The sequence below is a fragment of the Herpailurus yagouaroundi genome, unplaced genomic scaffold, assembly GCF_014898765.1.
Source record: "Herpailurus yagouaroundi ecotype Mexico unplaced genomic scaffold, PumYag 181, whole genome shotgun sequence".
NCBI lineage: Eukaryota > Metazoa > Chordata > Mammalia > Carnivora > Felidae > Herpailurus > Herpailurus yagouaroundi.
The window spans coordinates 28126345-28385245 of record NW_024412412.1 but is presented as its reverse complement, the minus strand read 5'-3'; the positions used below and the strand labels follow the sequence as shown (position 1 = coordinate 28385245).

General features: G+C 39.1%; 5 protein-coding genes and 1 non-coding gene across 14 annotated transcripts in view; 4 read left to right on the top strand and 2 right to left on the bottom strand.

Moving 5' to 3' along the window:
• The window catches only part of TEX15 (testis expressed 15, meiosis and synapsis associated), a 101769-nt gene extending 37352 nt beyond the window's left edge, over positions 1-64417 (top strand). For 2 of the 5 annotated variants that reach the window (XM_040490180.1, XM_040490181.1), the window contains exons 4-11: positions 12003-12168; positions 28596-28833; positions 36038-36184; positions 37513-37675; positions 45777-53116; positions 55426-55484; positions 57800-58917; positions 62347-64417. In XM_040490180.1, coding sequence (XP_040346114.1) covers positions 12003-12168; positions 28596-28833; positions 36038-36184; positions 37513-37675; positions 45777-53116; positions 55426-55484; positions 57800-58917; positions 62347-62384 — 9269 coding nt within the window. In that variant the 3' untranslated portion in view covers positions 62385-64417. The remainder of the gene's footprint in view (positions 1-12002; positions 12169-28595; positions 28834-36037; positions 36185-37512; positions 37676-45776; positions 53117-55425; positions 55485-57799; positions 58918-62346) is intronic. The other 3 variants (XM_040490184.1, XM_040490182.1, XM_040490183.1) reach the window with 3 other exon arrangements.
• Positions 13771-13878, bottom strand: LOC121040020 (U6 spliceosomal RNA). The gene has a single exon (XR_005795091.1). It is a non-coding gene; the product is annotated as a U6 spliceosomal RNA (small nuclear RNA).
• Positions 64418-84933: 20516 nt separating the features above from the next.
• On the top strand, positions 84934-120192 carry PPP2CB (protein phosphatase 2 catalytic subunit beta). The gene is made up of 7 exons (XM_040490179.1): positions 84934-85069; positions 108765-108974; positions 110586-110759; positions 112774-112863; positions 112974-113135; positions 115044-115162; positions 119481-120192. Exons 1-7 carry the CDS (start codon positions 84968-84970, stop codon positions 119551-119553), a joined length of 930 nt encoding a protein of 309 aa, XP_040346113.1. The 5' UTR covers positions 84934-84967; the 3' UTR covers positions 119554-120192.
• Positions 120193-143266: 23074 nt separating this feature from the next.
• Positions 143267-171238, bottom strand: UBXN8 (UBX domain protein 8). Of its 2 annotated transcripts, XM_040490176.1 has the most exons (8): positions 170938-171234; positions 163158-163280; positions 160013-160083; positions 154947-155069; positions 152012-152152; positions 149935-149976; positions 146268-146342; positions 143267-143890 (listed from the first exon to the last, which is right to left on the bottom strand). In XM_040490176.1, exons 1-8 carry the CDS (start codon positions 171023-171025, stop codon positions 143723-143725), a joined length of 831 nt encoding a protein of 276 aa, XP_040346110.1. In that variant the 5' UTR covers positions 171026-171234; the 3' UTR covers positions 143267-143722. The 2 variants fall into 2 exon arrangements, with proteins under 2 accessions (XP_040346110.1, XP_040346111.1); XM_040490177.1 differs by lacking the exon at positions 152012-152152 and having other exon boundaries at positions 170938-171238.
• An 8404-nt stretch (positions 171239-179642) lies between these two features.
• Positions 179643-228142, top strand: GSR (glutathione-disulfide reductase). The gene is made up of 13 exons (XM_040490175.1): positions 179643-180037; positions 195937-195963; positions 198744-198832; positions 199999-200068; positions 202629-202776; positions 205893-205947; positions 209620-209719; positions 213240-213326; positions 214631-214789; positions 220179-220290; positions 223032-223163; positions 225074-225207; positions 227040-228142. The coding sequence occupies exons 1-13, from the start codon at positions 179738-179740 to the stop codon at positions 227187-227189; spliced, it is 1563 nt and encodes a 520-aa protein (XP_040346109.1). The 5' UTR covers positions 179643-179737; the 3' UTR covers positions 227190-228142.
• A 15192-nt stretch (positions 228143-243334) lies between these two features.
• Positions 243335-258901, top strand: part of GTF2E2 (general transcription factor IIE subunit 2) — an 80469-nt gene continuing 64902 nt past the window's right edge. For 2 of the 4 annotated variants that reach the window (XM_040490169.1, XM_040490167.1), the window contains exons 1-2: positions 243335-243591; positions 253448-253617. In XM_040490169.1, coding sequence (XP_040346103.1) covers positions 253452-253617 — 166 coding nt within the window. In that variant the 5' untranslated portion in view covers positions 243335-243591; positions 253448-253451. Of the gene's footprint in view, positions 243592-243999; positions 244096-253447; positions 253618-258901 lie in introns of those variants that run through there. The other 2 variants (XM_040490171.1, XM_040490168.1) reach the window with 2 other exon arrangements.

Here is a 258901-nt window from a genome sequence, read left to right as displayed (position 1 = left end):
CCCCCCCCGACACACACACACAGTGTTGTTGGAGACTCTGTAGGGAGCCAGGACTTCAGTCCAATCTGGTGGTAAAGAAATCAGTCCCTCCCTTTTCTTACTGGCAGTTTCCCCTGTTAGCTCAATTTCAGTAGAGGCTTGGTAAAACCCAAGATTAAATATGATCCAGAATATCTTAACAATATCCAAAATGACCAAAATAAAACTTTTTGAAATCACTCATTTTCTACCAACCAGGAAAAATCTCAACTTGAATGAGACAAAGTAATCCATAGATGCCAATACTCTGATGAAACAGATGTTGGAAATAATCTGACAAGGCTCTTAAGGCAGCCATTATAATGGTGTTTCAGTAAGCAACTATGAACACTCTTGAAACAAATGAAAAAATAGAAAATCTCAACAAAAAAATGTAAAATGTAATAAAGAACCAAGTAGAAATTTTGGAACTGAAAAATACAGTAATCAAAATAAAAACTCAAAGGATGGATCCAGAGAAGAGTTGAGAAGAAGACATTGGAAATAGTGAATTTGAAGATAATAAGAATAGAAATTACTCAGCCTGAATGACACGGGAGAACGTACACATGCACACACAGAAAAAAATACCAGAGCTTCAGGAATGTGTGGAACAATAATATAAGATTTAACACCTTTGTCCTCAGTGTCCCCAAAGAAGAAGAGAAAGAGTGTAGAAAAGTACTTGAAGGAATATTGGCTAAAAAATTTCCCAAATTTGGCAAAGGGCATAAACCTGCATAGTCAAAAGGCTGAAGGTTCCATAAACCCAAAAAGTCCATGCTATAGGATAGCATAATCAAACTTCTGAAGACTAAGGACAGAAAAATCTTGAAAGCAACTAGAGCAACCACATATCTATAAGGGAAAAAAAATTTTTTAAGTAAACTCTATGCCCAACAGGGGGCTTGAGCTCATGACTCCCAAGAGTAAGAGTCATGTGCTTCAACCAACTGAGCCAGCCAGGTGCCCCTATAGGGGAAAATTTTTTTGAATGACAGAAGATTTCTCATTAGAAACCATGGAGCCTAGAGGAGGTGGCATAACATTTAAGTATAGAAGGAGAACTGTCAACCCATAGTTCTGTCCCTGGGAAAAATATCCTTCAGGAATAGAAATGAAGTAGACATTTTCAGATGAAGTAAATTAAAATTTTTTCATCAACACATGGCTGAAAGAATGGCTGAGCAAAGTTCTCTAAACAAAGCAACAGAAGAAGGAAGCTGGGAACATTAGGAATTAAGGAAAGATTCAAAATACAGGGAAATATAATGAGCCATCCTTCTCTTGAGTTTTATAATTATGTTTGACAGTTGGAAAAAAAGTTGTAACATTCTCTGATGTGATTCTCCGTGTATATAGAGGAAATAATTATAAAGTGAGATGTTACCATTGGAAGGAACTGGGTGAATGGGAATATAGGTGCTCTCTGTATTATATATTACAACTACATGTGAATCTACAGTTACATCAGAATTAAAAGATTTTTATAAAAATAGATCAAAATGGATTTTTTTAAATGTTTGAGTAACCCATAGGAAGTCAGGAAAATGAAATCAAGAATTGAACGGTGGAGGAAAAAACAGATAAATGGCAGGCTTAAGCCCTAACATACCAGTTATATTAAGTGTAAGTTATATATACCAATTAAAAAAACGGGTTGACACAATATATTTTTATTGATTTTTTTAATATGAAATTTATCGTCACATTGGTTTCCATACAACACCCAGTGCTCATCCCAACAGGTGCCCTCCTCAATGCCCATCACCCACTTTTCCCTCCCCCCCACCCCCTTCAACCCTCAGTTTATTCTTAGTATTTAAGAGTCTTTTATGGTTTGGCTCCCTCCCTCTCTTTTTTTTTCCTTCCCCTCCCCCATGGTCTTCTGTTAAGTTTCTCGGGATCCACATAAGAGTGAAAACATATGGTATCTGTCTTTCTCTGTATGACTTATTTCACTTAGCATAACACTCTTCAGTTCCATCCACGTTGCTACAAAAGGCCATATTTCATTCTTTCTCATTGCCACGTAGTATTCCATTGTGTATATAAACCACAATTTGTTTATCCATTCATCAGTTGATAGACATTTAGGCTCTTCCCATAATTTGGCTCTTGTTAAAAGTGCTGCTGTAAACATTGGGGTACAGGTGCCCCTATGCATCAGCACTCCTGTGTCCCTTGGGTAAATGCCTAGCAGTGCTATTGCTGGGTCATAGGGTAGATCTATTTTTAATTTTTTGAGTAAGCTCCACACTGTTTTCCAGAATGGCTGCACCAGTTTGCGTTCCCACCAACAGTGCAAGAGGGTCCAGTTTCTCCACATCCTCTCCAGCATCTATAGTCTCCTGATTTGTTCATTTTGGCCACTCTGACTGGTGTGAGGTGGTATCTGAGTATGGTTTTGATTTGTATTTCCCTGATGAGGAGTGACATTGAGCATCTTTTCATGTGCCTGTTGGCCATCTGGATGTCTTCTCTAGAGAAGTGTCTATTCGTGTTTTCTGCCCATTTCTTCACTGGATTATGTGTTTTTCGGGTGTGGAGTTTGGTGAGTTCTTTATAGATTTTGGATACTAGCCCTTTGTCCGATATGTCGTTTGGAAGTATCTTTTCCCATTCCATCGGTTGCCTTTTAGTTTTGTTGATTGTTTCCTTTGTAGTGCAGAAGCTTATTATCTTCATGAGGTCCCAGTAGTTCATTTTTGCTTTTAATTCCCTTGCCTTTGGAGATGTGTCAACTACGAAATTGGTGCGGCTGAGGTCAGGGAGGTTTTTTTCCTGCTTTTTCTTCTAGGGATTTTATGGTTTCCTGTCTCACATTCAGGTCCTTTATCCATTTTGAGTTTATTTTTGTGAATGGTATAAGAAAGTGGTCTCGTTTCATTCTTCTGCATGTTGCTGTCCAGTTCTCCCAGCACCATTTGTTAAAGAGACTGTCTTTTTTCCATTGGATAGTCTTTCCTGCTTTGTCAAAGATTAGGTTGCCCATACTTTTGTGGGTCCAATTCTGGAGTCTCTATTCTATTCCATTGGTCTATGTGTCTGTTTTTGTGCCAATACCATGCTGTCTTGATGATTACAGCTTTTTAGTAGAGGCTAATGTCTGGGATTGTGATGCCTCCTGCTTTGGTCTTCTTCTTCAAAATTACTTTGGCTGTTCAGGGCCTTTTGTGGTTCCATACACATTTTAGGATTGCTTGTTCTAGCTTCAAGAAGAATGCTGGTGCAATTTTGATTGGGATTGCATTGAATGTGTAGATAGCTTTGGGTAGTATTGACATTTTAACAATATTTATTCTTCCAATCCATGAGCATGGAATGTTTTTCCATTTCTTTATAACTTCTTCAATTTCCTTCCTTAGCTTTCTATAGTTTTCAGCATACAGATCTTTTACATCTTTGGTTAGGTTTATTCCTAGGTATTTTATGATTCTTGGTTCAATTGTGAATGGGATCAGTTTCTTTATTTGTCTTTCTGTTGCTTCGTTATTAGTGTATAAGAATGCAACTGATTTCTGTACATTGATTTTGTATCCTGCGACTTTGCTGAATTCATACATCAGTTCTAGTAGACTTTTGGTGGAGTCTGTCGGGTTTTCCATCTATAATATCATGTCATCTGCAAAAAGTGAAAGCTTAACTTCATCTTTGCCAATTTTGATGCCTTTGATTTCCTTTTGTTATCTGATTGCTGATGCTAGCACTTCCAACACTATGTTAAACAACAGCGGTGAGGGTGGACATCCCTTCGTGTTCCTGATCTCAGGGGGAAAGCTCTCAGTTTTTCCCCATTGAGAATGATATTAGCTGTGGGCTTTTCATAAATGGCTTTTATGATGTTCAAGTATGTTCCTTCTATCCCGACTTTCTCGAGGGTTTTTATTAAGAAAGGATGCTGAATTTTGTCAAATGCTTTTTCTGCATCAATTGACAAGATCATATGGTTCTTTTCTTTTCTTTTATTAATGTGATGTATCACATTGATTGATTTGCGAATATTGAACCAGCCTTGCAGCCCAGGAATGAATCCCATTTGATCATGGTGAATAATTCTTTTTATATGCTGTTGAATTTGATTTTCTACTATCTTATTGAGAATTTTTGCATCCATATTCATCAGGGATATTGGCCTGTAGTTCTCTTTTTTTGCTGGGTCTCTGTCTGGTTTAGGAATCAAAGTAATGCTGGCTTCAGAGAATGAGTCTGGAAGTTTTCCTTCCCTTTCTATTTTCTGGAACAGCTTGAGAAGGATAGGTATTATCTCTGCTTTAAATGTCTGGTAGAATTCCCCAGGGAAACCATCTGGTCCTGGACTCTTATTTGTTGGGAGATTTTTGATAACTGATTCAATTTCTTCACTGGTTATGGGTCTGTTCAAGTTTTCTATTTCTTCCTGTTTGAGTTTTGGAAGTGTGTGGGTGCTTAGGAATTTGTCCATTTCTTCCACGTTGTCCAGTTTGTTGGCATATAATTTTTTATAGTATTCCCTGATAATTGCTTGTATTTCTGAGGGATTGGTCATAATAATTCCATTTTCATTTATGATTTTATCTATTTGGGTCATCTCCCTTTTCTTTTTGAGAAGCCTGGCTAGAGGTTTATCAATTTTGTTTATTTTTTCAAAAAAACCAACTCTTGGTTTCGTTGATCTGCTCTACAGTTTTTTTATATTCTATATTGTTTATTTATGCTCTGATCTTTATTATTTCTCTTCTTCTGCTGGGTTTGGGGTGTCTTTGCTGTTCTGCTTCTATTTCCTTTAGGTGTGCTATTAGATTTTGTACTTGGGATTTTTCTTGTTTCTTGAGATAGGCCTGGATTGTAATGTATTTTCCTCTCAGGACCTCCTTCGCTGCATCCCAAAGCATTTGAATTGTTGTATTTTCATTTTCATTTGTTTCCATATATTTTTTAATTTCTTCTCTAATTGCCTGGTTGACCCATTCATACTTTAGTAGGGTGTTCTTTAACCTCCATGCTTTTGGAAGTTTTCCAGACTTTTTTCTTGTGGTTGATTTCAAGCTTCATAGCATTGTGGTCTGAAAATGTGCATGGTATGATCTCAATTCTTGTATACTTATGAAGGGCTGTTTTGTGACCCAGTATGTGATCTATCTTGGAGAATGTTCCATGTGCACTTGAGAAGAAAGAAACAAGGGCCCTGAATGATACAATATATTTTTTCTTTTTTTTTGACACAATATATTTTTTAAGATGACTGAAGTATATAATGTTGATAAATCCACTGCAGATATAGTGATACACATTTTTTAAGTAACATAGGCAGAAAGGCCATGGAAACAGCCAAAATAAAGCATGACTAGCCTTATTCATCTCAGATAAGGCAGAATTCTGAGAAAAGAAAATTACCAGGAACAAAGAGGGATGTTGCATAATGATGAGAGAAAGGGTCAATCTACCCATAAGACATAGCAAACCTTAATGTGTATACATCAAACAACAGAGCTTCAGTATGCATGAATCAAAATTGTTAGAAATTAAAGAAGAAATGGACAAATTCAGATTTATAGCTGGAGACTTTAGTATACCTGTGTCAACAATTGGTAGAACTGAACTATTAAGGCAGAAAATCAGCAAAGATACAGAAGAACTTGACACCATCAAACAACAGAATCTAATTGACATTTATACATGACTTCACCCAACAACAGCAGAGTAGATATTCTTTTCAAACACTCATTTGACACTAATCAAGATAGACAATATGTTGGACCCTGAAACACATCTCCCCATATTTAAAGAATTGAAGTCATACGGAATATGTTCTTGGACCATATGCAAAGTAGAAATTCATAGAAAGTAATAGGTCTCAAGACACATGGAAAATAACACATTTCTAAATATTCATGAGATTTCAAGAGAAATAAAATGCATTGAATCAAAATGAAAATGCAACATAGCAGAATTTTAGGGAGACAGCTAAAGCATTGCTAACAAATTTATAGCACTGAATACTTAACATTAGAAAAAAGAAAGGATTTCATATGATCTCGTAATTCCACAACTGGGTATTTATCCAAAGAATACAAAAACACTAATTCAAAAACCTGTATGTTTATTGAAGTATAACTCACAATAGCTAAATTATGGAAGCAGCCCAAATGTCCATTGATAGATGAATGGATAAAGAAGACGTGGAATACTCTCTCTCTCCCTCTCTCTCTCTCTCTCTCTCTCTCTCTCTCTCTCTCTCACACACACACACACACACACACACACACACACACACAGTGGAATACTATTCAGCCATAAAAAAGAATGAAATCGACATTTGCAACAACATGGATGGATCTAGAGAGTATAATGCTAAGCAATATAAGTCAGTCAGAGAAAGACAAATACCATGTGATTTCACTCATATGTGAAATTGAAGAAAATAAATGAACAAAATTAAAAAGAGACAAGCCAGTGGGGCACCTGGGTGGCTCAATTGGGTAAGTGTCCGACTTTGGCTCAGGTCATAAATCTCCATTTAGGAGTTTGAGCCTCCTGTCTGGCTCTGTGCAGACAGCTCAGAGCCTGGAGCCTGCTTCAGATTCTCTGTTTCCTCTCTGCTCCTTCTCTGCTCCTTCTCTGTCTCTCTCAAAAAATAAACAAACACTGAAAAAATTATTAAAAAAAGAGAGAGAGAGACAAGCCAAAACCAGACTCTTAACTATAGAGAACTGATGGTTACCAGAGGGGAAGTGGGTAGAGAGATGGGTGAAATAGGTGAAGGGGAGTTAAGAGTACATTTATCTTGATGAGCACTGAGTAACGTATAGAATTGTTGAATCACTATATTGTACATCTGAAACTATATGTTAACACTGTATGTTAACTGTTCTGGAATTAAATTTTTTAAAAATAGGAATGATTTCATAACTAACTTCAGCTTCCACCTTAAGAAAATAAGAACGGAATAACAAGCCCAAAACAAGCAAAGAAGGAAAATCAATGAAAAATAAGTTGGTTGATTGAAAAAATAAAAAACTTGACAAACCTTTAGCAAGACTGACAGAAGGGACAAATATTACAAATTACCACTATCAGGAATGAAATGGGATATCATTTCTGACCCACAGCATTAATGGTTAATAAGGGAATACTATGAACAGATCTACTTACATAAACATAGATGAAATAGACCCATTTGTCAGAAACTACAAAGTAACAAAACATTGTTGGAAAAGAAATCTCCAGACCCAGATGGTTTCACTGGAGAATTCTAAACATTTAATTAATTAACTATTATTAATTTAATTATTTTATTTTTGAGAGAGAGTGAACACAAGCTGGGGAGGAGCAGAGAGAGAGGGGGACAGAGGATATGAAGTGAGCTCTGCACTGGCAGCAGTGGGCACAACGCAGGGCTCAAACTCATGAACCATGAGATCATGACCTGAGCCAAAGTAGGACACTCAACCGACTGAGCCACGCAGATGCCCCAGAATGCTATACATTTAAAAAAGAGTTAATACAAATTCCACAGACCCTCTTCCAGAAAATAGAAAATAATTTTATGATATTACAAGCAGACAAATGCAATACAAAAAAAGAACAACACATGCCAATATCCATCATGAATATTGATGCAGAAATCTTATACAAAATATAAGCGAATTCAACAGCACAGTATATAAAATGAATTAGACCAGAGTACCAAAGAAAATTTATTTGAGGGATGCAAGCCTGGTTTTGTATTTGAAAGTGAATCTATATTTGCAGGATAGAGAACAATTGCATAATCATATTAATTAATGCAAAGAAAGCATTTGACAAGTTTCAACACTCATGACAAAGACCCAGCAGACTAAGAACAGGGCAATTTCCTCAACTTGATAAGGAGTATATTAAAAATGACTGTAGCTAACATCACACTTAATGATGAACAACTGAAGTTTTCTCTGTAAGAGAAGAAGGCAAGAACATTCTCATTTACCATTCTTATGAACATAGTGCTGGAAATTGTAGCCAGTGCAAAAAGTGAATGAAATTGATTTAAAAACAAGAAAAGAAGAAATTAAAAAAAAAGAAAAGAAATAAAACTTTCTGTTTGAAGATAACGTAGGGAAACTCAAGGAATTTACAAAAAAAAAAAAAAGTCCCAACTAGTAAGTCCAGCAAGGTCACTGGATGCGTGATTAAAATAGAAAAATCATAGAAGCAACTAAGTGTCCATAGATGGTTGAATGGATAAAGAAGATGGAGTATATGTGCACACACACACATACACACAGGAATATTAGCCATAAAAAAGAATAAAATCTTGCCATTTGTGACAACATGGATGGACCTAGAGGGTATTGTACTGTGTGAAATAACTTAGAAAAACACAAATACCATATGATTTCACTTAACATGTGGAATCTAAAAAACGGAACAAGTGAACAAGAAAAAAGCAGAAATAGACTCATAAATACAGAAAAGAAACTAAGGGTAGCCAGAGGGGAGAGAAGTTGGGGGAATGGGCAAAATAAGTGAAGGGGATTAGGAAGTACAAACTTCCAGTTATAAGTTAAGTCATGGGAATGAGAAATACAGTCTAGGGGATATAATTAATAATATTGTAGTGACTTTGGATGGTGACATATGGTAACTATACTTATTGTGGTGAGCATTTTGTAAAGTATATAATTGTTGAATCACTATGTTGTATACCTGAAACTAATATATTATTGTATACCAACTCAGCTATGTCTCAATTTTCAAAAAATGGAAAAAATCAGTTAAATTTTTATAGATTAGCAAGGAGCACGTGAAAATTAACATGAATATCAAACATAATGCCATTTATAATAGCTCAAAACATGAAATACAGATGTAGAAGTCTAACAAAAACATGTATGGTGTTTTTTGCTTTAAACAATAAATGCTGATGAAAGAAATCAAAGAGAATCTGTTACTGGGGAGGTGTACTTACATTCATGGATTAGAAGACTCAGCATAATGAAGATGTCAGTTCTCCACAAATTTAGATTTATTGCCATTTCTCTCAAAACCCCAGCAAGTCTTTTTGTAAATAAATTTATTCTCAAATTTGCATGAAAAGGCAAAGAAACTAGAATAGCTTACACAATTTTGAAGTAGAAACACAAAGTGTAATTACTCTGCTCAATACTAAAAGCTTACTCTGTAGCTACAGTAATCAAGACAGCATAGCATTGGCAGAAGAATAGACATGAGTGGAACAGAATACAGACTCCAGAAATAAACCCACATTAATACATTTGTTTGATTTTTTCAATTAATTTTTATGAAAGTATATTCAATGGAGGAAAGGTAGTCTTTTCATCAGATATTGCTGGAGCAACTGGACAGCATCCATAGGCAAGAAAATGAACTTCTCCCTACTTCACACAAAACATAATTACAGTTGAATCATGGGTGGGGCCTGGCTGGCTCATTTTGTAGATCATGCGACTCTTGATCTCAAGATTGTGAGTTCAAGCCCCAAACTGGGTGTAGAGATTACTTGAAACTAAAATCGTGGAAAAAGAATCATGGGTTTAAATGGAAAATGTGAAACTAAAATTTCTACAAGAAATCTGAAGAATCTAGAACAGTTCTCAGAAGTGATGTCAGGGGCGCCTGGGTGGCGCAGTCGGTTAAGCGTCCGACTTCAGCCAGGTCACGATCTCGCGGTCCGTGAGTTCGAGCCCCGCGTCGGGCTCTGGGCTGATGGCTCAGAGCCTGGAGCCTGTTTCTGATTCTGTGTCTCCCTCTCTCTCTGCCCCTCCCCCGTTCATGCTCTGTCTCTCTCTGTCCCAAAAAAATAAACGTTAAAAAAAAAAAAATTAAATAAAAAAAAAAAAAAAAAGAAGTGATGTCAAAAGCACAAGGTATACAAATTTGAGCCCCACACTGGGTATAGAGATTACTAAAAAAATAAATAAATAAACTTTAAAAAAAAAAAAGGAAAAGTTGATAAATTGGCTTCATCACAATTAAAAATTTTTGTAAAAGACTGTTAGGTAAGTGAAAAGACAAGCTTAGTGGGAGAAAAGGTAGGGTTTTGTTTTTTTAAGTATAGTTGACACACAATGTTACATTAGTTTCAGGTGTACAACATAGTGATTCAACAAGTCTACATTATGCTGTGCTCCCGACAAGTGTAGCTACTATCTGTCACCATACAATGTTCAACACTGTTAAGTACCATTGACTATATTCCCTATGCTGTACCTTTTCTCCCCATGACTTATTTATTCCATAATGGGAAACCCGTATCTGCTACTCCCCTTTACCCATTTTGCTCTTCCTTCCACCCCCCTTCCCTCAAGCAACCATCAGTTTTTCTATTTATGGGTCTGATTTTTACTTTTTGTTTTTTATTTTCCACATATAAGTGAAATCATATGGTATTTGTTTTTTCTCTTTCTGACTTATTTCATATAGCATAATATCCTCTAGGTCCATCCATGTTGTTGCAAATGGCAAGATCTTCTCCTTTTTTGTGACTAATATTAAATTGTAAATATATATACCACAGCTTTTTAAAAAAATTTTTAATGGTTTTTTTTTTTTGAAAGAGAGACAGAGCATGAGCTGGGGAAGGGCAGAGGAGACACAGAATCTAAAGCAGCTCCAGGCTATGAGCTGTCATCACAGAGCCCGACGTGGGGCTGGAACCCATGAGCTGTGAGATCATGACGTGAGACGAAGTCAGACACTCAACCGACTGAGCCACCCAAGCACCCCTATATACCACATCTTTATCCACTCATCTATCATTGGACACTTGGGCTTCTTCCATACCTTGGCTGTTGTAAATAATGATGCGCTAAACATAGGGGTTCATGTATCTTTTCACATTTCTGTTTTCATTTTTGGGGGTAAAAACCCAGTAGTGGAATTACTGAATCATATGGTATTTCTGTTTTTAATTTTTTGAAGAACTAACATTCCCACCAACAGTGCACAAGGGTTCCTTTTTCTCCATATCCGCGTCAACACTTGTAAATCATGTATCTGAGAAGAACTCAGATCTTGAGCATGTAAAGTGCTTTGCAAATTCAGTAGTAAGAAAAAGACATTCCAATAGTAAGGAAAAAAACATGAACAGACATTTCACTAAAGAGGATGTACAGACAGCAAATGAGCATATAAAAAGATGTTCAACATCATAGCCATTAAGGAAATGGAAACCACAATAAGATACCACTACTCATTTGATGAAACAGCTAAAATTAAAAGAATAACAATGCCAAATGTTAGCAAAGATGTGGAGAAACCAAATCAGTCATATAACCAGTGGAAATGTAAGATAGCTCAGCCACTCTTTGAAAAACGGTTTGATAGTTTCTTAAAAACACCAAACGTGCAATTATCATATAACCCAGAAATTGCACTTTTGGGCATATCCCAGAGAAGTGAAAACTTAGGTCCACACAAAAACCATACACAAATGTTCATAGCAGCCTTATTTGGAATAGCCAAAAATTGGCTACCACCTAGGTTTACAGTGAGTGGATGGTTAGACTATGGTACATCCATACCATGGAATACTTAGCAATAAAACCAAACCATCTACTGAAATAACAACTTAGTTGGATCTCAAAGGGATTATCTTGAATGAAAAAAGCCAATGTCCATAGGTCACAAATACAAAATTCTACTTAACAAAACATTCTTGAAATGACAAAGGTATAGAATATGGAGAACAGATGAGTAGTTTTCAAGACTTAGAGGCAGAGAAGGAGAATAGGGTTATCAGTATGATTCTGTTTATAAAACAGTAAGGGAGATCTTTGTGGTGATGAATCTTGATTATAGTGGTTGCCATGAATCTATACATATGGTAAAATTGCATAGAACCATACACACAAATACAAGTATATGTAAAACTGATAAAATCTTAAGATCTGTGGATTGTACCAATATTATTTTTCTGGTTTTGATATTATATGTCATTGTGTAGATGTACAAAGATGTAATTTTAAAGTCAAATAACCACTTGCCCTTTTCTTTATCTTTAGCTTACTTATCACCTTGTTGCACCAACACTAGAGAGTATAGTTTCATACATGATACTCTTAACCAGTGCCGGCTTGATGTAGGCTGTGATCTACAATCATCGTGGCAGTTTGGGGATACAAAACTGGTTCACAATGAGGATCTGGAAAAAAAATTTACTTCTAAGAGGTAAGTTATTATGGCCTATAAGTTTAGATTTTTTTTTTTCATTTTTACTATAAAGTTTTATATAAATTAGTAATTTCTACCATTTGAGATTTGGTAAGTACCACTAAAAAAATAAGTACAGAGATTATTTATTCATTATTTTATTGGCTTCTCATGGCCTTGTGTAATGGTGAAGAGCTAAGTGTGATATTTTGGTTAATAAATTTTACAGGTTAACGTAGCCAGATTTCAGACACATGTAGTTTTTTAATCCTGATAAATTTTTCAGAAGCATATATCAGCACATTTATTGAGCAGCCATTGTATAGATTCTTTGTGCCTCCTGCATAATATAAAACAGCAATTAAAGAATTCAGAAAAATGGGGGCACCTGGGTGGATCAGTCGGTTGAGCATCTGACTTCGGCTCAGATCATGATCTCACAGCTTGTGAGTTTGAACCCCGAGTCAGGTGCTGACAGCTCAGAGCCTGGAGCCTGCTTCAGAATCTGTGTCTCCCTCTCTCTCTACTCTTCCCCCCACTTGTGTCCTCTTTTTCAAAAATAAACAAACATTAAAAAATTTTAAAAAAGAATTTAGAAAAATAACTTTTTTTTCCTTGACTCAACCATTCAGAGACTTAGTTGATGTTTTAATTTGGCAAGATTATATCTGTCCATTTCCAGCTATTCCACTAGAGCCACTATTTTTTTTCTTCTGAAAAACTTTTGAGTGTAGTTAACACATAGTATTTACATTAGTTTCAGGTATACAACTATTTCTGATACTAATTTTTAAAAGTACTACTTGTACTTTTTGGGAAGGCATAATCCATTATGTTGTTTTGATAAGAAAGAAGAAAAGCATATGCAATTTCTCATTATAAACATTTTGCATTTATAGGTCTAGATCTTATGTGAATACAATATAGCTTTTTCATTTTCTGAATTTTTCTCCTTTATCAATTTGCATTTAATGTAAAACCTAACTGTAGTTTGATGCAAGACCCATACTTAGAACTCATTTTGGAATGTTTTTTGTTTCTTTTTTTGTTTTAAAATTAATTACTCTTGACTCAAACATACATACCCCCTGGTATCACTTTGAGAGAGTTGGTGGGACTGACAGATATAGTTGATAGCATATTCTTTCATCTAGACACCACAGTTTTGAGCAAAAGTAGAATGGACTGGATATATCCTGCCACTTCCAAATTGAAGTAATAGTTTGATCAAAAATTAATTCCTGGTATTGCTCTTTGATTTTGGTTCTTCTAGGCTTTTTAAAATTTTACCCTTTTTTGTAATGCCCCCCTGCCCAACACTTAATTTACAAGCTCTTAAAGTTAGCAGAGAAATTAGAACCATGAAACAAGACATGTAAGAACATTGCAAATAACCAACAATATAGATTTATTGGTTTCTTAGGTATTTGCCCAATTAGACAAACTCATTTGTTTCCCATAGTACTTTATACTCATTTTTCTTACTACAAATATTGGTTTTGTCAGATTCTCCTGTATTGTGAGTTTTATCTCATTTGTGTTTATGTCCATAGCATGAAACTGGAAACACAGTGGACACTTAATTGTTAAATTAAGTTAAATTTTTCTTTCTTTTTTTTTTTTTAAGTGGAATGTTTCACCAATTTGCATATCATCCTTGCACAGGAGGCCATACTAATCTTCTCTGTATCATTCCAGTTTTAGTGTATGTGCTGCTGAAGTGAGCACAAATTTTTATTTCATATTTTAAAACTCCATAGGTTTTAAAGGGCCCTTAATTAACCTTAAGGCACAAGTGGGAATAAAATAAAAGGAAAAATAAATCAGAATGGTTAGCAGAAATCAAAAAGAATGAAATCTTGCCATTTACAACTACGTGGATGGAACTGGAAGGTATTATGCTAAGTGAAATTAGTCAGAGAAAGACAAATAAATGACTTCACTCATATGAGGACTTTAAGATACAAAACAGATGAACATAAGGGAAGGGAAGCAAAAATAATAAAAAACAGGGAGGGGAACAAAACATAAGAGACTCCTAAATATGGAAAACAAACAGAGGGTTACTGGAGGGGTTATTGGAGGGGGATGGGCTAAATGGGTAAGGGGCATTAAGGAATCTACTCCAGAAATCATTGTTGTACTATATGCTAACTAACTTGGATGTAAATTAAAACAATAAAAATAAACTTTAAAAAAGAATGGTTAGCAGAAGAAAATAATAGAATGAAAAGAAAAGGTATAGTAACATTGACTGCTTCTGGCTTTTCTTTTTATCACTCACCTTGGAGGAGTTAATATGTCTATGGGCTCAGCAAAAGCAAGTATCTCCAAAAGGACACTAATTTCCACTTCTTATCTCCATTCCATCTATCACTTCTTAAATTTTTTTTTTCAACGTTTATTTATTTTTGGGACAGAGAGAGACAGAGCATGAACGGGGGAGGGGCAGAGAGAGAGGGAGACACAGAATCGGAAACAGGCTCCAGGCTCTGAGCCATCAGCCCAGAGCCTGACGCGGGGCTCAAACTCACGGACCGCGAGATCGTGACCTGGCTGAAGTCGGACGCTTAACCGACTGCGCCACCCAGGCGCCCCTCCATCTATCACTTCTTAAATGTGAAATAGGTGAAAGCGTTAATAATCTAAACATCTATGTATTCGATCATTCATTAAACATCTGAGTGCCTATTGTGTCAGACACTATTTTTGATACCCTCAGAGAAAATGAGTGTTTTTTCCTCAGCCTTAAAGAGTTCACATTCTAGTTTAGAACACATGCAGCTAAATATAAAATACAGCGTTATCATAAACATACAGGTGTACAGATGAGGGACTGATTATTCTTAAGAATTTTAAGAGATGCTTTAAAGAATTAAACTTGAGCTGGTATTAATGGGTAAAAGAGAAACTGAATTATTAAGGCCATTGCCTTATTTGTATCAGTTTGACCCTTTTTGTTTTAATATTACTTACTTTTAAACATTTCAAATTTATTGAAAGGATGTCATTTTAAAGATTGTCAGTACCCAACTTAATGTTATCGTTGAATTAGTACTTGACATCTCCGTTTCTGTTTCACCCCAGATGTAGTCTGATTCGTCCGTGGTTTACTTCATTTACTTTAACGGTAATTGATTCCAAGGGTGGGCTGAACTAAATCAGTTTGGGTCAGTAACACACTGAAGATGTATTGACATGGGGGTCTCTAGGAAAGAGAAGCCAATCTGATGTGAACAAGGAAGCATTTTGCTTAAGCTACTGATAGCACCACTGAGGTAATAAAGAGACTAGTGTTAGGACGACCCTAAAGCTGAGGACAGCAGGACAAAGAGATGGAAAAAACCTGGATCCTTGATGACATCTGGAGCCACAGAACCCGTCAACCCTGATAAAAGCTGCAAGATTTCTGAATTTCTTGTTATAAGAAGTCAACTTATTTTTAAGCCAGTTTGAACAAGTTTCTGTGCTTGATGCCAACAGCATTCCAGCTGATACTGAATTTCGTACTGGGACAGGGGTACTTGCAAGTAAGAGATTGTATACTATGGATTTAACTTGGAGAGAGGGCAGTAAGGGTGCCAACTTGAGATGTTGGTGATATTCCCTTATACTTTGGGGCATAACCATTTGCTTCCTGAGGCTGTGGTTTGGAAGGAAATTATACAGAAATTTGAGGATATTGAAGTGCCCTGACCCTGTCCTACTTAGACCCAAAAGACCTTAAACATTCAGATTGCAGATTTGGTAAGAAAGATTCTTTCTTCATGTGGTTTCACAGGTCAGCCTCATAAAATTAGATTGAGGTAAAGAATTCATCTTTTCTGAAGTTAGTTTGAATTTCGGATTAGAAAAGAGATTTAACAGGAGATAAGTATGCTATAGAGCACATACTTTCAACCTTCCCGATACCTTCTTTAAGTATTTTCTACTGGGTAAATGGAAACTACTCAGGTTTATACAGTAAAGGTATTTTTTATTATTTTATTTTTTATTTATTTTTTTTTAATTTTTTTTTTAACGTTTATTTATTTTTGAGACCGAGAGAGACAGAGCATGAACAGGGGAGGGGCAGAGAGAGAGGGAGACACAGAATCTGAAACAGGCTTCAGCCTCTGGGCCGTCAGCACAGAGCCCGACGCGGGGCTCAAACCCACGGACCGTGAGATCATGACCTGAGCTGAAGTCGGACGCTTAACCGACTGAGCCACCCAGGCGCCCCAGTAAAGGTATTTTTTAAATGCAATGGGGGAAGAAATGGATAGTTTCTAATTGGAATGCAGTAGGTAAAGGCCATTCCAAATTCAGAGCCTTAGAAGATGGGAAGATTTAGAGGCTTGTTGCCAGGAGATAAAGTCTTAATTGCAACCATTGTCTAACCGTGATCTTGCTATGGTTACTAGCTTTTAGAATTTTGAGGGTAAAGAATACTAGCTGCTTCTTTTCAAAAGGACATACTGTGTGCTAAGGGCCAGTTAACACTGACCACTGCTGTATCATTGTTTACTTTTCTGAATTTAATTGTAGTTACCCTATTTTTTTCCTTTTACCGATCTATTTTGGGTGTAGATAATAATCTTATAGCTGTATTACCTTAATGGGTGTTAACTATAGGGATCTATATCCAGACCTGTTGGAAATGAAGGCATGTTAGTCAGATCATGGATCTGAAGTTAGATGCAGTAACCGTATGACATTTTGGCTTGTTCCCTTTTTGTGAGGTAGGTTGAAGGGTTTTGTGTGAGCCTAAGCATTTTTGAAAGTATATGTGTTAGAAGAAGGGTGTGTGCAAAGTGTAACCAAGTTAGACTATAGTCTTTCTAACAATTCTAAATCATCTTACATAATTTAAACTATTTTTTGTCGTATTGTCCTTTATTGGTTTACTGATGTACAGGCCTGGTCTGTATGGTTCACTAGGATACTGTATGAGACCTGCCTGGAAATCCTGAGATGAAGGCAGTGTCTCTATTAAGGACCGCAAGCAAGGAAGCTATAGGTCTAGTTGCTGCTTGGCAGCCTTCTTAAGACTTAGAGGAGACAAAGATAAAAGTAAAGCTATAGACAGCAGTAAGGAGAGTCAAAGCAAAGAAACTTGAATCCTTAATATTTTGGGGGAACTGAGTAAATTCAGAATCTGCCTTCAGTAGGCAGCACAGTACATCCCCCAAAATGCCCACATCTTGATTCTTAGAATCTGTGAATATGTTATTTTACATAACAACAAAGACTTTGCAGATCTGATTGCGATCACAAACCTGCAGATGGGCAATTATCTTGGATTACCTGCGTGAGTGCAGTTTCGAGATGCGAGCTCTTAGAAATGTAAGAGGAAGGCAGAATGGGTCAGAGAGGAGACAGGAAAAATTTCAGAGGGATTCAGCCTGCTTTTCCTGGCTTTCAAGATGGAGGAAAGGTGTTATGACTCAAGGAATGCTGGTAACTTCTAGAACCTGGGAGCAGCATTCAGCAAACAGCTAGAAAGGAAATAGGATGTTAGTGCTCCGTCTGCAAGTAAATTTTGCCAACAAGTGAAGAGATCCTCCCCCAGAGCCTGAGACAGGAACACAGTTCAAATGCCACCTTTATTTTAACCTGATGAGACCTACATTGGACTTACGTCTTACTTAGCTATAAAATAAACTTGATTTGTTTTAATCCACTGAGTCTGTGGTAATTTGTTCTAGCAGCAATAGAAAACTAATACCTGCCTTTATCATCTCCAGACTTCTTGTGTGAGTTAGAAATTTTTTCCAGGGCTCCTGGGTGGCTCAGTGGGTTAACCATCCGACTCTTGATTTTGGCTTAGGTCATGATATCAGAGTTTGTGGGATTGACCCCCACTTGAGATTCTCTCTCTCCCTCTCACACTGCCCCTCCCCCACTCACACTCTCAAAATAAATATTAAATTTTCCCTCTAGCTTTATTGAAATATGATTAACATATAACATTGTGTAAATTTAAAGTATATAATGTGATGATTTAATACATAGGTTATGAAATGTTTACCACAGTAAGGTTAGTTAACTCCTCTTTTACCTCACATCATAAACCATTTTGTTTTATTTTTATGGTGAGAATATTAAAGCTCTTTTCTCATAGCAACTTTCAAATATACAATACAATATTGTTAACTGTAGTCACCATGCTGTCCCATAGATCCTCCAAACTTATTAATCTTTTAACTGAAAGTTTGTACCCTTGACCAACATCTCCCCATTTCCCCTACACCCTAGGCCTGGCAACTCCCATTCTATTCTCTGTTTCTATGAATTTGATGTTTTTAGATTCCACATGTAAGTCAGATCAAATGGTATTTGTCTTTCTCTCACTTACTTCACTTAACATAATGCCCTCAAGGTCCATTCTTATGTCACAAACTGAAGGATTTCCTTTGTTTTATTGGTGAATTGTATTCTATGGTGTGGGTGTGTGTGTGTACCCCATATTTATCAATTCATGTGTTGATGGATACTTAAGTTGTTTCCATGTCTTGGCTATTGTGAGTAATGCTGCAGTGAACATGGTGGATACAGATATCTCTCTAAGATAGCAAGTTCATCTCCTTCAGATACGTACCCAGAAGTGGGATTGCTTGATCATATAGTAGTTCTATTTTTAATGTTTTGTGGAATCTCCATACTGGTTTCCATAGTGACTGCACCAATTTATGTTCCCATTAACAATGCATCAGGGTTCCATTTCCTCCACATCCTCACCAGCACTCTTTATCTTGTCTTTTTTTTTTTTCAACGTTTATTTATTTTGGGGACAGAGAGAGACAGAGCATGAACGGGGGAGGGGCAGAGAGAGAGGGAGACACAGAATCGGAAACAGGCTCCAGGCTCTGAGACATCAGCCCAGAGCCTGTCGCGGGGCTCGAACTCACGGACCACGAGATCATGACCTGGCTGAAGTCGGACTCTCAACCGACTGCGCCACCCAGGCGCCCCTATCTTGGCTTTTTGAGAATAGCCATTCTAACAGATATTAGACAGTGTCTCATTGGGTTTTGATATGCATTTCCCTGATGCTTAGTGATGTTGAGCACCTACCTTTTCATGTACTTGTTGGCCTTTAGTAGATTTTCTTTAGGAAAATGTCCATTAAAGTTCTATGCCCATTTAAAAAAAATTTTTTTTAATGTTTATTTATGTTTGACAGAGAGAGAGAGACAGAGCATGAGTGGGGGAGGGGCAGAGAGAGAGAGGGGGACACAGAATCTGAAGCAGGCTCCAGGCTCTGAGCTGTCAGCACAGAGCCCGATGCAGGGCTCGATCTCATGAACCTCGAGATCATTACCTGAGCTCAAGTCAGATGTTTAACTGACTGAGCCACCCAGGCGCCCCGCCCATTTTTTAATCAGATTGTGTTTTTGCTTTTGAGTTGTTACGTACCTTATGTATTTTAGGATATTAACCCCTTACTAGATACATGGCTTGTAAATATTTTCTCCTACTCCGTAGGTTGTCTTTTCCTTTTGTTGGTTCTTTCTGCTGTGCAGAGTATTTTAGTTTGATATAGTCCCACTTCTTTATTTTGCTTTTGTTGCCTTTGCTTTTGGAGTTAGATGCAAAAAATCATGGCCAAGACTGATGTCTAGGAGCTTACTGCTTATGTTTTCTTCTGGGAGATTTATGGTTTCAGGTCTTACAGTCAGGTCTTTTATCTGTTTTGAGTTAATTTTTATGAGTGGTGTAAGAAAGTAGTCTATTTTGCATATAGCTGTCCAGTTTTCCCAACACCATTTATTGAAGAGACTGTCCTTTTCCCATTGTATGTTCTTGACTCCTTTGTCATAAATCAATTGACCACATATGCCTGGGTTTATTTCCAGACTCTATTCTGTTCCATTGATTTATATGTCTGTTTTTATGCTAGTACCATGCTGTGTTGATTACTATAACTTTATATTATCATTGAAATCAGGGAGCATTGTGCTTCCAGCTTTGTTCTTCTCTCTCACGATTACTTTGACTATTTGGGGTCTTTGTGGTTCTATATAAGTTTTAGGATTATTTATTCTATTTCTATGAAAAATGCCATTGAAATTTCGGTAGGGATTGCATTGAATTGTAGATTGCCTTGGGTTGTATGGACATTTTAAAAATGTTAATTTTTCTAATTTCATGAGCGTGGAATATCTTTTTACTTGTGAGTTCTTCACTTTGTCTTAATAGTGACAATAGTGTCTTAATAGTTTTCAGTGTACAGGTCTTTCCCCTCCTTGATTAAATTTATTTCTAGGTATTTTCTTCTTTATAATGTAGTTGTAAATAGGGTTTTTAAAAAAGATTTTATTTATTTTTTATTTTCATTAGAGAGCATGTGAGCAGGGGAGGGGCAGAGGGAGAGAGAGAGAATCTTTTTTTTTTTCAATATATGAAATTTATTGTCAAATTGGTTTCCATACAACACCCAGTGCTTATTCCAAAAGGTGCCCTCCTCAATACCCAACACCCACCCTCCCCTCCCTCCCACCCCCCATCAACCCTCAGTTTGTTCTCAGTTTTTAAGAGTGAGAGAATCTTAAGCAGGCTCCATGCTCAGCACAGAGCCCCGCACTGGGCTCCATCTCACAACCATAAGATCAAGATCTGGGCCAAAATCAAGAGTTAGATGCTTATCTGACTGAGTCACCCAGGCACCCCTCTTCTCTTCCTGATAGTTGTTTTTAGCTTATAGAAGTGTAACAATTTTCCGTATATTGATTTTGTGTCCTGCAACTTTGCTGAATTCATTTATTAGTTCTGAGAGTTTTTTGGTGGAGTTTTTAGGATATTCTGTATATAATATCAAGCCATCTGCAAATGTGACAGTTCCAATTTGGATGCCTTCTTTTCCAATTTGGATGCCTTTTATCTCTTTTTCTTGCCTAATTCTTCTAGGTAGGACTTCAATACTACGTTGAATGTGTAGAGAAAGTTTGAATTCTTAGTAGGGCAAAATCTTTTTTTTTATTAAAAAAATTTTTTAACGTTTTTTATTTATTTTTGAGACAGAGACAGAGCATGAACGGGGGGGGGGGGGGGCCAGAGAGAGGGGGAGACACAGAATTGGAAGCAGGCTCCAGGCCCTGAACCATCAGCCCAGAGCCCGACGTGGGGCTCGAACTCACGGACCGCGAGATCGTGACCTGAGCTGAAGTCGGACGCTTAACCGACTGAGCCACCCAGGCGCCCCAGTAGGGCAAATTCTTTATCTCCATTTCTTTGTGCCAGTTATTAGAGGTTTACTATATACCTTTGGTGGAGTCATGTTTCCCTGATTCTTCATAATCCTCATAGCTTTGCGTAGGTGTCTGTGAATTTGAAGAAGTGGTCACCTCTTCCAGACTTTATACATTGAACGTTGGTAAGTGTAGACCTCACCTGCAAGTGGGGGCAGGGTACCACGGCTTATGGTAGCTCCAGATCTGAGGGGGGTGGATGGCAACTTATTGGATTAGGTCTTGGCCTGCAGAGTATTGGCAGTTTTGTGGTCCTTGGTGAGTGTTGCCAGACATTCACATAACCTGCATGAGCTCTTGGGGTTCTCAGTGTCTTCCCCTGGTCTGTCAGCTAGGGACCAGAGCAGTAGTGGCCTGAGTCTGTCATGCACACACACTCAGTTGCAGGTGCCTATGTTGTAACAGGGGTCAGCTGCTAACACATGTAGTGGCACATGGTGGAAGTCAGGACAGGCAGCACAGGCCAGCCACCAGCATGTGTACTGGCAGCTGGATCTGGCTGTGTTCACTACCATGTTGGTTGGATCTTGCCCTGGACACATAGCAATGTGGAGGTCAGTGATGGAGATTGGGCCAGAGGGTATGCACGTGCATAGTTGGGAGTGGCTATAGGCCAGCGACAGAAGACAGGCCTTAATCTGGCCCACATGCAGCCGTAGGAGCCTTCACTATGGATGTGGTCTGATGTGGCTGCAGGATCTCTGCATGGTGTGCACACAGCATTTTAGGCTGGTGACAGCTGTTTACCCAGCAGCATATAAGTACACAACTGGAGGGGGCTTGCCCTGAGCACCTGCATGTTGGTGAATGTCAGCTGCAGGAGTCTGCATGGGTGTGTTACACTCTCGGAGCCAGAGGGTCTTTGGCTGGCTGCTGGCAGAAAGTGGGTAGAGAGACTTGGGCAGCTGGTGTCAGCAAATATAAATAGGTGGGTCTGAAACTAGTGAAATTTGCAGGGGTATGCCACAGCTTTGTGGCCGTTGGTTTCTTCAGTAGTGAAAGCTGCTAGTGTTTGCTGAACAAGTCAGTAGGAAGGTGGTTGCTCCTGTTGTATGGCTGCTACAGGTAGCCTCTGCTTTTCTTCCTTGTTCCCAGCAGTCTCTATATGTCTCAGCTTTGCCATTCTCTGGTTGGGTAAAACCAAAGCAGATCCTTGATCCTTCGTGAAGTGCCCCAGAGGGGTAGGGAAGCTGGTTACTCACCTCACTCTCACTTTTCTGGTAAGGAGAACTCTTTTTCACCTGGGAAATACCCTTTTGGGACCGAGCAATGCCAGCTTGATTTGTGCGCTGATACAGGCAAACTGAAGCTGTTTGTCCTTCCCTTTTTGTGCAATTACTCTCAGTTTTTTTTGTGCCACCGTGTTGCTGCAGTTTCTTAAGTGAACGCCAAAGCTCTGCCAGAGCTGTTTTTGTTTGTAGGTAGCTATGTAATTGTTGATCTTTTCTTAGGGGCCAGAGGGTGGGGTCTGCTACTCCACTGTCTTTGTGACATCACTACCCTTGAATCAAAGATGTACTTCTGTAAACTTAGTTAAATCCCCATTTTTCTTAGCTTGACTATGCTTCATTTCATGTATTCTGCTTTTTGCCAGCTAGACATTGATCACCTGTCAGCAATCTGATGGATTTGAAAACATTTAAATTCTTTTTCCAGCCCTCCAAAACCAGTTACTTCATTTTATTTAAGTATTTCCTAAAGCACATACTTAACTGAATACTCTCATTCTCTCCTCCACATACCCTAGTAGCTAAGTAAATAGCATTCTTTTATTTCCACTTAAACTTTGAGATATTGATATACTTAAAGTATTTCATTTACTCAAAAAAATTCACTACCTATTATATACACGGTATCTTGGAATCTATTCTGTATAATGTAATTAACTGTGACTTGGGCATTCTGTCTGAGGCACTTATACCTTGTACTCTGTAGTAGTTAATTTCAGTAGATAAACATCATGGTAGCACACCATCAGTTCTAAGTTCATGGTCTTCCAAAAGATATCCAGATCATATCTTGTTTCTACCACTCATTTGTTGTGCTGTGTTAACTTATACATCTCTATCCATGTGAATTTTCTTAGCTAATAAGTCTTTTACATTTATTTAATTAATGTATAATCAAATAGTGGCTAAAAAAATAATGATCAACCCACACCCAAGAGTATATCTGCAGATTTAACATTTGACTACTGAGTTGTTTTTGAACTTTGCACTTCAGAGCTTTAAGTATGTGTAGGATACAGGGGCTGACAGATTGTGACACTTCTCCCTCATCAGCATTGTGGCATAAAAACAGAACAAAATATTTCTGGAAAATTATTCTTAACTGTTAGGTATTTTTTATATTTAAGATAATATAAATATCATGTTGGCATAGAATCTGCCTGCTTCTTGGTAATGATGCAGGCAGGCTGGGTCCTCGACCCTGGAGAGGGGTCCTGCAGGACCATCCAAGCGGATGCTTGGCTTTGGGCAGGATGGAAATCAAATGTCAGCCAGGAAGTGAAAAAAAGAGTTTATTGAATAGCATTAAGTAACAGGCAGAATACAGCAGATGGAGAATGAGTCTCATCCCTTGGGATTAGCATTTATACTGGAAAGGGGTAGAAGGTATATTTTCTTACAGGAGTCCAGGGTAGGATTTAATCAAAGGCAAGTGACAGGTGAATAATAGGTGTTATTTTCTGATCATCGAAGGTAAGGATTTTTTTTCATGTGTTTATTTATTCTGAGAGAGAGACAGAGCACAAGCAGGGGAGGGGCAGAGAGGGAGAGAGAGAATCCCTAGCAGACTCCACACTGCCAGCACAGAGCCCAGTGTGGGGCTTGAACTCACCAATTGTCATGACCTGAGCCAAAACCAAGAGTCAGACACTTCACCAACTGAGTCACCCAGGCACCCCAAAGGTAAGGATTTTGATGCCAAAATTTGGCGAAGGTTTGTTTGAAGCTAATGTCCTGGAACGTGTTTAGGATCTGAGTCTCAGATGTAATCAGATGTTTGGGGGCCTAGGACAAAACTCCTAGAATGATTAACCTTCTTGTTTCCCACTTAGGGTGGGAACATAGCTTCTTTGGTTTATTGAGATGCAAAAATATAGAACATGAGTAAATGGGGCCTCACAGAAAAACAGCAGAGGCAGATCCTTTTTAAAAATGGGGTCTCATGGGGCGCCTGGGTGGCTCAGTCAGTTGAGTGTCTGACTTCGGCTCGGGTCTTGATCTCACAGTTTGTGAGTTCGAGCCCCACATCGGGCTCTGTGCTGACAGCTCCGAGCCTGGAGCCTGCTTCGGATTCTGTGTCTCCCTCTCCCTCTGCCCCTCCCCCACTCATGCTCTGTCTCTCTCTCTCTGTCAAAAATAAACAAACATTTAAAAAAATGGGGTCTCTTCAGCTTCTCTCTCTCAGTAATAAGTCACATTGTATGTATTAGATCTTTATACTCTTATTTGATTACATGTTACTACAAACAGAAAAGACTATTCAAATTTATTTAACCTGTGGTATTTGAAATGGATGTCTTGAGACTCAGAGCTTCTGTCATTTAATAAATTGACATAGCCCCTAGTGTCTGATAACTCTGAAGAGCCAGCCTTTTAAAAAACTTCTAAAGACACTGGAAAAATAAATAATCCAATTTAAAAATGGGCAGAACACATGAACAGACACTTCTCTAAAGAGGACATATAGCTGGCCAACAGACAGATGAAAAGATGCTCAACATCACTCATCATCCAGGAAATGCAAATCAAAACTACAATTGAGATATCACCACACACCTATCAGAATGGCTAATATCAACAACACAAGAAACAGGTGTTGGCAAGGATGTGGAGAAAGGGGAACCCTCTTGCACTGTTGGTGGGAATGTAAATTGATGCAGCCACTCTGAAAAAATGGTATGGAGGTTCCTCAGAAAGTTACAAATAGACCTACCCTACAATCCAGCAATTGCACTACTAGGTATTTACCCAAAGAATAGGAAAACATTAATTCAGATGGGTATATGCAGCCTTTGCTTATTGCTTACGACAACCAAACTATGGAAGCAGCCCAAGTATCCATTGAAAGATGAGTGGATAAACAAGATACTGTGTATATACAATGGAATATTACTCAGCCAAAAGAGTGCAGTCTTGCCATTTGCAGCAACATGGATGGATCTAGAGAGTATAAAGCTAAGCAAATTAAGTCAAGTCAGAGAAATGATACCATAGAATTTCATTCATAATGTGGAATTTAAGAAATAAAACAAAGAAATAAAAAAAAAGACAAACCAAAAAACAGACTCTGAACTATGGAGAACAAAAGCCAGAGGGGAGGTGGTGGGGGGATGGGTGAAATAGGCGAAGGAAATTAAGAGAACACTCATCTGAGGTGCCTGGGTGGCTTGGTCCAGTTAAATGTCCGACTCTTGATTTCGACTCAGGTCATGATCTTATCTGCATCAGGCTGCACACTGAGTGTGGAGCCTGCTTGAGATTCGCTCCCCTACCCCTCTCTCTGACCCTCCCCCACATGCACGCATGTGTGCACATATACTCTCTCAAAATAAATAAACATTTTTTAAATGAGTACACTTATCTTGATGAACACTGAGTAGCACATGAAATTTATGAATTGCTATATTGTACAGCTGAAACTAATACAGCACTATAAACTACAGTGGAATTAAATTATTTTTTAAAAACTTCCATAGACTAATTTTCTATTGCTCACCTTTATCTAAATCATATGTAATCCTAAGTGTTTTTCAAATGTAGTTTTGAAAACATGTATTGAAAACAAGAAAGTATTTACCAGTATTATAGCTAATACAAGTGGGGCCTCAGTGGCTCAGTCAGTTGAACGTCTGACTCTTGATTTCGGCTCAGGTCATGATCCCAAGGTCATGGGATTAAGCCCCATGTCAAACGTGGAGCCTGCTTATGATTCTCTCTCTCCCCCTCTCTCTCTAAAATAAAAAACAACAATAACAAAATAACAAATACAAAACTTGGGAATATTTTCTACTTTATAAATGTTTTTAGAGTCCTGGGTCAAATCTTTACTAGGTTATATTTTTACATTTTAGTCAGACCTTTAAGAGGATATAATGTTAAGCTGATACTATGACTAGGTAACACAAAGAATTATTCGACCCAAAATGTCAATGGTGTGTGCCACTTCTGCGAAACCCTGCTCTAGGGTTTACGCAGTATACCTTCATATAATGTTATATTCGTGTGTAGTGTTAAGAACCTTGCAACAATGAACATTTCCTTCCTTCCTCCCATCCTTTGTGCTGTTGTTGTTAGTATGCCCATGTGGGAATTCCTTCTAGGTATGCTCAGAAAGCTTATGATGTTCCAGATTCTAAGAAAAACCAGTTGAGAAATTGGGAAAACAAAAAAGTAATTCTTCTGTGAGAATTAAACCTTATCAACATGGAGATCTTAGTGTTTCATAGAATCTACTGATACCAAGTTGAAAGCAAGAGCAGGAGATGATGATACATGGAGTTGAAAGTTAAGGTTGCCATTTCCAGGACCTGGGACAGAGTGGTCATGATATAATCAGTCAGTCTTGCTTGTAACTGTTGCCATGTGTTTTCTGGTCCTGTGTAATGTAAACAGTTATTCATACAAATAAAATCAACATCAATATGCCAGTGTGCTTGGTATACTTTGTACAGACTCTGTGAGTGCCATTCCAGAGAACTGTTGGGAGCATGTGGTATTCAAGAATAATTTTCTTTTTGTGGTATACACATTACTTTTTAGGTTCTGAGGTTCTCCACTGTGATGATCATTTGGAATCCCACTTCCATTCTATTCTAGTGATCAAACCTCTTTATTATATCACCTGAACTGGCAGTTGTTGCTGCTGCTACATCTGAACAAGCCATATAAAATTCCCTTTCTAATCTGCCAATTGGGAGATACAAGTTTTCTATGTTTAAGTAGTTCTTGTGGCAGAGTACAGTCAAAATTGCAAGAATGTATATACTTCAGGGGCACCTGGGTGGCTCAGTGGGTTAGGCGCCTGACTTTGGCTTGGGTCATGATCTCGTGGTTCATGAGTTTAAGCCCCACGTCGGGCTCTGTGCTGACAGCTCAGAGCCTGGAGCCTGCTTCCGATTCTGTGTCCCCCTCTCTCTCTGCCCCTCCCCAGCTCACACTCTGTCTCTCTCTCTCTCTCTCTCAAAAATGAATTTAAAAATTAAAAAAATATTTAAAAAATGTATGTACTTAAGATTACAATCAGTTTTGAGTAGGATTCATAATTTTCTTCTGTGATAGGAGTACACTATAATCAAATCCTAGATTATTTTTTCCAGCTGTTATCTGAATCCCTGAGAAATAGAGAATGTCCCTAATAATTTACCATACATGTGTCTCTATATGTATTTAGCAAATGCATGTTAAAGGATCTGTATAAAAAAAGAAAAATGTATGTTCTTTCGTCCATAGCACAAACAGGTGAGACTTTGAGCTCTGGAACTTAACAGACAGGAGTTCCCATATATAATTACAACTCTGTCACCTTGCTGCTTTGGCAAGTTTAATTCTCTGAACTTCATATTCCTCATTTTTAAAATGAGTATAACAGGGGCTAGGGAGACTAGGGAAAAAATGGCATAACAACAGCAATTAAAAAATAACAATAGTCAATTGCTCAAGGGTTCAGAAAAAAATTACGAAAATGCATGTAAAAGTTAAGTCTTAACATATTGGGCATATTAGCAGCATTCAAGAAATGTTAGCCCTTATTATCACTGGGCTATACGGAATGTAGTCCATAATCCTGGATGAGTAGTTATCTACTTCATGAATTCTTTCCTTAGATGATTTTCAGCCTAACTTGTTACAATAGAATAGTGGTGCTTCTTAAATTCTTTTTTTAAATGTTTATTTTTGAGAGACAGAGTGCCAGCAGGGGAGGGGCAGAGAGAGAGGGAGACACAGAATCCAAAGCAGGCTCCAGGCTCCGAGCTGTCAGCACAGAGCCCAACGCAGGGCTCAAACCTATAGACCGTGAGATCATGACCTGAGCCGAACTCGGACACTCAGCCGACTGAGCCACCCAGGCGCCCCAGAATAGTGGTGCTTCTGAATGTCATCAGTGATTCTCTTGCTTTCTAACTGCAGTAAGTCGAAATGTTTATTTTCTCCTTGAAAATTCTGTCAATATTCTCACTTAACTTACACACAGTTTGTTTTGCTTTAGGTCAGAGATGCGTGAGAGTGGAAGACATGGCAGAGAACTTGAAGAACATTTCTGCTTTTTAGCACTTACTCAGAATGATGTGGCTGAAATATATCAAAATGGGATAAGTACCAGAGCATCTACATTCAAGATACTAGGAAATCCTCTTCTTGGAATTTATGTATTTAGACATGTTGACATTGCTTTGAATTATGCTCACAGTAAAAGCATTACTGTAGAAAGTATTATAATTTTTAAGGTAGGTAGCATAAAACAAATACTAAATGTTATATTTAGTTGCTTTAAATTGACCCAAACATATTCTCCTTTCAGTCTGAATTATTAGTGTTCTTAAGTTGCATTATATAAAATAAATCATACATATATTACTGTCATCATCGTCATTTGAAAATTTTCCCTATTTCTGACTTTAGTTGGGTATGCAGCATAAAACAAAACTCCCAAGTAAGCAAATTAAGCCTGTATCATCTTTGTCTTTATTTTTTTCTGTCTTAAATGACGCTTTTCTCTTTCTTCCTCTTGTTTAGACCATAATTAATACCACAGTGTTTTAAGTGTTTTTTTTTTTCACAAAACATTGGTTACAGAATTCTGACTTAAGCTAAAGTTACTAAACTCCTACTGTTAATTTTTTTTAGGTTTTTATTTATTTATTTTTGAGAGAGAGACAGCACAGAAGGGGCAGAGAGAGAGGGACAGAGAGAGAATCCTAAGCAGGCTCTACACTGTCAGCACAGAGCCCGATGTGAGGCTCAGACTCACAAACTGAGATCATGACCTGAGCCAAACACTTGACCAGCTGAGCCACCCAGGTGCCCCACTAAACTCCTACTCTTTTAGTTAATAGTATTACACAATGTTAATTTCTTTTTGTTTTATTTTTTAATTGAAGTATAGTTGACACAGTGTTGCATTAATTACAGATTACAACATAGCAGTGTTTAGTTTTGCCATGTTTATCTAAGGTTTAACATTTGGAAAAACTGGATACACGTATATATAGGACCTCTGAACTAGTTTCAAAACTAGCAACTTTTCTGAAAGTCTAAAATTACTCAAAATTGAAAAAAATAAGTCTTTCCAAATCTTAAGCATCAACAAATTGGTTAAGATAGACTTTTATGGTTAAATTTAGCTTTGCCAGGACTACTAAAATCAGAGTAGGTAGTCAGGATCCTCAGATTTGTAATATAGGATGTGTGTAAAGCATAAAACCAATGCTTCCTTTGGAATAATTCCTTATGTGCTTAGGCCTCGAATATTATCAAATTAATAAAGCATAATTTATTTTTATATTAAAACAATACATCCTGATTTTAGAAAATCTGGTGCATACTAAGAAGCTTCAAAGAACTCATTAGTAACCAGTTAATTTTTTTGTATACCTATACCTAGTCTTCTATTTATGTATGCAAATATGCATGTATAATTGTAATTAAAATGTATTCTTTACATACTATATCACTTTTTTCACTGATTATAAGGTAAACATTTTTAATTGTATTAAATAAGTATTTTTCTCTAATAACCTTTTGAGTAACTACCCAGTATTCTACTATATAGCCCTACCATTATTTGCACAACAAATTTTAAAATTTGGGGATATAAGTTACTTGTTTTGTGTGTGTGTGTGTGTTTTACATACTACTTTGATCATCCTTGTAGGTGTATTTTTATGCCTATGATTATTTGCTGTGAATTAATTGGTTAATTCCTACCTAGGAGTAAGATTAGGAGCTGTAAAAGCTTTTGATATGTAATGCCCAGTTATCCTGAGAAAGGTTGTACTGATTGACATTTCTATCCACAGTGTGTCAGAACATCTGTTACATGTAGTATACTTTTTTAAAAAAATCTTTGCCAGTCTTATATGTAATAGTTTCTCATTGATGATTCAGTTATTTTTGCAGTCACTGCTGAGTTTAAACATTCTGCATATATTCATTAATAATATTTAGTGAGTTGGCTATATCCTTTGCCGTTTCGGTGTTTTCTTTTTTTTCTAGTTGATTTGTAGACATTATCAATTCATTAAGGCATATTGTGTGAGCTAGGCTTTTCTCTGGACAATATTTTATCACTTAATGTAATTTTCTTTTTTAAAAAATAAACTTTTCCAATTTGTAATAAATCTAAATGTACAGAAAAGTTACAAAGAAAATACAGAAAGTTCCTGTATACAGTTCACTCAGCATCCCCCTATTGTTAGCATTTCACATCACTATGACACATTTGTCAAAACTAAGAAACTAATATTGTATTTGTCAATTATATTTCAGTAAAAAAGTAAAAGTTAAAAGTAATAAAATAAAAAGACTTAACAGAGACTAACATTGGTACAGTACCGTTAACTAGGCTACAGACTACCTTTTGCCAGTTTTTCTATTGTTTTTCTTCTCTTCTAGTACCCAAATGCAGGATACCACATTACATTTAGTTTTTTAAATTATGAATTAATGTATTATTATATTTAAAAATAACAGTAATAGAATTGCTGAATTTAAATGTTTATTTATTTTGAGAGAGAGAGAGAGCAGAAGTGGGGCAGAGAAAGAGATTGGCAAGTAGGCTCCACGCTAAGTACAGAGCCCAACACAGGGCTCATTCCCATGACTATGAGATGATGACCTGAGCCAAAATCAAGAGTTGGACACTTAACTGACTGGGCCACCCAGGCACTCCTTGAATTCCAGACTTCAAATAAAATGTGTACTTTTTGTCATATGAATTATATGTTCATCCACCTTTTATCAGTTAATTGTATTTGTTTTTTTAATTTTATACTTGTTTTGTTTTCCAAACATGACCACATAAATGTTTCTTTGTATATCCTACTCAATGCCAATATCTTCCCTGATCCAAATTAATATATTAATATATTGTGTATATGCTACATCTTAGCCTTATATTGTGTATGTTTTATACATAAAGGAATTGATTCACATAATTTCTGGGGCTGACAAGTATGAAATCCATAAGGCAAGATTTCTATGCTGAAGTCGTGATGAAAAATTTCTTCTCTGAGACACTTCCCTTTTTACTCTTAAGGCCTTTAGCCAATTAAATGAGGCTCACCCACATTATCCAGGGTAATGTACTTAAAGTGAACTGATTTTTCATCTGGGATTTTTTTTTATCATCTCAACAAAATACCTTCATAGCATCATCTAGACTAATGTTCAATCAAACATCCAGACACTATACCCTAGCCAAATTGATCTATAAAATTTACTATGACATATGCTATCTATAAATTATTATTAAAATATATTACCCAGGGCACCTGGGTGGCTCAGTCAGTTGAGCATCCAACTCTTTTTTTTTTTTTTTTTTATGAAATTTATTGTCAAATTGGTTTCCATACAACACCCAGTGCTCATCCCAAAAGGTGCCCTCCTCAATACCCATCACCCACCCTCTCCTCCCTCCCACCCCCCATCAACCCTCAGTTTGCTCTCAGTTCTCAACAGTCTCTTATGCTTTGGCTCTCTCCCACTCTAACCTCTTTTTTTTTTTTTTCCTTCCCCTCCCCCATGGGTTCCTGTTAAGTTTCTCAGGATCCACATAAGAGTGAAACCATATGGTATCTGTCTTTCTCTGTATGGCTTATTTCACTTAGCATCACACTCTCCAGTTCCATCCACGTTGCTACAAAAGGCCATATTTCATTTTTTCTCATTGCCACGTAGTATTCCATAGTGTATATAAACCACAATTTCTTTATCCATTCATCAGTTGATGGACATTTAGTGAGCATCCAACTCTTGATTTCAGCTCAGGTCATGATCCCAGGGTCATGGGATCAAGCCCCATGTTGGGCTCCATGCTGAGCGTGGAGACTGCTTGGGATTTCTCTCTCTCTCTCTCTCTCTCTCTCTCTCTCTCTCTCTCTCTTTCTCTCTCTCTCTCTCTCTTCCTCCCTCCTCCCCTCTCCCCCCACCATTGCTCTTCCCCACTTGTGTGCTCTCTTTATATAAAATTAATTAATTAATTAAGAATCCTTAAGATTTGTTGGTAAACAGTGATATTTTATTTTTAATTTTTTTAATTTTAATTCCAGTACAGTTAACATACAGTGTTATATTAGTTTAAGCTGTACAATATAGTCATTCATAAGTTTCATATATTATTCAGTTCTCATCAAAGTAAGTGTACTCTTAATCCCTTTCACCTATTTCACCAACCCCCCCCCCCCCCCCTCCCCTCTTGTAACCATCTATTCTCTATAGTTCAGAGTCTGGGGTGGTTTTTTTTTTTTTATTTTTTTTTATGTTTATTTGTTTTTGAGAGAGAGACAGAGCATGAGTGGGAGAGGGGCAGAGAGAGAGGGAGACACAGAATCTAAAGCAAGCTCTAGGCTCTGAGCTGTGGGCTCAAACCCACAGACCAGGAGATTAGGACCTGAGCCGAAGTCAGACACTTAACTGACTAGTCGCTCAGGCACCCCCAGAGTCTGTTTTTTGGTTTGCCTTCCTCTCTCTTTTTTTTAACTAGACTCCACACCCAATATGGGGCTTGAACTCATGACCCTGGGGTCAAGAGTTGCATGTTCTACCAACTGAGCCAGCCAAATGCCTGTCTCTTTTTTCCCTTTGTTCATTTGTTTTGTTTCTTAAATTCCACATGTGAGTGAAGTTCTTTGGTATCTTTCTTTGACTGGCTTATTTCATTTAGCATTATACTGTCTAGATTCATCCATGTTGTTGCAAATGGCAAGATTTCATGCTTTTTAATGGCTGATACTATTCCATTGTATATGTATATATACCACATCTTCTTTATCTATTCATCTTTCAATGGACACTTGGGCTGCTTCATAGTTTGGCTGTTATAAATAATACTGCTATAAAATAAGGGTGCATATATCCCTTTGAATTACTGTTTTCATATTTTTTGGGTAAATGCCCAGTAGTGTGATGGCTGGATCATAGGGTAGGTCTATTTTTAATTTTTTGAGGAACCTCTATACTGTTTTCCAGAATGGCTTCATCAGTTTGTATTCCCACCAACAGTGCACGAGGATTCCTTTTGCTCCACATCTGCACCAGCACTTGGTTGTTTCTTGAGGTTTTTATTTTAACCATTCTGACAGTTGTGAGGTGATATCTCCTTGTGGTTTTGATTTGTATTGCCCTGGTTATGAGTGATGTTGAGCATCTTTTCATCTGTCTGTTAGCCACCTGTATGTCTTCTTTGGAAAAAAGTCTGTTCATGTCTTCTGCCCATTTTTTAAAAGTTTTTATTTAAATTCCATTTAGTTAGCATACAGTGTAATGTTAGTTTCAGGTGTACCATTTAGTGATTCAACAACTTCCATGCAACAGCCAGTGCTCACCACATGAGCACTCCTTAATGCTCATGCTCCTTAATCCCCACCACCTATTTAACCCATCCTCCCACCCACCTCCACTCTAGTAACCATCAGTTTGTTCCCTATAGGTAGGAGTCTGGGGGCACCTGGCTGGCTCAGTCAATTTAAGTGTCTGACTCTTGGTTTCGGCTCAGGTCATGATCTCATAGTTCATGGAATTGAGCCCCACACCGGGCTCCAAGCCAACAGCACAGAGCCTGCTTGGGATTGTCTCTCTCCCTCTCTCTCTGCTCCTCCCCTGTTCACTCTCTCTGTCTCTCTCTCTCTCAAAATAAATAAACTAAACTTTTTTTTAAAAAAGAGTCTGTTTCTTGTCTTTCCTCCCCCCCCCCCCCCGCCATGGTCATTTTTGTTTTCTTAAATTCTACATATGAGTGAAATCATATAGTATTTGTCCTTCTTTGACTTATTTCTCTTAGTATAATACTCTCTAGCTCTATCCATATCATTGCAAATAGCAAGATATCATTCTTTTTTATGGCTGAGTAATATTCCTCTGTGTGTGTGTGTGTGTGTGTGTGTGTGTGTGTGTGTGTACACCTCTTATTCATTCATTCATTAGTCGATGCACATTTGAGCTCTTTCTATAATTTGGCTATTGTAGATAATGCCTCTATACATCAGGGTGCATATATCCCTTTGAATCAGTCTTTTTTTAATTCTTTGGGTAAATACCTAATAATGAAATTGCTGGATTATAGGGTAGTTCTGTTTTTAACTTTCTGAGGAACCTCCATACTGCTTTCAAGAGTGGCTGTACCCATTTGCATTCCTACCAACAGTTTAAGAGGGTTCTCCTTTTACTGCATCCTTGCCAACACCTGTTGTTGTTTGTGTTTTTGATTTTAGCCATTCTGACGTGTGAGTTAATATCTTGTAGTTTTGATTTTCATTTCACTGATGATGAGTGATGATGAGCATCTTTTGATGTGTCTGTTGGCCATGTGTATGTCTTCTTTGGAATGTCTATTCACATCTTCTGCCCATTTTTTAACTGGATTGTTTGTTTTTTGGGGGTTGAGTTTTAGAAGTTCTTTATATATTTTGGATACTAATCCTTTATCGGGTATGTTACATGCAGATATTTTCCCCCACTCAGTAGGTTGTCTTTTAGTATACTCATTTGTTTTTGATGTACAAATGTTTTGTAATATTTTACAGTTTTATGTTTTAGGTTTATGGATTCATGGCACATATGCTTAGAAAACAATTCTCACTTTGAGATTAGATAAATACTGACTTTCTACAGTGTTTGCATTATTTAAATATTTAACCAGTTTGGCATTTATTTTGGTGTATATATTAAGGTAATTTAATTCTTTCAATTGTTTTATACTTGTTTATTATATGTTTTCATTTCAGTTATTTCAAATGGTACTTTTAACATTATACTGTATTTTTATAGATGCTTGGACTTACCTGGGGCTTTTTATTTTGTTCTTTTCCCCCACTGCCTTTTTTTGTGGTAATACCATCCTTTAAGAAAAATACTTAATACTGAGTCATGTGGGTGGCTCAGTGGGTTAAGCGTCCAACTTTGACTCAGGTCATGATCTCACATTTCGTGGGTTCGAGCCCCATGTCAGCAGAGAGCCCGCTTTGGATCCTCTGTCTCCCTCTCTCTCTGTGCCTCCCCCGCTCATGCTGTCTCTCTCACTCTGTCAAAAATAGGTAAATATTAAAAAAAAATTTTAAATATATTTAATACCTTTGAAGTGCAAGTCGCCTGCCCTGTTCCATAATTCTGTTATCTCTGACCCAAAACTTTCTTCTAATAACATTTTTTTGAAATTTTCTGGGCTGTTGTTTGTTAGTATTCCAAATAAGTTTTTAGACTAAAATTCATTTCTACAAATAGGTTTTCTAAAATTTTACTTACAGGTATTATAGTCCTAAGTTTAATTTAGAAGGGGAATTGATACAAATACAGTAAGTCATCTTATTCATCTGGGATATGGATTATCCATTTGTATTTCTTCCCTTAAAAAAGATAGCTTTAATTTATGTTCTGTATGGGAGTTTAAAATGTTCTAATATATTTTTATGACCTGCTTTTTGCCTTTTTTTTTAGGTTCTCTTTGGAAAAGTGAAGAAAATTCGGCCTTCATTGGATAAAAACAAAGTTTCTTTGGATCCTTCTCCTAACTTTGATTGTCACATGTCAAGAAGTATACCTTCTCTGAAAGATGCCATTGAGTTACAAGCCTACAATTCAGCAGTATGTTAACTTTTGGGTTCATGTGACTACTTGAAAGTGACATGCTTCACACTATATGATACACAACTTAAAACAGCTTCTTGAAATATTAAATGAAAATCCCTTATTTTATTCAATATAGTAAGACATTAAATAAATAATGAAAGCTCTTTAATATTTGTGATTTGGGAATGTAGTAAAGAAGTTTCCAAATTTGCATTTAACCTTGTTCAAAATACAGTGGCTGCTTTCTTTTATTTAGTTGTTCCGTAGATTAATTCCTAACTTGCAAAACATGCCAACTTTTTTATAACAAGCTATTTTGAAATCACAACTGGAGAAAAGGCTTATATGTTCATCGTTACATGTGAAACAGTAATTTTCTATCATAAATTGCTAAGATACTTAGTAGACCTTTCCTCTTCTGTAGAATATTAAATTATATGTGGTAAACATTGCATATCATCATCTATATGACTAAATGAAGGTAAATTTTCTAGAAGTATGTATATGCTCCCACATGTAAAATGTATCAAGCAATTATTATTTTCCTAATTAACTTTCTCTTCCAAATAAAACTTAGGGGTTAACAGCATATGCAAAACATTGAACTTTTTAAAATTTTTTTTTTCTTTTTGAGAGAGTGAATATGAGCAGGGGAGGTGGCAGAGAGAAGGGGACAGAAGATCTGATGGGGATTCCACACTGACAGCAGAGAGCCAGATGCAGGGCTCGAACTCACAAACCGTGAGATCATGACCTGAGCTGAAGTTGAACGCTTAACCGACTGAGCCACCCAGGCACCCCTAAAACGTTGAACTTTTAATGGAAAAAAATCTTTTTTAAAAAACAAATAGTTTCTAGGGCACCTGGGTGGTTCAGTTGGGTAAACGTCCGACTTCAGCTCAGGTCATGATCTCACCATTTATGGGTTCAGGCTCCTCATTGGGCTCTGTGCTGACAGTTCATAGCCTGAAGCCTGCTTCAGATTCTGTGTCTCCCTCTCTCCCCTCACACTCTGCCCCTCCCCCGCTCACGCTCTGTTTCGGTCTCAAAAATAAATAAAACATTTTAAAATTTTCTTTAAAAAAGAAGAAAAAATAAAAACAGACTGTTTATGCTGCTGCCCACACTAATAACATACCAAAGAAAATATGTGCGGTTGGGAGAAAAAATTTATACCTTCAAAAAAACTAGAGTTAAAGAATGTGGGGAGAAGAAGTGGGTATATGGAAGCAGGTGAATAAATAACAAACATGAAGTTAGTTACATAGCTTTTTAAAATATGAGCTTATTCAATTCTGCTAACACTAATTAGTTTAAAATGTTTTTTTTCCTTTGTTTTTCAGGTATACTTCTATGAATACAATGTTCTTTCAAAGCCAGTAGATAAACCTAGGCATTGTCTTCCATATGCGACAGTAACTGTAAAATTTATTGGCCAAAAAGTAGATAGTGGACACCTTATTACATCTTTGAGGTTCCTTTCAACAGGATTTCCTAAGAGGGCTGGTAAGATACAGACATTATTATGCTTCCGTAGCATGTGTGCTGGTAGTAGAACTTCTGAATGTTATTTTCTAATACGTTATCAATCTGTAAGCAAAATAGTTATGCTTTAACTTTTTAATTTTATGTATCTGGAATTATACTACAGATGTTTTTGTGACTCCTTTTGCTCAGTATTATCTTTGTGTGATTCTTCTTTTTTTTTTTTTTTTTTTTTGAAGTTTATTTATTTATTTTTAGAGAGAGTGACTAGATAGAGCACAAGCAGGGGAGGGACAGAGAGTGAGACACAGAATCTGATGCAGCCTCCACACTCTGAGCTGGTCAGCACAGGGCCCACTGTAGGGCTCTAACCCATGAACCGTGAGATCATGACCTGAGTCAAAGCCAGATGCTTAACCGACTGAGCCACCCAGGCATCCCATTTGTATGATTCTTCTATGCTGATATGTATACCTGAGTTTCTTCATGTATATGTATTCACACACACACATTATTCTGTTTTTTGACTACACACTATTCCTCTGGGGATGTTTGGATACTTGCCAGTTTTCTTCATATGCCAGACATTGCTGTTTTAAACATTTATGTAAGTGTCTCAGTGCATATGGGCAAGAGTTTTGGTATAGAGTAATATAATGTCTACATCAGAAATGTACAACTTAATCCAAAGATAATATCAACTAGTTTTCAAAAGTGGTTGCATCAGGTTACATAATTACTCTATATCTTTGCCAACACATACACTTTTTAAAAAAATGTCTGTTTCTGCCAGCTCAGTGAGTGTGATATGTTATCATCATCGTTTCAAAAAGAAACTATACTCTTGAAAAGCCATCATATCCCTTTCCCCTCAGGCCTGCCCCTAAGCAGTCGCTAATCTGCCTTCTGTCTCTTAGTACGACTGACCCTTGAACAACACAGAGGTTAGAGGTGCCAACACCCACGCAGTCGCAATCTATGTTTAACTTGTAACTCCCTGAAAACTTCACTACTAATAGCCTAGTGTTCACTGGAAGCCTTACCCAGAACATAAACATTGATTAATGTGTACATTGTATGTTATATATTCTATATACTGTATTCTTAGAGTAATATCTAACTTTTTCTTAATTTTTATTGGCATTTCTAAGCTATGTGGTTCATCTGTGAGATTTTTTTAAATTGTGGCAAATCTCCAAAAAATTTTCCAATATATTACATGAAAAAAATTCCATTTATGAGTGAACCCATGTAGTTCAAACCCATATTGTTCAAGGGTCAACTGTATTTGCCAATTCTGGGCATTTCATATAAGGGAATTCATAAATACGTGAAGCAAAGTGGCCTTTCATGAGTAGTGACTTTCATTTAACTGTTCTTAAGGTTCTTGCATGTATTAATATTTCATTCCTTTTTATGGCATAATATTACATTAAATAGAAACTATATCAGTTGAGGACATTTGGGTTGTTTCCATCTTTTAGCAATTATGAATAATCTTGCTATGAATGTTCTTGGACAAATTTTGGTACAGACCTGTGTTCTCATTTCTCTTGGGGTATATAGTTGGGAGTGGAATTGCTGGGTCATATGATAACACTGTTATCACTTGAAGAATTGCCAAACTGTTTTCCGAAGTGGCTGCACCAGTGACATTTACACCAGTAGTGTACGAGTGCTAGGATTTTCCACTTCCTATGTTATTATCTTACTTTTTGTTTATAGCTACCGTGGTGGAGGAAGTAAATGTTTTCAGGGTATAAGTTTTATGCTTCTTTTGTTAAATTTATTTCAAGTATTGTATTTTTGGATACCTTTGTAAGTAGAGTTTGCTCAATTTCACTTTTTATGTTCCTCTTTGAAGTATATAGCAATAGTGTTATTTTTGTGTATTGATCTTATAAATGATCTTGCTGATCTCATTATTAGTTCTAATAGTTTTTCAGTGATTTCTTTAGGATTTTCTATATAAAAGATCAAGTCATTTACAAATAGAGTTAGTTTTACTTCTTCCTTCCCAGTCTGGGTGTCTTTTATTTCTTTTTGTTGCCTAATAGCCCTGGCTAGGACCTCCAGTTGAATGTTTAATAGAAATGGTAGGAGTGGACATTCTTACCTTATTTGTAAACTTAGGGGAACGTATTCATCCCTCACCAGTAAGTATGATGTTCGCTATGGAGTTTTTTGATGTCTTTTATCATGAGGAAATTCCTTTCTATTCTTAGTTTGTTGAATGTTTTTATCATGAAAGGGTAGTAATTTTGTCAGATCCTTTTGCTGCATCTATCAAGATGATCACATGATTTTTAGTCTTCACTGTGTTACTGTGCTGTGTCACACTAATTGATTTTCAGATATTAAGTAAACTTTGCATTTTTGAGGTAAATTCCATTTGGTCATGGTATGTGATTCCTATTATATGTTGGTGGAATCAGTTTACTAAATTTTTGAAGATTTTCATGTCTATACAAGATACATTAATCTGTAGCATTCTTGTGATGTTTTGGTATCAGAGTAATATGGTCTCATAGAATAAGTTCGAAAGGGTTTCCTTTTCTTCCATTTTTTGGAAAGAGTTTGTGAAGAATTGACATTAATACGTCTTTATATATTTGATAGACTTGACTATTAAAGCCATTCAGGCTTTTTGGGGGGGGTAGTTTTTTATCACTAAGTCAGTTTCTTCACTTACTGTCATTCAGATTTTCTGTTTCTTCTTGCATCAGTTTTAGTGGTTTGTGTCTTTGTAGGAATTTGTCCATTTCATCTAACTTACCTAATTTATTAGCATCCTGTCATTCCTAGTATTTCTTTATAGTCCTTTTTATTTTTGTAAAGCCAGTAGTAGTATCCTCTCTTTAACTTATTGTTCTACTAATTTCAGTCTTCCTTCTTTATTTTCTTGGTCAGCTTGGCTAAAGTTTTGTCAGTTTTGTTATCTTTTTCAAAGAACCAACTTTTTTGGTTTCATTATTATTTTTTCTATATTTCTGTTGTCTCTTTTATTATTTCCCTCCTTTTTGCTTTAGGTTTAGTTTACTCTTCTCTTTCTTGTGTCTTAAGGTGGAAGGTTAGGGTATTGATCTTACTTCTTTGATAATGTACATATTTACAGCTATAAATATCCCTGGTTGTTTTTTTGTTTTTTTTTTTTTTTCTTTTTGAGACATAGAGAGACAGAGCATGAACAGGGGAGGGGCAGAGAGAGAGGGAGACACAGAATCGGAAACAGGCTCCAGGCTCTGAGCTGTCAGCACAGAGCCCTATGTGAGGCTCAAACTCACAAGCCCTGAACCGAAGTTGGAGGCTTAACCAGCTGAGCCATCCAGGCGCCCCTCAAAGTACTGTTTTAACTGCATCCCATAAGTTTTGGTATGTTGTGTCTTCATTCTCATTCATCTCAAAGTATTTTTCTAATTTCCCTTTGATTTCTTATTTAATCCATTGGTTTTTTAGAAAGTGTTTTATTTCACTTATGTGTACATGTGAATTTCCCCCAAATTTTTTCTGCTACTGATTTCTAATTTTATTCCATTGTAATTGGGGAATATAATTTGTATTATCTTTATCCTTTTAAATTTATTGACCCTCTCATGTGGTCTGTCCTGAAGAATGTTCCATGTATACCTGAGAAGAGGGGAAGTTTTGCTTTTGTTGGGTAGAGTGTTCTGTAAATGTCTGTTAGACCTAGCTGATTTGAAGTTTGCTCAATTTTCTGTTTTCTTGATGAGCTTCTGCCTAGTCATTCTATCCACATTATCCCTCAGCCAGATGGCTTAAAATGAGGCAATAAAATAAGGATCTTTCCTTACTTTCTAGTCTCACCCACCCATAATCTTATAGCTAATTACTTTAATCAAAGAATGATGGATAGTAACTAGACTTACTGTGATGATCAGTTTGCAGTGTATTCAATATTGAATCACTATGTTGCACATCAGAAACTAATTAATATAATACTGTGCATCAATTATACCTCAATTGAAAAAAAGGAAAAAAAGCAATAAACAATGATGCCTTTCAGGATGATAAAGTTTGAGGAACACCTGTATTATGCCCAAAGTCAAGGCCACATGTGTTGGCTATCAGTGTACTCCTCTCCCTCCAGAGTAGTCTAGATCTTTGCTATCCAGTACAATAGCCTTTAGTCACATGTGGCTATTTAAACCTAAATTAGTTAAAATTAATAAAAATTTTAATTCCTCATTCACACCACCCCTTGTTCATGTACTTGCCCACATTTCAAGTGCTCAGTAACTACATGTGGCTATTGGCTACTGTACTGGATAGCATAAAGAACATTTCCATCATCACAGAATACATGGTGCTAATAACTATTTGGTAGTTTGCTTTGTGATTGTAATTTCATTTTCTTACAGATTCTTATATTATGAAGATGTTGGGTTTTTTGTTCTCCTTTTTTCATGTGTTGTTTGGTGAGACTGCTAAAAACGGGAATAAATTTAAAGGGCCTTCATCCAGTTTAAGTGAATAATGTAACCTAGTGATTAAGGTTCTGCTGCTTATAAATTGTGATCTTGGGCAAATAATTCTTTACTTCCTTATCAATAAAATGGGAATGTTATGAAGATTAAATTAGTTAATGTGTATAAGGCATCAGAAAAACCATATCTGGCATTCCCATTAAGTACTTTATTAATATTATGTATATGTTAATATGCATTTACCATACATTTATGAAATTCAGGTTATTAAACTGATTTAAGTTTCTTTTCCCATGTTGCTTTGTATTAATTTGTCTTAATCTTTTTTTTTTTAAGTCTATTTATTTTGAGAGAGAGAGAGACTGTGTGTGAGCAGGGGAAGGGCAGAGAGAGAGGAGAGGGAAAATCCCAAGCAGGGTCCACACTGTTAGTTCACTCATGGTGTAGAGCCCAGCACAGGGCTTGAACCAAAAAATCGGTGAGATCATGACATGCGCCGAAATGAGGAGTCGGACACTTAACTGACTGAGTCACCTAGACACCCCTGTCTTAATCTTTGTAACAGCTCCATAACATTATTTTTCTAGTGTATTTGTATAGTACATACATACAGTACTTTTATAATTCTTGATATGCCGTATTTATTTAACCAGTCCCATTTTTTCAAGTTTACTTATTTTGAGAGAGAGTACAAGCAGGGGAGGGGCAGAGAGTGGGGGAGAGGATCGAAAGCAGACTCCATGTAGTCAGCGCAGAGCCCGATGCGGGGCTCAAACCCATGGGATCATGACCTGAGCCGAAATCAAGAGTCAGAGGCTTAACTGACTGTACCCTGCAGGCACCCCTACCCAGTCTCATTTAAAAAAATTTTTTTTATTTGAGGGATGCCTGGGGGGCTCAGTCAGTTAAGCATCTTACTGTTGATTTCAGCTGAGGTCATGATCTCACCATTGTGAGCTTGAGTCCCATGTCAGGCTCTGTACTGGGCATGGAGCCTGCTTAAGATTCTCTCTCTCTCGCTCTCCCTCTGTCACTCCCCTGCTTCTGCTCTCTCAAATATTTTAATTTGCCTATAGGTGACACACAATGTTACATTAGTTTCAGGTGTACAACATAGCGATCCAGCTCTTCTCTATAGCATTCTATGCTCTCCACAAGTGTAGCTACCATCTGTCACCATGTAACGCTGTTACAGTATCATCGACTGTATTCCGCCTGCTGTGCCTTTTACTCCCTTGACATATTCATTCTATAACTGGAAGCTTGTGTGTCTCTTTATGTGCCAGTAACATACTGTTTTGATTACTGTAGCTTTGTAGTAGATCTTGAAATCTTAACCAGTCTCATATTGATAGGTTTCTGGCTTCCAGCTGTCTTGGATTATGGTACTAAAAATCCTTGTGTATATATTATTTATGCAAGTATATCAGAATAATGAATGCATAAAAATGGATTTACTGGAGGGGCACCTGGGTGACTGTCAGTTGAGCATCTGACTTCAGCTCAGGTTATGATCTTGTGGTTCACGAGTTCAAGCCCCACACGAGGCTCACTGCTGTCATCCTGTCAGCACAAAGCCTGCTTTAGATCCTCTGTTCCCCTCTCTCTTTGCCCCTCCCCTGCTTGTGCTCTCTCAAAAAATAAATAAAACACTTTTAAAAATATATTTACTGGATATTATGTATTACATTTTGCTGAAAACTGTAGATTTACTTCCCAGGAAATTAGTACCGGTTCATACTCCCATGAACAGTATAAGAGTGTTTATTACATCTGCAGAATATTAATTATTCTTTGTAGTCTTTGCCAGTCTAAGCAGTTTTTAAATATGGCTCTGTTTATTTAGTGGAGTTGGACATCTTTTTGTGTTTGTTGACAATTTTTATTTGTGATTTTCCTGTTCTTACACTTGCTCACATTTCTATTGCAGTATCTGTTTATTAATCTTTTAAATGTGTCTGTATACTCTTTATGCACGCTAATATATGTGTAATGATGTACAAAGCTTGCTCATTCAGAAAATACTTCGTACCAGTTTGTCCAAGTTTTGTTTATCATGAGTTTTGACCTACTAAGGTATTTAATTTACATGTAATTGACATCATTTCTTAATTTCTAGTTTTCTGATCTCCAGACATTCTTAAAAAGTACTTTTCTACCTCAGGATTATAAAACCATCTCTCTGTCTTTTCTTCTAATACTTTCATGGTTTTATTTATTTATTTTTTCAATGAATTTTATTTTGGAGTGAGTATAGGGATCCACCTTTTCTTCTGTCCACTGCAGCTCCTCCTCTTAAGAAATATATCTGTGTTATGGTCAGATTTCTACTATAGCTTATTATAATTAAAAAGTATAGTTACAGGTGCACCTTGGTGGCTCAGTTGATTAAGCATCCGACTTTGGCTCAGGTTATGATCTCACAGTTCATGAATTCCAGCCCTGCATCGGACTCTTTTGCAATGTTGACGCAAGGACTGCTTGGGATTCTTCCTCTTTGCCTCTCTCTACGTGTCCCCCACTTGCACTCTCTCTCTCAAAATAAATAAATAAACTTTAAAATGTATATAATTACAAGTTATAGAATTTAGAAATCTTCAACAAAGCTATCTTTCGATATATCGTGAAAAAGAATCTCATGGTACTTCCCAGTAATATGATTATAGTTTCGTGTATGTCATAAATCTCACAATTTCTCATCATCAGTTTGTTTTAATAAAGATATTTTTATGGTGTTATCTATGAATTCTTTATGAATGGCTTACTTGGTAAATATGCATTCTTATAAGTTCCTTTGTTATTATATGTAGTTATTTGTGAAATTTTAGGAATAAATTTCTATAAATTATAAGAGAAAATTTGCCTTCATTGTCAAGATTTTTGTTTGTATATATTATTTGCAGGAATACTTATTTTAATGAAACAGGGGTAGTGCTTTGCTTTTGCTCCTGGGAAGGATTTTTTGGGTCCTTTTTGATCTGTTTCCCCACCTCATTCCCGTTTCCTTCCTGTTTTCTTTCTCAAGGTAACAGTAGATAAAAGGCGGAGACAATTTTGCATATTAATATGTAGATTCTATTATTAAGTATCTGAATATACAAAATTAATATAAGAAATACCTAGTCTTTGAGCAACATGTTTTTATTCCTTTTTAATTGTTCTATTCTTTGTATTTGTCACAATTCAAAAAAATTTATGGTAAATACTTTCTTAGTAAGGCCTCTAGGACACAGTTTCCTGGTACATCACTTATATTTTATTGGTTTGTCTTTCATCCTCTTCTCACCTTGCTTTTTCTGAGACAAATACTTTAATCATCATTAGGCTATTTATCGAACTTTCATTTAAAACCACTTACGACTGGGGCGCCTGAGTGGCTCAGTTGGTTAAGCATCCAACTTCAGCTCAGGTCATGATCTCATGGTTTGTGAGTTCGAGTCCCACATCGGGCCTGTGCTGACAGCTCGGAGCCTGGAGCCTGCTTTGGATTCTGTGTCTCCCTCTCTCTCTGGCCCTCCCCCATTCATGCTCTGTCTCTCTGTCTCTCTCTCAAAAATAAATAAGCATTAAAAGAAAAAAAGAAAAAACCACCTATGACATAGTTTATTTGAATTAAGGGTTGAATGTAGAAACCCTTTCCTTCCTATTTTTTCTTAATTTTCTTATTATTTCTACAGAAAGAACCTGCTCTCTGAATAACTGTACAGTTGCCAAAAGAATCGGAAAAGGAAAAGATGCTACTGTCATCTTTGAACATTTCAGGAAACCTGTAGATCCATTTGTTCAGGAAAACTGTTCTTGCGGCACACTAAATTCAGAGATAAATCCTTCCAACACAAATATTTCTAATTCCTATGGAAATGTGAAAAATGGAAACATTTCTATATATGAAACATACGGTGGACAGATGGAGCACAATTTAGCAGAATGTGGAGACACTTCTTGTATATATGATTCAGGTCTTTCATTTATTCCCAGTGATACCAGAGAAAGTGTTAATGGTGACCCCATGTTAAATTTGGCACATCTCAAAAATACTTTAAGTGGTCTTTCTGCTGCTTTCCCCCTTCATAACAATACTGGCTCAAGCACAGTTATTACTTCAAAACTCATTAAAGACCCAAGACTGATGAGGAGAGAAGAAAGCATAGGAAAACATAATAATATTACAGATTTAAATGAGATTTTGCCACTTGAGAAGAGTTTAGATTTTGTGAATTCAGAAATAAATCTATCATCCATGCCAAATAATTCTGCCTCCTCATCTGAAGTTGTGCCTGGTGATCATTCTGTTCTTACTAATTGTTTGGATGCCCCTAGCTTCAAAATTTCTTTTGATGGTTCACAATCTCAAGCTCACAACTTGGACTTTAACAACTATGATTATACAATTCCCAGTAAAATTACCCCAGCAGGACAGTGTAAGGGCCAAGATAATTTTTCCTTTCCAATGTGTTTGCCAAATGTAGTTTCAGAAGTTGAGAACCAAAAACACAATGAGGAAGAAGCCCAGAGATCTGAACTGAGAAGCAACATCCCACTTTTAATTGAAGAAAACAGTGAAGCACATAACTCTTATGAATCAGTGAATATTTGTACAAAAGGGCACAGTAATCACATCTCTCTGGAGTCATGGTCTTCTAATTTAGAAACTGTATCTCAGACTGGTCAGCAAATGTCTACAGCTTTTCCTCTCCAAAGGAAAGAAAGCATTCATGAGTACACCCAAAATATTGGAGAAATGAGAGACTTCACTGGCCCCGAAGATAATTCCAAACATGGAGAAAAGCAGGTTTTGTGGAAGGAAATTGATTTTACTAAGGAAGCAAAAGTCAGTCCAGTAGATAATTATATTTCTTTGTACCAAGAATACAAAGAGGATGAGAGTCTTGATTCTTATGGGAAAAATTGTGATCAAATATTAATTGCTCAAGAATTAGACATACAAAAATCTTCCACATCTACCACAAAGGATGAATATGAGCTAGATCATCTAAGTTTGGAATTACAAAGAGTGGAGAGCCTTTCACAGAAGCATCCTCAACTCTCTTTAGATTATGAAGATAACATTCATACAAGTTTTGCAATTTCTCAAAAACTAATGGAACTAAAACTGGGAAAACCAAATCAAAACTGTGTTAGCATTGTGACTGATGCTTTCCAGGAAGCAAAAGACATTCCCCAGGTCAAAGAACTGCCAATTGATGCAATTATTTCATCTCATGACATTAAGCCAACTCATGACAACTCAGATTATAACATAACTGGAGAATATGTATGTGTCCATGGAAGAAAGGAAAATGACCCAGTGTCATTAGAGAACATACAAAGAGAATGTGGAGAAACTTTTCAAATTGATGAAGGTCATACTCTGTTCTGTAATGCAGAGTTGCACAGTGATACACACCTGAATATTGATTTCAGAGAACAAGGAGATAATGATAAAGAAAATGAAAATGAGGCTAAAGAGGAAGCCATTGCCTTGTCTACAGAAAGCAGAGAAAATATATATGGAGAGGAGAAGCAGGGTTTTCATACAAACCAAAGTTACACCAACATAGATGAAAGAAGGGAGAATAAAAATTACAACAATGTAGAAATTCTTAGTTCTGAAGAATGTTGTACATTTAATTTGAGTTCGGGGGAAAGACATGTGTCAACAGAAGCTACATTGTTAGAAAATGAAGACACTATGACTGCCACACAACAAAAAGATGCTCCAAATACTGGCGGGACTGTAGAGCATTTGGCTTACACAGCATTTCCCAATGTTGAAGGGTCTTCAGAACATGAAGCCTCAAGTACTGCAGTGCAGACAGCTGGTGCTACGGTGCCTACATTGGACACAAATCGTGAAGATCACCAAAGATACCAGATTAAAGAAACTTGTTCTTCTGAGAGTCTAGATTTTGGGTTGTTAGTAAAACATAGGGCTTCTGATTGTGAAATGGATATGGATAACAATAAATTACATGACTCATTTCATCAGTCAGTAAGTGATACTTCAGTTCTTCAGAGTTTCAAATTGGAAAATAAGATTGAAGTAGGATTGGAACAGTGTGATGATGCTTTTCTAATTCAACAACATAGCCATAGAAATGATCCATGTGAAGAATTTAGGGCCATATATGAAACTCTGAAGTCTCGTATTGATTGGGAAGGTCTACTAGGAAGCAATAATGGAGAGAGGGAAGTTTTGAAAAGCTCCAGAAGAAACGAGAATAGTGATCAGCATTACCCTAAGAAAAGTATTTTTTATCCCTCTACACAAAAAAACAAAGGAGAGCTCAATCCAATTTTACTTCCAGATTTACAAATTAGAATCACTAATACATTTATGCCAGGATTCAATCCCACTTTTGAATCCCTTGCATTGAAAGATAATTTTTGCAAACACATAACTAAAACCACAGGACCAGAAATAAATGAGGAGGGGAAAGTGTCAGGATTTGAAATGTATTCCCACTGCTCTGGTGAAAATTCAGGTTATCCATGTGAAGATGAATTTGGTAATAGAAGGCAAGAATCAGGACTAGTGAATAAGTCTGAAATTGCTCTTTCTCTTGATGTGAGTCATAATACACAAGTGAATCATGTGTCTGAAAAACAAAACAGTGGACCTTTGCCTACTGAACCCTCTAATGTCACAGCATTAAATAATGAAAGCAGATGTTCCTTGACAGGGTCAAAAACTGATTGTAATGATATTACAAGTAAAAAGGACACACAATCAAGAATTAGCGAAAGAAAGCTACATATGCCTTTTAGGGACCAGAACACACCACATAAGAATTTAAGACGTCGTGAAATTTATGGGAAGAAGAGGAGACTAACCAGTCTAGACTCTTCTGAACATTTTTCTTCATTATCCCAAGGACGAATTAAAACCTTTTCAAAGTCGGAAAAACACATCAGGAGTGTCCTTGATATTCTAAATAGTGAAGCATCTTTATGCAAAAGCAAACGTCTTTCCAGAAGACTTGACAGAGCTGTTCTTCATTTAAAAAAAGCTCATAGAAGAGTTCACACGTCTTTGCAACTTATAGCTAAAGTAGGAGAAAAAAGAAAAGGCCCATTACCAAAATCATATGCAGTAATATGCAATAATTTCTGGGAAAGTTGTGACCTTCAAGGTTATAGCTCTGTGTCTGAAAGAAGATATTATTCCACTAAACGTTTTTTGTCAAAAAGAAAATACGGCAAACCAGGAGAGAAAAGAGCTTTGGGATTTGAAGTGGATAAATCATTAACTCATGTATCAAAGCCCAAGTCTTACAAAGCAAGTAGAGCGAGAATCGCAGAATGCATTTCTAAGAGAAATATGGCCAGCAGTGTCTCCAGAAGTCACACCACCATTCATGTAAGGGAATTTTGTGATCTCGAGTATCCTGAGTCACAGTTAGCCCTGTGCTCCACATCCCAAAGTGCCAGTCATTCCGCTTATAACAAGAGCCGGGTGAGAAATCGAAGATCATCAGAACTTCAGCTGTTTTCTGGAAAAACTGGATGTCTATTTTCCCCAGCCTGCCCAGATGCGAAAATAACTGAAAAAGAAAATCAAGTTGGCATAAAGTTTTTATCAAACATTAATAAATATGAAAATCCTGAGAACCACTCAGCACACAATAATATTAAGGATGCAGGAAACAATTCCGAGACTAATAAAGTAATAAATAAGAGTGATTCAGTATCATTAAGTTGCATAAAAGAAGACAAAGTAAGTTTTAGCACAGACACAAGTTATAATGCAACCTGTATAACACACACAAAGGTAAAAACTGACATAGTTATTTCAGTTTTAGAATCAGATATCAAGCACCTTTTAAATGTTGATGTCCGCACACCAGATAACCTTATTTTATCTGATTGTAAAGGCAACCTGGAAGTAAATTTGCCTGTAGAAGAACGGACAGCTGCTAATCAGAGCTCCAAACCAGGCACTGTTCCAGAAAACTTCATTAAGGACCCATTAAATCTAACTCTGATAACACACAAAAATTCTGACAGTATTCCTCAATTGATATCAACCACAGCAGTGACAGACAGTGAAGGAGAATCTTCAGAATCTTATTTGGATAAACAGAGAGTTTTTGCTGTAGATTCTTTTACAACATCCACCAATGTACCACACTGCCAGCCAGGATGTGGTGGAAAGGAACTTCTAAAGACAGAACAATGTTCTTCAAGTAATTGCTTCCATATAGATGGGAATGAATCACATGTTCTTGAGGATTCTGAGTTGGGTCTCAGATTAGTAACTGAAGAAAGTAAAAGTTGTAGGAAAAATACAATGAAGGAACTATTTTCCAATGATAGTTATTTGCTCTTAAAAGATAATATGAAGGGTTCTTCAAAAAAGTGTATGGCAAATAAAGACATTTGGGACAGAAAAATGTGGAAAGTTAAACAAGCAGAAAAAGCAAGAGATTCACTTCACAAAAAAAGCATGACTGAAGGATGCACTGTTAAGACTCAGTTCAAAAATCAAAAGAACAAGATCTTAGAAGAATCCTCCTACTTAAGCAAGAAAACAATTAAAAATAACTTGATTGATTCTCATCTAAACGTTGAAAACATTACTGAGGCAGTCGCTTTGAATAACCCAGTTTCTAATCATCTTAACAAAAGAGAGAAAGAAGGGGGAGTTAAAGTTAGTAATGACCCTCAGTCTGACTCTGCATTGCATTCGGAAATAGCCTGTAATTCCAAACCAGGCATTATAGGAATGAATCATATTCCTGTTTTACATACTGACTCTCAAACTTCCGAAGTCTCTACTCCTGAGAAGAAGCCTGCATCATACATGAATGGATTAAAAGAGAAACATTGCTCAGCTAATCATTCAGCTCTTACAGCCAAGCTAGCTCAGATTTTGAGAAGGGCAGATGAAACATCATCTTTGCAGATTCTACTGGAAGAAACTAAGGCCTGTCAAAGTATTCTCCCTTTATTTGTTGAAGCTTTTGAAAGAAACCAAGAATGTTCTCTCGAACAAATCCTGATTTCAAGAGAACTATTAGTAGAACAAAACCTGTGGAATAATTGCAGACACAAATTAAAGCCATGTGCTGTTGACTCCTTGGTAGAACTCCAAATGATGATGGAAACTATTCAATTCATTGAAAACAAAAAAAGGCTCTTAGGAGGTGAACCAACCTACCGAAGCTTGCTTTGGTATGATGAAACACTGTACAGTGAGCTGCTTGGTAGACCACGTGGATTTCAACAACAATCCAACTTCTATCCTGCTTTTCAAGGAAGATTGAAGTATAATGCATTCTGTGAGTTACAAAACTATCGTGATCAGTTAATTGAATTATTTGAGGAAACCAAAAGGGAAAATAATTCATACTATGCATTCTTAAAATACAAACGACAGATTAATGAGTGTGAAGCAGTAATGAAGCGTTGTTCTGATTGCTTTGACTTTTCTCTTTCTGTTCCATTTACCTGTGGAGTTAACTTTGGAGATAGTTTAGGAGACCTAGAAACCTTAAGAAAAAGTACTTTAAAGCTGATTGGTATGTATGGGGACTCTCCTAAAGTTGATTCCTATCCAGGAAAACAAGACCATTTGTGGATTATCATAGAAATGATCACCTCTAAAGTTAATTTTATTAAGAGCAGTGAGGCAATAAGTATTAAAATATCTCTTTATGGTCTGGAACATATCTTTTTTGATGCTGCAAAAAGTCTTATTTGGAAAGAGAAGAGAGAATCTTTCAGCAAAATATACTCAGGAGAGAAGAATAGAGAAATGCTACTCAAAATGAATCAGTGTGCTTTTTCTAAGTTGAAAAAGATATATGATACATTGTCTAAGGATTTAAGCAGTGAACAAATTTCTAATACTGTGCTTGAGAATATGGAGATCGCTTCCAGAAAGTCAGTTGATCTAATAAACAAAGCACCAGTTACCCTAGAAAACTGTGAGTTTAACAGTACTTTGCTTTCACACCCAGATATCTGTTGTATTAGCGAAATACTAGATCAAGCTGAATTTGCAGACTCTAAGAAATTACAGGACCTCACTTTGAGATGTACCGAACACCTAGAAATTTTAAAAAAATACTTTCAGATGCTGCAAGAAGAGAACATAGATAACATTTTTATCACAGAAGAAAACGTTTTGGACATGGTGAAAAACCACAATCATGGGGCCATAATTTTAAAGCCTGCAGCCATTGAAACCTATATTGAAATTGTCATGCTTTCAGAAACCATTCACTTTCTTAAAAACTCAATGGCAAAGAAACTAGACAAACAGAGGTTTCGAGGTATGCTTTGGTTTGATTTGTCACTTCTTCCTGAGCTGGTTCACTGCCAGGAAAAAATGGCTTCTTTTTCATTTCTTAAAGATAACTCAACAGATTGCCTTTGGAAAGTCATAGAGACTGCTATTTCTGAACTTAAGAAAGATCTGGATATTATTTACAAATATAGTGAAGCTGTTAATTGCTCATACGCTCTTCATTTGCTCTCAAGAGAACTTCAGGAACTTACAGAAATACAAAAACTTCTAAAGAAGTCTCAGTATTCCGTTTCCACATATATTGACTTTGTGCCATGTATAGCATCCATAAATTACGGAAGCACAATGACAGAGTTGGAATACAGCCACAACCAGTTTTCTGCACTGCTCAAAAATATAATGGCTGCCCCTCGGAAAGATTTTGGGAAAATGGCCCATATTATGAAAGTCATGAAAACTATTGAACATATGAAGATAATATGTACTAAAAATGCTGAATTAACCATTTCCTTTATTTTGTGCCAAATGCTACATAACAGAAAGAAGACTTCCCAACTGCAGGGAAAAGAAAAAATGAATGTGCATGTAAAACCTAGGAAGGATAGCAATAAATCTAGTATTTATATGAAGGTGCCCTCAATTTCAGAGTGCATAATGAAAACTGTTTCAAATTCTTCTGAAAAACGATCTATCACTGTAGACAAATGTGGAGACCCTCAAAAACGACAGAAAAACACTACTGTTTCCAGCTGTAAAAAACAAAAGGTAACAAATGTTTTAAAACAAAAGCCTATGTAAGTATTATTTTTGGGAACAAGTCTACTCTTCAAACAAGTAGTTTGCAGATTGGTAAAAATTGAGAATGCTTTGAATATTACCTTGCAAAATGAATTTACTAACTATAGAATTGGATTAGGGGTGCCTGGCTGGCTTAGTCGGTGGAGCATTCACCAAGGGTGGAGCCCCATAATGGGCATAGAGCTTACTTTAAAAAAAAGAATTGGATTAAACAGTTTTTATTATCTTTATAATAAAGTGAAATGTTTCTCTATATGAGAAATACCTTGCAAATACTTATTTTTAAACGTACAATTAAATTTTTTAATTTGGAAAACATTTCTTGGAAGAATGTAAATTTGTATAACTTCTTAAGGAATAGTCCAATGTGAATGTGAGTAAGTTAGTAATTTATTGAGTAACTCCTATATAACAAGGCTATACTTGATGTAGTAAGTATTAAAAATTGGCTAATGGAACCTGTGTTCTTGACCATTATCATCCACATGGAAAAATAGGACAGATTTTTTTTCTTAACTTTAGAGAGAGCATGTGAGGGAGGGAGAGGGTCAGAGGAGGGGCGGGGGGAGAGAGAGAGAGAGAGAAAGAGAATTTCAAGCAGGCTCCACATTGACGTGGGACTCAATTTCACTACCATGAGATCATCATGACCTGAGCCAAAATCAAGAGTCCGACGCTCAACTGACTGAGCCACCCACCCATCCCAGGACAGATATTTTTAAATAGATGATTATAAACGAGTTGCAAGAAGTCCTACATAAACAAGTTTTATTTAACAGATTATAGAAAATATTTATTTTATACCTGGCACTGTTGTAATGAATGCACAAATATTAACTCTTTATTCTTCACAAAATCTTTATGATGTAGGTACTGTTATTACCTTATGTAAAGGTATGAAAACAGACACATAGAAAGGTTGAGTCACTTTCCCAGGGTTACAGAGTTAGTAAATGGATATAAAACCAGGCAGTCTAGCTCCAGAGCCCATAATAAACTGATACTTGCCTCTACTCTACCCTCAGAGGCTTCTCTTAAAATAATTTTTTGGGAATTTCAGTTCAGAAGAGAAACCTATATGCAAAATGAAAAATGGGATTTTTTTTCTCAGCTTACTGTAATTGTATTTGTTAGTTAAACTAATTCTAGACACCAGGAAACCAATCATTTATTTCACTGTGTTTATAGGAAAATGCTTAATAAACAACCAGTTTGTAAACATACATCCAAAACAACATTAATACTCCACATCAAGAGTAAAATGAGAATAATAAAAAGGTGTTGTAAGTATTGAGAAGAAAAGTAACAACAAAAAAATTGTGTTTTTTAATTTCATGGAAGAGCATAGGCCAAAGCGTTGCCTTAAATTAGGAAAAAATGGCATTTGATGAAGATTAAAATGAAGAGGGGGTATCTAAGTTATGGAAAATAATATGAGCAAAGATACAATGTTTATTGACATTATTTGAGAAATGAGTTTCAAATTAAGTCTGGAACAAAAATTTAATTTAGTGGACAAGTAAAGATGGAGACAAATATTTTTTCAGATTATAGAATGTCTTAAATATAGGCAAAAAGAGTTTGAACTTCATTCTGTATTGAAGCGTAACATCCTGTGAAATGTGTTTTTCAGTGATTTAAAGGGTAGAGATTCTGAGGACAGTTGGGAGTAGCAAGTCACCCAAGGCTTACAAGAGGGTGCTGTCTGACAGACTGAAAAAAGAAAGTCCAGGGGCGCCTGGTTGACTCAGTGTGTGAAGCATCCAACTCTTGATTTCGGCTCAGGTCATGATCTCATGGTTCATAAGATGGAGCCCCATGTCGGGCTCTGCACTGGCAGCACAGAGCCAGTTTGGGATTTCTCTGTCCCTCTCTCTGCCCCTTCCCCACTTACGCTCTCTCTCAAAATAAATAAAGAAAGTCCATATCTGGCAATTATTTAACAATGGAGCTTAAAAACCAGTTTACTAAAAAGAGTATGTATTTAAAAAAAAGGCAGTGATAAATGGACCCCAAGATTTGTTGTGAGATATGGGGATAAAAAAATATTGTAAATTGTTTATTTCAAAGTTTCTCCAAACATTTAAGACATAATGGGAAGTCCAACAGAATCACTGGTTTTTGAAGGTAGGAGGATCATTAGTGAATGTTGTTTTAGACAGTGCATTTTAGATGATGACCAAACAAGCAATTGTAAATACCTGTGATGAAAATATATATGTGTTGTATTTTATAACATTGCCAATGTCGGTTCTCTTTGTAACTTTTAAACACAGGTTGACATAAAAGATGTCACAAAAATCAACAGAGAAAAGGCAACATTCAAGGATTCCAGGTAGGTTGCCAGCAGACCTATGTGAAGAAAAACTAAACAAAACTAAGCACATACTAAGGAACAATACTAAGACATTTATTTACGTACCTCTATTGGATCATACGTGTAACTTAAAGGACAAGAGTAAATTTAGGAGGGGGAGAATAAGGTTTCAGATTATACAGTGCTTTATTAAGATTTAAAGACTTTGAACTTCATTCTGTAAGTATTGAAGGATAATGTCCTGTGAAATGTATTTTTTAAGTGATTTAAAGATAAGGAAGTTCTGAGTAGAGATAGAAGTAGTAAGTTAGAGAAGAGTGATTTTTTTTTTAGAGGAAGAAAGTAAAATTCATGCTTGACAGACATGACTTAAAGAATTGTTGGGGATTAGTAGCTGGTTGGCTAAAAAAGGAGATGAAATAATATAACAAGTGATTAGATTGAGTTTTTTAAACTTGTAATTGTTACAGACCAATCAGATTTCAAAATTGGTTAAAAGATAGAAATTGCTGACTTATATTACTAAGAATTTGGTCATAAACACGCATACGTATATTATAAATACACAACTGTTTTCATGAAAGGATGCTTTAAAACCTTTAATGAATTATTTTTATTATTTTTGAACTGAATTATTTTTATGAAAAATTCACTACACTGTTTATATTTTTTCATTTTGACATGAAATGGTCCCACTGGACATGTGGACCGTCTCTTATTTCATTCAGCTCTGTAATATTTTCAGTTTATGACAAGCTTCATTTTTTTTCCATGGTTTTTTTTCTGTTTTATGAAGGAGAATGAGTAATATGGAATACAAAAGATTAGCATTCTCATTTCTGTCTTACTTGGTTTTGCTTTTTTCAATACACATTTTATTTACTACATTTCTAGAATCGTTTTCTAGACTCTTGAAATAATTGCATAGTGGCATAAAGATGAATAGGTTTGTAAAGGGTTAACATAAACCACTTCTATAATCATCTTAGTTTTGGTAACTAAATCTAGGTGGTATTTGCTACTCAGAGAATCGAACTTTGTCTCACATAGCAGAAAATAAGTTCAAAGATAAGTTTAATACAGGGTGCTGTCTTCATGGAAGAATATCCTCTAAGAGAGTACATAAAAGAATGACCATACAGGCTGCTGTCAATCTGTAGGGTTGAGACATTACTGAAACTTCATTGGAAATGTGATAAAGTCCAAATTGTAGTCTCTGTAAAATGTCAAAGTGTTACATGGGATTGGATGATGATGTAGGTTGTCACTCAGCTGCCTTTGAGAGAAGCTGGATTAAGTAAACTACGAGGCTTTTAGTTTCATGAATTGGATATATAAATTCCAGGCCAAAAATTAATTTCTTTTGACTGGAGAGCAGTGATTACTTTTTTCTTTTCAACATGTTCTTTTCCACATGCAATTCAAAGAATTTGATGAGACACCAAAAAAATATAATTATCCTGGGGACCTATATTAGCTATCTGACTCTAGACATTTCCCTAGTGGATACTTCCTTCAGCCTGCTTGAAATTGTCTAAATTTAGGTAGAAATGTCAAGGATATTAAATTGGCATGGTATTCTGGAGGTCTGTGTTTCCTATTCTCAACCTTGAGCAGACAAAATACCTTAGTAGCTCCTGATGACAGTAGGTGGTCTTTTGGCAGGGGCAGGGCACAGCTGGTAGTTTCATCAGTTGCATATAACCATTTACAAGTAACGAAGATCATCAACAGTTGGAGGTATATGTATGCAAAACTACAGTAAAATATTGGACATAGTTGCATACATCTAAACACCTCTGCTAGAATTGTCCAATGCGTAAAGTAATTACAATATTGACTGCACTATATATATTTCAAAATATATTAGAAATACATTTGAAATGTGGAATATTATCACCGTCAGCAGGAAAAGTAGGCAAGGGAGTAAAATTGGGTAAATAAGTTACATATATACTGCTGATAGAGAAAATGTAAATCTTAAGAATTCTTCTGAATAAAAATTTCAAATACATGTTTATATTAAAACTGGGGACTCCAGGGGCGCCTGGGTGGCGCAGTCGGTTGAGCCTCCGACTTCAGCCAGGTCACGATCTCGCGATCCATGAGTTCGAGCCCCGCGTCAGGCTCTGGGCTGATGGCTCAGAGCCTGGAGCCTGTTTCCGATTCTGTGTCTCCCTCTCTCTCTGCCCCTCCCCCGTTCATGCTCTGTCTCTCTCTGTCCCAAAAATAAATAAACGTTGAAAAAAAAATTAAAAAATAAAATAAAATAAAATAAAATTGGGAACTCCATATATTTAAAGTTGTTTGTATATATGTGTTACACTTACTAGGACTACAAGATCTCATCTCGAAAGTGAAAGTGAAATAGGACCGAGTTCATCTGACAATCTGAAAAGAAACCATGTATCTCCAAAAAAGGCTGAAATGGAAAGATCACTACTTGGCTCACTTTTACCTTTAAAGAACTTAAAAGACACTTGCATATCAAAGTCAGAGGGCAAAATAGATTTAACTAATATTTCATCTCATACTTCAGAAGATTTCACTGGACAACAGGGAAACTTAAGTAGCATGAAGAAAAGGGATGTGAATTTTAGTGCTGCTGAAACAAAGAGTGATAAGAAAGATTGTTGTTTTGTGAGTTGTGAACAAAAAAGTGTAGACGGCATATTTAGGGACATCCCTGCCAATTTAGAAACAGGTAACACTGTCTTTGAACTTCAAGATCATGAAATATTAAATTCATCTATTAAAAATTCTGCATGCACCAATCCTTCAGAATCCAAATTTATCCAGGACAAATTTCCTATTCTTCAAGTAAATAAAACACAGCCTGCAAAAACTGAGTTAAAAGGAAAATGCATGAAGGATACATTCAGTCCCAATACTATACCTGTTGGAGCATCTGGGAACATAACCCTCAGTGTAAATCAAACCACAGAACACTCTTTTTCTGAACAACAGAATAATGAAAATTCCAAAGTCCTAACTCAGAATGCTGCAGCGTGTTGGAACGAACTTCCACAGTCTGCATGTACCCCAATATATAATTCTTCTCAGCACCCGTTTGGAACTTCATATCCTTACTACGCATGGTGTGTTTATCATTACAGCAACAGCAGTGGCAGCTCCATTACCCAGACATACCATGGGATAACATCATATGAAGTACAGCCGCCGCCTCCTGCGATGTTGACTGCAATTGCAAGTACCGTCCAAAATGCACATTCTAATCTTTTGTACTCTCAATATTCTGGTTACTTTTCTGGGGAGCCACAAGCAAACGACTTGGTGCCAGTGAATGGGCATTTTCAATCTCAAATGCCTGTTTCTTATCATTTTCAGCAGCCGATTTTTTCACAGTATGCTCCCCATCAAGCGTTCCCACAAGCTGCATACCCTTACCCTCCTGATTCAGGTGTGCTTCCACAAGTTCCTTGGACTTACGGTGAGTTTTATAAGTTTTAACGTTCACTTTATTGAGTTTTTTCTTTTATTTTTGTACATTTATGTAAATGGAATTTACAACAGATGGTGATATATATAGCAGTCATTTTTCTGTGTAGATTTGTAGTCTTGTTCCTATCTTCGGCAGTTGAATTATGTTGTCACATGGGAATCTGGCTGTCAAAGACTGGTAATATCACAAATATGTCCTTTAGTAAAACCCAACTTTGGGAAAACCCAACTTTGGGAAAAATTAAAAAAGTTATAGTTAATCCACACTGCAAAATACAATGCAACAATCAGAGTTTATAAACATTTTCAATGGCAGTTTTAAAAACTATGTCATATAAATATACCTGTGTAAATAAATGACTAAGGGTGCCTGAGTGTCTCAGTCGATTAAGCATCTGACTCTTGATTTTGGCTCAGGTCATGATCCCAGGGTCCTGGGATCTAGCACCATGTCGGGCACCATGCTGACAGCATGGAGCCTGCTTGAGATTCTCTCTCTCCCTGTCTGTCTGTCTGTCTCTCTCTCTCTGCCTCTCCCCTACTCATGCCCATACTTGCTCTCTCTTAAAAATAAATAGACTTTAAAAAAATGCCTAGAAATACTGAAATGAAATGCAACAACATTTTAATTTGTTTGCTTCTGCATAATCAGGGGATTGTGGAGAGTGCTTTTTATATTTTCTAGATTTCCTACTGTGAAAATACATTATATTGATAAGTGGAGGAAAAAAAGAGTAAAAAACCAATTTGGCAAAGAAATTTCAATCTGATAAAGCAACCTTTCTCTCTCTTTTTTTTTTTTTTTTTTTTTTTTTTTTTAAGAGAGAGAGTGGGCTGGGTAGAGGGGCAGAGGGAAAGAGAGAATCTTAAGCAGGCTTTATGCTCAGCATGGAGCATGATGCTGGGCTGGAACCCATGACCCTCAGATCATGACCTGAGCCAAAATCAAGAGTTGGGACATTGAATCACCTAAGCCACCTAGTCGCCCCTCTTTCTCTTGGTATTCTAATACAATATTTGGGCATACGTGAAACGACTTAGTAATTTGCCACTAGAAGCTGTAATTTTTTTCTCTTAAGCACAATTCTATTTATATCATAATTAGGGGTGCCTGGTTGGCTCAGTTGGTTTAGCATCTAACTTCGGCTCAGGTCATGATCTCAAGGTTCTCATGAATTCAAACCCCGTGTCAGGCTCTGTGCTGACAGCTCGAAGCCTGGAGCCTGCTTCAAATTCTGGGTCTCCCTCTGTCTCTGCCCTTTCCCCACTCGCACTCTGTCTCTCTCAAAAATACGGGGCGCCTGGGTGGCGCAGTCGGTTAAGCGTCCGACTTCAGCCAGGTCACGATCTCGTGGTCCGTGAGTTCGAGCCCCGCGTCAGGCTCTGGGCTGATGGCTCGGAGCCTGGAGCCTGTTTCCGATTCTGTGTCTCCCTCTCTCTCTGCCCCTCCCCCGTTCATGCTCTGTCTCTCTCTGTCCCAAAAATAAATAAACATTGAAAAAAAAATTAAAAAAAAAACATTAAAAAAAAATTTTAATGTCATAATTAGAACATAAATGTTTAAAATTAAATTAAAATTTATATACACCAGTATTAAATCAAATTTGAAAAACAATTATTAATAATTCTGCAAAAACTACAATTATCCACTAACACCCCAGTATTCTACCATCAGAGGTAATGTGTATCATAAGTTAAGTTAACAATCTTTTAAGGTCTTAAATAGAGAAATGTAAGAGAATTTTTTTCAAATTAAAAAGTTATTTCCCAGGTCTCCTGGCTAGCTAGTCAGAAGAGTATGCAACTCTTGATCCCAGGGGCATGAGTTCAAGCCCCATGTTGGCTATGTAGAGATTACTAAAAATAAGTAAACTTCAAAAAAATGATAATAGGGGCACCTGGGTGGCTCAGTCAGTTAAGCGTCTGACTCTTGATTTTGGCTGAGGTCATGATCTCATGGTTTGTGAGATCAAGCCCTGAATCTGGCTCTGTGCTGACAGCATGGAGCCTGCTTCGGATTCTCTCTCTGCCCTCCGCCTCGTGCCCTTTCTCTCTCAAAATAAACATTTAACCAAAAAAAGAATTTTTTTTTGTTTGAAAAAAATCATTGGAGTTACTACTGACACTCTGTGACCTGTGGGATAAAATTCAAATATTTTAGCTTGGAATGCAGGGTCCTTCACAGTATATGCAGCCTCATCTCCCACCACTTCTACCTTTGTGTTGAGGCCACATTGAACTTCTTGCTGTTCTCCCATATGACAGTTCCTCTTGTACTATTTGTGCACGTTTCTCACATGATACGGCATGTGAGTATTATATGGTATTCTAATTATCTCTGTGTCTTTCCCTTCCCACCTGGCCCACCAAATGAATTTAAACAGGACTGGAAATTGTTCATCTAAAACAGAACCTGAAGAAAAACTATACAGGAGAGGAGAAAGAAATAGGAATGGAAGTGGGGAAGCATATGACTGCCCTTTTTCCTTTTTTTTTTTAATTTATTTTGAGAAGGGAGAGAGAGAATCCCAAGCAGGCTCTGCACCATCATCACACAGCCAGACGCAGGGCTCCATCCCATGTGAGACCATGACCCAAGCTGAAATCAAGAGTTAGTCACTCACCGGACTGAACCACCCAGGTGCCCCATGTGCTTTTTCCTTTTTGATTAACTTGATGTGCTGCCGCTCCTGTAAGGCTAAACACCCAACCTATAGTAGGTGTGGCAAACCTACGAATTAAAGTAGAAATTTTCATTTCAGAAGAAGAAAATCTTGAATACAATTGTTTCACAGAGGTTCTCGGTTTGAGCTTTCTCATGTTCTTAAATAAAAAGATCTCTCTAGAATCAAGTCCAGCTTTGATTCTCAAAAATCTTAATTGTTAACCTGCTTAGTTATATTAATCAAGTGAAAATAAAAGGAAAAGAAACAATTATTCAAAAGCAACTCTAACAGTGTTAGGCAATAAGCACAACACTCAGTTTTCCTGAGTGCAAATAATCTAGAGATCACCTCTCAGGCTTTCAGGAACTACCTCCTTCTAAAGGTGTGAAAATCCTTGTGACTCATTTATTGATGTTTTTGCTCATGGTGCTTGTATTCAGCACCATAAATGGAACTAAGGGAAGGGGCCAAGTGAGCCCTGTGTGCAAGGCACAGTGAATCCTTTACTCCATTTAAATCTCTCAGAATACCTACGAGGGATGAAGAGATGTTACTGTTCTTTACAGATAAGGAAAGTACTTCTTGAAGAGCCTTAAATAACTTTTTCAGGATCCCATGGCTATCAAAGGGCAGCTGTGCAGTTTGAACTCTAATATCTTGGTTCTAACTTAACTCAGGTCTTCCACTAAACTATTGTGTGCCGTTAGTCTGTATTGTTAACTTATCTCAAATCTTTGTGGTTTTTCTTCCAGTTCCATGGCAACAAGAACCGTTTCAGCCAGGACAATGAAAAAAAGTCTTCTGTCTACTGAAATAAAGGGGATTTAACAAGTTTTTCCAAGCATTTTTTACTTAACTTTTTTTATATATGTAAATGTGGTAGGAAATATAAACCATATAGCCCTTTATAAATGTTTAAATGTAAGCGTATCACAGAATGCAATTGGAAAATTTCTGACATCTAAAATACCAAAATTAGTTTCGTGCAATATTTTAGTGAACTGTACTAGGCTATTTTCAATACCTATATTTTCAATAGGCTAGTCTTTTCAATAGGTTAATGTTTCAATATCAGAAACATTAACAGTATTTTGAAATTTATATTTTGAAGTGTTTTTATCACAACTGGTAACAGCTTATATAAAGATTCTTTTGAGATTAGTCTAATGGAGTAAGGAGAGTAAATGTAACATTTAATATGATTAAAGTTAAGCAATAGTAGTAAAATCTTTAAAATAAGATTTTTGTAAAGTCTGATATTTTTTAATATATTGTTTATGGTAATATTGTGCCATTTACCTTAGATTAAACAAGGATTTTTTTACTTTAATTGATCGATCAAACCAATAATTTTATAATTCTTGATACTTCATATAATTTACAATTCTGTGTCTAATGCAACAAATTCCTTTAATTTCAATATTTTCAAATTTTACTTACAATCTATATTTTAATAGGGAATTTGGTTTGCATATTTTCTGTCCTTGAGTAGAGATTTTTTAAGTTTTTATGTTTGAAGTAGTTTTATATCATATTGAAATTAAAGCACATTTAGCACCTTTTCTAGTGAGCCCTTTCCACAAGATTATTTATTTTGTATTGTATTTCACAATTCAAACTTTTTTTAAAAGTGATTTTGTAGCAAATAATAAGGGCTAATTTCTTTAGCTTATGCCATTAGTTTAGTTGTATTTTAGTGATTTAAATAATGCAGCACATAGAGTTTTTTAATCCTGTGGTCATAGATTTTTTTTTTCTTTTTCCAGCACTCCACAAAAGCAAAAAATGTCTCAGTAATAATCATCGTAGAACAGGGGTGTAGTGTATAACTATGGTCTTCAGCACTCTCTCTGCCCACTGACATCCATTCCTGTTTTCTGTAAGATTGCAGCTAGAAAGATCCCTCTCGACCTGACCTTTCCCCAAGTGCTAGTGGGCCCAAAAAACGTGACACAGACTTTGCATTGACTAAATCTAATAAACAGATAGCAGAGCCTCAGAGTTTTCTCAGACTTTTTATGTGAGCAAACTTTTTATGCTATCTAGCACAGGCCTCCAAAAAGAGTATAATTCAGCCAAATTTATCGTAGAATAACTAATTTTTCAATTTAGAAAAACAGTAAGAACTCCCAGGGTAAGCCTCCCAGAGTAACCAAATAGAGAATTCAGATTACTTAGGGTTCTTTTCTAACAAGGGGAAAGTAAAGAGGAAAAGTCCAGCCAAGACTGCAACTGAAAGAAAGAAGGAATCTGGAGACTACAGAATTAAAGTAATATCAAAATAATACAGGTGGGGGAAGGGGGGTGTTGTCCATACAGTTGTTTTATTTGAAAATAGTCTAAAATTCTGAACTCCTGAACAGGTATTAAAACAGTAATACTAACACTTATTCAAAAAACGACTTTGTCTCAGTCATTTGATTTATGCTTGGTTATTGAAAGATGTTACAAATTTATTACTAAAAATATCTCTATTAGGTAAACAAGTTAAATGTTAAAAGGATGCTTTCTTTAAACAACATTCAGATTCTGTTGATACTGTCTTGTGATATTTTTATTTCATGAGTTTTAATTTCTTCCAAAAAAATGAAAAACACATATCTAAACATTCAGTTACATTTTAAAATCTGCACTTTGAAACAGAGCATAAAAACTGTAGCATTTTCTTTTTTCCCCCTCTCAAATACGTGCTTTGGTCCTAAAAGTAAAAGAGCAAATTAAAATTTGAGCAAACATTGTAAACAAACAAAAAACGCTGCTTATTTGTCAATATTATTGTTTTTTGGAACTTAAGAGTTATCTGAATAAACTTAATTCCTTCTAGTTTCAGTGTTTTGGGTTTTTTTTTTTCCTATTTTGTTTCTTGACTAATGAGCAAATACATGGTTGGTCCTTGGCTTACACATGCCCATTACATGAAAAACAACCCACAAAGAACTGGCTGAATTAGATGACTGAAGTGCTGGAGCCCTCCATCCACTGCAGCTGGTTTTGCCTTTATCACCTTCCTTCCTTTCCCCTCACTCTACAAACTTCTTTCCTGCCTGGAGTTTCATAGGATAAACCAGAGTCCCTGCCTTCATGCAGTTCTCCTGCTGTTCAAGAGACACAAGTAATAAACGTGTGTTTATCACATCATGAGAAGTAATATGGAAGAAACAAAGTAATGGAATGGAGAATGACTGGATGACACGTATGTAAGCTGAAATATTCAGTGAGGTAATCCACCTAATTTCTATATTCTTACGTTTTAATTATATCACTCTGCCTTCCATTGATGTAAAAGTGCCTCTACAACCTAAGGTCTGAATCTAGCCAAAGATAAGACTCTACCTCCATTTCCCCAATGAGAAGATTCCCAAAAGTGTTGTTTAGTGAACTTAAATAAATATATAAACTTTTTAGAGATATAGATACATGTTTAAATACCAATTGGATATTATATAAAAATATTTAAAATGCTTTTTTTAGCTCATTTTGTAGAACCGTTTTCATTGTATCCTGTCATGTATCTTCGACATCAATGTCTTTGCCATCATTAGAGCCAATGACAGAATTTTCCAAGGCAGATCATCCTTACTTACAAGTTGTTTGAGGTGTATGCTTTTTAAATCTGTGTACATATCAAAATTACTTTTCACTGAGGTCATTTCAGGCTAATTTCTTCCCCAAAGACATTCTTGAAAGTAATGACTTAAGTCTTTGCAATAGAGTAAGGCTCCATACATACTCCTTTTTTGTTTTAATGTTTGTTTATGAGAGAGACAGAGCACAAGCAGGGGAGGATCAGAGAGAGAGGGAGACACAGAATCTGAAGCAGGCTCCAGGCTCTGAGCTGTCAGCACAAAGCCCGATGCAGGGCTCGAACCCACGAACCATGAGATCATGACCTGAGCCAAAGTTGGACACTTAACCAACTGAGCCACCCAGGCGCCACATAACATACTCCCTTTGATGGGTGTAATTTTAGGGTAAAAAATATGTTCAGGTATATGTGGCATTTTAAAACTATTAAATCTTTTTTTATTTACAGGCATAGTTTGATTTCAATGTTTACGATATTGACAGTGCTTGAGTACCATGATAAACTCCCAGTTTTTCATGCAGCTTAAAAAATAGCATATTGTGGAGGAAGAAAATTAAATTATCTCTGATGAATATAATTGTAAGAGCAGTGACTACAGATTCTTAGCTAATGACAAGAAACTGAGAAAGTAAGAAGTTGTTGCTTAGTAATGCAATGTGGAAATAAGATTTAAAAGAACTTGTTAGAAATTAAGACGAAAATTTTGTAAGGTTATAAATCCTACTCATTTCTTGAGGTGTAAACTCTGCTGCCTGCTTTATTGTTACTATCTTATTTCTGAATCTTGTAACCATTAAAGAACCCCTCTGGTTCTTTAATTTGTAAGAAGCTTCCTCTGAAATATTCTATGGAACTCTTAATCTCTTAATACATTGCATTCTAATTTGTCACAGGAAGCTGCATATATCTTGGGATTTGTAACTCCTTTCATTTTTTTTTTTTAATTTTTTTTCAACGTTTTATTTATTTTTGGGACAGAGAGAGACAGAGCATGAACAGGGGAGGGGCAGAGAGAGAGAGGGAGACACAGAATCGGAAGCAGGCTCCAGGCTCTGAGCCATCAGCCCAGAGCCCGACGCGGGGCTCGAACTCACGGACCGCGAGATCGTGACCTGGCTGAAGTCGGACGCTTAACCGACTGCGCCACCCAGGCGCCCCACTCCTTTCATTTTTAAAGTTTATTTTCCTTTATTTGATAAGAATAATACGTAGGTCTATGACAGGTTCATTTTTTTATGTGAAAACATTTGTTTTGAGAAAACTAGTCAATTGAACATGTTTGGTTAAAGATTTCATTCACATTTAGTCAGCAATTACTGATCATGTGACTTGTGCTAAAAGTATGCTATTCTGTTTGTGCATGCATCAACTAATCTTTATGTCAATCCCATGAAGGAAAGCATTATTTGCGTATTTCATAATGAATTCATTCAGAGGACCCTTCAAGATATTTTCATACCTCAGGTCGTCTTTGTGAACATCAGTTAAAAGTTTCCAGTATTGTTGGATTAAAAGAATGTAAGATCTGTCTTAAATTTCTCTTCTTTGACATGTTACTTGCATTTTTAATTCCATACATCAATTTGTGTACCTAATACATAATCCCTTTTAAATTTTGAATTACAGAATATGCAGAAAGCATTACAGTAATCTTAGATTTTTGCATGTTCAATTAAAAAATAATTACTCTATGTGCATACAAATAATTATAATCCTTTTGCTAATATTATTTTAGTTATATTAAGAAGTGAGTGTGTTTTTCATGTTGGAAGTTCTGCTAAGTCAAGTAATTGATGACTCCTAATCCACTGATTCCCAACCAAGGTGTTTTAAAACCATGTCTGAATATTAATGAGAATATTACTACTGGATTATAAAGTTAAAAAATGGTTAGAGTGGTAAATTTTGTTATGTATTTCACAATTTTAAAATAAAAATAAAAAGGAAGAGTCCTGCCAGGAATACTTTAACCAGGGATATGTTCTATAGGATGTGCTTGTACTTCCCTTCACTCCTGTGGTAAACCAAGGGTTCGGCCAACAGATAATGCCAAGTTACTATGTCAGATTGAGATCTTGTCAAGGATGTTAAGTCTCTTGTTCCTCTTCATCGACTTAAATCATTCCATAGGAGACTGATGGTGTGATGTGTATCCCTCTTATTTCCCCATATTGCATAGACCCACACACATAATGTCAGTGGAATGCTTTAAGTTATGCATTCACGTGTGTCTCCTCTGTCTAAAGACCTCTTGGGGCTCCTGGGTGGCTCAGTCAGTTCAGCATCTGACCCTTGATTTCGGCTCAGGTCATGACGCGGTGTCGTGGGATCAAACCCAACATCACAGTTTGTGCTGAGCATGGAGCCTGCTTGAGATTCTCCTTCTTCCTCTCTCTGCCCCTCTCCCACTGATGCTGTCTCTTTCTAACAATAAAAGACATCTCAACTTTTCAACATGTATAACTCAAAAAAGATTGTTCAAGACTCATCTTTGGGTTGCCTTACTCTTACAAGTATTCCTAAATCCCAGTAGGATGAATTATATAGTCTTCCTCTTAAGACCTATTAACACCAAGCAGAAGCATTTTTCACATTATTTACCTCACTTTGTTTCAATGGCTGGTTTCTTGCATGCGTCTCCTACTCTTACAAAGACTGTAAGCTCCTTTCAAGCCAGAAATGTCTCATTGATTCTTTAATTCCAAATGTCCAGCATATGGCTGAGCTCAGCAATAAAAGATGCATGATACACATTTGCTATTTGTAACTTGGAGTATATTTATACTGAGTGGAATGGATTTTCATTTTGTCTTTAGGAAAGCAAGAAAATTTTTGTCATTCCCACCCTCAAATCTTGGGGTTGGTTTGTTTTTTTTACTATGACTACATCTAAAGGGAGCACCCATGGGGTGCCTGGCTGGCTCAATCAGTAGTGCATGAAACTCTTGATCTTGGGGTTATAGGTTCAAGCCCCACACTGGGAGTAGAGACTACTTAAAAAAAAAAAATAAGGGCACCTGGCTGGGTTAGTCGATAGAGCATGCAACTCTTGATCCTCGGGGCTGTGAGTCCAAGCCCCATATTGGGTGTGGAGATTACTTAAAAAATAAAATCTTTTTTTTTATAGTTTAAAATTTTTTTTCCCATTTATTTTTGAGAGACAGAGAGAGCACAAGTGGGGAGGGGCAGAGAGAGAAGGAGACAGAGTCCAAAGCAGGTTCCAGGCTCTGAGCTGTCAGCACAGAGCGTGTGACGTGGGGCTCGAACTCACAAACTGTGAGATCATGACCTGAGCTGAAGTCAGATGATTAACCGACTGAGCCACCCAGGCGCCCCAAGAAATAAAATCTTTAAAAAAATCTTTAAAAAAAAAAAAAGTAACACCCAGGATATTCACTAACAGATTGTTTTTACTTTGCCATTTGATGAGTACTCACAGAAGGTTGTAGGAGAAACTTCTTATTGCAGGCTCCTAGATCAGGAACCCAAAAAGCAGGGTGAGAAAACTAGTTTTTAGTCTGTCTCAATGTTTTGCCCTGAAAAATTGGTGGAAGACCACACAAGTAACACAGCGGGCTCAGCAGGCTATATGTGTGCATTTGCAATAGATGACATACTTGAAACATTACTTTGATTGATTTTGAATAGTTGACCTGTGAGAAAGGTTTGAGGTTGGGTATAGGTCCAGGAAACTATCACAGAAGTAAATAGTCTTGGGATAGCTTTGAAAAGGTGAGAGGGAAGGAAGGTAGAGAGCCAGCCTCCCATAGGGGGTATGGACCAGAAAAGGCTTCAGGACAGCATCTGAAGAGAAAAAGTGGGGACAAAGTCAGTTTTGAAGAAAGTGCCACCCATCTCCAGAACTTCCACATTTTGCAAACAAACCTTAAACCCACTCAACAACTCCCCCTTTCCCCTGTCTCTTCCAGTTCTGGCAACCACCATTCTGCTTCGTCTCTGTGATTTTGACTCCTCTAGATACCTCAGAAATGGGAGTCTTACAATGTTTGTCCTTTTTTTGACTGACTTATTTCACTTAGCATAATGGCCTCAAAGTCCATCCATGTTGTAGCATGTGTCATAATTTATTTCCTTCTTAAGGCTGAACATACCATTGTATGTAATACATTTTCTTTATCCATTCATCCCTTGAACATTTGGGTTGCTTCCATTTTTTGGCTATGATGAATAATACTGCTATGGATATTAGTGCACAAATATCTCAAAACTGCTTTTAATTGTTTTGGATGTAGGGGCGCCTGGGTGGCTCAGTTGGTTGAGAGTCCGACTTCAGCTCAGGTCATGATCTTGGGGTTCATAAGTTCGAGCCCTGGGGCTCTGTGCTGACGGCTCAGAGCCTGGAGCCAGCTTCAGATTCTGTGTCTCCCTCTCTCTCTCTGCCCCTCCCCTGCTCATGCTCAGTCTCAGTCTCTCTCTCTCTCTCTCTCTCTCTCTCTCTCTCAAGAATAAACATTAAAAAATTTTTTTAATAGTTTTTGATGTATACCCAGAAGTGATACTGATGAATCACATTGTAATTCTATTTTTAATTTTCCAAGGACCTACCATAATGTTTTCTATAGTGGCTCCACTATTTTATACTCCCACTAGCAGTGCAAGAGGATTTCAATTTCTCCATATCCTCACCAACACTTGTTATTGCTGGATTGTTTGTTTATAGTAGCCATCCTAATGGATATATGATATATCGTTGTGGTTTTGATTTTCATTTCCCCAATACCGCTGCTGTGCTTTTAATGCCCCAAATTCACTATATACATATATATCTTGATATATTTTCAGCCAGTGGAATATTGGGAAAAAATATGTCCCCCACACTTGATTTATAAAAAATGTTATGACATTCCAAATGCATGGACAGAACATTATGGTGTCAAAAATAGGATAGGTGTGTTGATATCACAGCTAATCCTCAATGTGAACCTTTTTCTCCACTATTGCATGTTTGTCCTAAAGGTTTTTTTTCCACATTCATCTTTCATGTGTAGCCCTTGGTTTTCCTGGAATGTCATGAGTGCCATGCCAGATGAGAGCATATTGAAGAAAATTGTAGATAGACAAGATAACTACTGTTATCTTGTCTCAGGATTAAAACGAGAGATGGCTAATGTCTAGGAAAAGACAAGAGCCTTGAATAAGGGTCCTTGCCCCGTATTTATTCAGATCAGAAGGCTTGCAAATGTGATGGGCATGTACAAAGGGCAAAGAAACTAGGAACATTAACTTGGGGATGTGAGGGGGGAAAGGGGATTTTGAAGATATACTGTGTTTGGGGTTTGGGTCAATATAAAACAAAATCCAGGCGCCGGGCAGATGGGTAGATGGTTGTTAACAGCAGACAGGAGGCGCCATGACTGTTTATCTTTGCCAGCCTTGGGGATGAGACAGCTAGGGGGAATAACCTCAGGGTTAATAAGGCACCTTTTATTTTGTTAATCATCTCTGCTCCGGGATGCTTTGCCTGCAGCACAGTGGTCCATGGTCCACCAATTTACCTAACCTGGCCCTATTCTATGAAAGTAGCTTTTCTCCTATAGTAGTAAATTTGGGGTGCTTTCACCCTGAATATCTAATCTTGTTATTCCTATATATTGGGCACCTTTGTGCCATTTCTACTTCAGGCCTTTGCCTCTTGCTCTCTATTTTTGGGGGTCAGCACCCACTCCTTATTTTGGGGTGCCCTTGCACCTCCCTATTCCTGGCACCTTTGTGCCTCCCTATTCTTGGGGTGTCTTTGCACCCCCCTATTCTTGGAGTGTCAATCTGGTTTACCCAAACTCAGGTGTGAGCATTTTATGGCTTTGTATTTCTTTCTTTTTAAAAAAAAAATTTTTTTTAATGTTTATTCATTTTTTGATAGAGACAGAGCATGAGTGGGGGAGCAGCAGAGAGAGAGGGAGACACAGAATCCGAAGCAGGCTCCAAGCTCTGAACTGAGAGCACAGAGCCCGACATGGGGCTCTAACTCACAAACTGCGAGATCATGACCTGAGTTGAAGTTGGACGCTTAAACGCACCCCATGTCTTTGTATTTCTTTATGCCTTGTTAACCCATTGGTATAAGCCTGGGGGATTCCTAAGCTTATCCCCCACAAACTACTATGTACAAAACTACTGTTTATTGAAACCATTTTGTTTGGTGATCAGAAAACCATGTTTTAAGCATTTTACATTCAAACATGATAGCTGCTTGTTTGTACATGGGTAATTAATCATATTTTGTTACATTTCTAGGAAATTGGAGATTTGGGGTTGGGATGTGCATTATAATTTTTCCTATTTAAAGAATTGGAAAATGGGCTCCTATTGTTGCAGAATGACCTTGTTTTCAGGTAAAGGTTACTGATTTTACCTCTATTTGGATCTGAAGAACAACAAAAAAATTTTTGAAACAGTCACAAACTTATAGAAAAGTTGAAAAAACTTTTACTTTTGGGCTGTTTAAGGGTAAGTTACTGACTTGACGCCTCACCACTCCTTGAATACTTCAGTGTGTGTTTCCTATAAAGAAGGAAATTCTCCTACATAACAGTATGATCATTAAAATCAGGAAATTAACACCAATACGTTACTACCGTCGAATCCTTAGACCCCATGTAATTCTCACCATTTGTCCCAGTAGTAGGTCTTACAGCAAAAGGATCTAGGCTAGAACCACATATTGTATTTCATGGCCAGTTCTCTTTAGTCTGGAATGTTTCGTCAGGGTTTCCTTGATATTTATACCTTGACACATTGGAAATTTATAAATTAATTTATACAGTGTCCCTCAGTTTGAATTTGTGTGGTGTTTCCCCATGATTACATCTTTGGCTAGACCCCAGCTTTTCACGTTGAACAAACATATACTAAGAACTAATAAGCTAAAATGTAGACATAGGAATAAGAAATGATTTAAGTCCCAAAAATCACAAAAAGGAAAACAAAATGGATTTGACAACAGTTTCTATTCAAAGAACTTCACAGAGAGATGACAGAATGAGGGAAATTACTTGACACAAATAAAACTAGGGATTAACATATACAACATACTCCCGGAAATAAAACAAAACAAGAATATTGAGCCTGCTGCGATTTGAACAGGCAAATCACAGAAGAGGAAGCCCAAATGGCCAACAAATGTATAATGAGATATTCAAACTAACTACTAGAGACAAAATGCAAATTATAATGAAATACCACTTCATACTCATCAGAATTGCAAAAAAAAACCCAAAAATCAGAAAGGGGGATAAGATCATTAGAGAGATAGGTCAACTATGGTGCATTCATACAGTGGAATACTATATATTAAAATTTAGGGGCACCTGGGTGGCTCAGTCAGTTGAGTGTCCGACTTTGGCTCAGGTCGTGATCTCATGGTTTGTGAGTTTGAGCCCCATATCGGACTCTGTGCTGACAGCTCAGAGCCTGGAGCCTGCTTCAGATTCTGTGTCTCTCTCTCTGCCCCTCCCCCACTCATGCTCTGTCTCTCTCTCTCTCAAAAATCAGTAAACATTTAAAAAATATTTTATAAAAAAAAAGTTAGAAGTGGGGCGTCCTGGTGGCTCAGTTGGTTAAGTGACCAACTCTTGATTTCGGCTCAGATCATGATCTTACGGTTGAGAGAGCCCCATGTCAGGCTTTGCACTGACAACACAGAGCCTACTCAGATTCTCTCACTCCCTCTCTCTCTGCCCCTCCCCCACTCACGCTCTCTCTGGTCTCTCTTAAATAAACTTTTAAAAATGTTGAAAAGAAAACTTAGAAGCTAAATACAGTAATGGTCATCATTTAGTGAAGTTGGAAATAAATGCATAGCACAATTCAAATATGCACGTAAGACATAATACTGTATCTTTTACATGGATAATTTAAGGATATGTATGTCAAATACATTAAAGAATATTGTTCAAAGGAGAGAAACGAGATCCTGTATCCAGGATGAAAGGGAAAAACAAGGATTTTGCACAGACATGTTGACAATGTACTGTAAAATAAAAGGATTAAGTATACCTATGCATCTGAGAATCAAAAGAAAGTGGGCAGCTAATTTCCACAGCAAACTATGAAAAGATATAAATTACATCCATGAATTTAAAAAATTATGTAACTATAGCAACTTTAACTACTTTTTAAAGTGTTAAGATGACAATAAGTTAAATATAGTTGTAACCAAAACAGTAAATGTCATAAGTTCACCTGTCAAAAGATGTATTAAGATAAAAACTTACTGTGTTGCACGGTTCCATAACTAATTCCATGACAGTAAATAGGTATATTGCAATTCATTTCAATTCTGACACTTAGCACAACCCCTACAAGTGAAGTGCAAAATCCTTCACAAGACTGTCCCCACTTCAGGCTGCAGCCACAAATTTCAAGTGTATCCCAAGCAGGCTACAAATTCAGGGGTTCCCAATGACCCTTTCAGTTTCAATAATTTGCTTGAACAACTCACAAAATTCACTGAAACATGACGGTTACAATTATAGTTTGATGATAAAGGATACAGATCAGGAACAACCAAACTAAGAAATGTGCAGAGAAGTTCCTTGCCAACGGATGGGTATCCAGAGCTTCTCTGCCCTCTCTCCATGTGGCACCCAGGCACCTCACCTCCCTGCACACCGATGTACTCACCAACTCGGAATCTCTACAGAGTTTCAATATCCAGAGTTTTTATTGGGGTTTTATTACATAGACATTTTAATCAAATAATTGATCACATGGTTGAGCTCAATCTGAAGCTCCAACCTCCTCTGAGGTCAGGTGGCCCAAAATTGGCTAACCTGTCATATGACATGTGTTTTGGGTGACCAATTCCCATCCTGTAGCTATTTTGGGGCCAACCATGAGTCACCTCATTAGTATAACAAATATACTCCTATCATACTCCTATGGGTCTGTTCAAATTTTCTGTTTCTTCTTGTTTCAATTTTGGTAGTTTATATGTTTCTAGTAATTTGTCCATTTCTTCCAGATTGCCCATTTTATTGGCATATAATTGCTTGTAATGTTCTCTTATTATTTTTTGTATTTCTGCTGTGTTGTTTGTGATCTCTCCTCTTTCATTCTTGATTTTATTTGGGTCCTTTCCTTTTTCTTTTTGATCAAACCAGCTAGGGGTTTATCAATTTTGTTAATTCTTTCGAAGAACTATCTTCCGGTTTCATTGGTCTGTTCTACTGTTTTCTTGGTTTTGATAGCATTAATTTCTGCTCTAATCTTTATTATTTCCTGTCTTCTGCTGGTTTTGGGTTTTATTTGCTGTTCTTTTTCCAGCTCTTTAAGGTGTAAGTTTAGGTTGTGTATCTGAGACTTTTCTTCCTTCTCTAGGAGGGCCTGGATTGTTATATACTTCCCTCTTATGACCACCTTTGCTGCGTCCCAGAGGTTTTGGGCTTTGGTGTTACCATTTTCATTGGCTTCTATGTACTTTTTAATTTCCTCCTTAACTTCTTGGTTAGCCCATTCATATTACGCCACTGTTGCATAAAAAAGATGTTATAAGTGGAAAGATAAACTTCACAGTTTAATATTGGACAAAGATTTACCAATTGTCCTGTAGAAAAGAAAACTGGTGATAATATTAACAATCAAAATTACATTAAGATAAAATTTGAGAGTAATAAGTTATCATAAAGTTAATATTATGAAGTCATAACATATTAATGTACTATATACAACATTAATGTGTACTTTTTTCTTTTTTTTTTTTTTGTTATGTTTTCTTTATTTTTGAGAGAGGGACAGAGTGCAAGCACGGCAGTGGGGCAGAGCCAGAGGGAGAGAGAGAGGGAGACACAGAATCCAAAGCAGGCTCCAGGCTCTGAGCTGTTAGCACAGAGCCTGATGCAGGGCTCAAACTCACAAAACACGAGATCATGACCTGAGCCGAAGTCAGACACTTAACGAATTGAGCCATCCAGGAGTCCCATTAATGTATACTTTAAATTAGAAAACCTTTTAGGAAAAGAATTTTAAAAACCCAGAAATAGACAAAAAAGGATTATTATGAGAGATTTTTCACTTTATTGGCCTGTGATAGATTTAGTAGATTTAAATAAGGCCATAGAAGAAATGAAAAGAGGACAGATAGATAGATAGATGATAGATAGTACTACCCAGAGTAACTTTTGCTTGTCTGGCTTTCTGTGTTATCAATGGCTTTTTGTGTAGAAACATGGAACATTTTCATGTGATTTAATCCCTAAGTATTCATTGACTCATAGATTGTTCCTGAATGCTCTCAAATGTTCTCCCATGTTTTTATTTTACATTTATCTCCAAAGGCAGCTCTCAAAATCAGCATCTCAAGCACTTTCAAGTGAAATCTTTTGCTTCTGTCAATATTTAATATATTTATTTATTGTATTTAATTCTTATCCACAGTATCTTGTTTTTCTATGCTCACTGTTGTAAGACATAATCCCCGCATTAATGTCTTCCCCTTCGATTACTACTTTGTGGTCATTTGTATCCATTACTTCCATTTTTGATTACTTGGGGCCACTCCAGTTTCCAGTTTCCAATCATTCATAGCATTTGAATATATTTAATGTTTATTTATTTATTTATTTATTTTTATTTTTGAGAGAGAGAGAAAGAGTACAAGCAGAGGAGGAGTAGACAGATAGGGAGACATAGAATCTGAAGCAGGCTCCAGGCTCTGAGCTGTCAGCACAGAGCCAGACACGGGGCTCGAACCCACAAACCACGAGATCATGACCTGAGCCCAAGTCAGACACTTAACTGACTGAGCTACCTAGGTTCCCCGAATCGCTCACAGCTTTTAGATCATGACTCAGAGTTTATCTCAACACCACTTTTTAAATAATTTTATTATTTTTTAATTTATCCATTCTGAGAGAAACAGTGTGCACAGTAGGTGAGGGCAGAGAGAGGGGGAGAGAGAGAGAATCCCAAGCAGGCTCTGCGCTATCAGCACAGAGCCCAATGTAGGGTTTGAACCCAAGAACCCTAAGATCATGATCTGAGCCAAAACCAAGAGTCAGGTGCTTAACTGACTGAACCACCCAAGGACCCCAATAATTTTATTATTTTTATTTTTTTTTTAATTTTTTTTTTTTTTTTAGCGTTTATTTATTTTTGAGACAGAGAGAGACAGAGCATGAACGGGGGAGGGTCACAGAGAGAGGGAGACACAGAATCTGAAACAGGCTCCAGGCTCTGAGCTGTCAGCACAGAGCCCGATGCGGGGCTCGAACCCACCGACCGCGAGATCGTGACCTGAGCCGAAGTCGGACGCTTAACCGACCGAGCCACCCAGGCGCCCCAGTTTTATTATTTTTAAAATGAAAAATAATCTATACAAATTTTGACATTTACTCCCTACCTTGCCAGTCAGCATCAGCATTAATAAATGTACCAGTGTGTTTCTTAGTTACCGTATTTTTACATCTAAATTTCTTTCAAGGATCATGTGAGAGAACATGCATAAGTGAACTTAGGGTAGATCTACCCTCTGTGTTTCTGAACACACTCTCCTTTGCCTACTCAACAGTCATTATCTCTAGTTAGAAATGCATTTCTTTGATGTTGACCAAACCCCAATTTTGTTCAGATAACTGTATGGAGAGCCCTTGAAATAGGGGGAAAATACATCCCTATTACAGACCTAGGGAATTATTCATAATTAAGCCAGTCATAGTAACCTACTTTGGGAGAAAAATGAAAAAAGCACAAATGTAAATTAAAAACTCATCGAGATACCATTTCTCACCTATCATAGTGACACAATTTTAAAAGCTTGACCAGGTACTCTGTTGGAGAAGCTGCAGGGAACGGGCACTCTCATACACTGTGGGAATGTTATGTGGTACAATCTCTGTACAGCAGAAGTTGTCGATATGTGAGGAAACTACATATGCCTTTGTAACCAGTAACCTTACTTTCAGGAATTTATCCGGATGATAAATCTCCAATAATATAAAAATGCAAATGTATTGTTTGTCATCGCAAAATTTGGGAAATTACCTAAATTCCCATTTAGGCATAGCTGAATAAACTATGTCGCATACACCAGTGGAGGACTATACAGTTGTAAACAATGAACACAATCTTTATGAACCAATGAAGAGTGTTTTCTGTGAAATATTAAATTGAAAAAAGCAGAGTACAAAAGAATACCTAACATATTACCTTTTGGATAAGAAAGAAGGGGATAAGAAAGAAAGAAAGAAATACACGCATATTTTTGTATAAAAGAACACTGGAAAAAGCAGAAAACAATGAAGCTGGTTACTATAGAGAGAACAGGATGAAAGGGGGAAGGGAAAGAAGGACATTTTCCCAAATTCACCTTTCTGGATAAATTTTACTTTTGGAAGCTTGTGTAACGTTCTACATATCAAAAAGAAAATTAAATCAAGAAGCATGGGAGTAAAACTATAGGCAAGCAGATACAAAATTAATTGTTAAATGAATGATATACCCATACTGAAATAAAGAGTGGAGGGGTGCCTGGGTGGCGCAGTCGGTTAAGCGTCCGACTTCAGCCAGGTCATGATCTCACGGTCCGTGAGTTCGAGCCCCGCATCGGGCTCTGGGCTGATGGCTCAGAGCCTGGAGCCTGTTTCCGATTCTGTGTCTCCCTCTCTCTCTGCCCCTCCCCCGTTCATGCTCTGTCTCTCTCTGTCCCAAAAATAAATAAACGTTGGGAAAAAAAAAATTAAAAAAAAAAAAAAGAGTGGAGAGAGACCAAACTAAAGTAACTTGAACACAGCACTTTGGCTGTAAACAATTCTAAAAGGGATTTTATTGAATCTAAGATGTCACTGACTGTAAGATGGGATTTGATTTCAAATGTGTTACAGTATGAAAAAAAAAACAGTATCTTAGAATCAATGGATATGATATAATCTGGGAAAATGCATATTAGATGAATAATCCAGATAACTCAAGAGTATTAGAATAAGCACCACAAACTTCCTTCGGCGTCAGGGTGAGGGCTCTTCTGAGGTTTATGATAAATAATAGTAGAGTATATGTATATTAGGGGAATGATGATTATTGTTTGATTGGTACAGAGTTTCTTTTTAGGGGTGATGAAAAAGCTCCGGAGGTGAGAGTGGTGAGAGTTGCCTAATATTGTGAATGTACTTAATGCCATGGAATTGTATGCTTAAAGATGGTTAAAATGGGGGCACCTGACTGGCTCAGTCCATAGAGTATGCAGCTCTTGATCTCAAGGCCTTGAGTTCAAGACCCACAATGGGCAAAGAGCTTAATTTACTTTTTAATTTTTTTTAATAATTTGTTGTCAAGTTAGCTAACATACAGTGTATACGATGTGCTCAAAGAGCTTATTTAAAAAAAAACAAAAAACAAAATCAGGGGCACCTGGGTGGCTCAGTCAGTTAAACATTGGACTCTTGATTTTGGCTCAGGTCATGATTTCACAGTTCATGGAATTGAGCCCTGCATTGGGCTCCCCGGGGATAGTGCAGAGCCTGCTGGGAATTCTCTCTCCCTCTTTCTCTGCTCCTCCCCCCAGTCACGCACCTGCATACTCTCTTTCTCTCAAAAATAAACATTTTGAAAAACAAACAAACAAAAAACACTCTAAAAATGGTTTAAGTGGTAAATCGTATATTTTACCACAATAGCAAAAATCACAAAAAAATTATATTGCAAGGAGATCTATAGAAATTATTTGGGTATATGAAATAAACAATAAAGAATTCTTGAAATCTTGGGGCAGACGAGACTCTTTCAACAGATTTAAGCAAATTACTGACAGGATAATGACAGAGTATGACACAGATATTGGAGGCGGTAGGCTCCGGCTACCTAGCTTCATTTCCCGGCTCCAACTGAGTGACCTGGGGCCAGTAACTGATTTTCTCTCCCTCAGGATCCTCATTTGGTTAATTAGAACAGTAATCATAGCACTTACTTCATAGGATTGTAATGAAGGGAACAAATGAGGTAGTAATTTAAGTACTTAGAGTACTGCCTGAAATAAATACTCTTACCACAACCAAAAAAATGTTTAAATTTTTGTATCCAAGTAACACACTTTGTAAAATATTTGAAATATGTATATCAGACAGTCTATAAATCGGTAATAAGGAAATGAAAAACCCAATACAATAATGAACACTCAAGGGGCACCTGGGTGGCTCGGTCAGTTAAACTTCTGGCTTTGGCTCTGGTCATGAACTCACAGTCCTTGCAGTTGAGCCTCTCAACGGCTCTGTGCTGACAGCTCACAGCCTGGAGCCTGATTCTGATTCTAAGTCTCCCTCTCTCTGACCCTCCCCTGCTCGTGCTCTGTCCTTCTCTCTCCAAAATAAACATTAAAAAAAAATAACAATGAACGCCCAATTCACATACACAATCTAAATGTCAAAAAATATGAAAAATTGCTCAACTTCACTAATTGTCAGAAAAAATCAGATTATTTTCCACCTATCATTTAGTCAAAGCATAAAATGAGTAGTATCTGGATGTATCTGCCAGGTTTGTGTTTAGATGTAACAAAACCTCCAAGTGAAGCTTAAACAAATATGAAGCTTGTTTTTTGTTTTTTGTTTTCTCACTCATAATATGTTTGGAAATAGACAGTCCAGAGCTGCTATTCTGGTTTCTCATTGTCATTAGGAACCCAAGTTCTTTTTATCTTTCTTCTTAGCTACCCCTAACATGTGGTCTTTCATCTCTTGCTTTTTTTCTACTGGCTTCAAAATGGCTGTTCCATCTCCTACAATGAGTTCCAGGCACTTTGAGTTTACTCCCTTACAAGCTTTCCTGTGCAGCCCCTCTCAGCTACTTCTACTTATATCTCTTGCCAGAATTATACCACATACCCACTCCTAGGTATTTTTTTAAGCAGGGCATTTTTTTTACTCCAAACAGAATTGTACAGTGGATATTAGCTAGACTACAGCAATCTCTGCTATACCAGTGTTAGCTAGTATGAAAACTATGGTATCCAAATCATAATGACAAGAACTGTGATATTTTTATTAATAGTTTATTAATAGCAATGTGTAGTTTTTAAATTTAAATAAGGCATTTCCAATTTGACTTTATGTTTGTAATTTCATCATAATTGATGGAGATTCTGACACAGAATTCCCTGTGTCAATTTCAACAATATCATCTTCACATTCTGATCATCAGGTTTTTTTTAACTAGAAGTAAAGATACTTATTTAATCTTTTGAGAATTATAGTGGTTTAGAAGAATATTTTTTAGAACAATACAGTGTGTAATTTTAAACTTTTTTTTTTCAAAGTTTTTTATTTATTTTTGGGACAGAGAGAGACAGAGCATGAACGGGGGAGGGGCAGAGAGAGAGGGAGACACAGAATCGGAAGCAGGCTCCAGGCTCCGAGCCATCGGCCCAGAGCCCGACGCGGGGCTCGAACTCACGGACCGCGAGATCGTGACCTGGCTGAAGTCGGACGCTTAACCGACTGCTCCACCCAGGCGCCCCCAGTGTATAATTTTAAATGTAGCATAAAACTTCCTACAATATTACAAAATATAAATATAAATGATTCATATTAAAACCATTTAAATCAAGAAAATTATCAATATTTATATATTTTAAAAGAACCTAGAGGTGCCTGGGTGGTTAAGCGTCCGACTTCAGCTCAGGTCATGATCTCGTGGTCCGTGAGTTCGAGCTCCGCGGCAGGGTCTATGCTGACATCTCAGAGCCTGGAGCCTGTTTCAGATTCTGTGTCTCCCTCTCTCTCTGACCCTCCCCCACTCATGCTCTGTCTCTCTCTGTCTCAGAAATAATTAAACATTAAAAAAATTTTAAAAATTAAAAAAAATAAAAGAACCTAGTCAGTTGTGTAAGAACAAATATTACATGTAATATTATTTTTTCAAGTTTGTTTATTTTGAGAGAGAGAGCAGGCAGAGAAAGGGCAGAGAGAGAGAGAGGAAGAGATTAAGAATCCCAGGCAGCCTCCATGTTTGACACAAAGTCAGACACAAGGCTCCGAACCCATGAACCATGAGATCATGACCTGAGCCAAATGCAAGAGTCAGACGCCCAACTGACTGAGCCACCCAGGTGCCCTATATCTAACATGTAATTTTTTTTAACGTTTATTTATTTTTGAGACAGAGTGTGAGAGGAGAAGGGGCAAAGAGAGAGGGAGACACAGAATCTGAAACAGGCTCCAGGCTCTGTGCTGAAGCCCAACTCAGGCCTTAACTCCAGAACTATGAGATCATGACCTAGGCCAAAGTCAGATGTTTAACCGACTGAGCCACCCAGGCACCCGAACACGTAATTTTAAGGCAAAGGATCTGCTGAAGTCAATGATTTTAAAATTCTTTGATCAAAAGGAAAAAGGTAGGAACGCCTGGGTGGCTTAGTTGGTTAACTGAATAACTCCAGCTCAGGTCATCTTCTTGGGGTTCATGAGCTGGAGCCCCACATCGGGCTCTGGGCTGACAGCTCAGAACCTGGAGCCTGCTTCAGATTCTGTGTCTTCCTCTCTCTCTGTTTCTCTCCCCCCTCCCCCAGCCCTCTCTCTCAAAAATGAATAAACATTAAAAGAAACTTTTAGGGACACCTGGGTGGCTCAGTCAGTTGAGCGTCTGACTTCAGCTCAGGTCACGATCTTACAGTTTGTGGATTTCAGCCCTGCATCAGGCTCTGGGCTAAAGGCTCAGAGCCTGGAGCCTGCTTTGGACTCTGTGTCTCCCTCTCTCTCTGTCCCTTGCCCACTCACACTTTGTCTCTGTCTGTCTCAAAAATAAACATTAAAAAATTTTAATAAAAATGAAAATATTAATTAATTAATTTAGGGGCACCTGCGTGGCTCAGTCAGTTAAGCCTCGGACTCCTGATTTCAGCTCGGGTCATGATCTCACAGTTGCTGAGTTTGAACCCTGCATTGGGCTCTGCCCTGTGAGTGCAGAGCCTGCTTAGGATTCTTTTTCTCTCCTCCTCTCTCTGCCCCTCCCCTGCTCTCTCTTTCAAAATAAATAAACTTAAAAAAATTTTTTTAATTTTTCTAAAGGAAAGAGGTTGGCAAATAAAAACAAGAACATTTCTGGTAAACAAATTTAGAACTGGCTTGCAAACTTAAGATTAAATGCAGTTTTACATGGCGAGTAATTAGCAAGGATTAGAGGTTGATGGTTATTTTCTGCAGGATGAAACACACAACATATACATACATACATACATATGTGACAGAAGAAAAGTGCAAAGAAAGAAAGATGTTTAAGGATTATGGCTTTTATTTTTAATTAAGATGCCTTTACAACCAAAATACCAAAAACTGATATTGCACTCACCAAGTCTCCTGACTGGTCTGCCAATGTCCAGCCTTCCCTACTCCTGTCAGACTGCTGAGGTCATAGAACAGAAAGTACAGGAATGGCAGCAAGACAGACTTGGGTACTCATTCCTACTCCACCAGTTATTACCTGTGTGACTTGGACGTGTTTTTAAACCCCTACGTATCTGTTTCTTTATGTGTAAAATGGAGGATAATAGGATTATTGGAGGATTAAATGAGAAGATACAAGTGAAATGCATGGTCTCTAGGAAGGACTCAAAAAAGCATTCGTTTTTCCTTGACAGCATAACTTGACTGAACTTTTCGGAAGCACTCTTTTCACAAACTCTCTTCCCTACCCCCAACTCTAAGAACATTCTCTCACATTAACTCCAAACACATTTGCTTGCACTTCAAGTACTTGCCTCCCCAAACACTATCCATGGTTCCCATTTCTCCTCTGGGTATGTTTTTCTATGCTCAATCCATTTTCTCTAGGAACTTTGAAAATAACCACTTACATTTGCAATCTGAGCTTTCCAGGTTTGGCTGAAACTCAGCCTCCTTTAAGCCTTTATAGATAATAGACTAACGTCCTCAGATACTGCAACATCTACTGCAATCATACACGTGTCCCTTCTCTTCAGTATTGTTTCATCACCTTTTCATGTTTTGTTCTTTAATGGGTCTAGTACTATTTACAAGTCACTTGAGATCAAGATTTCCTCCAGCCTGATTTCCCATCATATGACCTATTTCTGTTGAAAGAAGTAGCTTTCCAGACCACATTTCACACATGTGTTCTCTACCAAAAATAATAACAATTATATATGTATGTGTATATATGTATGTACATATATATGTGTATATATATGTATGTATGTATATGTATATACATATGTGTGCATAATTATGTATGTGTGTGTGTGTATATATATATATATATATGTAATTTTTTTCCTCTTCTCCAGGCAACTTCAAGGTTTTGCTTGGGGAGAAGGTGCAAACTTCAGTTCATATACCACCTTCCCTTATTAAAAAAAATTTTTTAAGTTTATTTATTTATTCTGAAGGAGAGAGAGAGCATGAGTAGGGGAGGGCCAGGTAGGGAGAGAGAGAATCCTGAGCAGGCCCCATGCTGTCAGCGCAGAGCCCAACATAGGGCTCGAATTCACCACTCTGTGAGATCATGACCTGAGCCGAGATCACGAGTCAGACGTTTAACCGACTGAACCACCCAGGTGCCCCCAAATGCCACCTTCCAAAAGCTTTCTGTAACTGTTGCCCAGGAGGGAAAAGACAACTAACATGTTAACCCCTTACTGTACTATTGGATAGGCACTTGTAAATGTTTCTTCACAACCTGAAAAGGTAGACCTTACTGAGCCCTTTTAACAGATGAGGAATCCGAGGCTGGGGGAAACTGGATGCAAGAACACACCTATGAAGTTGGCAAAGCCAAGATAGGAAACTTGCCTTCTTCTTTCACTTGGGTTGAGTTGGCAGTAGTATGTGCCTTCTATATAGTCAGTATGGCTGTTTAGCACCTGCTGTACGAGGGATCTAGCAGTTAACAGTTGTTCAATAAATATATGTTGAATGTACAAATCACTAGAACTCAGGAAACACTGCAGTAAATGCAGTAAAGAATGCTGGAGCTGGAAGGGACACAGATTGTTGTCATACAGAGAATTCATGAAAGGGAGGCTTCAATATATTAGGGTCCACAGCTACTTAGTTGCAGAGATAAGGCTAGAAAGAATTCATTTATACACCCAATAAATATTGAATGCTTGCTATGGGAGAGTGCTAGACTCTGGGGAGACAATGCAGCTGAGGAAAGGCACAGGTTTCCCAATTCCTCTCCAGAGCGCTGAAACAGCCCTGCCGGAGACTAAGGTGGGTCTAAATTCCCAGAGAAAAGGATGTGAAGGGAGAACCGGAAGAGATTGGTCCGGACCCCAAGTGAGTAAGGAGAAGGGTAAAATAGGGGCCACCCTTGACCCCCACGGGCCGTTTGTCCTCCAAGCCACAAGGAGGCGCTGCAACCCTCCGCGTCCCTAGCCCCGCCGGCGCCGCCAGCTCGCCTGTTCCCGGCGGAAATGCCCAGGCGATGACGGAAACCCAGAGGGAGGGGAGAGAAAGAGCGAGAGAGGGGGCGAAAGAGCCGGGAGAAGCGGGCGGGCGGGCGTGAGGCGGCGGGTGGTTAGCCTCTGTAGGGTGTTGCGCCGAAGACCCGCGCCTCACTCCCCCCTAAACTTCCCTCGCCCTTCACCGACTCCCGGGGCGCGCAGCCGGGCGGGCGAGGGTCTCGAGGCCCTGCGCCCGGAGCCGCCCGCTGGCCTTGGGCGGGGCGAGGGGCCCGCAGCCACCCTCCCCGGCTCCCTCCTCTCCCGCTGGGAGCTGGCGGCGGCGTCGGCAGCGAGAGAGGGGAGCGGCGCCCGGGGTAGGGGTGGGTAGGGGCGGGGAGGGGGGAGGGAGGCGGCAGGGAAGGGGGATCGGGCCGCCATGGACGACAAGGCGTTCACCAAGGAGCTCGACCAGTGGGTCGAGCAGCTGAACGAGTGTAAACAGCTTAACGAGAACCAAGTGCGGACGCTGTGCGAAAAGGTAAGAGAAAAAAGAAGAAATGTGGGAGCGTTTGGCTGGGTGGGGGCGGCCCCTCCCCTCCCGGGCCTGTCCGCCCTGTGCCCCGCGTAGCCGGTCCGGGTCCCCGTCGGGCTGCGTCTCCCGGCTGGGACGTCCACCCGGGCGGCGGGACGGGCCATTCCATGACCTAGCTTCAGGGGGCCTCCCCGGGCTCCACCTCTCCTCTGGGCCCACCCTAGGGCCCCATCCGGAAGCTCACTTCGCTGGCCTAAGGAGTCCGGTGGAGATGGGCGGGGAAACATGGCATCAGGAATCCACGCCCTAGATTTTATTGGGGTCACCGCCGCTCTTCTGGGGATTACTGACCCTAACGTTTCACGTGGGGACTGGCGATCTCGGCGCTTTAGAATGCAGGCAAATTAATGCAATCTCATTTGAAAATGCACCGAAAGTTAACCTGGATGTTATTACTATTAATGAACTTTTTAGTAGACGTAGGAATTTTCTCAGGTGAATCAGGGCCTTTAAAAAAATCACTAACCTGGGATGTGTCACGCGTTTGTTTGTGGAGGGATGGCTGTAATGGCGGGCTGATGTTTTAAATAGAGGTTGACTGTGGTTGAAACAGATGGTGACTGGTCTTCGCACTGAGTGGCCTTGGAAGCAAAATGTTTATTGTCAAAAACAAGACAGCATGTCTTAAGTTTGGCAACGGTGATTACTTGAAATGATGAATGGGAACGTGTTTTAGTGCACAATAACCCTTTTCAAAAAGTTATTTCCGTTTCTATTCTATCTAAAGTGTTTGGGTTTGTTTTTGTTTTCCCCCTATCCCAAAGAATAATAAAATATGCAGGTGGTTAACTGCTGACAGTTGTTCTTGATTGAGTGATCTTGGGCAACTTTCAGAATTCTGTATCCATTGTTTTCTTAACCACTGGGATCATTTCGCACTCTCCATTTTAAAGTCTGGGATTTTTCTTATTCAGTTTTTATAATCGAGACTAAATTTTCACACGTTTTTATGTAGAAAAAGTCCTGTAGGAAAGAGTAACAAAGTTATTTATTCTTACTGCTGTGGGGTTTGTATTTTTAAGGCATAATCTGTAAGAGTTGTTTGATCATTTTGTTTGGAAATCAGGACGCCTCAGAAATGCATTGAAGAAGAAAATAATAGGGCACTCTTAAAATTATGCAACTTAACGGATGGAGGAGTAATAGCTAATAATCTAGAACAGTGTTTTTAACAAGTAAGGTTGCCAAGGACTGTTATGTATTAAATAATTATAACTCTTAACACGGGAGAATTTCTGTAAATAGAACTGCCAACCCAGTGGTGTTTTTTTTTTTTCTTTCTGAAACAAACATTACTTATAGCTTCAAGTCGACATTGTTTTCTTATTTGATAATCTATAATTTCACGAGTCTTAAAATTTCCATTTTAAATTGCTCTCTCAAGGCCTAGTGTCAACATTCAATTTTGAAATACCTAGTTTTGAAATTAGTTGAGTCGGTTAACCCTGCTGTGAGTATTAGATACAGACTTGAAGTTGTGAACAGAGTTGGTGTTGAATCAGTTTTTCCCTTTGACTAAAATAATTTTAAGATAACGTTTATAGAGAAGAGTATTGTACCACTTCCCAATCACACTTAAGTCATTTTATTTTATTTTATTCATTTAAGTAATTTCTACATGCAACGTGGGGCTCCAACTCACCACCCCGAGATCAAGAGCCACAGGCTCCCCCTGAGCCAGCCAGGCACCCCTCAATCACGCTTCAGTCTTAATCATCTGAGGAAGTTTTCTGTATTTGTTAAGAGAGATTATTTGTACTTCAGCACTTAAATAAATTGGACTACAGATCTCTAGGACCTTATAGGTATATTTAAGCTTATAAATTCCTCACTCTTTTTAATTTTTTTTTATTTTGAGAGATAGCGAGCACATGGGCAAGAGGGGGAGGGCAGGGAGAGAGGGAGACAGAGAAACCCAAGCAGGCTCCATGCTGTCGTCACGAGCCCAGTGTGGGGCTCAATCCCATGAACCATGAGATCGTGATCTGACCCGAAATTAAAAGTCAGATGCTTAACTGACTGAGCCACCTAGCTACCCCACTACTTAAAAAAAAAAAAAAGCTCATATCCACTAAACATGAATTTTTAAGTGAAAATAACCCAGCCTTTTATCTGTGGCCTCTACCCCTTAGGTGGAATTGCCAATGGACTGGAGAAGTGTAATATAGTATTTCTTTCTCACCACCCTTTTGAGCAATGCTTAGTTTTACAACCCTCTCATGGCCACTGTGGTGTTTCTTGGTGGCATATGTATTGTCTTCTAACCTTAGTCTTTGGTTTCCACTTTATATCTCTACCCCTAACATTCTTTTTCCTGACAGGTGTGCTATTTACTTACAATGAACTTTGGTAGTCAGCATATCTGAGTTTAAACCCAGTCTCATTGCACCTCTAATTCCTTTTTTGTAAGACGAGAGTAACATTAAAATACTACCCAGATAGGGGCGCCTTGGGTGGCTCAGTTGGTTGAGCGTCCGACTTCAGCTCAGGTCATGATCTCACGGTTTGTGGGTTTTAGCCCCGCGTTGGGCTCTGTGCTGACAGCTCAGAGCCTGGAGCCTGCTTCAGATTCATTCTCTGTCTCTCTCTTTGACCCTCCCCTGCTTGCGTGTGTTCTCTCTCTCTCTCTCTCTCTCTCTCTCTCTCTCTCTCTCTCTCTCAAAAATAAATAATAAACATTAAAAAATTTTTTTAAAGATACCACAGATAAAGTACTAACAAGCAAGAAGCCCTCAGTGAGTGAATCTTAGAAAAAGCCAAGTAAAAATAGCCATTTTATCTTGTTTTATTTTTTATTTATTTTTTTAATGTTTGTTTATTTTTGAGAGAGCACGCAGAGAGGGAGACAGAGAATCCGAAGCAGGCTCCCAACCAGGGCTTGAACTCACTAACTGTGAGATAGATGGTGACCTAAGTCGAAGTCAGAAGCTTAACTGACTGAGCCACTCAGGTGCCTCCGTTTTACCTCGTTTTAAATCTGTCATCTCATTTTCTTTTGGGAAAAGATGCAAATTAAATAGCTGTGTTGATGTGAGGTTTTATGTGTAGTGGTTGTATAACCCTGAAAAATATAGTTTCTGTATTTCATGTAGTCTCTGTTATCTGAAGCACAAAGTACTAGAATTAGTAACAATTTTGTGAAGTGACTTTAAACTCCTTGCCTGGTCTACTTAGTACTTCCTCTACCTGTCCAGGTCAAGAATGGCAGGCATAAAGAAGGAATATAAAAGAAAAATAAAATGTTAAACCTAGTTATACAGACCATCTTTTGGTTCAATTCTTTGTGACTACATGGTTTTTTGTTTTTTGTTTTTTAATGGGAATCTTTTGGAGTCTAATGAAAATACTCTATAGGACATTGCTTTATATAGTGGTGATTTTTTTCCCTCAAAATTAAATTCCTGTTGTAATTCAGGTTGCCTAAACACTGAAGGAGTCAGCTGAAATTGAAACCAAAGTGGGACTGGTAAAAGCCCTATTTTGAGAGAATGGCAAAAGTAAGATCCATCCATCCAAAAGTAAGGCCATCCAAGTGCCAAATGGGGAAGAACTACAAAAGATGTGGTCTGGCCTTCCAGGTTCATTTTTGTATAGAAAGAAAATTGTTTGCATAAAATAATAAGGTACATCTTCTGAGAGGACTAGCTCTTAAATTAACAGTCCAGCTTTTGAAGCCAATTGCAAATTTGACTAATGTGCATAGAGAATCAGTTTCTGTGATTCATTTCTGCAACAGCCGTGTGTACAGTAATTTTAAAAGATAGTATGCCTGGAGAGCCAGTCTGGCGCTGTTCAGGACATTGTGTGACTAGAACTATATTTAATTCTTGGTAGCATCTCAGGAAGAGAAACTTTTTAGGCTCTTTTATCCAGTAAGCTTTATTTTATACTGAAGAACCCGGGCAATGATACTGTAAGTAGGTAAGGAGATTTAGCTGTGTGCTAGCAGATCTTTATTCTGATGATTACAAAGTGCCTACTTAGAAAAATTTTGAGGCTTGGGGCACCTGGGTGGCTCAGTAGGTTAAATTTCGGACTCTTGGTTTTGGCTCAGGTCATGATCTCACCATTTGTGAAATCGAGCCCCACAGAGAACAGGCTCTGTACTGACAGCAGGGAGCCTCCTTGAAATTCTCTCTCTCCCTCTCTGCCCCTCCCTCTCTCAAAATAAATAAGCTTTTTTTTTTTTTTGAGGTTTGTGTAGGAGTGTAAATATGTAAATCTTATGTTAAACTAATGGATATGTTTCTGGGTTGTGGCCTCAGCCTTGAAATAAACAGAAATATCATTAGGATATTACTTACCTCATTAATGTGAAATAGTGTGCTTAAATTCCTGAATGCTTAAAACCATCTTAGTGAAGATTAGAGTCTCATAAAAATGAATGATTTTTGTGAGCAAGAAAAATCTCTTAGATTACTTTTTTCTTTGATAGGTTGTAGCTAAAAAATAGTGGTCTTAGTAATCAGAAAGCCTAACTGGTCCTTCATTTTAACTTCTCTTAAGCTCTGGTGGTCCATTTGATAGAGTCTAAAATGCAGTGATGTAGAAAGTAGCTCCTTCCCTTCTAACTGTAACAAAGAATGACCTCATTACAGTGGACTATGAGGTTAAAACCCAATTTTGCTGACCGAACCAGTCATTTTCCATGCTTATCTAAGCCAGCCTCTCATAGCAGGCAGGTAAAGAAACTAAACCAAACTAGACTAGCACTAAATGCTAATGATTAGAAAGCAGACTTTTTAAAATCAGTTCATTTCTCAACTCTATATGATGTGTAAAATCATCTCTGTAGGTAGATAAAATGAAGATGTCTACATTACATATTTTTTTCGCATGGAATAGTTTTCTTTGTAGTAGGTGCCTTTTATTCTAATGTGAAGAGCCTGTATGAATTTTTTCTTCACAGTCTTTTCTTCAGGATAAATACTATGAGGGACTTGCTGAATGAAGTCCTTCTTTGCTAAAAGGAAACCAAATACCAGAAGTTGAAGATAAAATTAATGCCAAAACAATTGCTGTGTTTTAAAGTGTATCTGTTTTCTGAACTTAGTTGTTCTAAGAATGGCATTAAAATCATAGATGTAATCTATTGCGTGTAAGAATTTGAGTCTACTTTAAATAGGAATTTTGTTTTGAAGTGATTCCCCTATACTGATTCTTCTTGATGTAAACATAGTTAAATGTTATCCTAATCTTGGTTCTTTAAAATAACTTATATAAAGAAATATTTTCTTCCAGACTATTCCTTTACTAATGATTAAATCTTGTTTATGCTTCTTGTATCTTTTCAAGTCTAAATTTCTTTAATAATCATATTAATCTAGGGAATGAGGTCAGTTTATTATAGATTTGGTTTCTTTTCTAGGGAATGGTGGGGAGCTCAAGCCTAGACTTGGTTTGCTGTCTCTTATAGTCTGGGACAGTTGATTATGCCTTGCAAACTGCCCTTTTTTGAGCAAGAGTTAAATGATAATCTTGAGGTACAGTCTAAGATAAGTGACTTGCACTACAATGGCATTGTGATATAGCACAATGAAAGCATGCAAAGTTCCATTGAAGATCTGTTAAATAATAATTTATACAAAGGCAGTCATTTTATTTTGGGAATAGGATGGGAAGGTGGGATCGTACCCTCACCTCTTCCATCTTATATGAAATATTTTTTGAAGTGACTTTTTAGCATGTAATTTTTTTAATGTGCCAAAGTAATATGTAGCCTATTCTTTAATTTTTCTCTTTTCATTTCTAGAGAGGAAAATACTTACAAAGTGTCTTCTACTTTTGAAAGATTTCCCACACGACCTAGATAAGGAGCAGAGTTGGCTCTGCAGTCTTGCCTTTGCTTTAGTAGCAATAGAGACACTTCTTCGAGAAATGAGAAAGAAAAGAATGGTCGAATAAATGCTGGCATTGTATTTTTTATACCATAGATTCAGCAAATTTTAGTTGCACTCCTGTGTGCCAGACACTGTTCAAAGTGCTGGAGATTCAGCTGTGAACAGAAGAGGAGACTGATGATAAACAGATTTAATAGAATGCCAGACGGTGGTTCTTGGTAGGAAGAAAAGCAGAGGATAGAAGGGAGTGATGGACTTGAGCTTAGGAGGCTCTTTGAACAGACTAGTCAGAGAAAGCCTAGCAAATTATTCATTAGATGATTTACTTTTGTGATCTGAAAGTGTGTTGCAGGAGTTAGAGGGCACATTCCGAAGACTACCCTCGTTTTTGACACCAGTTACACGTCCTGTGGGTTCCACAGCCGCTCTCTCAGGTTCAGTAATTCACAGGAAGGCCTCGCAGAATGTACTCATGATTGCAGGGAAAGAATACAGATTAAAATCAGCCAAGGGAAGAGACACACAGGGCAGAGTTCAGGAGGGCCTGATGTCTTGTCTCCAGAGGCAGAACTGGCACCGGGTCACCCAACCCAGTAGGCAAGAGCAGATGCCAGACCTCTCTTTGGGGAAGGTTCTTAACATATACAGATTTTTACTTCGTAACAAATTTTAGGTGACAAGAACTTGTAATAAATAATTAGGGGGAAAATAATGCCAAAATACATGAAGAAAACATGGGTAGATTTATCAGAATCTTAGAGTGTGTAGGATATGAGGTATTTTCCTACAAATTGAGTTGGTATGTTCTTTGTTGTAATTTCATAACATTTTCTTTTCTTGATTCTGTAAACTCTGAAAATGCAGAATGTTGACCATTTAATGTTTAAAATATTCTTTGCCTATTCTTGTAATTTTTACTGGACATTTTAGCATTTTTGTGTAGTCAGATGGTTCAGCTTTTCCTTAAACTTTGTACATAAGAAACACTCGGGAAAGAAAAAAATTCGGATTCCTTAATTCCATCCCAGAAACTGATTATGTTTTGGCATGTCCAAAAATCTGCATTTAAAAAAAAAATATGTATTTTTTTTAATTTATTTATTTTGGGAGAAGGGGGTGAGGCTCAGAGGATCCAAAGCAGGCTCCAGACAGCAGACAGCCACATGTGGGGCTCAAACCCACAAACCATGAGATCATGACCTGAGCCAAAGTGGGATGTTTAACTGACTGAACCACCCAGGTGTCCCTGCATTTTTTTAAAATGTTTATTTTTGAGAGATCGAGTGAGTGGGGGAAGGGCAGAGAGAGGGGGAGAGAGAATCCAAAGCAGCCTCCACACTGTCAGCACAGAGCCTGACGTGGGGCTCAAACTCACAGACTGAGATCATGACATGAGCTCACATCAAGAGTCAGATGCTTAACCAGTTGAGCCACCCAAGCACCTCTACCTTAAGTTTGGATCAGCTACCAACATTTTTTTGTTTGTGTTTTCCATGTTGCAAGATGTCTCTGAGAGCTTCTTTACTGAGATTTTTGCCAGCATCACTTCCTCTGGGATATATTCATTCTCCTCATCACAACCACTTTCTTCATATATGTCAATAAGTTTCCTTATTTATTTATGTCACTATTTTCTAGCTGCGTATTTAGAGCCTCTCCAGCAGCAGCAGTATCCATATCTCATAGACAGCCATTTCTTTGATATATTTTTTATTTGAATTTCATTGAGTTTTACCACTTTTCATTTCTTTGCTGCAGTTTCATCATTGTTGACCAAATCCTTCTTTTTGAGTATCCATTTTTGTAAAATGTCACATGAGTTTATTGCTAGAAGATAAGGAGGCAACATAGCTGTACATTTTGCTCTCTGGGTGTAAACCTAGTAACAAATGTGCTATGACCCATCCCTTAAAGTTTTGAAAGAAGTGATGTGATTGTTATTGATCGTGATGCTGCACCTCTTGCTTATATAGTAACTTGTATACCAGCAGCAAAAAATAATAAAGTTTATTTATTTTGAGAGAGAGGGAGAGAGCACATGAGCAGGGGGGGTCAGAGAGAGAGAAAGTCCCAAGCAGGCTCCTCACTGTCAGCAAAGAGCCCAAAACAGGGCTTGAACCCACATACCATGACATCATGACCGAAATCAACTTGGATGCTTAACTGACTGAGCCACCCAGGCACCCTGCAAAAAAAAAAAAAAAATTTTTTTTTAAGTAGGCTTCACACCCAGTGCAGAGCCCAGCATGAGGCTTGAACTCACGACCCTGAAATCAAGAGTTGGCTGCTTAACCGACTAAGCCACCCAGGTGCCCTAGCAGCAGAATTTTTAATTACAGTAAATATACTGTGGTAACTTAAATTTGAACCTTGTTATTGGGGGCCTAATTTAACTAAACCATGGTGACTGAAATTCATGCATATAGGAACTAATACAAAGTGAGAATTGCCTGTATTAAAGAGAAATTATTGGGGTAGGATTCATATCCACTAAATAATTTTTTTCTAACCCCATTGGGCTACAGCAGTATTTCATACATTTTCGTCACCCCAAAAAAGAAACTCTGTGCCCATTAGCAGTTACTCCCCATTTCACCCTTCCCCCATCCCTTGGCAGCCACTAATTTACTTTCTCTATAGGTTGTCTCTATAAAATGTCTCTATTCTAGATATTTTATATAAATGAAATCATGCAATATGTAGTCTTTTGTGTCTGGCTTTTTTCAGTTAGCATAAAATTTTCAAGATTCTTCCATGTTGTAGCACATATCAGTACTTCATTTCTTCATTTCTTTTATTGGCTGAATAAATTTGTATCATATGGATATAGCTCCCTGGTTGTTTTTATAATTAAGTTCTTGCCATCTGGATTTTTTTTTTTTGAAGTTTAAAATTTTATTTTTCAGATTTAAAAAGGACTTTTTAAAAATTTTAACACAGAAATGTAGGGAAAAGAACACAAATGCTCTTCACTGTTGCACCCACCTTCCCCAACCACTGCCTTCCTACCTCAGAGACAAACATAGTTTTCCAGACCTTGTTCTTGAGAGGCAAAAAACATCTGTTGGGGAGGGGAATGTTTTTGGTATAATGTTATTATTAAAATGGGATCATAGATATAACATCGTAAAACTTTTTTTACTGAACAATATATCATGACCTATACGCATACACATAACTCATTCTTTTTATTTCAACAGAGTATATGACTTATTTTTATATGTGTTTCCAGGCTTGAAATTGCTTGGCAAACAGACAGATTGACTGTTGCTGAGCTGAAAGGAAAAGTTCATTTCCTTGTATTTAAAAAAAAGTCAGCTGTCATTTATCATTTATGGAAGAAGCTTGTAACTATATGGCTAAAGTCAAAAACACAAGAAATAGCAAGTGTTGGTGAGGATGTGGAGAAAAAGGAACCCTTGTGCACTCTTGGTGAGAAGGTAAATTGATGCAACCACTATGGAAAACAGTATGAAGTTTCCTCAAAAAATTAAAAATAGAATGATCATATGATCCAGTAATTCCACTTTTGAATATTTATCCAACGAAAACAGAAACACTAATTCAAAAAGATATATGCACCCCTATATTTATTGCAGCATCATTTATAATAGCCAAAACATGGAAGCAGCTGAAGTATCCATCAATAGATGAATGGATAAAGAAGATGTATGGTATATATGCAATGCAATATTACCCAGCCATAAAAAAGAATGAAATCTTGCCATTTGCAACAATATGAATGGACCTAGAGGGTATAATGCTAAGTGAAATAAGAGAAAAACAAATACCATATGATTTCACTCGTATGTGGAATTTAAGAAACAACAACCAAAAGAGACAAAAACAGACTCTTAAATACAGATAACAAATGGGTGCCTGGGTGACTCAGTTAAGTGTCCGACCGGCTTAAGGTCACGATCTCACAGTTTGTGGGTTCGAGCCCCACATCGGGCTCTGTGCTGACAGCTCAGAGCCTGGAGCCCGGTTCGGATTCTGTGTCCCCCTTTCTGTCTGCTCTTCCCCCACTTGTGCTCTGTCTCTCAAAAATAAACCATAAAAAAAGATTTTTTTTTTTTTTTTTAAAAAGTGATGATTACCAGAGGGATGGATGGGGTAAGGGCATGGGTGAAATAGATAAAGGGGACTAAGAGTACCTTGAACATTGAGAGATGTGTAGAATTGTTGAATCATTCTGTTGTACCCCTGAAACTAATATAGTACTGTATGTTTGAATAAAAAATAGGTCAGATGTCATTTATGGAAGAATCTTGGAACTATAGGAGGACAGGCACCCTGCTTATATTAACTTAGGTCTGTAGGATTTTTAACTTCATTTAATCTCATCTCTTTCTTTTTTTTTTTCTTTTTTTTTTTCAATGTTTATTTTTTTTTGGGACAGAGAGAGACAGAGCGTGAACAGGGGAGGGGCAGAGAGAGAGAGGGAGACACAGAATCGGAAACAGGCTCCAGGCTCTGAGCCATCAGCCCAGAGCCCGATGCGGGGCTCGAACCCACGGACTGCGAGATCATGACCTGGCTGAAGTCGGACGCTCAACCGATTGCGCCACCCAGGCGCCCCTAATCTCATCTCTTTCATAGATCAGTCTGTTCTGTAGCCTTAAGATGAATTTACCTATGTTTTAGAGCAAATTATTTATGTGTAAATAGAGGGGAAAGAAAATTTGCATACTGACTCTGCCAAAACCAAATACAGTAGCTTTTCCTTAATATGGGTCTGGTGATGGGCACCAGCACAAAAACAGAAGTAGAATTTCACCTGTTGGGCAGGGGAGATTTTAGTACATTTACGTACTATGCGTTCCTAAAACATGGGTAGGAGGGAAAATATTTTTTTCCTCCTATTTTATATAAACATCATTCCCAAATTTTTGTTTTCTCAGTTCTCTTCCTAAGATAGATTTGGTTCATAGCAGCAAGAAAGAACATGTCTTAAATGGGTGAGAAAGGAAACCAGTTTAAATGGATGGGTAGGGGCGCCTGGTTGGCGCAGTCGGTTAAGCGTCCGACTTCAGCCAGGTCACGATCTCGCGGTCCGTGAGTTCGAGCCCCGCGTCAGGCTCTGGGCTGATGGCTCAGAGCCTGGAGCCTGTTTCCCATTCTGTGTCTCCCTCTCTCTCTGCGCCTCCCCCGTTCATGCTCTGTCTCTCTCTATCCCAAAAATAAATAAACGTTGAAAAAAAAAATTTTTAAATGGATGGGTATACAGCATTCCATGCAGCAGTAACAGCTTCCTGCCAAGTGGCATTTACCATCCCCACAGTCCTTCACTTTACAGGTTTAAACTTGGTCTTATCTGTGTCCTAGAGATATTAAAGTTTGGGTGTTAAATCATATTAAAAATCACTCGTGGGGGGGGGGGGCGGCGCCTGGGTGGCTCATTTGGTTGAGCATCCGACTCTTTATTTTGGCTCAGGTCATGATCTCACGGGTTTGTGGCTTCAAGCCCTGCATTGGGCTCTGCGCTCAGGCAGTGTGGAGCCTGCTGGAGGTTCTGTCTGTCTGTCTGTCTCTCTCTGCCCCTCCCCTGCTTGCGCGTGCTCTTTCTTTCAAAATAAATAAACTTAAAAAAAAATCAGTCATGAGAATTACATATACAATCACACGTGTATAAAAAGAGTCGACATAGCAGTCCTGAGACCACTATCTGTAGAAAGGCCTCATTTCAGGGTTGCCCTTGTATGGAGTCTGGGAACTTGAATTTGGGAAGGGTTCCCACCATCCCATTACGAATGGCTCACCTGTGCCTAAACTTTGTATGCAAACAGTATGATTTATGCTGAGCACGTGCTTTCCTCACTTTGGTATATGCTTGGCAAGAGGGTGCCTGTGTGACCAACTCCCAATTACAGATCTTGAGCACGGAGTCTAATGAGCTTCTCTGGTAGACAGCATTTCACACTTCTTGTCACAGCTCATTGCTGCAGGCATTCAGTGTACTCTGAGACTCCCTTGGGAGAGGACTCTTGGAAGCTTGTGCCTGATTTACTCAGGACTTTGCCCCCATGTGCCTTTTCCCTTCGCTGAGTTCACTTCGTATCCTTATGTTGTAATAAAATCTAGCCGTAAGTGTGACTATATAATTGAGTTCTGTTGGTCTTCTTTGTGAACCTGTGAACCACCAGGAAACCTGGGGATGGTTTGGGGGGGCCCTGACACACAAAGGTTTTTACATGGAGAATTTGGAGAATTTTAAATATCAGGTGAACTGTATATACTTCTGCCAGTCCAGCACATGATTTCCCTGTAGGCAAGTCAAAGATCTTACAATAATATCACTTGGTGAGCCAGGAATCCTGAAAGAAAGGGTGTGAGTTAAAAATCAAGAGTGTTTAAAACATCAGGGGATCTATACAATGGAGATTAAAACTGAGAGGTGGGGTGGATATCACACTGGCCTGAGAAGTACCTTCTTCACTACTATGTAGTGTAGACGGAGTATTGCTGTATTATTGTGAAACATAGATACATTCTATATCCTATCTTAACTCACCAGGTAGTTTTGTGAAACCTGTGCTGGGTTAAGATAACCGTATATCCTTAAAAGAACAATTGACTTAGATAATACTTGTATTTTGGTGCTTTTTATTTCTATACTTAAAGTAAGACAGTAAGTGATAAGGGTTGCATATCAAGCAGAATTTTTCAGAGTTGGAACCATCAGTCGAGTGTTGTTTTTTTTATTTTTTAAATAATAGTAATAAATAGAAGACATCAGCTCCGAATGAACATTCTAATGATTTGTGCTGTTCAGTTTGATTTTTCTTTTCCTGAACATAATTGGGAAGCTGTCTTGTGGAGTAAAGTTGGTTAAAGTTTCTTTCATTTGTGATTTTAGACATTTTTGAGCTGTTTGTCAGACCCATGTAGGAGATGATTGATAATTTAAAATTTCCTTCAGTTGTAATTGGAATTACACCTTTTAGTGACTCTACCCTCATTCTGTTTGCATGCCATTGATGGATTGGGGCAGCAGGGAACGTGTGTCTCAGCCAGTGAGCTGTAGCAGAGTGGCTGAGTGGGACTTCTGAGAAAGTTTTCTAAGATAGATAGACTAGGCTAGCATGTACTCTTTAGTCTTTTGTCCCTTTGCCTTCTTGCTGAAATAGGGCACCAGATACAGTGACTAGAGTTGCACCACCAGTTTGTGACCATGAGTTGACAATTGTGTTCACTGCAGATCACAAGGTAGGTGGAAAGAGTCTGCTGTCCTGGTGACCCTTGAGAAGCTGCACCAGTCCAGGATGCCTACCTCCAGGCTTCTTCTTAACGTGACAAAAATAAACCCAGTTTGTATTCTCCCCCCGCCCCCACTGCCAAAAGGGATAATTTCAGTATTATAATGATTATAAAATAATGTACTTACCACACAGCTAAAAATCAACCCCTAAAGAATATCAGTTTACGAAAGGATAGCTATTTCCACATTATACATGTGGAAGGAAGACTGCATATTTTTTAAGTTAATCCCTGCACCCACCGTGGGGATTGAACTCACAACCCCAAGATCACGAAAAGTATATAAGGTTACACAGATTTGAACCAGAAGGGGAGTCCCTATTTCTTGAAAGATTTCTATACATATAATCTCTAACTAACTATAGGCAAAGAGAAGAAAAAACATGGGTTACATTGTTCATAACTCTTGGGAAGGCCTACCAGGCTAATGTAAGCAGAAACAATATTTGGTAGCCTAGAATCAAAAGGAAACCTGGAGAGGGGCGCCTGAGTGTCTCAGTGGGTTAAGCATCTGATTCTTGATTTCAGCTCAGGTCATGTTCTCATGGTTCATGGGATCGGGCCCTGTGTCAGGCTCTGAGATGACAGTGAGGAGCCTTACTTGGGATTCTCTCTGTCTCTGTCTCTCTCTATCAAAAGTAAATAAACTTTAAAAAAAAAAAAAAAAAAGGAAAGCTGGAGAACTTAGCTTGGAAATTTTGTAGAAATTAACAAAGAATGGAGCCACAGTCAAAATCATACGTGAGAAATGTTTTAGAACACTGGAGAGAATGGCTCTTTTGGAATAGAACTTGCTATTGTCCCTACTGCTTAGAGTCACTTCAAAATAAAAGTCTGGGCTAAGTGCATCCAGTTGGCATAGATGAATCTGGAGATAGACTTTGTGATTCCTACAATGTGTATGCAAACTTGCATTGCAATTTGTTTTACATATTCTAACATCAGTCCTTATGATTAGTTAATAGGACACTAATAGTCACTGAAAACAAGTTGAAGTGAATGGGAAACATGTCTTTGTAGAAATGTGAACCTGCTTACCCTTACATGATCTCTGTCTTTCATCTTTCATGTGGGTCAACAACAGAAGCATTAACATAGAGATTTTGTTAAACTTTTTAGTTTCCTGACCTCTTTATACTCTTAAAATTTAAGTTCCAAAGAGAGCTTTTCTTTATGTGGGTTGTATGATTGATACTTTATTAGCAATTAACGCTGAAATATTAAAAGATAAAGTTTCTTCAACATAGTCTCAATATTAGTTTCTTCAACATAGTCTCAATATTACACATCTTGGAACATTTTGTTTTTGTTTTTGTTTAATTTGAGCGTGTGCGAGAAGGGGAGAGGGGTAGAGGGGGAAGAGAGAAAATCTTAAGCAGGCATTCAGGAAGGAGCCCAATACAGGGCTCGATACCATGACCCTGAGATCATGACCTGAGCTTGAAATCAAGAGTCGGACATTCATCCGACTGAGCCACCCAGACACCACACAAGTCTTAAAAGTATGAAAGCCATCAATATTCCCAAAATCTCTTTACCTAGACTTAAAGAACTTTTTGATAAAATACAGAAAAGTATAACTTTAAATTACATTTAAGTCCATTACTATAAAAATAGTTACAAGCCCTCTTCCATTTAACAGTTCAAACAAAGATGGCTAATTCAGAGACTTATATTCCCAGACACTGTTGTATAGTTTCTTAGGGTTTCTCAAAACTATGACCTCTTAATGTTGACTACCAGTTAGTGATTTTTTAAGACATAGTTTGTTCTCCAGATATCTTTAGATGATAGATGTCAGTATGTTTCTTTTATCTTGTGTGCTATAAATATTTTCCCAGGCTTCTCCTTTTATCTTTTTGTATGAGAAATTTTTATTTTGTTTGGTGCAGCCCATCTAAACCAGCCTGTTTTTGCCAGAGGGTTTACCTGTTCCTCTTTTTATCTCTGGTGCCTGGCCTACAACACACACTTCACAAATGTGTGTTACATGTATACATGAACATTACTTTTCAGGAGTATTTTGATGTGTCAGGTGATTGCTGTGTATGGTATACATCAAAGTGAATAGATTATCATCTTAACAACTGTTGTCCTATGCAGTTACAAATGTTAAATAACTTTTCCTGTTTTTGGTAATGTTTCCTTTAGTAGATTTGTACTTGTGATTAGCTTGTTAAATTACTAATGTTATATGACTTGAGGATTTTCTTTAACTCTGCAAAATCTTGGTTACTTGCTCCTGTTTACTTGAAAAGCAAGTTTTTGCTTGCTAAGTAAATGACAATGATTTTCTCATTTGAAGCCTGTTGCCATTGACCTTTTTTTTTTTTTCCAGTTGATAGTTACATTGCAGGAGGTTATGTTGCTTTTGAAGGTCTTCTGCTGATTGTTTTCTCAATCTTCAGCTGTTTTATAGGATCCTGTTGACTTTGGGATTTGGCTTTTGTAAACTCAGTTCTTCTATTGAGGGATTTCCTTCTCTAGACGCCCCTGCTTCCCTGATGCGTTAGTGGTTTGACAGGACTTGGCTGACTTTGCTATAAGTATTTTGCCCTTGTGATCTAAACCAGCTATTTGGAGAACCTAACACTTAAAAATTGGCCAAACAGCTTCTTGGAGTGGAGTTCCTAGACCGTTTTCCTTATTTTAATAGGTGATCATGAAGTAGTTTTAGGACTTATCTTTTTCATTTATATATCAAATGCCCTTTATATCAATATTAGCATTAGGTTTCATATGTGTAACAAAAAACCCAAAAAAAGCGTTTAACCAAAGTAGCAGTTTATATTTTTCTTATATATAGGCATATCTGGAGGTGATATGGTAGCCCTACAAAGTTACTAGGAAACCATAGACACTTGCCGTATTATTTTTCTGTGGCTGCTGTAACAAAATATTACAAACTGGGTGGCTTAAAACAGCAGAAATACATTATCTCACAGCTCTGGAAGCCAGAGGTTCAAAATCAAGGTGTCAGCAGGGCCACACACCCTCTGAAGCTCTAAGAGAATCTGTCCCTTGCCTCTTAACAGCTTCTGGTGGCTGGTGACATTCCTTGGCTGCATCACTTCATTCTGCCTCTGTCTTCACATGAGGGTGTGTGTGCGTGCGCTTGTCTGTCCGTCCAAAACTCCCTCTGCCTCATTATGCCTGTTGTGATAATCTAGGATAAGCTCCTCCTGTCCGAATCCACAATCACATCGTTTTCATGCGAGGATAATATTTACAGGTTTTGGTGATTAGGAAGTGACTATATCTTTGTGGGTGTTTTTTCAGCCTTGCCACATCTTCCAGCACTCTCTTCTGCTGTTACCAGGGAGCAGCTCTTGTCCTTGTGGTCTGAGGTGGTTTTTGAAGTTCCAGCCATCCCATAAAGCATTCCAGGAAACAGGATGGAGAGTGATGAAGGACATGCCTTCATTTCCTTAAGGAAATTTTCTGGTTCCCACATAACACTTCTTACATCTCACTGACCAGAACTTAGTCTCATTGCTATCTGTAGCTACATGGAGGCTGGTGCTATGGACTATTTGTGTCCCCCCAAAATTTATAGATGAAGCCTAATTACCAATGTGATGGTTTTTGGAGAGGGGGCCTTTGAGAGGTAGTTAGGTCATGAAGGTAAAGCTCCCATGAATGGTATTAGAGCCCTTATTTAGAAGAGACTCTGGAGAGATGACTTCCCTCCTTCTCTCTCTCTCTCTCTCTCTCTCACCCTCTCACCACCATGTGAGAATACAGCAAGAAGGCGTGCCTCTGCAAAACAGGATGAAGGTCGTCACCAGGAATTGAATCTGCTGGCACCTTGGTGTTGGGCTTTCCAACCTTCAGAATTGTGAGGAAGCAGTTTGTGTTGTTGAAGCCATCTAGTCTGTGGTATTTGTTGTAGGAGCCTGAACTAAGGCAGCTGAGAAGTAGAGTCTTTGAGCTGGGAGCATGGCTACCTTGACTATAATTAGTTTAATTATGGAGAAGGAAGGGGAGACTAGTTATTGAGGTTAAGCAGTCTTTGCCTTAGATCACATTACATTTTGTTAGCTACTGTCCATTGTTTTCCAAAGAAGATGTATAAATGTTCATTCCTACCAGTAGGGTATGAGAATAGGCTTGCTAACAGTAAGTGAATGTCTTTTTTGCCAATCTTACGAATGGAAAAGAAGCATTTTTAAAAAAAATTTTATGTTTATTTATTTTTGAGAGAGGGGAGGGGGGAAGGGGCACAGAGAGGGAGACACAGAATCTGAAGCAGGCTCCAGGCTCTAAGCTGTCAGCACAGAGCCCGACACGGGGCTCGAACCTACAAACCGTGAGATCATGACCTGAGCCAAAGTTGGATGCTTAACCAACTGAGCCACCCAGGAGCCCCAAAGAAGCATATTTTTTTCAATGTTTTATTTATTTTTGAGACACACACACACACACACACACAGCATGAGCAGGGGAGGGGCAAAGAGAGAGGGAGACAGAATCCAAAGCAGCTCCAGGTTCTGAGCTGTCAGCACAGAGCCTGACCCCAGGCTCGAGCTCATGAAGCATGAGATCATGACCTGAGCCAAAGTTAAAGGACAGGAAATAACTAAAAAAAAGAGGCACAGCCCAGGGCTATGATCACCAAGTGGCACAACGAAGTACCACTCCTTACTGTACCCTGCCAGTCCAAGCCATGTGAATAAACTAGCAAAACCCGGAGGGTTTTCATTGACATCCCTCGTCTCTGAAAAGAGACAGCTAAGTGGGATCTTGATCTGGTCCTCTCTTGTCTGAGAAATAGTGGAAATGGCTATTGGGAAGAAATGGGAAGCGAGTGGTGGGCCTGACAGCGACAGAACTGAATGTGTCATGGCTGCTCAAACTAAGACAAGACATTGGGAAATATGTCCAAAGTCTGAGAGTGTACCCCTATGGGAGTGGAGTGAGCCCTAAAAAACCTCAGAAGCAAATGCAGTTTGTAGGTATTCTAGACCCCACACACCCTCTTGTGAGCCCTCTTACCTTCTCTCTTGGCTACATAAAGAAGAATTGAAATTAACTACCTCAACATTAAACCTGTGGTTCGGGGGCACCTGGCTGGCTCAGCTGGAAGAGCGTGCAACTCGATCTCACAGTCATGAGTTCGAGCCCCACGTTGGGCGTCAAGATTATTTAAATAATTTTTTTAAAAAACTTTAAACCCTTGTTTCATTGGGGAAAACAAACCAGTCTCATGTGGTAGAGTGGGAGTTAATAAATCACTTGCAATATATTGGCATAAATAGAAGGTTTAGACAACCACAAAGTGAGAACAGCATGGCAAGCAAATTACAGCAAGCAAGAATGGAACATAGCTTGGGAAATACTGTACAAAAGACCCAAAGTAAAAATAAAAGCAAGCCTTATCCCGAGGAACAGGAAGAAATTACCCAGATGTGCTCAAATTATAAAACAACTGACAGTGATGTGGATTAAATAAAAGAAGCTTGAAAAACGATAGCATAGGAGGAGATGAATAGAGATTTAGGAAACATTGAGGGCAAAATCAGTAGTAATACAAAAGAAGCAGAATAGATGTAGCAGGAAAAAATCTACCTCCAGAAAGTTAAGGTAATCACAAGGAATGCAAGTGACAACAACAAAAAAACAAACATAATTAAAAATAATTCAGGTAATTAAAATTTTTTTTAATTTTAAATTCCAGTCTAACACAGTGTTATATTAATTTCAGGTGTACAATATAATGATTCACCAGTTCCATACATCACCTCATGCTTCTCACAAGTGTACTCCTTAATCTCCCATTGCCTTATAACTTCTGAAATAGGAAATTCAAATAGAGCAGATTCCATGTCATGACAAGAGAATGTCCCCTAACTTAAGAAATGATAATATTTATAAGTCAAAGGAGTGTGATCTTACTAAGTTTTAGGAAATCTTACTCTTAGGCTTCCAGAACTGTGAGAAGTAAAATTCTGTTGTTTCTAAGCTACTCAGTCTATGGCATTTTTATTGTAGAATGCCAAACAGACTAAGACATTAGTAATTACAAGATTTATAAGGGGAAAAGAAATTGTCATTCTGGAGTGTATATGAAAAATCCAAGAGAATCTGTAAAATTTTAAGTGGCACAGTCAGTTGGGCGACTGACTTAAGCTCAGGTCATGACCTCAAATTGTTGAGTTTGAGCCCCACATTAGGCTCTCTGCTGTCAGTGCAGGGCCCTCTTCAGATCCTCTGTCTCCCTCTCCCTGCCCTTTTCCACTTGTGTTCTCCCTCTCTCTCAAAACTAAATTTAAAAAAAAATTTTTAAATAAAGTTTTAAGTATTCTAAGTTATGAGTATTATGTAAAAATCTGGCATAAGAGATATTTTTAAAATCCCAGTACAGTATCAAATATAGATTATCTTGGATTATGTATGACAGCTGCAATAACAAGTAGACATTATTAGACAATTAAAAGACACTTGACCAGGGGTGCCTGGGTGGTTCAGTTAGTTAAGCGTCTGACTTGCACTCAGGTCATGATCTCAACAGCTTGTGAGTTCAAGCCCCGCGTCAGGCTCTGTGCCCTCAGCTCAGAGCCTGGAGCCTGCTTCTGATTCTGTGTTTTGCTCTCGCTCTCTACCCCTCCCCCGCTCACACTCTGTCTCTCTCTCTCAAAAATAAAAATAAAAAAATAAAAAACTTGACTGAAGAATAAAGGAGATCTGAAATAATTGTCAGTACTATATTTATCGGTGTAAAAACTTCATATTCTTTTTTTTTTTTTTAATTTTTTTTTCAACGTTTATTTATTTTGGGGACAGAGAGAGACAGAGCATGAACGGGGGAGGGGCAGAGAGAGAGGGAGACACAGAATCGGAAACAGGCTCCGGGCTCTGAGCCATCAGCCCAGAGCCCGACGCGGGGCTCGAACTCCCGGACCGCGAGATCGTGACCTGGCTGAAGTCGGACGCTTAACCGACTGCGCCACCCAGGCGCCCCAAAACTTCATATTCTAAAGATGCCTACTCCAAATATATAAATTCAGAGCAATTTGAGTCAAAATCTCAACAAAATTTTAATAGGCCTTGACAAATTAGTTTTAAAATTCATATGGCAGCTTTAATGAAAGGACCAAAACCAAATAATTTTGAATAAAAGGAGTAAGGAAGAGAGCCTCAGTTCTCTGTTACCATCATTTCTCATAGAATTAAATTAGTCTGTTACTGATGCAGGGGTAGTAGACCAGTGAGAAGGGAATCTGAGGCAAGGTTAAGATGCTGACACTTTATTCAGGGACTGTACAAGCCCAGGTAGCCCAAAAATCAGGTGAGAAAGCTGTGAAGCAATGTGATATATGATGCATTACCTTGGGAGGTGAGGCTTCTGCCAAGTCCAGATAAATCATACCTCAGAGAAGTCCATGAAAGGAAAAACCAAGCTGGCAATTTATTTCCCTCTTCCCTTCTTTACTCCCTCTTCCCGCTGGTCAAGGTGCACTCCAGATGACCCCCACCTGTTTCCGGATTGTGCATCCTGCCTTCAGCACTTGCTCAGTAGACCAGATCCCACATCCCCACCATGTGTCATTCCATGCCTGGAAATAGAGGAGCAACTTGGCATAGTTAGGGCTCAGCATGAGGACCAACCAGGTCCACAACTTCACCTTAAATTCTAGCCAGCTCAGGGTACCATCAGTGATGACAGCAGTACAGTTCAGAAGACAGGCAGCTCCTTTTTTTTTCTCTTTTTTTAAAATATTTTTTAATATTTTATTTTTGAGAGATAGAGCATGAGCAGGGGAGGGACAGAAAGAGAGGGAGACAGAATCTGAAGCAGGCTCCAGGCTCCAAGCTGTCAGCCTAGAGCCTGATGCGGGGCTCGAACTCATGGGCCATGACGAGATCATGACCTGAGCTGAAGTTGGATGCTCAACCGACTGAGCCACCCAGTTCCCCCGACAGGCAGCTTCCGAAGAAAAAGAATTATAAAGGAATCTGAGAAAGTGTACAGGGCAGTTTCCAGTACAAATAAGAAATCAGGAAACAGAATGTTGGTCTTTACAAAAGGCTGGCACTATATAAATAGTGCTGGACTAGCTGAGTAACCACTAAGAAAAATAAAAAGTTCCCAGAGTCGCCTAGCTGGTTCAGTCGGTAGAGCATGTGACTTTTGATCTTGGGGTTGTGTATTTGAACCCCACTTTGGGTGTAGAAATTACTTAAAATCTTTTTTAAAAAATGAATCCCTACGTTATAACAAATTCCAGCTGAGTTCAAGATCTGTTAAATGTGAAAAGGCAAACTGGGATAAAAACACTGGAGTGCTGGAGGACCTGGGTGGTTCAGACTCCATCTCAGCTCAGGTCTTGATCTCGTGAGTTTAAGCCCAGCGTTGGGCTCCGTGCTAGGTGGGGAGCCTACTTAAAAAAAAAAAATACAGGAGTGCCTTTTTGGACCTAGATGTGGAGAACAATTTCTAAAACAAGACCCAAGCACCAGAAACTGTAAAGGAGCAAAAGAAATAGATTTGGCTGTCTTCGAAACAATAAAAGAAACTTAACTAGTGACACTAGAAGTGAAATAAAAACACCAGCCCCAGATTGAGAGAAGATATTTAAAATGCGTAAAACCAATAAAAGGTGAATATTCATAATTTAAAAAAAAATTGGTACAACTCTATAGGGAAAATATAAACAACCAAATAAAAAATTAGGCTAATTTTGTGAGTAGGTATTTCACCAAAAAAAAAAAAAAAAAAATTCAATGACCAGTAAACATAAAAAGCTACTTTAAAAAAAGTGTACCTATTAGAGTTGCAAATTAAAAGATACTATTTCTGACCCATTGGCAAGAATGTTAAAGTGTTGACAGAGATGCAGAGCAGCAGAAACTTCTGTATAGACATTGAAAATTCATGTTTTTAAATGCTCTTCAGATGATCACATCTGCCAAGGCAGAGAAATGTCTGTGCCTAAAATTCTCCTCTCCTACAGTCTTAAGCTCTCCTCTACCAGGTCCTATTGTAAGCTTCATCCTTAGTGTTTGACTTTTGTTGCCATGTCATTTTCTCTACCTTCGCCTTACTTTGTATGTCTTCGTTGGTCCAGTTCTTCCCTCTTATTCTTCATGGTTTTCTGTTCCTCATCTACCATAGATCTGGAAACTCTATAAATAGCTTATTAAAATTTTGCACATAATTAAGTAACTAGGCCCAAAAGAAGGCCTAAGAGACTCTTCTGGCAGGTTGGTAGGGAGGTACATAAACTTTTATCATATCTGTTTTATTACTTTAAGAGGCCTTTTTAATTTTCTCTGTTTCTGGGCTCTTTTTCTATTAGGCAAAGTTGCTGGCTAGATGAGACTTAATGAACTTTAATTTAGCCTGTTTATTTACGTATTTTGCCATGGTTTACACATAAATCCTGTCCTTCAAGGCCTTCTAATGCTGTGTTTTTGGGTTTTTTTAATCTTTATTTATTTTTGAGAGAGACAGGAGTGCGAGAAGGGGAGAGGAACAGAAGGAGACACAGAATCCGAAGCAGTCTCCAGGCTCCGAGCTGTCAGTGTAGTGCCTGACACGGGGCTTGAACTCCTGAACCATGAAATCATGACCTGAGCTGAAGTCAGCCACTTAACCAACTGAGCCATCCAGGAGCCCTGACTAATGCTATGTTTTAATTTGACTCAAATGTAAAATAGTTGGAATAAGGAAGTTGAATGTTAGCCTATGAATTGGTGTAAGAAGTACAAAACATTTGAATAATTGATTGGTAACTTTTCTGTATTGACCTTTTAAAAAATGCAAATAAGATTATTTTTTTAAATGAAAGATTTCTTGAGATGGAATTTCTATTGATATATTTCTAATAAATACAGTGCATTCAGAATTCAGTCAGCTCACTGACTTTTAGTGTATTGCAGATATACTAAATATTACCACAATATTAGAACAATATTAGTACATTTTCATTGCCCACAAAAGGAACACTGTACCTCTTAGCTTTTATCCCCTAATCCCTCAGCCTTAGGCAACCATTAATTTTTCTGTCTCTGTATATTTGCCTGTTCTGAATATTTCATGTAAATAGAGTCATACAACATATGCCCATTTGTGACTGACTTCTTGCACTTAACATGTTCAGAGTTACAGCCTGTATCAATACTTTTTATTGCTGAATGATACTCCATCAAATGAGCAATACCATATTTTATTTATCCCCTAATCATTTACTGGACATTTGGGTAGTTTCCACTTTTTGGCTGTTATGAATAAAGCTGCTATGAACATGTGTAAACTTAAGTTTTAGTTTCTCTTAAGTATATGTCTAGGAACAGAATTGCTGGATCACATGGTAATTCTATGTTTAAGATTTTGAGGAACTGCCAGACTTTTCCACAGCAGCTGTGCCATTTTACATTCCCACCAACAGTGTGCGAGAGTTCCAATTTCTCTGCATCCTCAGAGACAGTTGTTACCTTTGAAATTTAGCTATCCTAGTATATGTAGTGTGGTGTCTCATTGTGGTTTTAGTTTTATGATTTTCTAAGGTATCTTTTTTCTCCATATTTTCTTTTAACAGGCTAAGGAAATTTTAACAAAAGAATCAAATGTGCAAGAGGTTCGTTGTCCTGTTACCGTGTGTGGAGATGTGCATGGTCAATTCCATGATCTTATGGAACTCTTTAGAATTGGTGGAAAATCACCAGATACAAACTATCTATTCATGGGCGACTATGTAGACAGGGGCTATTACTCAGTGGAGACTGTGACTCTTCTTGTGGCATTAAAGGTATGATTAATGAAATTCAATTTTGTTTTCAAGCCTCAAACCAGCAAAAGACGAGCATGACAGTATTGCATATCATCTGTTCTATTTTACGATCCATTCAGTTTATAGCCCCTTAAAATATAACCATTGGTTTTACATCTTGTAAAAAAGAGAAAAATGAAAATGTTAACATTTAACTTGTCCTGCCTACTCCTGGTAAATCATTTCCCTTTGGTAATTCGCAGCTGAAGTCTTAGGATCATTTTTTATTTAGTCAGGTATCCCTCATAGTCAGGTAGTATAAGTTTGTTTTAATTCTTGACTTGAGAAGTCTGTTATTCCTGTGTCTGTTTTTTTCTGTCACACAATACGTATCTTCATCACTTCATAGCTTCAGCTAGAGTAAGTGTGGTATCTAATGTTTCTGACCTCTCCAAATGTGCCTTGCTTGCATATGCTTTGAGATTAAATGTTATTTAACACTTCATCTTGTTACTTTTTTGTCCCCAAACTCTTCAGAGATTCCATGTTGCCTACAGAATCAAACCCTTTGGCTGGTCTTCTGTAGTCTAGCTTGAATTTGCTTGCTAGTAGTTGGTAGCATAAACTCCGTATTTCAAATCAGAGAGTTTCAAAACACTCTGCCCGTCTTCATTATTTCCTTATTGGATTTTCCCACAAGATGACTCTGATTTCTTACCCCCTTCTGCCAAGAGTCAGCTTAAGTCCTACATTTTTCTTGAAGCCTCCAGCCATTTTTTTTTAGCCTTGTTCCTTCTACTCTTAAGTACTAGGAAAATTACTCTTCCACTCCTAATTTATATTACCATAGTGGTTTATTGCCTTGTAGTATTTACGTCTCATAGCTCCTTAGTAAGATTAGTCCCTAAACAGCGTAAGTCACGTATTGCATTTATGTGGACCTGGCACCTACTTTTAAACACTGAGCTTAATGTTGGACACATAATGGTTACTTAATAAATTCGTATAAATTGAAGTATGCATATGCAGCTTTTTGGTTAATTTGCTTTACAGAATCTGATGCTTTTTCATACTTCTTATCAGACACACTCCTAACTAAATAGTACGCTTATAAGGTATGTCTCTGTGTATTTTTATGAAGAGGAGACTAAATACATTTGAAATCTTGCCCAGATTTGGGAAGGGCCTATTTTTGTGTTTTTGTTAGCAAATACAGTCTTTCCGTGGAAAATAAAAATTGAAAGGAGAGAGACAAGTTACTGTATAGAGTAGTTTGTCTTGGGTTCAAATCTTTGACCTTTGGTATCCATTTAGCAGTAAGATATCGTAGTGTCTGGAAAGACCTAGAAGACTAGTAATTATTTGAGGATGAAGAAGACATTAAATACCAAGCATCATATATAATTTTATTAATAGTAATATCAGTTAATAAGATTCCAATGAAGGTGGTATAAATAGTAATGAAGAAGGACCATAAATATTTCAAAGGTCAGTCAAAGAATGAGAAGATGTTTAACTCTGAAAAAGAATTAGCATTTAATGTAATAGCAAACAAAAGAGCCATTTAAAGAAATAGGTCAGAAATTTGCTTAAGATTAACACTAGTAACAATATGCTTTATTCCATGAATTTTTTTTGCTTTTCCTCCAGGTGCGTTATCCAGAGCGCATTACAATATTGAGAGGAAACCATGAAAGCCGACAAATTACCCAAGTATATGGCTTTTATGATGAATGTCTACGAAAGTATGGAAATGCCAATGTTTGGAAATATTTTACAGATCTATTTGATTATCTTCCACTTACAGCTTTAGTAGATGGACAGGTGTGTATGTGCTTATATGGTGGGGGGGGAATAAAAGAAAAGCTGTGTTTTTGGTTTTTTGTTTTGTTTTTTTAAGATTTTCTAATAGTAATTTAGGGTTTAGATTTACATGACATGCTACCCACCTCTCCTTAGCTTTTTCTGCTTTTCCTTATAATTAAAATTTCAGAATATGGAATTGGGGGGTAAGTTTTATGCACATTGTAACCAGAAGATTTCCCTGTTGTTCTCAGATGTATAAATATTTTGGCCAAAGTATTTGCCAGTATGCTTTTTTTGTTATAGATAAATACCATAAATAAATGCTTAAGACCCTGATGTGCAATACTAGTAAAGCAAAGCTGTTTTTTAAAACTAGCTCCACACATACACAGTTTGCTGACTACCATTAACTTTTTATTCCTGTTTTCATGGTAATTGCAAGAAGTAATATTGTGTATTAGACCTTCTCACTAAGAAGGGCATGCTTTCAGGCACTTGAGTAGCTCAGCTGGTTGAGCATCTGACTCTTAATTTAGAATCAGGCTCAGGTCATGATCCCAGGGTCGTGGGATTAAGCCTTTACTTGGGCTCCATGCTGACTGTGGAGTCTCCTTAAAATTCCCTCTCTCCCCCTCTGCCCCCTCCCCAGCTCATACATGCATTCTTGATTTTGGCTCAGGTCATATCTTATGGTTCGTGGGATCGATCCCCAAGTCAGTCTCTGTGCTGACAGCACGGAGCCTGCTTGGGATTCTCTCCCTCTCTCTCAAAATAAATAAACATTTAAGAAATAAAGGTAAAAGCAGAAATTGGTACCAAAAAACCACTAGGAATGAGAAGGCATTACTATCAATGTGAATGTGCTTACTTACAATAACATAGGGTACAGATTTATTCTATTGAACTTGAAAAAATAGATGAAATTTATTTTGGCAAATTAGTTTTTAAGGAAATTAGGCCAGTGTAAATAGACTACCAAACTTAGAAGGAATTGGAAAAGTAACCAGGTCTAGATAGTTTTATAGGCAAATTCTGCCAAAGGTACATCTGTGTTCCAGAGGTTAGGCAAAGATGGAGAGCTTCAAAATTCATTCTTTGAGGCTAGTAGTATAACCTCAATACCAAACCAGACACGGCAAGTACCAAAAAATAAAACTCAGTTAAGTAGTAAAATAAAATAATACTAATTGAATAAAGAAACTTACATTGACTATACTTAATCAGCAAAACATCAGAAATCTCATCAAAATTAGGAGAAAAATGCCCTCTTAAAGCTTCCCTAGAGGATGGGTCTGGGAATAGATATTTTACCCACCCACCCCCCAAATTTGTATTTCTCAGTTTTGTTTCGGAAGTTCTAACCAGTGCACTGATCAATAAAAAGAATTAAAAGGAATAAACACTGAGAAGAAATTAACAAATATTTTTGCTAACACGATTATGTACTCCGAGAACTCTTAAGAAAGCTGAAAAATGGAGCAGGAATTGATAGTCTTTGGTATATGAGAAAAAATTTGATATGTCAGAAAATGTAATGGTGAATCACAAGAATGGAACTCACATCCACTAGAGAAGGGAAAAAAAACCCTATACAAAATATTTAGGAATATAAGGGGAAAAAAATTTTTTTAAGTTTATTTGAGAGAGGTGGCGTGCACGTGAGTTGAGAGGAGCAGAGAGAGAGGAAGAGAAATAATCCTAAATAGGCTCTGTGCTGTCAGAATGTAGGCTGACTCAGGCTCAATTTCAAGAACCGTGAGATCATGACCTGAGCCGAAACCAGGTCAGATGCTTAACAAGCTGAGCCACCCAGGCGCCCCAAGAAGAAATATTTCAAAGTATCAACTGTCTCTGATGATGTGATTTTTGTTTCCTTTTCCACTGTATTTTATAAACTTTCCAAGTATTATTAAACTTTTGAAAAGAAGAGCTCTTAGGATTGACATTTATAATAACCATTATTGGCTCTCTGTTAACTTTCAGCATTTAACAAAACACTCTTTTTTCTCTTTTTTTTTTAATTCATAAACAGATATTCTGCCTTCATGGTGGCCTCTCCCCATCCATAGATACACTGGATCATATAAGAGCCTTGGATCGTTTACAAGAAGTTCCACATGAGGTAATTTTAGTTTTAATTTTAAAAATAAATACAACCATACTGTAGTAAAGCTAAAGGAGTTAAACTTAACTGTCAATAATTTATGACATGTACTTAATTTTCTTGGCCAGGGCCCAATGTGTGATCTGTTGTGGTCAGATCCAGATGATCGTGGTGGGTGGGGTATTTCACCACGTGGTGCTGGCTACACATTTGGACAAGACATTTCTGAAACATTTAACCATGCCAACGGTCTCACACTGGTTTCTCGAGCTCACCAACTTGTAATGGAGGTATGTCCTTTTCTTGCACGATGATCTTTATTTCAAATAAATCTATATCTCTATAATAAGGCTTCATGAAATAGTCCTCCCTATTACCTAAATTAATGAAGAAAATATTTGGCTGGTTTTAGCAGGTAGTACTAGTTGGCCAGAGAAAAGTTGCAAAAATATTACCAAAAAATTTCCTTGTATCCTACACTCAGATTCTGCAAATACAAAAATTTTCACATATTTTCATCTTTGCTTTATCATTCCATCTCTACCCTCCAGCTTCCCTTCCTCCATGCACACATTACTTTCTTTTAAACTTATTTGAATGCCAATTGAAGATATGGTACTCCTTTATCTCCAAATTTCCATGTATATTTTGCAAAAATAAAGGTTTTTCTCTTATGACAGTATAGTTCTTGCAGTCCAGAAATTTGCATTGATATATTACTATGATCTAATCTAAACACTTCATTTGAGTTTTTCAGTATACCACTAATGTTCTTGATAGGAAAATTTAATTATGTATGAGCATGTATAATCCAGGATCATGCTGTTTGGACTCCTTTGATGTAGAAATAATTCCTCAGATTCTCTGTTTTGCATAATCTTTACATTTTTGAAGACTACAAGCAATTTTATTTTGTAGACTGAGGTTTCCTTATGATTCAGGATATGCATTTTTGGCAGGCATATTGCAGAATAATGTGATATGCTTCTCAGTGCATCATATTCAAGTCATGGAATCTATTTACCCTATAGTTTGTTGGTGGTATCTGCTTAAATCAGTTAAGGTAGTGGCCACCAGATTTTTCTACCATGATGTTACTGTTTTATAAATACTAAAGGAATAGAAATAGAGTTTTATCTTTTCAAACCAGTAGGGAGTAGCTTCAAGATGTTAGAGAAAGGGGCCTCTGGGTGGCTCAGTCGGTTGGGTGGCCGACTGTAGCTCAGGTCATGATCTCACAGTTTGTGGGTTCAAGCCCCGCATTGGGCTCTGTGCTGACAGCTCAGAACCTGGAGCCTGCTTCTGATTCTGTGTCTCCCTCTCTCTCTGCCCCTTCCCTGCTTGCTCTCTTTCTGTCTCAAAAATAATAAACATTACAAAAAATAATTAAAAAAAAATAAAGATGTTAGAGAAAACTTCAACCCAATTGAGGCAGGAGGAGTGAGAATATGGTTAATAAGGACTATAAATTCATACAGTAAAAGATAAACCTAATTCTATCAGTAATCATAAGAGAGAGATGTGAATGGATGAAAATTTTTATTTCCCTAAAATACTGAAAGTCTGAAGTAGATAATCAGAATTCAGCTATTAACTTGGGATGAATCTAAAACAATGAAAAAATAAAGAGTAAAACTTAGAAGTAAAACATGACAGTGCAGCCTAGAAAGAGGGAAAATAGTATGTTGGCATATCAATTAGATAGTTATCCAAAGTCAACTAATGTGAATCAAATAGGCTCTAAGATAAAAGGTATATTTTGAAATAAAAAGAGGTCATTACTGATAAAAACTGGCCTAGTGATCTAGGGAAGAAATAATTCTAGGTTTTTGTTTACCTAGTAATAAACAGATTCTAAACATAAAGCAAACGTTGATACAATTTATAAGGAAAAGTTATGTGAAGTGTTCCATCATTGTGGGAGAAATTTTAATACACATCGTAGCCAAGAGCTGAAGTATAGATCTAAGTAGAACAGCACCATTACTGAGCCTCCGTGTCACAGAACCCTGTGCCCAACAGTTGAGTATTCAGTGCAGGTGCACAGTGTTAAGGATGGATACCATATAAGGTAGCATAGAAGACTACGTTTCCACCAAGAATATTTATAATTTTTGAATTTAGTTTTCTAAACTTACCTGTGTCAATATTATAATTTTATAATGAAATATTTTGTGTTGTTTTTTTTAATGCTGCAGGGATACAATTGGTGTCATGATCGGAATGTGGTTACCATTTTCAGTGCACCCAATTACTGTTATCGTTGTGGGAACCAGGCTGCTATCATGGAATTAGATGACACTTTAAAATACTCCTTGTAAGTAACTTGATGTTAAATACAATTTTTAAATTGTATATAATTGCTTTTAGAAGGAAAACTTTAAATGTAGATAGATTTCTGGTGCTCCTGGGTGTCTCCCAGTTAAGCTTATAACTCTTGATTTGGCTTAGGTCATGATCTCACAGTTCTTTGGATTGAGCCTCGCGTCAGGCTCTGCACTGCCAGCTTGGGATTCTGTCTCTCTCCCTGCCACTCCTCTGCTTGCACATGCTTGCTTGCTCGCTCTCTCAAATAAACTCTAAAAAAAAAAAAAAAAAAAAAAAAAAAGGATTTCTGCTTCTCAAATAGTGGAGTAAGGAACTTGGCAAACCCTCTTCCCAACAGAGACAATCATTTAACTAGAAAAAGTGATTTTAAACAAGTATTACATGCTTTTGAATATTGTCCTAAATGCGTGCAGCCCATAGAGAAACATTCTAAAAAATCTAAATCTCAGTAATAACAGCCACAATCTGTGGGATTTGAGCCCTAGTGTGTTCCCTCCCTCTTTCCAGATCCCTTGTACAGAAACTACTCCACAGTCACTCCGCTCTGGACCCTGCTCATATTTTTTTCTGGTTTTAATCTTTTAGCCTCTGTTAAACTACACAACAAAGTTATTTCGAAGTCCCCTCTCTGTAGGCACAGGCTACTTATTGGTCAGAGGTTGTGCTGAAGCCTCCTTGGTCAGTGAAATGTTAGGGCCCACCCTAAACTAGTAAGATGGATGGAAATGTATGTGGCTTAGAAGTTGCTGTCACAGTCGAAAGAATTTACATTTTGGCTCACAGTTCAACAAAGCACCAGTATGTTGGATTTGTGTGTGTGTGTGTGTGTGTATGTGTGATTAGTCCTGAGAGGGCACAAGCTTAAGGATGACACAAAGTGTAGTTTTCCAGACTGTCAGAGATGTAGGTGTTTGGGATTTTAAGCCTGGCTTCCTAGGAGTTGCTTCTGGGTCAGAGGAACTTGTTTATTGGCCAGTAATTGATTAGAGATTGTGTTTAAGCCCCTAGTATCATTGAGGGTTATACCCATTTGTTGATTAGTTTCCTAGGGCTCCTGTAACAAATTACCACCAAGTGGGTTCCTGAACGGAATTTATTCTCACATATGTGGAGGCTAAAAGTTTGCAATCAGGGGGTTGGCATGGTGATGTTCCCTGTAAAGAATCCTTTCTTGGGGCGCCTGGGTGGCGCAGTCGGTTAAGCGTCCGACTTCAGCCAGGTCACGATCTCGCGGTCCGTGAGTTCGAGCCCCGCGTCGGGCTCTGGGCTGATGGCTCAGAGCCTGGAGCCTGATTCCGATTCTGTGTCTCCCTCTCTCTCTGCCCCTCCCCCGTTCATGCTCTGTCTCTCTCTGTCCCAAAAATAAATAAACGTTGGAAAAAAAAAAAAAAATCCTTTCTTGCCTCTCCCTAGCTTCTCCTGGCTCCTGCAATCCTTGGTTTATAGATGCATCTCTCCAGTCTTTGTCTTCACGTGGCACTCTCCTCTGTGTGTTCCTTCTGAGGATACCATCAGATTGAATTTAGGGCTCAACCTAATCAAGTATAACCTCACCTTATCTGATAATATCTGCAAAGACCTTATTTCCAAATAGTGTCACGTTGTGAGGTTCTAAATGAGTATGAATTTTGGGGATAAACTGTTTGACCCAACACAGTCTGTGTGTGGCTTGGGAATGTTTTCAAGAATGCCCCAAGGGCAGCTAAGTGGTTCAGTTGGTTGATTGTCCAACTCTTGATTTCAGCTCAAGTCATGGTCTCATGTTTGTGGGATTGAGCCCTGCATCGGGCCCTGTGCTGACAGCACAGAGCCTACTTGGGATTTTCTCTCTCCTCTTTCTGCCCCCCCCCCTTCCCAGCTCACACACATATGTGCTCACTCTCAAATGTTTAAAAAAAAAAAAGAATGCCCCCAAATGCTACACTAATTATTCCTGTTGTAGGTATAGTTAATATATATGCATAGTCTTCTTGTCTCCCAGTGTTGACTGTGATCCAAGGAAGCCAGGAAAGGCTCTTCTTTGCCCTTTGGTGTTTTACATTTCTTAAAAGTTCAACTGTACTACAAATACATCTGTATTTTTTGCACCCACATGCAGCTGGTTTTTAAATCAGTTATGAAGATGAAATTATACTGTCATTTGCAATTACTGTCATGTATGTTTCTTTTTTTTTTTTTTTTTTTTAATTTTTTTTTCAACGTTTTTATTTATTTTTGGGACAGAGAGAGACAGAGCATGAACGGGGGAGGGGCAGAGAGAGAGGGAGACACAGAATCGGAAGCAGGCTCCAGAGCCCGACGCGGGGCTCGAACTCACGGACCGCGAGATCGTGACCTGGCTGAAGTCGGACGCTTAACCGACTGCGCCACCCAGGCGCCCCCATGTATGTTTCTTAATTGATGATAACTTCAGTCTAAAGGAAGAGTATGAATAAAAAATGAGAAGGTTGGCTCCTGGGTGGCTCAGTCGGTTAAGCGTCTAACTTTGGTTCAGGTCATGATCTTGTGGTTCCTAAGTTCAAGCCCCACATCAGGTTCTCTGCTGTCAATGCAGAGCCTGCTTTGGATCCTCTCTACCCCTCTCTCTCTGCCACTCCCCACTCACACTCTCTTAAAAAATAAACTTTGGGAGCACTTGGGTGGTTCAGTCTCCGTTAAGCATCCGACTTCGGCTCAGGTCATGATCTCGCGGTTTCTGAGTTTGGGCCCCACATCGAACTCTGTGCTGACAGCTCGGAGCCTGCTTCAGATTTTGTGTCTCTCTCTGCTCCTCCCCTGCTCACACTCTGTGTCTCTCAAAAATAAATTAATATTTTAAAAAATGAGAAGGTTAACAATCTACACACTCTCCTCAGCTGCTTTAAGGGAATGAGATTATATGAAATAGTAATTATGATAATGCATTTTGGAGATTGTAACATAACATCAGTAGCAAAAAAAGGAAATGGAAAGGAGCTTACTATATAGTAGAAATGTCTCTTAAATCACTAGAATTTATGAATCTTAAGTAGAATTCCATAAGTTAAGTGATGTATGGTTAAGATCTAGAGCAACCAATAACAAAATAATTTAGGAAAAATAGCTAAAGTTATTAAGGGAATTTAAATGGCACACTAGAAAATATGCTTTTATTATTTTAATGTTCATTTATTTAGATAGCACAGGGGAGGGGCACAGAGAGGGAGAACCCCAAGGAGCCTCTCCGCTGTCAGCCCAGAGCCTGACTGACATGGGCCTTGTTCTCAGCTTGAGATCATGACCCAAGCTGAAATCGAGAGTCCAATGCTTAACTAACTGAACCACCCAAGCACCCCAAAATATGCTTTTAATAAAAAAAAAAAGCAGTTAAAGTAGGAACCAAGAAACAAGACAAAAAGTGGCAGGTATAAATCCAGTCATATCAGTATGAAATGTGAATGAGTGGTTTGAGTAATGCACTCAAAAGACAAAAATTATCAAGATTGTTTTTTTAAAGACCCAGCTTTATGATGTCTACAGGAAACATAGATTAAAAACAAATAGGTTGAAAATAGGTAAAAAAAAGATACCATTGCTAACAGCAACCACATGACTGCTGACCTGGTTATACTAGTATCAGACAAAAATAGATTTCAAAATAAAAATTGTTACACGAAGACATTTCACAATGATGAGAGTCAAACCATTAGGAACATATACCAGTTATAAACGTATGCACTTATTATGGAGCAAAACGAACAGAATTGAAAGAGGTAGTTCAACAGTAGTTGGAGACTTTAACATGTATGGAACATTTTACCCAAATGTGCCAAAACTCATGGGATTTGATGAAAGCAGTATTAAATAACTGTAAATGCCTATATTAAAAATCAGATTTTTAGAAAGATCTCAAGTCAGTAACCTAACTGTACTTTACAGACCCTAGAAAAAGAAGAGCAAACTAAATCCAGTGCAAGCATTTAGAAGGAAGTAAAATGAAATAGTAGACAAATAGAAAAAAGTCAAAACCAGAAGTCCTTTCCAACAAAATTAAAAAGCCTTGACAGGCCAACCAAAAATAAGTAAAGATTCACATTACCAAAAATCACTGCAAGACCCTACTGAAATAAAAAGAATTAGAATACAGTGAGTAACGGTATGGCAACAAATTAGGTAACTTGGGTGAAATGGACAAATTCCTAGAAAGACAAACTGCCAAAATTGACTCAGAAAATCGGAATAGTTGTAAACAACATAGTAAAAATGGGAAACAGCACTGCTCTACCGCAGTGTCGTCTTTATTAACTTCAAATCCTTTAACTATTTGCTTTCTTTTTTGCCACATACAGCCTTCAGTTTGACCCAGCACCTCGTCGTGGAGAGCCTCATGTTACCCGGCGCACCCCAGACTACTTCCTGTAAATTCCTCCTGGGAAAAACCTGCCTTTGTATGTGGAAGTATACCTGGCTTTTTAAAATATATATATTTAAAAACAAAACAAAAAAAGCAACAGTAATCTATGTGTTTCTGTAACAAATTGAGATCTGTCTTGGCATTAAAACCATATTATGGACCAAAATGTGCCATACTAATGATGAGCATTTAGCACAATTTGAGACTGAAACTTAGTACAACACTATGTTCTAGATCGGTCAGTCTTAACAGTTTGCCTGCTGTATTTGTAGTAACCATTTTCCTCTGGACTGTTGAAGCAAAAAAGGTAACTAACTCCTTCATCTCCTTTTGCACTTACTTGGAAATTTTAGTTCTAGTGTTTAACTGGCATGGATTGATAGAGTTGGGTTTTATTTTTAAGAAAAATTCGCAAGCTAACTTCCACTTAATCCATTACCCTTTATTTTATTGAAATGTATAGTTAAATTAACTGAAGAAAAGATTCTTGGGAGTATGTTGTCATAACATTTAAAAAGGTTTCCCTTCATTTAAACTAAATTACTGTTTTATGTTGATCTGCATATTTCTGTATATTTGTCATGACAGTGCTTGCATCCTATTTGGTGTACTGAGCAAATAAACTTTCCATTTTAAACAGAAACAAATTGGTTTACTGTGGTACACTTTAAATGAAAGTTCTGCTTTTTTGACAAAACCTCTTGACCTGTGATAAACAGTTGTGTTGAGGTAATTTAAGTATAATGTTCTTTGTATAAGGCTTATTTTCGGAAGAAAAATTGAACTAGGCTGTATCTTTTAGACCATAGAAAAGCCATTTTTTCTTTCTAAACATGATTTCAGTAGGTAGTTCGTGTTAATGTATTGAAGTATGGATTGTATGCTAAAACTGTAGAATATTCTAGGGGCACCTGGGTGGCTCAGTTGACTTAAGTGTCTGACTTCAGCTCAGGTCATGATCTCGCATTCCATGGGTATGAGCCCCACGTCAGCCTCTGTGCTGACAGCTCAGAGCCTGGAACCTGCTTTGGGTTCTGAGTCTCCCTCTCTCTCTGCCCCTCCCCCAGTCTCTCTCAAAATTGAATAAATGTTTAAAAAAAAAATTTTTAACTGTAGAATATTCTATAGCTAAGAAGAATCTTTAAAACCAAAATACAGGGGCACCTGGGTGGCGCAGTCGGTTAAGCGTCCGACTTCAGCCAGGTTGCGATCTCGCGATCCGTGAGTTCGAGCCCCGAGTCGGGCTCTGGGCTGATGGCTCAGAGCCTGGAGCCTGTTTCCGATTCTGTGTTTCCCTCTCTCTCTGCTCCTCCCCCGTTCATGCTCTGTCTCTCTCTGTCCCAAAAATAAATAAAACGTTGGAAAAAAAAAATTAAAAACCAAAATACAGAGGCACCTGGGTGGTTCAGTCTGTTAAGCGTCCAGCTTTGGCTCAGGTCGTGATCTCACGGTTCATGGGTTCAAGCCCCACATCAGGCTCTGTGCTGACACCTCAGAGGAGCCTGGAGTCTGCTTCAGATTCTGTGTCTCCCTCTCTGCCCCTGCCCAGCTCACACTCTCTCTGTCAAGAATAAACATTTTAAAAAGTAATAATTAAAAAAAAAAAACAAAATATAGGGGCACCTAGATGGCTCAAATCTGTTAAGTGTCTTGACTCTTGATTTTGGCTCAGGTCATGATCTCATAGTTCAGGAGTTCGAGCCCTGCGTTGGGCTCTGCACTGACAGCACAGAGCTTCTTGGGATTCTCTCTCTCTCCATCTCTCTTTCCCTCCCCCACTCATGGTTGCTTTCTCTCGCTCTCTGTTTCTCAAGAATAAACAAACATTAAAATATATGTTATCTTTATCCATTTCTCTAAATGAAAATAATCTCCAAAAGAGTTTAGTAGGAGTATAGTGATAGCACTATTATTAATGTAGAATATAAACTCCAAGTAGAGGGGGGAAATATGGAGTCAGTGTTGAGAATGAGTGTGGGAGAATGGAAGACCCAGAAAGCTAAATTTTTTGAGTTCTCTACTTAAAAGAAAAAGGGTCAAACTTGATTTTTTGGAACCCAACTATATCCTGATTACAAGGCACATACCAAAAGCAAAGTCAGACAATGTTGGGGAAAAAAAGATGAAAGAGATCAGGAAGATCCTAAACAAAGGAAATCTGGAATAGCTATATCAATATTAGACAAAATTTAAGAACAGATCAAATAATGTTAAGCCACAATTCTAAACCTGTATGTATATACCAAAATAGCCTCAAAATATAAAAGCAAAAATCCTTAGAAATCAAATTGACACACTTTCATTAAAACAGATTTCAACTCAAGTCAAAGATGTAGAGTATTGAATAACACCTTAATAAGATTGATATAATAAACATCTAGGTCTCTGCACCCTAACAATACACCTTTTTGTCAAGTTAATATGGAAAATTCATAAAAATTGGCAATAATTAGGCTCTAATATTTGCAAATGGCATATCAAAGGGCTAGTATCCAAAATCTATAAAGAGCTCACCAAACTCCACACCTGAAAAACAACCCAGTGAAGAAATGGGCAGAAAACATGAATAGACACTTCTCTAAAGAAGACATCCAGGTGGCCAACAGGCACATGAAAAGATGCTCAACGTCGCTCCTCATCAGGGAAATACAAATCAAAACCACACTCAGATATCACCTCACGCCAGTCAGAGTGGCCAAAATGAACAAATCAGGAGACTATAGATGCTGGAGAGGATGTGGAGAAACGGGAACCCTCTTGCACTGTTGGTGGGAATGCAAATTGGTGCAGCCACTCTGGAAAACAGTGTGGAGGTTCCTCAGAAAATTAAAGTAGAACTACCCTATGACCCAGCAATAGCACTGCTAGGAATTTACCCAAGGGATACAGGAGTACTGATGCATAGGGGCACTTGTACCCCAATGTTTATAGCAGCACTCTCAACAATAGCCAAATTATGGAAAGAGCCTAAATGTCCATCAACTGATGAATGGATAAAGAAATTGTGGTTTATATACACAATGGAGTACTACGTGGCAATGAGAAAGAATGAAATATGGCCCTTTGTAGCAACGTGGATGGAACTGGAGAGTGTGATGCTAAGTGAAATAAGCCATACAGAGAAAGACAGATACCATATGTTTTCATTCTTATGTGGATCCTGAGAAACTTAAACCCATGGGGGAGGGGAAGGAAAAAAAAAAAGAGGTTAGAGTGGGAGAGAGCCAAAGCAGAAGAGACTGTTAAAAACTGAGAACAAACTGAGGGTTGATGGGGGGTGGGAGGGAGGGGAGGGTGGGTGATGGGTATTGAGGAGGGCACCTTTTGGGATGAGCACTGGGTGTTGTATGGAAACCAATTTGACAATAAATTTAATATATTTAAAAAATAATAATTAGGCTCTAAAGCAAGTCTTAAAATTTTTCAAAAAATTGATACACCACCAAATTCTGACTACAATGTAATTTAGAAAATAGCAAAATTAAGACATGATACTTATGTAGAAAACCTGAAAGACTCCACCAAAAATTTGCTAGAACTGATGCATTAATTCAGTAACATTGCAGGATACAAAATCAACGTACAAAAATCTGTTGCATTTCTATACACCAATAATGAAGCAGCAAAAAGAGAAATCAAGGAATCAATTCCATTTACAATTACACCAAAAGAAGTCAAAGATCTGTACTCTAAAACCTATAGAACACTTATGAAAGAAAGATGGCATGAAGAAATGGAAAAACATTCCATATTCATGGATTGGAAGAAAAATAATAAAATGTTTATACCACCCAAAGCAATCTACACATTTAATGCAATCCTTATCAAAATACCACCAACATTTTTCACAGAACTAGAACAAACAATCCTAGCATTTGTATGGAACCACAAAAGACCCCAGATAGTCAAAGCAATCTTGAAAAAGAAAAGAAAAGCTGATATCACAATTCTGGACTTCAAGTTCTATTACAAAACTGCTGATCAAGTCAATATGGTACTGGCACAAAAACAGACACAGATCAATGGTACAGAATAGGAAACCCAGAAATGGACCCACAACTATATGGCCAACTAATCTTAGACAAAGCAGGAAAGAATATCCAATGGAAAAAAGTCTCTTCAACGAATAGTGTTGGGAAACTGGACAGCAACATGCAGAAGAATGAAATCGGAATACTTTCTTACACCATACGCAGAAATAAATTCAAAATGGATGAAAGAACTAAATGTGAGACAGGAAACCGTCAAAATCCTAGAAGAGAACACAGACAACGACCTCTTTGACATTGACTATAGCCACTTCTTACTAGATAATGTCTCCGAAGGCAAGGGAAACAAAAGCAAAAATGAATTACTGGGACTTCATCAAGATAAAAGGCTTCTGAGCAACAAAGTAAACAACAAAACCAAAAGGCAACCTTCAGAATTGGAAAAAATATACGCAAATGACACTTCCCATGAAGGGTTAGTATCCAAAATGTATAAAGACCTTATACAACTAACACCCAAAATACAAATAATCCAGTTAAGAAATGGGCAGAAGACATCAATGGCTATTTTTCCAAAGACATGCAGATGGCTAAATAGACACACGAAAAGATGCTCAACATCACTCATCATCAGGGAAATACAAATCAAAACTACAATGAGGCCATCTCACACCTGTCAGAATGGGCAAGATCAACAACACAGGAAACAAATGTTGGTGAGGATGTGGAGAAAGGGGTACCTTCCCTTATACTATTGGTAGAAATGCCAACTGGTACAGGCACTCTGGAAAAAAGCATGGAGATTAGTTAAAAATAGAACTACCCAACAATCCAGTAATTGCACTACTAGGTATTTACCCAAAGGATACAAAAATACTGATTTGAACGGATACATACACCCCAATGTTTATAGAAGCATTTTCAACAATAGCCAAATTATGGAAGGATCCCAAGTGTCCATCAACTCATGAATGAAGAAGAGGTATTATGTATGTGTATACACACACGTGCACGCGCGCGTGCACACACACACACACACAATGGAATATTACTCAACCATAAAAAACAATGAAATCTTGCCATGTACAATGATCTGGATGGAGCTAGAGTGTATTATGCTAAGCAAAATAAGTCAGAGAAAGATATCGTATTGATTTCATTCATATGTAGTATCTAAGAAATCAAACAGATGAACATAAGCAGGTGGCGGAGAAAGAGAAAGGCAAACCATAAAACAGACTCTTAACTATAGAGAACAAACAAGGCTGCTAGAGGGGAAGTTGGCAAGTTAAACTGGTGAGGAGTATTAAGGAGAACACTTGTGATGAGCACTGGTTGTTGTGTGTAAGTGATGAATCACTAAATTCTACTGAAACTAGCATTATGCTATATGTTAACTAAATGGAATTTAAATAGAAACTTGGGGTGCCTGAGTGGCTCAGTTGGTTCAGTGTCCACCTCTTGAATTTGGCTCAGGTCAGGTCATAATCTCAGGGTCATGGGATTGAGCTGTCCTTTGGGCTCCATGCTGAGTGTGGAGCCTGCTTAAGATTCTCTCTTCCTCTGCCCCATCCACCCCCACCCACTGCTCTCTTTTAAAAAATTAAATAAAAATGAAACTATTTTTTAAAAAAAGCAAAAATGTAATTTTTGGATGTATCTATTCTTTTTACTTGAAATTTTAAAAATTAGGGTCAAAGATGAAATAAAGGAAATTTTTAACTCTATAAAATAGAATTTAGAAAAGTTAGTTATGGAAACACATTTTTAAGGGCACCTGGGTGACTCAGTAGGTTGATCATCTGATACTTGGTTTCAGCTCAGATCATGATATTGCAGTTTGCGGGATCAAGTACTGCGTTGGGCTCTGCACTGACCACCTGGAGCCTGCTTGGGGGTCTTTCTCTCCCTCTGTGCCCCTCCCCAGCTTGGATGTTCTCTCTCTCTCTCTCTCTCTCTCGTAAACATTTTGAAAAATAAGTCAAGGGATTCAAAAACAAAAGGGTGGGGGTGCCTGGGTGGCTCAGTTGGTTGGGTATCAGACTTTGGCTCAGGTCATGATCTTGCAGTGTGTGGGTTTGATCCTGCATTGGGATCCACAGTGATGACGTAGAGCCTGCTTGAGATTCTCTTTATTTCCCTCTCTCTGCCCGTTCCATGCTCTCTTTCTCAAATAAAATTTTTAGAAACTTAAAAAAAAATAAAAGGGTAAAAATTATGACATATACATAAAACTTTGAGGGAGGATAAAAATTAAGTCCACTTAAAATGGAGTCAGCAATCCCTATCAAAATAACACCAGCATTCCTTCACAGAGCTATAACAAACAATCCTAAAATTTGTATGGAACCAGAAAAGACCCCAAATAGCCCAAGTAATCTTGAAAAAGAAAACCAAAGCTGGAGGCATCACACTCCCGGACTTTAAGCTGTATTACAAAGCTGTAATCATCAAGACAGTATGGTACTGGCACAAAAACAGACACATGGATGAATGGAACAGAATAGAGAACCAGAAATGGACCCACAAAAAATGGCCAACTAATCTTTGATAAAGCAGGAAAGAATATCCAATGGAATAAAGACAGTCTCTTCAGCAAATGGTGCTGGGAAAACTGGACAGTGACATGCAGTAGAATGAACCTGGGCCACTTTCTTACACCATACACAAAAGTCAACTCAAAATGGATGAAAGACCTCAATGTGAGACAGGAAGCCATCAAAACCCTGGAGGAGAAAGCAGGCAAAAACCTCTGACCTCAGCTGCAGCAACTTCTTAACACATCTCCAGAGGCAAGGGAAACAAAAGCAAAAATGAACTATTGGGACCTCATCAAAATAAAAATCTTCTGCACAGCGAAGGAAACAATCAGCAAAACTAAAAGTCAACCGACAGAATGGGAGAAGATATTTGCAAATGAAGTATCAGATAAAGGGGTAGAATCCAAAATCTTTAAAGAAGTTATCCAACTCCACACCCAAAAAACAAATAATCCATTGAAGAAGTGGGCAAAAGACATGAATAGATACTTCTCCAAAGAAGACATCCAGATGGCTAACGGACACATGAAAAAATGCTCAACATCCCTCATCATCAGAGAAATACAAATCAAAACCATAATGAGATATCACCTCACACCTGTCAGAATGGCTAAAATTAACAACTCAGGCAAGGACAGATGTTGGCGAGGATGCAGAGAAAGAGGGTATCTTTTCACTGCTGGTGGGAATGCAAACTGGTGCAGCCACTCTGGAAGACAGTATGGAGGTTCTCAAAAAATAAAAATAGAACTACCCTACGACCCAGCAATTACACCACTAGGCATTTATCCAGGGAATACAGGTGTGCTGTTTCAAAGGGACACATGCACCCCCAATGTTTATAGCAGCACTATCGACAAAAGCCAAAGTATGGAAAGATCCCAAATGTATATCTACGGATGAATGGATAAAGAAGATGTACACACACACACACACACACACACACACACACACACACTGGAGTATTACTTGGCAATCAAAAAGAATGAAATCTTGCTATTTGCAACTACGTGGATGGAACTGGAGGGTATTATGCTAAGCAAAATCAGTCAGAGAAAGACAAATATATGACTTCTCTCATGAGGAATTTAAGATACAAAAACAGATGAACATAAGGGAAGGGAAGCAAAAAGAATATAAAAACAGGGAGGGGGACAAAACATAAGAGACTATTAAATATAGAGAATAAACAGAGTTGCTGGAGGGGTTGTGGGAGGGGGGATGGGCTAAGTGGATAAGGGGCATTAAGGAATCTACTCCTGAAATCATTGTTGCACCATATGCTAACTAACTTGGATGTAAATTTAAAAATAAAGTAATTAATTTAAAAAAATGGATTCAAACCTAAGTGACCATCAAGTTCACATAGACTGCTATATACATCGGATGTTAACATTTATTTAATTTTGAGAGACAGAGCGAGACAGAGCACAAGAGGGGGAGGAGCAGAGCTCCAGGCTCTGAGCTGCCAGCACAGAGTCCGACGTGGGGCTCGAACTCACAGACTACGAGATCATGACCTGAGTAGAAGTCGGCTCCTTAACCAACTGAGCCACCCAGGTACCCCTGCATAGGATGTTCTATATAAACCTATTAGTAACCACAAATAAAAAATCTGTAATAGATATGCAAAAAATAAAGAGGAATCCAAGAATATCATTAGTGAAAACCATCAATTCACAAGGGAAGAGAGCAAGAGAAGAAAGGAACAGAAAAGAATTACAAAAGAAGACCTTAAAATGAGAAACAAAATATCAATAAGCATGTATCTATCAATAGTTATTTTGAATGTAAATGTAAAAAGACATAGGGTGACTGAATGGATAAAAAAAACCCACCTCTATGCTGCCTACAAGAGACTCACTTCAGACACCTGCAGATTGAAAGTGAAATGATGGAAAAATATGCAAGTGTAATAAAAAAGAAAGCAGGGATAGCAATATTTATATTGGACAAAACAGACTTTAAAACAAATACTGTGACAAGAGACAAAGAAGGACACCATATAATAATAAAGGGAGGGGCACCTGGCTGGCTCTGCTGGTGGAGCATGCAACTCGTGATCTCTGGGTTATGAGTTTGAGCCCATGATGGGGGTAGAGATTACTTACAATCCTTAAAACAAACAAACAAACAAAAACCTAGTAACAAGGGAACAGTAAGAAGATATAACAACTGTAAATATTTATGTACCCGATGTGGTAGCACCCAAATACATAAAGCATCTGTTAACAGACACAAAGGAAGAAATCGATAGTAATACGATAATAGTAGCAGATTAAAAACAGTTTTTTTAATGTTTTATTTTTAAGACAGAGCCTGAGTGGGATAGGGGCAGAGAGAGAGAGAGAGGGAAACACAGAATCCGAGGCAGGCTCCAGGCTCTGAGCTGTCAGCACAGAGCCCGACGTGGGGCTCAAACTCATGAACTGTGAGATCATGACCTGGCCAGAAGTTGGACACTTAACCGACTGAGTCACCCAGGTGCCCCAATAGTAGCAGACTTTAACACTGCCTAACATCAATGGATAGATCATCCAGAAGAAAATTAACAAGGAAACAGTGACTTTAAATGATACATTGGACTAGATGGATCTAACAGATATAGTCAGAGCATTCCATCCAAAACAGAATATACATTCTTTTCAAATGCACATGGAACATTCTCCAGAATAGATCACATTAGGCCACAAAACAAATTCAAAATTCTCAACGAATTAAAAAAATTAAAGTCCTATCATGCATCTTTTCTGACCACGATGGTATGGAACTGGAAATCAATCACAAGAAAAAGTCTTGGAGGGGCACCTGGGTGGCTCAGTCGATTAAGCAGTTAAGTATTTGACTTTTGGTTTTGGCTCAGGTCATGATCTTGCAGTTCCCGGATCAAGCCCAGCTTTGGGCTCTGTGCTAAGAGTAGAACATGATTGGGATTCTCTCTCTCCTCTCTCTTTGCCCCTTACCAGCTCACACACCCATGCATTCTTTCTCTCTCAAAATAAATAAATAAACATTAAAAACAAATCTGAAAAGAACACAAATACATGAGGGCTAAATAATGTGCTACCAAATGGGTCAACCAAGAAATCAGAGAAGAAATTTAAAAATACTTGGAGACAAATGAAAATGAAAACACAGTGGTCCAAATATTTACAATGCAGCAAAAACAATTTTTTTAATGTTTTTATTTATTTTTGAGACAGAGAGAAAACACTAGCTGGGGAGGGGCAGAGAGAGAGGGAGAGAGAGAACCCCAAGCAGGCTCTACTGTCAGCACAGAGCCTGACGTGGGACTTGATCTCAGAAACTGTGAGATCATGACCTGAGCCAAAATAGAGTCAGACCTTTAAGCAACTGAGCCACCCAGGTGCCCCAAGCAAAAGCAATTCTAAGAGGGAACCTGATAGCACTATGGGCCTATCTCCTCAAAAAGCAAGAAACATCTGGGATGCCTGGGTGGCTCAGTTGGTTAAGCGTCCAACTTCAGCTCAGGTCATGATCTTGCAGTTAGTGGGTTCGAGCCTGCGTCAGGCTCTGTGCTGACAGCTCAGATCCTGGAGCCTGCTTCAGATTTTATGTCTTGCTCGCTCTCTCTCTCTCTCTCTCTGCCCCTCCTCTGCTTGTGTTCTATCTCAAAAATAAACATTAAAAAAAAAAAAGGCAAGAAACAACCTAACCTTACACCTAAAGCAACGAGAAAAAGAACAAAGCCCAAGACAGTAAAAGGAAAGAAAAAATAAAGATTAGAGCAGAAATAAATGAAATAGAGACTAAAAACACAATGAAACTGGGAGCTAGTTCTTTGAAAAGGTCAACAAAATTGATGAACCTTTAGTAAGACTCATTTAAAAAAAGAGAGAACTCAAATAAATAAAATCAGAATTGAAACAGGAAAAGTAACAATCAACACCACAGAAATATAAAGGATTGTAAGAGTAGTGTTACTAAAAATAATATGCCAACAAATTGGACAATCTAGAGAACATGGATAAATTCCTAGAAACATAAAATCTTCCAAAATCGAATCAGGAAGAAACGGAAAATTTGAACAGACTGATTGCTAGCAAAGAAATTGACTCATTAATCAAAAATCTCCCAGCAAAAGTCCAGGACCAGATGGCTTCACAGGTGAATTCTACCAAACATTTAAAGAAGAGTTAATACCAGGGCACCTGGATGGCTCAGTCTGTTGGGCGTTTGACCTCAGCTCAGGTTCCATCCCCATGTTGGGCTCTGTATGGACAGCTCAGAGCCCTCCCCTGCTCATTCTGTCTCTCAAAAATAAAAAATAAAATAAAATAAAAACTACTCTCTCAAAAAAAAATTTTTTTTAAAGAATGAATGAATGAATGAATGAATGAATAAAAATAAAGAAGAGTCGGTACCTACTGTCTCAAACTATTCTAAAAAATACAAGTGGAAGGAAAGCTTCCAAATTCTGAGGCCAGCATTATCCAAATACCAAAAACAGATAAAGACCTCACAAAAAAAGAAAACTAGAGGCCGATATCTCTGGTGAACACAGATGTAAAACTCCTCAACAGAATGTTAGCAAACTGAATCCAACAATACATTAAAAAGTCATTTACCACAATCAAGTGGGATTTATTCTGGGGATGCAAGGGTGGTTCAATGTTTACAAATTAATCAATGTGATACATTCTATCAACAAGAAGAAGAATAAAAACCATATGATCATTTCAGTAGATGCAGAAAAACCACTCAATAAAGTACAGCATCCACATCCATTTATGATAAAAACTTTCAACAGAATTGATTTAAAGGAAATATGCCTCATATGTGAAAATCTCACAGCTAACATACTCATTGGCGAAAAACAGATTTTCCTCTAAGATCAGGAAAAAGACAAGAATGTCCGCTCTCACCACTTTTATTCAACATTGTACTGGAAGTCCTAGCTGCAGCAATCAGACAAAAAAATAAAAGGCATCCAAGTTGGTAAAGAAGAAGTAAAACTTTCACTATATGCAGATGATAGGATACTATATAGAGAAAACCGTAAAGACTCCATCAAAAAACTACTAGAACTGATAAATGAATTCAGTAAGGTCACAGGATACAGTGTTAAATACGGAAATCCACTGCATTTCTATACACTAATAATGACATAGCAGAAAGAGAAATTAAGAAGACACTCCCATTTAAAATTTAAAAATTTAAACTCCCATTTAAAATTTAAAAAAAGAGTAAAATACTTAAGAATAAACTTAACAAAAGATGTATTCCAAAACCTGTTAAAAACTGATGAAGAAATTGAAGATGACACAAACAAATGGAAAAATATCTATGCTCATGGATTGGGAGAACCAATACTGTTAAAATGTCCCACACTGCTCAAAACAATCTACAAATATAATGCAATCCCTATCAAACTACCAACTGCATTTCTCATAGAACTTGAACAAATAACCCTAAAATTTGTATGGAACCACAAAAAACCCCACATAGGCAAATCAGTCTTGAAAAAGCAGCACAAAACTGGAAGTATCATAATCCCAGATTTAAAAGCTATAGTAATCAGTAAGTTTATCATATAGTAAACAGTATGGTACTGGCACAAAAATAGACATATAGATTGACAGAACAGAATAGAGAACCCAGAAATAAATCCACAGTTTTATGGTCAATTAACTTACAATGGGAGAGGCAAGAATATACAATAGAAAAAAGGCAAACTCTTCACTAAATGGTACTGGGAAAACTGGACAGTACATGCAAAAGAAACTGGACCCTTTTCGTATACCATACATGCAAAGAAAATTCAAAATGGATTAAAGACCTAAATGTGATACCTGAAACCATAAAATCCCTAGAAGAAAACATAGGCAGCAATCACTTTGATATCAGCCATAGAAACACTTTTCTGGATAGGTCCCCTTTGGCAATGGAAACAAAACCAAAAATAAACTATGGGGACTACACCAAAATAAAAATCTTTTTGTACAGTGAAGGAAACCATCAACAAGGCAAAATGACAACCTACTGAATGGCAGAAGATATTTGCAAATGATATATCTGAAAAGGGGTTAATATCCAGAATATATAAAAAACTTATACAACTCAATACCAAAAAAACAAATAATCGAATTAAAAATGAGCAGAGGATATGAATAGACATTTTTCCATGGAAGACGTATGGATGGCCAATAGTATTAAAAGGTGTTCATCACCACTTACCATCAGAGAAATGCAAATCAAAACTACAATGAGATATCACCTCAGTCCTGTCAGAATGACTAATAAAAAACACAAATAACAAGTGTTCACAAGGATGTGAAGAAAAAGGAACTGATGGAAATGTAAGCCGGTACTACCAGCCATTATGGAAAACAGTATGGCAGTTCCTCAAAAAATTAAGAACAGAAGTATCATATGATCCAATAATTCCACTACTGGGTATTTACCCAAAGAAAATAAAAACACGAATTTAAGGGGCGCCTGGGTGGCTCAGTCGGTTAAGCGTCCGACTTCAGCCAGGTCACGATCTCGCGGTCCGTGAGTTCGAGCCCCACTCGGGCTCTGGGCTGACGGCTCAGAGCCTGGAGCCTGCTTCCGATTCTGTGTCTCTCTCTCTCTCTGCCCCTCCCCCGTTCATGCTCTGTCTCTGTCTCAAAAATAAATAAACGTTTTTAAAAAATTTAAAAAACACGAATTTAAGAAGATATGTGCACCCCTATGTTTATTGCAGCATTATTTAAAATAGCCAGGGTATGGTAGCAACCCAAGTGCCCATGGATGCACTTAGATGAATAAATGAAGATGTGGTGTATAATACAATGGAATATTACTTGGCCATAAAAAATAATGAAATCTTGCCATTTGGATCAGAGGGTATAATGCTAAGTGAAATAAGTGGGTCAGAGAAAGGAAATACCATATGATTTCACTCATATGTGAAATTTAAGAAATAAATGAATGAAAAAAGAAACAAAAAAACAGACTCTTAAATACAGTGAACAAACTAGTCGTTGTTAGAGGGGAGGCGGTGGGTGAAATAGGTGAAGGGGATTAAGAGTACACTTATCTTGATGAGCACCGAGTAGTATACGGAACTGTTGAATCACTATATCGTACACCTGGAACTAATATAACACATCAATAACTGATGTTGGTGAGAACATAGAGAAATTGGAGCGCTCTTACACTGCTATCAAAAAATGTAAGACGGTATAGCCCCTTTGGGAAACTTGGCAGTTTCTTAAGCATAAAATTACCTTGTGCCTAGCAATTTTACTTGTACATATCTACCCAAGAGAAACTATAATACATGTTGATACAAAGATAAGTATGCAAATATTTATAGCAACATCAACTATAATAGCCAAAAACTGGAAACAATCTAAATGTCCATCAACTGCTGAATGAATAGACAGAAATGTTATATTCATACAACAGTAAAGTACTATTAATAAAAAGGAAAAAAAGGGGGGGCACCTGGGTGGCTCAGTCAATTAAGCCTTCGACTTCGGCTCAGGTCATGATCTTGTGGTTCCTGGGTTCGAGCCCCGCTTCAGATTCTGTGCTGACAGCTCAGAGCCTGGAGCTTGCTTGCGATTCTGTTTCCCTCTCTCTCTCTGCCCCTCCTCCCCCTCTCATACTCTGTCTCTGTCTCTCAAAAATAAATAAACATTGAAAAATAATGGGGCGCCTGGGTGGCTCAGTCGGTTGAGCGTCCGACTTCGGCTCAGGCCATGATATCGAGGTTTGTAAGTTTGAGCCCCGCATGGGGCTCTGTGCTAACAGTTCAGAGCCTGGAGCCTGCTTCAGATTCTGTGCCTCCCTCTCTCTCTGACCCTCCCCTGTTCAAGCTCTGTCTCTGTCTCAAAAATAAAATAAAGGGGCGCCTGGGTGGCTCAGTCGGTTGAGCAGCCGACTTCGGCTCAGGTCATGATCTCGCGGTCCGTGAGTTCGAGCCCCGCGTCGGGCTCTGTGCTGACAGCTCAGAGCCTGGAGCCTGTTTCAGATTCTGTGTCTCCCTCTCGCTGACCCTCCCCCGTTCATGCTCTGTCTCTCTCTCTCTCAAAAATAAATAAACGTTAAAAAAAAAAAATTAAAATAAAATAAAATAAAATAAAAACATTAAAAAAATTTTTGTTTAAATAAATAAATGCATAAAATAAATAAATAAAAAGTAATAAACTGAAATGTATTACAACATGAATTTCACAATGTGCTAGTGAAAGAATGAAACATGAGAAACTACATATATTCCACTTATATGAAAATTGCAGAAAAAGATACATTTATAGGGACAGAAGTAGATTAGTGTTTGCCTTGGGGTGGCCAGTAGAAATGGGAAGTAACTGTAAATAGGCATGAGGGATCTTACTGGAACAATGAAAATGTTCTAAGACTGATTTATTGTCATAGCTGTTTCATTTGATAAATTTTCCCAAAAATCTCTTTTTAACGTTTATTTATTTTTGAGACAGAGAGAGACACAGCATGAATGGGGGAGGGTCAGAGAGAGAAGGAGACACAGAATTTGAAAGAGGCTCCAGGCTCTGAGCTGTCAGCACAGAGCCCGACGCGGGGCTCGAACTCACGGACCGCGAGATCATAACCTGAGCCAAAGTCGGATGCTCAACCGACGAGCAGCCCAGGCGCCCCATCTTTTTTTTTTTTTTTTTTTAATTTTTTAAAAAAATTTTTTAACGTTTATTCATTTTTGAGAGACAGAGACAGAGTATGAGCGGGGAAGGGGCAGAGAGAGAGGAAGACACAGAATCTGAAGTAGGCTCCAGGCTTGGAGCTGTCAGCACAGAGCCCGAAACAGGGCTCAAACTCATGAACTGTGAGATCATGACCTGAGCCGAAGTCGGACGCTCAACCAATGAGCCACCCAGGCACCCCATCTTTTTTTTTTTTAATATATTAATTTCCACACCCAACCTGTAACTCAAACCTGCACCCCCAAAATCCAGAGTTGTATGCTCTACTGACTGAGCCAACCAGGCACTCCCAAAAGTCTTTTATTTGTACCCTTGAAATGGGAAAATGTTATATATAAACTATACCTTAGTGAAACTGTTTACAGAACAAAATAAAACCTGTGCAATGTAGGGGCAGCTTGGTGGCTCTGTCAGTTGAGTGTTGGACTCTTGATTTCAGGTCATGGTCTCACGGTTCATGGTATGGAGCCCCACGCTGGACTCTGTGCTGACAACTTGGAGCCTGCATGGGTTCTCTCCCTTTTTCTCTCTCTGCTCCTTCCCAACTCATGCTTGCTCATTCTCATTCTCTCTCTCTCTCTCTCAAAATAAATAAGTATACATTTAAAAAAACAACAGGGGCACCTGGGTGGCTCAGTCAGTTAAGAGTCGACTTTGGCTCAGTTCATGATCTTGCAGTTCATGAGTTTGAGCCCCTCACTGGGTTCTGTGCTGATGGCTCAGAGCCTGGAGCCTGCTTCAGATTCTGTGTCTCCTCTCTCTGCCCCTCCCCTGCTCTCTCTCTCTCTCTCAAAAATAAACATTAAAAAAAAAACAACACAACAAACTTGTGCAATGTAACCAAACCAGTCTTTAAAGGGAAATTTATAACTAAGTGCTTGTATTATTATTATTATTTTTTTAAACATTTTTATTTATTTTTGGGACAGAGAGAGACAGAGCATGAACGGGGGAGGAGCAGAGAGAGAGGGAGACACAGAATCGGAAACAGGCTCCAGGCTCTGAGCCATCAGCCCAGAGCCTGATGCGGGGCTCGAACTCACGGACCGCGAGATCGTGACCTGGCTGAAGTCGGACGCTTAACCGACTGCGCCACCCAGGCGCCCCTAAGTGCTTGTATTATAATAAAGGAAGAGTTTAATATTAATGAACTAAGTGTTTACTACTCCATAAAAGTTAAAAGATTACAGCAAATATTAAAAGAAATAAAATATTCCAAAGAAAAGATCAACAAAACCAAAGCTGATACTTGAAGACTAATAAAATATGAAGGAAAGGAAGACACAAATAAAAGCCTGAGTTTTGCAAAATAGAAGATTCAAAAGGGAATAAAAAAATTAAAAGGGTACTATGAATACTATTTGCCAATAAATTGAAAACAAACAATGAGCAAATTACTGGAGTATCTTGACCTTATCAAAACGGACTAAAAAATAAATGGAGTCTAAATACTCATCTTACCAGGGGTGCCTGGCTGGCTCAATCAGTAGAGCATGCAACTCTTGATCTTGGGGTTTTGAGTATGAGCCCCACGTTGCGTGTAGAGATTAAAAATAAAATCTGGGGGCACCTGGGTGGCTCAGTTGGTTAAGGGTCTGACTCTTGATTTCAGTTCATTTCAGCTCAGATCATTTCATGAGCTCACGGTTCATGTGTTTGAGCCCCAAGTTGCATTGGGCTCTGTGCTGACAGCATGATGGAACTTGTTTGGGATTCTCTCTCTCTCCTTCTCTCTCTGCCCCTCCCTCACTCTCAAAGTAAATAACTTAAAAAAAATAAATTTATAGTCTACCTTCAAGTGATATCCCACCACTTCACGTACAGAACCTTTCACTAGTATACTTCCATTGATCCCCTCACACTTTCTGCTACCGTTGTCTTACATCTTTCTTTTACAAGTATTAAAAATCCCATAGAACATTATCACTTTGTTTAAACAGTAGACTATCATGTAAAGTGATTTATATAATAAGGAAAACCTTTTATGTATGTACTCAGGTCAATCTATACCATTTCCAATGCACTTAATTCCTTTATGTAAATTCATATTTCCATCTCGTATAATGTTTTTTTTCTTCTGAAAGGTTTACTTGAATATTTCTTGTAAGGCAAGTCTGCTGGTAATGCATTCCTTCAGCTTTTGTATATCTTAGAAAGTATTTGGGGGCGCCTGGGTGGCTCAGTTGGTTGAGCATCCGACTTCGTCTCAGGTCATGATCTCACAGTTCATGGGTTTGAGCCCTGAGTCGGGCTCTGTGCTGAATGCTTGCTTGGAGCCTGAAGCCTGCTTGGGATTCTGTGTCTCCTTCTCTCTCTGTCCCTCCCCCGCTCATGCTCTGTCTCAAAAATAAATAAATGTAAAAAAAAAATTTTTTTTTTAAGTATTTGTTTCAGCGCACATGGGTGGCTCAGTTGGTTAAGCAAATGACTTCGGTTCACATCATGATCTTGGGGTTCGTGAGTTCAAGCCCCTCATTGGGCTTGCTGCTGTCAGCATGGAGCCCGTTTTGGAGCCTCTGTCCCCTCCCACTCTCTGCCCCTACCCCACTCATGCTCTCTCTCACAAAAATAAAACATTAAAAATTTTTTAATAAAATTTAAAAAATAAAATAAAATAAAGTATTTGTTTCATGTTCTATTTTGAAAGATATTTTCTCCATTGTCCCTGCGTACCTGTATCGGAGAGAGGGTTTTCCTCTGTGCTCGGTCTGTGTGTTGTGGTTGCAGCCTGCTGGTGCCTGGGACCGGGTGCCAAGTTCATGGCAGGAGCAGGAGAGATGCCCTATTGTCCTAACTCCGCCTCCATCTCAGGCAGGCCCTTTGTGCTTTGACTTCCCAGGTGAGGTTTTCTCAGGGTTCCTGCTCTTCCTACCTGTGGCAACCAAACTCCGCCTTGTATCTGTGGTTGGTCTAGGGTGGCTGTTTGCTGCGCCGCCCCCAGCAATAGCCAGCATCTGTTTCGTATCTGTATCCAGCCCTCCCCCAGGAATGAGAATGTTTGCTTCTACTCTTCCCCTGGGAGCAATAAATCTTTACCTATGTCTTTGGAGAGGCAGATGGATCTTCCTTTTACTGCTTCTCCAGCCAACAATAGATCTATGCCAGCGTCCTGAGGTCTTCGTACTTGGTGAACCGCCTATGGTTCCGCCTATGGTCCTCTACAAAGAGGCTTTGTAGAGGAGAAGGATCCTAGAAAGCTAGTGGAGCTTTAAACTCATTCCTCCACAGCCAGCAATCACCTCCTCATTTGCAACCAGGTTGGCCTTTCCTGGTCTCCTGCACCTGTCTTGCTCCCCTCCACAAACACCTGGCGAATGAAGGCTGATAGTGAAGTGCTTTCAGGTGAGTGGAAACTCCCTTTCTGTCTCAGACCACCGGCCAGGACTGGCTTTGAGGCGGATGCCTTGTGCGGCCACATACAGCCCACACCTAGAAGGTCCTCACGCTTGATTTAATGCTCGCTGTCACCATCTGGAATTCTTCATTTTCCAGCGAGGTTTCCCACATTTTCATTTTGCACTAAGACTCACAAATTAAATAGCCAGTCCCATTCCAAAGTGATACAGCGGCCCACGCTTGGCCTTTAAAAATGTTAAAATCTTAGCTGGATTTGTCTTATCTGTTTGTATAGCACCCACAATTCTACCGAACCTCTTCCTGTCTCTCCTTGTAGTGGATTATCCCCCTTTGGAATTCTGGTTCCGTGAATCCTTTGCAGCCTCAGCAATCTGAGGCTCAAAAATGTTATGGTTTTGTGCATCATCCAGCTGCTTCTTGTTAGAGAAAAACATTCTTTACAGCTTTATCCTAAGTAGAAGGATACGTACGGTTTAGAAGGATATGTATTGTTATTTTTAGGATCTGTTTCAGCTAGCAGAACAATTAACTGATTAAGACTAGTCCCCCCCCCATCTCCTGCCACCTTTATTTATTTTTAATTTTTAAAAATGTTTTAATGTTTATTTTTGAGAGACAGAGCATCAGTGGGGGAGGGGCAGAGAGAGGGAGAGAGAGAGAGAGAGAGACATAGAATCTGAAGCAGGCTCCAGGCTCTGAGCTCTCAGCACAGAGCCCAACGACATGGGACTCAAACTCACAAACCACGAGATCATGACCTGAGCTGAAATCGGTTGCTCAACCGACTGAGTCACCCAGGCGCCCCTGCCCTTTTTTTTTTTAATCTTAAGCCTGTTGATATCATTAAACAGTTTATCATGGAAATTATACAGAATTAGAAAGAAGAGTATGAGATACCCTAATGTACCTTTTATTAGGCTTTAATATTTATTCAGCTATATGCCCACCTACTGTCCTCTCCCCATTATTTTGAAGCAGATTTTTACCATAATTCCTATGATATTGCAGCATATATCTTTAGAGATAAAGATTCTTTTCTTTCTCACCTAACCACAATGCCATCATCATACCTAAAAATAATTCCTTACTTACGTTTCTAATTTTTCCAACTCATTTCAAAGGGACTATAGTATAAAAAATAGTATTATTGGGGCACCTGGGTGGCGCAGTCGGTTAAGCATCCGACTTCAGCCAGGTCACGATCTCGCGGTCCGGGAGTTCGAGCCCCGCGTCAGGCTCTGGGCTGATGGCTCAGAGCCTGGAGCCTATTTCCGATTCTGTGTCTCCCTCTCTCTCTGCCCCTCCCCCGTTCATGCTCTGTCTCTCTTTGTCCCAAAAATAAGTAAACGTTGAAAAAAAATTAAAAAAAAAATAGTATTATTAACCAAGAATCTAAAGATTTAAGGTTTGTGTCCTTTCTCTCCATCCAGGGGAAGAAATTAGTTTTGTAACCAAGGAAACAACCATCTATCATTAGCGCTTTAGCGGTACAACTAACAGTGTTTTTTCTTTGCTTAAAGAAAAATATATTGCTATGCAAAGAAATAGCCCCAATGATGTTTGTGTTAGAAATTGGGGACACAGGAGGAAACTTTATGCCGCAAATTTTAAAGGCCATTTGCTAATTACTAAAATTTGGCTTTTTAAAAGAGAACAAAGATTGTTTTTTTTTTAAATATGAAATTTATTGTCAAATTGGTTTCCATACAACACCCAGTGCTCATCCCGACACAAAGATTGTTTTTTAACGATAATATTTTCTGTAGTCTGTATCCTTGGAAATGGATGATGATGGACAACTGAAAATAGAGTCTATGAAAGTCTGTGATCAGAACAGGTAAATACGGAAGTGTTTGTTCATTTTCTATTGTATTTCTATCTGCACTTGAGTCTATTTCAAAGAATAGTGGAAGCTTACTGTTTGAAAGGAGCCCTAAGACATATTGCCAGCTACAGAAGCCAAAGAATCTACCCAGAACAGCAAAAGGCATTCACCCTAAGGCCATTTCAACCTGTTAGGGAAAATATCCTGAATGTTTCTTGTACTAGTTCTCCCTTGCCACATAAAAATTTCCCCACCGTGGAGCTGGCTACCACAGTTCCTAAGTAGCACAGTTTCTTGTTAGCTTTCACAATATCAGTTTTTCAAGGGGTCTAAAAATGTGGGGTCCTTTTTGCTTTTTTAATCAATTGTACATAAGCATAGAAAGTCCAACAGGACACATTTTTTTTTCCAACGTTTATTTTTTTGGGGGACAGAAAGAGACAGAGCATGAACGGGGGAGGGGCAGAGAGAGAGGGAGACACAGAATCGGAAACAGGCTCCAGGCTCCGAGCCATCAGCCCAGAGCCCGACGCGGGGCTCGAACTCCCGGACCGCGAGATCGTGACCTGGCTGAAGTCGGACGCTTAACCGACTGCGCCACCCAGGCGCCCCAGGACATACTTTTAGTATACAATTTTAGTCACACTTATTTCTGGGTATTGAGATTATGGGTTATTTTGTTTTCATAACTTTGTAAAGTTTTGAAACCCTTTGAGGACATCCGACTTCGTCTCAGGCCATGATCTCACGGTTCGTGGGTTGGTTGGAGCTCCGCATTGGGCTCTGGAGCCTGCTTTGGCTCTGTCTCCTTCTCTCTCTGCCCCTCCCCGTTCATACTCTGTCTCTCTCAAAAATAATTATTTAAAAAAAATTGAGGGGGGGGGGTCCCTGGGTGGCTCAGTCAGTTAAGCATCCATCTTTGATTCAGGTCATAATCTTGTGGTTCATAGGTTCAAGCCCCGTGTCGGGTTCTGTGCTGACAGCTCACAGCCTGGAGCCTGCTTTGGACTCTGTGTCTCCCTCTCTCTGCCACACCTCCCCTGTTTGTTGTCTCTCTCTCTCAAAAATAAACATTTTTTAAAAAATTAAAAAAAAAATTGAAACCCTTTCACAATCAATTTGAGTCTTTTCATTAAAAAAATTTTTTTAATGTTTATTATTTTTGAGAGAGAGAGAACAAGCAAGGGAACAGTAGAGAGAGAGGGAGGCACAGAATCTGAAGCAAGCTTCAGGCTCTGAGCTGTCAGCACAGAGCCCCACACAGGGCTCAAAGTAACAAGCTGTGAGATCATGACTTGAGCTGAAGTCGGATGCTCAACTGGCTGAGCCACCCAAAGCGCACCCCCTTTTTTCATTTTGTTTTCAATGTGGGATATTCCAGAGACCAAAAAAAAAAAAAAAAAAGAAAAAAATGTTAAAGGTGAGACAACTTATTTTTTTCAAACATATATTAAACATATACTGTATACTAAGTACTTCTGGAGGGAGAAAAAGATACAATTCTTGCTTTTAAGGAACTGTTTGGGAAAACAAAAACATACCTATAGTACAGTGTAATAAATTCTACAGAAAAGGTAAAAGGAGCACTAAAGAGGGGCCAAAACACAAGAGGAGTCAAGTTAACTTTCTTAAAATGTTCATTTGTTTTGAGAGAGAGAGTGGGGTTAAAGCAGAGAGAGAGGGAGAGAATCCCAAGCAGACTCTGCACCACCAGGGCAGAGCCTAACGCGGGCATCTGTGAGATCATGACCTGAGCTGAAATAAGGTTCCCCAGAACAAGGAGCTTTTTATACCACACTTGAGAGTGGGACTTGGTATTATCGTACATGAATACACCATTGCAGGAAAATGAAATGACCAGATATGAAAACAAACAAAAAAAACCACCCAGGGGCGCCTGGGTGGCTCAGTTGGTTAGGTGTCTGACTCTTGGTCTTGGCAGGTCATGATCTTACAATTCATGGGTTTGAGTCCATCAGGCTCTACACTGGCCATGCAGAGCCTGCTTGGGATCTCTCTTCCTCTCACTGCTCCTCCCCTGCTCACTCTGTGTCTCTCAAAAGAAGTAAACTTAAAAAAGTGTAAAAAAGCTCACCTGTATTTTCATGTTTTCATTGTTTTACTATTATTTTATTTTTAGAGAGAGAACATGAGTTGGGGAGAAGGACAGAGGGAGAGAAAGAATCATAAGCAAGCATGGAGTCTGACACAGGGCTCGATCCCACAACTCTGGGATCAAGACCTGAGCTGAAATCAGGAGTTGGACGCTCAACTGAGTCACCCAGGCACCTTCCCATTGTTTTATTTATAAAAATATTGATCCACCTGGAACTTCCAAATGTTCCAATTTAATGTAAGGTGAAATGAAATAAACCTTGACACTGATTAAGTAAACAAAACATAGCTATCAAAAAGAACTTTATTTTTTTTAAGCCTTTTTTTCACCTTTTTGTTTTTATTTTAATCACCCAGTGTTCATCACAAGTGCACTCCTTAATCCCTATCACCTATTTCACCCATCCTCCCACTCACCTCCCCTCTGGCAACTGTCAGTTTGTCCTCTATAGTTAAGAGTCTGTTTCTTGGTTTGTCTTTTTCCCTTTGCTTATTTGTTTCTTAAATTCTACATGAGTGAAATAATATGGTATCTTTCTCTTACTTTGCTTAGCATTATACTCTCTAGCTCCATCCATGTTGTTGCAAATGGCAAGATTTCATTCCTTTTTATGGCTGAATAATATTCCATTGTGTATGTATACCACATCTTCTTTGTCCATTCATCAACTGATGGACACTTGGGCTGCTTCCGTATCTTCGCTATTGTCAATAATGCTGCTATAAACATACAGGGGCATGTATTGCTTTGAATTAGTACTCTTGTGTTCTTCGCCTACTTAGTAGTGTGATTGCTGGATCATAAGAGTTCAATTTTTAACGTTATGAAGAACCTCCACACTGTTTTCCACAGTGGCTGCACCTGTTTGCATTCCCACCAACAGTGCAAGAGGGTTCCCCTCTCTTCACATCCTCACCAAAACCTGTTTCCTGTACTATTGATTTTAGCCATTCTGACAGGAGCAAGGTGATACCTCGTTATAGTTTCGATTTGCATTTTCCCTGAGATGATGAGTAATGTTGAGCATCTTTTCATGTGTCTGTTGGCCGTCTGTATGTCTTCTTTGGAGAAATGTCTGTTCATATCTTCTGCCCATTTTTAATTGGATAATTTGTTTTTTGGGTGTTGAGTTTGTAAGTTCTTTATATATTTTGGGTACTAACCCTTCACTGGATATCAAAAAGAACTGTAAAGCATTAGAGACCTTTGAAATGTCTTTAAAGTTTCATTTCTAGAAATAAAGCAGAACAAACATTTCTACCTAATAGATTTTAAAGAGTTTGACTGAATTGTGAAATGTTCAGTATGGCAAGGTGGACTGAAGAGGCAGGAAACAAAGTCGTATGATTTTGTTTTTCAACACAGTGATGAATGATGTCAGCTAGGAAAAATACAAATCATGGAGTGCCTTACTGTACACATTTTTATCTAGTTTTCAGATGGTACATTATGACGGCACATTCCAAAAACTATTATATGCAGAGAGCAATCCTTTTCTAATCCTTCGTGTCCATACATTCCCGAGGATATCAACATTAAAGTGTTTATTGCCTTGAGCTCAATCAAGGTATGGCATGATTTTAACATGAAACCTTTATGTCTTGTAAGATCATGGCATAACTGATTTTATGTAAAACAGGTCATTCTCATTTCTTAATTAGTTGCTCTGGTCTTTTTCTTCCACATTGAGTACAGTATCCATAGTTATTCCAATGTCCTGCAGGGACCAGCCTTCCTCTACTTCCAGAGGCCTTCTGGGAAAGGAAGTAGAAAGGCTGTATAGAGATATGTGGTACCCGATTTTCATCATCCAGTGAAATAAGACCTGAAAGATAAAAAGTTTAGTTATTAAATACTGTGCACAGTTGTATCCCTCTAGATTACCATATTTTACAATTCCTTCATTGTTAAATCATGCCCCGAGGAGTAATAAAACAAAACCTTCTAGAATTTAAAGGAAAATAGCATACCATGAATTGTGAGATGCAAATAACCCTTAGTACCTTTTGGAAGTTTCAGAGAAGGCCTAGGGACTATAGGCATCTATAGAGAGCAGAGGCATTTAACAACTAGGAAAGTCCCAACCACAAGGAATGGGGTGGTTATTCAACATAGAAAAGTTGAGAACAAAAGTTTAGCACTTGGGAAAAAAATTATTTAGATCAAAATCTAAGCCAATAGTCCACATCAAAATCACTCAGGAACTTTGTCACCATAGACCTATCCAAGCCCTAGGGACTCTGCCTTAGGGTAGTCCAATTGTCAATGGGCCACCCCTATAAATTGAAAACATTTCCTGTTATGAGGATTTCCATAGTAACCATCAAAATGTCCACTTAGTATTGCCTAAAAATGTCTGCCAAAGGACAGTTTGCTGCTTTAGGAAGAAACCTAGATACTACAATGTTCTCGAAGGAAGCTGGACTATCAACTACAGATAATCTCTGACTTCTCCTGCTAAACACCATCCAAGAACCTACTGATATTCCATGTAACAAATGTACATCTAAGTCATAAAGCTTCCTAATTTTCCAATATTTGGATAGACCTTAATTCAACCAATTCCCACATTATACCTTTGATCATTTATCTTATTTCTATAGAATAAATTCTCATAAATGAAATTAATGAAACAAAAGATCTATTTTAAGGTTACACGGGTAAATTATCTCATAGGAACAGTGTCCCAATTTATAAATTTATAGTCATAGGAACAGTTAATGAGAATCACCATTTTCTCCACACACTAGCCACAACTGGCTTACTCTTTTTCTTTTTTTAACATTTATTTACTTTTTGGGAAAGTGCAAGTGGGAGAGAGGCAGAGAGAAGGAGACAGGATCCAAAGCAGGCTCCATGCTGTCAGCACAGAGACTGATGTGGGGCTCAAACTCAAGAGGCGTGAGATCAAGAGTTGCCCCCTTAACCAACTGAGACACCCAGGTGCCTACGTTACTCTTCTTTTTAATCTCTGACAATCTGATAGGCAGAAAATTATGTCCCATTTTAATTTATACTTCTTTGATTCTAAGTAAGGCCAAATATTTTTTCCCTATTTTTATTTGTCACTTTTATTTTTCTTTAGGAAATCCTAAGTGTTTTTTGTTTTTTTTTTTCAACTGCCATCCTACTGAGGTGTTTACCTTTTCCTTGATTTGTATATTAGCTCTTTATAAAGAAATTACTCTAGGGGTACCTGGGTGGCTTAGTCAGTTGAGCGTCCAACTTTGGCTCGGGTCATGATCTCATGGTTCATGGATTCGAGCCCCACGTCAGGCCCTGTCCTGACAGCGTGGAGCCTGGAACCTGCTTCAGATTCTGTGTCTCTGTCTCTCTCTGCCCCTCCCCTACACACACACACACACACACACACACACACACACTCTCTCTCTCTCTCTCTCTCTCTCAAAAATGAATAAATGTTAAAAAATTTTTAAAAACAAGAAAGAAATGACTCTATCATACATAGATGTAAAATATTTTCTCCAAATATTTCTTTAACTTTACAATTTTTTCTTTATAGAATGTTACATTTCTATGCAGTTGAATCCATCAGTATTTTCCATTATGGTTCATAGCATGCTCATCACAGAAGGTTAAATGCAATCAGGATAGAAAACTAGATATATTTCAATACAGTGCATAATTATATGTTTAAATGCACTTAAAAGTAGAAATACACCAAAATATTAGCAACTGACCTTGGCATTAGACTATAGATCAAGCCTTTTTTCCTCTCTACTTTTCTATGTTTTCCAAATTATTGCTAATGAACACAGCATTGTTTTTAAGAGAAAAAAAAAATCCATTGGAACAAAAGGAAATAAGCCCTAAAGAATGATCTGAAAATTACATCTAAGCAATAAGGCTTAAGTTAATAATCTATCAGGGATAATGGGAACAAAGTTAATACTGTCTGCTTCTGAAGGATATGAAAGCACATTATCTACCAAGCTGTGAAAATGTAATTAATTAAAAAACAACAAATAAAAAATAGGAAAAGAACTGGGAAAAAAAAAACTGAAAAAAGATCCAGCATGCTTAATTATCCAAATTTCCACAACACAGAGTATGTATAAATGCCCTTTACCCTTACCTGAAGGGAGCGCCAGACAAGGGAGTGGTAATATCTCCCCCACTGCATGGGAGAAAACTATTGTCAAATTCAAAAAAAACATTTCTCAAAATATGAATTTCCTCACCTGTGAACTGCAAGACTTAAAAAACCTTCTTTTCAGGACCCTCCCACTTGGACATCGGAGAGCAACAGCAACTACCTGAGGAATAAAAATGTTCCAATAAGAATTCCAATCCAGCGTGCTCTGCAATTCCAAAATACTACTCCTACGAAACATCCGTAATTCTAAAAAGCTCTATGGGGTTTTATAGGCATTTAGCTCTGAGAGCAGTAGATCAACATGAAGGTCCAGATAAAATTCACCTGAAACATAAAAATTCTTCTGAAATGGAAGAGAACATCTTCCTCTTGATTGAGATCAATGACACAGCCTTCTGGCAAGGACACCAGAGACTAGATGCTTCTGTCTGTCCAGATAATATCAAGGTTGCACAGGGGCTTCAAAATTCATCTACCAAACCAAGAAGATCCAGTCCACCTTAGAGTCTACAGACAAGAAAAACGCCGGGTTGCAAGGAAACAAGTGTCCCAAGTTACTCTATCATCATAAGCTGTGCGCCATGCCTGTGTCCTCCAAGCAAGTGACAGACAGGCGTGGAGTTGGTCCTGGATGCTGGAAACTCTAAGAGACCTCCTCTCCTGGAGGAGCTCCTACTCCATCTGCTTTACGTATTGTTTCCCCGTCAGTTCCCCTTTGATAAAACAGTAAAATAGCTAAAAAGACCTTGCAAACTACCAGTTAATATTATAAGACATTAAAAAAAAAAAAAAGGATGAAGAATTAATAATTTATTCTGATGGGCATTATTTATCAGTCAGGAAACCCTTTCTTTTTAAAAATTTATTATTATTATTATTATTATTATTATGTTAATGTTTATTTTGGGAGAGATGTGGGGGAAGGTGCAGAGAGAGGAGGACAGATGATCTGAAACTGGCTCCAAGCTGACAACAGAGAGCCTGATGCAGGGCCCAAACTCACGAACTGCAAGATCATAACCCAAGCCAAAGTCGGATGCTTAACCGACTGAGCCACCCCAGGTGCTCCAGGAAACCCTTTCTTATGGCTAACATTATTATAACTGTCCTGGGAGTTGTGTAGGTATCGTAAGATATAGAAATGGTGGTTTTACAGCAGCACCTACCCCCTTCAGGAAAGCCATGTTAGAAAATATTTCCATTCAAGTAGATAAGGTATTTGATTCATATCCAAATCAGTGCAATGCTGAGCCCTGTTGTACTTCTACTAATGAATAGTTTTATAATAACACACAAAAAAAATCACAAAACAGCTGAATCACAGATTTAAAGTCAATTTTGCTTATTTTTAGAAATGACAAAATTTAACTTTTGCAGTGAGGTTTTGTTCAAAGGCTAATGATCTGAAAGCAGAATTAAAGCCAAATTCTTTATGAGAAACTAGGTTTCAAATATACTGAATTAAAGGGGCACCTGGCTGGTTCAGTAGGTTAAGCATCTAACTTTTTTTTTTGTTTCTTTTTAAGCATCTAACTTTTTTAGTTCAGGTCAGGGTCTCACAGCCACATATCAGGTTCCAGTTTGACAGTGCTTGCTTGGGATTCTCTTTTTCCTCTCTCTGTCCCTCTCTCTCAAAATAAAAATTATATATATATAATATATACAAGTTAATATTTTCCATTATGTTTAGATACTCAAGAGAAATTAACTATCATTTTTTGAAAATCTAGCAACTGTTTTGTTATTACAATTACTATGAAAATTGGTTGTGCTGTTTCTCCTAATATTACTGACAGCATAGAGGATTGACATATGAATGGGTAAAAGACATGGGACACAATCCAAATTGGAAAGTAAATCACAATGCCAAACACAGATTGTTAAATGAAAGCTAAATTAAAAGTGGCAGCAGGGGCACCTGGCTGGCTCAGTCAGTGGAGTGTGTGAATCTTGATCTCCGAGTGGTGAGTTCAAGCCCCAAGTTGGGTGTAGAGATTACTTTAAAAAAAAAAAAATCTTAAAAAGAAAAAGTAGCAGCAATAAACAAAATTTAATTCCCAGGGATTCCTTAAAATGAAAGGTAGTTTACAATAATGAAAATAGTTGCAGACAGAAAGACGATGGGAGTTTGTTTGGAAAGTTGACACTTTTTTTTTTTTAACATTGGTTTATTTTTGAGAGGCAGAGCATGAGTGGGGGAGGGGCAGAGAGCAAGAGACACAGAATCCGAAACAGGCTCCAGGCTCTGAGCTGTCAGCACAGAGCCCAACGTGGGGCTCGTTCAACTCACGAACTGAAGATCATGACCTGAGCTGAAGTCAGACATTCAACTGACTGAGCCACCCAGACACCCCTAGTGTCATGTGTTTTAAAACGAGAGTAAAAAAGGTGCTCCCAGTCAAACCTGAGCTATATCTAATTACGTCTGTATTATAAATGGGTGTGAGAATGTAGAAGGGTGCGTGTCAGGACAGACATATCACAGACATGAATTTTTTGGGTATAACAGAAAGAAATGAGAAGTTTTTTTCTCTCTCTCTCTCTTTTTTTTTTTTTTAATTGTGTTTCTCCTCCAGGATCAGTATCTGGATTGCATGTTTCATTTTCTCTATTTTTGCATGACTTCTGGATTTTCCTCAGACAGCCAAAGTATTCCATTGAAATGTTGCAAGTGTATTGATAAAATTAAGACCCTCCCAGTGGCAGACTCACGACTGGTTTTCAAGGAGTATAATAGTTGCCAAGCTCTAAGAAATAGAAAACCATCAGGGCTTCCCTTTGCCTAAAGGACTTAATGGCTTTAAAGACACATGCTCCCAGTACATTAGAGACCTGTCTGAAATTCTGCTGGGCAACCACAGGAAGGCAGCACAGAATGCGGCACAGCAGCTGGGCAGATGGAAGCTCAGTGCAGTGTGGAGGTTCAATTGAACCCTGCCCCCCAAAACAGCAAACCATCCTTCAATTCAAACATCTACACAGCAGCTGCATGCTTCATTTTCTCTTTGTTAAGGGGAAAACTACAATTTGAAGTCATCTGCCTATCTTTGAGAGAGAGTGTGCTCGCGCAGAAGCAGGGGAGGGGTAGAGGGAGAAAGGGAATCTCAAGCAGGCTCCAGGCTCAGCAGGGAACCTGCAAGGGGCTCAGTCCCACAATCCAACCCTGGGATTGTGACTTGAGTCAAAATCAAGAGTTGGTCCCTAAACTGAGCCACCCAGGCGTCCCTGATTTTTTAGTAAAAAGTAACCCCTGGGCTCCTGGGTGGCTCAGTCAGTTAAGTGTCTGCATTTGGCTCAGGTCATGATCTCACAGTTCGTGGGTTTGAGCCCCATGTCAGGCTTGGTGTGGTCAGTACAGAGCCCTCTTCAGAACCTCTGACTCCATCTCTCTCTGTCCCTTTCCTGCTTGCTCTCCGTCTCTCTCAAAATAAATAAATAAACAAACAAAAAATCTAGAAAAAAACAAGTAACTCCTTTGCTGACCTAAAGTTTTGGAAAAGCCCATGTATCATATCTCTGCCTGATGAGGTGTGGGGGCTCTAAAGACCACTCGGTGGATGGCCGGCTCCAAAACTGGACACAGGCTGAGAGGTTTGCTATTACACCACGTTCAAAACAGACCTAATTACAGGGCTATCACATAAACATGCGTACTCTCTTCTTTTTCTAAACCCAAACTGAGATAAGACATACTCACTTGATGTTAAAGAAAACAAAATATATTTAATTTCCAGAGAAAAAAATGAGCTTACTTCATCAGCTGTTTCAGGAGGTTCTTCAGGTAGATCAAGAACCTAAAGAAAATCAAGTATTATTAAGAAGAGTGTAAACATTTTGAAGAAAAAAAAAAAAATCTCAGTGAGAAGAGTTCCTTTTAATATAGAGTTTAGACACATCTAAGCCTAATGGAATCTTTTATTTATTTTTAAAAATTTCTTTAATTATTTATTTATTTTGAGAGAGACGGAGAGAGAGCGAGCACACACACAGGCGGGGCAAGGGCAGAGAAAGAGAGACAGAATCCCAAGCAGGCTCTACACCATAAGCAAAGAGCCCTATGTGGGGATTGAACTCAAACTGTGAGATCATGACCTGAGCTGAGAGAAGAGTCTGACGCTTAACAGACTCTGCCACCCAGGCACCCCAATGAAATCTTTTAATATACATTTATAAAAATGTACAATATGAGGGGCGCCTGGGTGGCGCAGTCGGTTAAGCGTCCGACTTCAGCCAGGTCACGATCTCGCGGTCTGTGAGTTCGAGCCCCACGTCAGGCTCTGGGCTGATGGCTCAGAGCCTGGAGCCTGTTTCCGATTCTGTGTCTCCCTCTCTCTCTGCCCCTCCCCCGTTCATGCTCTGTCTCTCTCTGTCCCAAAAATAAATAAATGTTGAAAAAAAAAATTAAAAAAAAAATGTACAATATGAAAGGGCTCAATTAAACATTTTTGGTAAGCCATTCTGTGCTAAATACGTGATAATAACAGGATGTGGGATGATAGCTACCAATCTATGCATATTTAAGAATCTCATTTTTATGATATTCCAAGACACTACATAAAAATATACTATTTAAAGACACAGAGAATAAATATTAAGTTCAACAGACCCCAAAGTTATTTAGGTTCATACGTATACACATTTTAAATGTGTATCTTTCTTCACTGGCACTTCTAGGGGACTGGATAAGAAACATTCACTTTGGTTGTCTTCATGATTTACTGATGTTTCCTTATTTCTGTTTATTACAAAACCAGGTGTTCAGACCATTTTCTCTCGTTTAACAGGGTTACCAACAATTTCACCTTCAGGGACGCTTTTTGTTTTTTAATGCCACAGACTCATGTTTTCTAGCATTGTATCTAGCCAACATTAACTGCATTTTATCAAATAAACCATTTACTTTCCTTTGGTATCAAAAGCCTGACAGTCAACCAAAATTTACCAACAACATGAGACGATTCATGTTATTAACAAAAAGCTAAGACTCCTGAAGTTTTAATTAGTCCATAAGATCTTTTTGAAATGCTAGAAATAGTTCAATGACTTGACTGCCACCCTCAGGCCCCATTATGGGGCAGAGAAACCTCAGACCAAGAGGCAACACATTAGAAACTATGTTCAGGGAACATATGGCCTCCCAGCATCCCTTAAGAGTCAGGGCAAAGAGATTTATTTCCAACCTTTGCCAGATCCAAATGAGGGTCAATTTAAGGATTAAAAATTTGAAAGAACAGAAGTAATAATGAACCTCAGCACTGTTCCAAAATGAATGGTTGCTAACCCATTCCCTGGAAGGGCTACTGAGAAAAATATTACCCACGTTAATAATATTAGCCACTCGGGGGCTTGGGTGGCTCAATTGGTAGAGCATGCAACTCTTGATCTAGGGGTTATGGGTTCAAGCCCCATGCTGGGTGCAGAGATTGCTTAAAAATAAAATCTTAAAAAAATTTTTTTTAATAAAAAAATAATAATATTAGCCTCTCACTAAATATGGGTTAATCATGTCTTAGTTACCTGTAGGAATATTTCCCTTAGTAAACATTTTTCATTTCTACATAATAAAATTACTTCCTCAAAAGAACGGAGTATTTTGTAAATCTGTCATTTATCTTCATAGCTTCCTTCTAAGTGTGGTTCAGAACATTAATATTAGAATCAAATAGCAAAGTGGTTTTTAATGAAGCTGATCCCTTTATAAGGTAGTGGGAAGACACCATCTGGATTAAAAGCCAGTCCTAATCTTCACTCAGTATACCACCTCGCCCAGAGAACCATATTCCTACTGCACACTGATACAATTACATGAGTAGGCATTCAGTAATGAACCTCCTTCTGCGTGGGCTGTTCAGCAGATGGTGAAATTTTGGTTAGAGGCTTAGGCAAGTTCCGTCTCTTTGCTGCTTCTCTGCTGTTTGATGTTTCAAAAGATGTCTGACTCCCATTTTCAAGCACCAACTCTTCATCACCCTGGTCAAAAACAACAGACAATTTCTAAATAGTCTCTAGTATAAACTTTATTCAATTCACAGTGGCTCTTTCTTTTACCCTGATGGCATTTCAGTAAAAAATGACATTTCAGTTAAAAAAAAAACAAAACAGGGGCGCCTGGGTGGCGCAGTCGGTTAAGCGTCCGACTTCAGCCAGGTCACGATCTCGCGGTCCGTGAGTTCGAGCCCCGCGTCGGGCTCTGGGCTGATGGCTCAGAGCCTGGAGCCTGTTTCCGATTCTGTGTCTCCCTCTCTCTCTGCCCCTCCCCCGTTCATGCTCTGTAAAAAAACAAAACAAAACAAAACAAAAAAACAAAACAAAACTCAACTCAGGGGTGCCTGGGTGGCTCAGTAGGTTGGGTGTCCCTTCGGCTCAGGTCACAATCTCGCAGTCTGTGAGTTCGAGCCCCATGTCAGGCTCTGCGCTGACAGCTCAAAGCCTGGAGCCTGTTTTGGATTCTGTGTCTCCCTCTCTCTGCCCCTCCCCAACTCACACTCTGTCTCTCTCTCTCAAAAATAAAATAAAAACATAAAAATAATTTTTTTTAATTAAAAAAAATTTAGTAAAAAATACTGGCTGGCTCTATTGGCAGAGCATGCAACTCTTAATCTCAGAGTTGTGAGTTCAACCCTCTCGTTGGGTGTGGAGTCTACTTAAAAAAAAAAAAAAGAACTGAGTCAATATTAGGTCCAGAAACTTAAAGCATTATTTCCTTGGAGAAGAAAACATAGAGCTTAACATCCTGTAGAAACTACTCTTACCCAGCCCTGGGGCTCCCTCTGATAGACACAAGGCTGAGAGGCATCCTTCCATTTTAATTGATCCCCACAGTTTTTAGTAGGGTGGAAGAAATAAGAAAACCTGAATGATATCCTTTTCTCCTTTCATTAAAGGATGCAAGACAATGCAAGGGATTATGCTTTAAAAAGCTGTGAAAAGAGAATAGGTATGTAAAAACATGTCTGTGTATGTAACCATGAAATACTTCCATAGTTGAACATGGCCGAAGTATCCTGTTACATATATTTTAGTTCTCAGATTCAAACTCTGATCTTCCTTTTGAATTAATCACTTTAGAAAGCAAAGGAATTTATTCCAGAAACCATATTACTTTTTGTTAATATTATCCATTAAAACTTTTTCCTCAGCAAGATAATTAACTTAAATGTCAAATTCTCAGATACATACTTACTAGTTCAAAAATACCCTTTTCTACATCCACTGACTTGTAAAAGTTCTCTTCATCAGACTAAAATGGCCACCATCTTGGTGGGCTGTTTTATTCCTTTATCCTAAGAAAACCTGATGGAAGGGGAGGGGCAATGGGAGCCAAGAGATCTAGATGCTCAATAGTTAACTGGCCAAACAGGCTGACTGCAAAGTACCAGGCTCCATCAGCTGCCGCCTACACCTTCTCTCAGCAATTAACATTCTGATTCTCACATTTTTTTTTTAAGTTTATTTATTATTGAGAGAGATAGAGAGAAAACCAGTGGGGAAGGGGCAGAGAGAGGGGAACAAAGGCCCAGAGAGCCAGATGCGGGGCTCAAACTCACAAACTGTGAGATCATGACTTGAGCCGAAGTCGGCTTAACTGACTGAACCACCCAGGTGCCCCCTGATTCTCACATCCTTGATAGTCCTAACAGCCTTAAGTCATAACAATGCCAGTGGTCTGCTTGGTCCCTGACTTCTTGTTGTCCCCACCAATTAGGTTAAAATATATGCTACTAGTGTCATGAAGACACAGCCTGAAAGCAAGGGGCAGAATGACTAATTCACTTTGTGACCATTTGAGAAAAAGGTGTGGCCAGCTAAAGTCAGGCTTCTGAACAGAAGACAAACTCATCTCCGAAGTGACATCACTCCACAGAGCAGGCACATTTCATGCTGCACATCTTTCGCATTAATTTCATTACCCGCCCTTGATGCATATTTACCATTATGAAATGGATAACAACGGAGTCTAGCTTCACAGTAAGAATCCTGTTAACCTTTACTGGATCATTATATTTATAGGATAGTAAAAGATGCAATATAAATAGAAAGCAAAAAAACCCAAAAAGTCTTTGGGACAGAAATGATCTTACACATAAAATCTCTGGCTAGTTACTCTCAAACTTAATTTTTTTTTTTTTTAGGTAGGCTCCAGGTCCAACATGGGGGAGCTTGAACTCGTGGCCCTGAGATTAAGAGTTGCATGGTCTACCAACTGAGCCAGGCAGCCACCCCTAAAACTTAATTCCTTTATGAATATCGTTTTTCCTCTGTAAAAAAACTTTGAGCTGAAAACTACCATTAGCAAATGACAAAAGTTCATACTCAATGCCAAAGGAAAAAAGAGTCAAAGGTTAATTTGGCTTTATAGAAACAGAGCGAAACATAATGAGTATAATGTGAGCTTGTCATACCTTGCAGATCTTAAGGAAAGATCTGAATTTCCTCATATAAAATATGGTGATTGGTCAACAGTTTTCTCAAGGACAACTTTATGTTAGAGCTTCTCAAACATCTAGGTTATATGCTCTTTGGGCACCAAAAGCACTTAATCCTTCAACACACAAATATGCTCTATGTACAATCATTAGCAATAAAGATTCCTAAAAACCAGACCAGTTTAACATCATTCGAAATTTTAAAAACCCAAATATGTAATATGCTTGTACATTATATGTACTTATACATTATATGTATAATGTTGCATTATATGTATATATTGCATGTATGTATGTAGTAGCAGAATTCAAAATATAAAGTGAGACTATTTTCTAACCCCAAGTTTATGACCATTGCTTAATTTCCAAGTTTCACCCGTCATCTGATAAAAGCGCTCTTCCAGTTTTCTCAATTTCATCTCCTGGTGAGGTTTTAGAACATTCTCTATGTATCTGCTGACCTATTAAAAAAAATAATAAATGAGGTGTTATTACCATAACATTCCAAAGATCTTCCATGGTCTATAAAGTTGTAAATAAGAAACAGGTTAACAAATTGTGTTTTCTGTCACACTAAATTTTGTCAAAAAAGCAGCATCCTCCTTTTACATCACTCTCTAAAAATCTGCATATATACCTAAAGCAGATAAAAACAAATGTTCTATGCTTATGCTTATTTGGCAGTTGGCCTCTAGATATTTTAATGTGTTCTCAGTCCAACAAAAACTTACCACGAGCTAGGGATACAAAGATGCATAGGATGTGATGCTTGGCTTCTAGGAGCTTAAAGTCAAAGCCATTTGTTCAAGGCACAATGCCCAAGGCAAGAAGTCACTTGGAAAAGTGTTAATGAACAGCTTAATCATAGTAAAGTAGAAAATATTTTTGGGCTTAAAAGAAATGGAGATTCTGGTGGGGTTTTTTTGTTTTTATTTTTATAAGTTTATTTATTTACTTTTTGGGAGATAGAGAGGGAGACAGAATCCCAAGCAGGCTTGCACTGTCAGCGCAGAGACCAACATGGGGCTTGAACTCACAAACTTCAAAATCATGACCTGAGCTGAAGTCAAGAGTTGGACGCTCAACCAAGTGAGCCACCCAGGCACGCCAGAAAAAGAATATTGTGAACAACTGTAAACCAACAATTCAGAAAACCAAGATGAAGTTGACAAACTCCTAGAAACATACAAATTGCCTAAACTGACTCAAGAAGAACTAGGAAATCTCAACATACCTAACAAGATATTGAATCAGTAATTAAAAGCCTCCCAGTAAAGAAAAGTAGATTCACAGGTGAATTCTATCAAATCTTTAAACATTTTTTAATGTTTATCTATTTTTGAGAGAGAGAGAACGTGCGCATGTGTGTGTACACAAGTGGAGGAGGGACAGAGAGAGGGAGAGACACAGAATCTGAAGCAGGTGCCAGGCTCTGAGCTGTCAGCTCACTCAAGGCCCGAACCCACGAACTTCAAGATCATGGCCTGAGCAGAAGTGGGATGCTCAACCAACCGGGCTACCCAGGTGCTCTTCTATCAAACCTTTAAAGAAGAGTTAACATTGTCTTGTTGACACTCCAAAAAATAAAAGTAAGAACAGTTCCTAATTACATGAAGTCAACATCATCCTGATACCAAAGCCAGGCAAAGACACTACAAGACTAGTACAAACCAGTATCTCTTATGTAGATGCAAAAATCCTCAACGAAATTCTAGCAAACTGAATCCAAAAACATACTGAAAGGATTATATACCGGCTATGTGTGATTCATCCCAAGAATGCAAGACGTTTCAACATAAGAAAATCAATCAGTGTAATACGTATCAATAAAACAAAGGGGAAAAAATACATGATCATCTCAATCGATAAGGAAAAAACATTTGACAAAACTCAACACTCTTTATGATAAAAATACTCAGAAACTAGGAATAGGAAGGAACTTGCTCAACATAACGAGTAGCTAGAAAAAACCCATAGCTAACATCACATTCAGTGGTGAAAGACTAAAAGCTTTCTAAGACCAGGAACAACACAAGGATGCTGGCTTTCACCACTACTATTCAACACCATTTAGAAGTTTTAGCTAGAGCAATAGGCAAGAAAAATAAACAAACACCATTTTGGAAAGGAGGAAGTAAAACTATCCTTATTCTCAGATGACATGATCTTATATAGGCATATATGAGAGATATTGAAGGTCAGTTTGCAATAAAGTAAATATCACAATAAAGCAAGTCAAATTAATTTTCTGGTTTCCCAGTGCATATAAAAGTTATGTTTAGGGATGCCTGGGTGGCTCAGTCAGTTAAGTGTCCAACTCTTGGTTTCGGCTCAGGTCATGATCTCATGGTTTGTGGGTTCGAGCCCCAAATCAGGCTCTGTGCTGACAGTGTAGAGCCTGCTTGGGATTCTCTCTCTTCCCCTCTCTCTCTGCCCCTCCCCTGCTGTTTCTCTCTCTTTCCTTATCTCTGCTCCTCCCCCACTTGTGCTTTCTCTCTCAAAATAAATAAACTTAAAAAAAGTTATGTTTATACTATACTGTAGTCTACTAAGTGTGCAATAGCATTAGGTCCACAAAAAGTACATGACTTAATTAAAAAATACTTTCTTGTTAAAAAATGCTAACCATTATCTGAGCTTTCATTGAGTTGCAATCACTGATCACAGATTACCATAAAAAATATAATAAAACATTTGAAATATTGCGACAATTACCAAAATATAACACAGAGACACGAAGTGAGCAAATGCTGTTAGAAAAAAATGGCACCAATAGACTTGCTCAATGTAGGGTTGCCATAAACATTCAATATGGAAAAAAAAAAAAAAAAACAAAACAAAAACCCTGTACCTGCAAAGCACAATAAAATGAAGTACAATAAAATAAGGTTTGCCTTAATAGAAAATCCAAAGAATCCATGCACAGCAATCACTAGAGCTAATAAATAATAAACAAAGTGCAGGGTACAAGATCAACACAGAAAAACCACTTGTATTTCTATACACTAGCAATGAAAAGTCAAAAAAGGAAATTAAAACCACAATTACATTTAAAACAGCATCCAAAATAAAATACGTAGAAATAAATTTAGCCAAAAGGGTAACTATGTACACTGAAACCTATAAAATATTGTTGGAAGAAATTAAAGATATAAATAAGTGGAAAGACATTACAGGCTTATGGTTGAAAGTTTTAATATCATTAAGATGTCAACACGAGGCAAAGCAAGGAAGACTTAATATAAAATGTCAAAACTACCCAAAGCAATCTATGGATTTTGATGTAATCCTTCTCAAAAATCACAAAGGCCTTTTTTACAGAAATGGAAAAGCCAACTCAAATTTATTTGAAAGTGTAAAGAGCCCCAAATAGCCAAAACAATATTAAAAAAGAAACTGAATCCCCACCTCACACTATATACAAAAATATATACACACTATATACTCAAAGTGGATTAGTAACCTAAATATAAAAGCTACAACTATACAACTTTTTTTTTTCTTTTTACAACTATACAACTCTTGAAAGAAAATATATAGGGGTAAATCATCATGGCTTTCAATTTGGCAATGGATTCTTAGAGGGACAATGGATTTGGCAATGGACACCAAAAGCATGAGCAACAAAAGAAATAACTGGATTTCATCAAAACTTTTGTGCATCAATGGACAATATCAAAATAATGAAGAGAACCCACACAATTGGAGAAAATACTTGGAAATTATGTATCTGATAAGAGTCTAGTATCCAGAATACATAAAGAACTCTCATTTAAAAAAAAAAAAAGACAACACAACCCAAAAATGGGCAAAGAACTTGAACAGACATTTCTGCAGAGAAGACATAAGAATAGACATTCTCCAGCAAGCATATGAAAAGACATTCAACATTATTAGTCATTAGGGAAATGCAAATCAAAACCACAATGTGATACCACTTCATACTCATCACAATGAGAATTTATTGTTTTGAGAGAGAGAGTACATGGGAGGGGCAGAGAAAGAGGCAGAGAGAAAATCCCAGGCAGGGACACAGGGCTTTAACTCACGAACCTCAAGATCTGAGCCAAAATCAAGAGTCAGACACCTAACCAACTGAGCCACCCAGGCGCCACTACAATGAATATTTAAAAGGAGGTGGGGGTGGGAAAATATACGTCCGTGAGGAAATGGAGAAATTGGGACCCTCAGAAATTGGTGAGAATATAAAATGGAATAGCTGGTGTAGAGAACAGTTTGGTGGTTCCTCAAAAAGGTAAACACAGAATTACCAGATGACCCAGCAATTCCACTCCTATATATATATGCCCAAAAGAACTGAAAACAGGTACTCAAAGAATTGTGTCCAAATATTCATAGCAGCACTATTCACAACAGCCCAAAGGTGGAAACAACCTAAATGCGCATCAGCAAATGAACTGATAAACAAGTTTTTTTCTTTTAAATTTTTTTAACGTTTATTTTTTTTTGAGACAGAGAAAGACAGAGCATGAACGGGGGAGGGTCAGAGAGAGGGAGACACAGAATCCGAAACAGGCTCCAGGCTCTGAGCTGTCAGCACAGAGCCCAACGCTGGGCTCGAACTCACGGACCGCGAGATCATGACCTGAGCCGAAGTCGGCCGCTTAACCGACTGAGCCACCCAGGCGCCCCTGATAAACAAGTTTTGATACATCCATACAATGAAATATTATTTACCTGCAAAAAAGGAATGAGGTACTGATACATGTATATGGATGAACCCCAGAAAACATTATTCTAAGTGAAAGAAGGCAAACACAAAAGGTCACATATTATGTGATTCCACTCAAATGAAATATCCAGAATACATAAATCCATATAAACAGAAAGCAGACCTAGTTGCCAAAGGACAGGAGTGGGAATGGAGAAGTGACTATTTAATAGGTACGGGGTCTTGTTTTGGGGTAAAGAAAATGTTTTGGAACTAGAGAGAGGTAGTGATTGCATAACACTGCAAATGTTCTAAATGCCACTGAATTGTACATTTTAAATTGGTTAATTTTTTTTAATTGGTTAATTTTAAGTCATGTGAATTTGACCTCAATAATTAAAAAATCTGAGCACATGGGGCACCTGGGTGGCTTAGTCAGTTAAGCGTCTAATTCTTGATTTCAGCTGAAGTCATGATCTTACAGTTCGTGAGTTTGACCCCCAGTCAGGCTCTGCACTGAGAACACAGAGCCTGTTTGGGATTACCTCTCTCCTCTCTCTCTGCACCCTGCCCCCCACTCTCACATGTGAGCATGTTCTCTCTCTCTTTCAAAATAAATAAACTTAAAAAAAAAGTCCAAGCACAAATGCAGAAAGCAACAGACCTCGATTTTAAATGCCCCAAGATGTTCTGTACTCTCTTTATATATACTCTCTAAAAATTATGCTTTACCTTTTCACCCTGTGCCTCTTGTTGTTTTTTCCTGACAAGTTTTTGCCTTTTTTCATTCTTCTCTTCTTCTTCTAAGACATCAAAACATAAAAATGCTTTTTAATTCCCAAATATCGTAAGTTGAATGCTCTTTTCTCTGAAAGTAGTCTGTAGATAACATTTTGGGAGAGACAAGCCTTCAAAAAACAGACTGTGTTTTTCAAACGATGAAAATGAGGTACATGCAGACAGTTCAAACAAAGAAATCCACAAGTAAAATCTGTAAGAAACGGTCTGTTCTGAAACAAAAATTCTCTAACATTCATTAATATCATATGTCATAGTTTTGGTGAGGAGGCTTCAAGAATGATTATATTAGATTTTTCATGCTAGGGCTTCAGCAGCTCCAAGACATGGCATGAAAGCCCATTTCTGCACATGAAGTAGAGAATGCTGCCCTGTAGGCACGTGTGCCATTTGGTCACCCTTGACATGACAGTAAAAGCATCATACCTGGGGACCTGGTTAACTCAGTCAGTGGAGTGTGCAACTTTTTTTTTTTTTTTTAAATGTTTAGTTATTTTTGAATGAAAGAGAGACAAGAGTGTGAGCAGGGGAGGGGCAGAGAGAGAGAGGGAGACACAGAATCTGAAGCAGGCTCCAGGCGCTGAGCTCTCAGCAGAGCCCGATGTGGGGCTCGAACTCACAAACTGCGAGATCATGACCTGAGCTGAAGTTGGATGCTAAACCAACTGAGCCACCCAGGCGCCCCATGTGTGACTCTTGATCTCGGGGTTTTGAGTTTCAACCCCACATTAGGTATACAGATTACTTAAAAATAAAGTCTTTTAAAAATAAAGGGGCACCTGGCTGGCTCAGTGGGTAGAGCATCTGACTTCATCCCAGGGTCATGAGTTCAAGCCCCACATTGGGCACAGAGCCTACTTTAAAAAAAAAAAAAAAAAACATACGGGGCACTTGGGTGGCTCAGTGGGTTGAGCCTCTGACTCTTGGTTTCGGCTCAGGTGATCCCACAGTTCGTGGATTTGAGCCCCAAGTCAGGCTTTGCACTGATGGTGTGGAGCCTACTTGGGATTCCTTCTCTCCCTCTCTCTCTACGTCTCCCCCACTCTCTCTCTCTCAAAAAAAAAAAAAAAAAAAAAAGCTTTAAAAAAAATTCATACACACATATAAGCAACATGCCTAGACCCCAAAAGTGGAGTTTGCTTGGAAACTCCCATGACTGAACCAATATTAGGTTATTAGCCACTGAATGGCAAGAGAAAGAATATTTGCTGTTGTATAACATTTTTTATTCTAGGTACACTAAGTTTCATTTGAATTAATTTCATTTAACTGTATTCCCTTGAGGAATTAGACATCTTTTTGGAAAATACATCCTTTAACCTGCCTGGCTCCTTAAATAGGAGTGTTCCTTTCTGTCAACAACTTTCTCTTCTGGCAATAAATATATCCTCAAGTTTATTAAGGAAAGATTAGGGCAGCAAAGCACATAGGAAAGCAGAAGGTCTAGTCTGGCCACTAACTTGCTATGTGATGAGTTAGACTTAGTGATCTTAAGACTCCCCTTCTGACTCTGAATCAAAGAATATAGTTTCTAAATAAATCAACAGCAGGTGATTAAGGGGCTTTAATCCCTTTTTTCTTTTTAAGTAGGCTCCACACCCAGCATGGGACTTGAACTCATGACCCTGAGATCAAGAGTCACATGCTCTACTGACTGAGCCAAATAGGTTACCCAAAGGTCTTTAATCCTTAAAGCCACTGAGAACTGACTGCTTCTGAACTTGTGATACACTTCATCATGGAAATCTTTACAAAACACGGAGGATTAAAGTTTTGGATGAATCTGAAGTCTGGTATTTCAGTATCTGATGACACTAGGGAAGATACAAAGCGTATAAATATGCGGATTTTTTACTCATTTAAAGGAAATCTGACAATAATTAAGCACTTTATATCGTCTTAATTACTTCTTAAATAGTTTTAGCCTTCAGTGATGACTATGTCTCAAAATCATTAATCCGTAAATGTACCAGAATGATGTACACTCCAACAATAAAAAGGTACAATTTAAACTACAAAAACTATGTCAAATACACGTTTCCCTTATTTATAAAATATAGAATATTTGACCATTTAATGCCTGCAGCAAATATCCTCCTGATGTCAAATGCACTTAACACAAAATTTCCAAGAGAAGTTACAATGCTCTTATTTAATTTTCCAATGGATAATTTGAAGTATAAGACATCAAATAATTTACCAAAAGAAGAAAAGAATTTCAAAAATCTATGATTGAGAGACCCTAAAACATCTAGATTGTCTTTTATGTTTGGGTTGAACAGTATAACCTTTTAGGATTATGGTTATATTCATGGTTAATTTGGAAAGGCTATAAATTAAGCACTGCTTATTTTCCTGTCATTTATTTACATTTAAATAAGTAGCAAAATGAAACACAATGTACCAAAATCACTATTGGCAAGCTTCTTTGTAAAAGGATGTAAAAATTCAGGCTTTAGTTTTAGGATTCATCTTTTCTGAAGTGAACTACAATATTGTTTTAAAAGGCTTCTAACACTTTTAACATTGTCAAAGGCTTTGACAAATTTTTACTTACCAAAATTACAGTAAAATTTTTTGCTTATCAAACATAAAATAAGAACAAGCATGGTTTCCTAAAATTAAGAGTAAGCACTTAATAGGTAAGTATGTAACTTAACTCTATAGGTAAGTATGTAAACAAAAACTGCCAAAGTGAAAGGAAAAATAAATTAGGTTGAAAAGCCTCTACAGATTAATGGTAGAAAACATGACCATTTGTTGAATAGTTTATAAACTGAAAACATAAACCTCAAAGAACAATGAAACTGCACAATTTAAAATCAGAGAATTTGCAATGTATCAATATAGAAATGCTATCATTTCAAATGTGTATACAAGGATAATGTACAATTTCCCATAAAAATGTTGGGATTTATAGTCCATTAAAAATCAAGACTAAAGTAATGATCAGCTGAAATTATATGTCACAAATTAACAGTAAATGGTTCTAATTATGCAAAATCCTAGAATAAATAAATAAATAAAATACTCTAAAGAGTAGAAAATTATAAAAGGGTAGCATAAACAATAAACTTACCTTTCAGATACACTTGGGAAGATTTAAATGAATTAAGCCATGAGGTAGTCACAGAAATAATTAAAGTAAGAAAAGCAAGTAGTAAGAAAATCCGGCCACACAGCAAAATTAGATCTTTAACTCCTTAAAAAAAGTAAGAAAAAAAAGAATAATAATAATTAAAGTTCAAAATATTTTCCTTTTTAAAAATTTTAATTTATATTAATTTATATTAAAATTAAAATTTTAAATTGAATTTATATTATTTTTAAAAATTTATATCCAAGTTAGTTAGCATACAGTGCAATTGTGATTTCAGGAGTAGAATCCCAGTGATTCATCCCCTACATATAACACCCAGTGCTCATCCCAACAAGTGTCCTCCTTAATGACCCTTGCCCATTTAGCCCATCACCCCACCCAAAACCCCTCCAGCAACCCTCAGTTTGTTCTCTGTATTTAAGAGTCTCTTATGTTTTGGGGCACCTGGGTGGCTCAGTCAGTTAAGCGTCAAACTATCGGTTTCAGCTCAGGTCATGATCTCACGGTTCATGAGTTTAAGACCTGCATTGGGCTCTGTGCCCTCCTTTGGATTCTCTCCCTCTCGCTCTCTCTCTCCTCCTCCCGTTTGCATTCTCTCTCTCTCAAAATAAATAAACTTAAAAAAAAAGTCTGTTTTGTCCCTCTCCCTGTTTTCATATTATTTTTGCTTCCCTTATGTTCATCTATTTTGTATCTTAAATCCCACGAGTGAAGTCATATGATATTTGTCTTTCTCTAATTTCACTTAGCATAATACACTCTAGTTCCATCCACATTGTTGCAAATAGCAAGACTTCATTATTTTTGACTGCCGAGTAATATTTCATTGTATACCACATCCTCTTTATCCATTCATCAGTCAATGAACTTTGGCTACTCTCAATAACACCGCTATAAACATTGGGGTGCATGTGCCCCTTTGAAACAGGACATCTGTACCCTTTAGATAAATACCTAGCAGTGCAATTGCTGGGTCATAGGGTAGTTCTAGTTTTGATTTTTTGAGGAACCTCCATACAGTTTTCCAGAGTGGCTGCACCAGTTTGTATTCCCACCAGCAACGCAAAAGGGTTCCTCTTTCTTCGCATCCTTGTCAGTATCTGTCATTGCCTGAGTTGTTAATGTTAGCCATTCTTAAAGGTGTGAGTTGGTATCTCATTGTGGTTTTCATTTGTATTTCCCTGATGATGAGTGATGCTGAGCATTTTTTCATGTGTCTGTTAGCCATCTGGATATCTTCTTTGCAAAAAGTGTCTATTCATGCAAAAGTGTCTTTTGCCCATTTCTTCACTAGATCATGTTTTTTGGGTGTTGAGTTTGATAAGTTCTTCATAGATTTTTAGATACTAACCCTTTATCTGATATGTCATTTGCAAATACCTTCTCCCATTCTGTCAGTTGCCTTTTAGTTTTGCTGATTGTTTCCTTCACTGCGCAGAAAGTTTTTATTTTGATGAGGTCCCAATAGTTTATTTTTGCTTTTGTTTCCCTTGCCTCTGGAGACATGTTAAGTAAGAAATTGCTGTGGCCAAGATAAAAGAGGTTTTTGCCTGCTTTCTCCTCTAAGATTTTGATGGCTTCCTGTCTTACATTTAGGTCTTTCATCCATTTTGAGTTTATTTTAGTGTATGGTATAAGAATGTGGTCCAGGTTCATTCATTTACATGTTGCTGTCCAGTTTTTCCAACACCATTTGCTAAAAAGACTGTCTTTATTCCATTGGATATTCTTTCCTGCTTTGTCAAACATCAGTTGGCCATATGTTTGTGGGTCCATTTCTGGATTCTCTATTCTGTTCCATTGATCCATGTGTCTGTTTTGTGCCAGTACCATACTGTCTTGATAATTACAACTTTGTAATACATCTTGAAGTCTGGAATTGTGATGCCTCCAGCCTTGGTTTTCTTTTTTAGGATTGCTTTGGCTATTTGGGGTCTTTTCTACTTCCATACAAATTTTAGGATTGTTTGTACTACCTCTGTGAAGAATGTTGGTGTTATTTTGATAGGGATTGCATTGAATACGTAGATTGCTTTGGGTAGTATCGACATTTTAACAATATTCTTCCAAGCCATGAGCATGGAATGTTTTTCCATTTTTTTTGTGTCTTCTTCAATTTCTTTCATAAGCTTTCTAATAGTTTTCAATGTACAGATTTTTCACTTCTTTGGTTAGGTTTATTCCTAGGTATTTCATGACTTTTGATGTAACTGAAAATGGGATCAATACCTTGATTTCTCTTTCTGCTGCTTCATTATTGGTGTAGAGAAACGCAACTGATTTCTGTGTATTGATTTTATATCCTGAGACTGCTGAATTCATGGATCAGTTTTAGCAGTTTTTTAGTGGAATCTTTTGGGTTTTCCACATAGAATATCGTCATCTGTGAAGAGTGAAAGTTTGACTTCCTTCTTGTCTATTTGGATGCCTTTTATTTCTTTGTGTTGTCTGATTGCTGACGCTAGGACTTTCAACACTATTTTGAATAACAGTGGTGAGAATGGACATTCTTGTGTTCCTAACTTTAGGGGGAAAGATCTGTTTTTCCCCATTGAGGAAGATATTAGCGGTGGGTCTTTCATATATGGCTTTATGATCTTGAGGTATGATCCTTTTATCCCTACTTTCTTGAGGGTTTTTATCAAGAAAGGATGTTGTATTTTGTCAAATACTTTCCCTGCATCTATTGAGAGGATCATGTGGTTCTTATTCTTTCTTTTATTAATGTGATGTATCAGGATGCTTGGGTGGCTCAGTCAGTAAGCGTCCGACTTCAGCTCAGGTCATGATCTCACGGTTCGTGAGTTCGAACCCCGCATTGGGCTCTGTGCTGACAGGTCAGAGCCTGGAGCCTGCTTCAGATTCTGTGTCTCCCTCTCTCTGCTCCTCCCCCACTCACACTCTGTCTCTCTCCCAAAAATAAATAAACATTTAAAAAAAATTATTAATGTGATGTATCACATTGATTTGTGAATATTGAACCAGCCCTGCATCCCAGGTATAAATCCCACTTGATCGTGGTGAATACTTCTTTTAATATATTGTTGGATCTGGTTGGCTAGTATCTTGTTGAGAATTTTTGCATCCATGTTCATCAAGGAAATTGGTCTATAGTTCTCCTTTTTAGTGAGGTCTTTGTCTGGTTTTGGAATCAAGCTAGTGTTGGCCTCATAGAATGAGTTTGGAAGCTTTCCTTCCATTTTTGGAACAGCTTCAAAAGAATAGGTGTTAACTCTTCTTTAAATGTTTGACAGAATCCCCCTTACTTTCCTTGATACTAATAACAAATAGTAAGGCATTAAGAAGATTATTTGTAGTAATAAAGAATAGTAAAAGTTAAGCAACTGTCTTATGATTTTTTTCACATACTCTCCTTTGTGAGCTAAAATTCATCATGGTTGATTATTACCAGAACAAGTTTTCAAAAAACAATTTTAGAACATCTTCGGTCTTAGGAATATAGGTAGAATTCATATGACTGACTACACTTATAAACATTATGATTATCAATAATGCATAAATTCTGGTTTCCCTCTGTCCAGAGAGGTAGGTAAAATTATCCCATTGGGAATTAAATTGTGACATTAGCATCTTGTCAAATTCTAGTTTGTTCATTCATTCACTTAAAGATTTATTTTTATTTTTTTAAGTAGTTTCTATACCCAACATGGGACTTTACTCACAATCCTGAGATCAAGAGTCACACGATCTACCAACTGAGCCAGCCAGGCACCTCTCAAATTGTAGTTCTACTTAAAAACAGTCATTCAAAAACACCAAATTCATATTTCTCACAGTTCAATTATGCAACTGTGTACCTCTCTATTCCTCAATATTTATTCGGTTATTGGAAAATAAAATCATTCTATAAACACCTAGAAAAAAGTCAAACTTTAGTATTTGGTCTTCTTTTAAAAACAAAGATGAAAATTAAATGAGAAAAAATGTAATCAGTACTTACTTATGGTAAGTACTTATGGTGTAATACACCATTGCTAAATGGTTAAGGAGCAGGTATAAAGTTGGGTTAGAAATGGTTTCTACCCTCCAGGAGTTTTTAGTTTTGTAGTTCTCAAAAGTCACCAGGCAGAGGTACAGAAGAACCATCTTGCCTATATGATCAGGGCTGGTAGTCAATTAAAGATTAAAAAATGATTTATATATACACACTTAAATATTTATTTTTATTCAAGTATAGTTTTCTACACTTGTGATAAATATTTTCTTTTAACTGAAAACCAATATATAGAGGTGACTGGGTGGCTCAGTCAGTTAAGCGTCTAACTCTTGGTTTCAGCTCAGGTCATGATCTCATGGTTCATGAGCCTGCATCAGGCTCTAAACAACAGTGGGGAGCCTTCTTGAGATCCTCGTTCCTTCTGTCTCTGCCCCTACCCGCTGGTGTGCCCTCTCTCTCAAAATGAAAAAATAACCTTAAAAAAAAAAAACTCAATATATATTTTATCCTTGAAAAATAAAGCAACTTAAAGCTGTTTAAATACTTCTTTTGTTTTGCCTCACAGTCCTCCAACTTTTTGCCAGCATTAGCTGTTGATTCAAGAGTTGTTCAAGACAACATCTAATTAAATCTAGGGTATTTCTGGCTATTACAAAAGTAATGTAATACCTAGAGTATTGGTATTTAGAGAAACCACTGAGTTATGGGATTTATGTTCCATGATACTGCTTTTTGTTCTAACAAGCAAGCAATTTGCAAATATCATACGGGAATATAAAAGAACTAGACTTATGTTTGTTTATGTCTTTCAAGTAAAACTTTTTATTTTTTTTAACGTTTATTTATTTTTGAGACAGAGGAGACAGCATGAACGGGAGAGGGTCAGAGAGAGGGAGACACAGAATCTGAAACAGGCTCCAGGCTCTGAGCTGTCAGCACAGAGCCCGACACGGGGCTCGAACTCACGGACTGCAAGATCATGACCTGAGCCGAAGTCGGCTGCTTAACCAACTGAGCCACCCAGGCGCCCCTCAAGTAAAACTTTTTTTATTAAATTGGCTTTTTGGGGGTTTTTTTGGTCCATATTCTCAAGAGCCCATGTGCAAGACACTTCAAAGAATAACAAATGTGAGGAAGCAGCATTAAAATACTTAGCTTGATGTGCCTGGCTGGCTCAGTTGGTTAAGCAGCCGACTTCGGCTCCAGTCAGGATCTCGTGGTCTGGGAGTTAGAGCCCCGAGACGGGCTCTGCGCTGATAGCTCAGAGCCTGGAGCTTGCTTTGGATTCTGTATCTCCCTCTCTCTCTGCCCCTCCCCTGCTCCTATTCTGTCTGTCTGTCTGTCTGTTTCTCAAAAATAAATAAACATTAAAAAAATTTTTTTAATAAAATATTTAGCTTTAAGTACAAGTAAAAATGTACTGACAATGAAGGCTTTTACACAGTAGAAAAAAGATAGGAACCATTTTTCAATGTTTGTCCAAAAATACAGCCCAGTTGAATGAATGGGTCTAGGAATTCTAGTTTTCCAATTAGCAGCCCCAGCTAAAAGTATCTATAAGTATATACTGTTACTGGATATCTGGAAAACAAATATCAAGAAAGCAAAGCAGGGGTACCTGGCTGGTTCAGCTGATAGAGCATGAGACTCTTAATCTCAGGGTTCTAAGTTTGAGCCCCACATTGGGTGTAGAGACTTCTTAAAAAATAATAGTAATAGAGGTGCCTAGGTGGTTGAGTCAGTGGTCCAACTCAATCTGGGCACAGGTCATCATCTCTTGGTTCGTGGGATCAGGCCCTTTGTCAGGCCCTGCGCTGACAGCACAGAGCCTGTTTGGGATTCCCTCTCTCCTGTTCTCTCTGCCCCTCATCCACTCACACTCTCTCCCTCCCTCCCAAAATATATAAAATGAACTTAAAAAAAGATAATAATAATAAAATCTTAAAAAAAAAAAAAAGAAACCAAAGTAAACAACCATCAGTTCACAACTGAGAGGTTTCTAGGAGAAAGGAATTAAGTAAAAAAAAATCAGGAACTAGATGGAGATGCTACCAGGAATCCAGTTGCATTTTCTAGAATTTTTGGCCTGCTTTATTAAATTAGACATTGTCGGGGCACCTGGCTGGCTCAATCGGTAGAGCATGTGACTCTTGATCTTGGGATCATGACTTTAAGCCCCCAATTAGGCATGGAGCCTATTTCAAAAAAGAAAAAAAATTAAAAAATAAATAAAATAGGCATTGTGATATTTGATGGGAACACAAAAACAGATTAGATGTGGTCTCTGCCTTCAAAAAGCGTATTCTCCTGTTGTCAGAGCTGATTATGTGAGATTTCCTTCTGCAACCTTCCGTAACTATCTTCTCATTGATCAGTGACTTAAACGTTAGTGCAAAGAAGAGATTCTAAATTAACAGAGCAGAGGTGGATGCTGAAAAGACAAGGGGGGGAGCATGTAAATTCTGGACTAGATAAGCGTGAATTTAACATTTCTGTATATCATTTGGATAAAAGGTCTTGTTAGATTCCTATATAGACTGAGTAGGAAGTTTCTAAAAGGACTTTGAAGATTTTTTAAAAAAGCATTTTAAGTTATTTCAAGCAACATTTCCAAGTACCTGAGTAGGGAGAGAGGAAATATACAAAGCTAAGTTTCATCAGGATCTCAAACTTTAGAAATGAGTATAAGGGAGACATGCATGTAAATCCATGACTAATATATCCAAAAAAGGACTGATTCTCCACAGGCCCACCATTTTCCTCTCAGTTTCCCTTTTATCCCGGGCACTACCAAGTACTTAGGGTTGTTCAAATTCACTTGAAGGAGTTATCCTTGAATCCCTCCTTTCCCTCACCCAAACATTAATCCATCCACAAATCCTGTGGATTCTACTTTGTAAATATCCCAAATCTGTGCACACTCCATCGCTGTTATCATCCTAGTCCAGGCCATCATCACTACTTGTCTACTTCTAGAGCCTCCCTTGCTCCACTGCTTCCACTACAGCCTCCCTCCAAAACATCCTCCACAGAATCCAGCGACTATCTATCTATATCTGCATCCATCATCCATCCATCTATCCAGTAATCCCTAGGGCCAAAGTGGGGCTTGAACTCACCATCCCAAGATCATGAGTCACATGCTCTACTGACTGAGCCAGCCAGGCGCCCCTCCAATAACCCTCCCTAAATCTCAGTTTCCTCAAGTGTAAAATGGGGATTATACCCCACCCACACCATGGTTATAATACAGACTGGAAGAAATAATGAATAAACAGCACTTAGAGTTAGGTTTATAAGAGGTGGTCAGTGAATGTTATTAACTCGATCCACTCTCCCCTTTAGTCTTCCTGATCCATCCACAGTGGTCTTCATCCTTTTTCTCCAATTTGTCAATTCCTTTGGTCTAGAATGTTTTTGGCCCAGGCTTCGTATAATTTAAATCTCTGCTTAAATTCCTCAGAAGGCCTACATCACGTCACCTGTTTCCTTGTGAGCGTTCAAAACAATATGAAAGTAGTGTCTACATATGTTCCTGTGCTTTCTGCCAGCTTCTGTCTCCTTGCACACAAAACTGGAAAGACACTTTCTCCGCGAAGAGAAGTCAGCCTCCTCAAAGCTCTGAGAGTCTTGCTCCCTGGAGTGGGGCCCCGGCGCCGGAAGAGAGGAAGGCGCTATGCAGCCTGGGAGTCGTAGTCTAAGCCGCTCGGAGGCGACGTGGCCCTGAGACTGGAACCTTACGCAACATTCATGGGATAGTTACGCGGATGCGAGCGTCAGAAGGAAAAAGTCAACAGTTACCTAGATCCGGGATCCCACGCCGGAGCTCTAGACACAAGAGGGGAAGAGCAGAGAAGAGGAAAATGCCAACGACCCCACGAGAAGCCATGATAGCGGGAGCCCCGCGTCCGGGCGGGAGGCCCTCCCCTTCCGGTTGCGCCTTCTGTTGGAAGGTGGTGTGGAGCCCTTGCTATGGGAGGGGTTTGGGGGAGAGCTAGACCCTGAAGGCCGGCGGTTGGTTCGACTGAGATAAGCCCCTGTTTTGAACTCATAGTCTGTAGCCTTATGTTATTAGAAATGCAAGTCATTCCCCCCACGTCGCATGGTGTCCCGGAGAGATAGGCAGTCTGGCAGCCCGCCTAGCCCAATCTTGTGAAAGCAAAGCTTGGGCGCTGGCGCGGCAGCTCCCCAGAGTCAAGGCCCGCAGCGCTCGCCCTTTTGGACTCTGTGGAAGCTGTGAGAAAGAACTCAAGAGTAAAATGTACCGGAAGAGAAAAGTGTACGGGCTGTTGACGCTGTGAGAAGGCAGCCCCTTGCCTCGGCCTTGTTGAAAAGAATTTATAGTGAGTATCCATATACCCACTCTACCACATAATAAAATAAATAATAATAATAATAAAACTGATTTTATCAAATATCTATCAACTTTCTTCTTTCTTTCTTTCTCTCTCTCTCTCTCTCTTTCAGCACAAGCTGTGGAGAGGGGATAGCGGGGGAGAGAGAGAGAGAGAGAGAGAGAGAGAGAGAGAGAGAGAAAATCCCAAACAGGCTCTATGCTCAACACAAAGCCCCATGTGGGGCTTGATCCCATGAACCTGGGATCATGACCTGAGCCAAAATCAAGAGTTGGGCGCTCAACTGACCAAGCCACCCAGGCACCCCACAACCTGTCTCTTTTGATGCATTACAAAGATATGCATGATGCAGACATTAGTACACTTCCCCAAAAATACTTCAGTGTGCATATTATTAACTATAATACACGAATATGTATATGCAACTTCAGCATGCTGTTCATTAACTACAAAGACATAAACAACTGTACCATTCCTTGAGTTCCAATATAAACATTGTTAAAAGATAAACTGTGGCATATAAAATATTTTAAGTGTTTATTTGAGCAAAAATCTATTTGAATTGGGCAGCATCCAATCCAGTAGATACAAAGGAGCTCTGAGTTGCTATACGAAAATGACTTTTATAGCCAGAGGGAGAGTGAACAAGGAAGTTATTTTAGGCAAAAAAAAAAAAAAAGGAGGGGGGGAGTTGGTTATTGCAAGCTTACTTTCCTTTAGGGGTGTTTCAGGCAGATTACTGAAGTAGTGCTGAACAGGCAATTCCATTTCTGGGAGAGCCAAAACTGTAATTAAGCCTCAGTTTGGTGACGTGGGGCTTAGCACAAGATTTGACAAATCTTGTCAAATATGGGGCTTGTTGTCTTCTTTTTAATAGCATACACCCATATCCCTCTCAAGACAAAACTTTGCCCAGAAAATAACCATTGCTCTGTCATTTTTTTTTTTTTCTATCATGGATTAGTTTTGCCTCTTCTAGGATTTCTATAAATGGAATTGGTGTTTGGATTAGGCTTTGTTTATACAGCAAAATTGTTTTTAACTTTTTATTTTAAAATAATTATAGGTTCACATAGAGTTATGGGAAATAGAGAGATCACATACATTTCTCTTTACCCAGTTTCTCCCAATGATAAATTCATGCATAAACCATAGCACAGTATCATAAACAGGAAATCAATATTGGCACAATCTACCAATCTTATTCAGATTTTACAAGTTTTACATACAATCATGTGTGTGTATATGCATGTGTATTCGGTTCTATGCAATATTATCACTTGTATTGATTCATGTGACCACCACCAGTCAAGATACAGAACAGTTCCATCACAGGAATCTCTTGTGCTACCCTTTTATAGTCATAATCACCTCACTTTCTATCCCTTAACACCACCAAATCCTAGGTAATCATTAAATGTATCTCTAGCTTTTTAATGTTGTCATTTCAAGAGTATTATGGGGATGCCTGGGTGGTCCAGTTGGTTGAGTATCTGACTCTTGATTTCCCCTCAGGTCATGATTCCAGGGTTGTGGGATCAAGCCCTGTGTCGGGCTCTGCACTGAGCATGGAGCCTGCTTAAGATTCTCTCTTCTTCTGCCCCTCTCTCCCACTTGCACTCCCCGACTTTTAACAACAAAAAAAAGAGCATTACGTAAGTGGAATCCTACAGTGTATAACATTTAGAGATTGGCTGTTTTCACTCAGTATAATCTTGAGATCCATACAAATTGTTATGTGTATAGATATTCATTCCTTTTTTTAAAAAATGTTTATTTATTTAGGGGCGCCTGGGTGGCTCAGGCGGCTGAATGTCCAACTTTGGCTCAGGTCATGATCTCCCGGTTCATGGGTTCGGCCCACATAGGGCTCTGTGGTGGCAGCTAGGAGCCTGGAGCCTGCTTCAGGTTCTGTCTCTCTCTGCCTGTCCCTCCCTCCTTCTCTTTCTCTCTCCCTCTCTCTCAAATAATGTGTATTTACTTTTGAGAGAGCACAAGCAGGGAAGGGACAGAGAGAGAGAGGAAGCACCAGGCTCTGAGCTGTCACACAGAGCCTGACATGAGGCTTGAACTCACAAACTGTAAGATCATGATGAGCCTAAGTTGATGCTTAACCAACGGAGCCACCCAGGTGCCCCTCATTCCTTTATTATTATTATTAAATACTTTTTAAAATTTATTTTGAGAGAGCGAGTGAGCATGTGAGCAGGGGAGGGGCAGAAAGAGAGGGAGAGAGAAAGAATCCCAAGCAGGTGCTGTCAGCACAGAGCATGACTCTGGGGCTCAATTCCATGAACCACAGTCTCATGACCTGAGCCAAAATCAAGAGTTGGGTGCTTAACCCAACTGAACCACTCAGGTGCCCCAATATTCATTTCTTTTTATTGCTGGATACTATTCCTTTTTTTTTTTTTTTCCTCTTTAAGTAAACTCTGCACCAAACGTGGGACTTGAACTCATGATCAAGAGTCACAGAAGGGAGAGGGGGAGAATGATGTGACTAGAATAGTTATATAGAGCTATTACTATGGTAGTACTTCATTTGTTTAGCTGAGAGGTGTGGATGTTCGCTGCATTATTCTTTATATTTTGTTTACCTTTAATATTGCAAATACATTTTGAAAGTAATGTTATAGAAATAATTACATATTTAGATTCATAATAGGAATATTAGTGTTATTTCTAAAGATTTTTATGCTATCCCCCATTTTCTTTCAAAATACATTGGTAACACAAATGGAGATCAAAAAGTGAAAGAACTATTGAGTGCATGTGTGATTTTCCCCTAGATGTGTCTTCTCAGGTAGTGTCCAATTTCCCAATAGCAAGCAGACTTGTTATTTTTGGAAAGATTCCTTGTACTTATCGTAAAATTTTCTTTTTGTTAATCTCACATTCAGTTACACCTATTGTTCTCTGTCTCTTCAGTGTTTATCCTTTGCCTCAATATTAAACACTACTGAGTAATGTTTGTTGTGTTCATTTCCTCATATTTTTATCCTCATAAAAGACTGCAATTATCTTTATACATGCATCATGAGAAATACATTTCATTGAGCAACTTGTATGTGCAAGCTTCCTTCTATACCACTATTTCCTGTACAGACTTCTCAGATTGTTTATAGAAATACTATTACCACCTTCCTTCTAGTATAATACATCTTGATCTGTAATCTCAACACAAAAGCTGTGATGTAAATTAGTCACTGATGAGTCATGAATACATTTCCTACAAATTACACTATAGAAAGAATGCAGAGGGAGAAAGAGGCTACGTTTATTTTTTTAATTTATTTTATTTTTTATAGAGAGTGCAAGTCAGGGAGTGGGACAGATGGAGAGAGATAGAAAAAGAATCCCAAGCAGAATCCATGCTCAGCACAGAGCCTGATGCGGATCCCAAGACCCTGGGATCATGACCTGAGCCAAAATCAAGAGTTGGACACTCAACTGACTGAGCCACCCAGGTGCCCTAAGAGACTACATTTAAAAAGGAGAGTATATGGGGCGCCTGGGTGGCGCAGTCGGTTAAGCGTCCGACTTCAGCCAGGTCACGATCTCGCGGTCCGTGAGTTCGAGCCCCGCGTCGGGCTCTGGGCTGATGGCTCGGAGCCTGGAGCCTGTTTCCGATTCTGTGTCTCCCTCTCTCTCTGCCCCTCCCCCGTTAATGCTCTGTCTCTCTCTGTCCCAAAAATAATAAATAAACGTTAAAAAAAAAAAAACCACTTTAAAAAGGAGAGTATAGTGCTAAGTGAAATAAATCAGAGAAAGACAAATACCATATGATTTCAGTCATATGTGGAGTTTAAGAAGCAAAACAAAGGAAAAAAGAGCAAAAAACAGACTCTTAACTATAGAGAAGAAACTTATGGTTACCAGAGGGGAGGTGGGCAGGGGAATGGGTGAAATAGGTGATGAGTTTTAAAAGTACACTTATCATGGGGCACCTGGGTGGTTCAGTTGGTTGAGCATCCAACTCTTGATTTTTGCTCAGTTCATTATATTCAGGGTAGTGGGATCAAGTCACTTGCTGGGCTCAGCACTGACAGCGGGGAGCCTGCTTGGGATTCTCTCTCCCTCTCTCTCTGAGCCGCCCAAAATAAATAAATAAACTAAAAAAAAAAAAAAAAAAAGAGTACCTTTATCATGACGAACACTGAGTAATGTATAGAATTATTTTTTTGGTGGTTGTTTTTTTTTTTTTTTTTAGAGGCTCCACACCCAACATGGGGCTCACACGATCCTGAGATCAAGACTCAGATGCTCTACCAACTGAGCCAACTACATGCCCCAATGTATAGAATTGTTGAATTACTATATTGTACACCTGAAACTAACACTGTGTTAATCATACTGGAGTTAACATTTTAAAAATTCAATTATACACTTACAGTAGGTAAATTTTATGTAATACTCAATAGTTTAAAAAATGAATGAAGAAGGGATAAAAAATGATATTTGACATTTTCTCCTACACAAAATGTCATTTAAAAACATCTTGGATCTTGTATTTTTACCACAGGACACTATCTATAATGGTTTCTTTCCAGTAATGGTTAAGACCACAGACTTCAAAGTTAGGACTTTAGGATTTGAATTCCTGCTCTGCCATTCACCAGCTGATCTTGTACGAATTATTTATCCTCTTGGAACATCAGTCTTTTCATCTATAAAATGGAGATAATAATAGTATTTATTTCTTGGGATGAGGAGGGGACAACATAGAGTTCTTAGCACTGTGCTTATTAAAGCTGTTAAGTACAGTGCTTAGCTTAGTACATATTAATTATTGGTTTATTATTTTGACAAATATTTCAGTGTCTTTGTAGAAATCACCTAAGTGTGTCTAGTGTTCAAAAAAAATTCAATGATGCAATTATTATTATTATTATTTTTTTAATGTTTCTATTTATTTTTGAGACAGAGAGAGACAGAGCATGAGCAGGGGAGGGGCAGAGAGAGAGGGAGACACAGAATCTGAAGCAGACTCCAGGCTCTGAGCTGTCAGCACAGAGCCTGATGTGGGGCTCGAACTCACAGGCTGTGAGATCATGACCTGAGCTAAAGTCGGACGCTTAACTAACTGAGCCACCCAGGTGCCCCCAATGATGCAATTATTAACAGATGAAATAATTGCTTGGGGCTCTGCTATTTCTCACCAATCATGCTAGTTTATATTGATGTCATAAGACTATCACACTTGAATAACTTAGTTGATTTTCATTCTCAGCATTTTTTAAAAAGTTGTTTTGTTTGTTTAATCTTTACACCAAACATGGGACTCGAACTTATGACCTCAAGATCAAAAGTTCCATGCTCTTCTGACTGAGCCAGCCAGGCACGCCGATTTTCAGCATTTATTATCATCCTGAAACTACCTTTTATTAACTACATTAACTAAATTTTTACTTTAGTTGAGATATATATATATATTTATATAAATATATATACATATATTTGAAGAGAAAACTTAGAAACAGTCTAAAGTCTTCAAGTGCTTGGGATATGGCTACCTGTTCCCCTTCCCATGGAAGTCAGAAGCAAAAGGTAAAAATACTTAAATGAAAATATTTTAGTCCCAAACAATACCTTATAAATCTTTAGTTTCAACATACTGCATGGAATTATGTAATTAGGTGGCCAAAAATTCTTTCTTCCTTTAAAACTAGCAGGGACATAAAACTGTACCTCCTTTCATCGTCTTTATGTTGTTTTATGGCATCCTTTTCCTCCCATATTTCCTGGTTCAAGCTTGTCATCATTGAGTATTGTACCCTCCCCCCCAATCTGTCAACTTCACTTCCTTATGCCTGTCCAGTCTGTTTTTCCTATCTGTTCTCAATACTGCCACCTTTGCCTCCTGATACAATTTCACCATCTCCAATTCATTTCATGTATTTCCAGGGAAAGATGCTTCTGAGAAATCTTCAGGGACTCCTTATCGCCTCTGGAGTGAAGTCTATACACCAAGCAAGGCTTTCCAGGACTCCACCCATCTTCCATTACCCACTTCAAAATGCTTATAGTCCGGCCAGCCTGTGCTCCTCTACTTCTGTATCTACAATTCTTACCAACTAATTTCCTCCACTTTTTATTTGACATGCCTATCTCCTTTTTGTCAGCTTTCCCATTTCACAGATGAAGAAACTGACCTCTAGAGAGGTGAAGGGACTATGACAATGTCTGTGGTGGAAAATGAATCCAAGTTTCTCAGATTCAGATTCTTTACTCCTATCGTTTTTTGGCCTTTTGGCTAAGATCAAGGGCGGACCCTTTATTCCTAAACACTTCAGTGTGTATCTCTTAAGAACAAGGATATTCTCTTATATGAGCACAGTACAACGATTAAACTCAGGAAATTTTGCATTGATGTAGTGCCATCATATATTATACAGGCCACAGTTCAAATTTTACCAACTATCCTTCATAGTGAATTTTTCCCAGTCCAGAATCCCATCCCGAATCAAACCTTGTCTTCGTTTCTCATATTTCTTCAATATTCCTTAACCTGGAATAGTTCCTTTGCCTTGCTTTATTTTCAAGACATTGATAGTTTTTAAAGAGTACAGGCTAGTTGTTGTAAAATTCCCCTAAGTGTGGGTTATTCTGAGTGTTACCTCATGATTAGATTCAGATTATGGATTTCCAGCAGGGATACTACATAAATGAAGTTGTGTACTTCTTACTGCATCACATCACAGGGCACACCACAACTGTCTCATTACTGGCAATATTCAACTTTGATCACTTGGGTATGGTGGTGTCTGGGTCCCTGTAACGTTACTTTTTTTCCCCTTTGTGATCAATAAGAATCTGTGGGGACATATTCTAAGACTGTGTAAATAAGCTCCTCCCTGTCCCCCAATCAAGTTTTCACCCAGGTGGTTTTAACATTCACTTATGTTTAATCACACAATTATCATTATGAATAGTTGTAAAATGTTGATTTTTCTAACTCTGTTGCTCTTTCTACATTACGTGGCATTGTACTGAAGAATTTTCCTTTCTTCCCCTATATTACTTTTTAATCAGGGGGAAAAAAATCTTAAAAAAAAAAAAAAGAACTGGATACCATTTTAACTGGAATGTAGTTAGCTCCCATTCGCCTTCGGTGTGCTGGGCTCACTTCTCTGTGACATGGACCTTCACTCCTGGACCTACAGCGAGCTCTCTCAGCCTTGTGGGTGGTGGTCTGGGCCACAGCCTTGCAGACGGTGGACTACCACCACGCAAATTTAAAGCCCACTTACTCCTCTGTGGTGTTGCTGGTGGTTCAAACTATTCTAAAATGACACTCCAGTCTCTATTGCTAGGGAGTGAAGTGCTACCTTTATGCTTAACCTGTGACTCACAAAAATATTTATTCCAATGTTTCCCAAACTAAATGTGCTTTAGAATCACCTGAAAGCGGGGCGCCTGGGTGGTGCAGTCGGTTAAGCGTCCGACTTCAGCCAGGTCACGATCATGCGGTCCGTGAGTTCGCCTGGGTGGTGCAGTCGGTTAAGCGTCCGACTTCAGCCAGGTCACGATCATGCGGTCCGTGAATTCGAGCCCCGCGTCGGGCTCTGGTCTGATGGCTCCGAGCCTGGAGCCTGCTTCCGATTCTGTGTCTCCCTCTCTCTCTGCCCCTCCCCCGTTCATGCTCTGTCTCTCTCTCTGTCTCAGAAATAAATAAATGTTAAAAGAATTTTTTAAAAAAGAATCACCTGAAAGCTTAAAGTGTGGATTGCTGGGGTCTGGCCCCCAGAGACTCGGATTTAGTAGATCTAGATTAAGGCCCAGGAATCAACACTCGAACTTTGAGAACACAATCTCCAAAATAATGAAGGGCAAACCTCCCTTCCTTGAAAAGTTGCCGCCACTGGCAACTTCTAAGGTGCCCTCTCAGGAAAAGCCGAGTGAAACAAGGCGTTCATCCTTCCTCGCCCCACCGGCCTTCAGAAACCTACATTCGGTTGATGCCCTTCGGATGCGGGGATCCCAGGTGCTGCGGTGAAAGCGATCTCCCTAACCCGCTCTCTGTGGGCAGGGCCTGCCGGCTGGCGCGCAAGAAGGCGGGAGGGGGCGGGTCCCCCTCGGTGCCCGCCAGGCCGTGGCCAGGGAGCCCCACCCCTCCCCTGAACCCCCTCCCCCCAGCGCTCGGACCGGGTGCTTAGTCACCGTGAGGCTGCGCTTGCCCGGGGCGCGGCAACCCCCCCTTACCCGGGACCGCCCGCGGGGCACCCCCGTCGTGCACTTCCGCGTGCATGGCCCTGCTGCCCCGGTCCCTGACCGCGAGCGCGGGGCCGAGCTGGCGGCGGGCGGCGCGCGCCTTCCTCCACCGCTTTCCGCTGCCTCAGCCGCGGCCCGCCCGCGCCCTCTCCCGCGCCATGGCGTGCAGGAAGGAGCCGCAGCCGCAGCGCCCGCCGCCCGCCGCAGACGTCGTGGCCTCGTACGACTACCTGGTGATCGGGGGCGGCTCGGGCGGGCTGGCCAGCGCGCGCAGGGCGGCCGAGCTGGGCGCCAGGGCCGCCGTGGTGGAGAGCCACAAGCTGGGCGGCACTTGCGTGAGTACGGGGTCCCTGCCCACGCGTCTACTGGCGCCTCTGCGTCCGCAGCGCCGCGTCCCGCAGCCCGGCTTTCTCGTCGCTGTGCTGGGGCAGCCTGTCCTCTTTCCTGGTGCTGTCCGTCCGTCCGGAGATGGGTCCCCAGCGCCGCGCTCTCCGCTTTCCCACCCGCATCTGAGGTCAGGGTCCCAGCAGGTTTAAAGGAGAAAAGTGTAATAGGGCTCCCTTGCACCTCCCACAGCTGAGCCTAGGTCTGTTCCTGCCCAGGTGCAGTGTTAACCGTAGGTGGTTACTCCTCAAGGTGGAAGAGTATTGTATTCTTGCAGCTGGCTGGGGACTGGGACTGGGGATATACCCTTGAGGAATGCAGATCCTGATCCTCTCCTTTCAGCTTCAGGGGCAAAATGATTTACCGCACTTTCGAATCACCTAGGGAGTTGGAAGAATTCTGCCTAGGTTCCACGCCCATGGCTTCTCATTTCACTGGTCTGAAGTGCAGCCTGGGCTTTGGGATTTTTAGAAGTTCCACAGGTGATTCTGGTCGCAGCCAAGGTTGACAACCACTGCCTACAGGTTACCTTAATGTAGGATTTACAAAAATTCTCACAATTTTGTCTTGTTGGGCCAGGGAGGGATTTTAAAACTGCTCCCCCAAAAGAAGGTTGTAAATCTTATGATTGAGAAGCTTTACCATTAAAAACAGTTGTTGTTGTTGTTTTTCCCCCCATGCTATTGGTGTGGCTTTTTCTATTACAAAACTTGGGGGAGGAACTTGCTGTTAATATTTAAAATTCTGCATCCAAGAGTAACCTGGGGTTGGGGATGGGTTCTCCACATTCTTTTGGAGACTGATGTTTAAATTATACCAAACTGGGAACTCCTTAAGGGCAGGGATGGGTTCACGTGTTTGTGTACCTCATATCACCTTAACGAAATATCTTGCTCAATAATCATATGTGTAATAAATGAAACTCAAAATTGACAGTTTGTGAAAGGGCTGACTCCATTGTCCTGTAAGCAGTTTTCAAGTTCAAGGGGCGCATGGGTGGCCCAGTAGGTTAAGCATCCGACTCTAGATTTTGGCTCAGGTCATGATGTCATGGTTGTGAGATGGAGCCCAGCATCCAGCTCTCCCCTGAGCATGGAGCCAGCTTAAGATTCTCTCTTGGGGCACCTGGGTGTCTTAGTCCGTTAAGCTTCCGACTTTGGCTCAGGTCCTGATCTCGCGGTTTGTGAGTTGGAGCCCTGGGTCTGTGCTGACAGCTCAGAGCCTTGGAACCTGCTTCAAATTCTGTGTCTCCCTCTTTCTCTGCCCCTCCCCTGCTCACACTGTCTCTGTCTCTCAAAAATAAATAAATGTTAAAAAAAAAAAAAAGATTCTCTCACTGTTTCCCCCTCCTTCACTTGTGTGCACATATGTGTGCTCCCTCTCTCATTCTCTCCCAAACTAAATAAAAAAATAAACATTCATGTTCAAAATGAAAGTGGGAATGGAGGAAAGGATTGTCAACTTGGACCTTGACATCTTAGTCCAGACTCCCTTAGAAGTCTGTCTCTGCAGAAAGATTGAGGGGTGCCACTGTGAGACCCCCTGGACAGGTGGTGCGAGCACTTGACAACTTCTCATCTTCGTACCTCTTTACTTTTCTAAGTTTTCCTTCTGTATTATGTCATGATCAGCTTGTGGCATCCATCATCATTGCCTGGTTCCACTGGTATTAGTCAAAAAGGGGCTCGCCCCATTTCTAGGTTCTGGTTAGGAATATGAATACAGTAAGAGGTGAACTACTTCCAAGATTGAGGCGAAGGACAGCTCTGGACAATGGGCCATTTACTTCTTCCTTATAGCGTGTCTGGCCTTGCTTCTGTCATTCAGCTGCAGCAAGTTTTATTTTCCTGTAAGCATTGGTATCTTGGGGGCAATCTCATTTCACATTTTCATGACATTCCATTTGGGTGCTTCTCAAACTGGCTTTCGGTTTTGAATTACAAGGAAGGGTGTAGGTATGTGATGAATATCAGAGAAGATATAATGACAAGACATGAGTTTAGATTTAAGAATTCCAGTTATCTGGGCTCTCCATAGTGCAATAATAAACTTCTGATGTGCAGTGATTTCCAAGTGGGCGTAGGGGAAATGGAGGCCCTCTGAAGCACATCATTTCATTTGTTCATGTCTTCATTTCCTGTATTCTGAGTTCTAAGTACTTGGATTGAGGCTGGCAAGAGAATAGGGTAGATACAAACATTTGTTTGTTTTAATGTTTATTTATTTTTGAAAGAGAGAGCGTGAGCAGGGGAGGAGCAGGGAGAGACGGAGACTCAGAATCCAAAGCAGGCTCCAGGCTCTGAGCTGTCAGCACAGAGCCCGATGTGGGGCTCGAGCTCATGAGCTATGAGATCATGACCTGAGCCAAAGTTGGACACTTAACCGACTGAGCCACCCAGGCACCCCTAGATACAAACATTTGTATGATAAAGGTCCCCTCCCACAGGAAATTTGCAAAATGGTGGGGGAGCAAAATGTAGACAGTCAACTCCAAAGTGAGGTGGTCAGTGTTAATTGCTCCTGATGGTAAAAAGTTACAGTAGTTGAGAGAAGAATTGGAATCATCACTTCTGCCTGGGCACCATGGGATGAGTGATTTTGTGAAGGAGAGAGTGTCTTTCTGAACTTGAACAGATAAATACCATTGTTTGACAGGGTAGGGTCAGAGGCAAAGGCAGAGAGGCAGGATATATTGTGTAATTGAATTTGATTGGCACACAGGGTATCTAATAGAAGTAAGACATAGGAAGCTGATGAGTACATTGTAGTGAAAAAAGAAGTTTCTGGGATGGCTTGGCTGGCTCAGTTGGTAGAACATGTGACTTTTTTTTTTTTTTTTTTTTTTTTTTTTACGTTTATTTTTGAGAGAGAGGGAGAAGGAGAGGATCTGAAGTGGGCTCTGCACTGTCAGCACAGAGCCCGGTTTGGGGCTCAGACTCACAAACTATGAGATCATGACCCGAGCTGAAGTTGGACACAACTGACTGAGCCACCTGGGTGCCTCTAGAGCATGTAACTTTTGATCTTGGGGTGGTGAGTTCAATCCCCACATTGGGTATAGAGCTTACTTCTAAAAAATGAAATTTCTGGAAGCACAGTGAACTGTGTGGAGGGGTTTTTGAGCATGAGAGTGACTCAATAAAAGTGGGTTTATGGTAGTGGTACTGTTGAGAGATGTCCCTTGGAGAAGTCAAGTAGAAGTGTCTTTAATACTGACTCCTTAACCATTTTTTTCCTAAATAAAATATTTTGATTCTGGAGCTTGGTGAATTTTTTAAGTTGCGGTAGATGAATTCACACTGAAGTTTCAAATTAGTCTTCCTGTAGATAGTGGGATTGTGTTTTGTTTTTAATTGTTTTATTTTTGTTTGTTCATTTATTAATTCATATTCCAGGTATACAGGTACCTTTTTAAATGCTGGGGTCACAGCAGCAAACAAAGCAGTTAAAAATCCCTGTCCTCATGGAGCTTACATTGTAGTTCCATGCAATATTTTTGTAATAATTTTTTAAAGAACCAAGTTTTTGTTTTTAGGGCTTTTTTGTTGTTTTGTTTTGTTTTGGTCTGTCTGAAACCTTCCTGCACTGAAGTTTAGACTTGGTGTGATAAAGCTAGAAGTGATTTTGGAGATCCACTAATCCAGTCAGACTGTAGTTTAGTTTATTTTTTTAAATGTATGTTTGTTTTTGAGAAAGAGCACGAGCCAGCGGGGAGGGGCAGAGAGAGGATGAGAGGGAGGATCCAAGGCAGGCTCTGCACTGTCAGTGGAGAGCCTGATGTTGATGTTGAGTCTCAAACTCACAAACTGTGAGGTCGTGACCTGAGCTGAAGTCAGGACACCTAACCGACTAAGCCACCCAGGCTCCCCAGACTATTGTTGTTTTAAAAAAAATAGCACTAACATAAGCTTGCTGACTTAATTTTTTTAGGGTAATGGCCTTTAAAAAAATTCTATCACTATCTTTTTTTTTTTTAATCAAGAATGACGTTTTCATAACAAGTAGGAAGCTTATAATTTCAAGTAAAGGACAGTGCTTTAAATTGAATACTTTTAGCTTTATGAAACCCTACATGGACCCTATTATTTTCATTTTTTTAAGGATTAGACTCACACGGGTACCTGGTGGCTGAGCTGGGTAAGCATCCAACTTCGACTCAGGTCATGATATCATGGTTTGTGAGTTCAAGCCCCACGTCGGGCTCCACACTGAGTGTGGCGCCTGCTTGGGATTCTCTCTCTCTCCCTCTCTGCCCCTTCCCAGCTTGCGCACACTCTCTCTCTCTCTCTCTCTCTCAAAATAAAAAATAAACTAAAAAGAAAAAAAAAGGATTAGACTTACACAGATCCTTGTAGGAATTTGGGAAGCATTGTTCTGGTTCAGCAACCTCACTTTACTGAGAAGCTGAGTGCCAGCTAAAATGTGGTTGAAAACAAACCAAGCATAGTATAACCTCTGGAATTGGTGACCTAGCCATCAGAAACTATAGCTTTGGTGTATTTATGTGGAGTAAACTGTGACTTGTTGAACCTGTTTAGGCATTGTTCTTTACTACAGGGGAGGAAACTTATGACCCTTCCTGCTTAGGAACCAAACATCATTTACTCCAAAAACACTTAATTAAATAGAGTCTACCACATAGGTCTTCACTTCATAGCTCCTGATTTAGTAGATGTAGGGTGAAGCCTCAAAGATGTATTTTTAAAGAACTCTATTTTTTGTTTGTTTGTTTGAGAGAGAGAGAGAGAGAAAACACAAGCAGGGAGAGGGGCAGAGGGAGAGAGAGACTCTCAAGCAGGCTCCATGCTCAGAGTGGAGCCCAATGTAGGCTGGATCCCATGACCCTGGGATCATGACCTGAGCTAAAATCAAGAGTGAGACGCTAACCAACTGAGCCACCCAGGCTCCCCTAAAGAGCTACATTCTGATTTTGTGATTTTGGTGTAACATGAGCCAGACACAATGGTAAGGTCTTCATACAAAGAAGGGACTGTATGAAGCATTAGGATGAATCTGGTGAATCCTGATAATTGTGTGGGTTAGATGACAATTTGGTCCTGGAGTCATTTCCTGGTTTCATAATTTTATGCCTCCAAGGTTGTCTATACAGTATGACTATTTATCTTGATTTTCTGACTCTTCTTCAGTCTTCCTTTTCTATTATAAATCTTTTTTATGTTTATTTTTGAGAGAGAGAGAGAGAGCATGGGAGGGCAGAGAGAGGGGGAGAGAGAGAGAATCTCAAGCAGGCTCCCTGCTGTCAGAGCAGATTGCGACATGGGGCTCGATCCCACGAACTGTGAGATCATGACCTGAGCTGAAGTCAGACAGCCAACAGACTGAGCCACCCAGGTGCCCAGTCTTTCTTTCTTTTCTAGGAGGCTTTTTTCCCCCCTTTTTAATTCTGTGATCTGATAGAGTAGGCCCCTTCCAAGGAGACTTCTATTTTCAAGATGAGTGATGTGTGTTCATGTACTTAAGAATTCATCTTTTCTTTGACAGAATTTTTTAAGCTGTTAAGTTCAGGTATGAGATGACTTTGCCCTGTATTGTGTTGTCTAGGGGAGGAAAAACTTTTCTTCTATCCTCTGAGGTTCAATGGCTGGAATCTGCAAATCAGACCAAGAAGAAGCAGATTAATAGGGGTTTATTTTTCATGCACGTGGGACTGTCACAGAGAAGTAGTGGGGGAAAAGGAGCACTTAGGCCTGGGAGCTTGATATCAATATAAGAAAGCGTGATAAATTGTGGAGAAGTGACTAGACAAAGGAAAGGGGGTTTGGGCTTCTAGGAACAGTAAATTGTGGGAAGGTAAATATGTGAGGGAAACTAATAGAAGATAAAGGTTACTTTAATAAGGTTTTTTTGTGCAGATTCTGCTTTGCTGTCTTTCCATTTTTAGTGATAAGGGTTCTCCTCCTGGTACAGGAGAGGGGTCGGGGACACCTTCACAAAGGGAGATTTCTGCCTTGCTTTTAAGCAGAAAGGGAGGTGGCAGAGAGGTCCTCCTTTGCTCTTTCTTAATTATCTTCAGCTCAAAATCTGTATGCCAAAATAGCATATTTTGGGGTGGCATGTTCTGATCTCCTTTAGTTCAAAGTGAAAGAAGCAAGAGGGACCAGGGTTGCTACTAAACTTCTAATGGCTAAACCAGGTCAAGAGGCATGTGTAGCTCTTATAATATGATTCCATCTTTAAATTCATCTTTATTTTTCTCCATCAGACAAAAAAAACAAAAAACAAAACTGTAGTACTGAGGTATTAGATTAGATACTAAAAGTGGGAAACTGAAAGAAATCCTCTATTTTTTTCCTAGAATTCAGTTAAAGATAGTAATCTCTTGTTGCCTACTGCAATGAAGTCATTTCTCAGGGCAGAAAAGTAGATGATCTTTGAATTTTTTTTTTTCCACGTTTTTATTTTATTTTTGGGACAGAGAGAGACAGAGCATGAACGGGGGAGGGGCAGAGAGAGAGGGAGACACAGAATCGGAAACAGGCTCCAGGCTCTGAGCCATCAGCCCAGAGCCTGACGCGGGGCTCGAACTCACGGACCGCGAGATCGTGACCTGGCTGAAGTCAGACGCTTAACCGACTGCGCCACCCAGGCGCCCCAGAAAAGTAGATGATCTTTGAATTCAATTTTTGGCATCTCCGAAAAGTTAAAATGTAGTACTTCTCTCATGATCAAATGTAGACCAAGGAGAAATGCAAAGATTGACAAAAGCCAAGGTGAAAGAGAACCTTCTGGGAGTTTTGTATCTGCGGTTCAGTTCTCTGCCTACACAGACATGGGAAGAGTTCACTTGAGGAAAAATTCTTTCTAGCTTACTATTCCCTTTGCCCCAGGGCCTGTGGGAGCACATGTTCCAGTGTTCTTGCTGAGTGTATGGATTCTGTGATAAAGTAACTGGGTTCTTGTGGTATAGGCATGTGGTTCTCACCAATCAGAGTTGGGTAGGTAGTAAGGGTTGATTACCAGGACAAACCCCTTCTTTTCTTTTTTATTTAAATTGAGGTATAGTTGACATAGAACATTGCATTAGTTTAGGTGTACAGCATAATGATTCCGTATTTGTGTAACTGAAATGATCACCACCAGAAGCCTAGTTAACCTTGTCACCATACATAGTAGCAAATCTTTTTTTTCTTGTGATAAGAACTTTTTAAAAAATGTTTATTTATTTTGAGAGAGAGAGCATGTGCACATGAGCAGTAGAGGGGCAGAGAGAGGGGGAGAGAGAGAATCCCAAGCAGGCTCTGTGCTGTCTGTGAAGAGCCCGATGTGGGGCTTGAAGTCATGAACTGTGAGATCATGACCTGAGCTGAAATCAAGAGTCAGACACTTAACCAACCGAGAACCACCTAGGTGCCCCAGTGATAAGAACTTCTAAGATCAACTCTCTTAGCAACTTCCAAAAATGCAATATAGTAATATCAACTATAGGTACCATGCTATACATTACATCTCCATGACTTACTTATTTTATAACTGGAAGATTGTACCTAGTAAAGTTCTTGATTATTAATGTCACTGTGAACTGTGCTGTATGGTGCCAATTGGAGATGCCAGCAGAAGTGGAGGTTTTAAGATGCCTGAGAGGGGCGCCTGGGTGGCACAGTCGGTTAAGCGTCTGACTTCAGCCAGGTCACGATCTCGCGGTCCGTGAGTTCGAGCCCCGCGTCGGGCTCTGGGCTGATGGCTCGGAGCCTGGACCCTGTTTCTGATTCTGTGTCTCCCTCTCTCTCTGCCCCTCCCCCGTTCATGCTCTGTCTCTCTCTGTCCCCAAAAAATAAATAAACGTTAAAAAAAAAAAAATTAAGATGCCTGAGAAACAGGCTGCTCAGAAGACTGTATTTATCTAGGCTGAAAACCATTACTTAGCAACATGTAAGTCAACCTAACTTGAAGGTGATAGTGTGCACTTTGATATTATGATGTCTGTATCTCCATAAGGCTAAAACATGCTTTTTAAAAGCTTTCACTTAACGCGAAATCTCTCTTAACAGATTTTTAAGCATACAGTACGGTATTATTGACTATAGGTACAATGTGGTACATCGGGATCTCTAGAACTTACTCATCCTGCTTGACTGAAAATTTGTGCCTGTTGATTAGTAACTTCCCATTCCCCTCCCACCCCTGCCTAGATCCTGGCAACCACCATTCCATTCTTTGGTTCTATGAATGTGACTATTTTAGATATCTCAGGGACACCTGGGTAGCTTAGTTGGTGGAGCATGTGACTCTTGATCTTGGGGTTGTAAGTTTAAGCCTCATGTTGGATGTAGACATTACTTAAAATAGATATCATATAAGTGGAATCATGCAGTATTTGGCTTATTTCCCTTATTTTAGTATAATGTCCCAAGGTTGAGCATGCATTTTTATTTTTCTTAGTGTTTATTTATTTTGAGAGAAAAAGCATGAGCAGGGGAGGGGCAGAGAGAGAGAGAGAATCCCAAGCAAGCTGTGTGCTGTTAGCACAGAGCCCGATGCAGGGTTCATTCTCATAAACCACGAGCCAAAATCAAGAGTTGGATGCTTAACTAACTGAGCCACTCAGGGGCCCCTGAGCATGCATTTTTAAATGGATATTTACAAAAAGGAGATCATACCTTCAGTACTGACAGTCCTCAAAAACAGAAAATTACCCTAGTTTGTTTTGCGGGTTTAGAGTTTCATAAAGTGTGGCACACCCATGTTCATAAGTGCTAAATAAAGGAGTGATCAGAAAGGGTGGGGTTAGTTGAAGTAGGCAAATCCTAATGTTGAAATTGGTCTTTTGATTTACCCTGTCGATTGTTTAATTTTTTTGTACAAGGTTTAGTATAATACTATTTAGCTGTCTGCCTAAATCTGCCTGAATCTGCCAGGCCAGAAAAGAAAGCCTGGCTCTGAATCCCTCACAGGGTTTTACCCTTCATAAAAGATACTTTGAACAAGTTATAACAGAGAGTGTTTCTTGTAGAGTGGGATTAAAGGAATTTTATATAAAGACCTTGGGCATTTGTAAGTGGATTCCAGTCAGTCATAATTGATAACCATTTATTATTCACTGGGTGTTGCAACATTTGATATTAAATTAGGCTGTAGGATCATAGATCAATTTCTTTTGGTGGGGGGGGCAGGAGATAATGGTGTTAATGAGGTGACTTTTGGAAAGAACTAAGGATGAGGGCTGGTTGTCTGGAGAACCAATCTTGTGATTTGAGGCTTCGGATTTCATGCCCATCCCCCTGGCCCCTTGGGAGGGGAGAAGGAAGAGGACCTGGAGGTTGAATCAATCACTAGTGGTCAATGACTTAATCAATCATTCCTGTGTAAGAGAAGCTTCCTCAGGGGTGGCTCATTCAGTTGAGCATCCGACTCTCGGTTTTGGCTCAGGCCATGATCTCCCGGTTCATGAGTTCGAGCCTCACCTCGGGCTCTGTGGGGAGCCTGGTTAGGATTCTCTCTCTCTCTCACTCTGCCCCTCCTCTGCTCATGTGTGCTCTCTCTCTCTCTAAACATTAAAAAAAAAAAAAAAAAAAAAAGAGCTTCAGTAAAAACCGAAAGGATGGGGTTCAGAAAGCTTCTGGGTTGGCAAACACATGGAGACTAGGGGAGGTGGTATATCCGTGGGAGCTCCACGCCTTCCCACATACCTTGCCCTATGCATCTCTTCCACCTGCCTGTTCCAAGGTTATATCCTTTTATAATAAGCTGGTAATCTAGTAAATAAAATGTTCCTCTGATTTCCATGAGCCACTCGCAATTAATCCAACCCAACAAGAGGGTTGTCAGAACCTCCAAGAGCTGGTCGAAAGCACAGGTGACTGCTGGACTTGAGATTGGCCTCTGAAGTAGGGGCAGGAGGCAGGAAGACTGAGCCCTCAACCTGTGGGAGCTGATGCTGTCTCCAGGTAGATAGTGTCAGAATTGAGTTAATTGCCTGATGGTGTGGAAAAGCACACACTTCAGAATTGGTGTCAGAGTTGTATAGGCACAGGGCCAAGTGGTCTTATTTAGTCACTGCAGGTGTTGTTGCATCCACACGACTCCTGAAACAGAATGCTGCGGGCACCAGTGACAGTCACAACAAAGTTTATTACAATGAGAGGCAAGGCCGAACGATCGGGACCAACACTCTTGATAAGAGTGCGGCCCCGAATAGCCGGGGTACAGAGTTTTTATAACGGATCACATCGTTTTATCATCACCTGGGAACAGAACAAAGAAACAGGTTCCAGATGAGTTAGAAACAGTTGCCTAATGAGGGGTTTACTTTAGACTTTCTGCCTCTAAGTTGCAACCAGTGGATCTCCTTGACCCTGCCTCTGATGCTCTTTTCTTTGAACTTTTGTTTCCTTAATTGGTGAAGCCTAATTTACAAGGGTATGAGGCGTAGTTTACCAGAGCAAAGCAAGGCTGTTATCTCTTAACCTTCAGTGTCAACACAAAGGTGTTATTTTTCAAGCTAAGCATTAGCCCTATACTACAATTTAACCCTTACAGTGTAAAGCTGATGAAACTCAACAAAGACAGAGATCTTTGTTCTGGTCGCCTACATATTCCAACCCCTAGAACAGTCAGTCATGCACTAAGTAGGTATTCAGTATGGAGTTGCTGAAAGAATGAGTTGATGAAGTGGTAGGGTTTTGCTTAGTGGATGATGATTTATCCGTCATATTCTACATGCTCCTTCCTCAGACCAGTCTTGAACTAGACTGTGGGATGCAAAAAAGGAAAACAGGAAACTTTAGGCAACTCTGGGGTGAAAGACAGAAGCGGGGAACCAGAAGAAGGAAATTTACTATCGAGTGCAGGTGACATTTTTTGACAGGTGCAACTGTTAATGGATTGAATCCATCAACATGGACAATGTGATTTTTTTTACCTATTTAAGCAGAATTGAAGGTGACAGGGGCTGGCCTAGAAAAATGGTGAAGCTCCTGAGTTTTTCCACATGTATCATCAGATGCTTCACGTGTTCTGTCCCTGTCAGGAGAGGCCCCTGTCTTCACTGTGAGCCAGTGCTGGCCGACCAACTGAATGGGCTTCTGAACACGAGGTGGGGATAGGGAGTTCTTAGAGATGGATTGTAAGACTGTGAAGGAGGCAAGGCTACTGGAGTGTCTCTGGCAGTTGAGTGTAGTCAGGAGTGCACAAGACTTCTCTGAGGCTTATCATTGGTTAATGCCCCCTCTGGGGAATGAGGGCTCTGCAGGGGAATTTGCCAGGTGAAAAGTATTGTATGTTTCAGGCCTTATCAGCTGTGGGTAGCCCTGGGCAGTCAAAGCCCTGAGAACCCATCACCCTGGTGTCTCAGTCTGGGAGGCAAGCTTTCTGCCACCAGTTTATTTGTTCCTGAAAGGGAGCAAGCCACCCGGGGAATTTATCTCCTCTCTTTCCAGTAAGCCTTTTGTGAAGTTGGGGATCCAGCAGTCTGCAGAAATAATTCAGAAGCATCAGTGTCATCATCAGATCTATCATAAATTAGAAAAGAGGTCCTTTTTTTAATGCATTATCTCTCAAATCTTCTCAAAACCTCTATCATGTATTACCATTCCCATTTTATTGAATAAGAAACTGAGCTCAAGAGATTTAGAAACCTACCCACCAACAGCAGTAAGTGGGAGGGAAGGTTGGGATTCAAACTCATGTCTGTCTACCTCTAGACTTGTGTTCTTTCTGCCAACCGAATGTACTCATGTACTCGTCAGCTACAGAATAAGAAGCATGACTACACATAGCTCTACACCCCTGGCTTCCACAGCTCTGTTGGTAACTAATTGCTGTTTTCTTCTAAGTCAAAGAGGCATCTAGTTGTTTTAGTGTTGTGCTGAAGTGTAACTAGGTTTCCAAAACCATTGGAAAGTCCTGGAGGCATATTACTAGGAGCTGCCAAAATGGGGCGAGTGGTATTTCAAGGTCACGGGCTCTTCAGTCATAGCCCTGGGCTGCCTGGGTGGTTCAGTAGATTAAGCATCGACCCTTGATTTCAGCTCAGGTCATGATCTCACAGTTAGGTTCATGAGATCCAGCCCCACCTCAGGCTCAGGCTGACAGTGTGGAACCTGCTTGGGTTTCTCTCTCTCCCTCTTTCTTTCTCTATTTCTCTCCTGGTTGCATGTGTGAGGGCTCTCTCTCTTAAAAAAAAAAAAAAAAAAAAAAAAAATCATAGCCCCAACCACAGATCCAAAGTGTACTGTGCTAGAATATAAACTCTTTGACCCAAAAAGGTCACCATTTTCCACCTTTTTCTTCCTCTGATTTCTAGCCCAAGGCTTTGAAAATTTTAGGGAATGTTGTGATTCTGCTGCTGCCCCTTGAGCCAGCAGCTCTGATAGGCTGAGAGACTGTGGTTGGAGTAGTAGGCTCCATGAGAGCAGGGACTAACTATATCCATTTAGCGCTTTCTTTTTTGCATAATGCCTGGCACGAGTGAATGCTTCATCAATACTTCAAATGAATGAATAGTTGCAAGTTAAAACATTTTAGAAGTCAAAAAGGCAGAAACTTCTAAAAAGTAAATCAAATTCATAACACTTGAAACCAGTGAGTCGGGCCATCTTGGGCCTTAGAAGAAACATGTTCCAAACTTTTTAAATAGTGTCAAATATACATGAGTAAATTGATGATGTGTGAGAGTAGTTCAGAACATTTAATGCTTTATGATGATTTAAATTGCTTTTAAAGGTTCCTGGGAAGTTGGAGAAAGTTGACTATAGGACAAGTGGAGTGTATTTATTTAGTATATTGAGATCATCTCTACTTTTTTTTTTTAATTTTCTTTTTTAACGTTTATTTATTTTTGAGACACAGAGAGACAGAGCATGAACGGGGGAGGGGCAGAGAGAGAGGGAGACACAGAATCTGAAACAGGCTCCAGGCTCTGAGCTGTCAGCACAGAGTCTGACGCGGGGCTCGAACTCACAGACTCTGAGATCATGACCTGAGCTGAAGTTGGATGCTTAACCGACCGAGCCACCCAGGCGCCCCTGAGATCATCTCTACTTTTAGAGACATTGATTTTGTAGTCTCTCCTTGTTGAAGCCTCTTAGTGAGTGAACTGCATGGTATAGAGTTGTGGATAGAGGGACTGGGAGGGGGTGCCTGGGTGGCTCAGTTGGTTAACGGACTCTTGATTTCGGCTCAGGTCATGATCTTAAAGTTCGTGGAATCAAGTCCCCACATCAGGATCTGTTTAGCACAGAGCCTGCTTGGGATTCTCTCTCTCTCCCCCTCTCTCTCTGCCCCTCCCCTGCTCGTGAGCTTTGTCTCTCCCATAAATAAATAAACATTAAAAAAATAAATAGGTTAAGCACTCAACTCTTGATTTCAGCTCAGGGAATGATCTCACAGTTGGTGAATTTGAGCCCCGAGTCAGGCTTTACTCTCCCTTTCTCTCTGCCCCTCCCCTACTCTCTCTCTCTGTCTCAAAAATAAACACACTTCAATTAAAAATAAAAAAATACGTAGACAGACAGGCCTTTTTTTTTTTTTTAATGTTTATTTATTTTTGAGACAGAGAGACAGAGCATGAACGGGGGAGGGGCAGAGAGAGAGGGAGACACAGAATCTGAAGCAGGCTCCAGGCTCTGAGCTGTCAGCACAGAGCCCGATGTGGGGCTCGAACTCACGGACCGTGAGATCATGACCCAAGCTGAAGTCGGACACTTAACCGACTGAGCCACCCAGGCGCCCCCAGACAGGCCTTTAAAAAAAAAAAAAAAAAGACTGGGCAGCACCTCGCCTGCCAAATGAGCTGGAAAAGGCAGGTCTGATGCTAAAATCATTGCCACCATGGAGCTGGGATTCAGCTATCTTCCTTTCCTCTACCACATAGGAAACAGTGAGGGAGAAAGTCATACATTATTCTGATTGCTAGTAGAAAGTGCTTCCTGAATAGCCTGCTTGTAACGCTGCTGTAGGTGTGAGTCCTTCATTTTGCTGGGCTTGAATTCTGCACCCTTCTCTCAATCCTGTGAGTTCCTACTTCTGTTGCCTTCTGACTCCTTATTGTAGCATAATCTCATAAAAAAATCCAAGTCCACCTCTAGATAGTATATGACTTGTCTCTTTCTAGGAAAAAACCCTCCAAATGATAACTTGAAACTGCATAGAAACAAAACGTAACTCACTCTTTTATAATTCCTGAGTGCAGAATAATAGGAAATAAGAGTGTTAAAATGAAAATGCAGGAGGCATGCTGCTAGCAAGTAGCACAGCTAGAGGAATAGAAGGTGACTGTTCTTAAGACCTTTTTCAAGTATTCCACGTCTCAGTGAGATTTGGACGGGCTTCTTTTACTCTAGCATTTCAAATAAAGTCCCTTGGCAAGTGCATATGTAGTTCAGATTTCACCCCAGGGTGCCCAGAAAATATTCTGTAAGATGTAGGCTTATATTCTTTGGGCTTACAGGGAACGAGTCTAGTTCCTTATGGTCATGATCAGCAGAGCTATAAGCACCTGATGTAAATTATGTCTGGAAGGCACCAGTATTTAAATATTCAGTCTTTACTCTGTCAATAGACATGAGTGAACATGCTGATTTTTTTTTTTAAAGGATCTGCAGTTGAGACCTCACTTAAATCTCCTAACTTTGTTGTAGTGGCCAACACGTCACCAACACTTCCCAGTCAGTATTTATAAGGTTAAAGGGTATCTAGAATATACATTACGTGGCAGATTTCCAGAGCTGAGGGGTCTCTAATTACGGTCTATATTCTAATTAGTCTTACTCTTAACCTAGCTTTCCCCCCCCATATTATAAATTTTAGCATGTGATCAAAGGAAATAAACAGATCTAAACAAAAATTTATATGTAAACATATATCACAGCTTGTTTACATGGACTGCTGGGAAGAATTTCTCTATAAAGGGTACGAATAGTTGTTTTCTGAAAACAGCTGCTTAGTTTTTATGTGAAATCTTAGAACTATTTGTGTTTTCCTTTGTGTTTTGGCTGTTAGAAGACTAAGAATCAAATGTGTGGGGGTGCCTGGATGGCTCAGTTGGTTAAGCATCCTACTCTTGATTTCGGCGCAGGTCATAATCTCTCAGTTTATGAGATTGGAGCCCTGTGTCTGGCTCCACGCTATGATCGCAGAGCCTGCTTAGGACTCTGTCTCTCCCTTTCTTTCTGTCCCTTCCCTGTTCGCTCTCTCAAAAATAAATAAATGTTAAAAAAATAATTTCTTTAAAAAAAAAAGAATCAAATTTGTGGTCTGTCTCTGCAAGCATATAAACATGGACACACACACACACACACACACACACACACACACACACATATACATACAATAGCATGGATGAACCTTATTGTTTGATTCTTCATTATCCTTTGGTCCTGAAAAGTTATGTAGATTTCAGCTAGAGATTTTTTTCAGAGGGGCATTCTGAATGTTTTACCCAGCATATGCCATGATAAGTCTCCCAGAAATCCCCTAGAATAGCTGCTCAGATGTTTCAGTTGCCCTTATTCAGCTGGTGGGTTTTCTTACCTCCTCTGCTATTTCTCTTCTGCTTTCTTCTTCTGGGTTCTGTGCAAGCTTAGGCTTTGGCCGCCTCCCTACTGATACGGTCCCTGCACTGCATAGCCCCTGGACATGGAATTATTTCCCCCTCTTTCTCAGTGACTGCTTTTCTTGAAAAAATGTTAATAACTAAAATTCTCTGCCTCATCAAGATATGAAAAAGAATATTCATATCTTTTCTAATTCCATAGTAGAAAAAAGGAAGTACTGTAAATTTGACTTAGAACTTAAGGAAGCCTCCTGGATTGATGCTTGGGGTTCATTTCTTTCAGGTTTGTTTGATGGTTTGAGTTTAATATTCTTAAAATTTGTCCTTTTTTTTTTTTAGGTGAATGTTGGATGTGTACCCAAAAAGGTAGAATTTTTATTTCTTCTTCCACACTCCTTTCACATATTTGATAAAGCAATGCATTGATTTATTTCTTTTGAGTGAGTGAATGAGATTATATCTAGGTCTAGTAGTTAGGACTGGTCGTCTGCACAGAATTGTTTTTTCTCAATCTAAATTACTGTAATGGAATCTTCTAAAGTATTCTTATTCAGTTCTGTAGCCTCATGGATTCGCTTAACTGTGGTGATATTTGCTCCTAGTATCTGTGGTACAGAGATTACATTGAATGAACTTGTCCTTTACCTGTGACGAAGAGTAAGAAATGGCAGTTCTTATTTCCAAAGCTGCATCTTGCTTATAATTTTACTTATAAATTTTACTTATAAATTTACTTATAATTATTTGCAAATAATTTTACTCCATATTTGAATGTACTTTCAAAACATGTTATAATCCCAGATGACAACCTTTTGTTACTGAGATTACATTCTAAATTGGTGTTTTTTTGGTAACAGGTAGGCAAATATTCCTAATCTCATCAGTGACACATAACAGAGAGTAATTCCAGGAGGGTTTTTTGTAATCTGTTCCCTAGTGTGGGTAGGTGTTTTTTAATCATAGGAAAGTTTCCTTTTTGCTGTGGGACAGTTCCTCAGTTATTTTTTTTTCTTAGTCTTAGATTTTGGAATCTGTTCTAATTGAAGTCATGCAGTTATGATATATGAATTATGTATATCAGTTATAAGGTGGTTTTATATAGTTTAAACCAGTTATGGTAGTTAATCCATTAATAGGCACTACCTCATTATTTAAAAATATTACCTGGGAATAGTGGCCTGAATTTGTAATATTTTGTTCCCATATATTAAAAACATTTATTTATTTATTTATTTATTTATTTATTTATTTATTTATTTATTTATTTTTGAGAGAAAGAGAGAGAGAGACAGGGGAGAAGCAGAGAGGGAGACACAGAATCCGAAGCAGGCTCCAGGCTCCCGAGCTGTCAGCACAGAGCCCAATGCAGGGCTTGAACTCACAAACCATGAGGTCATGACATGAGCTGAAGTTGGACGCATAACTGACGGAGTCACCCAGGCGCCCCTGTTGCCATATATTATGTTTCATTTATTCCTTCTATTATGATCACATGTGCAGGACATTTACCGTATATTTTCATAGGGTTCTACTGACTTCAAAGTGCTTTTGCATTCTTAAAGATCAGTTGGTAATTGCCTCTTGTTTTCTAGAACAGGTTGAAGCCTAGAGTAACTTCTCTCCAGGAGGGTAGAGTGGGGTAGCAGCACAGAAGGAATCAGATGGGTAGGTCTGCTACTACCCTCATTAGGATGAGCCTAGAAGCCCAATGTGGTTCATATACAACACCTTCTCCAGAGAGTGTTTGAGGCTATAGCATCATACATAATACAAGTTGGAAGTAAATAAATATTGCCCCTCATGAGGAGATGAGGTATAGTGATGTTTCTTTTCTTTAAAAAATGTTTTGTTTAATGTTTGTTTGTTTGTTTGTTTATTTTGAGAGAGAGAGCGAGAGCAGAGAAGGGGCAGAGAATGAAGGAGACAAAGGATCCAAAGCAGGCTCCGAGCTTACAGCAGAGAGCCTGATGCAGAGCTTGAACTCACGAACTGTGAGATCATGACATGAGCTGAAGTTGTACGCCCAACTGACTGAGCCACCCAGGCGCCCCTATAATAATGTTTCTTAAAATAACCTATTTTATTTTGTAGTACTAAGAAACCTTTCATGTGCATTAAGATAGACCATCTAGCAGATAAAATGGTTAATGCTATATTAAATGAGTTTCACCTCAATTGAAAAATAAACAGGGTGCCTGGGTGGTTTGGTGGGTTAAGCGTCTAATTCTTTCTTCGGCTCAGTCCATGATCTCACAGTTCGTGAGTTTGAGCTCTGCATTGGGCTCTGGGCTGACAGCCGGAGCCTGCTTGGTATTCTGTCTCCATCTCTCTCTGCCACTCCCCCATTTGCTCTTTATCTCTCAGGATAAATAAAAATAAACTTAAAAAAAAAAAAAAAAACAGAATCCAGCAGGGCCATCAGTTCTTCATTTTTAGGCATAAAGAGAGAACGGTACAAAGAAGGAATCAAAGACTTGTCAAAAATGGAGTCTCAGGCTTGTCTGACAAAGAAAACTGATAGTTTGTCATATAGAGTTCTGGATGCTATCTTGTATTCTGTTACCTTGATGATGAGTTGGCATAAAAGGCCTTTACAGATTTCAGGCTGCATTCCACAGAAATGTGCAACAAATCTTTGAGTTCCAGATGTCTAATTACACACATCGTTACAAGGACATGTTCATAGGTACTGAGTATGTGATAGGGATTTATTCTCTTAAGGTTTTCAGTCCTCATCTTTTTCTCAGAGCATCTTCTAAATTACTTTAAAGCTACAGATGCAGTTCAGTTTCCTAGCACCAATCACAAAAGATAGGGCTTCAGGAAGTCTGAAAGTTAAAAAGAGGGTGTAAGCAGTAATAAATTTTACTGGAAGGACTATGAGTCTTATAGCATCCTGCTTTTATAGAGTTTATAAAATAGGGAGTTAATAGAAGTAATATCCCCAACATTTCAGTAGCCTCCCTATAAAACCTGTCTGGTCATATTTCTGAACTTTCTCTTTTAAAATGTTTACTTTTGTTTTTATTTTAAAATTCAGTATTTTTATCTGCTTTTATGTGGTTACCTTTTGTGCATGATTTCTTTTTTTCCTCAGGACTCATGCACTACTGTTGTTGCGGGATTTTTTTTTTTTTTTTTTACAGGTAATGTGGAACACGGCTGTCCATTCTGAATTCATGCACGATCATGTTGATTATGGCTTTCAAAGTTGTGAGAGTAAATTCAATTGGCGGTAAGTGTTAATGCTTAGAGGTTCTGTTTACCAATATTAATATTTTTCTTTCATAATTAAATGAGCCATAAACTTTTTTGGGAGGATGTTCCTGTGGTAAAGTATATAAAACATAAGCTTTTGGAGGTGATGGCTATATTTGTGGCCTTACTTGTGATGATGGTTTTAGAGATATATACTTATCTCTAAACTCACCGAGTTATATATAGGAAATATGTACTGTTTTTTGTATGTCAGTCGTACCTCAATAAAATGGTTTTCAAATACACAAAGTCCATTTTAGCTATTTTTAAGTTGTCAGTACAGGGCCATTAAGTTATACTCATAGTGTTGTACAGCTATCACCACCATCCATTTTGAGAACTTTTCCACCATCCAGAACAGAAACAATGTATTCATTGAACAATACCTCCTCAGCTCCTCCCCCCAGCCCCTGGGATCACTCGTGTACTTTCTGTCTCTATGAATTTGCCTGTTTTAGGTACTTTGTATGATATTTGTTCTTTTACCCCCCGGCTTATTTCACTTAGCATAATGTGTTCAGAATTCATGCATGTTGTGACATGTTTCAGAGTTTCATTCCTTTTTAAGGCTGCATACTAGTCCCTTGTGTGCATACCACATTTTGTCTATTCATTCATCCTTCAGGGGACTTCTAGGTTGTTTTCACCTTTTATCTACTGTGAATAATGCTTGACCTACAAATCCCTGGTTTCATTTCTTTTAGGTCTGTACCTAGAAATGAAATTGCTGGGTCAAATGGCCATTCTGTGTTTAACTTTTTAAGGAACTGCCATAAACATGTAGAAGCCATCAAATTTTCAGAATTTTAGCAAAATCATTCATTTATTCAACAAATATTTATTGAGTGGCCACCAAGTACTTAGGCACTGTGCCAAAGCAGCTGTCCTTATCTTCTTTGCAGAAAAACATTTACATATTGTGGGTGCCTAACGAACATTCTCCTTGGAGTAGAATGAGGGTTCTCTGCATTTGGCAGGGGAAAGGGGTGACTGCCTTCAGAGATACTCACTCATGGGGTTCTTATTGACTCTTCTGTGTGTGTGTCATTCTCTGCTGATAGGGGCGTTCAGGGACAGGTGCCCTACTCACTAACTGAAAGAAGAGAATTTTGTTTCTCAGTACTGACTTAAGTTTCATTACAGTGTTATAAAGGAAAAGCGTGATGCCTATGTGAGCCGCCTGAATACCATCTATCAAAATAACCTAACCAAGGTGAGTGTGCTGGGAACTCTGAAGAAGGAGCTATTCTTTGTTGGAGTATGCTACTAATCTGACCAGACAAAAACGCAACCTTCACACAAATCTCTTGTTTCTTTTATTTCTTTTGCAATTAATGATTTTAGGTTGACCTGCCAGAACAGAAGTGTATGTCTCAGTAAGCCAGTCTTTTTTCTTTTTTCTTTTTTTTTTAATTTATTTATTTTGAGAGAGACTGAGTGCAAGTGGGGAAGGGGCGGAGAAAGAGACAGAGACAGAGAATCCTAGGCAGGCTCCGTGTAGTCAACATGTCAAGCAACGTGGGGCTTGAACCCACAAAACTGTGAAATCATGACCTGAAATCAAGAGTCGGACACTTAACTGACTGAGCCACCCAGGCACCCCTGGCCAGTCTTTTTTCTACAGAGCGGGCAGTGCATGCTATGATTGGTGGACCAGGTGTCACAGCATGGCTGTACCTTGAGTAGGTCTGGCCCTCCAGTTAGTTCCAGAAACCAAAAACACAAGAGACTGATGTACACAACAATATGCTAGTTAATTCATTAAAATCAGAAGTACCGTCTGGCTGGAAAGCTGTCGTTCATTTGTTCACAGCAACCTCGTCCTTGGTGGCTAGATCTGCTCAAGAGACCAAATTATGGTTCAGACAGTTGCTTCTGTGAATGAAGTCTGATTACTTTGCCTAAAAACACTGGGCAAGGGTGTGTTTGCCTTTAGCAAATCTATATGGTCCTTTGTTAGTCTGAGGCTTTTTCTGCTTTAGTGCTTCTTCAACTCGGGACTGCTGGTGGCATTGATAAATGGTGCACCTTCCAGCTGTGCTTCTTCTTGACAGCATATTTCCCACCACCCTTTGTTTGCCTTTGCAGTTTCACTTTGCAGTTTCTAAGATTTCTGCACAGCTTGGATTATATTTAAATCTGTAGATTCTTAGTGATACTTGGGCCACCATAGTCCCATGGCAGCATGTTTATAAATCAATTTTTAGGATGAGTTACTTCTATAGATAGCTAACCTCATATATTTTTATGTCAATTCTTATTCATTAGGTTTATTTTTTGGAGGGTGATATTTTCTGACCTTAGTCCCCAATTCAAGGGAGAAATATTTGGGGCCTTCAGTGCCCTCTACACTGGTGACAAGAGATTTTAAGGCTGTTAGACATGAGCGTAGAGGTACCACTCACTATACTAAAACATCCACATCAATTTTTTATTTTTTATTTTTTATTTATTTATTTTTTCAACGTTTATTTATTTTTGGGACAGAGAGAGACAGAGCATGAATGGGGGAGGGGCAGAGAGAGAGGGAGACACAGAATCGGAAACAGGCTCCAGGCTCTGAGCCATCAGCCCAGAGCCTGACGCGGGGCTCGAACTCCCGGACCGCGAGATCGTGACCTGGCTGAAGTCGGACGCCTAACCGACTGCGCCACCCAGGCGCCCCAATTTTTTTTTTTTTTTAAATGGAGCAAGCTAAAATACTTTTGCAGAAGAGACAGGAAAATCAGTCAGAAAACAGCAAAAAACAAAACAAAACAAATCTTGGTGTCGTAGAACTTAACTATGTGTGACCTTATGGGAAAGGAATTACTTACAGTTGATGCAGAAATTCTCAAGAGGAAAGGAAACCTTCTGTCAAATATCTTAGGAAATGAAAATAAACATTGTATCAGTTCCTCCCCCAGATGATTGTTATTGCGGGTTGACCCATACCCTTTTTGTCTTCTGAAGGAAGGTTTCTCTTGTGGCTTCTGGCATTGATCTCAAGTCAGCTTGGCTAAAGCAGGGCATCTATAAAACAGGCCTGAAGGGCTGTTTGGAAAGGAGGAAATAACTTAATTCAGAACTAAGCATGTTCCAAAATGTTAAAACATGCTATTTTGTGATCAGGCTTCCACGATTCCATTATCCTGGTAAGTCGCCCACATTTGCTTGCCATTGCACGTAACATGGCTTCAGAAACTTGCCAGCAGTCCCTAGATGGAGGCCCTGGCTCAGAGGATGCCAGAGTCTGCATTCTCAACATCTCTAGCATCGAACTTCATTGTCATGTTTCTGGGATTCTTCCATTTTGTTTAGAAAACAGAAGCACTGCATTTTCCTCCCTTGGCCAAAATATCCCTCTTTTGCCTCTACTCCCTTCACCTTTATCCTTTGTCTTTCTCGGCCTTCTGTCCCTCCTCCAGACACGCCATTCTTCAGTGTGATTTCATTGCAAGTGAGGAAGACCTTCTCCCTCAATTCCCGGGGACAAGGATGTAGCGTTTTTCCTTGTGGAGGTGATTTGCACATGTTTTTATTTTTCAGTCTCTGGATTTTGGCCCAAGATAGCATCTTCTTAAGGTACACTTCCAGCAATCAAATGGCAGCCCCCTTACCTAAGTATCAATTAACAGAAGTTCTGCAGAAACTTAAAACATTAGAGAGCTGTCTTGGCATTGGTAAATGTAAAATCCAAATCCTCTGTAGAGAAATGGAAAGAGCTGATAAGTTGCCACAGGTGTTTTTATGTTGAGAACAGGCTAATGTCGATGTCACGGTTCCTTTTCCAGTCCCATATAGAAATCATCCGTGGCCATGCAGCATTCACAAGTGATCCCAAGCCCACAGTAGAAGTCAGTGGGAACAAATACACTGCTCCTCACATCCTGATTGCCACTGGTGGCGTGCCCTCTCGTCCTCAGGAGAGCGAGATCCCTGGTGAGTCTTCTGAAGGCAAATGCTTGTTGGTAAGAGTCAAGGGGAGTTTACTGTTGTCTTCAACCTTACAAGCCATGCCAGGGGATCTGCCTATACCAGTTCTTTCTCTTGGACAAGGCCACACAGCTATGAGAGAAAGTCTCTGCAGAACCTAGATGTAATTGGGGTAAGTGGTAGCTCGTGATGGGGTGAAGAAAGATATTTCTTCCAGCTCCAAACGCATACATACTACAAGTAACACAGGAAGAAAAATCAGCAAAGAGTCTCTTCCTTTCCTTCTCAGCGTGGCAGAGATTGTCATCTGCCTGAATTTGTCACGTGGATTGTTATTTACAAGACAGGTCTTGAGTTACTCTTTTGTTCAAGGGAGTGAAATCTTGTAGGGATGAAACTTAATTACCTATTAAGCCTCTGTGTGCAGTTTTCTTACATAGAGAATTCTAGAATTAAAGTAGTAAGTATTTTCAGGTAGTCATATATGCTCTTGCATTTTGTGCACACAGGGATGAACCATGAACATACTGCCTTATTCTGACATAAGAAACATTGTTCATGTCTTTCTCCCCAACTAGATTATAAGGTCTTTCTGGGTGGTGATCATAGCTTATACATATTCTGTATTCTCCCTGGATTGGCTTCAGAAGACTCGTGACCAATCTGAATTTATATGGGAAATTTTGAGCGTATGTGCATTTATGTGTTTTATTCTCTCTGGGGAGAGGATCCAAAACTTGCCACTGGTTTTTAAAGGGGGTTCATGACTCCCAAAAGGTCAAGAACAACTACCATAAAAGATAGTAAGATGCTGTTCTCAAGTACCTTAAAATTTAGTTGGGAAGATTGGACATAAGCATCCTAATATGAAACAGTCTCCAGGATTGATAAGTCAAAAAAGTAAGGTGTGGAACAGCGTGTGTAGTATGCTCCGATTTGTGTCTTTCTGAAATTTCTGAAAAGGCAGGGAGACTATACACACACTGGAATATCTGTGGAAGGATCCTCTAAGCCCTGTCATGCTGACTCTCTGAGGGTCCTAGAGGTTGAAGGTGGGAAGGACTTCTGCTTTTCACTAGATGCTCTGTTGTGCTTTTTGGATTTTTAAGATACATACATTTATTAATTTAAAACCTGTAATAAAAACAAATGCAAAGAAATAAAAGGTAAGTGTTCCAAGTTTTGTTCTCTTTCTTTCTCTCTTTCTTTCTTTCTTTCTTTCTTTCTAAGTTTTAAATTTTTTTTTTTTCAACGTTTATTTATTTTTGGGACAGAGAGAGACAGAGCATGAACGGGGGAGGAGCAGAGAGAGAGGGAGACACAGAATCGGAAACAGGCTCCAGGCTCTGAGCCATCAGTCCAGAGCCTGATGCGGGGCTCGAACTCACGGACCGCGAGATCGTGACCTGGCTGAAGTCGGACGCTTAACCAACTGCGCCACTCAGGCGCCCCTCTAAGTTTTATTTTTGAGAGAGAGAGAGAGAGGCAGGGGAGGGGCCGAAAGAGAGGGAGACCCAGAATCTGAAGCAAGGTCCACATTCCAAGCTGTTAGCACAGATCCTGATGCGGGGGCTCGAACTCATGAACCATGAGATCATGACCTGGCTCAAGTTGGACACTTAACTGACTGAGCCCCCCAGATGCTCCCCTAGATGGTGTTTTCTAGACAGTGAGCCTTGGGTTGTTCACAGGTGGGACAGATTACTAAGGGATGGCATAAAGCAAAACAACTTACCAGGAAAGGGGCTCACACACTGAGCGGTATATGCTGAGGAAGAGGAAGACCGAAAGAACCAGTGGGTAATAAAGATGTCTTCGAAGGAACCAGTTTTTCCAGCACTGAAGTTCTGGGGGCAAATTCATTAAGCTGAGACTGGAAGAGGGTCAGGGCCAGATTGTGGAGACTTACAGAGTTAAGTGAAGGAATCTATAATTCATGACAACTGGGTCAAATAATGGTTAGCTTATAAATAGGGTAGTGACAAGATCTACGTGATGATTTTAGAAAACTAATCTGACAGTGACTTACAGCGGAGGGAGATCAGTTTAGGAAGCTGTCACAGTAGAATGTACAAGGGGTGAAGACATGGTTACGAAGCCCAGCATTAACATCTGACCTATATGGGAAAAGCTCAGTTCTGCAGACAGTTAACTGAGCCACCGTTCCATGCCAGCATCAGAGAAGAGAACGGGCATAACAGACTCTGAGAAGGGAGAGTCAGGTACTGTATTTCAGGACACATTACAAAAAGCATATTCATCACACCTGAAATCAGGATGTGTCCTTTCATCATGGTGCCTTGAATTTAGCAAAGTGCAAATTTTTTTTTTCTTAAATATTTATTTTTGAGAGAGAGAAAGCTCAGGGGAGGGGCAGAGAGACAGAGAGAGACAGAGGATCTGAAGCAGGCTCTTGTGCTGACAGCAGCAAGCCTGACGTGGGGCTCAAACCCACAAACCGTGAGATCGTGACCTGAGCCAAAATTGGACACTTAACCAACTGAGCTACCCAGGCTGATTAGATATTGTGGCGGACCCTTGAGAGAAGGAATCACAGATTGACAACTTAGGACTTCATTTGGATTATTGGTGGAAGGTGGTCCATTCAACTGGTGAACTTGAGAGAGGGATACGATTGGAACATAAGGTTTAGTTCTAAACGTACTGAGTTTGAGGCAAAGTAGAATTATATGGCAGGGCAGTTAGAAATATGGGACTGGAACTTAGGGAGAAGGTCACAACTAGGATATTTGGAAGTCATCTGCAGTGAGGGAAGAGTTGGTTGAAACTTTTGAAGAAAAATGGAGAAGAGGGTTGAGGCTGAGCCAAGGGGCAGGAGAGCGAAGCAGAGCTGACAGTCTATTCATGACGGCCAAGAAGATCCTAGTTCCTCAGAGAAATGTTAAAGGTGGTTGTTACTGCTCTTTTTTTATTCCTAGACAGAACAAACATGTGCACTCAGGGAAGACTGGGTTGGGAGGTTCCCAAGTAGAAACTTGGATAAAACTTGTTGAAACAGAATGTGATGGCTGAGAAAATGTCCAGGTCCTGTACGAAACGTTGATGTCGTTTTACAAGAGGAAGCTCAGTCTATGTGATCTATATTGCATTTTCCTATATAGGTGCCAGCCTAGGAATTACCAGTGATGGATTTTTCCAACTGGAAGAATTGCCTGGGTAAGTTGGTTTCCTTCCCAACCTCAGTATTCCTTCTTCCTCAGTCTCTCTAGCTAACATTTCTTCTTCCTCCCCTTCCCAACCGTTAAATGCAGGCATTCCTTGAATTGTCTTCTCCTACTTCTCTTTTTACAATTTTGGGTATCTCATCCACTAATACCCCAGTGAACGACTTGGATCTTTCATTGCACTTTTTTGGACCAGAATCAAGTATAGGGTGGTTTTGGAGAATAAATAGTAAAGTCCTAAAATGATCTTCTTTCTTCACCTGGATACAGCATCAACTGATAATGTGTCTCAAGTAACTGATTCTGGTTTCCAAAGCAGCTAGTGCAAAGGGAATCTCCATGAATGAAGGCTTTGTCACTGTCACAAAAAAATAGGTTTTCTGAATTTGTCCTTTATGTGTGTTTGTCCAAAACCTTAGTATACATTTGTCATGGATTTAGATACATAGAGAAAAAAATATACTGAGGAAGATTGTTTCTCTAATTTGAAGAAGCTGCCAGTTGCAGGTTTTCTAGATGGAGGGAGCTTCCTTTCACTCCTGATAAGCAAGGACACGTAGGGGCTGGAGGAGGGACCCTTTTGGCCCAGGGACTGGCCTTTGTCCCCTTCTGAGTAGCACTCACGCTGGAATCAGTATTGCTCAATTCTGCTGCTCCCTCAGTGGTGCTGCCAGTCCAGTTGAGGTCTTAATCCTGTGTTTTTCTAAAGGCCTTCGTGGAGGGTGACTAATGATCCATGTCTATGCCTTTACCTTTAATGATCTGGAGCCACAGTTAATAAGGGGCAGGAGGGCTTCTCTGCAGTTCCATAGCTACAGTGAAAATCTCCCATTGAGATATTTGGATCAGGCCATCTTCTGGCTTTGAGAAAAGCACAGTCTTTTTAGATTTGCTGTCTGCAGGGCATACAACTATGTTAGAGAACAGCTTTTCTTCCCTCACAATCCACCCTGTACTGTTTGGTTTTAGGATTGAATGATGACACATGTGAGAATGTTCCCATAAATGTGGTCATGACTTGTCATGTTTGGGTGATGTAAGTCAATCTAGACTCACCCTCAGAGAAGCTTCTTTATAGATACTTGTCCATTAAAAATTTTTAAATAAATGATTTAGGGGTGCCTGGGTGGCTCAGTTGGTTAAGCGTTGGACTCTTGATTTCAGCTCAGGTCATTATCTCATGGTACACGAGATCGAGCCCCATGCTGGGTGCTGCCCTGACAGTGTGGAGCCTGCTTGGGATTCTTTCTCTGTCCCTCCTCTGCTCATGTTCTCCCTCTCAAAAATAAATAAATATTTTAAAAAATGCTAGCGGGGTGCCTGGGTGGCTCAGTCAGTTGAGCGTACGACTTTGGCTCAGGTCACGATCTTGTGGTTCATGAGTTCAAGCCTTGTGTTGGGCTCTGCCCCTCCCCTCCTCACACTCTGTCTCTCTCTCAAAAATAAACATTAAAAAAAATTTTTTTAATGCTACCAATACAAATTTAATAAATGAATTTATGCATTTTAGAAACAAAAGACTCGGGGAACATAGGAACTGAATGAACAATTTTTTTTTCTTCTTTTTGTAAGAGTCCTTTATCATTGTTAATTTGGTAAGTAAGTAATTGAAGAAAGAACAGATTCTGTAGGTAAGGTACCCTGTGCTATGGGCTGTATGATTCAGTTTTTGCCCTCATTGGGCTTTTTTTTTTAAAGTTTATTTATTCTGACAGAGGGAGAGAAGGAGAATCTCAAGCAGGCTCTGCGCTGTCAGCACAGAACCCGACGCGTGGCTTGAACCCATGAACTGTGAGATCATAATCTGAGCTGAAATCAAGAGCCAGATGCTTAACCAACTGAACCACCCAGGCACTCCCTCATTGCACTTATGGTTGGATGGAGGCCAGGGCATCGACCTGTGGAATGTTGTGGTCCAAGTCATTCCAAGGGCCATAAATGATGAGACATGCTCTGGGAACTTGGAGGATATAAGATCATTTCTGGGGGATACTAAAGTGGTAAAAGGTAGAAGAGAGGTGCCTCTGGGAGCTGAGAGCAAAACACTGAGGTCACAGTTCTCTGAAGAAGCCAGCTTGTTTACACCTGTTTCTTATATGTCCCCTCTGCTTAGAAATATCCTCACTCCTGTAGGAGCTGCTCATCTTTCAGGAATCCAGAGTGTTTTCTGAGTCCTCGACCCTGCACACACTAACTGGTGACTCTGTGCTTTGGCACATGCCGGCACGTGTCTCCCCTCAGGAATTCCTCCAGGGTGGGAGCTGCTACCCACCCCGCCTAGTGCAGTGCTTAACCAAAGTAGTAATAATAAGTGTTTGTGGAAGAAAAATGGGTAAGGGAAAGAACAAGGGGAGGGAAGACCCAAAGAAAGGAGAAGAGATCAAGTACAGTAGAAAAGAGGGAGGTAGCACTGGAAGAAGAACTGTTCATTGGTTTCCAGGCTATGTAGACATTTCTCTTGTCAAATCCTGGGTTGTGAGATAAGCTGACTTGCAACCATTTGGGTTCACACTTCATCCTCTATCTAGATCAGAGCCTTCTGATGGCACAGACTCACGACATGGATACCTTACCATTAGAAGGTGGTAAAGAAGAGTTTCCTTTGTTCTTCCCAGATGGCCTATGTCTTTAAAATTTTTTTTTAATGTTTATTTTTTAGAGAGAGAGAGAGAGGAGTGGGTGGGTGTGTGTGTGTGTGAGCAGGAAAGGGGCAGAGAGAGAAGGAGACACAGAATCCAAAGCAGGCTCCAGGCTCTGAGCTGTCAGCCCAGAGCCCAACACTGGGCTTGAACTCACCAACCATGAGATCATGACTTGAGCCAAAGTCGGACGCTTAACCTACTGAGCCACCCAGGTATCCCCAGATGGTTTACTTCTTATCCAAGCGTTATAATGATGTTCGAGGACTGTGCTTAAAGTGTTCAAGAACTCCAGCCTTGAATGGGATGGCTCCGCACTTACCTTGTAGGCTGCAGCTTGGAAGTACCCTTCGTTGCTCTAGGCCCAGGATCACCTTCACCACTGATTCTGACCCCTGTCAGCATTTATCTAGTGTTTAAGATGCCTTCTTAGACCAAAATTTATGCAGGGAGTCTAGTTTTAATTCAGACCTGACAACTTAAGTGGCTTGTTTTAACTGGCCTTTAACCTATTGCAAAGATTGGTAGAATTGAATAATGATCAAGGAGAAGTTCTGAGCAGGGAAGAATTGTGGTGAGCATGTTGCCAATTTTAGTTTTAGGTGCAAAGGTCCCTCATGAGGTTTCATCTCTAGTGTCAAAGGGTTTTTTTTGTTTTCTCTCTGAAGAAATGAGGCTAAAGAACTTTTAACAACTAACAATCTATTTCCCTTCTACAAAGGGATATTTTCCATGTAAAATTGCCATGTAGTATCCAGGATTGAATCTTGGAGCAGCAAAAGGAAATGAATGGAAACACTGGTGAAGTCTGAATAAAGCCTGGAGTTTAGTCAATAGCAGTGTACCAATGCCAATTTCTTAGTTTGGGTGATTGATACATGGTTATGCAAGATGTTAACTTGTAGAAAAACTGGGCGGAGTGTATACAGGACGTCTCTGTGCTATCGTTTCAAGTTTTCTGTAAATCTAAAACTATTCCAAAATAAGTTTATTTACAAAAATATTAACCCTCTATCTCATTTTAGTCGCAGTGTCATTGTCGGTGCGGGTTATATTGCTGTAGAGATAGCTGGGATTCTTTCTGCCCTGGGTTCAAAGACATCGCTGATGATCCGCCATGATAAGGTAAATTCTGTCCTTTTCCCTTCCCTTTGCTTGATGTTAATCTTTTAAAAGTCCACACTTAAAATATTCTCTTATGTTGTCATTAAATATTAGGGTCCAAAGCATGTGGAGGTTGGTTGGTTTGTTCTGTGTGAAACCACAAAGGAGCTTTTGAGTTGGGCCTCATGTCCTTACCAGTTGCCAGTAGATGATAATGATTTTCATTTCATCAAACTGGTTGGTATTTTTTTCATGAAGTGCTAGATAATATCAGGTGCCTTAGTAAGGAAACATGCAGGCTTAAATATAAATATTAGTTAAATTGAACAGACTCTCGGGTTAATTTCTTATTCTGGAAATCAGTTTCACATGGTCAGGAGGTAGTGTTAGATTATTAACACTCAGTCAAAAAAATTTGCTAAATTCTTTGTATTAAAAGAAAACCTACCAAACCTACATGCATAATTGTGTTCATGGCAGCATTATTCACAATAGCCCAGAGGTAGAAGCAACCCAAGTGTCCATTGACAGACAGATGAATACACAAAATGTGTATATCTGTGCAATGAAATATTTTTCAGCCTTAAAAGGACATTCTGACACATGCTATAGCATGGATGAACTTTGAGGACATCATGCCAAGTAAAATAAACCAGTCACAAAAAGATGTATCTGATGTGATTTCCACTTACATGAGGTATCTAGAGTAGTCAAGCTCAGAAAAACAAAAAGTAGAATGGTGGTTGCCAGGGGTTAGGTGCAGAAAGAAATGGGGAATTGTCTAAGGACAGGAGAAAAGTTTGGGAGATGGGTGGTACAACAAAGTGAAAATACATAACACTACGGAACTGTATCTGTAGAAATGGTTGAGTTGGTAAATTTAATGTCATGTATTTTTTACCACAATATAAAGATAATAATGATAGAGGCAGCTTATAGATCATCTTATTGAAATGTCATTGATAGATGAAATTAAGACCAAGCAAGGTTTTGTGACTATTAATTAGCATCATAACTGAGAGTCAGCTAAGATCTTAGAAAGCCCAGGCCAATACAGTTGACCCTTGGACAACTTGGGGATTAGGGGTGCAGACGCTTTGTGCAGTGGAAAATCTGAGTGTAACTTTTGACTCCCTAAAAACTAATAGCCTCCTGTTAACCTTGACATGAAGCCTTACCAATAACATAAATAGTCAATTACCATATTTCATAAATGTGTTATGTATATATTTTTTAATGTTTTATTTTTGAGAGACAGTGCAAGCAGGGGAGGGACAGAGAGGGGGGGTGAACAGAGGATCCAAAGTAGGCTCTGTGCTGACAGCAGCAAGCCCAATGTGGGACTTGAACTCATGGACTGTGAGATCATGACCTGAGCCAAAGTCAGATGCTCAACTGACTGAATCACCTGGGCGCTTCTTGTATGTGTATTATATATCAAATCCTTAGAATAAAGTATGCTGGAGAAAAGAAAGTGTTACTAACAAAATCATAAGAGAAGGTCACCTGGCTGGCTCAGTGGGTAGAGTACATGTGACTCATGATCTTGGGGTTATGAGTTCAAGCCCCACATTGGGCATAGAGCTTACTTGAAAAGAAAAAGAAAATCCTAAGAGAAAATACATTTACAGAATTGTACTGTAAAAAATCTGCATATAAGTGAACCTATGTAGTCCAAACATGTGCTCAAGGGTCCACAGTTTTTGTCTGCTAAAATGCAGCCTCTGTGTCTTACCTGGTGAAGTGTTACTTTATATTTTTAAATTAATCATGGAAGTACCACTGGATTTTGGTACAGTACTAGAGCTTTCAGAGACCTGGTTTGAGGCAATAGCAAGAGTGTTGGCCTAAGAATCTAGCTGACCTTAACAAGCGTGTGACTTGGGTAAGTCATTTAATGCTTCGAGGACAGGATTTATCAGATCCCTAACCACTCAGATGCTATGGTTCTAATTCTTGATTATTTGAGCAAATAGAAGGAGACAAGGGAAACTGATAACCCAGGTCAACATATACTCGAAGGAACTTTCTCTTTGGCTTTGAGACTTGTCATATAATTAACCCCCAGGAGAATAAGGAAACAAGCTGCAGCAGTTTGCCAATAGAGTGCATAATTCCTGCACTTGGAAAATAGGCTCATTTGCATCTGTACTTGGCCTTCCTGCCCTCCCTAAACCTCAATGCATCAGGCTCATTCTCCCTCTTTTCCCTGTCCTGGTATAACTCCGTTTTAGAACTATCCTACGAATAACTCAAGACCTCCCACCTTTTTTTTTTAAGTTTATTTATTTTGAGAGAGACAGACAGTGCATGTGCATGTGCACGAGTGAGAGGAAGATAGGGAGAGAGAGAATCTTAAGCAGGCTCTGTACTGTCAGCACAGAGCCCAACACGGGGCTCGAACTCAAGAGCCGTGAGATCAGGACCTGAGCCAAAGTCAGACGCTTAATCGACTGAGCCACCCAGGTGCCCCAAAACCTCCCATTTTTACCCTGCCTGGGGTTTGTTGCATGTTGATTATCACGAAGAAATCTCCAAGGCCATGTTCTTGACTCTTTTGCTTAGATAGGAGATTTGGCTAGAGAGATCCTCCCTTAAATCATATCAGAGTGGAAACTGCCCTGGAATACTGAAACAGGAAGGAGAATTTTTGGTCCCGAGATATAATTATGGAAAAGAGGAGCAAGTTTGTGAGGAGAAGGACATGGCAAAGATAGTAGAAGCCTGAAGGTTGCCTGTTTAACTGTAAAACTGGAGTTGGTGAAGTCAGACATAATACAGGCATTGGTGGTGACGTAGGAAAATAGATTAAAACTCTACTTACAATATGGCTGTGAATGAAGAAAGAGATAGGGAGGATACTGATACTTGGCTCCCAAGTTTGTAACATATCTTTTTTTTTTAATTTAAAGCCAAGTTAGTTAATATACAGTGTAATAATGATTTCAGGAATAGAATTTAGTGATTCATCACTTATATATAAGACCCTAGTGCTCATCCCAACAAGTGTCCTCCTTAATGCCCATCACTCCTTTAGCCCATCCTCCCACCCACCTCCACTCCAGCAACCCTCAGTTTGTTCTCTGTATTTAAGAGTCTCTTAATGGTTTGTCTCCTTCTCTGTTTTTGTATTATTTTTGCTTCCCTTCCCTTATGTTCATCTGTTTTTTTTTTTCTTAAATTCCACATAGGAGTGAGATCATATGATATTTGTCTTTCTTTGCCTGACTTATTTTGCTTAGCATAATATATTCTGCTTCCATCCATGTTGCTGCAAATGGCAAGATTGCATTCTTTTTGATCGCCAAGCACTACTCCATTGCGTGTGTGTGTGTGTATGTGTGTGTGTATACACACTACATCTTCTTTATCCATTCATCTGTTGATGGACATTTGGGCTCTTTCCATACTTTGGCTATTATCTATAGTGCTGCTATAAACATTGGAGTGCAGGTGCCCCTTTGAATCATGTAACGTATCTTTAATCAAATTTTATTCCTTTCCCACCACCCATCCCTCTGGTGGCTCTGTTTGTATACAGGTACTTAGAAATTTTGATTCAATTATCAGTTCAAACTGCACTGAAGAGCTGGAGAATTCTGGCATAGAGGTCCTGAAGTACTCACAGGTATGCCCAAGCCCAGGTCACGCTGAAAGCCCTTGGTCATCTGTATGTTGTGAATCACACTTTCTGCTTTTGGCTTCACCTGAGTGTTTTATAAACACAAACTCTGTGTCTACCCCCATCAGTGGTTCCCTTTCTAGAGTACTACCAATTCTTTTATTTATCCTACACAATTCTTTTATACATATCCTATATGTATTTCTCAATATATTAGTGAAGCCAAGGTATAAAAGATTAAAAATCTGGTGTTTGAATTTAGTTAGAACTAAAACTTCATTTTTTTTTTTGTGCTCAAATGCCTTATTGAACATCCTTAATTTCCGAGTTTATATTTTGAGGAAATAATATTATGGAATCTATTTTTAAAGCATACCCTTTTGAATTTTGCAGATGGATGAAATTATAAAGTACTTTACTTCTTAGGGAATCACTAAATTTCAGAATTTTTCTGAGCATTAGGCTTATAAAAGCATTTTTTTTCCCATGGCTGCCCCCTCTCGGCGATGGTCCTATCAAGTAAAATAATAAATGTGAACTTGCTTTATGAATTTGTAAAAGTAGTAAACTGGTAGTGGGGTCAGCACCCTTTAGGATCTTTACTAAACCACATGCACCAGCTTCTCTGACTCGACTATCACCTTCTCCTCATTCTGATTAAGAACATCTAGGAGAATATCACTTGTGGGGTGTGAGGAAGTGTCTTAGTGATGCTACTACAGCCCATTTCCTCTCCACGCTGTAGTTGCGAATCACTGTGCTTATATTTGTGTCTTAAATTTTTATCACCATTTTTAAGAAGCACAGTTTAAAATACCTTGTTTTTAAATTTTTTTAAGGATTTATTTTTGAGAGAGAGAGAGAGTGAGCATGTGAACAGGGGAGGGGCAGAGAGCACAGGGGACAGAGGATTCCAAGCAAGCTCTGTACTGACAGTAAGAGCTGGATGTGGGGTTTGAACTCATGACCTATGAGATCATGACCTGGGCTGAAGTTGGATACTTAACCGACTCAGCCACCTAGGCACTCCTAAAATACCTTGTTTTTAGGCTGAAGCATTAGGGTGTTGACACGAGCTTCCAGCTGACATTTCTGGCCGTTGGCTGGGTGATTTGGGCCAACTTAGGAAACCGTCTTGGCTCCTGGGAGTTGCCATGTTGGTGGCCTTTGGGCAAAAGTGAATGTGTCAGCATGGAGGATCCACATGTAGGATTCAGTGGGGATCTTTTAAATGTTAAGGATTCTAGTTTCCTCTCTGCTTTCCTTCTTCTCTCCCTATCCTCAATTAACACAATTTTATTTGCCAATAGGTCAAGGAAGTTAAAAAGACTTCCTCAGGCTTGGAACTCTGCATGGTTACTTCAATTCCTGGTAGGAATCCCACCTTGACCACGATTCCAGATGTTGACTGCCTGCTTTGGGCCATTGGGCGGGACCCAAATTCCAGTGGCCTGAATTTGAACAAAGTGGTAAGTTGACTTAGTCTAGCCAAAGCTTTCTTCTTCTTCTTTTTTTTTAATGTCTATTTATTTTTGAGAGAGAGAGAATGGGAGCAGGAGAGGGGCAGAGGAGAGAGGGAGACACAGAATCTGAAGCAGGCCCCAGGCTCTGAGCTGTCACCACAGAGCCCAATGTGGGGTTTGAACCCACGAACCATCTGAGCCGAAACCGGACGCTTAACCGACTGAGCCACCCAGGCACCTCTAACCAAAGCATTCTTGAATCTGTTAGCAGTTCTGTGTTCTCCAAAACATGGCCGCCTAAACTTTGGTGGGTTCTATTAGGTTTGTTTCTCTTTATTTCATGGATCCAGTTTGTCATCAAATCCCATTGCTTCCCATAATTGAAAAAAATTTTTTTTCCCTTTTTAGTATTGTCACCCTACATCAGGTCTCTGCCACCTCAAATTTAGATTGTCCAGCAGTGCCCTGACTAGCCTCTTCCTTACAGATTTCCTTTTTACTATAATACTTGTCTCTTTAAAGCCCTGTAATTATTCCTTATTATCTGCGGCTCTAATCTCAATCGCTGAGTATGTCAGTCATCCTGGACATTGTAGGTGTTTGGGGACGGATGTGGATGTAAAGCCGATCTAACAGGGTTATAATTAATATTCTTACTTTTTTTTTTAAGCTTATTTATTTGTTTGAGAGAGACAGACACAGTGTGAATGGGGGAGGGGGTGGAGAGAGAGAATACCAAGCAGACTCTGCACTGCCAGCACAGAGCTTGACTCGGGGTTCAGATCACAAACTGTGAGATCATGACCTGACCTGAAACCAAGAGTTGGTCACTTAACCAATTCAGCCACTCAGGTGCTCCTTTCTTAGTTGTTGTTTTAAATTTTTTTAAATGTTTGTTTGTTTGTTTTGAGAAAGAAAGAGCCAGGGAGGCACAGAGAGAGAGAGAGAGAGAGAGAGGGAGAGAGAGAGAGAATACCAAGCAGGCACAGCACTGTCAGCACAGAACCTAATATGGGGCTCGATCCCACAAACTGGGAGACCATGACCTGAGCTGAAATCAAGAGTCAGACGCTTAACCAACTGAGCCACCCAGGCGTCCCTGTTCTTTTAAATTCTCAAGGGAAGCCTACTGTAGTTGCTTGGGGTCTAGGTCCCAGAGTTGGACCCAATTTTGAATCTTAGTTCTTTTTTTTTTTTAATTTTTTTTTATTTATATATGAAATTTATTGTCAAAATTGGTTTCCATACAACACCCAGTGCTCATCCCAAAAGGTGCCCTCCTCAATACCCATCACCCACCCTCTCCTCCCTCCCACCCCCCATCAACCCTTAGTTTGTTCTCAGTTCTCAACAGTCTCTTATGCTTTGGCTCTCTCCCACTCTAACCTCTTTTTTTTTTTTTTTTTTTTCCTTCCCCTCTCCCATGGGTTCCTGTTAAGTTTCTCAGGATCCACATAAGGGTGAAACCATATGGTATCTGTCTTTCTCTGTATGGCTTATTTCACTTAGCATCACACTCTCCAGTTCCATCCACGTTGCTACAAAAGGCCATATTTCATTTTTTCTCATTGCCACGTAGTATTCCATTGTGTATATAAACCACAATTTCTTTATCCATTCATCAGTTGATGGACATTTAGGCTCTTTCCATAATTTGGCTATTGTTGAGAGTGCTGCTATGAACATTGGGGTACAAGTGCCCCTATGCATCAGTACTCCTGTGTCCCTTGGATAAATTCCTAGCAGTGCTATTGCTGGGTCATAGGGTAGGTCTATTTTTAATTTTCTGAGGAACCTCCACGCTGCTTTCCAGAGCGGCTGCACCAATTTGCATTCCCACCAACAGTGCAAGAGGGTTCCCGTTTCTCCACATCCTCTCCAGCATCTATAGTCTCCTGATTTGTTCATTTTGGCCACTCTGACTGGCGTGAGGTGATATCTGAGTGTGGTTTTGATTTGTATTTCCCTGATAAGGAGCGACGCTGAACATCTTTTCATGTGCCTGTTGGCCATCCGGATGTCTTCTTTAGAGAAGTGTCTATTCATGTTTTCTGCCCATTTCTTCACTGGGTTATTTGCTTTTCGGGTGTGGAGTTTGGTGAGCTCTTTATAGATTTTGGAGACTAGCCCTTTGTCCGATATGTCATTTGCAAATATCTTTTCCCATTCCGTTGGTTGCCTTTTAGTTTTGTTGGTTGTTTCCTTTGCTGTGCAGAAGCTTTTTATCTTCATAAGGTCCCAGTAATTCACTTTTGCTTTTAATTCCCTTGCCTTTGGGGATGTGTCGAGTAAGAGATTGCTACGGCTGAGGTCAGAGAGGTCTTTTCCTGCTTTCTCCTCTAAGGTTTTGATGGTTTCCTGTCTCACATTCAGGTCCTTTATCCATTTTGAGTTTATTTTTGTGAATGGTGTGAGAAAGTGGTCTAGTTTCAACCTTCTGCATGTTGCTGTCCAGTTCTCCCAGCACCATTTGTTAAAGAGACTGTCTTTTTTCCATTGGATGTTCTTTCTTGCTTTATCAAAGATTAGTTGGCCATACGTTTGTGGGTCTAGTTCTGGGGTTTCTATTCTATTCCATTGGTCTATGTGTCTGTTTTTGTGCCATAATTTTTTTTTTTTAATGTTTATTGATTTTTGAGACAGAAGGAGACAGAGCATGAACGGGGGGAGGGTCAGAGAGAGGGAGACACAGAATCTGAAACAGGCTCCAGGCTCTGAGCGGTCAGCACAGAGCCCGACATGGGGCTCGAACTCACGGACTGCGAGATCATGACCTCAGCCGAAGTCAGCCGCTTAACCGACTGAGCCACCCAGGCGGCCCATTGAATCTTAGTTCTGCTACTCACCAGTTACATGTTCTTAAGCAAGCAGCTTAATTGCTCTTAAGTTTCAATTGCTTCATATAAGTATAGGAATAAAAATAGTACTTGTCTTACTGGTTTATAGAGAAAAGTATATGATGAGAAAGTGCATGCAAAGTAAATAGTTTAGATGCCGGTATACGATATGAACTCAGTCCATGTTAATCAGCTGCTTTTGTTATTGATGACGATTCTCCAGATATGCTGTGCCACTCTACAAGTAATAATAGGATTGCTTTATGTTTGAAGTTTATGTATTTGATGGAACCTCTTGAATGGTGTGTAACATTTTGATTTGTGTTCTAATATTGATATCCTGTATCGTGTAGATTCCTTTTTCATTTCCTGTAAGGTATTTTGTAGCATTTTCTTTTTTTTTTAATGTTTATTATTTTTGAGAAAGAAAGAGAGGGGAAGAGAGAGAACAAGCAGAGAAGGGGAAGACAGAGAGGGAGACACAGAATCAGAAGCAGGCTCCAGGCTCTGAGCTGTTAGCACAGAGCCAGACGTGGGGCTCAAACTCACAGACTGCGAGATCATGACCTGAGCTGAAGTTGGCCACCCAACCGACTGAGCCACCCAGGCACCCGTTAGCATTTTCAAAAGTAAACTATCCAGAAAGATGTTTTCCTTGTTTTTAATCTTACTATTTGATGAAATTTAGTAAAACTGGTTTTATTAATATGAAAACAGACAACTAGTCTTCCAGGTTTTTACCTTTCAAGAGATATTTTGTCATTGTACAGATACAGGCAGTGGTAGGTCCAGTTTTCAACTATATTTGCTGAATCTTTAAAAAATGAGATAAAAGTTTTCAGCCTCACTCAATGTTAACATACAGTTGTATAATGCAAATGGAATTATTACTATGTGTACGTCTTTTCAACATGTTACTAACCTACTTTAATCTTGCCAACTCTTTGAGAGGTAAGGACGAGGCAACCAGGAATAACACAGAGATAATAATCGGTCCACCAGGTTGTAAACTCCACGGGGTAGAGATCATATCTGTACTACTTATTACTATTCACAGTGACTAGGTTAATGCCTTATTTGTACCAGAAATTCAAGTATTTGTTGCTAAATAGGTGGTTATACAAGGTCCCATAGCTAGTAAGTGGCAGAACTGGGATTTGAATCCAGGTCTCTCTCCTTCTAATGTTTATACTCTTAATTACTGTGCTACCTACGTCCGCTGTCTCTTTTCCCACCTGGGAGTTTATACACCTGGGATCTGCAAAGCCATCTTCTTGGAGCAAAAATTTAACTCAAGATACGGGGGAAAATTTTTGGTAAAGAAAATGTCAGTATGTTTTAGAATGCCAAACTTACTTGGATTTTTAAAATTAAAATGGTAAGCCACAGGGTGCCTGGGGTAAGCATCTGACTCTTAATTTCAGCTCAAGTCATGATCTCATGGTTTAGGAGTTGGAGCCATGCTGACAGAGCCTGCTCTCTGTTTCTGTCTCTGTCTCTGTCTCTGTCTTTCTCTGCCCCTCCCCCGCTCATGCTGTGTCTGTCTGTGTGTGTGTCTCTCTCTCTCTCTCAAAATGAATAAGCTTAAAAAAGAATTTGTTTAAAAAATAAGTTAATTAGGGGCGCCTGGGTGGCTCAGTCGGTTGGGCGGCCAACTTTGGCTCAGGTCACGATCTCGCGGTCCCTGAGTTTGAGCCCCGCGTCGGGCTCTGTGCTGACATTTCAGAGCCTGGAGCCTGTTTCAGATTCTGTGTCTCCCTCTCTCTGACCCTCACCTGTTCATGCTCTGTCTCTCTCTGTCTCTCTCTGTCTCAAAAATAAATAAACGTTAAAAAAAAATTAAAAAAAAAATAAATAAGTTAATTAAATTAAGTTAAAATGGTAAGCCTCCAAGAAAAACCTGCTTTTGATGACTGCTTCAGGCTGTCCTCTCTAAGTTATGAGTTAGTATGCTTCAAGAGGAGCACTTCAGTGGAAAGAGTTTTAAAAGCAGTCTTCGATGGACTTAGCAGCTATAGGAGGTAGCACATCTGTTAGCTGAGTGTTTCCTTTTCACGCTTACCTGGCTAGTTGAATTGTATTGCAAAGGCAGGTTCTGTTAAACACCCCCAAATTGGATAAAGTATTTACATTTTTATTTTTTTTTTTAATTTTTTTTTTCAACGTTTATTTATTTTTGGGACAGAGAGAGACAGCATGAACGGGGGAGGGGCAGAGAGAGAGGGAGAGACAGAATCGGAAACAGGCTCCAGGCTCTGAGCCATCAGCCCAGAGCCTGACGCGGGGCTCGAACTCACGGACCGCAAGATCATGACCTGGCTGAAGTTGGACGCTTAACCGACTGCGCCACCCAGGTGCCCCAGTATTTACATTTTTAAATTAAGCAAAAGATCTGACCTTGCCTACTTGTTGAGATGTTTTTCATCTTGTGGTCGAGTGTTGTGGGTTTTAGAGATTCAGGCTGAAGAGGTGTTTGAGATGAAGTAGATCCAGAGGTTTGATCTTCCATTTTTTGTGGAGAGGCCAAATATTTACATGATATCCTTTCAATGTTTTAGGGGATTCAAACTGATGATAAAGGTCACATCATAGTTGATGAATTCCAGAATACCAGCGTAAAAGGTGTCTATGCAGTTGGAGATGTGTGTGGAAAAGCTCTTCTCACTCCAGGTACTGTTTCCTCTTTTCTTGGGTAAGAGAGGCTCTGTGTGTCAATATAAAACTGTTTATATAACAGTCAAATCAGCTTAAGCAAAGTGTCTTTTAAAAAAAAAAAAATGTTTTTAACATTTTATTTATTTTTGAGAGAGACAGAGACAGAGTGCAAGCAGGGGAGGAGCAGAGAGAGAGGGAGACACAGAATCCAAAGCAGGCTGCAGGCTCCAAGCTATGAGCACAGAGCCCAATGCGGGACTCAAACTCACGAACAGTGAGATCATGACCTGAACCGAAGTCGGATGCTCAACCAACTGAGCCACCTAGGCGCCCCAAAGTGTCTTTTTTTTAAGTTTGTTTTTTATTTTTGAGAGAGAGTGAGTGAACAGGGGAAGGGCAGAAAGAGAAGCCCAAGCAGGCTCCACACTCTCAGCACAAGCCCAACATGGGGCTCAAACTCACAAACTGTGAGATCGTGACCTGAGCTGAAAGCCTGAAAGCCAGAGTCAGATGATTAACCGACTGAGCCACCCAGGCACCCCAGGATGGTGAGTGTCTTCATGTTGTCAAAATAATAAGAATGTACTGAAATAGTTTGGTACCTTATGTTTTCTGAATAATATTCATTTTTCCTTAAAAGACTTTAAAAGTGCTTAGTGAAGACTGAAATTGTTACAGAGATGATGTGACCACCCTCTGAAGAGTGCTTAAGTTAGGATCTGAGTTGCATGTGGCGACAGTGGAAGGAAGTGGCTTTGGGAATAAGTAATTTAGAGTGACATTCTTATATGATTACTTAGTCTTTCTTTTTAAAGGTTTTTATTTATTTTTTAAGTAGCTTCCATGCCCAACATGGGGCTTGAATTCTTGACCCTGAGATTGAGTGAGAGTCATGTGCTCTACTGACTGAGCCAGCCAGGCACCCGAATTGTTTAGTCTTGATGTGACCAAGATTGACTCACCTCCCCCAATCCCATACCTCAGTTTACTTTCTGAGTTAACTGGCACCATTTCAAGCTCTTGGTCCCACCTTTATAAGCACCTGCTTTCACTCTGTACCCCTTGTGCCCCTGTGGTACCTTACCAGCCTTTCCAAAATGGCCTGGGCTCTTTCCTCAGAATAGAGATTTATCCCAATCTAATACCCAAAGCCTTTTAGCCCTTTTAGGAAGTTCTCTTAACAAAAGCAAAATAACAAGCAAAGTTTCAAAAACTTGATAACATAATCTAATAGTCAAAAATTATATCAAAGTGAAGAGAATTTCATATGTATCCGACTGATATTTTGGAAAAAAACCTGTCAATTTGAAATCAGCAATATTAATAGTGATGCTTTTACTGAATGCAGGCATTTTTTTTCCCTAAATATAGAGATAAAAACAGGCTAAGGGGAATAAACTTAAGTCAGAAGCAAAAATAATTTAAAAAAAATTTTTTTAGAGAGAGAGCATGAGAGGGGTAGAGGGAAAAAGAGACTGTTAAGCAGGTTCCACGCTCAGTGTGGGGCTTGATCCCATGACCCTGGGATCATGATCTGAGCCAAAACAGAGAGTTGGGATGCTCAACTGACCGAGCCACCCAGGCACCCTAGAAGTAAAAATAATTTTTAAAATAAATTTAAGGGGTGCCTGGGTGGCTCAGTCGGTTGAGCGTCTGACTTCGACTCAGATCATGATCTAACAGTTTGTGAGGTCGAGCCCCACCTTGGGCTCTGTGCTGACAGCTCAGAGCCTGGAACCTGCTTCAGATTCTGTCTTCCTCTCTCTCTGCCCCTCGCCTGCTCACACTCTGTCTCCTCTCTCAAAATTAAATAAACATTAACAAAAATTTTTTTAATTAAAAAACATCTTACTGTGTCAAGTCGGTAATAGTACGACTGAGCATGTAATGGGTGATTGTCTGAGACCATGAACATCAGACTCACATGGGCCTAGGACTCCCCTTGGACAGCAAGGGAGAGTGGGAAAGAGGGGGGGGTCGTTCACCATCCAGAAATGTGGTCTTTATTCTTGCAAACCAGAGCTCACCCCTAATGCATCAGGACCAGCCAGGGATGAGGAGCCACAATGTTCCTGATAGAGAGGCTGAGGTTGCGAGGCCTTCTAGAGAATTAAAAAAACGAACACAAAAACACCTTACTGTGAAATGAATATGATTATAAAGTAAAACTGCAGTTGCTCAAAACTGATGTAGTTTGCTCCATATTGTATTAAAAAGCTAATATACTAATAAAGTAGGTGACTGCCAGATTGGGAACTAGTGTGTCCCCCCCCCCTTTTTTTTTTTTTTTGCCTTAGTAGAGTGTACAGAATTCATATAAGCTGGTAGTTTTAAATTGTTAACTAAGGCATTGATAGGCCTTCATATTGAGCTAGATCTTATAATGAACACTGGCAGAAAACTTTGTCAGAAGTAGTATGTTAAGCCAGATGAATAAATGGTTAGAACAATTCTGCTGTTTAAAAATGAACAATAGGGGCGCCTGGGTGGCGCAGTCGGTTGAGCGTCCGACTTCAGCCAGGTCACGATCTCACGGTCCGTGAGTTCGAGCCCCGCGTCGGGCTCTGGGCTGATGGCTCGGAGCCTGGAGCCTGTTTCCGATTCTGTGTCTCCCTCTCTCTCTGCCCCTCCCCCGTTCATGCTCTGTCTCTCTCTGTCCCAAAAATAAATAAACGTAAAAAAAAAAAAAAAAATAAAAATAAAAAAAAAAAAAATGAACAATAAACTGAAACACAGTTTTAAAAATATCTTTACAGTTGCCATAGCTGCTGGCCGAAAACTTGCCCATAGACTTTTTGAATGCAAAAAAGATTCCAAACTAGACTATGACAACATCCCCACCGTTGTCTTCAGCCACCCCCCTATTGGAACAGTGGGACTCACGGAAGGTAGGTATTTAAAAATGAAGGTGATTTATAGTTTCTTTCCTTCCCCCTAACTTCAGGGGGAAGTTTCTGGCTAAATCTGTCTTCACCCCCTAAGTTACATTCCTTTTTGGTTGCCTCTTATCACAATTCCAATATCCTCCTTAACTACTAACACTTGGAAAATATAATTCCTTTTCTACAACTCACCCTGTGGATCTCTTTGCCTTTTTTTAGCTTTTTTATTTCAAGCTACCTTCAGATTTAAAGAAAAGTTGCAAAAATATCATAGTTCCCCTTATCTGTGGCTTCAGTTTCTGTGGTTTCAGTTACCCATGCCAACTACAGTCTGGAAGGAGATGATCCTCCTGACTTCTTGTCAGGTCAGTAGTCGTCTAACTCTAGGTCTCAACGCCTACATCATTCACTTCACTCATCTCCTTATGGAGGCGTTTTATCATCTCACATCTTCACAGGAGGGGTGAGTGCAGTGTGATAAGGTATTTTGAGAGAGAGCGCATTCATATAACTTTTATTACAGTGTGATGTAGTTCTATTTTTATTATCCATTATTAATCTGTGCATAATGTATAAGTTAAACTTTATCATAGGTATGTACGAATAGGAAAAAATTCTGTACATAGGCTTTGGTATTATCCATGGTTTCAGGCATCCACTGGGGATCTTGGAACATTTTCTCTGTAATAGGACACACTGTAGTACAAAGGACTCCTGTATACCCATAACATTTTTGCTTTACCATATTTTCTCTCTCTACACATACACACAGACACACATGGTCTCACACACACACACACACACACACACACACACACACACACATGCTTCAGTATCTATTTCCTAAGAACAAGGTCTTTCCTTTACAGAAGCACAGTACAGTTTTCAAATAATAACATTTAAATTGAGACAATATTGGGTAGAGGGATAGGCAAAATAGGTAAAGAGGATTAAGAGGTACAGACCTCCAGTTATAAAATAAATAAGTCATGGAAATGAAAAGCATAGCATAGGGAATATAGTTATTAATATTATAATAACCTCGTATGGTGACAGATGGTGACTACACTTAATCACGGTGAGCATTTCCTAATGTTTGTAATTGTTGAATTAGTATGTCTCACACCTGAAACTAACATAATGTTATATACCTCAACTATACTTAAGTTTACAAAAAAGGTATTAAAAAAAGAAATAAATTGATGCAATATTAGATCTTACTCACATTTTGCCAGTTATCTCAAATAATGTCATTTTTTTTTCTTTTTTAGATTTTTTTTTTTTTAATTTTTTTTCAACGTTTTTATTTATTTTTGGGACAGAGAGAGACAGAGCATGAACGGGGGAGGGGCAGAGAGAGAGGGAGACACAGAATCGGAAACAGGCTCCAGGCTCCGAGCCATCAGCCCAGAGCCTGACGCGGGGCTCGAACTCACGGACCGCGAGATCGTGACCTGGCTGAAGTCGGACGCTTAACCGACTGCGCCACCCAGGCGCCCCATAGATTTTTTTTTTTTTTTTAAAGTAATCTCTACACCTACGGTGGGGCTCAAACACACAACCCTGAGGTCAAAAGTCCCATACTTCACCAACTGAGCCAGCCAGGTGCCCCTCAAATAATGTCATTTTTAATGTTTTTCTCCCCCCCAAGGCCAGGATTCAGACCAGGATGATGCATTGCATTCAGTTTTCATACCTCTTTGGCCTCCTTTAATCAAGAGACAAAATTCCTTTGCCTTTCTTTTGTCTTTCATGACATCAACATTTATATTGTAGAGTATCCCTTGATGTAGTTTTGTTCAGTATCTCCTCGTAATTTGATTCAGGTTATATATTTCTGGCCATCTCTCTCTTCAGTAACTCGGTGGAATTGCTTAAGTTTTTGACAGATGCTTTTTTCCCCCTGTGCATTATAGATGAGGCCATTCATAAATACGGAAAAGAAAATGTGAAGACCTATTCAACCACCTTTACCCCAATGTATCATGCAGTTACCAAAAGGAAAACAAAATGTGTGATGAAAATGGTTTGTGCCACCAAAGAGGAGAAGGTATGGGAAAAATGCAGTAAGTTTAAGAATGTCTTCAGGCCTGGCAGGGATGGGGGTATTCTGCTGTGGTGGGAAGTGGGGAGACCAAGTAAAGAGTTAAGCCTTCTCTGATTCAACTGGTGCAGTCCACTTTTATCTGAGAGAGAGAGAGAGTGGGTGCTGGGGAGGGGAGAGAGAGGGAGGGAGACAGAATGCAAAGCAGGCTCTATGCTATTAGCGCAAAGCCTGACATGGGGCTTAAACCCATGAACTGCGAGATCATGACCTGAGCTGAAGTCAGGCACTCAACTGACTGAGCCACCCAGGTGCCCTAGGATCCACTGCTTTTAAAACATAAGAGGGAAAGGTTGAACACCACAGATAGACCCATAGGCTAGAATAGATAGGTACCTCAGAAATACTGGTAAGTGTAAGATAAATTTATTTTTTCACAGTTTATTTTTATTTATTTTGAGAAAGATACAGAGAGCAAGCCAGGGGAGGGGCAGAGAGAGAAGGACACAGAATTCCAAGCAGGCTCCAGCTGTCAGCACAGAGCCAGATATTGGGCTCAAACCCACAAACCATGAGATCATGACCTGAGCCGAAATCAAGTGTCAGACACTGAACTGACTGAGCCTCCCAGGTGCCCCTATTCTTGATTTACTTTTAAACAAAATATTTTTGTGCCTAAATTTTATATATTCTAACTTTGCTAAGAATATTTGCTGGAGGTGAACATTAACCTAGGTTTAAAATTATTGAGAAACCAAACTGGGAAATGTGATGTGAAACAAATGTCTCTTAATGGTCCTTCATGCAGTCATCCAGTAGGTATGGATTGAGTGCCTCCTGGGGGCCATCTTCGTGCTTGGTCGTATAGAAAGAGTGGGAAGCAAATGTAGGCAGGTCCCCTCTGTCTAGAGATTAAAATCTGTGGGGAAGATGGACTGTAATTTTTCTAGTCCCCAAATACATAGAGCATTGTAGTTGTGATAGAGTCATGATGGACATATATGGAGAGATCACGTGAAAGTAATTTTACTTGGTTGGGGAGGCAAGTGTAGGTATCTGAAGAATGAATGGGCTTTCACTCTTAAAGAAGGGGAGGAAAAATCGTCCAGACAGAAGGAACAACTTGTGCAATGGAGAGGGCATGGTGAATACTCAGAACAGAAGGAAAGCTGGTGGGGCCAGAGCGCAGACAGCTTGAGGGAGGGCTGTGTGGGGTGGGCAAGGGAGGGACGTTGAGGCAGGACTGTATAGCACCGGGCAGGCTTTCTTATGCCATACCCAGATAGGAGATACGAGTTTTTTAGAGGTTTTAAAATGTCACTTCTCTCTCATGACTAGTAAAAAATTGATTGGTATACCTAATAAAAACTTACGTTAAGAATTTTTCTTTTTTGGGGGCGCCTGGGCAGCTCAGTTGGTTAAGTGTCTGTCTTTGGTTCAGGTCATGATCCCGCAGTTTGTGGGTTCAAGCCCCATGTCAGGTTTCTGTGCTGACAGTGCAGAGCCTGGAGCCTGCTTCAGATTCTGTGTCTCCTCTCTCTGGCCACCTGCCCCCCAAAGATAAATAAACATTAAAAAAGTAAAAAAAAATTTTTTTAACATTTATTTATTTTTTCAAGAGACAGAGAGCACAAGTGGGGGAGGGTCAGGGAGAGAAGGAGACACAGAAACCAAAGCAGGCTCCAGGCTCTGAGCTGTCAGCACAGAGCCCAATGTGGGGCTTAAACCCATGAACCATGAGATCATGATCTGAGCCAAAGTTGGATGCTTAACCAACTGAGCCACCCAGGTGCCCCTCCCTCCATTTTTTTTTTTTAAAGAAAATTTTTTTTCCCCAGGTGGTTGGGATCCATATGCAAGGAATCGGGTGTGATGAAATGCTGCAGGGTTTTGCTGTTGCAGTGAAAATGGGAGCAACAAAAGCTGACTTTGACAACACGGTTGCCATTCACCCTACCTCGTCAGAAGAACTGGTGACACTTCGTTGAGAACCCAGGGACTCCAATGGCTGGCAGCTGGACCAGCAGACCTTCTGAAATGAACCAAATAATCATGTTTACTCACTGTTCCCCTTTTATGTGTTTCTTTATTGGAATATCAGAATATTCCAATAGTGGAAATTTTCAGTGAATAGTAAGAACTTATTTATGTAATTAGAAATTTGTTTTGTTATCCTGGCTTTCCATTTAATTTGCATCTCACAATAATCAATTATTTTAAAGTTTTTTTTTTTTTAACAGCTCTGTGCTAGCTGGGTTTTTTGTTTTGTTTTGTTTTTGTCTCAGCCTCATCCCAGGTATAAAATTATATGAAGTACAGTTAATTAAGGTACTTGAATGAACATAGCTTGCTAATTTTTATAGATGAAGCTGACAGCAGCTCTTCACATTTACATAATGCAAGTGCACAGGTCATTTTAACTTCTTTTTTTTTTTGTAAGTAGGCTTCACGCCCAGCATGGAGCCCAAAGTGGGGCTTGAACTCATGACCCTGAGATCAATATCTGAGCTGAGATCAGCGGACCCTTAACTGACTGAAGCAGCCAGGCGCCCCTTGAACTTTTTTTTTTTTTTTGAAGCCAGTACTGTGCTCTGCATATCGCAAAGCTGCTTCAAAATTGTGACCTTTCTGTCAAAGCATGTAACACGAGAGACCTGCCTCCTCTGTTTTGTTTCTTTTGTTTTAAAAGATTAAAAATTGTGTTCCTTTTATGAGGTGAAGTACATCAAACTTGGGAAAGATTTATATAAGGGGCGGACATTTTAGAAGTAATTTCTTCTTTCAGAAGGAGAGGAATTCAGATACTTCAGAGTCCCTTCTTCTGCTAAGAGTTCATAGTTAATGAATGACTTCAAGTTTTTTATGTGTCCTTGTAATTTGTTTTCTGAAAACCATTTCCAAAAATCTGAAAATAAAACCACAGCCTTTTCTTCTTATGAAATCTGTTACTATAGAGTTTATAGGTAACCATTCATTTTCTGAGAATATTTCACATTGGAGCATTACATGCTAACAGTGAGTTACCTTAAGTAGGTTTAAGGCCTTATGGGGGAAAAAGATTTTTATAGATTAAGAGCAGAGGTATAAAAGAAACATCTAGCAAAGGTAATAGTTGAGTTGGAAGAACAGTCTAGAAATCAGTTAGGTTTTTAGCATTTTATTTCCATTAGCTTTTACCAGCTAGGTAAGTTAGTTAAATTTTTCCATGGCTTTCATTAGTGACATAGTGCTAGTGACTTCTTTCATTAAGCTTTTACTGAACGTCTTTCCGGTTAGCCATGGCCAGGTTGCTGCCTTGAATTAGTAAGTAGGTCTAATGTCAATAGAAGAAAAATACTGCATTAGTAACTAGGTTATGTAACTGTTGAGGTAAGAAAATGAGGTCTAAAGACCCGGACATGGACTGACATAACCACTCCCCATCTCTTTTCCAACAGAGAAAAAAACCTTGGGTAGTGGGCCAAGGTTCTGGGCTCTCCTGACCTGGTTTGTTTCTTATTCTGCATAGGGCCCAGACTTTGGGTGTTTCTTTGTAAGAAACAGGAGAGACCCTAGTAGTTACATCCACTCTGACACCATGTATTTTTTTTTTTTAATTTTAGAAAGAGAGAGAGAGAATCTTAAGCTCCATGCTAAGCATGGAGACTGATGTGGGACTTGATCCCTTGACCCTGGGATCATGACCTAAGCCTGAGCCGAAATCAAGAGTCAGACACTGAATCGAGCCACCCAGGTGCCCCTAAATACATGTATTTTTAAAAATTGTTTTCGGGGCGCCTGGGTGGCGTAGTCGGTTAAGCGTCCGACTTCAGCCAGGTCACGATCTCGCGGTCCGTGAGTTCGAGCCCCGCGTCGGGCTCTGGGCTGATGGCTCAGAGCCTGGAGCCTGTTTCCGATTCTGTGTCTCCCTCTCTCTCTGCCCCTCGCCCATTCATGCTCCGTCTCTCTCTGTCCCAAAAATAAATAAACGTTGAAAAAAAAATTTTTTTTTAAAAATAAAATTGTTTTCTTTTTTTTTAATAAATATTTATTTCAAAGAGAGAGCACGTGCACATAAGCTAGAGACGGGCAAAGAGAGAGAGGGAGAAAGAGGATCCCAAGCAGGCTCCATGCTGTCAACACGGAGCTCTATGCAGGGCTTGAACTCATGAACCACGAGATCGTGATCTGAGCTGAAACCACGAGTCAGATACTTAACCAACTGAGCCATCCAGGCATCCCAATCCTATCATGTATTTTTTATCTTAGGGGTTCTTCGCACTGTTTTTTACCCCCTGGGTCTATAGCAGGTTTGGAGGTAACCTTTTCCAAGTTGCAGTCTTCATTCTCATCAGTTCCCAAGTGGGTCCAGCCTGTGAGTGATCTGGCACAACAGTGTCCATTACACACAGCACAGGGGAATGTGGAAGATACACAAGAGCACGTTGTATAGTATCTGGCACGTTGTAGGCAGTCAGTAGATACTTACAATGACAGGGTACAATTGACCCTTGGAACAACACAGGTTTGAATTGTGTGGGTCCACTTATATGTGGGTTTTTTACAGTTACAGTACTGTAACTGTAAATGCATTTTCCTTCAGATTTTCTTAGTAACCTTTTCTCTAGCTTATTTTTTTAGTGAGGTCTATGCCCAGTGTGGGGCTTGAACTCACGACCCCAAGATCAAGAGTTGCAGAGTCACATGCTCTACCGACGGAGCCAGTGAGGTGCCCCTCTAGCTTATTTTTTTATAATGCATATAACATACAGAATATTGTGTTAGTTGAATATTTATGTTATCAGTAAGGCTTCTGGCCAACCACAGGCTATTAGTGACATTTTGGGGGAGTCAAAAGTTATACAGGTTTATTTTTTTTACTGCAAGGGGCGTTGGTGCCCCTAACTCCACATTGTTCAAGCATCAACTCTACTTGCTTTCAAGTAATCATGTAGTTTGGAATAAGAGATAAAATTCTATAAAATAATTCAAAGCAGTGTGTTAACCACAGGTAACCATATAACCTATTGACTAGAATGGGGCACTTTTGTGAGTGAAAGGGGCACAGTTAATTGGGACAATTGGCACTAAGTAAGCATCTTTGGAGAGGTGGCAGTATACAAGTTCATAAGAGACAGAAAGTGCCCTTTTTCTGGGAAAACTGAAGTCTATAAAAAAGCAGTTATTTGGGTTTGGAATTTGGGATTGTGGAGGAGATCAGAACATGTGGAAGGTAACAGCGAGGCAGACAGGCAAAGTACATATGAGAAATGATAGAGTTCAATTTGGAGCATAAGAGTGGATGTTGGTTTTGTGTAGAATAATTTTTGTAGAATATTCTTACCGACTTATATCTTACATACCTGAAGACCTGGTTCTGTATTGTTGCATGACAAACTTCCTGAAAGCTTAGTGGGTTAAAATAGCAACTTTTTTTTTTTCTCTAATGTATCACAATTTTGTGGGTCCAGAATTGGAGCAAGACTGAGCTCGCAAGGATGGCTGTTGGTGTTGACAAAGATCATTTGTTGGTACTCAAGTGGTAGATGCGCTGGTCTAGAGAGTCTAAACCCATCATTCATTCATGTCTGGCACTTAGACAAGGATGACCAATTGGAATGCTGGCCTTAGCTGGGACTGTAAACCTGAGTGCCGACATGTAGTCTTTCCAGCTTAGCAGTCTAAGCGTTAATGGACTTACATGGATGCTCAGGACTCTCAGAGATTGTTCTAAGATTCCCAGGCAGATGCTGCAAGCCTTATGATCTAATCATTGGGGTTCTAGAACACCACCTGCCATGTGCTGTTTGTTAAGCAAATCATTAAGGCCAGCCCAGATTTATGAGGAAGCGAATTGGACTTCACCTCTCAGTGGGAGGAGTGGTAAAGAATTTGTCAACCTACTCAGTTTACGAGGCTTGACTTAAACCACCTTTGTGAAGACTTCTTTAATAGTTTTGTATTACATGTTCCCATAACACCTTGTCTCATAATAGGTTTATAGTCACATAGTAGGTTTCTACTACATATTCACCTGGTATGTGTCATTTTACACTTAACATCAAGCAGTTTTATATTCTCAGTGTCGAGTTTCACAGCACCATTCCTGATCTATCATGTAGCTACTTTGGTTGCAAGAAGGCAAAGGTGTCTTACTGTGTGATTTTTGACACTAAAGTAGTAGAAAAGACCAACATTTTAATCCTTTATTTTTTTGAAAAATTACGGGGCGCCTGGGTGGCGCAGTCGGTTAAGCGTCCGACTTCAGCCAGGTCACGATCTCGCGGTCCGTGAGTTCGAGCCCCGCGTCGGGCTCTGGGCTGATGGCTCAGAGCCTGGAGCCTGCTTCCGATTCTGTGTCTCCCTCTCTCTCTGCCCCTCCCCCGTTCATGCTCTGTCTCTCTCTGTCCCAAAAATAAATAAAAAACGTTGAAAAAAAATTAAAAAAAAAAAAAAGAAAAATTAGTAGGCAGGATGTTCAGGTGTTCAAGAAACTTTTCCCTTTCCATGAATCTGACCTGGATATAGATGAAGAGCTATTAGAGGTGCATACGGAAGATGGTTTCCATTGTGCCTGACTCTGAAATACTCTTATTGCCATTACCTTTGGTACAATATTTTAGCATGTTGATTCTTAAATGAAGATCAGAGTCCATGTTTTTTAAAGGTAAGAATGACTGGGGCACTTGGGTGGCTCAGTCGGTTGGGTGTCCTACTCCTGATTTCATCTCAGGTCATGATCCCACAGTCATGGGATCAAGCCCTATGTTGGGCTCTGAGCTGAGCATGGAGCCTGCTTGGGATTCTCTTTCCCTCTGCTCCTTTCCCTCCTCACGTGCTGTATTCTCTAACAGTAAAAAATAGGGAGCTTCTGGGTGACTCAGTTAAGCATCCGACTCTTGATTTCCGCTCAAGTCGTGATCTCATGGTTGGTGAATTCAAGCCCTGCATCGGGCTCCATGCTAACAGTGCAGAGCCTGCTGGGGATTCTCTCTCTCCCCCTCTCTTAACCCTCCCTGCTCCTTCTCCCTTCTTCCTTCCCTTTCTCTCTCTCTCTCCCAAACTTAAAAAATAAAAATTTTAAAAATTTTAAAAAGTAAGAATGATTATATACAGTCATTTCTGTATTCTGTGTAATATATTTTACATGCTATTTAATTTGTTGGGGCAGTGTCAAAAGGTAATGTGTTGGGTGCTAGGGCTGGCTTGTTCCTAGACTTTAAAGGTTTTTGTTTGTTTTGTAATATTTATTTTGAGAGAGAGTGTGTGCATGCAGGTGGGAGAGAGAGAGGGAATCCCAAGCTGACTCCGTGCTGTTAGTACAAAGCCCAACCTGGAGCTCAAACTTACAAACCATGAGATCATGACCTGAGCTGAAGTCCAATGCTTAACAGACGGAGCCACCCAGGTGCCTCTAGACTTTGTAAAGTTTTACAGAAACAATTACCCTTTTAAATTCTTCATCTGTAAGTTGTAGTAGCAGACATTTGTCCCTTTTGGCTGTTCAGCATCTAGATTCCTTAAGTTTGGGGAATCCCAACTTTAATGAGCCTTGGAGACAAAGCCCATTTCCCCCATATAAACCTGAAAATGCCAGATGCATGTTTTCCCAGGCTCCCTTGCAGCTGGGGAGACAGCACATGATATAGGCTTGACCAATCAGATGCACCTACCCCTGACTACTCAAATCAGTGATGCAAAGAAATAGGGATAGGAGAATCCATTCCAGTAGTAGGTGATGGCAGCTGTGGCAACAATATCAAGGGGCAGCCTGGCAGCAGTACCAGTCCTTCCCATGTCAGTTTCTAGCTATGGTGGCTAGAACCCCATGGCAGCAATGGTGGACTCACTGGACCATTTCTGAATCATTCTGGCCACCATGGCTGTAGCTGCTTAGCCTCAGCCTGGATCATCAGCCCTTCTGTGAGCCACCCTATATAGGATACATTTCGTTCTACTTAAATTACCCTATGTGAATTTCCAATGTTTAAGAACTGTGACTAGTAGCTTTATTTCCTAAAACAATCTTGAATTGCAAGAAAGCTTATCTATTCTAGAACTTGTTGTATTGCCATTATTTGCCCATGTATCTCTTCCTTTGCTCCTTTCAAAGACAGGGAGCACGCTCCGCTGTGTATTTTCACTGTTTACTAAAATGCCCCATAGTTTTGAATGAATGAGAGTGGTGGAAGATGACAGTAGAGAATTAGAACATGCTGTTTGGAGAGGACCTTGATAAATGGATGAAAAGATTAGCCATAAGGAATCATTAAAGATGGTAATGGGGTACCTGGGTGGTTCAGTCGGTTAAGCATCCAACTCTTGATCTCAGCTCAGGTCTTGATTTCAGGGTCCTGAGTTCAAGCCCCGTGATGGGCTCTGCACTAGGCACGAAGCCTACTTGCAAAAAGTGATAATAATTTAAAAATGGTGAAAGGAAATGCCATCAAAGTGGGATTGGAAGATGAAAGTAGAAATAGGGAAGGGCACCTGGGTGGCTCAGTTGGTTAAGCGTCGGACTTCGGCTCAAGTCATGATCTCATGGTTCATGGTTTGAGCCCCACATCAGGCTCTCTGCCATCAGTGCGGTGCCCACTTCATATCCTGTTTCCCTCTCTCTGCCCCTGTCCCCCGCACCTTCAAAAATAAACATTTAAAAAAAGTGAAAACAGGAAAAAAGTGGAGAGTAGGGTGGGAGATCAGAAATGAAGCTGAGACTGTGTGAGGTAACAAAAGGTTTGGATTGGGGCGGTGGCATTGGGAATGGGAAGGGATGTATACAAGAAAATTTGCAACAGAAGAATCAACAGGATTTGTGAACTGGTTGAATTTAGGGCTTGAGGAATAGGGAAGAGTCAAAACTAGCCCTGAAGTTTACTGCATAAGGGACTGGGAGAAATAGGACACCATTAATGGATCATTCATAAAATCCGAACAGGTGGAGAAAGTTGTTTAAGAGGGTAGATGCTAAGTTTTGGATTTGTGGTCCCAGTATTTATCTGGATATGGAAAAGATGAAGTTTAGGAGAAAAGTCAGGACTAGGGAGACAAATTTGTGAATTACACACTTGGAGGTCATAGTTAAAGCTCCCAGTATGTATATACATATTTGTATGTGTACACACACACACACACACACACACACACACACACACACATATAACCCTTAAGGCGAGAAGGCATGTTGAGAGAGAGGAGGCCAGAGTGTCAATATTGCCCACACTGAGGGATATAAGGGGCCAACACCTCAGAGGAAAGAGATGGAGCAGGAGTAAAGCCACGGGGAGAGAGCTTGAAGGAGAAAGGAATGGTACATAGGAGGCCACTGAGCCTAAAGACTTCGGAAAGCTACAGGAATACACAGGAGAGTCGATGTTTTTTAGCCAAGGACCAAAGGAACCCCTGTTGTTGGACAAGTTGGGTTTGTTACTTATTGCAGGAAGGGGTGACATGGGGTCATAGGATGCCTCAGCAAGAGGTGTTTTTGTTTTTGTTTTTGTTTTTTTATTTGAGAGAGAACGTCACTGGGGGACAGGCAGAGACAAAATCGCAAGCAGGCTCTGCACTGACAGCGCAGAGCTGGACATGGGGCTTGAACCCACGAAACTGTGAGATCATGACGTGAGCTGAAACCAAGAGTCAGACACTTAACCGACTAAGCCACCCAAGCACCCTAGCAAGAGATTTTTTTAATGTTTATTACTTTAAAAAAATTTTTTTTAAACGTTTATTTATTTTTGAGACAGAGAGAGACACAGCATGAACGGGGGAGGGGCAGAGAGAGAGGGAAACACAGAATCGGAAGCAGGCTCCAGGCTCTGAGGCATCAGCCCAGAGCCCGACGTGGGGCTCGAACTGGCAGACCGCGAGATCGTAACCTGAGCTGAAGTCGGACGCTTAACCGACTGAGCCACCCAGGCGCCCCTAATGTTTATTTTTTGAGAGAGCGTGAGCAGGATAGAGACAGAGAGAGAGAGGGAGACACAGAATCTGAAGCAAGCTCCAGGCTCTGAGCTGTCAAGCACAGAGACTGATGTGGGGCTCAAACTCATGAACCATGAGATCATGACCTGAGCTGAAGTCGGTTGTTTAACCAACTGAGCCACCCAGATGCCTCTCAGCAAGAGTTCTAACAGAGAACCCATTATAGGATATGGACTTCCATTGGGTAACTTTGGGGAAAGTATCAGAAAGCAGAGGTTGATTCTAGGTTGGTATTGTCAGAAAACAGGGGGCAATCTTCTGATTTGATATTACAATACATGTTTTTAGGGAGGCAGCTCCACACATACAAACATACCAATTACTAGTAATTGGTAAAGAAGTAGCAACAATTAATTCAGCAAAAGGGGATGTGTGGTATTTCATGCTGCATAGTGATCTTGACTAAAGTGAGTGTTCTATGAAATTTTATGTTCAACAGGGGAAAGATTTAGATGAGAGCATCAGATTTTTTTTCAGACATCATAGGTATGATAGATCGATCAATAGATCTCTATTATGATAGAGAAGAGAAAGGGGAAGTAGAGTTAAGGAAACAATGGGACAGACAGGTTTAAAATTCTACAAATATTTGTTATGCTCCTTCTATAAGCCAGGCCTCAGAGCAGATAGAAGCTTTGGGTCACAAAAGAAGCAGACACCTTCTGCTCAAAACCAGAAGCTCCAGTTGAGGAGTAGGGAGGAAGGGGAGGAGGCACAAAGTGCTTTGAAGCCTAAAAGTTCTGCGCCTTTGGCCTTTGGTCTCTGGCTCTGTGAATGGCCATCCGCTGCCAAAGAGGCTCATCTAATGTGTACACATTAGAAGTACATTAAACGTGTACACATCCTCCTTGTTGTCCTCAGACAAACATGGGCTTTTCTTCCTAAATGTAGCCCTGTCCATTCACCAAATTTGCCTATTATGGGGAGGGAAAACTGACAAGTGAACAGTGTAGTCAGAGCTGTGATAGGGAAAGCACTAGGAGCTATGGAGCAAACCATGGGCATGAGCAACCCACACTGAGGGGTCCAAGGAGGCTTTGGACTTGAGGACTTTCCTTTTGTCTCTGCATCATAAGTTTCTCTTTCTTCATTGGATAAGAACCATTAACATACACAATTCGGGTACCTTAACTCCCATTGAACCCAAATCCTTCCTTGACCTTGTATCCTCTCTTGCTTTATTATTTTGCATCTATTTCTAGCAAAACCTTAAAAGAATTGTCTGGACATTCTGTCTCCTCCCTCAGTTCTCAGGCATTCATCCATATGATGGAAACTGCCCTAGTGAAGGTCATTAATGACTACATGGTATGAAATGATGATATAAAATGGTTAATTCTGCTAACTGTTAATTCTCAAGCTTCATCATGTATGACCTCTCACCTGTATTTGACATTTGGTCAACCCTTTCTTTTCTCGAAATTTCTTCACTTGCCTTCTGGTATACCCACTCCCTCTTGGTTCTCTATCTCCTTCACTGACACCTTCTTCTCAGTTCCCTTGGTGGTCTTACTTGGAGTGTCCTAAAGCTCATTGCTTGGCCTTTTCTTATCTCTGCATTTTCTTGGTAGATGACCTGATCCAGTTCCATGGCTTTAAATACTATCTCTAGGCTGACTCCTACAGCCAACTTCTTACCCCGCAACTCTACCTAGATGTCTGATAGGTATTGTCAGCTTAATGTGGCCAAACACAACAATTTCCTCCTCCAAACTTGCTTCTTTTCCAGCGCAGCCCATCTCATTGAATGGATCACCATTCATTCAATTACTCAAAGCCAAGATTTGCAGTCATCCTTGACTTCACTCCTTAAGTGAAAGTCCTTATAATGGCTTGCAAGGCTTTATAAGATTTGCTCTGTTCCACACTGGCTTTCTCTCAGTTCCTCAAAAAAAGCATCAGTTTGCTCTACCTAAAAAAACTCTCTTCACCCCCTCTCCTCCCATGATTCACCTTTCCTCTTCAGTTCTCTGCTCAATTCTCACTTTATCTGAGGTGCTTTCTCTGATTCTATCAATCCCTATCCTCTGGTCCTTTCATATTCTTCATATTATTATCCAACATTACGTCATATTTTTCATTTATATGAATATATAAACTAACAAATGTATATTTATACAAATACATAATTTATATATTTATATATACAAATACACATTTTATATGTCTACATATAGATACAGGTATATAGATATATTTGTGAGTGTGTATGTATGTCCATCTTCCCCACTAAAATAGCTCCACTAGGGTAGGAACTTTGTATTGTTCATCTGTGTGTCCAAATAGCACTAGGGTAGAACCTAGATCATGGCATTTGTTGAGTGGGGAGAATATGGCATGAGGTGATGGGCATGATGATTGGAGCACTACATCAAAGGGACTGGAGATGATATTGGAAAGCAGTTGAGGTTGGGATGTAGGTCCTTCAGAGGTGATAGGACTTTATAATAGAGATATATGTCTGGGCAAAGTATTATTTTTAAGAAAGTTACCTAGAGAGAGTGGTGGTTCAACACCCAGCTTTGTGGATGTGTTTAAAGGAGACTAGCCTGAATCTCAGATGAAGAGGAAGGGACTGGATGAAAAAGGGGGCTATAGATTTCTGTGGATGGGATGGGACTTTTGGGTAGAGTTGAGCACCCTGGTAGGTAAGAAGCTCCTTCCAAAGGCAGAGGTGAAAGGGGTTAGTCAGGACTCAGAGATCAGGTTAAAGTACTCAAAAGGGATTAGATCCAACAAATTGCTCCTAACGAAGGAGTGAATTCAAAGGATGAGAATGAGTCCAGGAGTCCACCTTGTCAAAAGCATAAGGTAAAGGGTGGCATTAGATAGATCTGATGGATATACTATCTGTATACCCCCTTATCAGGAAGACAGTGAGGACACTGCCAGGCAAGGGGTTATTGGGATAGCTAACTATGTCAGAAAAGGATGGTGTTGAAAGTAGAGACTAACTATAGATGTGGTGTCAGAATACCAGTTGACCACTTACGAAGAGTCTTGAAGTCAATAGAACACAGGTGGTACTCAGCTTCATAGCTTTATAGGAGCAAAAGCTAAAAAGTGTCAGTGAACTCACACTGTATCAGGTTGGGGAGGAATTCAGTGGCTTTCAACCATCAAGTTTATTCCTCATTCATGCTACGTGTTTATTACAGATGGGCCACACTTATGCTTCATATCATCTTCATTCCAGGATCAGGTTGACAAAGTGCCCCAATCTGGAATATGGTAGTGTCTTGTGGCAAAAGGAAAGCAAGACAGTGTTTTTTTAAGGCTAGCTCTTAATTAAATCTCCTTGGATGTCACATATGTCATTCTGTTTGTTGCTTCCACACGACTCCTGAAACAGAATGCTACGGGCACCAGTGACAGTCACAACAAAGTTTATTGCAATAAGAGGCAAGGCCAACCAATCGGGACAGACACTCTTGACCAGAGTGCGGTCTCGAACAGCCAGGGTACAGAGTTTTTATAGCTGACCACATCGTCTTATCATCACCTGGGAACAGAACAAAGAAATAGTTCCCAGATGGGGGTGGAAACAGTTCAGACATGCCCTTGCCCCAATCCAAACACTAATCCAGTTGATTTTCCTTGAACTTTTGTTCCCTTGATTGATAGGACAAGGCTATTATCTCTTAATCTACAGTGTTAAAACAAAGCTGTTATTTCTTAAGGCTACAGGTTAGCCCTACAATACAATTTAACCCTTACACTGTTCACATTCCATTAGCCAAAGCAAGTCACATGTCACTCTTGTGTTCAGGAAGAGGAGGTGAATAATTATGAACAATTACACAATCTACCACAGATGCCATTGGGTTTGGCAATTGGGAAAGCCAGATCGGTGACCTTTGAAAAGAGTTTAATTGGAGAATTGGGTTCTAATAAGTAATAATAATAATAATAATAATAGCTATAATTTACTGATTACTTGCTATAGTTCACATACTGTGGCAAGGGCTTTATATTTATTATCTCATTTTAACTCTCCTTATGGGCTCCTCCTCAATTTGTATGTTGAAACCTAACCCCCAATGGGCTGGTATTAGGAGGTGGGGCCTTTGGGAGATAATTAGGTTGAGAGGGTGGAGCGCTCATGATAGGATTAGTGCTTTATAACAAGAGACAGGAGAGAGCTTGTTTGTGTCCTTCCTTTCTTTCTCTCTCTCACACACCCACCCTCCACCCCCAACCTTGTGAGGACACAGCAAAAAGCCATCAGCAAACCAGGAAGCAGGTTCTCACCAGATACCACACCTGCTGGTACCTTGAGCTTGCGCTTTCCTCCAGAACTTGGAGAAATAAATGTTTGTTGTTTAAGCCAGTCACCCAGTCTGTGGTAATTTGTTATAGCCACCCAAACTGACTAAGACAATCCTTCCATCACAAATGAGGATTAGAGAGATCAAGTGCTGGCTCAAGGTCATAGGACTAGTAAATGATGGAGCAGAGATTCAGGCCAGTTCTATCTGGCTCCAAGGCCAGTATTTTAACCCCTGCAGAGTGAAAGTTACTAGATGGAGGCAATAGCATATGTTTTCTTTTTGGAGAAATTTTGTGAGCATGAGGAATGTAGGGTAGCAGAATATGCTTCACAAAATATGCCCCTTAGGCATAAAGATTATTTTGAACTTAAGATAATTGAGAAGCAGATATTAGAAAGCTTTATACCCTCCCTTCTATTAGCCTAAAAGTAGAAAATAAATTATAAAGGTGTTCTCCAAAAAAAAAAAAAAAAAGAAAAAAAGTATTTTCCGTACTCTCTCTACCAAGAAGGACAAATTTAGTCACTGGAGACAACTTTATTTTTTTAAGGACTTTATTTCTTAAATATCTCTTTATTTTTGAGAGAGATGGGGGGGGGATGGGGATGGGGACAGAGAATCCGAAATGGGCTCTATGCTGCCAGCAGAGCCTGATGTGGGGCTTGAACTCACGAACCGTGAGACTGCAACCTGAGCTGAAGTTGGAACACTTAACCAACTGAGCCACCCAGGTGCCCTAAGGATTTAATTTTTAAGTAATCTCTATACCCAATATGGGGCCTGAAGCTACAACCCTGAGATCAAGAGATACATGCTCTACTGACTGAGCCAGTCAGTTCTTTTGTTATTGTTCTTTTGTTAAAATGCTAAATAAGCTCAAGTTCTATCCACCCCTTTGTTACTCATCTCCAGGTACTCCCATGTGTATGTGTGATGCTCATTAATAAACTTGTTTGTCTTTCTTTTGTTAATTTATCTTTTATTAGTCTAATTACAGGGCCCCTGCTGGAAAACTTACAATGAGGTAGGGGAAAAAAGACTATTCCTCCTTTATGGGATGAATGTTTGAGAAGGAAGCAGGGACCTGGGAAGATATTTACAGGGTTGGGTAGGCTAAGAAGGCTGGGGGAAAAGGCTCTAATGGAGCAGAAACAGTTAATGCTAGGGAAATCCAGGACAGGTGATAAGCAAAATACTTATTTTAGCTTTTGATTGTGTGGATGTGAACTAATTTGCTTTTCTAAGCTAAATTTGCTAATTTGGCTATTTTGAGAATTTAGGTATCTATTTCATGTGTTGAGATAGAGTAACAGGTGAGGGGAGTTGAAAGGCAATTATTATTTGATGGTAGAATGAAGGAAACTTATTTGTCTTCAGTTTTCCTCTCCCAAGCAATTACATAATGTGAAAAATTAAATTGTAAAATTAAATTGCTACATAAAAAAGAATAAAGTTCTGATACATGCTACAACATGGATGTTCCTTGAAAACATTATATTAAGTGAAATAAGCCAGACAGTAAGAGACAAATATTGTATTATTCTACTTGTATAAGATATGTAGAATTAGGGCAAATTCATAGAGATGGAATGTAGATTAGGAATTACTGGGAGCTGGAGGGAGGAAGGAATGGCAGGTTATTGCTTCATGAGTACAAAGTTTCTGTTTGGGGTGATGAAAAATTTTTGAAACTGTAATGATGGTTGTACTAGATTATGAATGTAATTAATGCCACCAAATTATATACTTTAAAATGGTTGAGGAGCGCCTGGGTGGTTCAGTCAGTTGAGTGCTCAACTCTTGATTTCAGCTCAGGTCATGATCCCAGGGTCATGGGATTGAGCCCTGCATTGGGCTCCACACTCAGTTTAAGATTCTCTCTTTCTCTCCCTCTGCCCCCTCCCCCAATTGCACACTCTCTAAAAGAAAATAATAATTAAAAGCAAATAAAATGGTTGAAATGGCAAATTTTGTTATATATCACAATTAAATAAAATAGTAAAAACATTAATTCACTATATTAGAATCCTGTGATTATACTGAGTTGGGGTAGTAGGTTAGGACAGAAGAGTGTTTCATAAAATATGCAAATTACATTTCTCTGATGGGGTGCCTGGATGGCTCTGTTGTTTGAGTGTCTGACTTTGGCTCAGGTCATGACCTCAGGATTCGTGAGTTCAGGCCCCATGTTGGGCTTTGCGCTGACAGCACAGAGTCTGCTTGTGATTCTCTCTCTACCTCTTCTCTGCTCCTACCCCACTTGCACTCTCTCCCTCAAAAGTAAACATTTGAAAAATTAAAAAAAAACAAAACAAAAAGAAGTCACCATACTTCCCACCAAAGAGTATGCAGGGTATTATATTCATTCATGAGGTAAGACATGAATTGCTATTATATTAGTGGCTTGGATCATTCTTCATAAAATTTGACACTAACCTAGAAGTACTGAGGCTGCCAATATGTAGGTGGTCTGAATTATTATAAAGATTTATTTAAACACCAGTGGTGGTGGGGCACCTGGGTGGCTCAGTTGGTTGAGCGTCCCACTTTGGCTGAGGTCATGGGTTTGTGGGTTCGAGCCCCCTGTTGGGCTCTGTGCTGATAGCTCAGAGCCTGGAGCCTGCTTCGGATTCTGTGTCTCCCTCTCTCTCTACCCCTCCCCCACTTGTGTTCTGTCCCTCTCTCTCTCTCAAAAATAAACAAACATTAAAACAAAAGTTTAAACATCAATGGTGGAGGCTTCAAGTATATTACAAATAGCCATGTCTCTATTTTTCACTTGGTGCCTGCTCCTTCTCCCTATTACTCATTAGTTGTTGTTGTGTGTTTTTTTTTTAACCAATCTCTGACTTTACTGGGTTGTACTATTCCAGCAAAGTTACATTTCCTGAGGGCCTCAGATGAACATCAAGTGGGTTTATTAGAAAATCCTCTAGGATGAAACTAATTTCAAAAAGCCACAAACAAATCACCTTTTGGCTTTATTTCCAAATTTTGAATAAAAATTTATGTATTATCTCATTTAATCTTCACAACAGTCCAATGCAAGTACCCCATTATGGTAGTACAATTATTATTCCCATTTCTCAGGTGAGAAAACTGAGGCACAGGTTAAGTATTTGACTAACCAGTACTAAGTAATTAAACACTAAATACAGAATAGTTGAGTACTGGCAAACACTAAATACAGAATAGTTGAGTACTGGCTTTGATGCCGCTTTAAGTTATAAGAGTGGAATGACAGCCACAGGAACTTCGACACACTCTAATACATAATAAGAGTGAAAGGCCACAGAAATTTGACACACTCTAATACAATGATGGCTGTGGGTAACGTCAATTATCTTTTTCGTGGCTTTATTACTACCTCTTTGCTTCTGAATTCGAAATCCTTTTCTAGGGGTTTTCATAGGCGTGGATTTTAGAAGCCAGGCTCCACGTCCGTATTTGCCTTTGCTAGCTAACTGTGCTGTGTTGAGCAAGTCATTTAGCTTCACTGGGCCTGTAGTTTCCTCACTTGTAAGACAGCTGGAACTGGTGACTTACGTGCTGGTGACTAGCATTCGATAAAAAGTACAAAACACCTGGTAGATACTCAATAACTTGAAAGATCGCATTGCCACTTGGGTTAAACAGATTCCAGAGCACGCTGGAGGAGGATCTGGTAGCTTTAAACTTCTGCAAAGGAAAGATTTTCTTCTTTTAGCAATGGCTACTCTCAAGCCACTTGTCTCATTCTCCGCCCCGCCCCCCAACCCCTAGTTGTTTTAGAAATCCAGGACGCCCCAGACGGCTGATTGCCCGCCCGCGGTATCCCGGTCGGCGCACGTGATGACGCATGCGCGTTCTCGGCGGCGGGGGCGCCGCGGTGCCTGCCGGGACTGAGCTCCTAGTAGCCTGATCAGGAAGTGGCGGGCGGAGTCCGGGGCCGAGTCGCGCCGCCTTAGCTGCAGCTGCCGCAGCCGCTGCCGCTGCCGCTGCCGCTGCCACCAGTGCCGAGACCCCGGCCTGGCGGGGCTGCGCTGGGAGTGCGTACGGGCAGGCGGGGGCGCTGACGAGAAGCAGGAAGCGGTGGCCACGCGGGCGTGGGCGGCTGGTCGAGGTGGAGGCGCTGGGAGGCGGCGGCCGGTCGCGTGGGGTGGCCCTCCTCGCTCAGGTAGGGGCTGCAGCCGCCGGGTGAGGGGAGCGGAGCCCCGGCCTGTTGTTCCTCAGGACCGCCTCCTCCCGAGCGGGGAGCCTAGTCTTCCATCTCTCTGGAGGCTGGGGGCCGCGGTTCTCTGCGCGAAACACTAAACACAGTAACAACTTCTTGGGGGCATTGTCTTTTAGGCCGGAGGTCCATTGAGCAAACTTTGGGTTGGAAAGAGAGGATACTGGCAGTCGAAGAGCTGATGGTGTCTCTTCTTAGCCTCCGACTTTACATTAACAGTAGCCGAGCGAAACGTGTGTGGAGTTTGGGGAACCACGGTATCCAGCTAAAGGCTGTGATTTAGATGCATCTTCACGATTTTTTTTTTTAAGCTGCCTGTTGGAGACTTGGTTTGTAATGATTCCTAAACTTCAGTTATTACAGTTGTTGTCTGCAAAGTCTAAAGACCTGTTCCAAATCAAAACGCTACGATACCTTTTCGTCCGACCCTACATTCCTGTCATTTAAGAGGTAGGCAGTCTCATTTCATACCTTGCTGACTGTTCTTAGCAGTATTCTTAGGTGCCAGGGGCCGCTCTGGGGCTTACGCAGGGAAAGAAGGAAAAGTAGAAAGGTTGAAGAAAAATCGAACGATACCGTGGAAAGAACGTGTGATTTCGAGCCAGAAGGTTCTGATTTAAGTTTTGGCTTCTCAGTGACCATCCATGGAGGAACACTTGATCCCCGAGTTGTGCTGATGATTTTTGTTGTTTTAGGGAAAATGGGCATGGTGATGTATCCTGTCTACTACCCAAGTCAGTGTATGTAAAACAGGACAAATTGTTTGAGTAGTCTGAAAAAAAGGAAAAGTTAGGTGGAGCATGCGATGGTGAGAAAGAGGACATTAAGTCTTTTGCTCTAGGTGCCATTGAATGGTACCCGTGTCACACAGGTCGCCTTTGTTTTAGAGGCCTTTACCAGCATTTCAGGTCTGGAGTAGGACGCATTTGATTTAGTAGGCAGGGTATTCATGTCCTGGCCTAGGTACTTACAGCTGTGTGACCTTAACTGTACCTCTTCACTTCAGATTTCACAGATTAAAATAAGGAGTAAAACTAACAGGTTTCGTCTCAAAGAGTTGTGAGGCTCAAATGCTGTAAAGATTTAGGGTTTTTGTGAACTGTACGGCTTTTATTTAAGTGTGTTGAAATCATGATTAAAAGCCTGGTTTAATTACCTGTCTTTACAAGGTGAAATAAACATCTACACATATTTTCTGTTTTAGGCTTGTTGCCCCCACTTTATCACTTGCGATTTCTCCTTTTTTCTCTCACACTTTCCCTCCCCCCCCCAGGACTGTCTCCCACCTTCCTCACCCTGGTATAATCATTTTTTTTCAGATCCAACCCAGAATAGTAACACTGAAATAACACATACTTGTATTGCTTTATTTAAAAAAAAAAGTGCTTTTCATGTCTCATTTTAAAGTTGGGCTAGATGTAGACAGTATTGGTAAGTGTCTTCATTTTGCCTATGATAAAATTGGATTTAGGTCTAGTGGATTGCCTAGGGTCATGTTGCAGTTTAGAGAGGAGTACTGAGAGAAGTCAGGTCCTTGGATTCCATTGCCTGTGACTCTCACTCAAATAAAGTTTACTCTGATTATTTCTTATCAGTGCTTATTACATTTTTAACTTTTACCACTCTGAGTCACATTTTATCCATTGCTTTTTAAGTGAGGTGCTCAATCCTTTCATGTTCTTCAACTTAAGCTGCGTGAAGGCAAGGGTTTATCTTCCAGAACCCTTCAAAGCTTGGGAGTTATGCAAACACAAGACAAGTACACAAAGATTGAGGTCACAAACACAAGACATTTAATAAAGGCCTGTGAAACCTGTAACGAGGCTAGAGCAATTTAAAGGTGTTTTTGTGTTCGTTATTCATTTAACAAATATTTATTGAGCTACTTTGTGCATGAAGGCTTTCAAAATTAAGATACAATCTTTTTCCTCCCAGACCTTCCTTCCCTACTTGTGAAGAATGCAGAAATCATTTACGTGGTCAGTTTGTGTGCTTCCTAGACTCCATGGTGTTCTAGGAGAGTTCAAACAAGAGGAACTTTTTTTCTTTACCGAGGTATAATTGACACACAATGTTACATTAGCTTCGAATATACAGGATGGTGATTTGTACAACTCTGTGCCTTATGCTGTGCTCACCAGAAGTGTAGCTACCATCTGTCACCATACAGTGCTGTTATAGTACCATTGACTCTATTCCCTGTGCTAAACTTTTCATCCTGGTGATTTAATCTTTCCTTAACTGGAGGCCTCGATAGCCTACTCCCTTTCACCCATTTTGCCCATTTTCATATCCCCCATCAATCCCTCCTTTGGCAACCATCAGTTTATCCTGTGCTTATGGGTCTGAAGAGAGGAACTTTTTAAAATTTCAATTCCAGTGTAGTTAACGTACAATGTTACATTAATTTCAGGTGTACAATATAATGATTGACCAGTTCCATATATTACTCCATGCTCATCAACATAAGTGTACCTTTGGGGCACCTGGGTGGCTCAGGTGGTTGAGCATACGGCTCTTGATTTGGCTCAGGTCATGATCTCACAGTTTGGGGGTTTTGAGCCTCTCATGGAGCTCTGTGCTGACAGCACTCAAAGCCTGCTTGGGATTCTCTCCCTCTCTGCCCCTCCCCTGCTCTCGCTTGCACGGTCTCTCAAAATAAAGAAACAAACAAACAAAAAAGATAAGTATACTGTTAATTCCCTTCTCTATTTTCCCCATCCCCTGCCCACCTCCCCTCTGGTAACCATCAATTTGTTCTCTATAGTTAAGACTCTTTTTGGGTTGTCTTTGTTTTTTTCCCCCTTTGTTTTGTTTCTTAAATTCCACACATGAGTGAAATCATATGGTATTTGTCTTTCTTTGGCTGGCTTGTTTTACTTAGCATTATACTCTCTAGATCCATCTGTGTTGTTGCAAATGGCAAGATTTCATTATTTTTTATGGCTGAATAATATTCCATTGTGTACATATGTGTGTGTGTGTGTGTGTATATATATATATATATTATGTGTACCTCATCTTCTTTATCCATTCATCTACTAATGGACACTTGGGCTGGTTCCATAATTTGACTATTGTAAATAATGCTGCAATAAACATAGGGATGATATATCTTTTCAAATTAGACTTTTCCTATTCTTTGGGTAAGTACTGAGTAGTGCAGTTACTGGATTGTAAAATAAGAGAAGAACATTTTATTTTTTATTTATTTAGAAAATTTTTTTTGACAGATTGAGATTTTTATTTTTTAATTCTTTTTATTATTATTTTTTTAATATTTATTTTTGAGAGAGGGCGAGCACGAGCTGGGGAGGGGCAGAGAGAATGGGTGACAGAGGATCTGAAGAGGGCTTTGCAGTGATAGCAGAGAGCCCCATGCTGGGCTCGAACTTAGGAGCCATGAGATCATGATCTGAGCCAGAGTTGGCCACTTAGCCGACTGAGCCACCCAGGTGCCCCTAAAAAAATTTTTTTTTAAGTTTATTTATTTATTTTGAGAGACAGACCAAGAGTAGGGGAAGGGCAGGGAGAGAGGGACTCCCAAACAGGCTCCACAGAGCCCGACTTGAGGCTCAAACCCATGAATGGTGAGATCATGACCTGAGCTGAAACCCAAGAGTGGGCTGCTTAGCTGACTGAGCCACCCAGGTGCCTGAAGAGAGGAACATTTTAAAATACTTGTGGGGCACCTGGGTGGTTCAGTTAGTTAAGCGGCTCACTCTTGGTTTCAGCTCAGTCATGATCTCAAGGTTTGTGGGTTTGAGTCTTGTGTCGTGCTCTGTGCTGACAGCTGGAGCCTGCTTCCAGTTCTGTGTCTCCCTCTCTCTCCCCTGCTCATGCTGTCTCTCAAAAATAAACATTAAAAAAACCCAAAAAAACCCAAAAACTTGTTGAATGATCTGTGGCTTCCCTGGCTGTACTAAAGTTGCTTAGGACTCTGAAGTTTTAGAACTGGGGAAAAAAACAAAAGAAGAGATCTAGTGCCACCTCCCTCTAAATCAGGAATTTTCTGTAAATATTTCTAACGAATTGTAATCAAGCCTTGTTATGACACAATGACATAGAGTTCACCAGGTCTTTTTTAATTTAATTTTTTAAATTTATTTTTTATTAGTATTATTTTTTTAATGTTTATATGAGAGCTAGTGTGGGGTGTGGAAAAGAGAGAGGGAGACAGAGAATCCCAAGCAGGCTCTGTGCTATCACCACAGAGCCTGATGTGGGGATTGAACTCATGAACTGTGAGATCATGATTTTAGCTGAAATCAAGTCAGATGCTTAATCAACTGAGCCACTCAGTGCCCCTTTTTTTAATTAAAAAAACAAATTTTTGGTTTGTTTTGTTTTTTGAGAGAGTGAGAGGGAGCAGAGGAGTGGGGCAGAGGGGGCGGGGAGGTGGGGAGAGAAAAAGAGAGAGAAAGAATTTTAAGCAGGTTCCACGGTCAGCACGGGGCCTGACTCAGGTTGATCCCACAACTCTGGGATCATGACCTAAGCCGAAATCAAGAGTCCGATGTTCAACCCATTGAGCCACCCAGGCGCCCCAAGAATTCACCAGTTTTAAAAGACATCTTTTCATTTATAAGTAATTCTGATGATTTTTCCCCCAATGAACCTGTATCTGCTTCCTAACTTCTGCCGAGTAGTCTGATGTTTCTGGAGCAGTGTTGTCCAATAGAAATACAATGAGAGCTGCAAACATGAGCCACACATGTAGTTTAAAAATTTGTTTTTAAAACATGTTTATTTAGTTAGGGAGAGAGTGTGCCTATGTGTGCAGGGGAGGGGCAGAGAGAGAGGGAGAGAATCCCAAGCAGACTCCACGTGGTCAGTGCAAAGCTGGATGCAAGCTTGAACTCACCAACATCACAACTTGAGCCAAAACCAAGTGTTGGACGCTTAACCAGCTGAGCCACCCAGGTGGCCTGTAAAATGTTTTAATTAAAAAAAAAATCAGTTTTAATTTGTCTTTATTGAAGTATAATTGACATACAATGTTATATTAGTTTTAGGTATACAGCATTTTTTTTTAAGTTTTTATTTTGTTTTATTATTTGAGAGAGAACACAAGTGGGAAAGGGGAAGACATAGATTCTCTGTCCCAAGCAGGCTCTGTGTTGCCAGCACAGAGCCTGATGTGGGGGGCTCAAACCCGTGAAAACCGTGAGATCATGACCTGAGGCGAAATCAAGAGTCGGACGATTGACTGAACCACCTGGGCGCCCCTAAGTGTACAACATGTTGATTCAACAGTTACATACATTACTAAATGCTCTCTGTGATAGGTACAGCCACCGTTTGTCACCATGCAACATTATTGCATTATTATTGAGTATATTCCCTAATGCTGTACTTTTCATCTCCTCAACATATTTATTTTATAACTGGAAGTTTGAAAAAAAAATAACTGGAAGTTTATACTTTTTATTTATTTTTAAGTTTATACTTTTTAATACCCTTTACCTATTTTGCCCATCCCCCCACCAACCTCTCCTCTGGCAACCACCAGCTTGTTCTCTGTATTTAAGAGTCTGTCTGTGGCACAAAAACAGACACATAGACCAATGGAATAGAATAGAAACCCCAGAACTAGACCCACAAACGTATGGCCAACTCATCTTTGACAAAGCAGGAAAGAACATCCAATGGAAAAAAGACAGTCTCTTTAACAAATGGTGCTGGGAGAACTGGACAGCAACATGCAGAAGGTTGAAACTAGACCACTTTCTCACACCATTCACAAAAATAAACTCAAAATGGATAAAGGACCTGAATGTGAGACAGGAAACCATCAAAACCCTAGAGGAGAAAGCAGGAAAAGACCTCTCTGACCTCAGCCGTAGCAATCTCTTACTCGACACGTCCCCAAAGGCAAGGGAATTAAAAGCAAAAGTGAATTACTGGGACCTTATGAAGATAAAAAGCTTCTGCACAGCAAAGGAAACAACCAACAAAACTAAAAGGCAACCAACGGAATGGGAAAAGATATTTGCAAATGACATATCGGACAAAGGGCTAGTATCCAAAATCTATAAAGAGCTCACCAAACTCCACACCCGAAAAGCAAATAACCCAGTGAAGAAATGGGCAGAAAACATGAATAGACACTTCTCTAAAGAAGACATCCGGATGGCCAACAGGCACATGAAAAGATGTTCAGCGTCGCTCCTTATCAGGGAAATACAAATCAAAACCACACTCAGGTATCACCTCACGCCAGTCAGAGTGGCCAAAATGAACACATCAGGAGACTATAGATGCTGGAGAGGATGTGGAGAAACGGGAACCCTCTTGCACTGTTGGTGGGAATGCAAATTGGTGCAGCCGCTCTGGAAAGCAGTGTGGAGGTTCCTCAGAAAATTAAAAATAGACCTACCCTATGACCCAGCAATAGCACTGCTAGGAATTTATCCAAGGGACACAGGAGTACTGATGCATAGGGGCACTTGTACCCCAATGTTCATAGCAGCACTCTCAACAATAGCCAAATTATGGAAAGAGCCTAAATGTCCATCAACTGATGAATGGATAAAGAAATTGTGGTTTATATACACTATGGAATACTACGTGGCAATGAGAAAAAATGAAATATGGCCTTTTGTAGCAACGTGGATGGAACTGGAGAGTGTGATGCTAAGTGAAATAAGCCATACAGAGAAAGACAGATACCATATGGTTTCACCCTTATGTGGATCCTGAGAAACTTAACAGGAACCCATGGGGGAGGGGAAGGAAAAAAAAAAAAAAAGAGGTTAGAGTGGGAGAGAGCCAAAGCATAAGAGACTGTTGAGAACTGAGAGCAAACTGAGGGTTGATGGGGGGTGGGAGGGAGGAGAGGGTGGGTGATGGGTATTGAGGAGGGCACCTTTTGGGATGAGCACTGGGTGTTGTATGGAAACCAATTTGACAATAAATTTCATATATAAATTAAAAAAAAAAGTCTGTCCATTTGTTTTTTAGATGACATGTGTAAATGAAATCATATAGTATTTACCTCTCTGCTTACTTTGTTTAGTATAATACCCTCTAGGTCCACCCTTGTCTCAGAGGGCAAGATCTCATTCTTTTTGTGGCTCCTAGTCCATTGTGTGAGTATGTGTGTGTACATACACATATGTGTATGTATACATACATGTATGTGTATACATATATGTACGTGTATACATATATGTACGTGTATACATATGTGTATACATATACGTATGTGTATACGTATATATGTGTATACATACACACGTATGTATACACATATATATGTGTCTACACATTACACACGCCACATTTATTTTCTTTGTCCGTTTATCTGTTAATACAGTTGGGTTGCTTCCATATCTTGGCAATTGTAAAGAATGCTGCCATAAACAGGACTGCATTATCTGATAGTGCTTTTGTTTTCTTTGGGTAAATACCAGGGAAATTATTGGATCATATAGTATATCTATTTTTAATTTTTTGGAACCTCTATACTGTTTTCCACAGTGGCTGTACCAGTTTGCATTCCCATTGGTAGTGCATGAGGGTTGCTTTTTCTCCACATCCTGTCTGCACATGTTATTTCTTTTTTATAACAGCCATTCTGACTGGTGTGAGGAGATATCTTATTGTGGTTTTGATTTGCATTTCCTTGATGATTAGTAATATTAAGTATCTCTTCATGTGTCTGTTGGCCATTTGTATGTCATCTTTGAAAAATGTCTATTCAGGTCCTCTACGCATTTTTAATTGAATTGTTTGTGGGGGTTTTTTTGGGATGTGTGTGTGTGTGTGTGTGAGATATAACTTCTTTATTTTGGATATTAACCCCTTATCAGATATATCATTTGCAATTATCTTCTCCCATTCAGCAGGTTATCTTTTTGTTTTGTTGATGGTTTCCTTTGCTGTGCACAAGCTTTTTGTTTTGATGAAGTCCCAATAGTTTATTTTGGCTTTTGTTTCCCTTGCCTGAGGCAACACATCTAGAAAAGTGTTGCTAAGGCCAGTGTCCAGCAGATTACTGTCTGTATTTTTCTTTTAGGAGTTTTAAGGTTTCAGGTCTCACATTTGGTCTTTAATCCATTTTAGTTTATTTTTGTGTATGGTGTAAGAAAGTGGTTCAGTTTCTTTTTTGCCTGTAGGTGTCTAGTTTTCCCAGCACCATTTGTTGAAGATTCTTTTTGCCATTGTATGTTCTTGCTTCCTTTGTCATGAGTTCATTGACCAGTAAGGGTCGGTTTATTTTTGGCCTCTCTCTTCTGTTCTGTTGATCTATGTATCTCTTTTTGGGTCAGCACCATAACTGTTTGATTACTGTAGCTTTGTAGTATATCCTGATACCTGGGATCATGATACCTCCAGTTTTTTGTGCTTCTTTTTCAAGATTCTTTTGGCTATTCAGGGTTTTTTGTGGTTTCATACAAATTTTAGGATTATCTTATTCTAGTTTTGTGAAAAATGCTATTGGTATTTTGTTTGGGGATTGCATTGAATCTGAAAATTGCTTTGAGTAGTAAGGACATTTTAATGATGTTCTTCTAATCCATGAGCATGGAATATCTATTTGTTTCACCTTTAGTTTCTTTCATCAGTGTCCTTTAGTTTTCAGAGTATATGTAGGTCTTTGATCTCCTTGGTTAAATTTATTCCTGAGTATTTAATTCTTTTTGGTGCAATTGTAAATGGGATTGTTTTCTTAATTTCTCTCTCTCCTACTTTGTTATTAGTGTATAGGAACAGAACAGAACAGATTTCTGTACATTAATTTTGTATCCTGAAACTATACTGAATTCACTTACTAATTTTTTGGTGGAGTCTTTAGGGTTTTCTGTATATAGTATCATGTCTTCTGGAAATAATGACAGTTTCACATTTTCATTACAAGTTTGGATGCTTTTTATTTTTCTTGTCTGTTTGCTGTATCTAGAACTTCCACTGCTATATTGAATAAAACTGGTGAGAGTGGACATCCTTGTCTTATTCCTGATCTTGGAGAAAAAGCTCTCACTTTTTTTTTACCATGGAGTATGATGTGAGCTTTGAGTTTTTCATTTTGATCTTTATTATGTTATGTTGAGATATGTTCCCTCTAAACCCACTTCGTTGAGAGTTTTCATCCTGAACAGATTTTGTATTTTGTCAAATGCTTTTTCTGCATTTATTGAGATGATCATATAGTTGGGGGAAATTAGTTTTAATATTTTTTTAACCTAGGATATCCAAAATATTATCACATCAACATGTGATAAAATATCTCCTCATGAGGTGTCTCGGCTTAGTAGGCTAAGTGTCCAACTCTTGATATCAGCTCAGGTCCTGATCTCACGGTTCATGAGATGGAGCCCTGTGTCAGGCTCTGTGCTGTCAGCGCAGATTCTCTCTCTCCCTATCTCTATGCCCTTCCCCTGCGTGCTCGCTCTCTCTCTCTCTCTCTCTCTCAAAAAATGAACTTAAAAAAAAAATCTCATCAGTAGTTTTAAAAGTTCTTTTGTGCTAAATCTTTTAGATCTAGTGTGTACGTTTCAACTCTAGCCCCATTTCATGTGTTCCATAGGCACATGTGACCAGTGGGTATCATATGGGACAGTGCAGTTCCTAGAGCTTTAGAGACTAATTCTATTTCTCTTTATTAGTGCCTAGCACAGTGCCTGGCACTAACTGAAGATTGTTAAGTGAATCACTAAGTGAATTAAAACAAGTGCTGGAGAACTTATAATAAAAGGTAATTTTGTTTGGAAGTAATTCTTCTTGGGACCTATGGATTTGGCCTATAGGTTTGAGTGATTAGAATCTGTATTGAAGATATTTACTTTTATCTTTGCAGAAATATGGATCCAAGCCTGTTGAGAGAACGAGAGCTGTTCAAAAAACGAGCTCTTTCCACTCCTGTAGTAGAAAAACGTTCAGTATCTTCTGAGTCATCATCATCATCATCAAAGAAGAAGAAAGCAAAGCTAGAACATGGAGGATCATCAGGCTCTAAACAAAATTCTGGTCAGTAAAAAATGACTGTTTAGGACTTTTTATTTTTCAGGAAACCATTTATTTAATCATGGCAAGTTCATTTTTTATAAAGTTTTTTTTTTTTTTTTTTGTTTTTTTTTGAGGGAGTGTGTGCATGCACTTGCTTGCTGGGAACAATGGGGAGGGGGAGAGAGAGAGAGGGAAAGAGAGAGAGAGAAAGAAAGAAAGAAAGAAAGAAAGAAAGAAAGAAAGAAAGAAAGAAAGAAAGAAAGAAAGAAAGAAAAAGAAAGAAAGAAAGAAAGAAAGAAAGAAAGAAAGAAAGAAAGAAAGAAAGAAAGAGAATGAGAGAGAATCCCAAGCATGAACCATGAGATCATGACCTGGGTCGAAATCAAGAGTTGGACACTTAACTGACTGAGCCACTCAGGCACCCCAACAAGTTCATTTTTTAGTTCAACATTATACAGTGATAAGAGAGTATATTGCTTTTAAGATATTAATCATCTTGTGTTGTAGTTAGAATTTAGGTTATTATCTTTTCAGAGAATAACTTTGTTGAAGTTTATATACCATATAGCTCACTCATTTTAAATGTACAATTCAAATATTTTTAGTAAATTTAGAGAATTGTGCAACTATTGATATAATTCAATTTTAGAACATTTCCATCACCCCGAAAAGATGCTTTGTGCCCATTCTCTTCTTGTTCCCACCCTAGCCCCAGATAACCAATAGCTTTCTTTCTCTATATATTTGCTTTTTCTGGATGTTTCACATAAATGGAATTGTACAATAAGTGGCCTGTAGTGGGTGGCTTCTTCTACTTAGCATTTATTGAGATGATCATGTTCTTTTTGTTTATGCTATTAACATGGCATATTATATTTATTGATTTTTCAGATAAAATCAGCCTTGCATTCTTGGAATAAATCCTTCTTGGTTGGTGTATAATCTTTTTTATTTGTTGTGGCATTCAATTTGCTGATATTTTGTCCAGGATTCATCTATCTGTAGCATGTATCAGTACTTCATTCTGTTTTATTGCTGAAGAGTAATCCACTGTATGGGTATACTACAGTTTGTTTATCCATTCATGAGTTAATGGACATTTGGATTATTTCCATTTATTGGCTATTATGAATACTTCTGCTATGAACGTTGATGTACAAGCTTTTGTGTGGACTTGTTTTTGGTTTCGTTTTTTTCTCTTGGATAGAGGACCTAAGAACAGAACTTCTGAGTCATGTGGTAATTTTATGCTTTAACTTTTTAAGAAGTTACTAAAATGGCTGTACCATTTTCCATTCTTAACCATCAATGCATGAGGGTTCTATTTTTTTTATTCTTGTTAAAACTTATTTCTTGTCTTTTTTATTATAGCCATTCTAGTGGTTGTAAAATGGTATCATTGTGGTTTTAATATGCAGTTCCCTAATGACTAATGATGTTGAGCGTCATTTCATTTGCTTTTTGGCCTCTTCATGGGTCATCTTGGGACAAATGTCTATTCATATTTTTTTGCCCATTTTTCATTGTTTTCTTTCTATTGATTTGTAAGAGTTCCTTATAGATTCTGAGTACAGTTTCTTGATCCAGTATCACTTGCATTCTTGGTGTCATATGTAGGAAATCTTTGCCTAACCCAAGGTCATGAAAATTTACTCTTATGTTTTCTTGTAAGAGTTTTATAGTTTTAGCTCTTATATTTAGGTCTGTGATATGTTTGAGTTGATTTTTTGTGTATGGTTTAACATAAGGGTCTAACTTCATCTTTTTGTGTGTGGTTATTCAGTTGTCCCCACGCCATTTCTTGAAAAGACTGTCTTTTCCCACTGATTTGCATTGGCCTGCTTGTTGATTATCAGTTGACTATGAATGAATTTATTTCTAGAATCTCAGTTTGGTTCCATTGATTCTATGTCTATCCTTAATTCCATACTCTCTTGATTGCTGTAGCATCAGCATAGGGAAAGTGGAAGTCTTCACTTTTGTTTTTCTTTTTCCAAGATTGTTTTGTTTTTTTCCTGGATTCTTTGCATTCAAATAAAATTTAAGAATACCTTGTCCATTCCTATCTGTAAAAGAGCCAGTTGTGATTTTTATAGGGATTGTATTGAATCTGTAAGTCAATTTGGGGAGAATTGGTATCTTAACAATATTAAGTCTTCCAGTCAATGAACATGGATATCTTTTCATCAATATAGGTTTTTTATGTCTTCTGGCTATGTTTTGTAGGTTTTTTTTTTTCATGTTTATTTTTGAGAGAGAGACAGAGTACAAGTGGGGGAGGAGCAGAGAGAGAGAGAGAGAGAGAGAGAGAGAGAGACAGACAGACAGACAGAATCCTAAGCAGGCTCCAGCCTCTGGACTGTCAGCACAGATCCTAATGCGGGCCTCAAACTCACGAACTGTGAGATCATGACCTAAGCCAAAGTCAGATACTTAACTGACTGAGCCACCGAGGCGCCCCTGTAGCTTTTAATGTATAAGTCTTACATGTATTTTGTTAAATTTATTCCTAAGTATTTTATTCTTTTTGATATTACTGTGAGTGAAATTGTTAATTTGATTTTTTAGATTGTTCCTTCCTAGTAAATAGAAGTACAGTAGATTTTTGCACTTTGATCTTCTGCAACCTTGCTGAACTTGTTCATTATTTATAGTTTTTTTGTGTGAATTCCATAGGTTTTTTTACTTGAAAGATTATGTCATCTGTAAATAAGGACAGATTTATTTGTCCTTTCCAATGTGAATGCCTTTTCTTCCGTCTTTCCTCTTTTTCTCTCTCCGCCCCTCCGTCGTTTCTCTCCCCCTCCCTCCTTTCCTCTCACCCCCTCTGAGCTGGCTAATAGGATGTTGAATACAGGTAGTGAGAGTGAACAGCTTTGCCTTGTTCCTGATCTTAGGGGAAATGCATTCAATCTTCCATCATTATGTATGATCTTAGCTGCCTGGATTTTGTAGATGCCCATTATCAGGTTGAAGTTTCCCTCTACTTCTAGCTTGTTGAGAGTTTTTTTTTTTTATTTTATTATTTTTTAAGTTTGTTTATTTGAGAGACAGAGATAGCATGAATGGGGGAGGGGCAGAGAGAGAATCCCAGACAGACTGCACACTGTCAGCCCAGAGCCTGATGCAGGGCTCGATCTCATGAAGCATGAGATCATGACCTGAGCTGAAACCAAGAGTTGGACACTCAACTGACTGAGCCACCCAGGTGCCCCAGTTTGTTGAGAGTTTTTGATCTTAAATGAGTTTTGGATGTTATCAAGTGCTTTTTCTACATCTGCTAAGAAGATCTTGCTTTTCTTTATTAATATTACATTAATTGGTTTTCAGATGTTAAACCAACCTGGCATTCTTAGAAAAAATCCTACTGTTGGTAGGAATGCAAACTGGTACAGCCACTCTGGAAAGCAGTGTGGGGGTTCCTCAAAAAATTAAAAATAGAGTTACCCTACAACCCAGCAATAGTACTACTAGGAATTGTCCAGAGGATACAGGAGTGCTGATTCATAGGGACTCATGTACCCCAATATTATAGCAGTGCTGCCAACAATAGCCAAATTATGGAAAGAGCACAAATGTCTGTCAACTGATGAATGGATAAAGAAGATGTGGCGTATATACACAACAGAATACTACTTGGCAAAGAAAAAGAATAAAATCTTGCCATTTGCAACAATGTGGATAGAACTGGAGGCTATTATGCTAAGTGAAGTAAGTCAGAGAAGACAGATAATCATGTTTTCACTCATGTGGAATTTGAGAAACTTAAAACCATGGGGGAAGGGAAGGGGGAAAATAGTTACAAACAGAAGGAGGCAAACCATAAGAGTCTTTTAAATACAGAGAACAAGTTGAAGGCTGATGGGGGACGGGGGAGGGGAAAATGGGTGGAGGGCATTGAGGAGGGCACTTGTTGGGATGAGCACTGGGTATTGCATGTAAGCAGTGAATCATGGGAATCTACTCCCGAAGCCAAGAGTACCCTGTATACACTGTATGTTAGTTAACTTGACTATATATAAGTGTGTGTGTATATATATATGTGTGTGTGTGTGTGTGTGTATATATATAAATCCTATTGGTCATGATGTATATAATCTTTTTTATTTGTTGTGGAATTCAGATAGCTAATATTTTGTACTGGAGTTTTATGTTTATATTCATGAGGGTATAGTCTGTAGTTTTCTTGGATGCCTGTGAGGGTATTTGTGGCCTCATAAAATGATTGGTGAAGTGTTCTCTTTTCCACTGTTTCTGGAAGAGTTTGTGAAGGTTTGATATAATTTTCCCTTTAAATGTTGGATAGAATTCACTAGCAAAGGCATTTGGGCCTGAGCTTTCCTTTGTGAGAAGCTCTCATAGAAATTCTTCTTGTAGATCTATTCAGATTATCTGTTACCTTCTTGAGTTAATTTTGGTGCCTTGCATCTTTTTAGGAGTTTGTCCATTTCATTATCTACATTGTCTAAAATTTTTCAAAAGTATTTCCTTGCAAGCCTTTGACTTTTGTAAGGTCATTAGTGATATCCCTCCTCTCTTTTGTTGTTTTTTTGTTTTTTTTTTTTTCTTAGAGTGTGAGAGTGGGGTAGGGAGGATGGGGGGGCGGGGGTGGGGTGGGGAGCGGGGGGAGAGAGGGAGAGAGTGAGAGTCAGTCCCCAGCAGCTCCACACTGAGCGAGGAGCCCAAAGCAGGGCTTGATCCCAGGACCCTGGGATCATGACCCCAGCTGGAATCAAGAGTTAGCTGCTCAACCAACCGAGCTACCCAGGCAGCCTTTCCCTCTTTCATTTCTGATTTTAGGAATTTATGTTTTATTTTGTTGATCTTTTCAAAAAAATCAACTTTTGATTTAATTGATTTTTCTCTTGTGTTTTTCTGTTTTTTATTTTATTTCTATTTCACCATTTTTTTTTTTCTGCTTATTTTGGGTTTAGTTTAGCCTTAGACTGTTACCTTTTAAACAAGGTCAGTCCAGCTTAATTCACAACTAATTATTTACCTACTTATAAAATGTAGTAAGTAATCTTTATGGATGTCATTTTGTTAGGTGTTTTTCAAGCTGTTTTACTAACTGATGTTAAAGCAGAGGTAATCTTTTTATTGAGCAGGGCTGTTATTAGAACATACATGAAGTTTATGTCTCATTTCAATGAAATGTACATTGAATTAATTCACAGTACACTGTTTTATTAAACATTAGCATGGGTGCCTGGGTACTTCAGTCGACACTTGATTTTGGCGCAGGTCATGATTTCACAGTTCATGGGATTGAGCGCTGAACCTACTTGGAATTCTCTCTCCCTCT

Bases quoted from the DNA above. Each gene is read 5' to 3' on its own strand.
- UBXN8 (XM_040490176.1), bottom strand. From the start codon at position 171,025: ATGGCTTCTCGTGGGGTCGTTGGCATTTTCCTCTTCTCTGCTCTTCCC. The intron at 160,084-163,157 runs GTAAGTTTATTG...TTGATGTCTTAG, and splicing joins TTCCCAAGTGTATCTGAAAG to AAGAAGAAGAGAAGAATGAA. The intron at 149,977-152,011 runs GTTCATTACTGA...GATTTTCTTTAG, and splicing joins AACAGCCCACGCAGAAGGAG to GTTCTTGATCTACCTGAAGA.
- GSR (XM_040490175.1), top strand. From the start codon at position 179,738: ATGGCCCTGCTGCCCCGGTCCCTGACCGCGAGCGCGGGGCCGAGCTGG. The intron at 180,038-195,936 runs GTGAGTACGGGG...TTTTTTTTTTAG, and splicing joins ACAAGCTGGGCGGCACTTGC to GTGAATGTTGGATGTGTACC. The intron at 198,833-199,998 runs GTAAGTGTTAAT...GTTTCATTACAG, and splicing joins GAGAGTAAATTCAATTGGCG to TGTTATAAAGGAAAAGCGTG.
- PPP2CB (XM_040490179.1), top strand. From the start codon at position 84,968: ATGGACGACAAGGCGTTCACCAAGGAGCTCGACCAGTGGGTCGAGCAG. The intron at 85,070-108,764 runs GTAAGAGAAAAA...TTCTTTTAACAG, and splicing joins TGCGGACGCTGTGCGAAAAG to GCTAAGGAAATTTTAACAAA. The intron at 112,864-112,973 runs GTAATTTTAGTT...TTTCTTGGCCAG, and splicing joins TACAAGAAGTTCCACATGAG to GGCCCAATGTGTGATCTGTT.